The sequence below is a fragment of the Oncorhynchus nerka genome, linkage group LG16 (assembly GCF_034236695.1).
Source record: "Oncorhynchus nerka isolate Pitt River linkage group LG16, Oner_Uvic_2.0, whole genome shotgun sequence".
Classification (NCBI taxonomy): Eukaryota; Metazoa; Chordata; class Actinopteri; order Salmoniformes; family Salmonidae; genus Oncorhynchus; species Oncorhynchus nerka.
Window position 1 is genome coordinate 8,601,133 of NC_088411.1, and position 288,358 is coordinate 8,889,490.

Genomic DNA, 288,358 nt, shown 5'->3' on the forward strand with positions numbered 1-288,358 from the left:
ATTATGTCACCATAGGAAATATGCATGTCCGTCACAATACTAGTCTCTGATAGGCTGGATTGTCACCGACTTGATACTGGGGTCAAGTTAAGGTGATTTTGTACGATAGTGTTGACATGTGACAATGCATAGTAAAGTCCTGTCTTTATTGATTATTGCTGGTATGTTTGTTTGAAACAGTATAATGGGTATGTATCACTAATACACAGATGCACGTGGTGCACACAAAAAGGTACTGCTCTTTGAACTGCCATGCCCAAAACACCCAACATCAGTGGCCATGAGGTACAGAGAACGAGTGTTGCTTTGCATTGAGCTGAGGAATGATGGCCTAGTAGTTCATGTTTAATGCCTGGCTCTGGTGAAAATTAATCAGCATTGGCATTTTGGAAAAACAAGACACCGAGAAGAAAAGCTGGACCGACTCTTTCTCGGAAGAACAATCAAACTCAAAAGTATAAACACCTCTGTCTGATTTTACTCACTAATTCATCTCTGCAAACTTGTTCACTATCTAGTAAATACAAAACACAAAAATTGTCAAACACTTTAACTTCTTCAAATCAACCAGGTTACCTGCCATATTACAATCTTTTTAGATGCATGATCATATTCACCACCTGTGCATAACCATATCCATCTATAAGTCTTGAATGTATAGGATTCCATCAGAAGCTACACTGCAGCATCTACAGGGATAGGCAACTGGTGGCCCGCGGGATGCATACGGCCCGTGGACCAATTTAAAATCAGGGGGGGGGGGGGGGGGACTCGGTCAGGGTCTCAACTAAGAGTTAGAATAATACAACGGAACGACTTGACTAGGGTAGTGTCAACAACGCAGCTAGCCTACCTCAGCAGTACTGTATCATTTTAATCATTTTAGTCAATTAGATTCTTGCTACGTAAGCTTAACTTTCTGAACATTCGAGACGTGTAGTCCACTTGTCATTCCAATCTCCTCTGCATTAGCGTAGCCTCTTCTCTAGCCTGTCAACTATGTGTCTGTCTATCCCTGTTCTCTCCTCTCTGCACAGACCATACAAACGCTCCACACCGCATGGCCGCGGCCACCTAATCTGGTGGTCCCAGCGCGCATGACCCACGTGGAGTTCAGGTCTCCGGTAGCCTCTGGAACTGCCGATCTGCGGCCAACAAGGCAGAGTTCATCTCAGCCTATGCCTCCCTCCAGTCCCTCGACTTCTTGGCTCTGACGGAAACATGGATCACCACAGACAACACCGCTACTCCTACTGCTCTCTCTTCGTCCGCCCACGTGCTCTCGCACACCCCGAGAGCTTCTGGTCAGCGGGGTGGTGGCACCAGGATCCTCATCTCTCCCAAGTGGTCATTCTCTCTTTCTCCCCTTACCCATCTGTCTATCGCCTCCTTTGAATTCCATGCTGTCACAGTTACCAGCCCTTTCAAGCTTAACATCCTTATCATTTATCGCCCTCCAGGTTCCCTCGGAGAGTTCATCAATGAGCTTGATGCCTTGATAAGCTCCTTTCCTGAGGACGGCTCACCTCTCACAGTTCTGGGCGACTTTAACCTCCCCACGTCTACCTTTGACTCATTCCTCTCTGCCTCCTTCTTTCCACTCCTCTCCTCTTTTGACCTCACCCTCTCACCTTCCCCCCTACTCACAAGGCAGGCAATACGCTCGACCTCATCTTTACTAGATGCTGTTCCTCCACTAACCTCATTGCAACTCCCCTCCAAGTCTCCGACCACTACCTTGTATCCTTTTCCCTCTCGCTCTCATCCAACACTTCCCACACTGCCCCTACTCGGATGGTATCGCGCCGTCCCAACCTTCGCTCTCTCTCCCCGCTACTCTCTCCTCTTCCATCCTATCATCTCTTCCCTCTGCTCAAACCTTCTCCAACCTATCTCCTGATTCTGCCTCCTCAACCCTCCTCTCCTCCTTTCTGCATCCTTTGACTCTCTATGTCCCCTATCCTCCAGGCCGGCTCGGTCCTCCCCTCCCGCTCCGTGGCTCGACGACTCATTGCGAGCTCACAGAACAGTGCTCCGGGCAGCCGAGCGGAAATGGAGGAAAACTCGCCTCCCTGCGGACCTGGCATCCTTTCACTCCCTCCTCTCTACATTTTCCTCCTCTGTCTCTGCTGCTAAAGCCACTTTCTACCACTCTAAATTCCAAGCATCTGCCTCTAACCCTAGGAATCTCTTTGCCACCTTCTCCTCCCTCTTGAATCCTCCTCCCCCCTCCCCCTCCTCCCTCTCTGCAGATGACTTCGTCAACCATTTTGAAAAGAAGGTCGACGACATCCGATCCTCGTTTGCTAAGTCAAACGACACCGCTGGTTCTGCTCACACTGCCCTACCCTGTGCTCTGACCTCTTTCTCCCCTCTCTCTCCAGATGACATCTCGCGTCTTGTGACGGCCGGCCGCCCAACAACCTGCCCGCTTGACCCTATCCCCTCCTCTCTTCTCCAGACCATCTCCGGTGACCTTCTCCCTTACCTCACCTCGCTCATCAACTCATCCCTGACCGCTGGCTACGTCCCTCCCGTCTTCAAGAGAGCGAGAGTTGCACCCCTTCTGAAAAAACCTACACTCGATCCCTCCGATGTCAACAACTACAGACCAGTATCCCTTCTTTCTTTTCTCTCCAAAACTCTTGAACGTGCCGTCCTTGGCCAGCTCTCCCGCTATCTCTCTCAGAATGACCTTCTTGATCCAAATCAGTCAGGTTTCAAGACTAGTCATTCAACTGAGACTGCTCTTCTCTGTATCACGGAGGCGCTCCGCACTGCTAAAGCTAACTCTCTCTCCTCTGCTCTCATCCTTCTAGACCTATCGGCTGCCTTCGATACTGTGAACCATCAGATCCTCCTCTCCGAGTTGGGCATCTCCGGCGCGGCCCACGCTTGGATTGCGTCCTACCTGACAGGTCGCTCCTACCAGGTGGCGTAGCGAGAATCCGTCTCCTCACCACGTGCTCTCACCACTGGTGTCCCCCAGGGCTCTGTTCTAGGCCCTCTCCTATTCTCGCTATACACCAAGTCACTTGGCTCTGTCATAACCTCACATGGTCTCTCCTATCATTGCTATGCAGACGACACACAATTAATCTTCTCCTTTCCCCTTCTGACGACCAGGTGGCGAATCACATCTCTGCATGTCTGGCAGACATATCAGTGTGGATGACGGATCATCACCTCAAGCTGAACCTCGGCAAGACGGAGCTGCTCTTCCTCCCGGGAAGGACTGCCCGTTCCATGATCTCGCCATCACGGTTGACAACTCCATTGTGTCCTCGTCCCAGAGCGCTAAGAACCTTGGCGTGATCCTGGACAACACCCTGTCGTTCTCAAATAACATCAAGGCGGTGGCCCGTTCCTGTAGGTTCATGCTCTACAACATCCGCAGAGTACGACCCTGCCTCACACAGGAAGCGGCGCAGGTCCTAATCCAGGCACTTGTCATCTCCCGTCTGGATTACTGCAACTCGCTGTTGGCTGGGCTCCCTGCCTGTGCCATTAAACCCCTACAACTCATCCAGAATGCCGCAGCCCGTCTGGTGTTCAACCTTCCCAAGTTCTCTCACGTCACCCCGCTCCTCCGCTCTCTCCACTGGCTTCCAGTTGAAGCTCGCATCCGCTACAAGACCATGGTGCTTGCCTACGGAGCTGTGAGGGGAACGGCACCTCAGTACCTCCAGGCTCTGATCAGGCCCTACACCCAAACAAGGGCACTGCGTTCATCCACCTCTGGCCTGCTCGCCTCCCTACCACTGAGGAAGTACAGTTCCCGCTCAGCCCAGTCAAAACTGTTCGCTGCTCTGGCCCCCCAATGGTGGAACAAACTCCCTCACGACGCCAGGACAGCGGAGTCAATCACCACCTTCCGGAGACACCTGAAACCCCACCTCTTTAAGGAATACCTAGGATAGGATAAAGTAATCCTTCTCACCCCCCTTAAAAGACCTAGATGCACTATTGTAAAGTGGCTGTTCCACTGGATGTCATAAGGTGAAAGCACCAATTTGTAAGTCGCTCTGGATAAGAGTGTCTGCTAAATGACTTAAATGTAATGTAAATGTACAATACAAGGTTCAATTTTGGAATTTAGTTGTGCATCAGCAGTCTCTTAATTAGCTCATGTCATTTGTAAATTAGTCTAGCTATCTGAACTTGTAAGCAATTACCGACCAGGGTGAGGCCCATTGATCATAAGTCATCAAATTAAAAACTGCAAACATTTGCCTCCACCCTATGGCAAAATGTTTAGAATTGCTTGAAATGCGCTCTACAACTGCAAAATCTTCTCTCAGCCACAGTGTGGATGTGTGGGTATGCAGACCCACGAGCCACTGCAGCCCCTCATAATGACTCCAGACCCCCATCATAGTTGCACATCCCTGACATGCAGTGCCTTCGGGAAGTACTCACACCCCTTGACATTTTTCCCAAAACATTTAGTCAAAGACTGAATTTAAAATGGATTAAATTGAGATTTTTGGTCACTAGCCTACACACAATACCACATGGTCTTGAGTTCAACCCCTTTGTTATGGCAAGCCTAAATATACATTGGCAAACATTTACAAAAAATATGTTTTCACTTTGTCATTATGAGGTATTGTGTGAGATAAAAATAAATACATGTAATCCATTTTCAATTTAGGCTGTAACACAACAATATGTGGAAGAAATCAAGGTGTATGAATACTGTCTGAAAGCACTGTACCTCTGTACTATCTACCTCTGTACTAAATGTGGTGCTGTTATCTCAAAACAGTCCTTCTGCATTGTAAAACAATTTTACAATATGTTGCGATTTTGTAAAATGACTGACATGGCCCCGTAGAGGCCCATAGGTGCCAAATCTGTGGGGTTTCCATTTCTTAATCCTTTCGGGGTACATCAATGTTCCTATGTAGCATATTTGGTGCTGTTATCTCAAAACAGTCATTCCGAATTGTCAAACAGTGTTACAATATGTTGGCATTTTGTAAAATGTCTGCTGTGGCCCCAGGGGCCAAATATGTGGGTGCTCCATATATACTGGAAATATTTTCAGGGTACATACATCTACCTCTGTAACACATTTGGTGCAGTTATATCAAAACACTACTTCTGAATTTTACAATGTTGTGTTACTTTCAGTGGCCATTTTGTAAGATGGCTGCCATGGCCTGATATGTAAATAATTTCAGGGTACATAAATCAACCTCTGCAAAATTTGGTGCTTTTATCATAAAGTGAACGATTGTTATGAAAATTTCAGCTTAGCCGCCCCACTACCTGGGAAGATCCAGGAGAGTCCTCCGGGAACCAGAGCTGTGGGAATGAAGAGAGCAGCAGCACTCTTACTAAATGACAACACATAGAACATTGCCTGGTCTCTCGAGGAGAACGTCAAGCCATCCAAAATCTGTAGCAACAATAAAGAGACAGTGATACATCCCACCCTGAAGGGGATGCTGCTGTTCTTGTTCTCGGTGTAGAGGGGTGAGTGCAGGCCTAGGCCCAGGCCAAACAGGGTACCCATATTGCGCAGGAGGCTGGCAAAGGGAGTGGAGTCCATGTGGACCCACTCGGCTCTCACACACCACTTCTGGGCTTTCTCCAGGGTCCATAGCAGGTCCACGCCTATAGCTTTCAGCAGCTCGTAGAAGCCCACAGCAAAGGAGAGCAGAAAGAGGGTGGTGTAGAAGTACTTCTTCAGACTGGCTCCATAGATCCACTGCACTCTGGAGAAGGCCTCAGCCACCATGATACCTGCCATGGATATAGACAAGAACATTTTAGAACAAAATCAAAACCCGATACCCCTCTTACACTGTAAAGAAAAATCTAGTTGTTTTACGGTAACTTACTGGTAGCCAGTAACTGTAAAATACAAGTTTTAGTATTTTACCATGAATCCGGAAGAAACTTTGGTTTAATAGCACATTGCTGTAAAGGTATTGTAAAATATTTACTGTAAAAGGTACAGTATGTTACTGTAAATTTCAAAGAAACTTGGGTTTAACAGTACATTTCTGTAATTTCCAAAGAAACTTGGGTTTAACAGTACATTACTGTAAAGTTTACAGTCTGTCAGTAAAAACAACAGGATTATTTTACAGTGTACTTGCTGATCCAAACCAAGCCAATCCGAGCTGTACTGTGCCGGCCTGGTCGCGCATTCACCACAGTTCCTGGAAAGGACGACAACGTGAAAGGAAAATAACCAAGCCTGCACAGTACGATTCAGGTTAGCACAACCTGCTAGGGGTACAAGCTGCATCTTGAAATCTCGGTCAAGCCCTGGTTCTCTGACCTGTGATGACCCCACTGATGACCTGGTGCGGGAAGTGGGCAGCCATGTAGACTCTGGACATGCACACCAGCAGCTCTACTGTACACAGCAGCATCCAGAGCCCCACCTGCAAGAACCTGGGGAAGAACAAGACACTAAGGCCCTGCTCCAAAACAACAATAGATCTTACCCCCTAACCAAGTTTTTGTTTACAGATTTGTCCTCCAAAAAATCTATTTGAGGTCCAGAAAAAGGGCAGTTAATTGAAAATATATAAGTCCAACATTTCTACATACTTTCTATCTACAGTAGTTTCAGATGTTCGACGCATAACATCGACTAGCAGGCCATAGTTTTCCCAACTCTGTCCTAACCCCTAGGCACTTTGTGTGGATCTGAAAGCACTGAATTGGGTATAAGCAGTAACAACACCATTGACTCCACTTCTCTTTTGACCCACCTGTACAGGAGAGGGGGGAACCGTCTTTCTGTTGCCACTGAGAAGACAGCTGTTATCATCACGTACCACACCCCAGATGAGCCCATGGCATGACCCGAAGGGCTTCCTATTAAAAACAGCACACTTTGGCTTCATGAACCATTTTGGATATAAGCATTGGCTAAAGCACACACATATCTGGCTACCAGGGATATGATGAACATCTGGGCAAAGTCCCTTTGTTCAGCAGCTATTGTCTGCATTATTTTCCCATCATCACATTACACCTCTTTCCCATCCCTGTTTGGTTGTCTTATTTAGACAGTGGACACACACCCTGAAGATGCAATTAGCTAAACAACAATTACACACTACACTACCCACTGAATTCCTTTCCAGATAAAATTATTCTCTTATGTATTTACCCTGCGGGATAGGAATCGATAAGTGCAAAGGTGTTATGGCCCTATAGTACTGGTATCAGTCATTTATGACATACAGGCCAAGCAAATAATACCTTGTAAGAATTCGCAGATGAGTAGGTAAACCACCACTTCCCTCCGGATTATTGGCCAACGTGCAATCATTGATAAACAAACTGGACGATCTACGATTGAGACCATCCTACCAACGGGACATTAAAAACTGTAATATCTAATGTTTCACCTGAGACGTGGCTGAACAACGACACTGGTAATATAGAGCTGGCTGGCTTCTCCGTGCATCGGCAGGACAGAGCATCTACGTTTGGTAAGACGAGGGGCAGGGGTGTGACTATTTGTCACTAACTGCTGGTGCATGATGTCTAATATTGAAGAAGTCTCGAGGTATTGATCGCCGAAGGTAGAAACCTCATGATAAGCTGTAGACCACACTATCTACCAAGAGAGTTCTCATCTATATTATTCATAGCCGTCTATTTACCACCACAATCCGATGCTGGCACTAAGACCGCACTCAACGAGCTGTATACGGCCATAAGCAAACAGAAGCGGTGCTTCTGGATCCTGGACTTCCTGACGGGCCTTTCCCAGGTGGTAAGAGTAGGCAACAACACATCTGCCACGCTGATCCTCCACACTAGGGCCCCTCAGGGGTGCGTGCTTAGTCCCCTCCTGTATTCCCTGTTCACCCACAACTACGTGGCCAAACACGACTCCAAAACCATCATTAAGTTTGCTGACGACACAACAGTGTTGGGCTTGATCACCAACAATGATGAGACAGCCTAAAGGAAGGAGGTTAGAGACCTGTAAGTGTGATGCCAGGACAACAACCTCTCCCTCATTGTGAGCAAGACAATGGAGCTGATTGTGGACTATAGGAAAAGCAGGGCCGAACAGGCCCTCATTAACATCGACGAGGCTGAAGTGGAGCGGGTCGAGAGTTTCAAGTTCCTTGGTGTCCACATCACTAACGAACTATCACGGTCCAAACACACCAAGACAGTTGTGAAGAGGGCATAAAAACACCTTTCCCCCCTCAGGAGACTGAAAAGATTCTACATTGGTCCCCAGATCCTCAAAAAGTTCTACATCTGCACCTTCGAGAGCATCCTGACCAGTTGCATCACCGCCTGGTATGGCAACTGCTCGGCGTCTGACCATAAGGGTGGGGCATATGCCCCCCCAATTTGATTTGAATAATGCTTCCACTTGCCAAGACTGCTAATATCTTGAGGTGTATTGAGTGATAATCATGCTAGACTCTGGCACACATCTATCTATGGCATTGCCTACCTGGTCCAGTTTCACAGGTGATGGGGAATTGTTTTAAGGCAGGGGCTGGATCTGTCCCATAGAAGCGGGTATCATGGACCCACCAATAGGGTCTCTCTCCAAATAGAACCCTGCCATGGAGAGGGAACATCATTCAACTCTTTGAAAGTCCCGACTTTGTAATATATAATGACCATTTCAGTTTTAAATTATGTTCAAGTCAGCGTACATTTTTGTTAATGTGTACTAAATCGCAATGTGTACCAAAATCCATGAAAAACAAATGACAGAAAACCAATTGAATCCGCTCCTTACCACTTCATGAACAGGTTGAGCCAGTCCCCGATGACAGCCACCCAGATGAGCTTTACACCCACGTCCCTGCGCAGATGGAACCAGACTGGGAAGAAACAAAAGAAGGTGGTATGCAGGTCAGCCACTGTAGAGGCTAGGCTAAACCAGCCCTCATAATGCCCATACTGGGTCTGCAGATGGATGGCCACTTCCACCCCCCAGCTGTGGAAAAGATCCATGACTGTGGTGTGGATCCAGATCAGTCCCCAGGGAAGGTACACCAAAGCTGGGCGAGGATTGGAGAATGGTCAGGAGCGGTCCTCTTGAGCTCCAGGACTGTCATGCAGTCTGTTGTTCCCACTGGACTTTATTCAAGGTTAGGGCATTTGTTTGCTTCCAGGAGGTTGTTGCAGACACACTCTGTAACCTTTAGCCTACACATGGGCAGACTTGGTGATTTGGAGGCCAGTCTGAGGCCCCTGGCCTAAGTGATATTTGGTTAACCCTACCCCACCTTGTGGGCAAAACATTTGACTGGCGGTGGAGATTTAAAACAAATATATATATCATTTTAAAGTACATTTCCAGCAATTCTACACATTTTGCTATGAGTAGAGAAAATGTTGCAGTTTTAAAGCTAATTTCCCGGATATTCTACACATATGCCATGTTCATGCTATATATGGTTGCCTAATGGTAAGTCCGCCACTGAGCCTACACCCCTCCATGGAGCTCCTGCTCCCAAAAGCGGTAAACAGAGGTGGTCTGCTCTGGAGTGATACGCTAGCCCCTGAAACAGGATGACTGTGCAATGGTGAGTGAACGTTTTTCCACTTCAGGACTATACGTCTCTTGGTGAGGATTGTAGCAAGGACACTTCAAGTAGTCCAATGAAAATTGATTGACCTATCTATGTCTCACTACTTCAACCACACCCATCATTGGCATGTGAAATGAATGGAACTCAATCCATTGAAAATTCACTATTGACTTTGTGACCTGCTATAATGATGTCAGTTCATTGGCTATTTCCTTCCCAGATAAAACCCTGGCTTGGGGGTTGCCTTATCGGACTTATTTACAGTACAGTGAGTACCATATCTAGGACCTAGTGTTATTGGTAAGTTATCTTCTCAGCATCTCCTGAGTAAGTCCAAAACCATTTAATGATTGATTCCTTTATGTAACCGACCAGATGGCCTAGCTGCAGGATTCTGGCCAGACTCAAATTTCACAAAGTCGTCAGAAATGTATTATATAACAGACAGATTATCTATGACATGGTCTTACAAGGACATCTTACTGTATTACACATAAAGCAGACTGTAGTGTAGTAAAACATTGGCTTTTCATTTCAATAGAGAAAAGCGAATGCAATGCATGTTTTCCACGCATCCCCTTGCTTGGCGTGTTTTGCCACAAATTGTATTGTGGAGGCTATTTGTTGGGTTTTTAATTCCACCGGTCAATCATAAATGAAGTATTTTTGGCTCCATTTTCAGGGTGAGAGACACAGAGACACTGATTGACTATTGTTTTTACCTGTCCTTTGTACTTATTTGTATGGCCTCTATCCTTAGTACAACCCTCCCAAACACCCCTGCCCCACTGTTTTATTACACGTGCAAGGTCCAAAGATCAGGGTACATGCATGTGGGTGTTGGGACCCTCGGGTATAAAAACAACAGGCAGACTCATGCATACAGTGCTCTCATACCCCATCACATCTCACATTGGCTTTCTAGACTGACAATTCACTAGGGACAGTTCGAAAATGGAGGCAGTCATGGATGCCATGCAGGGCTATGGGGTGAGCACCACTAATTACCTTCAGACCAACTATAAGGACGCCCAGGGTTTGTTCCTGTGGGTGTCCTGGGCTGCTGACCTCAGGAACACCTTCTTCATCTTCTTCCCTCTCTGGTTCCACCTGCGGGAGTCAGTGGGCATCAAGCTCATCTGGGTGGCAGTGATCGGCGACTGGCTCAACCTGGTCTTCAAGTGGTGAGTCGTACTGCCTATGAATTTTTTTCTGTGTGGTTTATGCATGTGTTATGAAGTCATTTATATTGGTACCCATCAAATAAACGGTTCCTGGAATACCAATTCAGAACTTGATCAAATGTGTCCCTTCGGCTACATCTGGCACATTGACATGTCGATAAATGTGCACAGTCCCTGTCAATTTAATTGAACTAAAATGCAACCGACTGAAATTCCCCACATTCATCTTAATTCTAAGTGGCGTGTGCTTTCCTTCCTAAGGATTCTGTTTGGCGAGAGGCCGTATTGGTGGGTCCATGAAACACCTTACTACAGCAATACCACTGCACCTCACATTGAACAGTACCCAATGACCTGTGAAACTGGCCCAGGTAAGAAGCATCACTTTACTGTCATATACTTCTACCGTAGTGCCTTATGACATGAAATATACTCTCCCCTATGTATTTATTTGGAAAGTGAAGCTACAACTTTTCATTTGGCTTTATACTCCAGCATTTTGAATTTGAGATCAGATTTTTCATATGAGGTGACAGTACAGAATGTCACCTTTTATTTGAGGGTATTTTCATACATATCTGTTTTACCACTTAGAAATGAAAGCACTTTATGTATCTAGTCCCCCCCCAATTTGAAAGTGTCATAAGTATTTGGACAAATTCACTGTTAGAGTATTTTCATACATAGCTGTTTTAGCATTTGGAAATGAAACCACTTTATTGAAAGCACTTTACAAACATTTTTACGCAAAATGACACAATACATTATTTACCATTCATTTCTATTGGGCACAACATAATCTGAAACGTATCATATGAGGCAACAATTTCCTCAACATTTGATCTAAAATCCAAAATGCTGGAGTATAGAACCAAATTAAAAGTTTTCGCTTCACGGTCGAAATAAAAGTTTATGGGAGTGATATGCTATGATTCAGTGAAAATAGCCAACGTTTTATAAGTAATGATGTTGAGAATATTTATGGTTTACGATATTGTACAGCATTGTGTTGGATTTTCATTTTACTTGAATAAAGTGCTATGGCCATTGACTGAAGTATGCCTTTCTGTCTGCGTGCCTGGTAGGCAGTCCCTCTGGCCACGCTATGGGAGCTGCAGGCGTCTACTACACACTGGTTACCTCCATTCTAGCCATCATGCTGACCAAGAATAAGACGGGATCTTCCTCCAAGGGCCTGTAAGTTCCAGAACATTCAACCCCTCTTGTCCTCAATGATCTTGTTCTTGTTTGCCATTTTTCGTTCAGTGCTTGTCAGTTTTATGCTTACTTGTCTGTGCAGCACTGTAGTTGATGATTTACCCTGAAAACTAACTTCAGTTAGTCGAAGGGAAGGGGATGTGCAAAAGATTCCGTTCGAGTGGTTTTGTTGTCAAATCAAAGGAAGCAACAGTCGATTAAAATGATTTACATGTATCAGTAGAAGCCTATTCACCTCTAGTGACACAGGAAAAACAAATTCCCCTGCTGTGAATAATATTTATTTGCACATTTACTTGTTATTTATTATGCAGTCTCTTAGCAGCCAGGCAGATTCAAAAATGCCTAAAGATGCATTTGCTGATGGTTCCTCTCCCTCTCCCCTTGTCTGGGCAGGTATCTACGAGGCACTCTGTGGGCGTTCTTCTGGGCGGTCCAGGTCTGTGTGTGTCTCTCCAGAGTCTTCATTGCTGCCCACTTCCCCCACCAAGTCATCTGTGGAGTAATCACAGGTCAGTATGAAGCCCTTATAACAACCCTCACAAATATGGCACAAAATGTGCAGATTGTTCAACTACATGATGTTAATATTACGTTTTCTATTTGATTTCCAGGTATGGTTGTGGCCGAGGCGTTCAACAGAACCCAGTGGATCTACGGAGCCAGTCTGAAGAAGTACTTCTACACCACCCTCTTTCTGCTCTCCATCGCTGTGGGCTTCTACGTGCTGCTGAAGGCTCTAGGCGTGGACCTGCTATGGACCCTGGAGAAAGCCCAGAAGTGGTGTGTGAGAGCCGAGTGGGTCCACATGGACTCCACTCCCTTCGCCAGCCTCCTGCGTAACATGGGCACCCTGTTTGGCCTGGGCCTGGGCCTGCACTCGCCCCTCTACACCGAGATCAAGAACATCAGCGGCACCACCCTCTTTAGGACGGGATGTATCGTCACCTCGCTGCTCCTGCTGCACCTCTTTGACTCCTTCAAGCCCCCCACGCACACTGCCGCTGTCTTCTACCTGCTGTCTTTCTGTAAAAGCGCCACTGTCCCCCTGGCAACCGTCAGCATCATCCCCTACTGCGTGTCTGGAGCTCTGAGCACCGTACAGAGCAAGAAGTATTTGTGAGGTCGTTGGCGGCCGACATGCACATAGTCTCGTGTATTCGGATATGACTCCAGAATTGAACCGTGCTGTAATCCTTAAATCATTCCATGCATTGACTTTCTTCCCAAACTGCCCAAGCGATCAACAAGCCATTGTGGTCTTTGTCTACCCTACTTTCATCCAGTCACCCACTGTAAAGGTCTGATTTTCTTATCTACACACAGTGTGAACATTATAATGAAAGGATTATCCAGTGAATTACTCAGTGGCACTTTAGACACTGTGGTTTGATTGTATCAAAACTGATCATTTATAAGTAGTTCAGTGCGAACTCAGGAGTCCAGAAAGTTAATGTTCCTGTTTTGAAACGAGATAAAGCCGAATCAAAACCAGGAGAAAATGAGCCCAAAAGCTCTCTCAGGGACTTTAGTGGCCTGCTTTAACAGTGCGTTCTAAGAATATGTTATACATGAATAACTTTGTTAATATTTGTTTTGTAACTGTATTTTTCCTGTTTAATATATTTTTAGAAATTCTGTCAGATATTTATAATAAAAATCTTTAAAATATATCACTGACTATGTTCTAACACTAGTATGCATATATTTAGGGATTGGTTCAGACACATGGTTCTACATTCAGTTTTTAAATGTTTCCTATCATTAATGACACGTTACTGATAAACTATCAGCAAGTCCACAACACTTTGAAACTGCAGCAGTGGTAAAACTAAAATCATCACACTATCAGTGACATGCGTCTACAAAACAAGTACACATTGTAAAGAAATATACTATTTGTACAGTACATATAAACAGAGCCAAACCAGTGGTCATCAACCCTATATGGAGCCCTGGACTTTAGCCTCATGCTCACTGATAATCACTGATGACATAGGTCCACACGTCACACAGCCGTCACTCCCAGCAAGTACTTAGAACAGACAAGGCTGGATGAACCATCAATATTTGACTGCTGGGTTTTTAATCGATAGTCTGGCCTGCTTTTTGTCATGCATTTGGTTATGTATTTGCTAGCCTCAAAGCAGACACAATAAAAATGAATGTCCAAACTTATTTCATTAAATACACTGGCTCGCAGTTGGCATTTCATTTCTGTAAGGACCTCGCTTTGTGCACGGGGGACTTGTCATGCTGAATTAAGAAAGGGCCTTTCCCAAACTGTTGCCACAAAGTTGGAAGCACAGAATCGCATAGAATGTTACTGTATGCTGTGGCATTAAGATTTCCCTTCACTGTAACTAAAGGGACTAACCCAAACCATAATCATCCACCAAACTTTACAGTTGGTAAAAAACTGGGGGGGGAGAAAAACACAATTTCAAAATGTGGTGGAACATGTCCCCCCGTCCCCAGTGAAAGTTGCGCCCCTGCCAACATGTAATGGTTTCTGAGAAGCTGAATTATATGGTTCTGCACTACACATAAGGTAAGCCTGTCCCTGCTCATACCTAAGTGTTGCTGCATGTGGTCAAACCTCCACTCCCAGTCCATCTTCAGTTGCACCTCCTGGCCCACCTTTAGGACTGAACCCACAAAGTGCAAAGCCTCAGCCCCCTGCCATGTCACCTGCAGCACCGGCACATCCCAATCAGCCCGCGGTCATCTGGCTGGAGATGGAAGATACTAGGTGTTAGCCTGTGTCTGACCACTTCCAGCCCACCTCAACAATGGTCCCATCCTTATCTCACCAGAAAGAGAGGGGTAGTTCAGTGACTTCAATGATGATAGAGTTGATGCATTCTGGCCTTCCTGTATTTACCTGAACACCTCCCCCAGGACACAATATGGTGTGTTGGAGCTCGACATTGACATTTCTTTCTTCCCACTGATTTCTTCTTTCAGTTCACCAGGTGAGCAGGGTGACAAACTGAGGTGACAACCTGCAGAGAGAAAGACAATTTGCCAACATCAAAATTATGATGACGGTCAGTTGAAAACACCTCATTTAAGCCAAGGACTCTCGACTTTGTAAACATTTAGCAGTGGTAGCCACAGAACCGACAATACGTTCAGATTCTTCAGCTGCCAGTAGTAGCTACAGATGTAGGATATTAATTTGACCACTCTGTGGCAGGATAACTTTACTGCAATGAAGGAAATGTCAAACTTGTAGTGTATTTGAGGTCTAAAAAGGTTTCTGAAGCTTGTAATTTCCACTTAGAAATTTCGGACTTGATTTTCCTTACGAAAAATGTGTCAAAACTTACAAAAATGTCCATTAATTATAGTTCACATATTAATGAACATTTCTTGTTGGTGCTCGATTACTTTCCTGCTGTAGTAAACGGTCTCAAATTAATATCCTACATCTGTTTTATACATCAAAAAGACAGATATGAATGAAACAGCGCCCATTTGTGGCTGCTCGGCAACAAAACATTACCAGGACTAGGCTTGAAGCAGAAAAACAGAGCAAATGCACACATCTAACTGCGATTAGGCTACTGCATGCATAAAGTTGTCAATGAAAAATCAGACATATTCTTAATTTCAATGTGCAGTCACTACTCACAAAAAGTCATTGGATGAGCATGTGCGTTGGGACGTTAAACACAACTAGACCCATGTCTGTTCGGTCTGGCTTGATTTATTGTGCGGCTAACGTGCTTTTTGATTGATATTTCTTCATGGCATTGGAAGACTAGACATTGTGTAAGAAATGTCACACTCTGCCTGTCAACAACTAGCTAGCTAACTAAAGTAGGCTACACACAAAAAGAGGACAAGTTACTGTAAGAATGTTAGCTAGCTCATGCTAACTGTAGTCTAATGTTGGCTTGTTACTTTTCAGCTAGCAAGCTAGCAAGCTCCTGACTGTGTCAAGTCTTAAACAAGCACAAGGCAAACAAACATTATGTTACTCTCTCTCAAACTTCTTACATGTAAAAATCCTTTTCACACTGAAATGCCATATTTAAAGCTCCAATATGTAACTTTTTGGGCGACCCGACTAAATTGACATAGAAGTGTCAGTTATAGATCTGCCATTCTCATTGAAAGCAAGTCTAAGAAGTGGTAGATCTGTGCTATGTGCACTATTTCTATTCTTCCTGCGCTTAAGTAGAATTTCAGCATTTTTACTTTCGGTTTTGTACACAAGCTTCAAACAGCTGAAAATACAATATTTTTTGTTATGGAAAATATATTTCACTGCAGTTTAGACAGTACAATGATTATCTACACTATACTTGCTTGTTTTGTCACATAAACTGAAATTAGGCGAACTATTAGAAATGTAGCAACATGGAAATGGCGGAGCGATTTCTGCGTATTGCACCTTTTTAAAGAAATATAATGTCATAAATCCAAGGTACACTCAGTAGCTCTATTTTAGATCCCTGTAATATGGATGCGTTTACTAAATTAACTGGTCTATGCAGTAGTTCAATAGCCAGAACTGTCTGCATTCTTTCGGCAGCAAAGAAACAAAAGCAACAGTAGCTAGTATTTCCGGTTTCAGGTTCTGCCTTCTAAATAAAAGCCTCTGAAAATACTTTTAAGCGAGAATGGGTTATACCAGGAATATGAGATTTGACTTTTGAAGATAGCCGACACCTACAGGTTAAACACAAATAAAGCATACTACCTAAACATTTGGGTCCTTTCTAATGTTTTCTGCAAGCGGTTCAATTGCCATTGCAAACAGGAGGGGGGAGAGAGGACATCCCTATATTGTGTCCTGTTCTAAAGTAATTTAATTCAATAGTGTATTATATGTGTATATTTTTGCTTTAAGATATTTTATAATAATTTTATTAGATGTATTATTTCAGCTGGAAAGTTTTGAATAGAAAAGGCCATTTAAGACAACGTATTTTCAGCAACAACAGCCATTCAATCTATATCTTGATTTTAGCTTTATTGTATTCAACTGAATCATGTTCTTGTATTCGTTTGTAAGTGTATATTTTTAATACACCCTGTTTGATTGATATGTGTCAAGTCTGGTAAAACTTTTGCCATTTTGTTGCTTAGGAGCTTTGTTATTTTATTGTCACGATGTATTAAACGTATGGGTCTGTAATACGTAGGGGACTCTACAGCTTTTCCTTGTTTAAATATAACTGAAATAGCTGTTTGATACATGGACCTAGGAACCACTGAATTGAGTGACATGTGTGTTGTCATTTGTGTAAATAGGTGTGCTACTTTTTCCCAAAATATGAAATAGAATTCTATAAGAAAGCTGTCCAGTCCTGGTGCCTTTCTAATATTTAGTATTAAGTGCCTGATATTTCTTTTGGGACGATCTCTGTTTTTAGTGATACTTTTCTGTCTGCTGATAATTGCTGAACGGTTGTTGAGTCTAAGAAGACTATAGGATCAGTCCCACTGTTTAATTCTGATTGATATAGATTTTCAAAGAAGCTTTAAACATTTCCATGAATCACATTGTTCCCAATGAACACATCTGTACCCTTATCTTTTAAGATTATAACTGGTTTGGCATGTTTTGTGAGTGCTGTGCTGTTTATTTGCCATTAGAATGTAACAGGTATTGGTATACATGAATACAAAACTAAACTTATTTCCAGATGATCTCCTGATACACCTGACCAATTTTGAAAACTCAATGCCCCCGCTTGCTAAAGTATATTTTCAGAATACTCTACAATCTCAGGATGTCAAATTAACATTGAAAAAGAACAACTCATGATCTACAGCAATCCTTTAAGTGGACCACAAAAAGATACCAAATACTTAGGGTGCTTGATAAGTGACAACAAACAAATATATAAAGATAACTTTAGCCCATTACTCAACATTATGACAGCAGACCTAATTAAATGGAACAATCGTACCATAAATTTGACAGGTAGAGTAGACCTCTTCAGAATGGCATGGCTCCGAAGGTTGTCAGTCATACCAACTACTCCACCAAATAAATCATTTAAAAAAAGTATACTCAGTACTGCAAATGAAACTCACAGAATAAAAAAGGAACGTTTTACATCTTCCTAAGTCTGAGGGTGGTTTTAACCTTCCAGACTTGGAGTTGTATCAACTCTCCACCCAGGGCTTTTACTTTCTACATGTAGTTAAATACACTGAAGAGGAACAACGGGTACATATTGAAGATGCATGCGCATGTTCATCCCCAGAATCTTTTCACGTGTCTATTTTCAAAGGATAAAACTACGAACATTTACAACTTCATAGTTGAGAACACTATATGGAAGAAAATGTAACTTATTCTACAAAAACTAGTATCCCAATATGACAGATATAAAATGGTGCAGTGATGATGCAGGCGTCGGAGATGTGTGTGTGAGCATGTGGGCCTGGGCAGGGGTAATGTAGTCCATTTTTGTGGGATGTCGTTTGTCTGTTGTATTGTATTGTATTGTTGACAAAAATGAAATATTGAAAACCAGAGATTAAGCAGCTTTCAGTTTCTGTCTTTCTTCTGGCAAGCTTTTCATCTCCCTCCCCCATCAATCAATCACATGTATTTATAAAGCCCTTTTTTTACATCAGCAGATGTCACAAAGTGCTATACAGAAACCCAGTCTAAAACCCCAAACAGCAAGCAATGCAGATGAGTTCACAGAAGGTGGGATTGTCCTGGAGTGAAAACTGAAAATGCCCCTTCTTTCCAGAGAGTTCCATTACAGCCTATAGGGAAAGGGGGGGAGAGATATGTAGCCCGAGCAGCTGATAACAACTGATCTAAAAATAGTGCAGGGCCTAACAGATGGGCTGCTAACTATTCTGAGTAGGCTACTTGTTCTGTCAGTCAACGACAAAAGAACTATAAATGTCCAAGAGCATATTATCTCCCTAGAATCAACAAGATGGCTATGCTACCGAAAAACCTTCCCAGGCCAGAGGACTGGTATGTACTGTATTGCTGTGAAGCTTTTTTCTCATTTGACAGATTACATCTACAAATGCAATATAACAAAATGTTCATGATGTTTTCTCTGCTTCTAACAATAGCCAAGGAGCACAGGCACTATGGTATGACCGGAAAAAATATGTCATCATTAATTTCATGGTGCAAAACCCCAAGGATGTTGAGGTTGATATTCAGGATACCTTTATAGTTTTAAGGTGAGTTTGATTCATTTGTAACCCTGAAGTGTGCATGGTCTAGAAATTCTTAGTCTAAATAAATAGTGTACAAATAGTGTGTGCGAGAGAGAGAGAGAGAGAGAGAGAGAGAGAGAGAGAGAGAGAGTGCATTTGTGTATGTGAGGTTGGGGGGGAGGGGGGAGGGTTGGGCAACTATTCTAATGTGCATTGATTTATTAAGCAGGCCTGTATTACCACTCTATGATGACTGCTCTGACGCATAGGATATGTTGTTATTGCCAAATGTTTCATTATAACCTACGTTTTATAACGTTGTTTGTGTCTGGATTTGTGTCCATGACAGTTGTAAAGATGTCGATGACAACAGCGTCTACAATCACATTTATTTCTATGACAAAGTCATCAAATTTGTAAGTATTCATATTTCTCTGTCATATCAAAGTTAATTTGATTCTCACAATTAACATAGATAACAGCTGTAAAGATGTATAAATATGCAGCATGCTTGAATGTTCAGCACGGTAATGTATTAAAAAAATGGATCCACATTACAGAGCATTATGGATACTGTAGTACATCATGCTAAAAGTAAGCTTTGTATATTTATCTAACAGGACTCCCAAGTGAAGGTCCATGACCGCAGCATCCACGTCTTGATTAGGAAGGCTAAAGAAAATGTAGCATGGCCTCGTCTTCAGAAAGATGCCGATCTCAAGGTACTGGAATATTTGATCTTCCACTTAGAATAAGTGAAGAGCAGTGTAAGGGTAGACTAATGCTTCATGTGTTAAAGGTAGACTCAGCAATATGACGCCATCAAGAACAGTGGGGCGACGAAAGCAATTTGTGCCCTCCCCTTGGGCCATGCTCACACTGGAAAGAGCCAATAGACTTGGTTGAATCGAAGGTTGTTACTGTTGACTACTGAAAGCAGAAAGTCACGCTCATGCTACACCATGGGAGTCATATTGCAGGGTCTACCTTCTCACTGACAATATGCGCATCAACATGCTCTCTCTCCCAACATTATTCTGTCCCTTGTAGCCAAATTGGATGGCTGTAGACTTTGATAACTGGAGAGACTGGGAGAATGAAGAGGACGAGGGAATGGCGGAGTACGAGCAATATTTTGACGTACGTGTAACTGCCAAATGGGCTTATCCTATGTCTATGTTTGAAGGTCACATCAGTGTGGCTTTAATGAATGGTTTTCCATTTGTAGATGATTCAGGATATGGGGAACAAGAAAGAAGGGCCACCTGCGATGGATGATCTTGATGATCTGGTTAGTACAGCAAGAATCCACCTCCAATTCGCATTTCACAAACAATCATGAGAGACATATTACCCCTGACTTGTCAGCATGTAAAGCAAGTGAGGAAGTTTATGGAATGAGTTGTTTCTCTCTCCACAGAGTGATTGAATACTTTTCTGAAGAGAGATTTCCTCTGCATGGGAAAGCTTGATGTGCATTGAAAATCGCTGATGAAGACTCATCAAAGATCATGCCATGTTGATGGATTTGTGTATTTGTTGATGATTGCTGTGAATGCGATGTGGATTAATATATTGAATTGCTAGGTATTGTTCCTGGTACTGTTGTCTGTGTAATTTGCATTACTATCTATTGAATGTTATTTATTAAATCAACTGAAGTCTTGTTTCTACTTTTCTGATATGTAACCTCTTAAATACACTGAATAAAAATATAAACTCAACATGTAAAATGTTGGGACCATGTTTCATGAGCTGAAATAAAAGATCCCAGAAATGTTCCATAAACACAAAAAGCTCATTTCTCTCAAATGTTGTGCACAAATTTGTTTAAATCCCTGTTAGTGAGCATTTCTCCTTTACCAAGATAATCCAGCCACCTCACAGGTGTGGCATATCAAGAAGCTGATTAAACAGCATGATCACTACACAGGTGCACCTTGTGCTGGGGACAATAAAAGGCAACTCTAAAATGTGCAGTTGTGTCACACAACACAATACCATAGATTTCTCAAGTTTTGAGGGAGCTTGCAATTGACATGCTGACTACAGGAATATCCACCAGAGCTGTTTCATGTTAATTTCTCAACCATAAGCCACCTCCAATGTCGTTTTAGAGAATTTGGCAGTACATTCAACCGGCCTCACAACTGCAGACCATGTGTAACCACGCCAGCCCACACATGCAAGATGGTCTGTGACAACCCATCCGGACAGCTGATGAAACTGTGGGTCAGCACAACAGAAGAATTTCGGCACCAACTGTCAGAAACCGTCTCAGGGAAGCTCATCTGCGTGCTCATCATCCTCACCAGGGTCTTGACCTGACTGCTGTTCGGCGTCGTAATCGACTTCAGTGTGCAAATGTTCACCATTTGATGGCCACTGGCACGCTAAAGAAGTGTGCTCTTCACAGATGAATCCTGGTTTCAACTGTGCCGGGTAGATGGCAGACAGCGTGTATGGCGTCGTGTGGGCGAGCGGTTTGCTGATGTCAACGTTGTGAACAGAGTGCCCCATGGTGGCGGTGGGGTTATGGTATGAACACAATTGCATTTTATCGATGGCAATTTGAATGCACAGAGATACTATGATGAGATCCTGAGGCCCATTGTCGTGCCATTCATCTACGGCCATCACCTCATGTTTCAGCATGATAATGCATGGCCCCATGGTGCAAGGAACTGTACACAATTCCTGGAAGCTCAAAATGACCCAATTCTTCCATGGCCTACATACTCACCAGACCTGTCACCCATTGAGCATGTTTGAGATACTATTTTTTTTCTCTTTGCATCCTCGTATTGAGGTTCAAATCATACAGATATCTACACATTTACAGTAAAAACAGAAACTCAGTCACATTTTCAGACCCAGATGTCAGTGTAATTGCAAGAAAATATAGGACCGTTAAGTAGCAGCGTGATGTAAACGGTTTAAATGATCTAATTAGAACACTCTCGTCTTTGACATGACCATTCTATGGTTGGTTTGATCATGTGACGATGTATCCCGTCACAATGTAGTGTCTTGCCAATACCAGTAGGTGGCACCCTTACGGTGTGAATGCTAAAGTGTTTTTTTTTATTTTTATGGCCCTTTTCATATACAAGCACAACCCATCAAGGGCTTATAACACCACCATGGCTTATTGGTATTAGCCAGACATTGTTGTATTGTTCATAAGTAAGTAACAATACATGGGCAACCAGCTGTTTTGCACTTTAAAGCAGTCTGAAAACTCTTAACAAGGAATGATTTTTTATAATTCATCCTGTTGCCCAAAATTATTCTTTAACTTACTATTCATAATATCATTGTTTCCTTATGTACTAGGGTGCAATACTACATTATATGGCCTTGGTTTTATGTAGATCTCCTGTGCTGATCCGGTGTGGTAAGGCCTACAGGTATCAACATTACCCTCATTACTTATTAAAGCCTTGCTTCCAGGTAATGCACTTTTCAGGAAAACACCATTCGCTATATTGGTAAGTCAGGTCCAAATGCCTGGATTATTAACTGCCCTATGCCCTACTCTGAGCAGTGCCTAGTACAGTTATGGCACTGCTATAGAACTTTTGAGTCTGATTAAATCCCTGATCCTGTTTTGCAGCCCGCTTTAGTTCACCTCTCAACGTGGGGTTGTTTTTGTAGACTTTGGGCATTATGAGATTTTCCAATGATGTAATGAGCTAGTTTGAATAAGACTTTGATCCACGTTAGACGTGGTTCAACAAGCTGTAGAAGTGATGCCGTACCTCCACTCTACCTCTGGCAAGGCAGGCTTCAATTTATTACTGCGACAGAACATTCCCGTATTGCCATGTTATTCAGCTCACACATAAACAAACATTTCATACGCAATTTAATTGAAGTTTATACAGGACTGTAACCGTTTGGTAATGTTAAACAATCAATGATGGACTTGTAGCACCCACTGTTAGACATCTGCATTGAAGACAACTGTTTGTCATCCAATTGAACGATGGTTTCTCTCCATCTCTTCCTCATTCTGGCCTCCTTCCCTCTGTCTTTGTCATAAAACACACTACCCACTGGGCACAGACAGTCAATGTTGATTCAACATAATTTCATTGAAATGACGTGGAAACAACGTTAATTCAACCAGTGTGTGCCCAGTGGGTAGTCTGGTTTTGAGAAGTTGACTGTACCTGAACGGAAAGGCACTAGGACCCAGGAAACCCCATCACTTCTCCACTCATTCCCTCTCTCTGGAGAGCTGCATATGCTGATGTTGCCTCCCCTCTCTGTCTGTCCCTGTTTCAGATTATAGAGAAGTTGGCTGTGGACCTATGCCTCCTCTCTCCTCCTCCGATATGGCTGCCAGGAGACCGGTTAGCCCCAGCATCGTGTGTGGACACCAGTCAGAAGAGAGTGGCCCCCACCTCCTATCTTTAAGGCTCCCATCTCTCTTGGCCAGCTACTGCTGTCACTAAGGAACTAGGCTACTCTCTGCATAGTAGGAGTTTTTGCACCTCTCCTTCACAGGACGACACAGGAGCTCTACCTTTTGAATTTGAGTCTTCTCTGTCTCACGCTCATACTCTCCTGTCGCCTCCCTATTTCTCTCTCCATCTCTTGAGAGTTGTTCATGCCGCACAGGGACCTTGCTTACAGGTCTGACACTTATTCGTTGTTGCTTTAGAGTAATTGTGTATCATCACTTCCCCTGTCTGAGAGGATGAAGGAGCAGGAACATTGGAGAAGATGATACTTTGGGCTGTCCTGCTCCCCTGGGGTTAAGGAAATTGTCAATGTTCGCCACTCAATGCCACATAGAGCCTCATCTCAACGGGAGAAGTAGTGGAAGAATACGTTTGGTTCACCACAACATTTGAGTTCCAGTGCTGTCTTAGCCCGTGGAAGTAGCTGTGGAGTACCTGGGTCTGTGCATCTGGAACAGATAATCATGGGCAATGCCGCTGGGAGCATGGATGTGCCACCGGGGAAGGAGGTGAAGACGGTGTCGGCCCCCCCAGGCTCAGGGGCCCCCCAGAAACAGGCGACAGGCCCCAAACTCCCCATGCCTGCCGAGGAGGAGTTAGAGGAGCGCTTCAATGCAGTGCTGGTGAGTCTGATTGCAAGATGACACACACAGGGCCCAGAATAAGGAGCCTGTGATGGCACACATACAATTGTACACACTCCCATACAGAAGCAAGCAAAACAATACAAAGAAACAAAGAACACTAAACATTTTGAAAACGTGCACATCCCCAGGACAGGCTTATCAAAGAGCAGGGTACATAATGTGACAGTGGAAGGACAAAAGTCCTTTATTATCTGGTTTACAGTAGTATTGAGTTCATTGTATGGTCTTTTGGGGATGGATAAAGGGGAAGTTATGATCCATATTTGCAGTGGGTATACCCCACCTGGACTGTGAGCCTGTGACACACGGTTCATTTTTTTTGTTCAAGTTTGTAGATCAAAGATATTCATGATTCCCCTAATCCCAATGACTTGTACAATTTCACTTTTATAACATCAGTTGTTTGATCTACAGTAGTGTTAAAACGTTAGGCAAGCCACATTTTAATAGACGGCATTCACTGTAGAAACATTAACAGAAAACCCATCCATTCACTTCCTAACACAAATATTTCCTTGTACTCGATGACAAATCCTCAACAGAACCGATCGCAAGTTAGGAATTCCTCGACTCCATAACTTAATGTTCCTGCGACTCCCTTTACTGGGCTCATTTGTCCTCGGTCTGTGAAAACCTATTATAGGCCAAACAACTCGTGGTCATGTTGACAGCCAAAAACCAATTGAGAAACAGTGGCTCAGCTACATTTGATGTTGCTCAGGGTTATCAGTGCCATGGTATACCATTAAATGACTTCTTGTTTTTAGTCTCGCACATCCCTCTTTATCTCCTTGGTCCATACCTATTTGTTTGCCCTGTAGAGTTGCATCATAGATATAGAAACAAATAGATGGTGAAAGAGAAGAGAGCTACCTGACTATGTGTCCTTCGAGAAGCTTTCTATGTCACTTTAAAACATTTATAGGCTAACTTGACTTTTTCCATAGAAATTACATTAGTGAGATGTGCACAAACAAACTACTCTGCTGTGTCAATGTGCAATTGCAGCTGCCAGATGACACTTATATGGATACTATGATGTTAATTCATGTCAGTCTCATGGCTCATTTTACTCAGTCAAAATCAATGTGTACTCCTGTAATTGAAAGCAATCTAGAATGTGGACTTGATTGCAGATAACTTACTGTACAAAAACGATATCTGAAAATGGTGTTATTGTGAGGAAGGTGTTACATACACACAGGAAGTCAGGAAACAGGTGCAGATTAATAAAGAACAGATACAGATGAACAAACATGAGCGTACAGAACCTGAGAGAAAAACAGTAACACCTAGTGACTGAAAACTGAGGGCTAAATAAAGGGAGCGTAATCAAAGAGGGAATGACAACCAGGTATGCGTAATGATGGGGAACAGATGTGCGTAATAATGAAGCCAGGACCACTGTTTAGTAGATTGGTGACTAAGAGCAACGGAAGGAGGGAGCAGGAGTTTGAGACGATAGGTTACCTCATTGACCCTGTGGAGGACCTTGAAGGGCCCCACAAACCGGGGGCTCAGCTTCCGGCAGGACAGGCGGAGCGGGAGGTTCCTGGTGGGGAGCCATACGCGATCACCAGGATGGAACCCTGGGGTCTCACTGCGGTGGCAGTCCGCCAGATCCTTCTGACGGTCTCACGTGGACGGTGTGCCACACCTCCACTGCGCACTGGAACCACTCATCCACTGCAGGGGCCTCGGTCTGGCTCGGAGTCCATGGAGCCAGGGCCGGTTGATATCCCAGGACGCACTGGGAGTCAGCCTGGTGGAGTGTCGACGTGAGTTCTGGTCATATTCCACCCAGTGAAGAACAAGGCCCACTCACCTTTCCGGTCCTGGCAGTGACTTCTTAGGAACCTCCCCAGCTCCTGGTTGGTCCGAGGCTGGTACCCGAAGCTTTTCCATAAAGGCTTTCCAGATCCTCGGAAGGCCATAGTCCCGGAAGACCTGCTGGTATAGTGCCTCAGCGACCTGGAGAGCTGTGGGGAGACCAGAGAGGAATAAACCAGCATGATTTAGAAAATCTGTCCACAACCACCAGAATGGTGGTGAAACTGTCAGAGGGGAGATCGGTAGGGATGCTGAGGCACGGGAAGGGGAAGGAGCTTCCTTGCTGGAGCGTGAAGGGGGACTTAGTTTAAGCACACACAGAACAGTTGATGTAACGAATAACATCCTGCGCCAAGGTGGGCCACCAATAATTCTCAGAGAGATTGAATGGTACGGGTGATGCCAGGATGTCCAGTGACAACAGCTGTGTGTGCACAGGTCAACAGCCGCTCCCTTATCCCTGTGGGAACGTAGATCCGTTCAGGAGGACAGGTAGTGGGTAACAGGTTCCCAGGTTCGTGGAAGATCACATGACCGTCCCTCTGCTCTCGTGGATCCCAAGATAGCAGTGTCTGGTACGTCCTGAAGCCCTCCTTGACCACAATAGGGACAGAGCCCCAGCTGTTTCAGTCTACGTCGTTTAGCCGCAGGGAGGCGTGTGACCCTTACCTCCATAGGCTCAGGCTCTGATACAGAGTGGTCACTGAGGGAGGTAGAGAAGTGATGAGGGTACCGACACTCCCGAAGTAGGTTATCCAGATGGATGGCCATCACAATGAGTGTGTCCAAGGAGAGGTTGTCATCTCGACAAGCCAGTTCCGTCTGGACCTCCTCGCGCAGTCCTCTTTTGAATAGTGTACGGAGTGCTGGCTCATTCCATACACTGGATGCTGCTACAGTCCGGAAGGTGAGCGAGTACTCGGCAGCGGTCTGGTCATCCTGCCGTAATTGGAATAAATCAAATCAAAGTTTGTCACGTGAGCCGAATACAACAGTTGTAGTAAAGTGAAGATAAAGTGAAATGCTTACTTACAGGCTCTAACCTATAGTGCAAAAAATGATGTTAAGTGAACAATAGGCAAGTAAAGAAATAAAACCGTAAAAAGACAGGCGATATACAGTAGCGAGGCCACATAGACACCGGTTAGTCAGGCTGATTGAGGTAGTATGTACATGTAGATATGGTGAAAGTAGCGTAAAAGAGGGGTTGGCGGGACACAATGCAGATAGCCCGGTTAGCCAATGTGCAGGAGAACTGGTTGGTCGTATGTACATGAATGTATAGTTAAAGTGACTATGCATATATGATAAACAGAGTAGCAGCAGCATAAGAGGGTTTGGGGGGGGAGGCACACAATGCAAATAGTCCAGGTAGCCGCTTGATTACCTGTTCAGGAGTCTTATGGCTTGGGAATAAAACTGTTGAGAACCCTTTTTGTCCTAGACTTGGCACTCCGGTACCACTTGCCATGCGGAAGTAGAGAGAACAGTCTATAACTGGGGTGGCTGGGGTCTTTGACAATTTTTAGGGCCTTCCTCCGACACCGCCTGGTGTAGAGTTCCTGGATGGCAGGCAGCTTAGCCCCAGTGATGTACTGGGCCGCACGCACTACCCTCTGTAGTGCCTTGCAGTCAGAGGCCGAGCAATTGCCACATCAGGCAGTGACGCAACCATGCTCTCGATGTTGCAGCTGTAGAACCTTTGAGGATTTCAGGACCCATGCCAAATCTTTTTAGTTTCCTGATGGGGAAATAGGCTTTGTTGTGCCTTCAATAGGCGCTATAACCCCCCCTCCAGTGGATGATCGAAAATGGCTCTGATCAGAGCCATGAACCCCTCATTCACATACAGCTCCTCCTCTCTCCCAGATGGCCGTAGCCCACTCCAATCCTGCCCAGTCAGCAGAGAAATAAGCGTGGCAACCTTGGACCTCTCAGTGGTGGGAGCACCCATCTGGTGCACCTGGACAGGTAACACTGACCTGGGTGGACTGCTGAGTAGACTGGTGGCAGGGTATCCTCCGCTAGATCAAGGCAACGCCTCTTGGGCATGTTCGAGACGTTGAAGACTGCGAAGAACCTCTTCCATTACCTTTCCCAGTTGCGCCAGCTGGTCGTGGTATTGACGAAGTAGCTATCCCTGTTCATCAACCATCTGGGGCCCGATTACCTGCTGCTTCCATTTGTTGAGGCTGAATTCTGTAACGTACACACTGGGAGTCAGAAAGCAAGTGGTGAGTTTAATAAGAACCAGACCATAGCCCACTATACCAACCACAAGTAGCATATATACATGAAACACAGTCTCAATTCTGCCTGGGGAATGGAACTAAGGGAGTGACATATATAGGGGAGGTAATCAGTGAAGTGATGGAGTCCAGGTGTGCCTAATGATGAAGCTCAGGTGCGCGTAATGATGAATGCCAGGTGTGCGTAATGATGAATGCCAGGACTGGTGGTTAGTAAACCAGCATGTTGAACGCCGGAGGGGAGGAGCTGGAGTAGATGTGACAATAGCTCGGTATGTTTCATCATTACATTTACATTTAGACTGACTGTAGATACATTCTATTGTGGTTCTGTTGGAAGCCTATTGGTTTTCGTGGTTGTAAATGGAACTATGTATTGGAAACCTGTTAATGCTAGGCTGGCATTGCTTAAATGATTACGTGGGTCGACTTTTATTCCCAGAAGTAGATTGTGCCATATAACAACGTGTTGTGGAACTCATGATTTGGCAAGACAGCTGTATCTCACTGTAGTAGGCTGTAGGCTATGCTGTGGTTGTTTGGATATCCATTCCCCTTTTTTTCACTGCGTTGGTTTACTGTTAATGGAACTAGCTTACATGTAAGTAACCTAGTGGTTAGAGCGTTGGACATGTAACCGAAAGGTTGCAAGATCGAATCCCCGAGCTGACAAGGTAAACATCTGTTGTTCTGCCCCTGAACAGGCAGTTAACCCACTGTTCCTAAGCCGTCATTGAAAATAAGAATTTGTTCTTAACTGACTTTCTTAGTTAAATAAAGGTAAATATAAAAATATATATATTTAGATTATGTCTTTATTGATCTGATATTTTGTTTACTAGGCCTTCTACTTGATACCTCTATTTTGTTCTGTTTGCATTCACTTGTTCGCATTTGAGGTTTTGTCTGTATTCTAAGACAAATTGCTATTCAGTATTTTTGTCTGCATGCATGAATAACTAGGCTAATACTTTCAGCATTTAGTTTGCATTATTTTGGTGTTAACATCTGTGTGTATGGCTGCATTCACATAGGGTAATTAATCTATTAAACAGCCTATCATTCTTGTAGCCTATATTCCTTACCAAAACTGACTTGCTTTAGTGTAAGGCGCTGTCCATTGTGCTGATACAGTGGAGATGGTCTACAGACTTTGCACCAACCGGACTGTCACTTCAAAAGTACTGAGTGATCTCGGAGTCTCAGCATTTCAACTATAAGGGGGTATAGTGTGATATAAGCAGAATTCAATATAATTCCAAAACAAGAAACCGCCAAAATTGGGCCCCCTCTCCGATTTCAACTGCCCCCTTAGTCACTTTATCCTTGTGTCAGGTCTGATTAGTTGGAAATAGCAGCCAAGTATGCTCGCTATCTTATTTGTGCTTATTAGATACAAGTGTCAAGTGTCAAGGCCAACAGTTTCCACATGACTTATACTATAGCTAGCTTCCTTTGTATGTAGCTTGCCTCTTGTGACTGGTAGTTAGCTACTAGTACTGTTGATGCGCAACCCAAGTGCTTTGGTCAGGTTTTAGAACTCTCAGATTTGGCTGAAAATATGTTAGCATTGTCAGAAATGCTACAAAAAGGTAGCACATAGTTGGTTCTTAATGGACGGAAATGTGAGAGTGATAAATTATACATTTTATAAAAACTGTTGCACCTACAAACGCATTAAGTCTAAATGGATCCAAGTCTAATGGTCACCTTATGGACGCTGTTGCCTCGTTTTAACCCGATGACTGGAATTTGACCTAGGTTTGGGCAAAAAATTGTCTGACGACCCTAATGCTAACGACCCTGTCAAAAATCCGGTAAATTGGTTCTCAGTAATGGACGGACCATGACGAGAGACGGGGAGTGTGTTGTGTAACTCCATTCAACTTTATTTGCGAATTTTCATAGACATTTGTGTCATATTAGCTTAGATATGATGGTAGGGAAATCTGAATTTAACATTGAGCTTCAACCAATGCCACCACATCAGGAAGAGATGCCAAGTGACTCACCGTGTGGGAGACATGCCTACACTGCTTACTATCTGAATGAAAATATAACTTTTTTCTTTCTTTAGTTATTTTTTGGGGTTTGTTGTAACAACATTCACAATATTGCTGAGCCTACTTCTATCCAATCCTCTTCGAACTCCACAAGTGTATTAGGCTTTGGAGAGAGGTACAGTGGGGAGAACAAGTATTTGATACACTGCCGATTTTGCAGGTTTTCCTAATTACAAAGCATGTAGAGGTCTGTAATTTGTATCATAGGTACACTATATCATAGGTACACGACACAAAACAAAATGGCCAAGACCAGAGAGCTGTGTAAGGACATCAGGGTTAAATTGTAGACCTGCACAAGGCTGGGATGGGCTACAGGACAATAGGCAAGCAGCTTGGTGAGAAGGCAACAACTGTTGGCGCAATTATTAGAAAATTTAAGAAGTTCAAGATGACGGTCAATCACTCTCGGTTTGGGGCTCCATGCAAGATCTCACCTCGTGGGGCATCAATGATCATGAGGAAGGTGAGGGATCAGCCCAGAACTACATGGCAGGACCTGGTCAATGACCTGAAGAGAGCTGGGACCACAGTCTCAAAGAAAACCATTAGTAACACACTACGCCGTCATGGATTAAAATCCTGCAGGGCACACAAGGTCCCCCTGCTCAAGCCAGCGCATGTCCAGGCCCGTCTGAAGTTTGCCAATGACCAGAGGAGCAATGGGAGAAGGTCATGTGGTCTGATGAGACAAAAATAGAGCTTTTTGGTCTAACTCCACTCGCCGTGTTTGGAGGAAGAAGAAAGATGAGTACAACCCCAACAACACCATCCCAACCGTGAAGCATGGAGGTGGAAACATCATTCTTTGGGGATGCTTTTCTGCAAAGGGGACAGGACGACTGCACCGTATTGAGGGGAGGATGGATGGGGTCATGTATTGCGAGATCTTGGCCAACAACCTCCTTCCCTCAGTAAGAGTATTGAAGATGGGTCGTGGCTGGGTCTTCCAGCATGACAACGACCCAAAACACACAGCCAGGGAAACTAAGGAGTGGCTCCGTAAGAAGCATCTCAAGGTCCTGGAGTGGCCTAGCCAGTCTCCAGATCTGAACCCAATAGAAAATATTTGGAGGGAACTGAAAGTCCGTATTGCCCAGCGACAGCCCCGAAACCTGAAGGATCTGGAGAAGGTCTGTATGGAGGAGTGGACCAAAATCCCTGCTGCAGTGTGTGCAAACCTGGTCAAGAACTACAGGAAACGTATGATCTCTGTAATTGTAAACAAAGGTTTCTGTACCAAATATTAAGTTCTGCTTTTCTGATGTATCAAATACTTATGTCATGCAATAAAATGCTAATTAATGACTTACAAATCATACAATGTGATTTTCTGGATTTTTGGTTTAGATTCCATCTCTCACAGTTGACGTGTACCTATGATAAACATTACAGTCCTCTACATGCTTTGTAAGTAGGAAAACCTGCAAAATCGGCAGTGTATCAAATACTTGTTCTCCCCACTGTAGATACCTTGACAGAAGCTCAGAACTATGTACGTGGAGCTAGACTATACTCTTAACTACAGATGTAGGATCTTACTTTGAGCCAGTTTGCTACAGCATGAAATAATCCTGCAGCAACAGGAAATGTGAATTATTATTTGGATTATAATTAATGACCATTTTTGTAGGGATTGATACATTTTTCCTGAAGAGAAAATCATGTCTGAAATTTCATAGTGGAAATTACAAACTTCAGAAGCCTTTTAACCTCAAATACACAACATGTTTCCATTGCAGGAAAGTTCTCCTTAAAACAGGGTGATCAAAGGAAAATCATATGCAGTGGTGTAAAGTACTTAAAATAAGGAATTTAAAATGATTTATACTTCTACTTTAACTTCTGACACCTAAGTATAATTTAGCAATTACATTTACTTTTGATACTTAAGTATATTTAGAACCAAATACTTTTGGACTTTTACTCAGTAGTATTTTACTAGGTGACTTTTATTTTTACTTGAGTAACTTTCTATTAAGGTATCTACTGTATACATTTACTCAAGTATTACAATTTGGTACTTTTTCCACCACTGATCGTATGTGGTTCTTGCCCATTGGTCTCTGTCAACCTTGTTTGTTTTGCTAGGGTAAAGTTATTTGATCGCTAATTTTATTCATTTACATGTATGCCTAACACATCTATCTTCTACACCTAGTTCCAATGAAGTCTATTTGTAGGCTACACTGAGCTCGTGCACAGACAACTCCCAAACCCACTTTGCTCTGTAATTGAATATGACTCCAATCAAATGAAAGACTCGACATTATAGAACACCGTTGTCTGGTCATTAATAAAAGTCCATCATTTACGTAAGTTGCTACATAGGCAGTTGAATAGATGCATTTTATTGTTCCATAACTCATACCTTAGATATAAACAGATTTCTACTAAAGTTTGAATCATGTGGTGAATATAGTCAATGTTATCCCTCCATACATGATTGAATTGCTACTGTATATGATTTTCGGACAGTGTACTCTATCCCTACACTTCATGTCTAATGAATTTGTTTCCATGGTTCAGGAACAGGGAGGAATAGGGGGGCCAGCTACTGTAGGGCAGTAACAGGACGCGTGCGTGTTCTTGAGAAATCGAACACGGGTCTGGAGTGAGATCTGGAGTTCAGACTTGTTGTTGTAATGAATCAACTTGGCAGTGGTCAAGGCTTAAGGACTTGGGCATACATCCGGTGCCAGCTGCTGTGCTGTCAAATCACGCTGGACCTCCCTGTGTCTCTGTCTTTGTATGTGTCTGTGTTTGTGTGTGTACAGAAAATGTGAGTACTAAGTATACGGTATGTTTTGCATCTAACATACATGTATCAACATGCCTGCTTGTGTTCGTAAATTCACGTTTGTACATAAGGTGCACATGAGCACATTCTGCTGTGGTATGGGACTGTTCCTTTTTTTGCTACATCACTCTATTGTAGGGAGCAGTAAAGATAGATCATCCCTACCACACACACCCTTACCAAACGCCCCCGGACCCACCCCATCTTCAATCTAATGCTCAGTGTACATAGCAAATCTCAGATGGGCCAGACGTCCTACTCCGACTGTCTAGCGAGCAGGCTGGTTGGTGTGCAGGGATCCCTCTACAGTGGGCGATCTCTGCTAAAGAGAAAGACATCCAAGGGAAATGCCACCGCCGCTCGATTTCAGTAGATATGCCCATTAATATGTTATTCATTTATCATACACTACTGTTCAAAAGTTTGGGGTCACTTAGAAATGTCCTTATTTTTGAAAGAAAAACACTTTTTTTCGTCCATTAAAATAACATCAAATTGATCAGAAATTCAGTGTAAGACATTGTTAATGTTGTAAATGACCATTGTAGCTGGAAATGGCTGATTCTTAATGGAATATCTACATAGGCGTACAGAGGCCCATTATCAGCAACCATCACTCCTGTGTCCTAATGGCACGTTAGCTAATTCAAGTTTATCATTTTAAAAGGCTAATTGATCATTAGAAAACCCTTTTGCAATTATCTTAGCACAGCTGTAAACTGTTTTTCTGATTAAAGAAACTGGCCTTGAGACTAGTTGAGTATCTGGAGCATCAGCATTTGTGGGTTCGATTACAGGCTCAAAATGTCCAGAAACAAAGACTTTCTTCTGATACTCGTCAGTCTATTATTGTTCTGAGAAATGAAGGCTATTCCATGTGAGAAATTGCCAAGAAACTGAAGATCTTGTACAAAGCTGTGTACTACTTCCTTCACAGAACAGCGCAAATTGGCTCTGTTTTGCAAGGAGGAATGGGAAAAAATGTCAGTCTCTCGATGTGCAAAACTGATAGAGACATACCCCAAGCGACTTACAGCTGTATTCGCAGCAAAAGGTGGCGCTACAAAGTATTAACTTAAGGGGGCTGAATAATTTTGCACGCCCATTTTTCAGTTTTTGATTTGTTAAAAAAGTTTGAAATATCCAATAAATGTCGTTCCACTTCATGATTGTGTCCCACTTGTTGATTCTTCACAGAAAAATACAGTTTTATATCTTTATGTTTGAAGCCTGAAATGTGGCAAAAGGTCGCAAAGTTCAAGGGGGCCGAATACTTTCGCAAGGCACTGTATGTGATTTTATTTGCAACTTTGCAAGCTAATGTTAGCTTCATTAGGTTTTGTTATCTACAGCCTACCGGACTGTATCTAAACACTAGCTATCTAGCTAACCAACTACCACAGAGGCTAACGTGACTATGTGCTCTATTTAGAGTCCGATCCCATCAACATCTGCAGCGGCATCAGCATCAGGCTCAGCACCAGGAACTCACCTTTGCTAAATATTTCCATAACTCCATGATGCGCAAATAAATATACTGGAGCTAGGTATACATATGGTCTGTGTCTTGTTGTCATAGTTGGTGTGTTTACAAGTAAAGCTATGCTTCAACTTGTACTGTAGTTTTCGCTGTATTGTGGAGGCTTAGTTGAAGTCTAAATTGGAGAAAAGGAGCTGTTAGGTATGGGTGGCTGACTGGTGTCTGTTAGGGATGGGTGGCTGACTGGTGTCTGTTAGGGATGGGTGGCTGACTGGTGTCTGTTAGGATGGGTGGCTGACTGGTGTCTGTTAGGTATGGGTGGCTGACTGGTGTCTGTTAGGGATGGGTGGCTGACTGGTGTCTGTTAGGTATGGGTGGCTGACTGGTGTCTGTTAGGGATGGGTGGCTGACTGGTGTCTGTTAGGGATGGGTGGCTGACTGGTGTCTGTTAGGTATGGGTGGCTGACTGGTGTCTGTTAGGTATGGGTGGCTGACTGGTGTCTGTTAGGGATGGGTGGCTGACTGGTGTCTGTTAGGTATGGGTGGCTGACTGGTGTCTGTTAGGTATGGGTGGCTGACTGGTGTCTGTTAGGGATGGGTGGCTGACTGGTGTCTGTTAGGTATGGGTGGCTGACTGGTGTCTGTTAGGGATGGGTGGCTGACTGGTGTCTGTTAGGGATGGATGGCTGACTGGTGTCTGTTAGGTATGGGTGGCTGACTGGTGTCTGTTAGGTATGGGTGGGTCTGTTAGGGATGGGTGGCTGACTGGTGTCTGTTAGGTATGGGTGGCTGACTGGTGTCTGTTAGGTATGGGTGGCTGACTGGTGTCTGTTAGGGATGGGTGGCTGACTGGTGTCTGTTAGGGATGGGTGGCTGACTGGTGTCTGTTAGGGATGGGTGGCTGACTGGTGTCTGTTAGGGATGGGTGGCTGACTGGTGTCTGTTAGGGATGGGTGGCTGACTGGTGTCTGTTAGGTATGGGTGGCTGACTGGTGTCTGTTAGGGATGGGTGGCTGACTGGTGTCTGTTAGGGATGGGTGGCTGACTGGTGTCTGTTAGGGATGGGTACTGTGTGTGTGTATGAAGATTAGTATGCATGATCTATTGACATGAGGATGCTGGGTGGACGTCGTACCTCGTTGAGTGTGTATTACAGTTTTTCTCAGTCGCTTTGGTGCATTTTTAGCATCATCCGTAACATGTGCAAAATAATAAGTGCATTTCTCAGAACTATTTGTACAAACTGCAATATACAATAGATATGTTTCTAAAGCTAGTCAGTCACTAAAAATCCTTAGTACATCTCTCAACAGTAAATATTCATGCCAATGATCATGTCAGTGTCATCAGAATGATAAGTCATTGAGTCATTGTTCACGAACAAGGTCGTCAAAATGTTTAGGCATGTTGTCAATGTAACTGTGTACTTTGACAGTATTACCTGATGTAAACTTAGGCTACAGTTTGGATGACAGTTACTGTATTGAAAATGCACAAGGCTGCACTTCTATGGCATATATCAATTTCAACAGTACTATTTACATATTACTGTATGTGGGTTATTGATTGAAAGAGACTGGACAACCCAAAGGGGCACAAAGGAAAAAGAAACTACATTAGAAAGAAACACAGGAAACCACCCCTAAGGCACAACTTTGCCCGCAGCACTGTTGTGCTGTCTCTACACATATTCTCATCCACATCACACCGGATATTTTCCCTTCCAATGCAACGTGGAAAGAATCTTTTGGAATGCCTTATCCATCCTCTGCAGGCATCTACTGTGATGTCCTCACATGCTGCATCCATTGCAGCCAGCAGGGTCATCTGTGTGTGTGGCTGACGATCGCACACCTTCCACCATGTTGAAAATAACTACTCAATTGGATTAAGGAATGGTGAATAAGGTGGGAGGAATTCTATGAGCATCCTCGGGTGGGTCACATACCATTGCCTTATGATGTTTGATCGATGGAAACTCACATTATCACAAATTACCACATACAAATCCTCTCTAAGCAGACCCCTCTCATCATCAGGGATGAGAGCCCTGTAGAGAGTCTCTAAAAAGTTGAGTAGATGCTGGGTGTTGTATCGCCCTATAAGGTGGATATGGGTTAGGACACCATGCTCCGAAATAGCAGCACACATGGTGATATTTCCTCCCCGTTGGCCTGGCAAATCCACAGTAGCTCTGTGACCGATGATATTCCGACCCCGCCTTCTGCATTTGGTCAGGTTGAAGCCAGCCTCATCCACGTATACAAAGTTGTGAGAGGGTTCACTTGATTCCAACTCCATTATACGCTATATCCCAGAACACACAGTTGAATTTGTTTTGGTAAGGAAGAGTGACATAAAATGTACATATATTGCATGTTCCTTCCACAGCAATGGAAATGTGTGCAGTTTATGCTTACTGTACTATGTAACACTATAAAATGTTGCTGTAAAGTAGTTACATAGATATATGTTTTACCTTTACATACTGGTACCGTAGCTCCTTAACTCTGTCCTCATTCCTTTGGAATGGTACACGGTACAGCTGTTTCATACTCATCTGGTTTCTATGCAGCACCCTGTCGATGGTTGAGATGCTAACCGTATGGATGTTTTCAAAGACATCGTTGTCCTCTATAATGGTCCTTTGTATTTCCCTGAGTCTCATGGCATTGTTTACTCGGACCATGGTGCAAATAGCCTCCTCCTGTTTAGGTGTGAAAAGTCGTACTCTGCCACCGGTTTGAGGTAATCTTGCAGTCCTATGTGGGGAAATGCAGTGATGCATCACACACTTTCACATAGACAAAAACTACGCGAAGACACATTTTACTGTAAAACATACAGGTGGGTGCATGTAAGGTGCAGTATGTATCTGTATAGAGTATATTTCTGTATGCTGTGAAATACAAGTGGACTACTGTAATATGAAGCATTGTAGGAAGTATACAGTATACTGCTTATATACAGTAACAGTGCACTGTACATTGGTGGACATACCTGTTCTCTCTTCGAAACGTTTGAACTATTTAGGACACGGTTGATCTCCCAATATTCGGCTGCACCCTTCGACCCGTCTCAGCCATTGTAAGGCCATGATTGACAACATGGTCTACAATAGTGGCCCTTATGTCATCAGATATGCGCCTATGTCCTCTTCTGCCTCTTCCTCTGTTTTGCCTTCCACCACGCATCCTTACTCCTCTTCTTCCTCCTCTTGGCTGTTGACCCTGTTCGTTTCCTGGTCCATCCATTATTGGAAAATTGCAACTCTGTGTTGTGGTCTGTCTATATATGCTTGCCAATTGATTCTTCATGAGATGCAACTTTGAGCAATTTAGACAACTGGTTGATTGTTGGTTGAACTAACACTTTACATTCCTTCATGAGTGAGGGTCAATTTCACCTGCACGATTCATCAATTCATGTTTTTGTACAAAAGGTCTAATAGAAATGTGTAAAACTATGCTTGACAGTTTGTGACAAATAGTTCAACAATTTTGCATGTAATGGCTTATGCAAGGAACTAATGCCTAGATGTTTTGAGGGGTAAGACTATTCAACAGAGAACCATCTACTATATTTTGATCAACATGACATGAGCAATTGATAATGTGGAAAAAAGCTGACACTTGTACATTATCAATTGCAATTTGTTCAAAAGGAATAAGAAATTGCTTTAATGATGTGCACAAGTGACTAGATGATTTGGAATTTGTACAAGTAGTATCAAGAATTGCACTTTTGATCTAAGAAATGCACCAAAGCGACTGAGAAAAACTGTAATGGTGACAAAGCAGTCAAATTTGGCCAATCACGGACTACCGTGTGTCCTACAGACTAATCTTGCTGCTGATAACAAGGACCGTGACACCAGCTTTGGTAGTACAGAGCCTGCACTATTTGGATGAAAGCTTTCAGCCGGGAACAAGCTCAAGCTCAACGTCGTCTGACTCTGAAACAAGCCAGGACAGCCAAAAGGTATTTATAAAAGCACAATACCCTCTTGAGAAAACAGAATCACAAACACACTAAACTGTCTACAAGTCAAGTGATCCTTGCAGACAGTTCTTTGGCATGGGGAATAAGGGCTGTTTGTATACTTTTCTAGCCTATTCACTCTATTGTTGGCAGTGCTTGTCTACTCAACAGCACAACTGTAGGTGCTCATACACAACAATACACGACTAGAAGTCTACAAGTCAAGCCCTCTCGAACTTTTCACATCTTTGTTAACTGTCCATCTCAATGACCCAAATTGCCTCTGAGTGTAACAAAACACATACCAGTACGTACGTTTTTGTTTAACGTCTTTATGTCTTTCCAGGAGACTTGCAGTACAAACAAATCTTCTGCAAGAGGTCAAAACAGTGGGTGGTGAAGAAGGTGTACAAGCCTAGAACCCACCTCTTCATTCAGGGAGAGGCTTGTCCACCTGGCTGTGGCGTGCAGAAAGGACCAGACGGTTGTCTACAAGGAGCCAGAGTCACAGCGCCCTAAACCTAACATCTCTGCCAACATCACCACAGCCCCAAAGCCTGCTAAACCAGCTGCCATTATCCAACACAAGAAGAGGTGCACCAGCTGAAGAGCATTCTGGAACCTGCCTGGAACATTCAGTCCCAGTTGTTGTAGAATAATATAGAATACCTAGTATGCTCACAACTGCATTGTGGTATAGATATGGCTAGTTCCAATGGTGTTTTATATCATGTGTTTTACAAGTGTACTGACAAGTGACCAAATGATTCCAGCTGCATCAGAAACCAATAGAGTGTTGACTTCAACCTCTGGATCATTTCATTGTGATGATATTCATGCCTTTGCATGTTGATAAACTAGCTACAATCCTACTGCCAAAGCAATACAGGGAGTTGGGTGTATCATTTCAACTTGAATTTGTTGGTAAGTAAACATGTTTCAATAAAAACAGTAGATTAGTCTGTCACTATAGCAACTAAGTATACATGGCTTGTGTTCAAAACAACTTTTATTTGCTCTGGAGACCAAGGTGAGTTTACACAGCAGTATGCAGGAACAGTCATGGCAATGTATGATATATATACACAGTAGAATAAAAAATATACTACTAGCGCCGATTTAAAGTAAATACTTGCATGTGGTGTGTTTGGGTGGTGCAGTGACGTGTTCGCAGTCACGTTGATATAAGTGGAGGTTGTTATGGGACCCTTCATATCTATTTTATTTGTTGTTGTATCCAAGTAGTTTTGTCTGTGAGAGAAAGATACAAAATGCTATTAGACATTCATGGACAATCGTGATGATGTTTAATATGAGACATTAACAGTCACATGTTAGCTAGCTACAACACACGGGTATAGTTACTCCAAGACTAATATGAGTCATAAAGCCAAAGTCCTTCCTTTACTCTTTATCATCATCTAAACATTTCAACAGCTTTGCTCCTGATGACATGGACTGAGGTTAGCTAGGCTAGTTAGCTAAAATGTTAAGACTACAGTACATTTTAGGTATTGCAAACATAGCTAGCTTAACAAAATTCTATTGTACTAAACAGCACCACTTTGTGTTAAAAGATAGCTGTTTATTAGCTAGCTCGCAAAATAAGCTAACTCCTTTGTCATTTGCCTTCCTGAGTCCTGGTCTTCCTGGTCTAGGATGCCACCACAGCTTGCTGGTCTAGGATGCCACCACAGCTTGCTGGTCCCGCAATTATTTTCCTCTAGGCATGCGTCCTCCGAAACATGACCCTCCAGACCACACTTCTTAACACCTTAACCCGGAAGCCAGCCGCACCAATGGGTCAGAGGAAACACTGTTCAACTGATGACCGAGGTCAGCCTGCAGGTGCCCGGCTTACAACAAGAAGTCGCTAGAGCACAATAAGCCAAGTAAAGCCCCCCTGCCAAACCCTCCCCTAACCAGGACGATGTTGGGCCAATTGTGCGCCGCCCTATGGGACTCCCAATCACGGCCAGTTGTGACACAGCCCGGGATCGAACCCGGGTCTGTAGGATTGCATCTAGCACTGCGATGCAGTACCTTAGACTGCTGCGACAGTCGGGAGGCCCACGCTGCAGCTATTCTACAATTACTGCATCCAAAATACCACAGTCCACTGTAGTCACTGCACTTTTACAGCAGTTTTAAAACTGAAATCTTTTTTTGTAAGGGTACGGAGGGAGACTGGAAAAACACCCCAAATAGTGTCTAGCGCTGAAGTTTCCCTTTAAGTACAGCTGTAAAAACCCTGCACCAGGGGCCAGACTGTCCCAATGTTAATAGATTAGAGACTCAGACTACTAAATTATACCAGAGTGTCAGATGTCAATCCCCCACAAGGGTGGCACTGTGGATATGTGTGTGTGGTGTGTGTGTGTGTGTGTGTGTGTGTGTGTGTGTGTGTGTGTGTGTGTGTGTGTGTGTGTGTGTGTGTGTGTGTGCACGCCGTGTCTGACCCACTATGCTCCCTCTGGGTTCATATTCCATGAACAATCCGTTTGTCACATAATGACGGGCTGATGGTGTTAAGTGCTGAATCAGATTAGCATCTATACCGCAGACATCAGCATGATCTAGGTGGTGATAATAACAAGGTGCTGAAAGGGAGGCCTTGTCTCAACCCTTCTACCTCTCCCTATTCACACTTATATTGAGCGTCTTTCCTCTGTACTTTGCATACCACTATGCATATTTCCCACTGTGCAATGCGGTTGGCTGTGTAAATGTGCATCTGGGGATTTGCGTACTGTTGATACGCGCGTGTACGTGTGTATGCCAGTCTTTGTATGAGAGCATAAAAACATTCGGATGCAGCTTACATGTGGGTTTGGATTTGATCAAAAGGGTGTGAATTTACTTTCAACATGTTTGTGTACACGTGCTTTGCATGAAATGATAGAGTACCTCTGTGAAACTGACGGCCATGTTGTTTTCTGCTCCACTGAGGCCGGAGAGCCAAGGTGGCTCCACAGACCCCACATTGGTGGGAGCCAACCCAGGTATCAATTACAGAACTTCATACAAAGGACCTTTGTCACTAAAGCCCCTAAAGGTTGTTTGGAAGCCAGGTACAGCACAACAAGACTGAGTAGAGACCGTAATGATGACAATGTCTCAACTCCACCTGAATTCACCCTCGGAAATATTTTGACAGCTTATTAATTTCCATGCCCTAAAGACTGTACATACTGTATGTCAAAATCATTTTCTATTAGTTTAGCAAATAGCACGCAATGCAGGTATTCTCACTGTCACCTTTTCCACCCTCTTTGTGGTACTGTTTACCCATTTGGCGGAATTTAGCCTCTCACATACTGACTGTTAGCCTTTCCCCAACTCACAAAATTAATTTCCCCAACTCCCAAAGTTAATCAGGGACGGATAGGAGCTAACTGCCCTACCTCCTGAGTGGGCCTCTGTTAAACATGGCAGCTTAATTAAAACAGAAGGAAGCGACATGCTCACAGGCTACTTGACATGGCAGCCTCAACCACACTTCTTGAGGCCTCCTGATAGCCGAGACAGACAGTGTCCCTGGAGAGTTACGGATCTAGAGCTGAGAAGCCTTTTTAATGTGAATGACGGGATTGGAAGTGAAGCCTAATGTCTGAGTGCCACATTTACTTTGTTATGACAATGAGAGCAGTTTGATACTATGCCGTATGCTGTCCCACAAGTCTGCATGAATGCACGCTGCGCTTGTTCCCCTGTAACATTCAATCTGCTTTATCACACAGCAAAGAGGGTGTGTCACTGGCGGTGGTACCTTATGAGACATGGCTGTGTATGTTTCTGTGTATCCTTGTGTAGGAGTATGTGTCCTGTATATGTGAGGGAAGAGAGCAAGGGGGAGGTCTAAGCAATAGACCTCAAGGGGAGGGCTAATCTGAAATGGGATGTGCAATTTGTCTCGTCGCCACTGTCTTTGAAGATAGAGCTCCTAAAGAGACAGGTGACCCAATTTAACGGTAACAAATGGACCTACAGTATTAAGTACCGGTATGCACCATTTAAAACATTGTATTTTTTTTTTTACAGAGAATTAACAGGGTATTTTCCAGATTTTGAAATGCACATCTCTCATATGTAACTCTAGCTTCATGATATCAATGAGAAGAAAACAGGTGACTTTGATGCCATATTGCCCCTACTGTGCGAATACATGACCGTACAACTCCAGTAGGTTTCTCCTCTGTGAATGTACACTACCGTAAAACTCCAGTAGGTTTCTCCTCTGTGAATGTACACTACCGTAAAACTCCAGTAGGTTTCTCCTCTGTGCATGTACACTACCATTAAACTCCAGTAGGTTTCTCCTCTGTGCATGTACACTACCATTAAAGGTTTCTCCTCTGTGCATGTACCATTAAAACTCTAATAGGTTTCTCCAAGTAGGTTTCTCCTCTGTGCATGTACACTACCATCAAACTCCAATAGGTTTCTCCTCTGTGCATGTACACTACCATTAAACTCCAGTAGATTTCTCCTCTGTGCATGTACACTACCATTAAACTCCAGTAGGTTTCTCCTCTGTGCATGTACACTACCATTAAACTCCAGTAGGTTTCTCCTCTGTGCATGTACACTACCATTAAACTCCAATAGGTTTCTCCTCTGTGCATGTACACTACCATTAAACTCCAGTAGGTTTCTCCTCTGTGCATGTACACTAGCATTAAACTCCAATAGGTTTCTCCTCTGTGCATGTACACTAGCATTACACTCCAATAGGTTTCTCCTCTGTGCATGTACACTGCCATTAAACTCCAATAGGTTTCTCCTCTGTGCATGTACACTAGCATTAAACTCCAATAGGTTTCTCCTCTGTGCATGTACACTACCATTAAACTCCAGTAGGTTTCTCCTCTGTGCATGTACACTAGCATTAAACTCCAATAGGTTTCTCCTCTGTGCATGTACACTAGCATTACACTCCAATAGGTTTCTCCTCTGTGCATGTACACTAGCATTAAACTCCAATAGGTTTCTCCTCTGTGCATGTACACTAGCATTACACTCCAATAGGTTTCTCCTCTGTGCATGTACACTACCATTAAACTCCAGTAGGTTTCTCCTCTGTGCATGTACACTACCATTAAACTCCAATAGGTTTCTCCTCTGTGCATGTACACTACCATTAAACTCCAATAGGTTTCTCCTCTGTGCATGTACACTACCATCAAACTCCAATAAGTTTCTCCTCTGTGCATGTACACTGCCATTAAACTCCAATAGGTTTCTCCTCTGTGCATGTACACTGCCATCAAACTCCAATAAGTTTCTCCTCTGTGCATGTACACTGCCATTAAACTCCAATAGGTTTCTCCTCTGTGCATGTACACTGCCATTAAACTCCAATAGGTTTCTCCTCTGTGCATGTACACTAGCATAAACTCCAGGAGGTTTCTCATCTGCGTGTCCCTGTACAGGACTAGCCACCAGCCAACTCTAATCCCAGTTTATTGATCCAACATCATTTATCAAGTCTGATTTATCAGAGCACTGGCTGTACCATTGATTTAGGATGCTGTACGCTATTAGTTGTGCATCAGTTTTCACACCCTGTGCATGACACAAGTAACTTTTAACTGACCAACCTGACGTGGTTACAAAAAATATTTGTTGGGATGCATCAAAACCAAAAGGCCATTAGCCTCCTTCAGCATTAACTTATGTCTGACTGGTCATGTGAGTTGTTCCACTAAGATTGCATTTAAAAAGTATCCACAGACCATAGACTTTCCTGAGAAGCCCTTGTCTGGGCGTATCTAGCAATTTGCTGTATCTAAACAAAACAAGTAGCAATTCTGAGAGAAAAAATGTGTTGCTTTGGAGGCTTACCAAAAAAGTTAACTGTGAGTGACCTTGTGAAGAACAATACCTCTCTACTGGTGGGCCAACGTTTGTACAGAGTTACAGAAACGTACAGAGACAACAGGAGGAGGAGAAGAGGGGGAGGAAGAAGAGGGGAAGGAGGAGGAGTGGGGGAGGAAGAGGAGGGGAAGGAGGAGGAGTGGGGGAGGAAGAGGAGGGGAAGGAGGAGGAGTGGTGGAGGAAGTGGGGGAGGAAGAGGAGGGGAAGGAGGAGGAGTGGGGGAGGAAGAGGAGGGGAAGGAGGAGGAGTGGTGGAGGAAGAGGAGGGGAAGGAGGAGGAGTGGGGGAGGAAGAGGAGGGGAAGGAGGAGGAGTGGGGGAGGAAGAGGAGGGGAAGGAGGAGGAGTGGTGGAGGAAGAGGAGGAGAAGGAGGAGGAGTGGGGGAGGAAGAAGAGAAGAAGGAGGAGAAGAGGGGGAGGAAGAGGAGGGGAAGGAGGAGGAGTGGGTTGGCGAGGTAAACAGATAAATATGTTTTGTCCTTGAGTGTGAGTCTCCTGTTGTCTAGCCCAGTTTCACCGGGTGGCAGGGCTGTGTTGGGCTATAATTAGTACAGAAGGATGTCCTGCACCAAATTTCTATCAACATGTTAAATGTGCAACCAGAGGGAAAAGAAACTCAAGACCACCTTTACTCCACACACAGAGACATGTACAAAGCTCTCCCTCTCCCTCCATTTGGTATAATCTGACCATAACCTGATTCCTGCTTACAAGCAAAAACTAAAGCAGGAAGCACCAGTGACTCGGTCTATAAAAAAGTGGTCAGATGAAGCAGATGCTAAACTACAGGACTGTTTTGTTAGCACAGACTGGAATATGTTCCACGATTCTTCCGATGGCATTGAAGAGTACAGTACACCACATCAGTCACTGGCTTTATCAATAAGTGCATCGAGGACGTCGTCACCACAATGACTGTACATACATACCCCAACCAGAAGCCACGGATTACAGGCAACATTCACACTGAGCTAAAGGGTAGAGCTTCCGCTTTCAAGGAGCGGAAGCTTTTAAGAAATCCCGCTATGCCCCCCGACGAACCATCAAACAGGCAAAGCTTCAATACAGACTAAGATCGAATCATACTACACCGGCTCCGACGCTCGTCAGATGTGGCAGGGCTTGCAGACTATTACAGACTACAAAGGGAAGCACAGCCGAGAGCTGCCCAGAGTGACACGAGCCTACCAGACGACCTAAATAACTTCTATGCTCGCTTCAAGGCAAGTAACACTGAAACATGCATGAGAGCACCAACTGTTCTGGATGACTGTGTGATCACGCTCTCCACAGCCGATGTGAGTAAGACCTTTCAGCAGATCAACATTCACAAGGCCACGGGGCCAGACGGATTACCAGGACGTGTACTCCGAGCATGCGCTGACCAACTGGCAAGTGTCTTCACTGACATTTTCAATTTCTCCCTGTCTGAGTCTGTCATACCAACATGTTTCAAGCAGACCACCATAGTCCCTGTGCCCAAGAACACTAAAGTAACCTACCTAAATGACTACCGACCCATAGCACTTAGTACGTCTGTAGCCATGAAATGCTTTGAAAGGCTGGTCATCACTCACATCAACACCATTATCCCAGAAACCCTGGACACACTCAAATTTGCATACTGAAAATGATCCACAGATGATGCAACCTCTATTGCACTCCACACTGCCCTTTCCCACCTGGACAAAAGGGACACTCAAAACTGCATCGTTGGTTAAGTTAGCATTTCACTGTAAGGTGAATACCTGTTGTATTCGGCACATGTGACAAATGTGACATGTGACAAATATAATTGGATTTGATTTGATTTGTAGCTCTCTACCAATCTTTCCAGCAACTTTTTTGAGAGTGTGTGAGTGAAAGAATTTACGAGATTATGTCAGAATGATGTAAACTATTGTATCAGGGTAAAACTGTGGAACTGTCTCGAACGCACATGTTAGTTCCCAGGTGTGCCTTATTGTAATTAAGGGCGTGGCACAATGTATTTCCTTTTCATTTTTTCATTTCACCTTTATTTAACCAGGTAGGCTAGTTGAGAACAAGTTCTCATTTGCAACTGCGACCTGGCCAAGATAAAGCATAGCAGTGTGAACAGACAACACAGAGTTACACAGGTAAACAATTAACAAGTCAATAACACAGTAGAAAGAAAAAAAAGGGGGAGTCTATATACAATGTGTGCAAAAGGCATGAGGGGAATTACAATTTTGCAGATTAACACTGGAGTGATAAATGATCAGATGGTCATGTACAGGTAGAGATATTGGTGTGCAAAAGAGCAGAAAAGTAAATAAATAAAAACAGTATGGGGATGCGGTAGGTGAAAATGGGTGGGGAGACTATGTACAGCTGCAGGAGGTTAGCTGCTCAGATAGCTGATGTTTGAAGTTGGTGAGGAGATAAAGTCTCCAACTTCAGAAGGTTCCAGTCACAGGCAGCAGAGTACTGGGGAGGAATGAGGTGTTGGCTTTAGGGATGATCAATGAGATACACCTGCTGGAGCGCGGACGGATGGGGTTGCCATCGTGAACAGTGAACTGAGATAAGGGGGAGCATGGACTTGAGATGACCTGGAGCCAGTGGGGGGACGAAAGAGGAGGGGAAGGAGAGCATACAAGGAGTGGTGGGTGGAGTGACAAAGCGGATGGCACTGTGAAGACTGCATCCAGTTTGCTGAGTAGAGTGGGGCCATTTTGTAGATGACAGGAGGGGAAGGATAGTCAGTTTTACTAGGGTAAGCTTGGTGGCGTGAGTGAAGGAGGCTTTGTTGCGGAGAAAGGACTCTTGATTTGAGGATTGGAGATGTTTGATATGAGTCTGGAAGGAGAGTTTGCAGTCTAGCCAGAGGTACTTATAGATGTCCACATATTCAAGGTCGGAACCATCCAGGGTGGTGATGCTAGTCGGGCATGCGGGTGCAGGCAGCGATCGGTTGAAAAGCATGCATTTGGTTTTACTAGCGTTTAAGAGCAGTTGGAGGCCACGGAAGGAGTGTTATATGGCATTGAAGCTCGTTTGGAGGTTAGATAGCACAGTGTCCAATGACGGGAGTATATAGAATGGTGTCGTCTGCGTAGAGGTGGATCAGGGAATCGTTGCAGCAAGAGCAACATCATTGATATATACAGAGAAAAGAGTCGGCCGAGAATTGAACCTTGTGGCACCCCCATAGAGACTGCCAGAGGACCGGACAGCATGCCCTCCGATTTGACACACTGAACTCTGTCTGCAAAGTAATTGGTGAACCAAGCAAGGCAGTCATCTGGCTACTGAGTCTGCCGATAAGAATATGGTGATTGACAGAGGAAAGCCCTGAAGACGGCTGCACAGTACTGTCTTTTATCGATGGTGGTTATGATATCGTTTAGTACCTTGAGTGTGGCTGAGGTGCACCCAGACCGGCTCGGAAACCAGATTGCACAGCGGAGAAGGTACGGTGGGATTCGAGATGGTCAGTGACCTGTTTGTTGACTTGGCTTTGAAGACCTTAGATAGGCAGGGCAGGATGGATACAGGTCTATAACAGTTTGGGTCCAGGGTGTCTCCCTTTGAAGAGGGGGATGACTGCCAGCTTTCCAATCCTTGGGGATCTCAAATATGAAAGAGAGGTTGAACAGGCTGGTAATAGGGGTTGCGACAATGGCGGCGGATAGTTTCAGAAATAGAGGTCCAGATTGTCAAGCCCAGCTGATTTGACGGGTCCAGGTTTTGGAGCTCTTTCAGAACATCTGCTATCTGGCTTTGGGTAAAGGAGAACCTGGAGAGGCTTGGGCGAGGAGCTGCGGGGGGGGGGGGCGGAGCTGTTGGCCGAGGTTGGAGAAGCCAGGCGGAAGGCATGGCCAGCCGTTGAAAAATGCTTATTGAAGTTTTCGATAATCATGGATTTATCGGTGGTGACCGTGTTACCTAGCCTCAGTGCAGTGGGCAGCTGGGAGGAGGTGCTCTTGTTCTCCATGGACTTCACAGTGTCCCAGAACTTTTTGGAGTTGGAGCTACAGGATGCAAACTTCTGCCTGAAGAAGCTGGCCTTAGCTTTCCTGACTGACTGCGTGATTGGTTCCTGACTTCCCTGAACAGTTGCATATCACGGGACTCCGAATTGCAGTCCGCCACAGGATGTTTTTGTGCTGGTCAGGGCAGTCAGGTCTGGAGCTGAACCAAGGGCTGTATCTGTTCTTGGTTCTGCATTTTTGAACGGAGCATGCTTATCTAAAATGGAGAGGAAGTTGCTTTTAAAGAATGACCAGGCATCCTCAACTGACGGGATGAGGTCAATGTCCTTCCAGGATACCCGGGCCAGGTCGATTAGGAAGGCCTGCTCACAGAAGTGTTTTAGGGAGCGTTTGACAGTGATGAGGGGTGGTCGTTTGACTGCGGCTCCGTAGCGAATACAGGCAATGAGGCAGTGATCGCTGAGATCCTGGTTGAAGACAGCGGAGGTATATTTGGAGGGCCAGTTGGTCAGGATAACGTCTATGAGGGTGCCCTTGTTTACAGAGTTAGGGTTGTATCTGCTGGGTTCCTTGATGATTTGTGTGAGATTGAGGGCATCTGCAGATTGTAGGACGGGGTGTTAAGCATATCCCAGTTTAGGTCACCTAACAGAACAAACTCTGAAGCTAGATGATCAATTCACAAATGGTGTCAGGGCACAGCTGGGAGCTGAGGGGTCGGTAGCAGGCGGCAACAGTGAGAGACTTATTTCTGGAGAGAGTAATTTTCAAAATTAGTAGTTCGAACTGTTTGGGTATGGACCTGGAAAGTATGACATTACTTTGCAGGCTATCTCTGCAGTAGACTGCAACTCCTCCCCCTTTGGCAGTTCTATCTTGACGGAAGATGTTATAGTTGGGTATGGAAATCTCTGAATTTTTGGTGGCCTTCCTGAGCCAGGATTCAGACACAGCAAGGACATCAGGGTTAGCAGAGTGTGCTAAAGCAGTGAGTAAAACAAACTTAGGGAGGAGGCTTCTGATGTTGACATGCATGAAACCAAGGCTTTTTCGATCACAGAAGTCAACAAATGAGGGTGCCAGGGGACATGCAGGGCCTGGGTTTACCTCCACATCACCCGCGGAACAGAGAAGGAGTAGTATGAGGGTGCGGCTAAAGGCTATCAAAACTGGTCGCCTAGAGCGTTGGAGACAGAGAATAAGAGGAGCAGGTTTCTGGGCATGGTAGAATATATTCAGGGCATAATGCGCAGACAGGGGTATGGTGGGGTGCGGGTGCAGCGGAGGTAAGCCCAGGCACTGGGTGATGATGAGAGAGGTTGTATCTCTGGACATTCTGGTTGTAATGGGTGAGGTCACCGCATGTGTGGGAGGTGGGACAAAGGAGTTATCAGGGGTATGAGGAGTGGAACTAACCTGAACAACAGTATACAAGGCATATCGACATTTGAGAGAGACATACAGCGAGGGATACAGTAATCACAGGTGTTGAATTGGGAAAGCTAGCTAAAACAGTAGGTTTGACAACAACAGCAGGTAAAATGGTGTTGACTAGGCAACGGGGCCAACAGATAAAACAAACAAGCAGAATGGAGTACCGTGATTAATGGACAGTCCAGCGTGCATCAGCTATGTGGCCAAAAGATCAGTGTCCAGGGGGCAGCGGTGGATGGGGCAGGGAAGCTGGACTGGCGAGTGTTATCCAGGTAAAAAAAAAAACGAACAATGACTAAATAGCTTGTAGCTAGTTAGCTTCTGGAGGTTCTTGAGTGTGTTCCAAAAAATTAAAAATAATAGCGATTCCGTATCACATTGGATGAGGCAGGTTTCCGGAAGGTATAAACAAATTAAAATCAAAAAGAGATAGAAAGTAAATATGGGTGTTTGGGACGCTGCGATGCAGACGGTTAGCAGGCCTGTGATAGCAAGCTAACAGTTCGTAGATAGCTAGATAGCTAGTTGTGAAGATCCAGCTGAAAAATGTTCCATTTGCGGTGGGAATCCGGGGAAGAAATCGGTGGATGAAAAAAAAAAAATAGGTCCGTTATGCTCTGGTTAGAGTCGCGTTGTTCGAACTGGCGAGAGCTTTCTGGGCTGAAGGTTAGCTGATGACCGGTTAGCTGAAGACCGCTAGCATGGCTAGTGGTTTGCTGGCTAGCTTCAGTTGAGCTTCAGTTGAGGGGTTCCGGTTCCAAGTAAATATAAATATAAATACTTTAGGAAAAATAGCTACATTGGGTGAGGCGGGTTGCAGGAGAGTAATTGGAAGCTTAGATTTAGCAAAAAGTTTTTAAGGAGATATGCGAAGGAAAATATGTAAAAAAACGAAAGAGATATATACAGAGACACGACACGAAAGGACTTACTGCTACGCCATCTTGGATTCTCCAAGAGTTTAGGGGATCCTCTTACTCAGTGCCAATAGCAAACGTACAACGTGCAGGGACACTGGAGTATTTGAGGTAGATATGTACATGTAGGAGTGGAATATTACATGAAGATGAACACTTTAAATCTGTATGGAAATAACCATATTGTTCTGAGAGCGCTTGATGTTGCTGAAACAAAGACATGTCCAAGGATGAGTTGCTGAGTAAATACCAAAACAAATCACATCATTTCTGGCCCGATCATTCCATTGATCCACTCCTTGATGCAAAGAACCAGAGTATTTCAGATTAGTCCCCCTACGTTACACTATACTTTGTCTCTCTCTTCCTGTTCCCTCTTTCTTTCTCCTTCCCCTGTCTCTCCATACCTTCCTCTTGAAACATGCAGTCAGACCAATAACAAAGTCTCTTTAGCAATACACTCTCTGGTGTTGTGGCAACAGCCCAAGGCGCCCAGCTGTTACAGGAATACTGTCTGTCAGCCTATCGGTAGTGAAATTGACCTCTGAGTCATGGGGGCCATGAAGAAGACGACTGTATAGGGACAGGATTGCTGTCGCTGAGTGACGCTTAATGAAATCATTGAGGTACTGATGCATTATTGACAAGTTTGTCATAGCAACTGGCTGCACTGTGCATTCAAGGGACATTGTGTGCCTGTCTGTTCACGTGGCCTATTCACGTGGTCTATTCACGTGGCCTATTCATATAGTTAGGAGCTTCACTGAGTGTACAAAACATTAGGAACACCTGCTCTTTTCATGACATAGACTGACCAGGTGAATCCCAGTGAAAGCTCTGATCCCTTGTTGATGTTAAATCCACTTCAATCAGTGTAGAGGAAGGGGAGGAGACAGGTTAAAGAAGGATTTTTAAGTCTTGAGACAATTGAGACACGGAATGTGTGTGTGTGTGCGATTCAAAAGGTGACCAAAGATTTAAGTGCCTTTGAACCGGCTATGGTAGTAGGTGCCAGGTGCAGCGGTTTGAGTGTGTCAAGAACTGCAACGCTGCTAGGTTTTTCCACACTCAACAGTTTACCTTGTGTATCAAGAATGGTCCACTACCCAAAGGACATCCAGCAAACTTGGCAAAACTGTGGGAAGCATTGGAGTCAACATGGGCCAGCATGCTTGTGGAATGCTTTCGACACCTTATAGAGTCAAATTGAGGCTTTTCTGAGGGCAAAAGGGGGTGCAACTCAATATTAGGAAGTTAATGTTTTGTACACACAGTGTACAGTATATCTGCAGGCTAAATGTCACCCAGCAATTTGTGTTTATAGTTTTCAGTTGCAGTAAGAAAAGGTTTTAAGATAAACTCATACATTATGTTTTGAAGTGGATCTAAAGTTTGCACATCAAGTCAACTCATTAAAATTGCTCCAATGGAACCGGTTGTAACATAACATCATTTGCCAACATTTGCTTATCAAACTCCAGTCAAAATCATGACGGCCTAATGTTCTCATCAGCACCACATGGAATCGAACTGTTTTCAGACATATTGATAACGTTTCTCTATTTGTACCTATAACATCTCTTCCATCTCGCTCTCTCGCTCTCTCTCTCTGTGTTTAGAACTCCATGAATCTGCCTCCAGACAAGGTGAAGATCCTGTGTCAGTACGACAACGAGAAGAAGTGGGAACTGGTCTGTGATCAGGTGGGACTCCAACTCCACTGCACCAGACAACAGTCTACTGTACCGTTAACGTTTCAATAACACCTAGTGGATAACGTTACAGTAACAGGATGTAATCATAGTTCTTAGGGGAACTTCAGGTAACATGATAACCATGTGAAACTTATTTCGAGAATTCTACGTTGTGATGAATCAAGCCCTGATGATATGCACTGCGTCCTTTAAGCAGAACTTCGTATAGAGGCGTTGAGGTGTCAATTTTGTTGTTGTTGTGGTGTCCTGGTTTCTAGGAAAGCGCCCCATTGACACACCATTGCAGTGAGAGTGGTTGTTCATACACACACTTGCGCACGCAAGAAACAACCACCCGCCACCACACACACGCACACACTTTGCATCCTGCTGGGAACCTCGTCAAAATGGTACGTTGCTGTGGCAACATTGACGAGGCAGATAACTTCCTGTGGCTCAGGGGGGAGTGACACACAGGACACCTGTCACTGTCACTGTCACTGTCGCACAGACCTGCAGTGGTTCAATGTTGTCCCTTCCATTATCTAGCACAGGTAAAGCCATTGTTAACAAAGGCTGTCTATCTCTACTCTGACCTGGCATTGAATGATAGATTGATATTCTGACATGCAAAGCTCTGCCTATCATTGGTTATACTTATATAAATAAGCAGCGTAATCACCCCAATTGACTCATTCACCCCCCCCCCCTCCTCTCCCCTGTATCTCCTCTCCCCTGTAGCTATCGTTGCTGTAAATGAGGATGTGTTCTCAGTCAACTTACCTGGTAAAATAAGGGTTAAAATAAAAATCATCAAGGCTGTGTTCTGCCCTCTGGTCCCCTTCTCCCACAGTGCACCCATGTAATCAACATAATTAGATACGCTCTAACATCTCTGTCTGTCTGTCTGTCTGTCTGTCTGTCTGTCTGTCTGTCTGTCTGTCTGTCTGTCTGTCTGTCTGTCTGTCTGTCTGTCTGTCTGTCTGTCTGTCTGTCTGTCTGTCTGTCTGTCTGTCTGTCTGTCTGTCTGTCTGTCTGTCTGTCTGTCTGTCTGTCTGTCTGTCTGTCTGTCTGTCTGTCTGTCTGTCTGTCTGTCTGTCTGTCTGTCTGTCTGTCTGTCTGTCTGTCTGTCTGTCTGTCTGTCTGTCTGTCTGTCTGTCTGTCTGTCTGTCTGTCTGTCTGTCTGTCTGTCTGTCTGTCTGTCTGTCTGTCTGTCTGTCTGTCTGTCTGTCTGTCTGTCTGTCTGTCTGTCTGTCTGTCTGTCTGTCTGTCTGTCTGTCTGTCTGTCTGTCTGTCTGTCTGTCTGTCTGTCTGTCTGTCTGTCTGTCTGTCTGTCTGTCTGTCTGTCTGTCTGTCTGTCTGTCTGTCTGTCTGTCTGTCTGTCTGTCTGTCTGTCTGTCTGTCTGTCTGTCTGTCTGTCTGTCTGTCTGTCTGTCTGTCTGTCTGTCTGTCTGTCTGTCTGTCTGTCTGTCTGTCTGTCTGTCTGTCTGTCTGTCTGTCTGTCTGTCTGTCTGTCTGTCTGTCTGTCTGTCTGTCTGTCTGTCTGTCTGTCTGTCTGTCTGTCTGTCTGTCTGTCTGTCTGTCTGTCTGTCTGTCTGTCTGTCTGTCTGTCTGTCTGTCTGTCTGTCTGTCTGTCTGTCTGTCTGTCTGTCTGTCTGTGTCTGTCTGTCTGTCTGTCTGTCTGTCTGTCTGTCTGTCTGTCTGTCTGTCTGTCTGTCTGTCTGTCTGTCTGTCTGTCTGTCTGTCTGTCTGTCTGTCTGTCTGTCTGTCTGTCTGTCTGTCTGTCTGTCTGTCTGTCTGTCTGTCTGTCTGTCTGTCTGTCTGTCTGTCTGTCTGTCTGTCTGTCTGTCTGTCTGTCTGTCTGTCTGTCTGTCTGTCTGTCTGTCTGTCTGTCTGTCTGTCTGTCTGTCTGTCTGTCTGTCTGTCTGTCTGTCTGTCTGTCTGTCTGTCTGTCTGTCTGTCTGTCTGTCTGTCTGTCTGTCTGTCTGTCTGTCTGTCTGTCTGTCTGTCTGTCTGTCTGTCTGTCTGTCTGTCTGTCTGTCTGTCTGTCTGTCTGTCTGTCTGTCTGTCTGTCTGTCTGTCTGTCTGTCTGTCTGTCTGTCTGTCTGTCTGTCTGTCTGTCTGTCTGTCTGTCTGTCTGTCTGTCTGTCTGTCTGTCTGTCTGTCTGTCTGTCTGTCTGTCTGTCTGTCTGTCTGTCTGTCTGTCTGTCTGTCTGTCTGTCTGTCTGTCTGTCTGTCTGTCTGTCTGTCTGTCTGTCTGTCTGTCTGTCTGTCTGTCTGTCTGTCTGTCTGTCTGTCTGTCTGTCTGTCTGTCTGTCTGTCTGTCTGTCTGTCTGTCTGTCTGTCTGTTTGTTCGTTCTCCTTCCTACAGGAACGATTCCAAGTGAAGAATCCTCCCTCTGCTTACTTGCTGAAGCTCAAAAGTTATCTTGACCAGGGAGGGGTCAGTCGCAAGGTACTGTACCAATACAGTCCTGTAAGAGGTCCAGTCTGGGCTATGGCCCTGCTCAGATACTTTCAAAAACATAATTTATTGAACTATTCACTTTTTGCAAAAGCTATGTTTAAAAAAACACTGGTTTCATCCATAGCTAAGTTACCACTTGTTTTGTTTACTATACACCATCAAACATTTCTCCACAACGATAATGACCTTGTTATGCGTGTTATGACAGTTCAAGAGGCGGGTCCAGGAGTCCACACAGGTCTTAAGAGAGCTGGAGATTTCCCTGAGGACCAATCATATCGGGTGAGACCCGCCCCTTACCCAACTTTTCTGCTTTCATCAGCACTCCATCTATTGATCCTTACACAAGCTACATTTATTTGATTTATTTATACAGGTAGGTCAATTAAATGGCACTTCTGCCACTTTTCAACCTCATATTGATTATCATTAGCACCATACCAGTTTCTATGATCTGTGTTTGAAAAGATAAGACCAAAGGTCCTAAAAAAAAAATGCATCGTTAGGATTAAAAGCAAGATTTTTTTTTTTCAAAACCTGCAACGAGTTTCTAGCCAAAGGGAGGATATTTTCTTGTTCCCAACATGTCATCGGGTAGAACTTTTTAACGTAATTTTTTTTCTTCTACAAAACATAGAAATGCACAGTTTTCACATTGGTATTGTGCTGTAGATAATGAAAATGAGGTTGAAAAGGGATGGAATTGCCCTTTAAGAACAAATTCTTATTTACAATGACCTGTCAGGGTGCAGCAAGTATAACACACAAACAATACACAGGCAGTAAAACCGTCAGTAAAGCATTCAGTAATAGACAGCATAAATAACTGATGATGATAAAACAGCTATGAACTCGACCAACAAAATACTAATACTGTAAAATGGCTTTAAAAAAATATATATATATATTCAACATTTATTTTGACAGGGTCTCTTTTACAGATAAATCCAATCAAACACTATACAGAATTACTAAACATTAAAGAAAAAATGACTTTAATCATCATAGAGGTCTCTGATCATTACACTGAACTGACATAGGGGAACCAGAACATATATTTTCAGAAAGCTCTGAAAGTTGTTCCACATACAGGGTGCAAAAAATAACCAAAAAACATCTTTCCCCAACTCTGTGGAGACCGTAGGGTTCCTCCAGTGATATCCAAGCCTAAGACTGGGTTTGGTCATTTGTAAGACTACATTGAATTTAGACTTCCCTATGATGATAGGAAGTTTGCATGAGTGCTTTGTAGATAAACACAAGAAAATGCTGCTCTCTCTTTACATACAAAGAGGCCCAACCCACTTTTTGATTCACAATGATGAATGTCACGACAATGGGCCTCAGGATCTCGTCACGGTATCTCTGTGCATTCAAATTGCCATTGATAAAACTCAATTGTGGTCATTGTCCGTAGCTTATGCCTGCCCATACCATAACCCCACCATCACCATGGGGCTCTCTGTTCACAACGTTGACATCATCAAACCGCTTGCTCACACGACGCCATCCACATGGTCTGCGGTTGTGAGGCCAGTTGAATGTACTGACAAATTCTCTAAAACGACGTTGGAGATGGCTTATGGTAGAGAAATTAACATTCAATTCTCTGGCAACAGCTCTGGTGGACATTCCTGCATTCACCATGCCAATCGCACGCTCCCTCCAAACTTGAGCCATCTATGACAAAACTGCACATTTTAGAGTGGCCTTTTATTGTCCCCAGTACAAGGTGCACCCATGTAATGATCATGTTGTTTCATTAGCTTCTTGATATGCCACACCTGTCAGGTAGATAGATTATTTTGGCAAAGAGGAAATGCTCACTAACAGGGACATAAAAATTTTTGTGCATAACATTTGAGATAAAAACGTGAAAATCTCATCTCATGAAACATGGGACCAACACTATACACGTTGCTTTTATATTTTTGTTCAGTGTATATACAACATACAACATTACAAAACATATTAAGAAAAACAGACACATTTATCAACATATTGGTCTCTGATCATTTCACTGAACTGACATAGGGGCACCAGAACATCTCATTTCAGAGATCTCAGTGAGTTGTTCCACATGAACTTTTTGGCAAAACAAATCAGTTCTTCATCACCAGTAATAAACCTAAGTGAACAATGGAAAACCACTAGGTGTTTTTTGATTCTACAAAACATAACTAAAATGATGAGTTCTATAATTTCCTTCCATTCAAAAGTCAGACATGCTTTGTAAAATAAACCTTTGAACTTGAAACAATGGTTTTTTAAAAAACAGCATCTAGGTGTTTAATTGTAGATTCTGCTGCATGCACATAGATAATATCCCCATAATCTAGGTTATGGGACCTAGAAAAAACCATGCCTTTTGTTTTGTTTGCATTACCTTTAGATCCAACAGTGACCTCTGCCACGCTTGAAAATCAGGCTGTATGTGGAAAGAACAATCAACTAACAGGCCAGGACCAGTATGACCACCAAGCTGAGATAAAATCTCTGAACCTTTTCAGTAATGATGCAGAAGTCTAAAACTGCTTGCTTAGGCAGGGAAGTAGAGGAAAGGGAATTGCCCCGCTTCAGCAAATGATTGTTTTTCCAGAATTTAGAGGGATCGCTAACAGAGTCTGTCATATCGCTAAAGGAAGTAGTTTGATGTGGCCTGTTTATCGGAGGCAGTGCACCCATTTCTTAATTCCCTAAATAGCTGCTAATCAGCTAACAAGCCAGTGTGTCTAGCCATTTCATATCAAGAGGAGGATTGAGAGTATAGTCGTGGCCAAAAGTTTTGAGAATGACACAAATGTTAATTTTCAAAGTCTGCTGCCTCAGAATGTATGATGGCAATTTGCATATACTCCAGAATGTTATGAAGAGTGATCAGATGAATTACAATTAATTGCAAAGTCCCTATTTGCCATGCACATGAACTGAATCCCCCAAAACTTTTCCACTGCATTTCAGCCCTGCCACAAATGGACCAGCTGACATCATGTCAGTAATTCTCTCGTTAACACAGGTGTGAGTGTTGACGAGGACAAGGCTGGAGATCATTCTGTCATGCTGATTGAGTTCAAATAACAGACTGGAAGATTCAAAAGGAAGGTGGTGCTTGGAATCATTGTTCTTCCTCTGTCATCTATGGTTATCTGCAAGGAAACACGTCATTGCTTTGCCCAAAAAGGGCTTCACAGGCAAGGATATTGCTGTCAGTAATCAACTCAAATCAAATTTATTTATATAGCCCTTCGTACATCAGCTGATATCTCAAAGTGCTGTACAGAAAACCATTCTAAAACCCCAAACAGCAAGCAATGCAGGTGTAGAAGCACGGTGGCTAGGAAAAACTCCCTAGAAAGGCCAAAACCTAGGAAGAAACCTAGAGAGGAACCAGGCTATGTGGGGTGGCCAGTCCTCTTCTGGCTGTGCCGGGTGGAGATTATAACAGAACATGGCCAAGGTGTTCAAATGTTCATAAATGACCAGCATGGTCAAATAATAATAATCACAGGCAGAACAGTTGAAACTGGAGCAGCAGCACGGCCAGGTGGACTGGGGACAGCAAGGAGTCATCATGTCAGGTAGTCCTGAGGCATGGTCCTTGGGCTCAGGTCCTCCGAGAGAGAGAAAGAAATGGAGAAAGAGAGAATTAGAGAGAGCATACTTAAAATTCACACAGGACACTGGATAGGACAGAGAAGTACTCCAGATATAACAAACTGACCCTAGCCCCCCGACACAAACTACTGCAGCATAAATAATGGAGGCTGAGACAGGAGGGGTAAGATTGCGCCTAAATCAACCATTTATCGGATCATCAAGAACTTCAAGGTGAGCGGTTCAGTTGTTGTGAAGAAGGCTTCAGGGCGCCCAAAAAGTCCAGCAAGCGCCAGGACCGTATCCTAAAGTTGATTTAGCTGCAGGATCAGGGAACCACCAGTACAGAGCTTGCTCAGGAATGGCAGCAGGCAGGTGTGAGTGCATTTGCATGCATAGTGAGGTGAAGACTTTTGGAGGATGGCCTGGTGTCAAGAAGGGCAGCAAAGAAGCCATTTCTCTCCAGGAAAAACATCAGGGACAGACTGATATTCTGCAAAGGGTACAGGGATTGGACTGCTGAGGACTGGGGTAAAGTCATTTTCTCTGATGAATCCCCTTTCCGATTGTTTGGGGCATCCGGAAATACCTTGTCTGGAGAAGACAAGGTGAGCGCTACCATCAGTCCTGTGTCACGCAAACAGTAAAGCATCCTGAGACCATTTTAATGTGGGGTTGCTTCTCAGCCAAGGGAGTGGGCTCACTCACAATTTTGTCTAAGAACACAGCCATGAATAAATAATGGTACCAACATCTCCCAACCACCCAGGAACAGTTTGTTGATGAACAATGCCTTTTCCAACATGATGGAGCACCTTGTCATAAGTAAAAAGTGATAACTCATTGGCTCAGGGAACAAAAAAAAACAATATTTTGGGTCCATGGCCAGGAAACTCCCCAGACCTTAATCCCATTGAGAACTTGTGGTCAATCCTCAAGAGGCGGGTGAACAAACAAAACCCCAGAAAATATGACAAACTCCAAGCATTAATTATGCAATAATGGGCTGCCATCAGTCAGGATGTGGCCCAAAAGTTAATTAACAGCATGCCAGGGCGGATTGCAGAGGTCTTGAAAAAGAAGGGTCACCACTGAAAATATTGACTCTTTGCATCAAAAAACACTTATGCACTTGATACTTATGCAATGCTTGTAATTATACTTCAGTATTCCATAGTAACATCTGACAAAAATATCTAAAGACACTGAAGCAGCAAACTTTGTGGAAATTAATATTTGTGTCATTCTCAAAACTTTTGGCCATGACTGTACATGAAAGCATTTAAGATACTCTTTGAAGAGGTAGGGCTTCAGGTGCTTTTGGAAGATGGACAGGGACTCTGATGTCCTAGCTTCAGTGAGATGCTGGTTCCACCATTGGGGTGCTAGGACAGAGATGAGCTTTGACTGGGCTGCCCTTCCATATGGGTGGTATGGCCAAGATACCAGAGGTGGCATAACGGAGTGCTCAGGTTGTGGTGTAGGGTTTGAGCATAGCCTGAAGGTAGCGAGGGGCAGTTACTTTTGCTGCTCCGTAGGCAAGTACCAGGTTTTTGTAGTGGATGCAAGCTTCGACTGGAAGCCAGTGGAGTGTGTGGAGGAGCGGGGTGAAATGGGAGAACTTAGGAAGGTTGAAAACCAGGCGGGCTGCAGGGGTTTGATGGCACAAGCAGGTAGCCCAGCCAACAGAAAGTTGCAGTAGTCCAGACGGGAGATGACAAGTGCCTGGATTAGGTCCTGCACCTCTTCCTGTGTGAGGTAGGGTCGTACTCTACGGATGTTGTACTCTACGGAGTGAGTCACTACTTTGATGTTTGCAGAAAACAACAGGGTGTTGTCCAGGGTCACTCCAATGTTCCTTGCACTCTGGGAGGGTGACTCTGGAGTTGTCAACCGGGATGGAGATTTCTTTGAGCGGTCAGGCCTTCCCCGGGAGGAAGAGCAGCTCCATCTTGTTGAGCTTGAGGTGGTGGGCCGACATCCGTATCACCACCTCAGTGTCAGAAGGGGGTAAGGAGAAAAGTAGTCAAGTGCCATCCGCATAGCAATGATAGGGGAGACCATGTGAAGATATGACGCAGCCGAGTGACTTGGTGTATATAGAGAAGAGGAGAGGGCCTATAACCGAGCCCTGGGGGACACCAGTAGTGAGGGTATGTGGTGTAGACACAGATCCTCTCCATGTCACCTGGTAGAAGTGGCCTTCTGCGTACGATGCAATTCAAGAGTGTGCAGAGCCTGAGACACCCAGCACTGAGAGGGGGGAGAGGAGGATCTGGTTCACGGTGTTGAAGGCAAGGGATAGATCTAGGAGGATGAGAACAGAGGAGAGATAGAGTCAGCTTTGGCAGTGTGGAGAGCCTCCATGACACAGAAAAAGAGCCGTCTCGACTGAGTGACCCATCTTGAAGCCTGAATGGTTAGGGTAAAGTAGATCGTTCTGAGAGAGATAACGAGAGAGTTGATCAGAGACAGCACACTCAAGTGTTTTGGAAAGGACATAAAGAAGGGATACAGGTCTATAGTTTGACATCAGATGAGTCGAGTGTTGGTTTCTTGAGGAGGGGAGCGATTTGAGTCATTTTGAAGTCAGAGGGGATGCAGCCAATGGTCAGGGATGAGTTTATGAGGGTAGTGAAAAATGGGATGGTCTGAGAAGGGAGGAGGGGATGGGTTTGGTTACTAATTGCTGATTGCCTAGGAGAGACATGTTTTGGTTTATGGACACTTTTATAACCAACAGCTCATATATTTTGGAAACAGGGATGCTAAGAGAGCATGATGCCACAAGAGAAGATTTTACATAAAGGTCACCCCTCCAACCTTATTAGTCTATTACATCTGAATGTCCAAACCCTCTGTGACATTTGAAAACAGCAGGAGTATCTATGGAGACAAAAGAGTCTATAGAACTGGATTAGATAGCCACAATAGGCTTCTTGATTGGACTCAAAATGTAGAGCCATCAGTAGAATGAGGTAAATGTGCACAAGATTACTATTGACAATACCCATATGCTTATGAGCACATGTAGCCAAACGATAGCTTGATACGAAACTATAAATAGTATAGGTGGCACTAACAACAGTGGGTTCCTTTATGGTAGTTAACAGAGCTTTGGTGAGGACTGAAATACTGTACAATTATTGATATTAATTTGCAAACCATAAAATGCTGGATTTAGGGTTCCCACTAGTTAACACATCCACATAGTCAAAATTGTCGATATCGTAGAAGTTCAGGAAAAAACAAACATTTAAGTTAGGAATAAGGTTAGGGTTAGGTTTATACATAAACATCTATCAGACAGATCTTAATCAAATAAATGGTAGAAATAGACGAGATTTAGCCATAATTATTACATTTTGGCTGCGTTATCTAGCGACAACCTGGATTTAGGCTTGCAGGGTCTAGCATCAGGGTTAGATGCTATTGTGTAGCTACAGTCAGATTGTGAGCGTCGTGCTTGTGAGATTCTTTCACCGTTTGGTTGAGTGAGATTGTTGTTTTACTTGCGGTTACAAAATCTTAGACCAACAATCCAGTTGTAACCTTATTAATACTGCTATGTTTGATTGTTGTAAATGTATGTTGCTTTAAAGTGTCACCGTATGTGCAGTTATTGTAATGTCTAGTCGTTGCTGTGGTCCAATCTGAGTATTATTATGTCTGGATGTCTGTAATGTGTGTCTGATTGGGGTTGTAGTTACGTCTGACCGTTGAAAAATCTGATTCTTGTAGGGTGTGCCAGTTGTGTCTTATTATAATATCCTGTTTCCCCTCTCTCCAGCTGGGCTCAGGAGTTTCTCGGTGAGGAGAACAGAGGTCTGGACGTCCTGGTTGACTACCTGTCCTTCGCCCAATGTGCCGTCACGTAAGTACCAGTCCTTCACATCTACAGCGCCTTCAAAAGTATTCCTACCCCTTGACTTGTTCCACATTTTGTTGTGTTACAGCCTGGATTCCACTCACCTGCACACAATACCCCATAGTGACAAAGTGAAATCATGTTTTTAGATTTTTTTTTTGTTGTATTAATTGAAAATAAAACAGAAATCGCTAATTTACATAGGTATTCACACCCCTGAGTCAATACTTTGTAGAATCAACTCAATCAAACTGAGTCAAATGAAAAAAAGTGACACAATAAAATAACAATAACGAGGCTATATGCAGGGGGTACCGGTACCGAGTTAATGGTCGGGGTTCAGGTTAGTCGAGGTAATATGTACATATCGGGGTAAAGTGACTGTGCATAGATAATAAACTGAGAGTAAAAGCAGAGTAAAAAAAAAAGAGATTCAATGTAAATAGTCCGGTTAGCCATTTGATTAAATGTTTAGCAATCTTATGGCTTGGGGGTAGAACTTGTTAAGGAGCCTTTTTTTAGGACCTTCCTCTGAAACCGCCTGGAGACTGTTGTCCTTCATGCAGGTTCTCCCATTTCAGCCAAGGAACTAGTTCTGTCAGAGTGGTCATTGAGTGCTTTGTCACCATCAGCAAGGTCCTTATTGTGGTTGTTCAGTTTCAATATACGTACCAATGATGGAGACCACATTGCTCTTGGAAACTTTCAACACACTAGAATTGATTGATTGATTCTTTATAAGGGCACAACGCGAGACCCAGACACGGGAGGCAGATGGTTTGAGTCTCTGATATTTATTATAATCCTAAAGGGTAGGCAAGAGAATGGTCGTGGACAGGCAAAAGATCAAAACCAGGTCAGAGTCCAGGAGGTACAAAGTGGCAGGCAGGCTCAAGGTCAAGGCAGGCAGAATGGTCAGGCAGGCGGGTTCAGAGTCCAGACAGGCAAGGGTCACAACCGGCAGGACTAGCAAAAACAGAGCGAAGGTAACAGCAGGAGAACGGGAAAAACATGCTGGTTGACTTGACAAAAAATACAAACTGGCAACAGACAAGCAGGGAACACAGGAATAAGTACCCAGGGACTAATGGGGGAAAACAGGTGACACCTGGAGGTGGGTGGAGACAATCACAAAGACAGGTGAAACAGATCAGGGCGTGACATTCATACCCTTCCCCAGATATATGCCTCATCATAATCTCTGAGATTTACAGACAGTTCTTTGGACTTCAGGTTATAGTTTCTGCTCTGACATGCACTGTCAACTGTGGGACCTTATATAGACAAGTGTGTTTCTTTCTAAAAACATGTCCAAACAATCGAATTAGCCACAGCTGGACTCCAATGAAATTGTAGTGACATGTCAAGGAGGATCAAAGGAAATTGGATGCACCTGAGCTCAGTTTGGAGTGCCATAGCAAAGGGGTTTGAATACTTATGTAAATTAGATATTGCTGTATTTTATTTCCAATAAATGTGCAAACATGTCCAAAAATGTTTTACCTTGTCATTATGGGGTAATGTGTGTAGATGGGAGAGACAAAAACATATATTTAATCAATTTTGAATTGAGGCTGTAACACAACAAAATGTGGAATAAGTCAAGGGCTATAAATACTTTCTGAAGGCACTTGTACGTGAATGGGACAATCTGAGAGGAAAATGTTTAGATTTTTAGGCTTCAACATGACGTAGGTCTTTATGGTAGTTCTGGGTCTTTCCTTCTTTTTGGGACACTTTAGTAATGAAACATATCTGAGGGCTTTAGAGTTAACATTTAACTTAACTTTAATATTCCACATTGATAATATTGGGTCAACTCTCCCATTCATGTCCAAATTCCTGCTACTTTGGACTATCAGCTATGACATGGAAAGTTTGGACAATGGGACTTCCACACCAGAAAAATCAGTGGAGGACTTGACGAGGAGTGCCAGTAACTCTCCAACCCATGGCGGTTCTAAAGCTGCTCGTGCCCTTACTGTGAGGTGAGTGTTACCAGGAATTGGTGAGAAGAATGGACATGAGCTTCTGTCTGTTAGATGGGACAGAGGTTGGACTACACTTGTAGTTCTTGCATCCTAGATTCATGGGCATTAATTGTGAGGAAAGAACAATGACTCCCACTCGTCCCACACACATTGTGACATACACACACACCATTTCCCCTGCCATCAAACTAGAGTTGAAAAACAAATGGCCTAACAAATGTCAAAATTCTAATAAGGCCTACCAAATGTTGGAAATTATAAGCAGAAACTTAAATTTAAATTATAGTATATTAATTAAAGTAAGCTAAATTATTCTGGAATTATTATGGTGGGTTGAATTTTGCAAGTAGCCTACTTTTTGAAGTGATTTTTTTGACAATCGGATAACATCACTTCTGTGTAAGAACCATTGCCTCCTCTCTCTCATTTTGCATTGTCTTTGTTTCTCTAATATTTCTCTGTCCCTCTCTCACTTTGAACTAACTCGGATGTAATTTTGAAGGGTCTGTTAACATGCACACCGCCATTCTGCCTCTCGTTGTGGTGTTGAGAATGTGAATAAAGGCACATTTCTTAGTTCATCCTTAACAAGAATGACTCTAGCACTGAACATGTAGGCGAGGGAGTAATTCTTAATCTATGAACAATTTTGAAGTATGTAATCATTCTAAACACAGATAGTTTACATTGTGTAGCTATTTAAACATACCGCAAGGGCTTTGAATGAAAATGTGTTACTGCGGCGTTGGTGTTATGTAATAACCCCACATTTGCGAAATGCATAGCGCTATGCATTAGTAATAACATGTTAATAACAGCTACGTTTCTCACCTGGCAGATTCAACTCTCTCCACAACAGGAAAGCGCTGAGGAAGTCCCGCCTTGTCAGTCAGAAAGACGACGTTCACCTCTGCATCATGTGTCTACGTGCCATCATGAACTACCAGGTACATACCTCCCCATGGAAACCTTATTTAACCTTTATTCAACCTATAATATTTTGCCAAGTAGGCCTATTCACCTCTATGTCTACTGTTAGAACAGAGTGACTCAATAGAGTTAGCTAGGAATAACGTTTATTTTAGCCTCACGGTTTGTGGTTTTTCACACCGTAACTTGATGCCTCCCTCCTGTGCTGGGAGACGGTTTCCATTGAAAAAAAGACAGTTGATGAGGCTTTGTGTCAGTAGGAATCAAGTCTACCCTGCAGTATATGTCATATGACTGACAATGATGATGACAGACAACTGTGTGTATGTGTGTTTAGTCTGGGTTTAACCTGGTGATGACCCACCCATGCTGTGTGAACGAGATCACGCTCAGCCTCAACAACAGGAACCCCAGGTGAAGACCTGTATTATTAGTGTGTGTGTGTGGAGTTTGTATTTCTGTCTGTTGTGTAAAATAACATTGTTGTTGAGTGTGTGTGTGTGTGCGTGCGTGTGTTTTTAGTTTTACTATCTTTGTGGGGACCAGAAGTGGGGACATTTCGCCTGTGCTATGTTAGGCTATGTTAGGCTTAGCGGTTAGGTTTAATGTCAGAGTTACAATAGGGTTAGGTTCGGATTTAGAGTAAGGAGTTAGGCTTATGGGTTTGGGGTTAAGGTTAAGGGCTATGTAAAATAGGATTTTGAATGGGAACCAATTGTTTGGCCCCCACAAGGATAGTAAAACAAACGTGAGTGTGTGTGTGCGTACGTGTTTGTGTGTGTATGAGGGTATTATAATGTACACTTCTACCCAACAGGACCAAGGCCCTGGTGCTGGAGCTGCTGGCTGCCGTGTGTCTAGTGAGGGGGGGTCATGACATCATCCTCTCCGCCTTCGACAACTTCAAAGAGGTTTGAGGGTTATCCAAGACGACAGTCTCTTCGCCAACAAGCCCTACACCCCTCTCTCAATATCATATTACATGTCATAGAGGCTCCCAGTTTCCCAAATCTCCCATTGACGTCACAGTGCACAATTTTACGCAACGCTTACATTAGTTACATGCAGAGATCTCTCCAAAAATTAGGACGTGGCCATCAGTCGCCTGCGTGCTTTCCTTGACTCACACTAGCAGTGTGAACACGGCTCACTCCAAGTCAAACTCTCAACCCCCATCCAAAGACATCCTGTCTCAGTTTGAAACCCCACCACCCCCTTCACACATCGAACCCCATGGCAGCTGTCGGGGCAGTTGTCCCCTATAAGCAGACACAAAGTAAAGAAGGGGGGGGGGGGGAGCACAAACATTCGTAACATTTGTTGGCAACATGACAGTTGAACTTTTCTGTGGACCTTTCATCAGTGTCTGTCAAGGGAGCAACTGTTGCCAACAGAAAAAGACCTCCATGAATAGGGTTACCCAGACATTGTGATGTAGACCTGGGTATTATTAGCAGTGGGCAGATCTTCGTACTTGAGGCCCCACTGCAACCTAGGGATAGTTGCCCCTAAGCACTGATCTGTGGTCAGTTTAGTCTTTTAAGTCCTGATTCACATAAGTAGGAATGGGGTGAGTGAAGCTGATCCTAGATCAGTAGTTATGTGAAACCTCTCCCTAGTGCGGATAATTACATGGACATTGACCAGAGCAGACAACTCTCTATCAAAAGGTCTCACATTCGCTCGTTTCCTATGACATATGTCTGGTGGCTTGAGGAAGTATCAGAACACATGATATATCAGTGTTGGTTACTTACAGTCCGCATTTTTAAAGACCTATAATATGACACTCAGAGATAGGCATCGGTTAAACAACACACACAAAGTTGTGAAATATTTAAAGAGGGATTGAGTTTTTCTACCCTCTTTCAAATCAGCTCGATAAAAGTCATCAATAATTGCGGTATCCAGAGCTCTCGCCTTCTCATATTCAATCGCACACGTTGTTTACGCAATACCTTAGAGTAGTATCCTAGCATCCGTTACAGAGCTGGCATCAAAAGTGGCACAGTGAGTGGTCCTTGTTTCGGTACAGCGCAGAGAGACTGTGTGGGTGAGAGACTAATGGAGGGAGAGAGCGAGAGATGACAGATGGCACATTGTAGAGGAGTGAAGTAGCGGAGGCGGAAGTGCTGCGGGCCAGGCTGGCTCCTGTTGCCCACAGTGGCAGAGCGTGGGCATTGTTGGGGTACAGGCTGGCAGGTTGAAGTGCAGGCCTGCATTATTTAGTGGACATGAGCGGGTAGAGGGGAAGGCGGCGTTAGTCCTTAAAGACATATCACACATGTGATAATGGATATCACACAATAAGAGTTGTCCAACTGATATATTTCAGTTTCAAACACACTACTACTTAGTGCAGAGTGTTCTGAACCCACTTCTGTATGTAGGAGTAATGCTGATGTTTTATCTTCCATTATTAAAGTCAGTTTACTTCTATTATTGAAGTAATTTGTGATGGCCTAGGGGTGGAGAGAGAGTGGGAGAGAGGAGAGGCATAACAAGTGAAAGATAGACCGCGTGGGGTACAGCTGGCTGCATATTTGTAGTGTTGCAGTGCAGAATTATGTGCCCAATCGAAAAACTTTTCGCCTTCCATCTATGTCGTTCATAAGGTATGTGGAGAGAAGAGCCGCTTTGAGAAGCTCATGGAGTATTTCTGCAATGAAGAAAGCAACATTGACTTTATGGTGAGTCTGGCTCCAAAGTGGCAATTCGTGTTCATTAGGTGTTCCTTATGTCCATCTCCATCTGTACACAGAAGAGATATTGCTCAGACTTGAGAATCAAGTTATAGTAGATGTCAACTTGTCTCCATTGGTGTAAACCGTTGAAATTACGCGAGCATAGTTTTCCCACGGTGTACCATGCCATCGCCTACTGTTTATGTCCACCAGGTGGCGTGCATGCAGTTCATCAACATTGTGGTCCACTCAGTGGAGAACATGAACTGTAGGGTCCATCTGCAGTATGAGTTTACCCACCATGGCCTGGATGACTATCTAGAGGTGAGTGAAACAGAATCACAGAGAGAAATTTCCCCTCAACCACTGACACGTGGTCAGATATTTTCAGAAAATATCGAAATATACCCCCAGTTTTTTTTAAAGAATATGACTTATAATACCTTATAATTATAACTAATAACATCAGTACAGCTGTCTTTCCTTAACATCACCAAAAAATCTAAAGACGCGTAATTCCAATGAGTATGTTTTTGTTGTCATAGGAGACTTCATTTGAAGGTAAACCAATTATGCATTTGTGGGCACATCATTAAATAAAACAATAGTAATGTATCTCTATGTTTGTCTATATATACAGTGCATTCGGAAAGTATTCAGACCCCTTCACTTCTTCCACATTTTGTTACGTTACAGCCTTATTCTAAAATGGATTAAACAAATAAGAATCCTCATCAATCTACACACAATACCCCATAACGACAAAGCGGTAACAGGTTTTAAGAAATGTTTGCATATGTATATAAAAAAATTTTTTTTTAAATGAAATACCTTATTTACATAAATATTCAGACCATTCAGACCCTATGAGACTCGAAATTGAGCTCAGGTGCATCCTGTTTCCACCTGTGGTAAATTCAATTGATTGGAAATTATTTGGAAAAGCACACACCTGTCTATATAAGGTCCCACAGTTGACAGTGCATGTCAGATCAAAAACCAAGCCATGAGGTTGAAGGAATTGTCCGTAGAGCTCCAAGACAGGATTGTGTCGAGGCACAGGTCTAGGGAAGTGTACCCAAAAATGTCTGCAGCACTGAAGGTCCCCAAGTACACAGTGATCTCCACCATTCTAAAATGGAAGACGTTTGGAACCACCAAGGCTCTTCCTAGAGCTGGCCCGCCAGGCTAAACTGAGCAATCGGGGAGAAGGGCATTGGTCAGGGAGGTGACCAATAACCCAATGGTCACTCTGACAGAGCTCCAGATTTCTTCTGTGAAGATGGGAGAACTTTTCAGAAGGACAACCATCTCTGCAACACTCCACCAATCAGGCATTTATGGTAGAGTGGCCAAATGGAAGCCACTCCTCAGTAAGGCACATGACAGCCCACGTGGAGTTTGCCAAAAGGCACCTAATGGACTCAGACCATGAGAAACACGATTATCTGGTATTATTAGCAAAGTACAGAGCGATCCTTAATGAAAACCTGCTCCAGAGTGCTCAGGACCTCAGACTGGGGCAAAGATTCACCTTCCAACAGGACAACGACCCTAAGCACACAGCCAAGACAATGCAGGAGTGGCTTCGGGACAAGTCTCTGAATGTTCTTGAGTGGCCCAGGCAGAGCCTTGATTTCAACCCGATCGTACATCTTTGGAGAGAACTGAAAATAGCTGTGCAGCAATGCCCCCCAAATGGGAGAAACTCCCCAAATACAGGTGTGCCAAGCTTGTAAGGTCATATCCAAGAAGACTCGAGGCTGTAATCGCTGCCAAAGGTGCTTCAACAAAGTGCCGAGTAAAGGGTCTGAATACTTATGCAAATGTGATATTTCCTTTTTTTATTTAATCAAATTGAGAACAAGGCTGTAACGTGACAACGTTTTGAAAAAGTGAAGGGGTCTCAATACTTTCCGAATGCACTGTATGTGTGTATGTGTCCCTCTGTCATGCACAGAGGTTAAAGTTCACGGAGAGTGACCGGCTGCTGGTGCAGATCCAGGCCTACCTGGACAACGTGTTTGATGTGGGGGCTCTGCTGGAGGATGCAGAGACCAAGAACGCCCTGTTGGAACACATGGAGGAGCTGCAGGAGCACAATGCACAGGTGACCATACCATAAAAGGACACACATCCTCTATGTAACCTCTATTCTGATGTGTTGCACCCGGGTGAACTTGACGCTTTGCTTGTACACACGTTGAAGGTTAAGAGTAAGTAGATGTGCTGTGCGTTTCTACATGTGTCTGTGCGGCTATATAAGTGTGTGTACATGTGTGTGTTTTAGATAAGCAGCAGACTGGAAGAGAGCGAGAGGGAGGCGTTGGAGAAAGTGTCTGAGCTGGAGAAGCAACTCATCCAGACCACCAAAGAGGTGGAGCTCCTAAAGGTAGACCTATCACCTAACCACAGTCCATTACATTCACAAAGAAGACTTGCGTTAGATCCCGAGCTAATGCCTAGGCTATAGCTCAGAGGGCTAACACACGGACATGTTTGTCTGTGTAACAGGAGAGTCTGCGTGAGTCCTGTGCCCAGGGGACCATTCTACAACAGCGGGAGATAGAGCGAGAGATAGAACGAGAGATAGAGCGAGAGAGGGAAAAAGAGCGGGCGAGGGATAGAGATCGTTCGGCCCAGGCCTTAGCGGAGCTGGAGGAGAAAGTTCAGGGGCTTGTGTGCCAGGGGCTGATTCGAATGGAGCGCACGTCCTCGGGACAACTGGACCTCCATGTGGTCCCTGTCATCCCTCCTGTTTCCATCCCTGCAAAAACAGGTGAGCTACAAGCCACACACATGGGCTCAGAAACCATGTCAGAAATCAAGAGTTTCATTGCAAAACGCTAGATATCAATTTTCTGAAATGTTGGGAAAATGAGCTTTTATTGTTTAAAGAAATGATGAAAGAGATTGGTGTGTTTTTTTTCTCACTATCTAGTCATGGCATGGGGTTGTTTAATGACAGACAGGTATTTGTTCAAATCTATTACTGGTTTATTTTCAGAGAGTCAAATTATCATGTTATCAATGCTATGTACCAGGCTCACTCTCAGAAAAATAAATAGTATTGCTAGGTTTTTCACAGTAAAATGAAGCAAATAAGTACATTTATATATATATATATTTAAATACAGTAATATGAGATATGTATGTAAAAAATGTACATTTGACATTTTAGTCATTCAGCAGAATATCTGATCCAAGGCGACTTAAAGGTCCAATGCAGCCATTTTTATCTCAATGTCAAATCATTTCTTGGTAACAATTAAGTATCTCACTGTGATTGTTTTAAATTAAAATGGTCAAAAAATAATGAAAAAGAGCAATTTCTCAAGCAATAATTTAGCTAGGACTGTCTGGGAGTAGAGTGGGGAGGGGAAAACAGAAAACTAGCTATTATTGACAGAGAGGTTTGTATTTAAAAACATTTTTTTTATCTACACACCATAATGACAAAGTGAAAATGTTTGCACATTTATTGAAACTGAAATACATAAATATCTCATTTACATAAGTATTCACACACCTGAGTCAATACTTTTTAGAAGCACAGCTGTGAGTCTTTCTGGGTCTCTTAGCTTTCCACACCTGGATTGTGCAACATTTGCCCATTTATTCTTTAAAAAATTATTCAAGCTCTGTCAAATTGGTTGTTGATCATTGCTAGACAACCATTTTCAGGTCTTGCCATAGATTAAATTCAAGTAAATTTCAAGTAAATTTAAGTCAAAACTGTAACTCAGGGACATTCACTATCTTCTTGGTAAGCAACTTCAGTGTAGCTATGGCCTTGTGTTTAATGTTATTTTCCTTCTGGAAGGTGAATTCATTTCCCAGTGTCTGGTGGAAAGCAGACTGAACCAGGTTTTCCTCTAGGATTTTGCATGTACTTAGCTCCATTCCATTTATTTTTTTTATCCTGAAAAACTCCCCAGTCCTTAACAATTACAAACATACCCATAACATAATGCAGCCACCACTATGCTTGAAAATATGGAGAGTGGTACTCGGTAATGTGTTGTATTGGATTTGCCCCAAACATACTGTAACACTTTGTATTCAGGACAATACGTTTGTTTCTTAGCCACATTTTTTGCAGTACTACTTTAGTGCCTTGTTGCAAACAGGATTCTGTGCAGGCTTCCTTCATTTCACTCTGCCAATTAGGTTAGTATTGTGGAGTCACTACAATGTTGTTGATCCATCCTCAGTTTTCCACTATCACAGCCATTAAACACTGTAACTGTTTTAAAGTCACGCACCATTGGCCTCATGGTGAAATCCGTGAGAGATTTCCTTCCTCTCTGGCAACTGAGTTAGGAAGAACTCCTGTATCTTTGTAATGACTGTGCATATTGATACACCATCCACAGTGTAATAAACAACTTCACCATGCTCAAAGGGATATTCAATGACTGCTTTTTGAATTGTACTGTACCAAAGGGGTTGAATACTTATTGACGCAAGACATTTCAGCTTTCCATTTTTTATTAATTTGTAGAAATGTCTGAAAACATAATTCCACTTCTACATTAAAGGGTGTTGTGTGTAGGCCAGTGACTCAAAAATATCTGAATTTAATACATTTTAAATTCAGGCTATAACATAACAAAATGCGGAAATAGTAAAGGGGTGTCAATGCTTTCTGAAGGCATTGTAATTTATGTCACCAGGTAGGCCAAAACTCCATCCCACCAAAACAGGCTGTAATTTCAGTGGTCTTTTCAAACAACTCTTACATTATTATAATTTTCACAGTTTCACAGTATTATTCCGACCTCATAGTATGGAATATACAGGTAACTGACAAAATAAAGGAAACACCAACATAAAGTTTCTTAATAGGGTGTTGGCCAGAACAGCATCAATGCACCTTGGCATAGTCTACAAGTGTCTGGAACTCTATTGGAGGGATGTGACACCTTTCTTCCATGAGAAATTCCGTCATTTGGCGTTTTGTTGATGGTGGTGGAAAACGCCATCTCAGGCGTTGGTCCAGAATACCCATACGTGTTCTCTTTGGTTGAGATCTGGTGACTGTGTAATATATGGAGCTATACACCTTTAATGATGACTTACTCCACCTCAAGAATTCAATTTGGAGAAAAGCTCAGCACACGCATACTCTGGCTAACTGGCTCTCATTCTCATGAGAAATAACTGCACTCAGGCTATCCGGAGGGCCAAAGTTAGTTATTTTAAGGAGCAGTTCTCTCTAAGTGGGTCTAACTCCAAGAAGTTCTGGAAAATGATTAAAGACCTGGAGAATAAGCCCTTCTCCTCACAGCTGCCTATGTCCCTTAATGTTGATGATGTGGCTGTTAATGACTAGGAGCACATGTCTAAGCTCTTTAATCACCACTTCATTAAGTCAGGATTCCTAGTCGACTCAGCCATGCCTCATTGCCCGTCCAACATTTCCTCATCTCCCACCCCTTCTAATACCACTAGCCCCGATGCTCCTCCCTCTTTTCCCCCTGCCCCTTCTAATAAGTTTCTCCCTATAGGCAGTCACTGATTCTGAGGTGCTGAAGGAGCTCCTTACACTTTACCCCAAAAAGACATCTGGGTCAGATGGTTTAGATCCTTTCTGCTTTAAAGTTGCAGCCCCTATCATCGCCAAGCCTATCTGACCTTTTTAACCTGTGTCTTCTCTCTGGGGAACTTCCCATTGCTTGGAAGGCAGCCACTGTGCATCCTTCATTTAAAGGGGGAAATCAAGCGGATCCTAACTGTTATAGGCCTATTTAGATTTTGCCTCGTTTATCAAAAGTGTTGGAAAAACTTCTCAATAATCAACTGACTGGCTTTCTTGATGTCAATAGTATTCTCTCTGGTATGCATTCTGGTTTCTGCTCAAGTTATGAATGTGTCACTGTAACCTTAAAGGTCCTAAATGATGTCACAATTGCCCTTGATGCTAAGCAATGTTGTGCTGCTATTTTTATTGACTTGGCCAAAGCTTTTGATAGGGTAGAACATACCATTCTTGTGGGTCGGCTAAGGAGCATTGGTGTCTCTGAAGGGTATTTGGCCTGGTTTGCTAACTACCTCTCTCAAAGAGTACAGTGTATGAAGTGCAGTGTGCCTGTCACAAGGGAGTACCCCAAGGCTCGATCCTAGGCCCCACGCTCTTCTCAATTTACATCAACAACATAGCTCAGGCAGTAGGAAGCTCTTTTATCCATGTATATGCAGATGATACTGTTTTATACTCAGCTGGCCCCTCCCTGGATTTTGTGTTAAACGCTCTACAATAAAGCTTTCTTGGTGTCCAACCAGCTTTCTCTGCCCTTAACCCTGTTCTGAACACCTCCAAAACAAAGGTAATGTGGTTTGGTAAGAATAATGCCCCTCTCCCAACCGGTGTGATTACTACCTCTGAGGGTTTAGATCTAGAGCTACTACTGCATTACTCCTCTGTAAACTGGTCATCTCTGTATGCCTGTCTCAAGACCCACAGGTTGATGCCTATTTATAAAATCCTCTTAGGCCTCACTCCCCCCTATCTGAGATACCTACTGCAGCCCTTATCCTCCGCATACAACACTTGTTCTGCCAGTCACATTCTGTTAAAGGTCCCCAAAGCACACACATCCCTGGGTCGCTCGTCTTTTCAGTTCGCTGAAGCTAGTGACTGGAACGAGCTGCAACAAACACTCAAACTGGATAGTTTTATCTCCATCTCTTCATTCAAAGACTCAATCATAGACATTCCTACTGACAGTTGTGGCTGCTTTGCATGATGTATTGTTGTCTCTACCTTCTTGCCCTTTGTGCTGTTTGTTAATGTAACGTTTGTTACATGTTTTGTGCTGCTACCATGTTGTGCTGCTGCCATGTTGTTGTCATGTTGTGTTGCTGCCATGCTATGTTGTTGTCTTAGGTCTCTCTTTATGTAGTGTTGTGGTGTGTCTCTGGCCGTGATGTGTGTTTTGTCCTATATTTCTGTATTTTTAATCCCAGCCCCTGTCCCCGCAGGAGGCCTTTTGCATTTTGGTAGACAGTCATTGTAAATAAGAATTTGTTCTTAATGAACTAACTTGCCTAGTTAAATAAAGGTTAAGTTTTTTTTTAAATCAGCCAATCAGTATCACTCTTAAGGTTGAAGGTCAAAGGGGATATGTAAATGAGCTGTCTTGCAGTTTGATGTGTGCCTGCATGCACAGAGTTAGTTCTTACCATGCTTCAGATATAAAGGTAAAGGTTATAAGACTTCAGTCGACATTGTCAATGTAATTATATCGTGCCATCTAGAGCACGATGTGGTGGCAGACGTGGCAGAAGATTGAACTGCATGAGTGAGAATGATGACTTCACCAGCAGACTACTAAAATGAGTGGCTAGTTAGCAGGCTAACGCTAACTTGAGTGAAACAACATACTTTGCTATTGTTAGCTATCAAGTTTGAGATTAGCAGCAATGCAGTCAATTACACCACCATATCCGCTGTTGCTGACTGGAAACCTCGCAGAAAACTGGCAGAAATGGGAACAAATACTGAACTTGTACTACTTAGCCAGTGGTCTAAATGACAAGCCAGAGGCTAGGACAATAGAATTTTGCTACACTGCATCGGCAAAGACGTGCTGGAGATATACAATAAGATGGAGACCACATATGCCGGCCCGGAAAACAAGAAACTGGCCCAGGTGATGAAAGCATTTGATAACTACCCCACCCAGGAATACTGTGTTCCAGAGACATCCGTGTTGGGCACCGAAGTTCGATGAACAGGCAGTTGTTGACAAGTGTATAACCGAACTGAGACTGAGTGCAGCTGTGAGTTCAGACACAGAGGATCTAATGCTAAGGGACAGAATTGTGTTTAGTGTCACAGATAGTGGAATAAGAGAGAAACTACTCTCCATTTCAGATTTAACCTTAGCTCAGGTTTGTTTGTTTGCCGTCATCAGCTCAGGCTAAGGCTATGTCAGCTAGCAGTAGCACGGAACAGTTTGCGCGTGCCGTGGGGGAAAAAAGGGCCGCCATCTTAAGCAATCACGAGCCCAGTCAGAACAAAGGCAGACTTGTGGCAAATGTGGAAAAACACACAAATCAAAGGGGTGTCCTGCGTTTAATATCGAGTGTTAAAAAAAATATGTCAAGAGAAATGACTTAGCAGCAGTGTGTACATCAGGGGCAGAAGTTGCTACTGTTAAAACTGAGGTCAAGGAAGTAGACATTTTGTTCATAGGTGCAGTGACACAAGCATGCAAAAAATGCTGGCTGGCACACAAACTTCCGTATAGGGGGACAGGCGGTCAACTTTAAGTTAGACACAGGAGCTAAAGCCAATGTGCTTCCACAAGCAATAGGAGACAAATTGCCCTAGCAATTCAAAGTGAAAGAGGCTGAGACTGTACTCATAGCCTAATGGAGGCACCCGCATTAAACCAAAGGGCATAATGACATAGCAAGTGCACAAACAAGCCCATCTACAGTTCTGTGTTACAGATGCATCTGACACACCACTACGAGGCAGAGAGGCCTGTGTACAGCTGACACACCACCACTAGACAGAGAGGCCTGAGTGCATCTAACACACGACTACTAGACAGAGAGGCCTGTGTGTACAGCTGACACACCACTTTGAGGGAGAGAGGCCTGTGTACAGCTGACACACCACCACTAGACAGAGAGGCCTGAGTGCATCTGACACACCACCACTAGACAGAGAGGCCCGAGTGTATCTGACACACCACTACTAGACAGAGAGGCCCGAGTGTATCTGACACACCACCACTAGACAGAGAGGCCTGTGTGCATCTGACACACCACCACTAGACAGAGAGGCCTGTGTGCATCTGACACACCACCACTAGACAGAGAGGCCTGTGTGCATCTGACACCACCACTAGACAGAGAGGCATTAGTGCATCTGACACACCACTATGAGGCAGAGAGGCCTGAGTGCATCTAACACACCACTACGAGGCAGAGAGGCCTGTGTACAGCTGACACACCACCACTAGACAGAGAGGCCTGAGTGCATCTAACACACGACTACTAGACAGAGAGGCCTGTGTGTACAGCTGACACACCACCACTAGACAGAGAGGCCTGAGTGCATCTAACACACGACTACTAGACAGAGAGGCCTGTGTGTACAGCTGACACACCACTATGAGGCAGAGAGGCCTGAGTGCATCTAACACACGACTACTAGACAGAGAGGCCTGTGTGTACAGCTGACACACCACCACTAGACAGAGAGGCATTAGTGCATCTGACACACCACTACTAGACAGAGAGGCCTGTGTGTACAGCTGACACACCACTATGAGGCAGAGAGGCCTGAGTGCATCTGACACACCACCACTAGACAGAGAGGCCCGAGTGTATCTGACACACCACTACTAGACAGAGAGGCCCGAGTGTATCTGACACACCACTACTAGACAGAGAGGCCCGAGTGTATCTGACACACCACCACTAGACAGAGAGGCCTGTGTGCATCTGACACACCACCACTAGACAGAGAGGCCTGTGTGCATCTGACACACCACCACTAGACAGAGAGGCCTGTGTGCATCTGACACCACCACTAGACAGAGAGGCATTAGTGCATCTGACACACCACTATGAGGCAGAGAGGCCTGAGTGCATCTAACACACCACTACGAGGCAGAGAGGCCTGTGTACAGCTGACACACCACCACTAGACAGAGAGGCCTGAGTGCATCTAACACACGACTACTAGACAGAGAGGCCTGTGTGTACAGCTGACACACCACCACTAGACAGAGAGGCCTGAGTGCATCTAACACACGACTACTAGACAGAGAGGCCTGTGTGTACAGCTGACACACCACTATGAGGCAGAGAGGCCTGAGTGCATCTAACACACGACTACTAGACAGAGAGGCCTGTGTGTACAGCTGACACACCACCACTAGACAGAGAGGCATTAGTGCATCTGACACACCACTACTAGACAGAGAGGCCTGTGTGTACAGCTGACACACCACTATGAGGCAGAGAGGCCTGAGTGCATCTGACACACCACCACTAGACAGAGAGGCCCGAGTGTATCTGACACACCACTACTAGACAGAGAGGCCCGAGTGTATCTGACACACCACTACTAGACAGAGAGGCATGTGTGCATCTGACACCACCACTAGACAGAGAGGCATTAGTGCATCTGACACACCACCACTAGACAGAGAGGCATTAGTGCATCTGACACACCACTACTAGGCAAAGAGGCCTGTGTGTATCTGACACACTACTACTAGGCAAAGTAGCCTGTGTGTATCTGACATACCACTACGAGGCAGAAAGGCCTGTGTGCATCTGACACACCACTACTAGGCAGAGATGCATTAGTGCATCTGACACACCACTACTAGGCAGAAAGGCCTGTGTGCATCTGACACACTACTACTAGGCAAAGTAGCCTGTGTGTATCTGACACACCACTACGAGGCAGAGAGGCCTGTGTGCATCTGACACACCACTACTAGACAGAGAGGCATGTGTGCATCTGACACCACCACTAGACAGAGAGGCATTAGTGCATCTGACACACCACCACTAGACAGAGAGGCATTAGTGCATCTGACACACCACTACTAGGCAAAGAGGCCTGTGTGTATCTGACATACCACTACGAGGCAGAGAGGCCTGTGTGCATCTGACACACTACTACTAGGCAAAGTAGCCTGTGTGTATCTGACATACCACTACGAGGCAGAAAGGCCTGTGTGCATCTGACACACCACTACTAGGCAGAGATGCATTAGTGCATCTGACACACCACTACTAGGCAGAAAGGCCTGTGTGCATCTGACACACTACTACTAGGCAAAGTAGCCTGTGTGTATTTGACACACCACTACTAGGCAAAGAGGCCTGTGTGTATTTGACACACCACTTTGAGGCAGAGAGGCCTGAGTGCAGCTGACACACCACCACTAGACAGAGAGGCCTGAGTGCATCTGACACACCACCACTAGACAGAGAGGCCCGAGTGTATCTGACACACCACCACTAGACAGAGAGGCCTGTGTGCATCTGACACACCACCACTAGACAGAGAGGCATTAGTGCATCTGACACACCACCACTAGACAGAGAGGCATTAGTGCATCTGACACACCACTACTAGGCAAAGAGGCCTGTGTGTATCTGACACACCACTACGAGGCAAAGTAGCCTGTGTGTATCTGACACACCACTATGAGGCAGAGAGGCATTAGTGCATCTGACACACCACTACTAGGCAGAAAGGCCTGTGTGCATCTGACACACCACTACTAGGCAGAGAGGCCTGTGTGCATCTGACACACCACTACTAGGCAGAAAGGCCTGTGTGCATCTGACACACCACTACTAAGCAGAGAGGCATTAGTGCATCTGACACACCACTACTAGGCAGAAAGGCCTGTGTGCATCTGACACACCACTACTAGGCAGAAAGGCTTGTGTGCATCTGACACACCACTATGAGGCAGAGAGGCCGGTGTGCATCTGCCACACCACTACTAGACAGAGAGGCCTGTGTGTACAGCTGACACACCACTATGAGGCAGAGAGGCCTGAGTGCATCTGACACACCACCACTAGACAGAGAGGCCCGAGTGTATCTGACACACCACTACTAGACAGAGAGGCCCGAGTGTATCTGACACACCACTACTAGACAGAGAGGCATGTGTGCATCTGACACCACCACTAGACAGAGAGGCATTAGTGCATCTGACACACCACCACTAGACAGAGAGGCATTAGTGCATCTGACACACCACTACTAGGCAAAGAGGCCTTTGTGTATCTGACACACTACTACTAGGCAAAGTAGCCTGTGTGTATCTGACATACCACTACGAGGCAGAAAGGCCTGTGTGCATCTGACACACCACTACTAGGCAGAGATGCATTAGTGCATCTGACACACCACTACTAGGCAGAAAGGCCTGTGTGCATCTGACACACTACTACTAGGCAAAGTAGCCTGTGTGTATCTGACACACCACTACGAGGCAGAGAGGCCTGTGTGCATCTGACACACCACTACTAGACAGAGAGGCATGTGTGCATCTGACACCACCACTAGACAGAGAGGCATTAGTGCATCTGACACACCACCACTAGACAGAGAGGCATTAGTGCATCTGACACACCACTACTAGGCAAAGAGGCCTGTGTGTATCTGACATACCACTACGAGGCAGAGAGGCCTGTGTGCATCTGACACACTACTACTAGGCAAAGTAGCCTGTGTGTATCTGACATACCACTACGAGGCAGAAAGGCCTGTGTGCATCTGACACACCACTACTAGGCAGAGATGCATTAGTGCATCTGACACACCACTACTAGGCAGAAAGGCCTGTGTGCATCTGACACACTACTACTAGGCAAAGTAGCCTGTGTGTATTTGACACACCACTACTAGGCAAAGAGGCCTGTGTGTATTTGACACACCACTTTGAGGCAGAGAGGCCTGAGTGCAGCTGACACACCACCACTAGACAGAGAGGCCTGAGTGCATCTGACACACCACCACTAGACAGAGAGGCCCGAGTGTATCTGACACACCACCACTAGACAGAGAGGCCTGTGTGCATCTGACACACCACCACTAGACAGAGAGGCATTAGTGCATCTGACACACCACCACTAGACAGAGAGGCATTAGTGCATCTGACACACCACTACTAGGCAAAGAGGCCTGTGTGTATCTGACACACCACTACGAGGCAAAGTAGCCTGTGTGTATCTGACACACCACTATGAGGCAGAGAGGCATTAGTGCATCTGACACACCACTACTAGGCAGAAAGGCCTGTGTGCATCTGACACACCACTACTAGGCAGAGAGGCCTGTGTGCATCTGACACACCACTACTAGGCAGAAAGGCCTGTGTGCATCTGACACACCACTACTAAGCAGAGAGGCATTAGTGCATCTGACACACCACTACTAGGCAGAAAGGCCTGTGTGCATCTGACACACCACTACTAGGCAGAAAGGCTTGTGTGCATCTGACACACCACTATGAGGCAGAGAGGCCGGTGTGCATCTGCCACACCACTACTAGACAGAGAGGCCTGTGTGCATCTGACACACCACTACTAGACAGAGAGGCATTAGTGCATCTGACACACCACCTCTAGACAGAGAGGCATTAGTGCATCTGACACACCACTATGAGGCAGAGAGGCCTGTGTGCATCTGACACACCACTACTAGGCAGAGAGGCATTAGTGCATCTGACACACCACTATCTACATTGATCCAAAAGTCCCTCCTGTTCAGTCCCATATGCTGTGCTCGACCGGCTGAAAGAGACATTGGACATTCAAGAGCAGAGGGGTGTGGTCAGCAAAGTAACAAAACCATCAGCGTGGCTGAACAGCCAGGTCATAAAAATGTCTCTCTCAGTATGTGTTTGGATCCTAAGGACCTGAACAAGGCCATACAGCGCCAACACTTCTCCATTCCTACCTCAGAGGATGTGCAATGCCAACTAGCGGGCAAGAAGAGATTCACTATCCTAGATGAGAAGGAGGCGTATTGGCAAGAATCAGCTGATCTTTGGACATTCAATACCCCATGGAGGAAGTGCCAGTTTAATCGCTTACCTTTTGGCGTAAAAAGTGCCAGTGAAGGTATTTCAGCAGATCCACTCGGAGAGTTTTGGTGACACTGATGGTGTCTGTGTAATTGCAGATGACCTGACAAGAGAGAGCATGACCGCATTCTACAGCAGGTGATGGACAGAGCCATCCGTCTGAATGTGAGGTTCAATGCTGACAAGATACATGACATGGTGAGTGAAGGGAAGTACATGGGGCCCGCCATCAAGGTGACAGCAGTCACACAGACGCCCCCACCAGAAGACAGAAAAGGTTGACAGAGATTACTGGGTATGACACACGTTTCCTAACCCAGTACATTTTAAGATGAAGCCACGCTCACTGCACCACTCAGAATATTCCTCAGGAAGGACATGGCATGGCAGTGACACCCAGAACAACAAGCAGCACTGGAGAGACTGAAGAAAGCCATTTCCCTTACGCCGCTGCTGAAACTCTTCAATCCACAGGAAGAGATTGAAATACAAGCTGATGCATCCAAAGAGGGACTTGGAGCTGTTCTGATGCCAGGTGAACAGCCTATAGCCTTTGCATCCAGAGCTCTGTCTGGGGCAGAACAAAATTATGCCCAGATAGGAAAAGAACTCCTGGTAATCTTGTTTGCACTGACAACGTTTCACCAGTATGTCTATGGTGTCCCGGTCAGAGTTCAATCTGACCACAAACCACTTGAGGCTATAACCACCAAGTCCATTGGAAAGGCGCCTGCCAATCCGTTCTTCGAAGGATGCTGCTTCAAATACAGAAATATGACATTCACATCGTCTACACCCCAGGTAAAGACATGTTAAAAGCAGACACCCTGTCCAGGGCTGTACCCCAGACTGCCACACATGAAGATTGTGACCTCAGTGACGAGAAAGTCATTTAAGCGGTCTCCACACATCAGCCACTGGAGCGTGCTGTTATGCAGCAGCTGAGAGCAGTCACAGAGGCACACAGTGAGATGTAGCTGCTGAGGAACCTGCACAGAGATGGGTGAAGAAAAGTGCACCACTGAAAGCGCAAACCTACTGGCACATCAGAGACTCTCTTTACATTGAAGATGGACTACTCCCTGTAAACAAACGTATTGTCATTCCCAAAGACTTTTAGACCTGAGGTACTTAAGAGGCTCCCCATTGCAAATCAGGGCATTCAACGCTCCTTAGCGCATGCCAGGCCTCGCTGATGATGTCTGAATGACGGTCGAATCGTGCACTTCCTGTCAAGAAAAACCGCCCAGCAACCAGAAGGAACCACTCCTACCACACACAGTGCCTGACACTCCATGGCAAAAAAAACGCCGTTGATATGTTTAAGTTCCAAGGACGCTCATTGCTTCTGATAGTGGACTACTACTCCAAATATCCAGAGGTGCTGCGGCTGTCGGACAAGACATCAGGTACTGTCGTAGCAAAGTTCAAAGCTGTGTTTGCTAGACATGGTATTGCAGCTGAACTGATTGCAGATCATGTACCCTTTTCAAGTGCTGAGATGGCTCAGTTGGTGCAAAAGAGTGGGGTTTCAAAATCACTCATTCCAGTCCAGGGTTTTCCCCAGTCAAACGGAATGGCTGAGAGGGCCATTCAGTCAGTGAAAAATGTGCTGAAGTCGGCATCATAGACAGGTGTCGACCCTCACGCAGCTCTCCCGAACCTGAGAAACACACCTGTCCCGGGGTCTGCAGTACTCCCCTGCTCAGCTACTCATGGGACGTGTCCTATGCTCCAACCTACCTGGAAGTAAAGCCGCCCTTCAGCCAGTGACTCCCAAAAATGGCCAGCATGGCTTGAAATGCAGACAGCTGCAGCAGAAGACGAGCTATGACAAAATGGCGTCACCGCTTCCTTCGTTTCGGGACGGAGAGAGAGAGTGCATGGAGACGGCAAAAGGATGGCAGCCAGCAACAGTGGTGAGAATCAGAGATGAACCGAGATCATGTGATATCGTCACACCCGAAGGAGGTCGCTACCGCAGAAACAGAAAGCATCTCAGACCTGACAGAACAGCCAGGTACAGAGATAAGGAAGACGTCACAATCACCGACTCTGATTCAGAACAGGAGGTCGAAGAGGCGACACAAAGAAACACAAATGAACACAGACTGAACATGACAAATGACAGAGAACCAAAACCCTCTGTCATAGAGACTCACACCAGTCAGTGCACCGGAACCCTCTGTCATAGAGACTCACACCAGTCAGTGCACTGGAACCCTCTGTCATAGAGACTCACACCAGTCAGTGCACCGGAACCCTCTGTCATAGAGACTCACACCAGTCAGTGCACTGGAACCCTCTGTCATAAAGACTCACACCAGTCAGTGCACCGGAACCCTCTGTCATAGAGACTCACACCAGTCAGTGCACCGGAACCCTCTGTCATAGAGACTCACACCAGTCAGTGCACGGGAACCCTCTGTCATAGAGACTCACACCAGTCAGTACACCGGAACCCTCTGTCATAGAGACTCACACCAGTCAGTGCACCGGAACCCTCTGTCATAGAGACTCACACCAGTCAGTGCACGGGAACCCTCTGTCATAGAGACTCACACCAGTCAGTACACCGGAACCCTCTGTCATAGAGACTCACACCAGTCAGTGCACGGGAACCCTCTGTCATAGAGACTCACACCAGTCAGTGCACCGGAACCCTCTGTCATAGAGACTCACACCAGTCAGTGCACGGGAACCCTCTGTCATAGAGACTCACACCAGTCAGTGCACCGGAACCCTCTGTCATAGAGACTCACACCAGTCAGTGCACCGGAACCCTCTGTCATAGAGACTCACACCAGTCAGTGCACCGGAACCATCTGTCATAGAGACTCACACCAGTCAGTGCACCGGAACCCTCTGTCATAGAGACTCACACCAGTCAGTGCACCGGAACCCTCTGTCATAGAGACTCACACCAGTCAGTGCACGGGAACCCTCTGTCATAGAGACTCACACCAGTCAGTACACCGGAACCCTCTGTCATAGAGACTCACACCAGTCAGTGCACGGGAACCCTCTGTCATAGAGACTCACACCAGTCAGTGCACCGGAACCCTCTGTCATAGAGACTCACACCAGTCAGTGCACGGGAACCCTCTGTCATAGAGACTCACACCAGTCAGTGCACCGGAACCCTCTGTCATAGAGACTCACACCAGTCAGTGCACCGGAACCCTCTGTCATAGAGACTCACACCAGTCAGTGCACCGGAACCATCTGTCATAGAGACTCACACCAGTCAGTGCACCGGAACCCTCTGTCATAGAGACTCACACCAGTCAGTGCACCGGAACCCTCTGTCATAGAGCCTCTTACCAGTCAGTGCACCGGAACCCTCTGTCATAGAGACTCACACCAGTCAGTGCACCGGAACCCTCTGTCATAGAGACTCACACCTGTCAGTGCACCAGACCAGCCAGGTGTACTAAACTACCAGCGAGGCTACAGGACTATGTGCTTGAGTGAGTCAGATGGAAAACCTGGTATTGTAAGTGGAACTAGACCACCATCTACCATTGACTCTACAGCAGTATTAAAATGACTATATACTTGTTTAAAAAAAGTTTTGTTAAAAGGTTATGTTTGCTTGTAAGCTCTAACTAAGAGGAGGGGTGTAATATATGGAGTTATACACCTTTTAATGATAGTCCATAACTCTCTTGAACGTAACAGCCAATCAGTATCACTCTTGAGGTTGAAGGTCAAGGGGATATGTAAATGAGCTGTCTTGCAGTTTGACGAGTGCCTGCATGCACAGAGTTAGTTCTTACCATGCTTCAGATATAAAGATAAAAGTGATAGTGTACTTCAGTCCCCATTGCCAATTGAATTATACCGTGCCATCTAGAGCACGACAGACTGAGACGGCCATGGCATATGGTTTATTTTCATGCTTATCAAACCATTCAGTGACCACTCTTGCCCTGTGCATTGTTGTCCTATGGGGGCAGAGCCATGGTAGCCAAAATAATAGCCTGCCCAGTATTTTTTATACATGACCCTAAGTATGATGGGATGTCAATTGCTTAATTAAATCATGAACCTCACCGTGGTGGAAGCACCTACTTTCAATATACTTTATCTCTTTTACTCAAGTGTTTCCATTATTTTGTATATAAAACACAGGAAATCATGTTTTTGACTGCACTCGGCCTATAAGATGGATAGGTTAGACAACCACATATTGGATACGAACATTCCATTCCAGCTAAACAATGAATATATAGCGTTCTCAAATCTATGAATAAAAAATCTGAGAACAGTCATATTTACACACAAATGAAAGATACCCATCAGCAATCATTTCTGATGAAAAACACAAATGTGAAAAATTGGTAGATATTGTGCTTTGGAAATACATTCTTCAAATATTAATTTAGTTTGGTTTATGGAATCAAATTCATCATATCAAAATGACATTGTTTCATTTTCCCTGCATCCACAGAAAACATCGCGACTCTCGAGGGCCCTCCCACATCAGTAGTCCCTCCCCCTCCTCCACAATTACCTGGTACAACAGAGGCCACAGCACAAGCCCCTCCTCCTCCCCCCCCTCCTCCTCCTCCTCCTCCCCCTACATGCTCGACTGCACCACCTCCTCCGCCCCCACCTCCTCCAGGGGGTGGTATGCCCCCACCACCTCCGGGCGGTGGAATGCCCCCACCATTTGGGGGTATGCCTGATGGACACACTGGTAAGCTAACACGCGATAGGTCAAGATAGTTCTGTCAGTCGTGTTTCTAATGACAAAACGTTCAGTGAAGTGGATCCCACTAAACAAGGACTGGCCGTTTTAGAAATGGTTTTACACAATGAAACACAACGTGTTCCTCTTCTGGACAGGTAACAGAAACAAGAAGCCCATTCAGACTAAGTACCGTATGCCTTCACTCAACTGGCAGGCCCTTAAACCCAACCAGGTGTCTGGAACCGTCTTCAATGAGCTGGATGATGAGCTCGTGCTGGGGGTGAGACCACCCTAGTCTACTAGCTATCTGCTTACAATCTGTATTCTTGTCCATCTCAATCTGTCCTCGTCTGTATGTGATTCCCTTTCTTCTCCTTCCAGTCTTTCCATCCCTCTTTCTCTGTCTCAGCCGCTCTCTCGTGTCTCTTTCTTCTGTCATCCTGAAATCCTGTATTTCTCCCTCTATCTGATCTGTCTCCCGTCATGTGACAACATTTCCTGCCGAATCAACGACTTGTTTAAACTGTAAATCGCACAGTTTGGACATTACCAACAGCACCTGCATTAGTCATCCGGGCGGCAGGGTAGCCTAGTGGTTAGAGCATTGGACTAGTAACCGAAAGGTTGCAAGTTCAAATCCCCGAGCTGACAAGGTACAAAATCTGTCGTTCTGCCCCTGAACAGGCAGTTAACCCACCGTCATTGAAAATAAGAATTTGTTCTTAACTGACTTGCCTAGTAAAATAAAGGTAAAATAAATAAATAAAAATCCACCTCTCCACTCCATGTCCTAGGTGCTAAACATGGATGCCTTTGAGGAGCAGTTTAAGACCAAGGCCCAGACTGCCCCTGCTGACGTGGGGCCCCTGAGAGCGAAGGTGGCCCAGAAGACCCCCAGCAAAGTGTCCCTACTGGAGCCCAACAGAGCCAAGAACCTCGCCATCACCCTGCGCAAGGGAGGCATGGCCGCCTCAGACATCTGTACTTCCATAGAGACGTATGTGTCTGTTATCAAGTTATAAGAAAATGATACTACATGTAAATTGTGCGTAAGACTAGAAGTAGTACTACTATATATAGTTGAATGCATTGACTGTAAGTCGCTCTGGATAAGAGCGGTTGGATGACCGAAATGTTAAATGTATACCTTTTTGTAGTGTGACTATGCACAGCCAGAGAGAGGAATGTATGTGGTATACAGCTGTGGTTTTACTAAGCATGTGATAGTAACTGATAAGCTTGTAACCGATGTGAAGTGTGTGAAGGATCACGACACTCATAACTCACTTCTATTGTCAGTTTACAATAATCAGAGTGTATGAACAGCGTAGTAGTTGTACAAGTAGTATGAAGTAGTAGTTGTACATAACCCTGGCTCTCTCCACTTTCTCTTGCCCCTCCCCTACAGGTATAACCAGGAAGCTCTGAGCCTGGACTTCCTAGAGCTGCTGGAGCGTTTCATCCCCTCAGAGTACGAAGTCAAGCTCATCCAGAACTACGAGCGAGACGGGAGGCCCCTGGACGAGCTCCCCGAGGAGGACCGCTTTATGGTACGCTTTGGCAAGATCCCCCGCCTGCCCCAGCGCATCAGTACGCTCACCTTCATGGGCAACTTCCCAGAGAGCATCCAGCTCATCCAGCCGGTCAGTAGAAATACTGAAAACAATGTTATTTCGAGATTGTTTCAATGCTTTATCATCTAGTCGGATGCACAAAAGCTTCCCCAAAATACCAGAGATCACCATAATATGTTCCCATCTCTCCAACAGCAACTCAATGCAATCATCGCTGCCTCAATGTCAATCAAGTCCTCTAGCAAGCTGAAGAAGATCCTTGAGGTACCGTTTAGGAGACTGCTCTTTTGATACGCTGCATGGATGGTACGCGGCTATATTGTTTGGTTTTGTATGATGGCACAACGTTGCTGTCTAACTTTGGTATGCCTCTTCTGTTCCTAAGATCATCCTAGCCTTTGGAAACTACATGAACAGCAGCAAGAGAGGAGCAGCCTATGGGTTCCGCCTGCAGAGTCTCGACTTGGTGGGAAAGACTTCGAACATAAAGCGTACTCTATTTATCAACCAAATGTTAGAGGCTCATTTTGTGTTCCTTTTCCTACCACGAGGCACGTCGGTTTTGTACTCCAACCTTAGTCCGGAAGATTCACTTGGGTTAGCAGAATGTCATTTTAGCACAGCATCTAATTGATTATCTACGGTAATAGACTCAAATGGGGCTCCACCTCAGTGAGAGATCCAGAGATAACCGATTGCGACAGGCCTGCTCTGAATTAGCCACAGTGACTGAATGAATAGGACACTAAGTTGGAGCTGTGGAGGATGTCTCAACTAACAATGATTGCTGATGATAATCAATGACAGGCAGAGTTACCCAAACCATCAATTAACGTCAAAATGGATTTAATTGGAGACGAGTAACAACTTGATCATCAGGATTGGACACATTTGCTCTTGATCACACTGTATTTCTCATTTTGATGGGGTGCTGTATCCCTTGATTATCTGATCTCAGTTCTGTATGTGCTATCACTGACCCCTCTGACTACCACTGTCCTAAAGCGAGTACAGATCTGGGATCAGGCTAACCTTTTGACTTTGTATCCTTTTTTTTTTAAACCTTTATTTAACTAGGCAAGAACAAATTCTTATTTTCAATTGACGGCCTAGGAACAGTGGGTTAACTGCCTTGTTCCGGAGCAGAAAACAGGGTCTCAAAAACGTGATTTTCCTGTGTTTTATATCTATTTCCACTAAGAGGTTGGAATAATACTGTGAAGTTGTGGAAATTATTATAATATCCTTTAAGTTTAAGAGCTGTTTGAAAAGAGCACCTGAAATGTCAGCCTGCCTGGTGATGTCACTCTGCCAATAACAGCTAGTTTTCAGTTTTCCCCCTCCCCACTCAGAGAGTCCTAACTCAATTCTTGCTTGAAAAATTGCTCTTTGCTAAGATGCTATTTTTGTTTCTTTTTGACCATTTTAATTGAAGACAAGCACAGTAAGGTACTTAAGTGTTACCCAGAAATTATTTGATATTTATATAAAAACAGCTGCATTTGACCTTCAAAGTTTTGGCAACGTGGTACATTCTTGGTTATTAGGTTTACCCATGAAATAGTTTGGAGCATATACTGTATAGCGTGTGCAACTTTCTTTCTTTTTATTCAATCTAGCTGTTAGACACCAAGTCCACAGACCGGAGACAGACTCTGCTTCACTTCATAGTGAACATCATCCAGGAGAAATACCCCGAGCTCCAAACCTTCCACAGTGAGCTGTACTTCTTGGACAAGGCTGCTCTGGTGTCCCTGGACAGCATTCTGCAGGACGTGCGTGCCCTGGAGAGGGGCATGGAGGTGACCCGGAAGGAGTTTGCCATACACGAAGACAACTCTGTGTTGCAGGAGTTCCTCACCAGCAACAACGACCTGCTGGACTCTGTAGTAGGAGATGGCAAGACAGCCCAGGTCAAATCTCCCTACTAAATGTATATATATATATATATATAAAATTGACAATCAGTGTGGCAAAATGTACAGCCTAATATATCAATCAAATGTATTTATAAAGTCCTTTTTACATCAGCCGATGTCACAAAGTGCTATACAGAAACCCAGGCTAAAACCCCAAACAGCAAGCAATGCAGATGTAGAAGCACAGTGGCTAGGAAAAACTCCTGAGAGAGGCAGGGACCTAGGAAGAAACCTAGAGAGGAACCAGGCTATGTGGGGTGGCCAGTCTTCTTCTGGCTGTGCTGGGTGGAGATTATAACAGAACATGGCCAAGATGTTCAAACGTTCATAGATGACCAGCAGGGTCAGATAATAATAATCACAGTGGCTAACCTAGTAACAGTTTTATTGCACTATACTAAATTAATTTAGGAGAGGCTAATAATATTTGTAAAACAGTACTGCTACAGAAAGCAATGAGGTACAGTGTAATGGAGGTATGATCATTTTTTCCCCCTCTCATTTTAGGATGTGTATGAATCCGCGGTGGAGTACTTTGGAGAGAACCCTAAAACCACACCTCCCTCCATGTTCTTCCCCGTCTTTGTTAGGTTCATCAAGGCCTATAAGGTTAGTCCCCACGTTGACTGATTACGTTGTTCATTGATTCAATTCATTCGATCATTCATACAGTACTTGTACCAGCCGACTATTAAAACGTAAGTACGTTAATGTATCAACAGAGACGAGCTGAGCTCTTTGCCACACATCAAACAGTAACTGTTGCATTAATGTGACAGTGTTCCATACATAAATGATTACAAATGTCTTTATAACACACACTTTATAACACCCCCCGGCAGCAAGCAGAGCAGGAGAATGAGCAGAGGAAAAAGCAGGATGTGTTGTCCAGTGAAAGGAAAACTGGGCCACTGTCAACCTCGCCTAAGCCTGAAACATCCCGGAAGGTAGTCCGTGACACATTACCAACCACGTAGGAGCGATAAGACACAGGGAGAGTTGACTCACTCCACTTACCTTCAACATGTGTATAATTTAGACCCCCAACATTTTTTGCCTGCCCTTTGACCCCCCGACCCCCCCACAGCAGGTACCCATGATGCCCCAGATGGATCTGATAGCGGAGCTGAAGAGGCGGCAGGTGACCCCCCTGGTTCGGGAGGGCAAGGATGGAGCCATCGAGGACATCATCACAGGTGGGCCTGGTGGAGTCAGGGATAATGGGTCGAGGTCTCCAGTACACTCATTGTGTGTGTGTGTGTGTGTGTGTGTGTGTGTGTGTGTGTATGTATGTATGTATATGTATGTATGTATATGTATGTATATATATATATACATATACATACATACTACCGTTCAAAAGTTTGGGCTCACTTGGAAATGTCCTTGCTTTTGAAAGAAAAGTACAAATTGATCAGAAATACAGTGTAGACATTGTTAATGTTGTAAATGACTATTGTAGCTGGAAACTGCAGATTTTTTATGGAATATCTACATAGGCATATAGAGGCACATTGTCAGCAACCATTACTCCTGTGTTCCAATGGCATGTTGTGTTAGCTAATCCAAGTTTATAATTTTAAAAGGCTAATTGATCATTAGAAAACCCTTTTGCAATTATGTTAGCACAGCTGAAAACTGTTGTTCTGATTAAAGAAGCAATAAAACTGGCCTTCTTTAGACAAGTTGAGTATCTGGAGCATCAGCATTTGTGGGTTCGATTACAGGCTCAAAATGGCCAGAAACAAAGAACTTTCTTCTGAAACTCATCAGTCTATTCTTGTTCTGAGAAATGAAGGCTATTCCATGCTAGAAATTGCCAAGAAACTGAAGATCTCGTACAACGCTGTGTACTACTCCCTTCACAGTACTGCACAAACTGGCTCTAACCAGAATAGAAAGAGTAGTGGGAGGATGCACAATTGAGCACAACTGATATGCACAACTGAGCAAGAGGACAAGTACATCAGAGTGTTTAGTTTGAGAAACAGACACCTCACAAGTCCTCAACTGGCAGCTTCATTAAATAGTACCCGCGAAACACCCGTCTCAACGTCAACAGTGAAGAGGCAACTCCGGGATGCTGGCCTTCTAGGTAGAGTTGCAAAGAAAAAGCCATATCTCAGACTGGCCAATAAAAAGAAAAGATTAAGATGGGCAAAAGAACACAGACACTGGACAGAGATATGTCTTTTTCTTTGCAACTCTGCCTAGAAGGCCAACAGTTTTCAGCTGTGCTAACATAATTGCAAAAGGGTTTTCTAATGATCAATTAGCCTTTTAAAATGATAAACTTGGATTAGCTAACACAACGTTCCATTGGAACACAGGAGGGATGGTTCCTGATAACGCTTGCTTTTCTGTAGCCTTTTCCCATTTCCACAAATACATCATAACTAACTGTCGCCATGCAATATCCACCGCCACCTACATTATCCTGTTGCATCTGTCACATCCACATTCATCTTCTCCCTTCAATCCTTTTTTCATGTCATTCCCACTCATTCCCCTGTGCATATCTCTCCTCCCCCTTGGTTATGTCTTTACCGTCGCCCTCTTCTCCCTTTATCGCTCTCTTTCTCTCTCTTTCTCTCTCTCTCTCTCTCTGGGGTTTTCAGCTCTGAAGGCTGTGCCCTTCACGGCTCGCTCTGGCAAGCGCACCTCTCGCCTCTTCTGCGACTCTGGCTTCAGTGATGACAGCCCTACATAGTCCCCTCAGAACTGTATAGGTCTGTCTTTCACTTTCTCTCTGTCTCCGGAGATGCCTGTGTCTCCTATGCACACCACGAGAGTGTAGCACCATGTGCCTCTGCCCTCTTGATGCAGCTGTCTTTGTTAGCGTGGCGGTGTCACTACAAAGCCTGTTTAGGACCAGACTTGTTCCGTGTTGTGGTCTCACAGTGCTGTTGTTACCCATCACTATCCCTGCTAGACCTGAGGAACCAGCCATACAGACGGACAGACGGGTCCCGAGTCAGCGCCAAGTGGAAGCCCAAACAGAAGCTCCAAGTCTCCTCCGACATCTTCCTGTGAAACACTACACACACACGCTTGCTTACACACACGCTTGCTTACACACACGCTTACTTGTGCGCACACACGCACACACACACACACTCCATTCAAAGCATCACCCTCATTTAAATTCATTGACATAGAGCGCACACAAACTTGAAATAAGTCCCCTAGGCTTAGCCCAGCATGGCAGGTGATTGGTTCTACCTGTGGTTCTACCCACAGCAAACCTCCACCCTCTAAGTAGAGCTTTAGGAATATTAGACTGTGAGGTGCTGTCTCCTAATACCTCTCTGATCCACAACAAACACCTACAGTAAATACACTATATTCCTCATCATAAACTGGGTGATTCGAGCTCTGACTGCTGGCTGGCTGAAAGGCGTGGTATATCAGACCGTATACGACGGGTATGGCAAAACATTTATTTGCACTGCTCTGATTACGTTGGTAACCAGTTTCTAATATCAATAAGGCACCTCGGGAGTTTGTGATATATGGCCAATATACCACGGGCTAAGGGCTGTGTTCTAGCACTTTGTGTTGCGTCGTGCCAATGAACAGCCCTTGGCCGTGGTATATTGGCCATATACCATAACTCCGCAGGCTTTTACTGAAGTAAACACTTCCTATTTCTACATAATGTTAGTGGAGTAAGGGCTTGGCCATGGATGGACTTTGTAGTTCAACGGAATGATTTAAACCCTCATTCTCTACAATCCTCATTTGAGCTTTAGGACCCGTGTATGGGAGGTTCAGCACTGGGACAGTGTACATGAAGTAGCAATCAGTGAAAGCTAGCAAGACTCTACATTTGTCTTTCGTAGTGAATAGTTTGTTCTATTTGTGGTACTCAGATGGCTGCAGATTGTCAAACCCCAATAACTGCTGTATCTGGTGTAAAGGCATATTGACCTCTGTCTGTCTGTCCGTCCGTCCGTCCGTCCGTCAGCTCAGAATGAAGCTTAGAACATGATTTGTATTATATTCAAAATATTTGAATGGATAACCCTCTCTTTGGTTCACTATTTTGGGTTTGAACTAATAAATATTTTATACTGTGATTGTCTGCTACTTTATAACACCAGAAGTCATGAAACATGAAATTGGTTTGGAGTTCATTTCAGACCCTGAATGAATTTGAATCAAATCCTTTCTTGTATAAGAGGTTCACTTTTATTGTCACAAAAACACAACAGAGAGGTACAAAAGCAGCAGTCTTTGTTAAGTACCATAGTTGATCATCTTCTCACAAAAAGCAGCAACAGCTCTTTCAGTATGTAGAATTGGCGTAGCATTTGCCCTGTTAGTTGGTCTTTAACATACCGTATTGCTGTGTCATTCTTCTTCAGCACTCATAAACAACACTTATCTCACACGCACAGCGAGAATCACTCTCAGAATAAACGGAAGAGTAGTTGCTCTACGATGTTTTCAGATCATTTTTCTTAACATCCAACGTTGACAGTGACATTTGTTTTGACTGACCCTGTTCTACACATGATACAAAATCTATTATCCTGTGCAGTGTTTCATCTAAGATACACTTACAGTTATACACAGAGGAGAGGTATTGACAGAAGTAACAGAACCTTTTGTTGGCCCAGCGTGCAAATTCCGGGAATGTACAGTATGTGCATGCTGTTTGGATTACGTTTCTCTCAACAACAACAACAACAACCAAAAGAAATCCACATAAATCCATATAAGTAACATCTTCTCAGTCTATTTACATGATTTGTAACACCCACAGACTACTTTAAACGACCACACATTCATCGAGAAACCGTATTGTACGTACGATATTGTTTACTTTTGATTAGGATAGAGGAAGACAGTTGTGGGTAGTCACCAATGACTACTTGTAAAGAGGGATGAGGAAATGGGCTCTGGGTCTCTCTCTTTCTTTCGTTCCCTCTATCCGTGCAAGCTGAGTGTAGTGCTACTTTAAGTAGTTCACAACCCTTCGTCATTGATTTCTATTGTTTCCCAAAGAAGCCTCTCAAAGGTTTCAGATTTTTCACAAATGTCACTGCATGTGTTCTTTGTATCCTGCCATGAACCATATTAGTCTATGACAAGAAATGATACAAACAATTTGCTCAATGGCCTAAGTACTAAGGAACCAAAATGATGGCAATAGAAAACAAAACACACAAATTCATTTACAGAATACATTTCTAAAATGTGGTTATGAATCCTCTTTTCAAGTATAAAAATACAGTCTTGATAATATAAAACATAGATGAAGATTGAATTATGTACATGATATAATCACTGCAAACAATAACTATCACACTATTTTCTCACAATACAGTATATCTCTGATATGATTTTGATTATTCTGAGGTTAATTGCGTGGTCTTTATTTTCATATTAGCTCTTATTTCTATATTTAAAATGAATAATACATTGTATTAATGTCTAGGATTTACCAAGGGTGATGTTTTATCTCCAGTTATGTATATTTTTTGTGCCAGTGGTATATATTTGTGCAGAGAGCTTCCATGGCAATATTTTTACACTTTCCTCCAGCAGTTTCAGACAGCACATAACCCTTCTGTGGGATTATCTGACTTGCATTTAGTGGCATGGTAAAATAAAAAATTGTAACGCATAAAATCTTGGGATGGAAATCTTCATATTGCTGTGGCAATGATGACAATGGTGGCTAATGTACAAAACGGTGCTAATGAGTCCAGAACCTTTCACATTATGGATAGAGTACCCGTGTTTACTGTGGGATTTTAGGATCGTTATGTGTTCAATTTGCAATATTTGGTGTCAGAAGTGGGATCTTGTGCTGAATCTTGCTGTCCACCATTTTACCTTCAGTGTTTATCCCAGTACTCATACTGACCATGATAGCAGAGGACCTGGAAGAAGAGAGAACATTGCTCACATGATCTCTATCTAACTCCTAACCTAACCTACTGCAATAGGGTGTCTGGGAAATGTCTGCAGTCTGCAGCTGTTTCTGTTACATTCTCATTTTTTTAAAGGGTTATAATAAGTGTTTTAAGATCACATTTGTTTTCCCTGTTCTTTGGTGACGCCTTCCAGATAGAGACAGACCAGGGTCAAGCTACGGTCTTGGTCATTGGTTAACTTACATCTATGTGGTCACATGGGGTGCTACTGTATGCTTCAGCCAGTGCAGCGCATTTCCCCTGACTGGCCACAGGGGTATGCTGTGTTTGGTGTATCAGCCCGACAGTCGTCCTGCTCCTGTCAAGATCTGAGCCATGTGGCTGTCGCTAAGCAGAGCATAGGCAAAACTGAGGAAGTGATGCTGTGATCGGTACTGCACTGGTGTCAAGACTTGAGGACGGGCTACCTGTCCCAATGCAGCTTCTCCACAGTGGATAGGAGAGGAAGGGGAGTTGGGAGAGGAGAGGAGAGGAGAGGAAAGGGAGGGGTGAAGCAATACAGATTGAGATTTCAGAAGGAGAGAGGAAGAGAAGGATAGGAAAGAGTAGGTAATGGAGGAGCTATACTCTACAGATCTTTATAAGTGAAGGCTGGACTCTGCTTTTACCCTGGTTAACCCTAGGCATACTTTCTTGCTCTGTGATTGCTCAATTATGTTTTTTGTTTGAACTTTTGCCCTCGGCTGCTGGCTCTTTTGGACACATTCAGGGCTAAAAACCCAAAGCTACTATTGGCTGTTAGGATCAACCCAAACAATCCTCACCCCTGAAACAACACACATTTTCAATGAATTGGTCATGTCTGAAACAGTTAAGATGCTTTCTTTGTCCAAACAGTGGGCTGCCTCCCAGATTAAATGAATGGAAATGAATTATCCTCCCATCACTTTGCACCTACAGGGGCTTCTCCATAAGAGCCTTGGAGACCCAAACAAACAAACTCAAGGAGGGAAAAGCCAGCACTGAGCCTCTCTCGCTGACACATTTGGACACAACATCAAGCTCAATTTGATGCCACTGCTAATGAATTGCCTTGGCCTTTAGAGAACAAGAGATTTCCTCCTCCGATTAGATGTCTAAGGACCCCCACACCGATGCCACATTGGTTTACACATCCAACCGTTCAACGGGGCAAAAGGGTTAAGGGGAGAAACAAGACAAAAGCCTAAGATTAACGACGCAGACTTCCTATTAAGCCAAGAGCATAGACAAAGGGAGGTAGGAGAGGAGAAGAGAGGAGAGGCGTGCCTTTAAGGATGCCAAGAGAGCTGGTTGCACTGATGTAGATTTAGATCAATGTCATCTATATTCTGGCTCTATTCTCCTCATGATAGATGGGGCTGGGATGTGTCCTTGGGAGGCCCACTGCTCAAAGTGAGATTGGGTGGGATGAAGAGCAGTAGAAGTCTACACTAGCTTTGGTCTACATGGGGCATGGAGGTTATAGATATGTACATTCAGTTCATTCAATGTGGGGAGAGGAAGGAGCCATTTGTAATTATGGAAGGAGCACTAGGGGCAAGCAGTGCAGCCTGGCCTCAGAGCCGCAGAGCCACCCACAATAACATCTGCTAAATATGTGTATGCGACCAATAACATTTGATTTGATCTGAATATGCTATACATATTTCCGAGCCCCTCTCAAGACATACGATCTGTACTAATGGCCTAGTTACGTTAGACAGAAACGGAAGTAGGGAGGTTGGTCGGGTAGGATGGGTGGGCGTATTCCGTGGCAGACTAGCAATCCAAAGGCTGCATGTTCGAGTCGCCCCGAGGACAACTGTAGCATTTGCGCTAACCCTTCCTCAAACCCTAATTCGAACCTTAACCCTTTTCACCTAACCCGGTCGTACAATTCGTATGGTATTGTACGACCGGGTAAGACGTACTACACGTCCTCTGATTTTGACTTGAGGGACACCGGTATATCTGTATCTCTTGGAGCCTGTATCACAACATATCCTTTACACGGACATGAACAGACAGGTGCACCCCCCCCCCCCCCCCCCGCAGAAGATTGAGGGATCCTCCCACTTTCTGCCATCCACGAGATCCTCCATTCCCCAGATAAATCACATTCATATTGGATCATTAAAAAAGGATTCATGCCAAAATCATCCATTCAGGGGCCAAACAAAAAGTCCACCTATTCAGGAGAGATATAAAGGACAGCACCTGGCCTTCACCTGTTGTCATTCCTTCTGGACAGGTATTGGAACAGTGAATGCAGCTATAGCACTGTGTTGAGACAATGTCCACACAATGTCCTCAGGCACTGGGCTAAGATATCAAATAGCAGAATACCAACTAAGCCTTTTTAAAATCAGATAACCCCAAGGCATTCACATGTTGTGCACACACAAACTTCACTTTTGTTGACGTTAACAATTTTTCAGCTCGTCCACATTTTCCCCTCAGGATAAAATGGTACGGTCTTGGTTAAATCCTATTGGTTCAAAAATGACCTCATTGGTTCATGTCTGAAGCAGTCCTGTATTGTTGAAAGAGTTAACCCAACATGATGCATCACAGTACACAAAATAGCCTACCCATGGGGTTTTATTTGACCCACACTGTACATACAGGTCACACAGATGCATGTATGTCCAATATATTCAACTGACTCCAACATACAGTATAATAATTCATATTATTTGCATATGTTAAACATATAGTTTAAATTGAACAGGTCCTTTGTTTGGTTGATCACAGACAGTTTACCACATTTTACTGACCCAATTGCCTAGATATATATTACTGTATTTACTGTATGCTACAAACATCAGGTCAGACATTTAATAAAATACATCATCTGCATCATAAGAGGACTCACTCTTGCCATGAGCGTAATCTGCACACACAAAAAAATCTGCACAGTGTAATGACCCTAATAAACAGCATCCGCAGACTCCGAGGGCATATTTGACATCATGACAAAATGGAGATAGGGAAGGAAGGTACACTTGGAGGCATACGCAATCTCACACAATTGAGTGGTTTCCAGCAAACAGCATAAATAGCAGCCTGGTCTCATAGGCTAGATTTAACATAGTAAATATAAATTCGGGACCATTAAATTAGTATGATATGTTACATTTAGGATGGTTACATAAGACAGAAGGTGACATTTAAGGCAAAAACGAAAGGAGGGTGGTTGGTCGGGGTGGAAGGGTGAGCGTTTAACGCAAATGTCTAGCAACCCAAAGGCTGTGTGTTTGAATCTCATCACGGACAACTTTAGCATTTGAACTAAATAGCAGATTTACAACAACTTACCATGTTAGCTAACCCTAACCCTTTAACCTAACCTTAACCCCAACTTTAACTCTTAACCCTAGCTAACGTTAGCCAGCTAACTAACGTTAATGTTAGCCACCTAGCTAACATTAGCAGCAACAAATTGGAATTTGTAACATAACCTACATTTGGCAAATTCGTAACATATTGTACATTTAGCAATTTTGTTAAATATCATACGAAATGGTTGAAGGACATCCACAAATAAATACATGCCAACTTTTTACTTTTTAGATTTGCATGTATAGTTAGATATTACTGCACTGTTGGAGCTAGGAAAATAAGCATTTCACTACACCCACAATAACATCTGCTAAAAATGTGTAGCCAACCAATTTGATTTGATTTGATTTCCTGTACGAAATCGCAGCATATCATAATAAATGGAGTTCTCGGATTTATGTACAGAGTAATACGAAATGCTCTGAGACCAGGTTGGAAATAGACATGAATACTAATGCTTGGTGTGTATTCCTCCACTGTCAAATAAAGGTTAACATGTTAGCCATGTGCTAACTACTGTATTCACTAATGGGCATTGTTGTGAAGCGCACTGACCTCTCTGGGAGGTCATCTTCTGCACTTTTATGATACTTTTATGTTTTTTTTTTTTAGAAGGATTCCAAGTGGTTTCTGACTCCTTTCACTTTCAACACCGAGAGTGTAGTATGGTTTTTGTTCTGGTGCAAACCTTGTGCTTCACCAAAATAGATGTGGTTACAGCTTTGGTGGTGGATGAGATTAATTTGCCCCACACAAGGTAAAAATCTTTCAGATCTGATCAAGATGAATGTAGAAGTGCATCAATCCAGCCATCCGAAGCGAGTTGAACCATGGCAACATTTTGGGGCTCTTTTTCAGTCCAACGGATAGTCTTTTCAACTCGAATAGCCTGTGAATAGACCCCCTAAGCCTAAAGAGCACCACATGGGGCCTGTTTCTTAGAGTTCAAATGAGGTGGCCTCTATCTCAGTTAGCTAATGGAGTGTGGATTATCCCCGTTAGGGTAATGAGAGGATTGGGTTGACTGGCTCAGGACAGGTGCTAGCTGGAACGGAGTGGCTTTCTGTGTTATCTCTACCTGACTTTGAGAGCTGCCAGAAGGTCCTTTGAGAGGGACAGTTTGGGCTGAGGTGGGATAGGGCCATTCAGATCAGCCTACTGGGTTGGAGTGCCTGCTGAACCACGTAAGACTGCTGCTTCAGAGAGGAGGGAGGAGGGCTTCAGTCAGAGTCAAACGTTTGGACACACCTACTCATTCAAGGGTTTTTCTTTATTTTTGACTATTTTCTACACTGTAGAATAAACGTGAAGACATCAAAACTATGAAATAACACATGTAATCATGTAGTAACCCAAAAAAAGTGGTCAACAAATTCTTCAAAGTAGCCACCCTTTGCTTTGGTGACTGCTTTGCACACTCTTGGCATTCTCTCAACCAGCTTCACCTGGTGGGATGCTTTTCCAACAGTCTTGAAGGAGTTCCCACATATGCTGAGCACTTGTTGGCTGCTTTACCTTGACTCTGCGGTCCAACTCATCCCAAACCATCTCAACCTGGGTTGAGGTTGGGTGATTGTGGAGGCCAGGTCATCTGATGCAACACTCCATCACTCTCCTTCTTGGTCAAATAGCTCTTACAAAGCCTGGAGGTGTGTTGGGTCATTGTCCTGTTGAAAAACCAATGATAGTCCCGCTAAGCGCAAACCAGATGGGATGGCGTATCGCTGCAGAATGCTGTGGTAGCCATGCTGGTTAAGTGTGCCTTGAATCCTAAATAAATCACAGATAGTGTCACCATCACACCTCCTCCTTCATGCTTCACGGTGGGAACCACACATGTGGAGATCATCCGTTCACCTACTCTGTGTCTCACAAAGACAGTTGGAACCAAAAATCTCAAATTTGGACTCAGACCAAAGGACATATTTCCACCGATCAAATGTCCATTGCTCGTGTTTCTTGGCCCAAGCAAGTCTCTTCTTATTATTGGTGTCCTTTAGTAGTGGTTTCTTTGCAGCAATTCAACCATGAAGACCTGATTCACGCAGTCTCCTCTGCACAATTGACGTTGAGATGTGTCTGTTACTTGAACTCTGTGAAGCATTTATTTGGGCTGCAATTTCTGAGGCTGATAACTCTAATGAACTGTATCCTCTGCAGCAAAGGTAACTCTGGGTCTGCCTTTCCTGTGGCGGTCCGCGTGAGAGCTAGCCTCATCATAGCTCTTGATGGTTTTTGCACTTGAAGAAACTTTCAAAGTTCTTGAGATGTTCCGCATTGACTGACCTTCATGTCTTAAAGTAATGATGGACTGTCGTTTCTCTTTGCTTATTTGAGCTGTTCTTGCCATAATATGGACTTGGTCTTTAACCAAATAGGGCTGTCTTCTATATACCACCCCTACCTTGTCACAACACAACTGACTGGCTCAAACACATTAAGAAGGAAAGAAATTCCACAAGTGAACTTTTAACAAGGCACACCTGTTAATTGAAATGCATTCCAGGTGACTACCTCATGAAGCTGGTTGGAGGAATGCCAAGAGTGTGCAAAGCTGTCATCAATGCAAAGGGTGGCCACTTAGAAGAATCTCAAATGTAAAATATTTATTTGTTTAATACTTTTTCGGTTACCACATGATTCCATGTGTTATGTCATGTAGAAAATAGTACAAATAAAGAAAATCCCTGGAATGAGTATGACTTTTCCATCGCCTGACCCTCTCACTTTTGGACTGTGGTTTCAATGACTCAGCTGGAGACAGAATGATTCAGCGGTTCAAATAAAGGAAGCCGAGTCAGACAGCCGTGGTACTGTAGGATCATCATCTGCTCGGTGAAAAGTCAGGGGTTCGGCATTGAGATGTTCAACTATTCCATGGCATAATCGAGAAGTGCAGTTTAGGTGCCACTTAGCTTGTTAAGTGCACAATACCTCCATGATCTTACCCTCCTCAGAAACATCAATGCCAGCCAATGGGATAATAGAGCCCGCTCAGTACACAATCCATTTTGGATCCAACTACGGCTCAAAGTCAAATAATATAACAACCAACATTGGTGATTTCCGATGAGCCCAATCCTTTTCGCGTCACCTTACATTCCCACTGATAACATATTGTATCCCAGTATAGTCCCGAAAGAACCCACTAGTTGCCCAGACAGCTGTGAGACGGGGAAGTTGTCAAGGTCAAAGGCCACCAGAGCTGTTCTGAAGAGGGCTACTCCCCTGAGGGGCATTCTAGAAGTGGAATACCTGCTGCTGGCCCTGGATCTTGGGGAAGTCCTCTCTCTGCTTCCTGGTCTTGGGCCTCTCCAGGCTGCCTTGCTGGAGGTTCTTCAGTCTAGCCGCTACAGTTGACTGGGGTCCCTTGGATCCCCCTGGTGAGTTGCTTGCATTCTACGGAAGGACAATGAGCATGAGGAAGGTTATGGTCATATCTGAGTTGACATTTTGGCTAGAGCCCTGAGCAGTGCACAATATAGGAAAAAGGATTCCATTTTGGGTGCAGACAGTCTCACTGGTGCTGATCCGTTTTGGCCAGTTTTGTGTTTTGAAAGCTGGTCCAAATCCAGCAGATCAATTCTGTTAACCTGAAAGCGGCTGTACCACCTCTGTTTTTGACAGCTTCCCTCCTAGTGCGATGTGTCTTGTTTTGATCTGGGAGCGATAAAACGAGACCTTTTACAAAGATAAATGTGTCATTCGAGCAGTAAGAGAGTTCTGACATTTGCCTTAGTCTGTCAGCAAACCTTGAATTGAAATGTGTTATTCCACCTTAACACACTCCATGCAGTCTACATGTAATTCCAATATGCACACCAGAAGTGTAGGACTGTCAGTCCTCGTAACAGTTAGTTTGTTAGAGAATTAGAGCACAGCTTAGTTAGAATACTGAATGCAGATCGGAATGTAGAATGCAGTCAGTGGAAGTAGCAGGGGGGGGGGGGGGGGTAGTCGTTAGCGAAGTGAGACAGGGGAATTAGATTGAATGGAATTAGACAGTATATGTTTGGTAGTCGAATCCGACAAAGATACGCACTATGTCGTGTTTTCAGCCCAGGGAACTTCTGCATCAGGCAGAATTAGAGGAGACGGAAGGATCAACAGGCAGGTTAGTGGCCCTCTAAGAAACAAGTGCAGTGGAACAGCAGTGACTGAAGCAAGGGGAAGAGGACAGGAGACAGTAGGGCCGCAGGCACTGCAAAAAAAAGTGGGCATTTTGGGGGGAGGCTTAAGGTTTACCTTTCTTCCCAGGAAGCCTGAGGCGCAAGGAAGGGTACGGACTGCAGGGGTAGGCCTCGGTAGCGTGCTGGGCAGTGAGTGGGGAGGGGACACTTTGACAGTGGTTCGCTGAAATATCTGTCAAGTGGTGTTTGGCGGATGGTGAGTGGTGTCGTGTGGGGAAAGGGTCGCAGAGACAACGTTATCACATTGCTAAGGCACACCAAACATCGACTGCAACGGACAAAATACACAAAATACATTTTGTATGCAGCTACTCGAGGTATACAATTTAGCACCAGTGTAACACACTGTAAATTACATCAGGGAACAAAAAGGACGCCTACCTCTAGTTCAGCAATGATCCTCTCTTCGTCGTCCTCATCTTTAATCGCTGAGGCGGCGATGACGGGGGGGGAGTGGAGGTGGGGCGGGGGGTGTCAGACGGTGTCCTTCTCAGCTTGACCAGAGTCTTCGGAGCCTCTCCGTCTTCTGGCTCCAGCTTCTTACAAAAACAAAACAGGGTTGGCAACATGTCTACAGTATGTGACAGGTCTTTAGAACATCCATGCATCCAAATAGCCTATCTCAAAGTATCTTCAAAAACATTCATGTATACTTTTGTGCTTTGCAGTTATTTCTTGCTCAGCCATCTCTCTCTTACTGTACCTTCTTGGTGGTGACGATCACTTCTCCAGTGCTGTTGGTGGTGAGCCCATGGGCTGATGGGAAGCTGCGGCGAGGAGGGGGTGGAGGCGGAGACTTAGAGGGTTTCTCAGTGCGATACCTGGTAACAGTCAGCTCTGCTAAACACACAATAATATATGTTTATTGGGCAGCTCAGTCATAACTAAAACACAAATAATATAATGTGCATGTCGTATTCAGTCTCACCAGATCCGCAACGTGAGCCCCCTCCAGCTTCTGGGCAGTGATCTGCACCATGTTGGGCTGCTGCTCAGTACTGGTAGTGGTGTTTGTGCTAGTGGTGGTGGAGGTGGTGGTGGAGGTGGTGGTGGAGGTAGTGATGGGGGTGGTAAACTGAGGTTTGGGGTGGGGTTTGGGGGGCACAGCAGGCTTGTTGATCTGCCTGGCAGCAAAGTCTAGGTCTGGGATGGCCTTCATTAGCTCAGCCTGGGTCTCCTCCAGCAGACGGTTGATGTCCTGGGCACTAAACTGGGTCAGACTAGCTCGCTTCTCCTCCCAGTCCCGCTCCGCAGCCTATACAAACACATATATTTGTCAACCCAAATACTGTATATTGGAAATATATTGCAGAAATGTACACGGATATACTGTACATGATAGGGAAAATTTGTCAAATCAGAACATCTATACATTTCCAGGGAAATTGTCACACTGGTAAATGTACCGATTCCCCAGTAAAAATGTACATTTAGCATTGTGAGGGGGATTGTATAGAATGTAAAAATACAGGAGCGGTTTTCCGTACCAGTCTGACCTCCGCAGACACTGATTTGCCAGCACCGCGGCGGCTCGGCAGCTCGTCCAGGACCCGGCTTCTGTAGCTGGCCGTAGGGTGGGGGTCCTGCTCAGTTCCCGAAGCATCTGGGTCACTGCCTGATACGGGCATCCAGTTGGCAAGGCTGGCACTGCCACCCAGGTCATTGAGGCTGAGCGGTGGACTGGTCAGTATGTCGAGGTCCAAACTCTTTCCTGTGTGCTCCGTTCGCTTGGCTGACTGGCTGGAGATGTCATTCTGGCCTTTCCACAGGCCCTCGGTCACTTTTCTGTACATACAGGTGGCATACAATACACTAACAACACACAGCAGTATCAGGGCCCTATTGCATCTATTCTGGTGACCAGGTTTCCGGGATCAGTCCAAAAAAAACAAAAAAAAAGTAATCTGCTCCAAAACTATTTTTATATGAACATGCTTTCTCGTTGTATTGAAAGAGTATCATTTTTACTTATCTTGAAAAACAAGTCACCAGTTGAATGGGTCCTGCGTAACAACCGGTTATAACAATTGAACAACAACGTAACAACAAGGTGTATATGGCGTATATTGGGTTGTGTTGTGTTAAACCATACCTGCGCAGGGTGGTCAGTGTGTCGGTCATGGTGTTACAGCGTTTCAGCAGTGCGTCCAGTCTGTGTGGCTCCTCCTTCAGGAACTTCACAGCCTCCACTTCCACCCTCAACACCACTCGCATCTTACTCTGCAGACTGGGGAACTGATCTGGAGGGAGGGAGGGGAGGGAGGGAGGGAGAAATAAGCGTAATTAAATCAACGGGAGAGGGAAGGAGCGAGGGAAGGAGAGTGGGAAGGAGGATATATCCAAGCTTGTTTGTAAAACAGTCATGCAGCGTCTTTGTGTCTCCTGTCATGCTCTCTGCCGGGGCTCGCTGTACTCTCTCCCCTGTGGGGTCATTTAGGATGCACAACAAATATCAGTTGTTAAACAAGCATCTCGTTCTAACTGTTTGGTTTTTAGCTATGATGCTACACGTGAACATCTGCATGTGCGAGCACATCTTTCTTAATCAGACACTCCTATTATGGACGTTCACCTGCCTAATCCCTGACACCATTGACACGATGTGACAGATTGCAATTATCTAGAAAGGTAATTACACGAGGGGTCAATTTTATTCCATCCAAACGTAGCAGGCTTTCACACAGCTAATTGCCTCAATGTTGCATCTTCCTGTATCGTTATCCCACATATACTACAGTACATATACTACAGTACATATACTACAGTACCCATATACTACAGTACCTGACAAAAGTTTTGACACACCTACTCATTCAAGGGTTTTTCTTTATTTTCACTATTTTCTACATTGTAGAATAATAGTGAAGACATCAAACCTATGAAATAACACATATGGGAATCACGTAGTAACCGAAAAAGTGCTAAACAAATCAAAACAGAATTTATATTTGAGGTTCTTCAAAGTAGCCACCCTTTGCCTTGATGACAGCTTTGCACAATCTTGGCATTCTAACAACCAGCTTCGTGAGGAATGCTTTTCCAACAGTCTTGAAGGAGTTCCCACATATGCTGAGCACTTGTTGGCTGCTTTTCCTTCACTCTGCATTCCAACTCATCCTAAACCATCTCAATTGTGTTGAGGTCGGGTGATTGTGGAGGCCAGGTCATCTGATGCAGCACTCCATCACTATCCTTTTTGGTCAAATAGCCCTTACACAGCCTGGACGTGTGTTGGGTCATTGTCCTGTTGAAAAACCAATGATAGTCCCGCTAAGTGCAAACCAGATGGGATGGCGTATCGCTGCAGAATGCTGTGGTAGCCATGCTGGTTAAGTGTGCCTTGAATTCTAAATAAATCACAGATAGTGTCACCATCACACCTCCTCCTTCATGCTTCACAGTGGGAACCACACATGTGGAGATCATCCGTTCACCTACTCTGCGTCTCACAAAGACACGGCGGTTGGAGCCAAAAATCTCACATTTGGACTCAGACCAAAGGACATATTTCCACCGATCAAATGTCCATTGCTCGTGTTTCTTGGCCCAAACAAGTCTCTTCTTATTGGTGTCCTTTTGTAGTGGTTTCTTTGCAGCAATTTAACCATGAATGCCTGATTCAAGCAGTCTCCTCTGAACAGTTCATGTTGAGATGTGTCTGTTACTTGAACTCTGCGAAGCATTTATTTGGGCTGCAATTTCTGAGGCTGGTAACTCTAATTAACTCTGGGTCTACCTTTTTTTGTGGCGGGCCTCGTGAGAGCTAGTCTCATCATAGCTCTTGATGGTTTTTGCGACTGCACTTGAAGAAACTTTCAAAGTTCTTGATATGTTCAGATTGACTGACCTTCATGTGTTGAAGTAATTATGGACTGTTGTTTCTCTTTGCTTATTTGAGCTGTCCTTGCCATAATATGGACTTGGTCTTTAACCAAATAGTGCTATCTTCTGTATACCTTGTCACAACACAACTGATTGCTTAATTTCACAAATTAACTTTTAAGAAGTCACTCCTTTTAATTGAAATGCATTCCAGGTGACTACCTCATGAACCTGGTTGAGAGAATGCCAAGAGTGTGCAAAGCTGTCATCAATGCAAAGGGTGGCTACTTTGAAGAATCTCAAATACAAAATATGTTTTTATTTGTTTAACACTTTTGTGGTTACTACATGATTCCATTTGTTTTATTTCATAGTTTTGATGTCTTCACTATTATTCTACAGTGTAGAAAATAGTAAAAATAAAGAAAAACCCTGGAATGAGAACGTGTCCAAACTGGTACTGTATATGAATATAAAGCATTGGAGTGAGTATGTATCTAATTTTTTGACTGGTACTGTATGCTTACGCTTGAGCTCTGTGAGGGTCTCTCCCAAAGACCTTAGCTCCATACTCTTCTGCTCCACTTCCTGCTCAGTCACCAGGCCGTGGTTGACTGACGAGTTCCTCTGCAGTTCCTCTACTGACTTCTCCAGATCACTGTGGGCACCAAAGAAATGACATCAGTATAGCATGACCAACAAGTATGCAGGCACTGCACAGTTCCAGCTCAAACACACCTTCATCTTTTTTTCTATCTGAGCAGTTTGCACTATTTCTTCATTCACACTGACCCTATCTTGAGTTAGAGACCCTGAATTAAAGGCTAAACTCACTGCAGTTGCTGGATGAGCAGCTCTTCCTGGTTGAGGTACTTGAGTCTCTCCTCCTCTACTAGGAGGCGCTGCCTCTGCAAAGGGTCCTCCTGGGTCCGCATGGCGTCCAGCATCATAAGGCTCAGTTCCGACTCGGTCTGCCTCAGCAGGGACTGTACTGAGTCCTGGTTCTCCAACTGGGAGGGGAGACGTCGACAGACCCAAATACATGTCGTTGGGACATACACGCACTTAGACAATACATCAAACAAGCCTAAGTCAAAACAAGCACAAAGTCCAGTCTGCACACACAAAGCTCTGACGAAGGCCTTGAGGCCGATACGTAAAGCTTACTAAAGAGCAGTAATACAAGAGAAGTGATTGAGCAAGAGAAGTGATTGATACATAAACACATGTAAAAACAAACATTGCCTTGAGAAATGTGTGTGTGTGTGTGTGTGTGTGTGTGTGTGTACACGGCCACACTGTTCTCTGGTGCTCACCTGGATGTTGCGCAGCTGGGACAGTTGTTTGCGCAGCTCGCTGGTGTTCTGCTGCAGGCCATGCAGGTGGATCTGCATCTGCAGCCGCGACACCGTCAGTGGCTGGGAGGACCCTATGAGTGGTGGCGGCATCAGGGCCAATGGAGCCGACGGTGTCAGGGCTGGCCAATCAGAAAGTGGGATTAGGGTCTCATGACGGTGCATTCTACTGTCACTGTAGCCAATTATATCATCCATCGTAAAGTGGGGAGGGACTACAGGATTATTCACAGGTGTAATGGTGATTGACAGAATGGGGAAGGTTTTTAGGACACACAGAGCCATATCCGAAGCTGTATTTCTTTACATACATTTAAATTCCAGGGGCAACAACAGAGCATCGACAACAAGCCCGAGCGAGCAAGTCTTTGATGCTTGGGGTTGAAAATGACACAATGGTCCATTGAAATGACAATGAACAAATAGCTTTGCTATATGGCAATTTCTCAGGCACATTTTCTCATGCATAACAAAATAAAGGGACTGGTTTGGTAAGACTAAGTCACTCACAAACTTAGAGTTCAGCCGAACAAAAAAAAAATCACTTTGTTGCTTGACACGGAAAATAATTGAATTGCTTTGAAAATAGTCCATTTAGCATTGATAACTTTCCGGGCAAAGAAACGTAAAATGGGTTTTTGTAATTTAGGTGAACTATTCTTTCAGAGGAGATGGTTAAAACACAAGGTCGTAAAGCACGTTACAATGTCAACGGAGGAGCAGACGTGCTGCAGTGTACTGTTCAACTGACTTCCTGGAAGATTTCTAACCTCTACTGGGAGACAGAGAAATTGGAGCTTGGCACAACTCCTTGTAGAAGAACACCTTGTTTTAGGGGGAGGGCATGTGACAGTTACTGTGTATTTCTAGATTCATTGTCTAACTAATAGCTGACCTTCTAACACCTGTCTGGAATGGGCGTAGATAGAGAGGTGAATGGCCTATTTTCATCTGACAGCACAAAATCCCCTTTCACACAGACGACTTCCTGCAATTAACCATTGTTTTTGTAGGTCTGTGTGAACGGTAATCAGGAGTAGAAATACATCTTGATCTACCCAAAGAACCAAATATGCACACAAAGTAACCAAACCATACCATTACCGATGATAACAAGATAAGCTAAATAACGTTCCAGCATGAACAGTAGGGATTGGGAAACATTATTCTGAGCCCATTCCTGAATCCAGACACTGAACGCAGACAAAAAGAACAAGAGAATCAAAAACAGAATCCTCACAAAAACTCAAAAGTGCATCAAACGAGAGACACCAACTATACGGGAAGCAGTCTGTCATTGAGACACACAGGGGAAAGAGGATGACGACTTCGGACAAGATGATACCTTTCTTGTTTTTTAACCGTCCAGCTAAAATAAGGCACAAGAAGCACGGCACCCATTACTAGCATAAGCAAACACACACTTGATGGTTCTTTGTGCACATTGGTCACACGTGAGCAATACACATACGGTAAGCAGCTCAGTTACAGAACATTTACAATTCTACGCAATGGATCATGTTATTTATAATGCAATGCTCTGCAACCCTAACCCTTACTCTTTATAATGCAATGCTCTGCAACCCTAACCCTTACTCTTTATAATGCAATGCTCTGCAACCCTAACCCTTACTCTTTATAATGCAATGCTCTGCAACCCTAACCCTTACTCTTTATACTGCAATGCTCTGCAACCCTAACCCTTACTCTTTATAATGCAATGCTCTGCAACCCTAACCCTTACTCTTTATATTGCAATGCTCTGCAACCCTAACCCTTACTCTTTATAATGCAATGCTCTGCAACCCTAACCCTTACTCTTTATAATGCAATGCTCTGCAACCCTAACCCTTACTCTTTATAATGCAATGCTCTGCAACCCTAACCCTTACTCTTTATAATGCAATGCTCTGCAACCCTAACCCTTACTCTTTATATTGCAATGCTCTGCAACCCTAACCCTTACTCTTTATAATGCAATGCTCTGCAACCCTAACCCTTACTCTTTATATTGCAATGCTCTGCAACCCTAACCCTTACTCTTTATAATGCAATGCTCTGCAACCCTAACCCTTACTCTTTATAATGCAATGCTCTGCAACCCTAACCCTTACTCTTTATATTGCAATGCTCTGCAACCCTAACCCTTACTCTTTATATTGCAATGCTCTGAAACCCTAACCCTTACTCTTTATACTGCAATGCTCTGAAACCCTAACCCTTACTCTTTATATTGCAATGCTCTGAAACCCTAACCCTTACTCTTTATATTGCAATGCTCTGCAACCCTAACCCTTACTCTTTATATTGCAATGCTCTGAAACCCTAACCCTTACTCTTTATATTGCAATGCTCTGCAACCCTAACCCTTACTCTTTATATTGCAATGCTCTGAAACCCTAACCCTTACTCTTTATACTGCAATGCTCTGCAACCCTAACCCTTACTCTTTATACTGCAATGCTCTGCAACCCTAACCCTTACTCTTTATATTGCAATGCTCTGCAACCCTAACCCTTACTCTTTATATTGCAATGCTCTGAAACCCTAACCCTTACTCTTTATATTGCAATGCTCTGAAACCCTAACCCTTACTCTTTATACTGCAATGCTCTGAAACCCTAACCCTTACTCTTTATATTGCAATGCTCTGAAACCCTAACCCTTACTCTTTATACTGCAATGCTCTGAAACCCTAACCCTTACTCTTTATATTGCAATGCTCTGAAACCCTAACCCTTACTCTTTATATTGCAATGCTCTGCAACCCTAACCCTTACTCTTTATACTGCAATGCTCTGCAACCCTAACCCTTACTCTTTATATTGCAATGCTCTGCAACCCTAACCCTTACTCTTTATATTGCAATGCTCTGCAACCCTAACCCTTACTCTTTATATTGCAATGCTCTGCAACCCTAACCCTTACTCTTTATATTGCAATGCTCTGAAACCCTAACCCTTACTCTTTATATTGCAATGCTCTGCAACCCTAACCCTTACTCTTTATATTGCCAAGTCAATGGGACACAGTGAAAAGTCAATGTATATTTGTTTTCAGGTATCCCTGATTGATACTTACTGTCTGTCTCAGAGCAGTCATTGGCCATCTCTATCTTGTCTCTGGGAAAGACAACATAACTTTAGGTAACCACTCCGTGTGTACTGTATGTACTGTATGTACTGAGTGTGTGTGTGTGTGTGTGTGTGTGTGTGTGTGTGTGTGTGTGTGTGTGTGTGTGTGTGTGTGTGTGTGTGTGTGTGCTGTATGTACTGTATGTACTGTATGTACTGAGTGTGTGTGTGTGTGTGTGTGTGTGTGTGTGTGTGTGTGTGTGTGTGTGTGTGTGTGTGTGTGTGTGTGTGTGTGTGCGCGCACAATGGACGTCAGTGTGATGCTAACAGTATATCTTCCTCCACTGTCTGTGTCCCCATACTGGGCTTTAAACATGGATCCTCTGCTTCGCAACGCACGACAGTCCTCCTCTTTGAGCGGTTGAAAACGATCTAATTTGATACCTCCATCGGGGACATTCCATCTAGCTGTGGAGTGAGCTTACGGGAACGTTCTTAACTGCGTTACACTCACCCCTTCTAAACTCGCTAGGCAGCAAGCGAGCGTTGAGCTGAGCCCAACTGCCAATCCAGGTCACGGCACCCGTGAAACGGACGTCAGTGTGCTGCTAACAGTTTAGCTTCCTCCACTGTCCCCCACCGTTACATGTGCGCCTGTGTGTGTTCATGTGTGCATGCTTGCGTGTGTGTCTCACGGGCTCTCGGCCTCTGGTCCCCTGGTCAGAACAGTCTGCAGTAGACCAGTCAGACTGGCTATCTGTTTCTCCATGGCCTCCATGCGCCCCCTTTGCGATGACAAACATAGGGTATGAGTCAGTTTAGATACACACAAAATACCCATCACAGACACATAAAACGTACATGCACACACCACACACACCAGACACACACACACTGGCACTCTTACCTGGTCTCTGTCTCATTGCCTGGTAGAGGTGAACTGAAACCTGGTGCTGAACTGAAACCACCGCTCTCCCCTCCAGGTCCAGCCATTAAGCACAGTTGATCAGACCCCAACCCTGACCCCTGACCCCTAGCTTTGGGACTCTCCCCGAACACGGAGGAGGATACCGAGTCCCTCCGCAGGGTCTGCCTCGCAGGGGAGCCCCGGCCGGGCATGGTGCCTGAATACGAGTCCTTCATGTCGGGGATTTTCTGCGGAGACGAGGGGGGTGGCACCCGGAAGCCCATGGCCAACATGGACGCGGCGTAGGCTGCATCATTATACAGTGGGCCTCCAGGCCTGTAGAGGACACCACTGTCCATCAGCTCTCCTTGCAGAGCCGCCGCCGAGTAGGAAGTGAGGGAGCGCACGGAGCCGGGTCCCAGCCCTCCTCCGGCCCCTCCGCCTCCTCCGCGCCGGTAGAGAGAGCCGTAGGCGTCCCCTCTTGGGGGTAGAGATGAGTGGGGGCCCGCCAGGCTGAGGCGGCCTCCTTCCTGGCCCAGGGAATAGGGGTCGGCATAGATCCCCCCTGCATCGCCCCGCAGGAGCACTATGCTCCTGGAGCCAGTGCCGTGGACCTCCTCATCGGGCTTAACATCCCTACGCTCCAGGATGGCACTGGGGGAGAAACCTGCCTGGGCATGGTGCTGTAGCTGGGGCTGGTGGTGGAGCTGCTGGGGGTGATGCTGGTGGTGGGCCGCACTCTGGCCACCTGGCGAGGAGTGGTGGGGGTGGGGGAGGGAGTGGGTTTGGGGATGATGCTGGGGGTGAGGTTGACCAGCGTAAGAGGATGGGCGGCCCCCACTGTAGAGGAGACGGATGCGGGACGGCGAGCCGGAGGGGGCAGAGGCGGAGGAGGCAGGGGCGTTGCTGAGGCGACGGTTGGGCGGGGAATCCTGCTGGGGCGTGTACACCATATCCCTCTGTCACCAGAGGAAGAGAGGAAGGATAGAAATAAACAGCAACATTCACGATAGAATAGAGTGTAAAATAAGAGGTTAGAGCAGAAGCAGAACAGAGTGATGTAGAATAGAACAGGTTAAGGTACAAGAGAATAGAGTACAATAGAGCAGATACTACACGATATTACAGGTGATTTAAAGATCAAAGACCAGCCTCCTGGGCTTTTCATGCATGGCATTGTCTAGGGTTTATCGAGAATGACGTGACAAACAAAAAACATCCAGTCAGCGGCAGTCCTGTGGGCGAAAACGGCTCATTGAGGAGGGCTCGAAGGAGAACGGCAAGAATCGTGCAAGCTAGCAGGCGGGCCACAAACAGGCAAATAACGATGCAGTACAACAGTGGTGTGCAGAAATGCATCTCAGAACGCCCAACTCGTCAGTCCTTGTCATGGATGGGCTATTGCAGTAGACAATCACACCAGGTTCCACTCCTATCAGCTAAAAACAAGAAGAAGCGGCTCCAGTGGGCACCAACACTGGACAATTGAGGAGTGGAAAAACATTGCCTGATCCGATGAATCCCGGTTCCTGTTGCGTCACGCTGACGGCAGAGTCAGGATTTGGCGTAAGCAGTATGAGTCCATGGCCCCATTATGCCTGATGTCAATGGTACAGGCCGTTGTGTATTGGTGTGGGAAATGTTTTCATGGCACACATTAGGTAACTTGATACCACTTGAGAAACGGTTCCATTCCCGAAGAATTAAGGCTGTTCTGGAGGCAAAGGGGTGTCTGACTTGGTACTAGATGGGTATACCTAATAAACTGGTGAGTGAGTGTATATACATGCTGTTTAATAACCTCCCTGACAATACAACCCCCAATGAATTCTACACACACACTGGAGTAACGACTGGAGCGCCTTCATCTCTACCATCTCCGTCCTGTATCTTAGCAACTGCCTCTATATCTACAGGAAAATAATCCCACTAGACGTGAACGACTAGGCAGGGGCTGACCACCACCACATCTCACACTAGATCCCCAAGCCCCACTGTCATACAGAATGTCCGTCATAGATCACAGCAGATCACACTGTCGCTGTATCTCCTCTCACTACTCTAGCCTGTCACCTCATAACCAACATGCCAGTCAATCTCCACTAAGCCATGTCGTCCATCCATTTTGTCCGTCCTTCCATCCTCCCTGTCTCAGTGCAGTGCTACTCGGTGGTCCCAGTCATGGTTTACGGTCTGCAATCACATAGTAATCTCTGCCCGGCTGTCTAATGTCCCCTTTACTCACCTCTGTACCTCAGCTCCTATCTCTCAGATTCCTCCTATCATCCAGCACATAAAACCCAAGGTAAACCAAGTCGCTTGATAAAGCCATGAAACGCAAGGGAGAATTCAGAGCTGAGTGGAGGGAAAATTTGGAGCTGAGTTGTGGTGAGCTGTATTGTGCATTAGGGTGGTTGCAATGTAAAGCTCGGGGGAGATGGGATAGTTGACCTCCAAAACACACAGGAGAGCTGCAATTCACACACACACACAGACAGACACACAGACAGACACACAAACACAGACGCACAGACACAAACACACACACTACACAGATGCACATGCACACGGGCCCCCTAGGGTGGTTGATTGACATGAGTGGAAGTGGCAGAAGTGGGAAAATCGCTCTCTTTCTCTCCCCTCTCTTCCCCCCCTCTCATATTCTCACTTTCTATCGTCTTATTTTCTCCTTCTTTTCCTCTCTGTCCAGAGTGACACAATGCCAGTTCTATACTGTGTATGCCAACATTTCCCGATATACTGTATTGGGGTTGTCGTCCACCAAAACCTAAAGCAAATCCAATGTCATTGGTCACGTGCACCATATACAACAGGTGTAAACTTTACACTGAAATGCTTACTAACAATCCCATTCCCAACAGTGCAGTTAAAAAGTAAGACAAATAATAGTACTTTTGCCAAGTAAAAAAGGAAATAGTGACAGAATATAAACAATAACGAGGCAATTTACAAGGAGCACCAGTACCTAGTCAATGTGCAGTGGTTCAAGCTGGTTGTGTGGGTAGAGTCTAGTGACTGTGCATAGAGCCAGTGCAAGGGAGTCAGCGCAAAACAATTAAGATAAAGAAACTGTAAAGGGGGTCAAAGTCAATTGTCCGGGTATCCATTTAAAGGACTTTTCAGCAGTCTTAGTAGAAGCTGTTCAGGTGCCTTTTGGTCACAGACTTGGTGCTCCGCCTGGTATTGAGGTCCTGGATGGCGGGGAGTTCAGCACCCAGTGATGTACTGGGCCGTACTCACCACCCTGTGTAGCGACTTGAGATCGGATGCCGAGCAGTTGCCGCACCAGGCGGTGATGCAGCCAGTCAAGATGCTCTCAACGGTGCAGCTGTAGAACTTTCTGAGGATCTGATGACCCATGACAAATCTTTTTAAACTCCTGAGATTGAAGAGGCGTTGTCGTACCCTCTTCCCGACTGTGTTGGTGTGTTTGGATCATGATAGGTTCTTAGTGATGTGGACACTGAGGAACTTGCAGTTCTCAAATCACACTTCGTAGTGTCCCATTAAATACACAGAGCCGTGTCTCTAGCCGAACCCACCATTTGAGAACAGCTGTGTATGTACAACATTACACAACATTATCAGTCAGCAAACAGACTTTTTTTTTGCCTTGGAGGGAAACAGGTTGGCATGGATTCAAAAACAGCAACAGTGGTGCTACTATTGTACTAGCATATTGCTTGTTCATGCGGACTCATTTAATAGAGACTGGCTGAGTTTAATTTGTGCTCCAGTAGGTTACATAATAACGATCCTTTTTTCCCATTTGTAAACAACATCCTATCAATGTCAGAACAGCATGAGTAACTACAAATATAATGGTATTTAGGGCGAAGGAGTACTTGGCTCAGTATTTGTACTCAATTCTGCTTTAGTGACCACCGCTCCTGGCGGCGGGCAACGCCCACACATACAGACGGACAGAGGGACAGAGAGACTGACTGACAGACAGACACAAATAACCCCATTCTACTCTCACCCGGAGGTCTCCGTTGGCCAGGTGTGGGTTGTGGTGACTGGGGTAGCTGCCGTAGACAGGCTCCTTGCAGTAGATCTTGATGACACAGCGGTCCTGGACGTCTCGTGGGTCCTCCAGCTCATAGAAGACGTTACGGGCCTCATCCTTGATGAGCAGGGCCGTGCTGGGGCACCTGAACATGGGCATGGACACCTGAGCATTTGACCTCCGCATTACCTTTCTTTTACAATTAAAAAAAAAAATTCACATGGATCATCTGCATCTTATCAGCTAATTAATCTGATATTAACTTAGAAAGAGTTTTCTTTTTGTAAAGTAAATTGTTATGACAGTGTTATGTGGCCTTTATAGCGAGGCATTCTAGTAGAGTGTGATAAAGCCACCTGAGCATTGCCATGGTGAGCCTCTGGGGGAACATGTGGACGATGAGGGCCCTCAGGGTATCCAGGCTGGTCAGCTCGTGGGTTAGGTGCACCCTCCTCATCTCCTCCCCCAGCTGGAGGAAGAGAATGCCTAAAGGGGAGGATGAAGGGAGTCAGGAGGAGAGGAGAGGGGAAGGGAGTGTCATTTGACTTTAGTGACTCAACAAACACATGCACATGCTGTACAGTCAGGTCCAACATTTTTGGCTAAGATGTCCTTGGTAAAGTTCATGATGCCGTTGACCGTAACAAGGGCCCCAGGACCAGTGGCAGCAAAATAACCCAATAACATCAAAGATCCACCACCATATTTTACAGTAGGAATTTGTCACAGCTGGTTCTTTTCTGCTTTCTTTCGAAGCAAAACCCGTGGCACTTGCACGGCCAAAGAGCTACTGTGTATTTTCCAGTCATCTGACCATAGCACCCTTTTCAATCCAAGTGTCAATGCCGTTTACCAAACTCCAGGCGTTTACATTTGTTGGATGACATGAAAATAGAACTCTTTGGACATGCACATCTGTAGAAAAAAACATACATATGCAGAAAAGAATCACAAACAGTGCATTGGGAAAGTATTCAGACACCTTCACTTTTTCCACATTTTGTTACATTACAGCTCATTCTAAAATGGATTCAATTAATATTTTCGTCATCGATCCACACACAATACTCCATAATGACAAAGAGAAAACAGGTTTTTAGAAATGTTAGCAAGGAACAGATATACCCTATTTACATACAGGTAAGTATTCAGACCCTTTGCTATGAGACAAAATATGGAGCTCAGGTACATCCTGTTTCCATTGATCGTCCTTAAGATGTTTCTACAACTTGATTGGAGTCCACTTGTGGTAAATTCAATTGATTGGACATGATTTGGAAAGGCACACGCCGGTTCATATAAGGTCCGACAGTTGACAGCGCATGTCAGAGCAAAAACCAAGCCATGAGGTCAAAGGTATTGTCCGTAGAGCTCCGAGACAGAATTGTGTCAAGGAACAGAAAAATGTCTGCAGTAATTGAAGGTCCCCAAGAACACAGTGGCCTCCATCATTCTTACATGGAAGAAGTTTGGAACCACCAAGACTCTTCCTAGAGCTGGCCAAACTGAGCAATCGGAGAAGAAGGGCCTTGGTCAGGGAGTTAACCAAGAACCCGATGGTCACTCTGACAAAGGTCCACAGTTCCTCTGTGAAGTTGGGAGAACCTTCCAGAAAGACATCCATCTCTGCAGCACTCCACCAATCAGGCCTTTATGGTAGAGTGGCAGACAGAAGCCAGTCATCAAAAAAGGCAAATGACAGCCCGCTTGAAGTTTGCCAAAGGATTCTCTGGTCTGATATAACCAAGATTGAACTCCTTGGCCTGAATGCCAAGCGTCACGTCTGGAGGAAACCAGGCACCGTTCATCACCTGGTCAATACAATCCCTATTGTGAAGCATTTTGGTTGCAGCATCATGCTGTGGAAATGTTTTTCAGCAGCAGGGACTGGGAGACTAGTCAGGATCGAGGGAAAGATGAATGGAGCAAAGTACAGAGAGATCCTTGATGAAAACCTGCTCCAGAGCGTGCAGTACCTCAGACTGGGGCAAATGTTCACCTTCAAACAAGACAACAAACCTAAGCACACAGCCAAGACAACGCTGGAGTGGCTTCGGGGCAAATCTCAATGTCCTTGAGTGGCTCAGCCACAGCCCGGACTTGAATCTGATCGAACATCTCTGGAGAGACCTGGAAATAGCTGTGCAGCGACACTCCTCATCCAACTTGACAGAGTTTGAAAGGATCTCTAGAGAATAATGGGAGAAACTCCCCAAATAGAGGTGTGCCAAGATTATAGCGTCAAAACCAAGAAGGCTGTAATCACTGTCAAAGGTGCGCGAACAAAGTACTGAGCAAAGAGTACTTATGTAAATGTGACATTTATTTTTTATTCCTTTTTATAAATCTGCAAACATTTCTAAAAAACTGTTTTTGCTTTGTTATTATTGGGTATTGTTTGTAGATTGATTTAATCTATTTAGAATAAGGCATTAACGTAACGAAATGTGGAAAAGGTGAAGGGGTCTTAATACTTTTCGAATGCACTGTACCTACATTTCCTGTAAAATATGGTGGTGGTTCTTTGATGTTATGGGTCTATTTTGCTTCCACTGGTCCTGGTGCCCTTCTTAAGGCCAATGGCATTAACCAGTACAAGGACATTTTAGACAGATACCTGGTTGCCTCTGCCAGGCTGAAACTTTGCCGCAAGTGGATCTTCCAGCAAGACAATAACCCCAAGCACATATCAAAATCCACAAATAAATGGCTAATTGACCGCAAAATCAACATTTTGCCAGTCTTCGGAATTGAATCACATTGAAAACCTGTGGTTTGAATTGAAGAGGGTAGTCCATAAGCGCAGGCGAAGGATAACAAGGATCTGAAAAGATTCTGTATGGACGAATGTTCTAATATCCCTCCCAATGTGTTCTCCAATCAAGTCATAAAGTCTCAGGGCCATTACCCTCGCAAAGTGAGGTATTGAAAGGTAGTGAAAAGAGGGGTGACAATAACTTTTTACCCTTATCTTTTAGAGAAAAAACAATATTACTTGTTCAACAAAATATCTCTCTCTGAGCAATTATTATCAGTATCAAATAATATCATTCCCCAATTTTTCTGAGCATACAATACATACAATACATACAATATATTTATACAAAAATATGCAACCGACTTTTATTCCATGCAGTACATTTTGCTCATCTTTGTCAAGGGTGACAATCATTTGGGACCCGATTGTTCACACCAACACTCACACACGGATCTTCTACACACAGGACAGAGGACAGAGATACTAATCTCACCTGGACGCCGGGGCTTTTTCAAAATGAATCTGTGACTCATTCGAAATAGAATCACGTACACATTTAGATCTGTAATTAGCCAAATATTGAGAATGTAATATTGAGAATGTGATCCCGATGCCTCTCGTGAATATGAATAGAACTCCCTTGAGAGCTAGCGAATCGTCAACCGCAAAGATGGCACAGATGGTTGCTACGACTGATATGACCGTGAAATGACACTGCTATGACCATGGTTGTTCGGACCTGGCGCGCGGAGCTTGGCCTGGCTGGATGAGCGCGCCAGGGGCAGGCTCTGGCGGAGGCGGTTCATGCGGTTGAACCCGAGGGGAACTTCGGCCTCAGACATGGTTTCCAGACTCTCAGCCGAGGCAAAGGATACTCTGCTGGCCTGGTCGGCTAGAGCCGGCTGGTTGGGGTTGGGCCGGATCACACGGGGGGTGCGGGCCTATGGGATAGAGGGAGAGACAGATTGATACGATCAAAACGGCAAAACAACAAAAACACAACAGCAAAGTCACACAGCTGCAGTTAAATCACCACACACAAAACAACACAACCACTGCAAAAAAAGTCAACCACAAAAACACAGACAAGACAACAGAACCACTGCAAGAAAGACAACCAATAACACGAGATAAAACCACCAGACACAGCACAAGAATCGCAGACAGAGAGACAAAACAGCATAGCAGTTTCCTCAGGATGAGACAACTGCATAAAACACGACGCAGCAGCCACCAAAACGGTTGGAAGAAATATATCTTACAAAGCTTCCAGAAAATCTATTGACGTGTATTTAAATATCTATTATTAATGCTATGTAAATCATGTGGTCTTGAGTGTTTAATGACAAGATTCACCAGTATCAACTCCACAGAGAATTAGAGGAACCAAAAGAACACTAACGAACAAAGCTAAGGCTTCAGAATTCAGAACTTGTTCTCAACTAGCTTACCTGGTTAAATAAAGGTGAAATAAACGAAAAACGAAAAAAAGACTTCACCTGCCCAATTTTAACCACGGAGGGAAGATGAAGCTGTGAGGAAATACGAGGAAATAGACCTCTCATTACAGCAGCGCATTGCAGGAGTCGCTAGAGCAGGTTGTTTATAATGAATCCCTACGGACAGACATTTTCCAGCCCAAAGACTACACTAATGAGCTCTGGCAGTTCTCTGTGAACACTGCTCACATTCACTTATGCATTTGTTGTCTTCCCAACAACCACAGTTGGGCTCGCTTTGATTTGTTGTGCCAGCAATAGGCACACCCAAGCTGCACATGGGGGTATACTCACACATACACACGCAAATAGATACAAACACACACATGCAAATGCGCGCACACACACACAAATACATGCACATACAGAAACACACACAGTAGGTGAAGATTGACACACACACACGCTTTCACACACAAACACACACTTCTGTCGTGAATTGAGTAGGATGACAGGTTGCAAGTTGGTGCCCCTCATTTGTGTTGAGATGTATGGCATGTGTGTGAGCCAGAAGCGGTGCACCTTCTGCTTCTAACATCCCACAAGCATCAAGCTGTTGAGCAAAGAAGTTGGTGGCACGAGGGAATTACAAAGTTTGTGGTTAGTCAGCTGTAGAGAGGAAGTAGGGAGCAGGAGAGAAAGTGAGAGGAAAGAGAGAGAGTGAGAGTGAGAGAGAGAGAGAGAGAGAGAGAGAGAGAGAGAGAGAGAGAGAGAGAGAGAGAGAGAGGAGAGGGAGGGAGAGAGAGAGTGAGAGAGAGTGAGAGAGAGAGAGAGAGGGAGTGAGAGAGAGAGAGAGAGAGAGAGAGAGAGAGAGAGAGAGAGAGAGAGAGAGAGAAAGAGGGAAGGGCAGAGGGAGGAAGCCTGAGACTGGGACTGGAAACATACAGCAAGGGAGAAGTGTGAGGAGCAAAGGCGAGACGGAGAGAGAGTTTGAATGTGTAGCAAATAAGCATGTGCAAGTGTTTATGCAGGTGTTTGTGTGCGAGCCCGTAAGAGCGCAATAGCCACTTGATGTTGAGCCCAAGTGAGGGAGACAAACAAAGAACGAGAGGAAAAGGCGTAAAGCACAATATGGTGGTTGACTTCCGCTCCGCGCTTTCCTAATTAGTTCTCATTTCAGTGTGAAAGCAGCAGCTGTGGAGAGGCTCAGAGGGCAGGCCTTCTCTCCAGGTGTTCCTGGGAACCAGAGGACAAGCTTGGCTGCACTCTGTATGCCCACGTTTTATTCCCGCCGCGTCTGTCTACATTACGAGCTGACATTTTCACTGGGATAACGGCCAATAAACCTCTACACAACCATCCTCTTCCACAACACAATCCGAGGGAGGAGAGCGGAGGAATCGGGGAGGAACACCTGGGAATGTGGTTTCAAAAGTGAAAATCTCAGGGGAAATACAAAAAAATGTTTTGGGGGGATGCCTGGAGATTTCACAGTAGTGAATTCCTCGAGAGATTTTTTTTCTCCCAATTTCACCCTTGCCCTCAACAATCATAAACAAGTTTCTACCTATGCAATCAAACTTTGATAGATACTCTAATAAAGGTCTCCTCCAATGAATAAATAACAACTGAGCCTGTCAGACCGTTATAAGTCAGTTTGGTTGTCGGAAACTGTTGTGATCTGTTGTGACAGTGTTACGTCATTATGTCAACAGCCTTACGAAGCCATTATGACTGCTGGAGAAGAACTAGTGTGTCCTGTTACCCCATGACCTCATCTATGTCTTATAAGGCCATTCTATCTAATGGATTTGCCCTTGGTTTATGACAGTGCTTCTCTCTCCTGACTCCTGCTAAGGCTCTGCAATCTTCACTGGAGATGTCATGGGCTTTTATGAAGCCATTTCTTTTATTACTGAAAATACAAAGACTATATTGCATCAAATATCATGCGGCCAGTGTTATCTGTGTCAATAAGAACTGTGCAGATGAATAACTCTTACATTGTGAGGAGAAAATACCAAAACAATACAATCTATGACACTGGACAACCACATAAGCAGTATAACTGGAAATCAATAATTTGTCAAGTAACAGGCAACAAGTTTACTGATAGGTTTAGCAGCGAGAAAGTGTCACTCATTTGCACAATAATTTCTTACCTCTATGTTCAGCATGTTGGTCCTTTATTGTGGGTCTCTGAATGACTATACTGTGTCTCCAACTGTCAACTGGCTAAAACAATTTATTCACAATCCTAGGTCTCTATCATTCACTTTACTGTGTCTCTACTGTCTCACGTCTCTACCAGAATGTCATCACGTTGGTATTATCTGTGCAGATGATGCCTTAGTCATCTCCCCCCCCCCTCTCTCTCTCCTTCTCTCTCTCTCTCTCTCTCTCTCTCTCTCTCTCTCTTCCTCCCCCCCTCTCTCTCTGTCTCTCTCTCTTTCTCTCTCTCTCTCTCTCTCTCTCTCTCTCCCTACCCCTCTCTCTCTCTCCCTACCCCTCTCTCTTTCTCTGTCTCTCTCTCTCTCTCTCTCCTCTCTCTCTCTCTGTCTCTCTCTTTCTCTGTCTCGCTCTCTCTCTCTCTCCCTCCCCCTCTCTCTCTCTGTCTCTCTCTCTCTCTCTGTCTATGTCTCTCTCGTCTTTCATGTACTGCTGTCTAGTTACATTGCCCTTGGTCTGTTTGACCATCCTTAAACTCACTATATTACTGTTCCCCTAAGTCCTGTCTGTCCAAATGCCACTACCTCATCACAGATTTCTCACCACCGATTGGCTGGCTTTGTCAAAGTGGATTTTCTCAGATCAATGATGATTGACAAGGCAGCTGTGCACAGCTGTGCCACCCACGCCCCTGAACCCTTCCCCACCCCTGGTCCCCCCCTGTGGAACTCAGGCAACCCCCTCCTATTTGATGGGCATTAGCACCATGCAGTCCTGGCATACCGTTCCAGTGAGCTCTGTAATTGGGGGATGAGTCCCATCTATACAACTACCTAAAAACGAATACCAAGGAGTCACTCAATGGACATCCTGATGCGGCAAATCCTAACGACAACTGAAGTCACATTTTCACTTAGCCATGCATTGATGTCAGTGGGAGACTAATTTAACATTTGACTGAAGTGGGGATTCACCCCTAAGTTGCTTAACTGAACTGAATACAAAGCCTTGAAGAAGATATTCATTGAAAAGCCATAGAAATAGTGGTGTAATGGACAATAAAGCAAAGTAGTGTATGCTTTGGAGTTAGGCTAGTCTTTGACCTCAGTGTCCTTGGGCTATGAGCACAGGTTTGACCTGCACAATCGAATCATATGATGTACAATGCAGTGGTGTAAAGTACTTATGTAAACATACGTTAAAGTACTACTGATGTCGTTTCGTTCATGATTTTACTATTTAGACGTTTGACAACTTTTACGCAACTACATTCTTAAAGAATACATACATTTTCCCTTTTGCACTCCTTGTGCAAAAATTGTATACATAAAGCCGATCTCTTCTCATATAACATTTATCTAATTACAGTTACATAACAAGATTTTTATTTTGCATCTCCAGTGTAAAATAAGTCCTTAATAAGTTTTCATTAAATTATTGATTTAAGCACCAAACATTGTCTTTGTCTTGGCGGATCATAGTCAAGCACTTTGATAAGTGATTCTGACCACGTGCCACAGCATAAGGCAGTCGCTAGGGGAAACATGGCAGCCGCTGGCATCCTAAGCCTTTTAGGGCTGTAAAAAACACCATTCAGGCCATTCTATGAGATATCAGGGAATAGTAATTTTCCACCCAATGTCATATCAACATACAAACAGCCAAAGACAACAATAGCAGCTGTCCAAATGGTTTAGCTACTGAGCTAGCCATAGGACCACGGGTGTCATGGATGGTCCAGGGATTTAGTCTACGTGAAACCGCGTTTTTGTTGTTGCTATTGCTATTTGTTTGTTTGTTTGTTTTTGTGTGTGTGTGTGTGTGTGTGTGTGTGTGTGTGTGTGTGTGTGTGTGTGTGTGTGTGTGTGTGTGTGTGTGTGTGTGTGTGTGTGTGTGTGTGTGTGTGTGTGTGTGTTCAACTGTGCTTCTTTGCTAATCCAGCTATTACATAACGTCCTGAGAACGTTTCTTTGTTAGTGCTTGGTGAGAGCATGGTTGTCCTATGTTTATTTTGCATACAACAACTTTCTGTGAATGGTGCAGGATGGTTGCTTGGCATTGGAACATTCTCAGCACATTTACAGAACTTGTCAAAAAAATCTTAAATCTTTTGCTATGTCTTTACTTTAACAGAACATTTCCTAAAAGTTCAAACATGGTTACATTTCATTTAAATGTTGGTAAACTTCTAGCAACATTCTCCAATTGTTTTGACATTTGGAAAGTTCTCAAATTGTTCCAAGAACTTTACGAAACAATGTTCTTCTGTGGGAATGCCAGTACTTCGGCAAAACATTACCTACAGGTTTCCTCATGGTTCTATTAAAAGTCATGTTCTCAAATTGTTCTGAAAACGTTAGGAAAATGTTCCATAAAAACCTCAAGAAATCTTTAGTAACGTTCAGAGAATGTTATAAGAATGTTCTTTAAAAACATCAATTCTGTTCTCAGCATCAACAAAACTCTCTCTATCCCCTATCTTGTTAAGTGTGTTCAGGCGTGTTGGCCCACTAATCGGCCACACCTGATCTTAATGATTGCTTGTTTCCTTTGAAATGGAGTCTGTTAGACTAAAATGAACAGCTTTGTATGCGTAAAAAAAACATGGCATGCTGGCAACATCCTGGTGGTGCAGTGGACGAATTTCATGGATAGAGAACAGAAGATTATAGGTTTGAATCTCACTGATGCCATTTCACAATAAAAAATGAATGCCTAAGGGAATTAATTTTCATGTGTCCTATTTGTGCTTGTTTTTTATTTTTTTTATGTGTCCAAAATAAGCTAGCAATGTCATTAACAGTCCAGTCTTATTGAAACATAGAGTGAAAGTTGAAGGAAGTTATGAAAAATCTCCAAATAACCTATTATTTCCATTCTCAGAGCTTTAATAAAAACCACCCAAGAAAACTTTAAAGGGACCAGAGTAAAACGTTCTCAGAACCTCCCTGCAACCTAAAAATACACTTTCCCAGGACAGGCAACACTTTCATGTGTTCTCAGAACATTTAAAAATGTTCCGTTTTACCGGTCACGGAATGTATGACTTTGTTCCCACAACTAATGTGAAACCAAAAACATACGTTCCCACAACTTCCAAGGAACCAAATGTGCTAGCTTGGAAGCCACTTACAGAACACCTAACAATAGCTCTTGCATTGAATCCATTTTCTTTGGCGAACAGCTCTGGATGAAAGGAGTCGAGCTCAAGGAATCCATGTACTTTAGGACACATGATTACTTCCCCTGGATCTGATGAATGACTCATTGTACATGTGAATACAGATAGTGTCACTGAATAGGAGCCTTTATGTGTTTCTAAGCTTATGTTATTCCCTTTGTAGTGCACTACTTTTGACCAGGGCCCATAGGACTCTGGTCAAAAGGAATGCACTACGTAGGAAATAGGGTGCCATTTGGAATGCACCTCAACTATAGTATATAGACTTCCTAGCCTGATTCAGCAGTAAGGTTGAGGAGAGGAGACAATGGACTCAGATTATTTCCCCGCTCCAGACAGACAGAGGCCTATGAGGTGCAGACGACGGTACTAACGTTTCTATTAGCGAGGCTTAGATTTGCAAAGAGGGAGGGAATTATACAGTCCTCCATTCCTCTGTTGCTGCCTAGTAGTCTTCACAGTCAAGAGGGCACTGCAAGCATTTGAATGCACGGCAGGGCCTTCCCTATGGAGAGTAGTTTAAACAGACGGACAGACAATCCCACCGTCTTGTTGGAGCATGTGGGAGAATTTGAGAAGGAGATTTATTTTCCAGGTGTTGATGTGTGTGTGTATTTACAGTATGGGTCCATCCACGCCCTTCCATGTGAATGTAGGCATGTTTGTATGATAATCCGCAAGGTGTGTGTGTTTGCGTGTGCACATGCTCATTGTGGAGTGTAAGCAAGCCAATGAAACATCAAAAGAGACCAGCATGGGAATGTTACAAACACACACATCAACACACATTGAGACACAAACACACACACAGACACACACAGCGAGCGAAGAGCAGCGCTGCAGAATAGTGAGAGCAGAGCAGAGCAGCAGACTACCCGACTCCCCGAGAGGAAGGGAAGACGAGTGATAACCAATCCCATTAGAGCTGGGAGCCAACAGCAAACATGGGATTCAATAAAGCTAGTGTGTGTGACATTGAACGAGATAAGAGGGAAATGGACTGCTGGCATATGAGGAAATCACCAGCTATGTAATTGTGAGGGATGTATTGTATGACATGCAAGTTGATAAAGCAGGGATTGTAAATCCAAATAGGAAATGCGCATTTGTGACTAAATTATGAAATATTCTGTACATTTACAATGGAAATACAGTGGAGAGATTGTTACGCTAATGGAATGTGTGTAGAAGGCTTCTGTGTAGATGCTACACAGATACCTGACAGTACCATCCTACACTGTAAACTTTTGTTGGTCATCCATTCCTTCTGAAACCTTCTGGCAAATGTAGAAACTTGTAGTAGGAAAAACATGGGCTTCAAACATCCTGCCATCCCTTGTTCTTTCCTCTCTTCTCCTCTCCTGCTTTGTTCTTTTGTCAGCAACACACAGCAGTCAGATCTCTGTCCTAGGGAATTATTCATATGTGACCTGTTTCAAGAAGCTAGGCATATGTCACACTTCACAGGATAGGCATTTGAACGTAATGTGTTTTAATTTTTTATTTTTTATCAAAATGCGTTTTTGGGCAGAAATGTCTACTGGAACACGTGAACTTTCATGTGCCTTAACACATTTTGTCAGAAAGTTGCTTTCATTGCAAGTTAAGCTTGCAATGAAGCATTGTATTCGGTCATGTTTCCGGTCACCTTGCCCTGGTTAAAAGCAGTTATTACATATACATATAACGTTTGCTAGCTTGCTGGCTCGCTAGCTAATGTTACGTGTATGATCTGTGTAGTAATATTGTAAGTATCTCAGAAAGCCATTTGGATTGATAGTTATAGCTTAATGTTAGCTAGATAGCTATCATTGAACCTAGTTGGTTAGCTTTAGCTACATGCAGATTCATACTACAGCTATGGGTTGGAATTATAGTTCATTGTTTAGCTAGCTAGCTAGCTAGTTACATGTCTAAACAAAAGACTCCACTTCACCAGATGATTACATGACCCGTCAAATTAGCCAGGTGTGTCTGGGGGTGATTACGGCCATCTGTTGTATTTCAATAACGACCCATCTATAGCATTTATTTCACATGACCCATCAATTTAGACAGGTGTGTCTGGGGGTGATTACGGCCATCTGTTAAACGACCCATCTATAGCATTTCTTTCACATGACCCATCAATTTAGACAGGTGTGTCTGGGTAAGCGTCTAATAATTATAAAATATTTTATCTGAACACTTTCTATTTTTGAAATTGCTATACTATGCAACTTTGCAAGTAACCATTTGACTGTACAGTTACACCTTCTGTATCTTGTGCCACTTAGATTTAATTTAAAATAGTGTGTTTACTAGAGATGGTAATGTGAAGAACAAGATAAAGTGTATTTTTACCTGGATGTTTTCCTACTACTTCCACCACTTTTAGTCTTGACATTTTTGGTTGTTTACTACACTACTTCACTCACTATGTTTAGCACATGGCCTCACTAGTGAGGGTGTGAATAATGCTGAATAGGTGTAGACAAAGTATAGTTATCCAGTAGGTGTACCAAAATATTCAAGGGCCATTTTCTCAAAAGTGGGGCTGCAAGTTGATCAACTTTCAAAGCAGAATTACTTTCCCATTGTTCCTGAAATGCAGTGTATGATATACCATTTTGTAGCTCTTAGTCTATACTTTTATCCAATGTAAAAAAAACTCTATTTAAAATGTTGCTACATAAGACCGAATTGAGGCGGTTGGTCACATATGTACTGTAGCGTCACTTGCCCCCTCCATATGATAGGGCCTTATCTGATGAGGCAACAGAATCAGTAGCCCTTCCATTCCGCATGATCTGTATCAGCTTTACATAGTGACATTCCAGAATATGGGGGAAGCAATACAAAGTGCCCACCTGGGTGATGCACGGCAGCCATATTGGGCCAGAATGCGATTTGTGTCCACTAAGAGTACCTAAACCTTGTAGACAGAACGGTTCTACAGCCATGGTGATTTATAAGCAATGGCATGTACCCTAAATTCAATATATATATATTCAAGGATGTCTGCTTTTGTAATTCTCTTTGGCCCAAATCCTAACTTGAGTTCCAGGCACAAGTTACTTTTCGCACAAATCTCCCATCGACATCAATGCATGATTTGCGAGATGAGCAATTTCAGCAAATGAATATCAAGTTAGGATTTGGCCCTTTATGAGGGACTCAAAACACAGCAGCAGATGTACTCCAACACCAGTCATACGTCTCAGTAGTGTGTGCCAACACTACAACACTCACATTGAGGTAAGAGAAGCACAAAGATGCACACACAGATTATCCCATTCTAGACCAATCCACAGAGACAGAGACATATATTCACACTAAAACACAAACTCACCTTGAAGCTCCAGTAGTTTGGTTGTTGCTAGGGGAAGAGAGAGAGAAAGAAAGAAAGAAAGAAAGAAAGAAAGAAAGAAAGAAAGAAAGAAAGAAAGAAAGAAAGAAAGAAAGAAAGAAAGAAAGAAAGAAAGAAAGAGAGTTAGATATGTTTCCATCCATTAACATTAAGCCGGACAACAGTTTGTCAGAGAGCGAGTTGGATGGGGAGAAATGTGTGAGAGGGAGGAAAGGGCGGAGTGAGTGAGAAAGATCCATCTATCCGCTGCCAGTCAGACGTTTCAGAGATAACGCAGCTGTGACAAATAATGTTGGGAAGGTTTGAAAGTATACTTTATCGGTGTAGAGAGAGGGAGAAGTTTAAGTCTTTCTGAAGACTAAAAAAAGAGAGGTATAAAATATCATCATATTTTTCTCTCCATCAGATCCAGTCCGAAAGTGAGGGGCTAATTATTGTGATGATAGCGCAGATTCATTTCCAATGTCCTTCAGTGCCATCATAATAGCCTTTTAATTGCTTGTAATTGCTTCCGAACAATTAATCAAATGTTTACCAGACAACTACACCAGACACCCATACCAATAATACACCCACACCAGCTAGCTAGCAATTCAACTGACTGCCTACCATTCACACAATTAGCTGGCTCAAATTCAGGAGCGGATTAAAGTAATACACAGACACTGGATTGAAGAAGCTTGGCTTTTTAAGAGAATTTGGGCAGCCTCCAACACAGAGGGCAAAGTTCATTGAATCTATTAGTATGTATTTGGCTATTGTAACTGTGTGTAGAGTACTTGAGTCACAGTGTCAATGGTAGGCTATAACCATGAAACTGTCACAACATTATGTAGGCCTTGTGCCAGGGTGTCAAGTACACTATACTTTTTTGGTTAGTCTAAATTAGGGATGATAGCTGGCTAGTTTATCACTAATCTAAACAACTGGGTCGTTCTTGAATTGCAGTGGCATTTGGGCATGGCATTTGAGGAAAAAGTTAACTTTGTGACCTTAAATAATGTTTACCATTATGATAACACCGTGCCACCAGTAGGATTAGTAACACCAATTACGCTAACACCAATGACAAATTTGAGGTCATTTAGGATTTTCTAAAGTGCCAATCATGGCCCAATACCAACCAAATCTCGCTTAGGGCCCCCAAAAGGCTAGAGCCGGCCCTGAATTGGCTAATACATTTCTTAGTCAGGATCTGAGTTTAAGTGAGGTTCGAAGGGAAGTCTTAAGAAATTTGAAGCTCATTTACTGTATTTCTATACAATGTTAAAACACTAGAATGCAATTTGGAGAACAGCAAAAACGAGCAAAAATTATCCCAGCCATTATCACATTGGTTGTTGTAACTTCATTCACCTCAGTCAATCTACAAACACATAGCCTATTAGCTATACAATTAGCCACTACACATTAACTCACATTAACGCAGCGGTGGGATTAAAAAGTATTTTATTAACAAAAAATAAACAAATACCTGTGCGTTACATTAAACATATTTTTGTGCAGTTTTAAAAGCTCATTTCCTGCAATTCTACACATGACTTATGCCATGTTAATATGATATCTGAGTGAGAGTGACTAACAAAATCAAATGGGGCCCCCTAGAAGTCAGGGCCCCTGGGCACGTTCCCTGCGTAATTCGGCCATGGTTACTACGTTTAGATACTGTAGCTGGCTAGACTAACTAACTACACTAATTTACCAAGTGACATACTGTATAATAACAGGAAAACTGCTGATGTAAAACCAAGTTTCAAAAATTGCATCTTGTGTATTCTACAGTAAGTTGAGACCCCTCCCCCGATAACAGTTTGCCACTGGAAGGAATGGCCGAAGTCCTTCCATATCTTTGTAATAAGTGATTTTCAAGGTAATAGCACAAATTACATAAAACATAGGGACAAGTATTACATTATATTTCTATTTCAATAGCCTTTTTTGTTTTCATTGATATATACAATATACAGTATGAAATACTATGTTTTCATTCTAGCATTCAAAATAATAGATAAATATCCCTAAATGCCAAAAACATGTCACTACAACTGTACTTATCATTACTCGGTTAAGCCAATATGCTTGCCCTAAACAATGTATATACTTCAAGTTTTGCAGTATAAAGGACTTGCATTATGATTTGTGATTAAATAAACAGTTCAATATGAAAGGGAGAAAGTTAAAAACTGGGTGGTTCGAGCCCTGAATGCTGGTTGGTTGACAGCCGTGGTATATCAGACCGTATAGCACGGATATGACAAATCATTTATTTTTACTGCTCTAATTACGTTGGTAACCAGTTTATAATAGCAATAAGGCACCTCAATGCTTTGTGCCTAATAATCCATATTATATTGGCCATATATCACCCCCCCATGCCATATTGCTTAAATATACCAAGGCTTTCAGCCAATCAGCATTGAGGGCTCGAACCACCCAATTTATAAAGGTGAATAATGCATGCTCTAGAATGCTGTTCAACCCCAATCAGAAACGAGTATTCAACAATGCCTTGTATATGTAACTATTTGTCAAGTGTTTCTCATGGCGACGGAAGCAAACACTACCGCAATTCAAGAATGACCCTGCTACATTCACATATATCATACTCAGGGTTGGGGAGTAACGGATGACATGTGGACCCGTTACATGTAATGGATAACCAAAACACTGTAACCGTAACCCGTTACGTTACCAGCTAAAATATTGTAATCGGTTTAAAGATACTTTTTTTTTAAACTAGATGATTACTTGTAGGATTACTTTTAAATTCAGAAAATTTGACACCTTTCTGTTTTCTCAACGACATTGAAATCATCATTGCAAGTTTAAGTTTGCTCCTCCTGAGCGAGTCTGACCACAAGTCATGGACCACTATGACACCAAATGCGTTTGATGGATCGCGGGAAAAGGGCAAGAATAGGCTTTTGTATGCTACATTCCAAGCTACACTGAGTGTACAAAACATGTTTCCATGACTTATTGATTTTACTTGTTAAATCCACTTCAATCGGTTTAGATTTAGGAGGAAACAGGTTAAAGAAGGATTTTAAAGCCTTGGGACAATTGAGACATGGATTATGTATGTGTGCCATTCAGAGTACGAGTGGGCCAGACAAAATATTCAAGTGCCTTTGAACGGGGTATGGTAGTATGTGCCACGCGCACCGGTTTGTGTCTTTCTTCATAATGCATTTGTATACATTACACAAAGTACAATTTGTTGGGGCTAATGTTAGCTAGGCTAGTTAGGTGTCTAATGTTAGCTAAGCTAGGGGTTAACATTAGGGTTAGGGGTTAAGGTTAGGGTATGGTTAGGGGTTAAGGTTAGGGCTAGTTTAAATGCTAGCTGTACTTAAAAGGTTAGGTTAAAGGGTTAAGGTCAGGGTTAGCTAACATGCTAAGTAGTTGCAAAGTAACTAATCAGCAAAAATGCAAAAGTTATCCATGATGAGATTCAAACACACAACTGTTTTGTTATTTTGTTTGTTCAGTGTTCATTCATTAAATAAATAAGAATGTACACATACCACGCTGCACCTTGGTCTCCTTCATACGATGGACGTGACAGTGGCAACAGGGGAGTTTAGAAAGGAGGAACTCCCTTAAACATTTATTCCAAAGCTGGGGATCCTCACTGCAGCTTGTTGCAAGAGCACATTTTTCACTAGCTAGCTGTCCTCCAATCGCAAAAACATTTGTTTTCATTTTTTTTCACCTTTATTTAACCAGGTAGGCTAGTTGAGAACAAATGATCATTTACAGCTGCGACCTGGCCAAGATAAAGCAAAGCAGTGAGACACAAACAACAACACAGAGTTACACATGGCATAAACAAACGTACAGTCAATAATACAATAGAAAAAGTCTATATACAGTGTGTGCAAATGAGGTAGGATAAGGGGGGTGAGGCAATAAATAGGCCATAGTGGCAAAATTATTACAGTATGGCAAATTAAACACTGGGGTGATAGATGTGCAGAAGATGAGTGTGCAAGTAGTGGTACTGGGGTGAAAAGGAGCAAAATAAATAAAATAAATAACAATATGGTGATGAGGTAGTTGGATGGGCTATTTACAGATGGGCTATGTACAGGTGCAGTGATCTGTGAGCTGCTCTGTTAGCTGGTGCTTAAAGCTCGTGAGGGAGACATGAGTCTCCAGCTTCAGTGATTTTTGCAGTTCGTTCCAGTCATTGGCAGCAGAGAACTGGAAGGAAAGGCGGCCAAAGGAGGAATTGGCTTTGGGGGTGACCAGTGAAATTTACCTGCTGGAGCGCGTGCTCCAGGTGCTGCTATGGTGACCAGTGAGTTGAGATAAGGTGGGGCTTTACCTAGATGACCTGGAGCCAGTGGGTTGGCGACGGATATGAAGTGAGGGCCAGCCAACGAGAGCATACAGGTCGCAGTGGTGGGTAGTATATGGGGCTTTGGTGACAAAACGGATGGCACTGCATCCAATTTGCTGAGTAGAGTGTTGGAGGCTATTTTGTAAATGACATCGTCGAAGTCAAGGATCGGTAGGATAGTCAGTTTTACTAGGGTATGTTTGGCAGCATGAGTGAAGGATGCTTTGTTGCGAAATAGGAAGCCGATTCTAGATGTAATTTTGGATTGGAGATGCTTAATGTGAGTCTGGAAGGAGAGTTTACAGTCTAACCAGACACCTAGGTATTTGTAGTTGTCCACATATTCTATGTCAGAACCGTCCAGAGTAGTGATGCTGGATGGGTGGGTAGGTGTGGGCAGCAATCGGTTGAAGAGCATGCATTTAGTTTTAATAGCATTTAAGAGCAGTTGGAGGCCACGGAGGGAGAGTTGTATGGCATTGAAGCTCGTCTGGAGGTTAGTTAACACAGTGCCCAAAGAAGGGCCAGAAATATACAGAATGATTGATAGGCAGCTTAAACTCCTTCAATTCAATTTAAGTAACCTACTGTTTTTATCTGGGATTCAAATGCACTGTATAGACATTTTTTTCATGTGCATATCACAAATTTCCAATAAGCAATTTGTGTCTATTTCACAATAATCTGTGATACTGGGTTGGATATACATAGCGAATTGAGGTGAATCACACTGCTGCTCTGTCATTTAGCTATCTGCACCTTTCAGATTGTGGTTGTTGTGGAGGGCTGTTCCCAATTGTCCATGCATATCTGAACCCAATAATGGTTGAATTGAAGATGTTTAAGCTGCCTATCAATCATTATATTTGCGACTAGAGGACACCTAGCTCGTGAAAAATGTGCTCTTGCAACAGCTGCAGTGCAGATACCAGGCTGTGGAATAAAATGTTTAAGGGAGTTCATCCTGTCTAAACCCCACGTGGTGTTGTGCTCCATACTGTCAAAAGTCGTTTCTTTTAAGAAGACCACAAGTAGAGCTTTTATTTCTCAATCTTAATTGTGCTGATTCCCTCCAAAAATGCCCTTATGCTTAACAGACACATGCTCAAACTTGTGTACTATTGATAGACTTAAACAGCTGCAAATGATCAAGATATCAAAGTGTCACCAACAAAAAACGTAAACAATAGGCCTACAGTATAGCAAATGCAGAATACTGCCCTCTATTTTTCACATGCAAATAGCACTTTTCCCAAAAGCAGCATTTATTTTTCAACTCGAAGGAATGAGCCCAATCAGTCCTCCATGACAACAAAATCGTAAACAACAGAGTAGGGCTGGCTAATAAGTCCTTCGTTTTTGGCTTACGCTCAGGTAAAACAATCTATGTTTCCATATTTCCAAGTCCTATTCTTGAAGATCAAGGGGTATAACATTAATTGCAATGACTGGAAATCTGACAAACTCAGTTTTTTGTTTTATATGAAGATATAGTCTAATCACATTACTATCTGTAGTAGAAGCCTACAGAACCAACCCATAAAGTGAATTGTAACATCCATTTATGGCCAGCTATGTCAAATCTAACATTGATTTATCCTGCAATAGATAGCTCTTGAGCAGGTTGACGTTTATTGGGATGAGTCATGTCCTTGAGGCAGAACTGACTCCGCTAGATGGGCAAGCTGCAAAGTCAAAATTGTCCTACACTGGTTTGAGAGGAAATATTCAATGAGTTCCTACCCTCTGTTGAGAGAGGATGTGGAGGAGAAAAGCTGGATGAGGATAGACAGAGCAGAGCATAGGCAGGAGGGGAGGAAGATACGAATTGGGGATAAAAACCAACAGAACAGAGGCCTGCGGGCTCCTGTGACCCAGATACATAGAGCATTGTGTGTCCTGCAGGCTTCTGTCCGAGTCGGAGCTAGCAATCATGTGTCTACCTGAACATTTGTCAGCCTGCACGGCCATACTACCACCAATCAGACCCCATTCTATTGGCCATGCCTCGACACAAGGCTCTTATTGACAAATGTCACTAGGACCCCTATTTTAGGGATTCTATTTCCTCACCTCTCTTGTGTTTTTCTGTTTAAATGGTGTTTTATTGATTTGTATTACCCTATAACTATACTGTATATCAGTGTCTACTTTGTATATGTTTTATTTAAACTTGAAATTGAAGTATGATGTGGAGAATAGTTGCTCACATGGTTTGTTTTGGATGTCATGTATGTGTCCTACTGTGTATATCTACTTGGAGGACTGGGACGCTGCTCGCATCTTGAAGAAGATCTCTCTTGAACACTCTACTCCTAACCATATGCTGAATTCCAAATCAATCCCTTCCCCCTAGGGAGTAGGTTCTATGGTCAGATGTGGAACTCAGCATACACGTCTACCTGAACTCAACACATACTCACTACCACCTACCGCTAGACGCACATACTCAGACCAGTAGACTTATGCATATGCATCGTCTTGAAAACATTCTCCCACATCCCACTCTTTTTCTATTCATGTCTTCATCCACCCCTCTTACCTCAGCCTCCCCTGCCCACCTCTCCTCCAATATGCACTAACAAGAGGGCGTTTCAGAACATTACATTTGCCCCATACACAATAAACCCGAGCCCCTATGCACCGTGACACAATGCCCATATGGGCTGCCATATTTCTCAATCACACAAGCTGAATCCCACGATGGACATGTACTGAGAGAGAGAGAGACGCATGCCTGACCTGCATGCCAAGCAGCTAATTTCTCTCTCTCTCACTCTCTCTCTCTCTCTCTCTCTCTCTCTCTCTCTCTCTCTCTCTCACTCTCTCCCTCTCTCTCTCTCTCTCTCTCTCTCTCTCTCTCTCTCACACTCTCTCCCTCTCTTCTCTCTCTCTGTCTCTGACTCTCTCTCTCGCACACACACACACACACACACACACACACACACACACACACACACACACACACACACACACACACACACACACACACACACACACACACACACACACACACACACACACACAGTCCCCCTCCTAGTCTTTCAGACACTGCGGCACCACATCCACACCTGGCCAACACCTGCATGCCAGTACCACCCCGGAATGAGCCAGCCAAAACACACCACACACATATCATACACACACTCACACACCCGTCCTCTGATCCCTGCAGAAAGCAGGGAGTAGAGGAGAGGCATACCCATTACATCATGTCTTACCTGCACTGGTCTCCCCTACACACTCACACAGACACTTGCTGATCATGGTCACATGCACACACGCATGCACGCAGTCAGGTACAGATACAGCTCTCTTGCACGCGCTCTCTTTCTCCCTCACCCCTTTCTGTCTATCCTTTTCTCCCTCTCTCTGCATCACATGAGGCAGCAGAATGTCATCTATCCCACAGTAACACCAGAACAGACAGGATTCTGCACGTCTCCATTAAATAATGAAAGGGAGAACTGGTACCGTTGTTGCTACTTATCGAGCCTGCTGCTACTGGTGGTGACTGGTGGTGGTTCATCGGTTCGCATGCTGCTCCACATGCTTCCCTCTCCTTCCTCCTCATCCCTCTCCATTTTCTGACGGCATTCGCTCTGTTCTCCCACGAGCCCCCGAGGAATCAGTAAATCCCAGGCAGTGTTGGTCTGGTTATATACAAAGTAGAGCCAAGCAGAGTAGAGTGTCCTCTCTCTCTCTGCCTCTATACCACTACAGCCCAATCCCAGTTTCAGTCTTTCTCTCACAACTCATTCCTCTCTGTTTCTCTCCCTCTCTCTGCTGCTGCCATCCAGTACTCTCTTCCACTCTCTCTTCTTGCCTAGGCATTACCAGCCATATGATATCATTGACTTCCTAATATGGGAATGGGGGGTTGCCATGGAAACCACGGACTCCACCTGTTTCTCTCTTTATTTGTCCTTCCATCTCTCCCTCTTTTTCTCCCTCTTTTTCTCTCCCTCTCTCTCTCTCGCTCGCTTGTGTACAGAGATAAATGGCTGCGCCAGGGTAAATACACAGAGCAAATGAAAAGCTGGGGAGGAAAGAGAGAAGTGGATGGAGGGATACTTGGCCCGATGGAGGAGAGAGTGTGGAGAGACGGCAGAATTCTCAGGGAGGGGATTGAGGTAGAGGGATGGAGGGATCAGGACAGAGGGATGGCAAGGGATAAGGGTATATACAGTATCTCTATTTGTCCTTCCTATCTCAAATCTCTGTTTCCATCTCCCTCTCCCTCTGACACCTTCTGATAACTCTACTAGCCAACGATGTCATGATGAACTGATGAATTGACACCTGGATACTCCTGTGGTTCTCAACTGCTTTTGTACCTTGGGGTGGGCAACGGCTATGGCCAAGGTAGATCTTAAAGAAATTGATAAGTAATATAATTTGTCACCATATTCTTTACACCAATTCTTTCACAAAGTGAAAAGAGATCAGGGTAGATGCTGGGGGGTTGATTCTGGCCATGGTGTTGAGAGTATTGAGATGTTACCTGCTGTTGGCGGCCACAGTTAGGTGAGCCCTGGCCCTGAGACATACAGGGGCTGGCCGGGTACTTCTGATTCTTCTGGAGGTCCATGAAGGCTCCGCGCTGGCGCTCTATGTCAGCCTTGTGAAGGTTCGTAAGGGCCTCCAGGCTCTTGGCAGCGATGTCGTTGTGGCGTTGGCGGTCCCCCGAGGTGGGCGCCTGCCCCCCGTTGTTGTTGTCAGGGAAACGACGCGTGCCACCGTGGCCCAGGGTGTGGTACTCCCGCGGGAACTCGGCATCCCCAGCGGAGATCTTGTGACCCTTTCTTCTATCCCGGCCTGAAGGGGTCAAAAGTGAGGAAACATGGGCCAGGGGTTGGATTGGAGAGAGGAAGTGAAAGGTGAGAAAATGTGCTCTGGTTATACATAGATTTAATAACAAATGCAAAATATTTGATATCATCATTACTTTTCCATGAAGGTAAATACAGGATAGATATTGCTGTATGTATGTTGGGTGTTAGAGGAGGAGATCACTGGAGGCTGCTGAGGGGAGAACGGCTCATTACAATGGCTGGAACGAAGCGAATGGAATGGCATCGAACACCTGGAAACCGTGTTTAATGTATTTGATCCCATTCCACTGATTCCGCTCCAGTAATTACCATGAGCGCGTCCTCCCCAATTAAGGTGCCACCAACCTCCTGTGGAGGAGCTGCTTGGAGAGATAAGACTCTCTCAGAGCCATCTGACAATGTATATCTATAGCCCCAACAGCTGTAGCATCTGCCAAAGCCCACAACAGTCAAGCCTATCTTGTTGGGGCCTCAAGGGGACACTACTGTCACAGGGTGAGGTCACAAATCTTGGCGATGACAGCAAGTTTGTCACCCATGCGTGTCAGGACCATTCGGTGTTAGAAGCCGTGATTGGTTGTGAGCTGTTCCTTCAGAGCGCCACCTTCTGGCCATGGAGATATATAGCTTGAATAAATTGACCAAGGATGGTCACTAAAGGAGCTAAATGAGCTGCCTAGGGAAACCCAGTGAATGTCCCTTTTCAGAACATCCATAGTAACTAGATCTGCTGGCTAGGCAGTACCAGACCGTAGAAAATAGCTTTTCCACTGTCTCCTGTGAATTGAATGGGCAGAGCATGAGAGAGAGAGAGAGAGAGAGAGAGAGAGAGAGAGACGGAGAGAACGAGAGAGACAGAGAGAGAGACAGAGAGAGAGAGACAGAGAGAGAGACAGAGAGAGACAGAGAGAGAGAGAGAGAGAGACAGAGAGAGAGAGAGACAGAGAAAGAGAGAGACAGAGAGAGAGAGAGAGAGAGAGAGAGAGAGAGAGAGAGAGAGTCCCACACACACGCGCACACACAGGCTCTTCCCACACAAACTCTCCGTCTGCAACCGCAGCTGTGCATCCAGAATTGGACGCAATATAGTCCACCAATCAACTCATAAATAAAGGAGAAAACGATCCGTGTCAGATAACATGATCAACCATAGCAGTGCGTCAATGCATTACTTCAAAATGTTACATAAGCCGTTGAGCCGTTAACCATTCAGTGTTGCACTGCCCTCTGTTTTGGCACGTCGGCCTACAGTATCTAAACAGCTGAAAGCACTGAATCCATACAGTAAATCAAATGTCTTATGAACACGCTGATAGAGGGATCCATATTGATCTTCTGCAGTTTAGCCCCATTACTTAGTCTGTGGAGGGGCAACTCTACATGTGATTATCTCAAGGTCAGAGAGCCACAGCCACACAGCTGTTAAAGTTCTCCGAACGCCACACATGTTCTTAAGGTAAATACAGTCAAGCGCTGGTGCCCTGCACCCAGTTTAAAGGGATATTTCACTCAAAAACACTCTTCAGCATTTCGTTCATTAGTCCACAATTCCCCGAAATCGTGCATGTCAGCAGTCTATTTTTTTACATAGCAATAACTGTGATGATGCTTTTTGCACTGTTTCTTATGATTGATTTGGTTTCAGATGTAAATCTTGTGGTGGAGTAGGGCAGGGATCCAGGGATTCCATGATGCAGCCATGGCAGCAAAATATCTGTTAGAGGAGGCAGGGAAAATCTATCGTAGGCTGAAGGTTTTCTAATGGAACATGTGTGAAGCCCAAAGGCATATTTTCACATCGATTGGACAAAATAGTATTGACAGTATTCTATTCTATTCTTAAAGTGATGTGAATAGATGGCATATTCACTTTTAATTTGATATTCAAATCATATTAATATAACAAATGACATTTGCAATGAAACCAGTTCAATCCATCTATATACAAGGAACCTTGTACCTCCCCAGTGCTTTTCCACCCCCTGACATGGCAGTATAACTCACAGCAGTGGGATTCTTAATGACCCGTCACCTCCAACACAGGTCCCTTCCTCACCTGTTATTAGAAATGTTACGGGAACGTTAATTACACCATTAATACTGGTGACGAACATCCTTTTAATTTCTCCTACTCACACCGCTGAATCTTTTATGTCAACTCTGTCACTGTAGGGGGAGGCCATCGCTCTCCTTCACCCCTCCTACTCTCCCTCTCTCCTCGACCTATCTCGTCCATAAAGTGTCGTCATCCCGGTACAGTTTGTGAGGCGGCCGAAGATTCATCATCGGAGCTAGTGTTCATTAGAGTTCAAGCGGAAATAAAGACGCGGTGAGTGATAGTCATTGCCCGGGCGCCGTCGTATTTCAGCCAACCTGGAGTCTGGACAAATTCCAAATGGCTTGGCTCAAGGCTGTGGCCAAACATTTCTCATTATGAGGCAAACACAACAACCTTGGTCGCTGCTGACATGGGAGGTGTGACAGAGGCCTTCTTTTTTTTTTAATGATTTCCTCACACTGACTCCTGATTATTTCTGCTCAGCTCTGGGAGTGGTAAGTTTGTGTTCTGGCCAAGTTCTATCAAAATGATTTCATAGCTCCTTCCCTTCTTAAAGTAATCACTTCTTTCCTTCCTTCCCTCCTTTCCACCTTCCTCCCTATCCCTCCAAATCAAATCCAATTTTATTTGCCACATACACATGGTTAGCAGATGTTATTGCGAGTGTAGCGAAATGCTTGTGCTTCTAGTTCCGACAATGCAGTAATAACCAACGAGTAATCTAACCTAACAATTCCATAACTACTACCTTATACACACAAGTGTAAAGGGATAAAGAATATGTACATAAAGATATATGAATGAGTGATGGTACAGAACGGCATAGGCAAGATGCAGTAGATGGTATCGAGTACAGTATATATATATGAGATGAGTAATGTAGGGTATGTAAACATTATATTAAGTGGCATTGTATAAAGTGGCTAGTGATACATTTTTTACATCAATTTCCATCCATTTCCATTATTAAAGTGGTTGGAGTTGGGTCAGTATGTTGGCAGCAGCCACTCAATGTTAGTGATGGCCTTGAGATAGAAGCTGTTTTTCAGTCTCTTGGTAACTGCTTTGATGCACCTGTACTGACCTCGCCTTCTGGATGATAGCGGGGTGAACAGGCAGTGGCTCGGGTGGTTGTTGTCCTTGATGATCTTTATGGCCTTCCTGTGACATCGGGTGGTGTAGGTGTCCTGGAGGGCAGGTCGTTTGCCCCCGGTGATGCGTTGTGCAGACCTCACTACCCTCTGGAGAGCCTTACGGTTGTGGGCGGAGCAGTTGCCGTACCAGTCGGTGATACAGCCCGACAGGATGCTCTCGATTGTGCATCTGTAGAAGTTTATGAGTGCTTTTGGTGACAAGCCGAATTTCTTCAGCCTCCTGAGGTTGAAGAGGCTCTGCTGCGCCTTCTTCACAACGCTGCCAGTGTGGGTGGACCAATTCAGTTTGTCCGTGATGTGTACGCCGAGGAACTTAAACTTACTACCCTCTCCACTACTGTCCCGTCGATGTGGATAGGGGGGTGCTCCCTCTGCTGTTTCCTAAAGTCCACAATCACCTCTTTTGTTTTGTTGACGTTGAGTGTGAGGTTATTTTCCTGACACCACACTCCGAGGGCCCTCACCTCCTCCCTGTAGGCCGTCTCGTCGTTGTTGGTAATCAAGCCTACCACTGTAGTGTCGTCCGCACACTTGATGACTGAGTTGGAGACGTGCATGGCCACACAGTCGTGGGTGAACAGGGATTACAGGAGAGGGCTCAGAACGCACCCTTGTGGGGCCCCAGTGTTGAGGATCAGTGGGGTGGAGATGTTGTTAGTTACCCTCACCAACCTTCCTTCCTTCATTTACTCCCTCCCTAAGTTGGTCGACGGTCACTGATGTCAGCCATGTTACTTTCACAACTTGATATCACACAGCTATCTCCGCTTTCTGATAGCCTCCGGCTCAAACATTTTCTTGCTGAACCATGGACATACTAGCCTGGTCCCAGATATGTCTGTGCTGTCTTGTCAAATGTTTGCAAGGCAGCACAAACAGATCTGGGACCAGGCTTCGACACACTGCTTCCTTCCACCCAACAGCTGGACTGCAGACAGTTAGAATTCAGTTAGCTCTTCCTGTTTTTGAAGAGCTTGGTTACTGGAAGAGCATGACTGACCCCTCAGAATAGCACTGGAAACATAGGGGATTGAACCCTACCGACTCCACTGTTTAATTCTAGTCAATGTGAATGGAGGGTTTGACATATTAACCATTAGTAATGCAAATAGGAAAATAATAGATTATCAATGTTTTGGGTGCTGGGTCCAGAGAACAGGATATTGAAACAAATCTGTCATCAAGTACAGACAGTCGTGTTTGTCTGCATGTGAAGAGCACGAAAATTGTGTGCATCCATTCAGGGACAAAATATTGAAATATATTGGTGCTCTATGAAAAATATATTATTTGAGTGTGTCCCTGTGCTCCCAGCAGGGGGAATTGGTTCTGCCAGAGATAAACATCTCACCATGAAAACTCAATGTCCTCAACACATATATATGCGCACGCACGCACACACGCACGCACGCACGCACGCACACACGCACACACACACACACACACACACACACACACACACACACACACACACACACACACACACACACACAAACACACACAAACAAACAAACAAACGCTACTGCAGATTCTCATTACTGTGCTCTCTCCTCCTCTCATTCTATTCCTTCTCTCTCCACCACAATTCATTCATATTCCAATGGCCTCTGGCCCAAACCGTACATTCATAGCATATACCGCTTTCTCTACTAAAGATCCCACCCACATCTTACAGTACAGTACTACAGTTTACCACGGTCCATCAGCCGACAGCCTGTCACAGAGCTAAGCACATGACACCCTGTAATTACAATCAAGAACAGATTGTTCAGTGAAGTGTCACTGGTAGGACATGAGACAAATTTGTGACCGTTTGTCAGCGGAAACTGTACATCAGTGATCATCATCTAGATTCAGCCGCAGGCCAATTTTTTCTTGAGCGGATGGTCGAGGGGGCTGGAACATAATTCCAGATCAATTGTAGACTGCGAATTGACCCCAATTCAAAGAGTTTCATAATATTTGACTAAAACATAATTGTTTCAAACCTTGCTTACGCGATCACATCTCTTATTATGCATGGGAATACATGGGAACCGATTTTCCTAATTAAAATCAGTTTAGGCAGATTTGTGGATGTTTTTTTTGTTGCCAAGATAACATGGGGGGCCAAATAACAACCCCACCTCCCATGGGCCACTTCAGATAGAAAGGTTGAAATGGTCATTACATAATGATGACGATATTCCATTGCATATCGTATGGACCTCAATTCACTTTATGATTATACCTTGGATTATGTTTTGGAATATGTTTTACACAGTACCTGTGCATAACTACTATGACAGCTGGTGCGTGTCATTTTTAGGTTTTGACAATGCAGACTGTGTTAACCATGGCCACAGTCATTTGCTATTGCGAACATTGTCCCAGGCTAGGATCTATGCTTGGAAGTGAGGAGACTTTCTCTCCCTCTGGGTTCAGACACAGGTTCTTGCTGAGTGATGTGTGTCATTGACTGAAAGCCCGGGCTGGATGAGTCATAGTCTGTGAGCTATTAACGCAGACAAATTATTAATGCAGACTAATTAAGACTGGGATTCAGCCAGGCAGCTAGCTCTGTGAATGAGGGGCAACCAAGCGGCATTAGGGTGGAGCGTGTACACAATGTCATGAATAAGGGTTTACTATAGGTTCAATAACACAAATAGGAGGAGTAGGCGTGATGAGAGAGGCCTACTTAGGGCATACAATACCTTATGGTACACAAATAACGTAATATTATTGCATCCTTGGAGTGAGGAACGTGCATTATTTTGGAGCAGATGGGCTATTTAATTACCAGCCCTGCAGGACTGAAGTATTGCTGGCTTCTTCACTGCTTGCCAGTTAATTGATAAATGGATGTCATTCGTTAGCTACAAAGTTCAGTCACGGTCCCTGATTGGATCGTGACCAGGAGAGTTTCAGTCCTGCAAGACCCTAATCGAATAGCCCTGTTTTTGGAGTCATTACACAAGCATACTATGTCAGTATACTACACTATGCCAACCAAGGGAAACATTTTCTATGGATAGCATATGTACCGTAAAGATCACTGCATGACGGCACTTCTTTGGTTAATCTTTAGCAATTTGCTGAATCCACTCATTTTGCTTAAGCATAATTGCTTTGACTGCAAACGGGATGCACTCTGAGGCAATTCACACGCCAGCAGTTCATAACTGGCAACATTTTACATAAATATTCAACAATGGTCATAAGTCAACTGCTTCATGGAAAGTGAAGTAGGCGAAGCAATTAAAAAGACTGATGCGCAGTGGAAAAGGAAGGCTAATGTGAAATTGATTCAGTCTAGCAGACAATTAAACAGAAAGAAATGTGTGTGTGTGTGTGTGTGTGTGTGTGTGTGTGTGTGTGTGTGTGTGTGTGTGTGTGTGTGTGTGTGTGTGTGTGTGTGTGTGTGTGTGTGTGTGTGTGTGTGTGTGTGTGTGTGTGGTCCACTGGGTCAGCTCTGGGTGTCAGAGTTTCCATCACAACCAACCTGCTGTAGCCTCACGGTCAGACCGCCGAAAGACCACAACCAGACCATAGCCCTACCACAGCCAGACCATAAATACAGACCACAGTCTGACCATAAATACTGACCACAGTCTGACCACAGCAAGACCACTGAGCCAGACCACAACCAGACCACACGGTTAGACCATACAGCCAGACCACAGCTAGAACATAGTGAGACCGCAGCCAGACCGCAGCCAGACCACAGCCACTGACCACAGCCACTGACCACAACCATATCATAACCAGTCCAGAGACCACAACCAGACCAAAGACAGACCACAGCCAGACGACAACCAGACCACAGCCAGACTAGACAGACAACAATCAGACCAGCCCTACCCCTCTCTCATCAGCTTTGAAAAAAATACAGAATCTTGTAATAGGGAAATGACAGCTTTGAGAGTGTATCAAAAGGGTGGTCTATGTCTGTCAAGTTGACCTTAACTGCAGTGTTTATGAGTATTCTGATGGGAACCTGGCTATAAACATACTAGACGATGAACACATGTACTGAGAAATTAAGCCATCATAGCGAAAACCTAATTAAGTGCTCTGCGAGATGGGTGACATTATATCAAAGATACACAATTCTTTAAAAAAAATTAAAAGCTGGATCAAAGGAATGACAACGAAACCCAAATTCCCCCTCAATTTGGAGCTGACATTCTCTGCTGCAATAGTACACTGCCACTTCATTGAAAGTTGTTTTCAAGAAAAGAAAGCTAGATATCTGGGGATTTACAAACTGATATCAAAAGGATTCGGAAGTCTCAGATTCTGTAAGTCGGGGAATTTGGAAAATACATCAACTTCAAAAGCATCAAATTGATTTGGAGTCAGCAATACTCTCTCTGGGCTGTATAGACAACCTCTTATATATCACCAAAGCTGCAGCTCTTTCCGATATACGAAGCTAAAAATAAAGTAAGATATTATCAGAAGCCATCAGCGTAAAAAGCCAGAGGGCACCATCCAACATGCTCATCAGAATTCCCCCCTTCAAAAATTGTCTACACGGCTATTTCACAACAACATACAAGATTAATAGATCATGCAAACGACATGACCATTTGCATCTTGCTCTGACATGTCTATTAGTTTACAACCTCATTCATATTCGTGGCTGCCTCAGCCACTTGAGAAATGGACTGGCAATAGGCTAACTGTGCCGTTTAAGAAGGCGAGACTTTGTCTAGTGCTCCACATGGTGTCTAATAGTCCATTAACTTATCAAGGTCAATCCGGGTTAAGGCTGATGTGCCTTGCCTGGCTGCCGCATACTTCTCTCCCTGGGCAGCAGAGCGGAGCACTGGAGGATTTGGGCTCCACCTCACTTCGAGCATCCAGCCCCTCTCCCCCTGCTTCTCTTCCTGGGTTATGCAAAAGCCAGATAATCTTGGTGCATGCAGCTTGCAAGAAGGTCTGCTACTGTACGCAGCTGAGCTGACTGCCCTGCATGGCTCATTTCAGCACCACTCATCCAGTCCACTGATGCGGAATTTGTCAATTATAGAGCAGCAGGAATGGATGGATCGTACCTGACTGGTCCTGTGCCGGTGTATTCTTTGCAGAGACTCTACATGGCAGTGGAGTGTGTGTGTGGTGTGTGTGTGTGTGTGTATCGAGCGCCAATGAAGAGCTAAGGAGGAGTGCAAAGTGCAGTGTTGGAGATTGGAGGTAGGCAGGGTTTGTGACTGTGCTGCTGAGACTGTGTGTGTGTGTGTGTGTGTGTGTGTGTGTGTGTGTGTGTGTGTGTGTGTGTGTGTGTGTGTCTCTCTCTCTCTCTCTCTCTCTCTCTCTCTCTCTCTCTGTGAGTATAATCCTTTCCCCGTCTTCAGGGACAAGCTGCAAATCAGACTCTTTTTTTCTCCCCTCTCCCTCTCTTCTCTCACTGTATCTCAGACTCGCACATGAGCCTCCAGTACAATGATCCTCCCATGCCTCCACCTTTCGCCAGATAACACAGGATGCAGAGAGCTCTCTCTCTCTCTCTCTCTCTCTCTCTCTCTCTATTAATGACTATAACTGTATCTTTCTTTCTCTGCCACTTTTCTTTTTGGTTTTCAATGCGTCTCGGTGTCCCCCTCGCTGTCGGTGCCGCAAACGCCTCGTGTACCCTCGTGTACCCTCGTGTACCCTCGTGTACTCGATTAGACATCCACTCTTTTGTCGGATTTATACATGTTGTTTACACATCCAGCCCAAGGTGAAACACACAATGCCCGTTCAATTAGGGATGTTTATGTAGTCAGAGATTGTTTGTAAGTCCACATTTACAAGAGGGATGTTTATGTAGTCAGAGATTGTTTGTAAGTCCACATTTACAAGAGGGATGTTTATGTAGTCAGAGATTGTTTGTAAGTCCACATTTACAAGAGGGATGTTTATGTAGTCAGAGATTGTTTGTAAGTCCACATTTACAAAAGGGATGTTTACTTTGTACATACACATCTAGTCACTGTTGATGAGAGCATATTTTTGGGGATGTTGGTTTACTGTCAATATTGCGTTTGTTTGTCTTGGTCGTCGACTCAAATATAATGCTAATAGATTTAAGAATGGTATTTGCCCACCCACTATTGTAGTGCGGTTACACAGCTAAGTAGTGGGACATTTTTTCATTTTGACATAGTTTGCATTCATTCTGGATCCCCATTAGTTCCTTCCAAGGCAGCAGCTACTCTTCCTGAGGTCCAATCACAATTACATACGATAAAACAATACATAACACAACACATTATGACACACTGATAATGTCTTGTGATGTTGATAGACAACCACATCTCATTGGGTAGTTGATCATGATTATGGGGGAGCGATAGAGCCTCAAGGTTGTAACAGAATCAAACTGGCAGAAGGTATTAGCACTGTGTCAATCAAAGGTTACGTTTTTACCTATGTAGATATAGGCAATAGATAACAGTGCTGTATTTGGACTCACATTGTGCTTGTTTAACAAAAAGGAGAAAGTGTGGGTAGTAATGATATCCCCTATTCTATATTAAAACCAAATTCCCACTGATGTAAGGTGCAGTAAGGAACAACGCAACTGGGCTGATTAGTGCAGACTGGTTTGGGATTCAGGCTGAAGTCTGTGTGGCAGAAATGTAGAGGGACAGACTCACTTGTAAAGAGTATGGGAAGGGTAAGGAACAAGCTTTTGCAGTGTGTGTGTGTGTGCGCATATGCATGCGCGCATGTGTGTGTGTGCGCAGGCGCACTTGCATATTCGTTTGCGTATGTGTGAGCAAAAACCCAAGTTAAGCGCGATCTAATCAGCAAGCACTTTCTTGCTCTTCCTCTCCACTCCCTCTCTGCCTCTTTCTTTCTCTTCCATACTCTTTCTTACCTACCTTTCAGGTTGTTGTTTTTTTCATCTCGTCAAAGGATTGCTGATAGGAGATTGACATTGTCAATCAAGTTTTTGATCCATGCCACCCAATAATGAACCAATGCCTAAAGACCAGAACAGATAAGGAACAGAAATAAGAAGTGCTACGTCTGCTTGTGATGCAGGACTAAACATGACAGTTCACTGTCAGATATCAGGTTTTCAGATGGGCCGTGTGTATAATCAACAAACGGGTAGTTACACATCCACACTGCAATTTAGTAATCAGACGTCAGTCTCGGGTTTGTTTGCTCTCAGTCAACACAAGTCAAATCATCAAACCTGCTTAGGAGTAAAGAAAGGTGGGGAAATGCCACCTCTGTGACAAAATGCTGGAGAGGGAACCGTGAAGACGGATGTCTATTTCTGAACTCGGACAGCAATCATGGCTCCATTTCCTCCGTGACAATCCACTGTCAGTAAGACCAGTGTGAAAATAACCCCTTGCCCCCTATGTCTTGGCAGTCAAGGCTCAACCTAGCCTTCCACTGGGTGTAAATTATGGGAGCTTCGGCCATAAAGCTTTCAACCCTGGAAATGGATTTGGGCCAAATCGGTATGGAAATTCAATACTGTTGTATCCAAAGGCATTCAGCTAAGAACCCCTTTTCACAAGTCAAAATGTATCCATTTTCCCTGAGAGTTTCACTTCGGGAACTCTCACTCCCTCCAGCGGTATTGGTTGTTGTGGGTTATATGTTTAAAGGTGATTTATGTGATATATGTGCATATGTAAGTATACAGTACCAGTCAAAAGTTTGGTTTTAAATATATTTGTACTATTTTCTACATTGTAGAATAATAGTGAAGACATCAAAACTATGAAATAACACATGGAATCATGTAGTAACCCAAAAAAAGTGTTAAACAAATCAAAATATATTTTATATTTGGGGCCTCCCGGGTGGCGCAGTGGTCTACCAAACTTTTACATATGCACATATATCACATATATCACCTTTAAACATATAACCCACAACAACCAATACCGCTGGAGGGAGTGAGAGTTCCCGAAGTGAAACTCTCAGGGAAAATTGATACATTTTGACTTGTGAAAAAGGTTCTTAGCTGAATGCCTTTGGATACACTGCATCACAGTGCCCTTTGCCACCAGAGACTCTGGGTTCGAGCCCAGGCTCTGTCGCAGCCGTCCGCGACAGTGTTTCCTCTGACACATTGTTGCGGCTGGCTTCCGGGTTGGATGCACGCTGTGTTAAGAAGCAGTGCGGCTTGGTTGAGTTGTGTTTCGGAGGACGCATGGATTTCGACCTTCGTCTCTCCCAAGCCCGTACGGGAGTTGTAGTGATGAGACAAGATAGTAACTACTAACAATTGGATACCACGAAATTGGGGAGAAAAGGGAGTAAATTTCAAAAAAACTTTTTTTTTAAAAACAAATTATTATATTTGAGATTCTTCAAAGTAGCCACCCTTTCCCTTGATGCACACTCTGGGCATTCTCTCAACCAGCTTCTGCTGAAATGCTTTTCCAAAAGTCTTGACGGAGTTCCCACATGAGCTGAGCACCTGCTGGCTGCTTTTCCTTCACTTTGCAGTCCAACTCATCCCAAACCATCCCAATTGGGTTGAGGTCAGGTGATTGTGGAAGCCAGCACTCCATCACTCTCCTTGAGAGATTGTGATTGTGGAGCCCTTACACAGCCTGGTGGTGTGTTTTTTGGTTACTACATGATTCCATATGTTATTTCATAGTTTTGATGTCTTCACTATTATTCTACAATGTAGAAAATAGTAAAAAAATAAAGAAAAACCCTGGAATTAATAGGTGTGCCCAAACTGGTACTGTATATGAATATAAAGAACCCTATATCTCACTTCAGGGCTACATATATGTTACTTTAACCCTGGACGCAGGGAGTAACAGGCTTTCTCTCCTATAGTATTCAATATCATCTCTCCTACAGTTGACTGGCCTGAGTAATCATCAGGACTCAAAGTCATCTCACCTGCTGTGTGTGCTTGGAGTGAATGAGCTCTTTCAGGTCTATGCTTCAATGCTCTTCCTAGTGCTCTCTGTGTCTCTCTGTGTCTCCTTGCCTCTGCCATCTCTCCCACTGTCAACGAGCTAGATCAAATGACGCACGAACAGTGGTTTAAAGTACTTATTTTACTTCACGACATTCCAAAATAAAATCATGTACTTTTTACTCTTTACATTTCCATGACACCCAAAATGATTTGTTACATTTTGAATGCATAGGACAGGAAAATGGTCCAATTCACACACTTATCAAGAGGACATCCCTGGTCATTTCTACTGCGTCTGATCTGGCAGACTCACTAAACACCCAAGCTTCATTTGTAAATGATGTCTGAGTGTTGGAGTGTACCCCTGGCTCCTTAAATAAAAAAACAAGAAAATGGTGCCATTTGGTTCGCTTATTGTAAGGAATTTGAAAAGATTTATACTTTTACTTTTGATACTTAAGCATATTTTAGCAATTACATTTACTCTTGATACTTAAGTATATTTAAAACCAGGACTTTGACTTGAGTCATTTTCTATTATGGTATCTTACTTTTACTCAAGTATGACAATCGGGTACTTTTTCCACCACTGCACAGGAAAACCTTATTTTCCCCATTTCAGTGAGACAGACCCTTTCCAGTATCCCTTTACTTCCTCAGTCAGTCACTTGCACTTTCCATGTATCTGATATCATGTTTGTTTGTTTGTTCCGCGAGGCTTTTGGAAGCGTGAGCTTGACTCATTCCGAGAAGAACTTGACTCATTGTCACTACACATGAAGAGGCCAATTTCAGGCATTCAAGTCTGAGAGAACGCAACAGTACCTAGAAAACCTCTGTACAGGGTCAAAGAAATATTCTACATACAATATATGTATTACAGACATTTATGGAACAACACAGGGCAATCTCTTCATTCAGTAAAACATCTCAACTCATGTATAAGGCAAACCTTCTTCACAAGACAGGGAATAATTGTTTGCCCACAGTGCGTCACGATGACATTTTTATGCACAGAAAACGTCAAACCTAATACACAACCCATATATTTCATCTTAAATTTACTCTGACTTCCTTTCCACTCAGGCCAGCATGAGACAGCTTCCTGTTTAAAAATCAATATCAATTGTAGATAAAGTGAGGGCTACCTTGATGTACAGCCCAAGGCAACATCTCCACGTGGAGTTCAGTAATACCAATTTAATGTCACAGTGGGGATAATATCAACATCTTGACCAGAGAGCACAGCATGTGCATCCCATACCCCTATCCTCTTATTTCATCCTCCTCTCTCTCTCTCTCTCTCTCTCTCTCTCTCTCTCTCTCTCTCTCTCTCTCTCTCTCTATACTAAATCAATATCATCAACACCTAATTTTATTCCCATTTTACCTGTGAAATATCCTTTCAAACCGCTGTAATACTTTATACATAAACTGTCCCATTCTTAAAAAAACACAATTCAACCAACTGATAGTCCAAGTCACTGACATCCCACCTGCAACCGTATTTGAAATACAGCATGTCAATACAATACTGTACATTTTAAACCATTTATCAATAATCATCATCTCGAAGCGATGAAACACGTGCACAAATAAGACTTCGAACCAGGAAATGAAACGTTAGCATATCAATGAGAACATGAAAATGCTCCAAAGAAATTCCCAAATCAGCTTCCATCCCCCAGGTAAACAGATCAAAGAGAACTTCCAGCCCCCAGCGTTTGAGAGAAAGCCACTCAAGTAAAAAAAAAAAAAAATACCTGCAGTAACTACAGTATGCACGGAGATAGAGTTGACATGCCTGGGGATGAAGAATTGCCCATTCTGCACCACGACAGTCGCACTTCTATGCTGTCCTGTGCCGTGTTAGTACAGGATCCCTCTCTTCACAGCTCTGCTTTTTATCATTTCCCTCTGGTTTCTGCTCCCGTCATGGTATTTCTTCTTCTTCTACTATTATGTCTTTCTTTCAACCCTCTTCTGCTCTTATCTTCATTCTTCTGTTTTCTCTGCATCCATATTTTGTCTGAGTTCAGTTTTTCTGGTACAACCACACTGCACGGGAGAGTGTGTTAGGTATGGTTGTGAGTGTGTCTGTTTTCGGTGGGTTGGCAGGGGTGGGTGGGTGGGTGTGTATGTGAAAGCCAGCATGCTACAGAGCAGGAGAGCCTCTCCCCAATGTCTTTGCATGTCCACTGAATAAACTCATGTTTTATAAATGTAGACCCCTCCCCCCTACACATTCTGCTTAAAGGCACAGTGGTCTTAAAATCAGGAACTGGTATCTGGTCCAAATGACCAGGGATGCTAGGTTTAATCTAGGCACGTTATTCAATTGGATACTCTTCAAGAAGTGCGACTTGTAAGGGAATTATGTTCTTATGAGAAATGATTTTCAACCAACGATAACGTCCCAACTATGTATTTATCACGACCACTATGTTTACCATTGGTTGAAGGTGTGACATTGTGGACAGTGTGCGGAGTCATCTCATACTTTTCTTTTTAAAGATGTGTCCGACGCTTCAACCAAACTTACTGACGGCTGCAATAAATAATGAACGGAGATGATGTGTCTCGACAAGAGCCCTAAAAAGTGTCCCATGTATGGGTGTACATGAGACGAAGTGGACACAGACGATCTATAAGCCGTGTGTGTTTTGTGTGTATCTGTGTGTGCATGCGCTAGTGTGCGATAATGGACACAGGACAGACACAGTCAAAGTAAATCCTGTGTCACCTTAGGCTGTAATTCAATCCAGTATTAAAGGCCATGAATTAATGAGAAGGTAGCCGTGTGTTTTCAGGGTGAGGAGTCCAGGACTGGTATACATCATATGCTGTATGACACAAGATAACACACACAACATGAAGGCTACCGTCCGTTCACCACAAAGTCCCATTTAGTTTGTTTGTTGCACAGAAATTGATGCATATGACTTTTTTAAGAAATGCATGCTTGTGTGTGTGTGTGTGAGTGTGAGTGTGTGTGTGTGTCTAGGTTTATGCCTGGGTGTGTGTCATGCAAGAGCCTCACGCTCTTCTCAATTTACATCAACAAGATAGCCCAGGCAGTAGGAAGTTCTCTCATTCATTTATATGCAGATGATACAGTCTTATACTCAGCTGGCCCCTCCCCGGATTTTGTGTTAAATGCTCTACAACAAAGCTTTCTTTAGTGTCCAACAAGCTTTCTCTACCCTTAACCTTGTTCTGAACACCTCCAAAACAAAGGTCATGTGGTTTGGTAAGAAGAATGCCCCTCTCCCCACAGGTGTAATTACTACTTTAGAGCTAGAGGTAGTCACCTCATACAAGTACTAGGTAGTATGGCTTGAAGGTACACTGTCCTTCTCTCAGCACATATCAAAGCCGCAGGCTAAAGTTAAATATAGACTTGGTTTCCTCTATCGTAATCACTCCTTTTTCACCCCAGCTGCCAAACTAACCCTGATTCAAATGACCATCCTACCCATGCTAGATTATGGAGGCATAATTTATAGATCAGCAGGTAAGGGTGCTCTCGAGCGGCTAGATCAGATTTGCCACCAATGCTCCTTACAGGACACATCTCTGCACTCGATACTCCTCGGTAAACTGATCATCATCTCTGTATACCCATCTCAAGACCAACTGGTTGATGCTTATTTATAAAAACCCTCTTAGGCCTCACTCCCCCCTAGCTGAGATACCTACTGCAGCCCTCATCCTCCACATACAACACCATTCTGCCAGTCACATTCTGTTAAAGGTCCCCAAAGCACACACATCCCTGGGTCGCTCGTCTTTTCAGTTCGCTGCAGCTAGTGACTGGAACGAGCTGCAAAAAACACTCAAATTGGACCGTTTTTTCTCCATCTCTTCATTCAAAGACTGAATCATGGACACTCTTACTGACAGTTGTGGCTGCTTTGCATGATGTATTGTTGTCTCTACCTTCTGGCCCTTTGTGCTGTTGTCTGTGCCCAGTAATGTTTGTACCATGTTTTGTGATGCTACCGTGTTGTCATGTTGTGTTGCTACCATGCTGTGTTGTCATGTGTTGCTGCCTTGCTGTGTTGTCTTAGGTCTCTTTTGTCGTGATGTGTGTTTTGTCCTATATTCATATGTTATTTCTTTTTCATTTCTTTTTCATTTTGAATCCCAGCCCCCGTCCCCACAGGAGGTCTTTTGACTGTTGGGAGGCCGTCATTGTAAATAAGAATTTGTTCTTTACTGACTTGCCTAGTTAAATAAAGGTTAAATAAAATAAATGAAAAAGAGAGAACATGTTTGTGTACTGTATATTCTGTGTGTAGTCATGATGTGCCACAGTGCCCGTCTAGTGGTCTGATTTGTTTGTTGGCTGGTTAATAAAACATAGCGATAAATTAAAGATGGACGGGCCTGGCCTTGAGTCCTGTGAGTGGGCGATGCTCTCACTGGGCCAAGTTGGAGTGAGGCCTTCACTTTGCCCTTGAGCGAGCTACTGTATTCGCGAGGAGCGCTTCTCTCTAACGGCACGTCACTTTCAGGACAGGTTCGAGAAGACAGGTCGAGATGGGAAGATACTGCAAGATTCATGTTAGTTTCCACTGAATTCCTTGCGGTTCAAAACACTTGAATTATTTCAGAGTATAATTCAAAAATGGAGACATGGAGAGTTAATCACACCTACAAAAGAGTGAGAGGTTAATGAGACCTGCAGAGAAGAGGGGAAGAGCAGGCAAAGAGTGACCAGAAGGGAAAAAGGGAATGTAGACGTGGAAGAAAAGGGAGAGGAGGGAGTTAAAGGAAAAAGACAGAGTGGAGGGAGAGAGAGAGAGGACAGGGAGGGTGACTGAGAGGAGAAGGGAGAGAGAGAGACAGAGAGAGCAAGAGAGAGAGAGAGAGAGACTATAGTGACAGATTCATTGCTGCCCTTTGACAGCAAGTGCAGTTCCTCTTGCACTGTCTAGGCACAGCAGCTGAATAATGAATCTGGTTCCAGGCAACGCTGCAGAATGATTCAGTAATGCTACATTCATTAGGCTGACCCAGCAACAATCCCCACACAGAGAGAGGGAGGGGAGGGAGGGAAATAGATGGGAGATGAGAAATCAAACATGAACAGATGTATTTATGCAGGATATCAACACATTGTCTTTTACGGTGACAATCTGTCAAATATATGTAAAGGATATTTAACCCTCTTATACTGCTACCGTCTTGGTCCACTTCTCTCCATATCCGCCATTCATTAGAACCTAGCCTTTCACGATCATCTGACACTTCCTCTTCTTCAAGCCATTAATTTACCTGCCCATCTCAAGGCCTATGGAAAAAAAACTGTTGCTGTGGCAACCCCTTAGTGTAGGGCTGGTGAAGCTTGCCCGAGTGGATCTGAAGGGTTAGCGAAGCTATTTATTTAACCACACACAGTTCTAGACCACCAGCGAAATCAAGTCTTAAGCTTTATAACCTACACGAAGCTATACAGCATGGTCTGCCTGTGCATTCTGCCATCAAACGGCACATGCAGAGCCTTCAGAAAGCATTCACACCCCTCAAATTTCCCCACATTTTGTGTTACAGCCTGAATTTAAAATACACTGCTCAAAAAAATTAAGGGAACACTAAAATAACACATCCTAGATCTGAATGAATGAAATATTCTTATTAAATAGTTTTTTTTTTTTTTTACATAGTTGAATGTGCTGACAACAAAATAACACAAATTATCAATGGAAATCAAATTTATCAACCAATAGAGGTCTGGGATTTGGAGTCACACTCAAAATTAAAGTGGAAAACCACACTACAGGCTGATCCAACTTTGATGTAATGTCCTTAAAACAAGTAAAAATGATGCTCAGTGGTGTGTGTGGCCTCCACGTGCCTGTATGACCTCCCTACAATGCCTGGGCATGCTTCTGATGAGGTGGCGGATGGTCTCCTGAGGGATCTCCTCCCAGACCTGGACTAAAGCATCCGCCAACTCCTGGACAGTCTGTGCTGCAACGTGGCGTTGGTGGATGGAGCGAGACATGATGTCCCAGATGTGCTCAATTGGATTCAGGTCTGGGGAACGGGCGGGCCAGTCCATAGCATCAAAGCCTTCCTCTTGCAGGAACTGCTGACACACTCCAGCCACATGAGGTCTAGCATTGTCTTGCATTAGGAGGAACCCAGGGCCAACCGCACCAGCATATGGTCTCACAGGGGGTCTGAGGATCTTATCTCGGTACCTAATGGCAGTGCGAGCACATGGAGGGCTGTGCGGCCCCCAAAGAAATGCCACCCCACCCCACACCATGACTGACCCACCGCCAAACCGGTCATGCTGGAAGATGTTGCAGGCAGCAGAACGTTCTCCACGGCGTCTCCAGACTGTCACGTCTGTCACATGTGCTCAGTGTGAACCTGCTTTCATCTGTGAAGAGCACAGGGCGCCAGTGGAAAATTTGCCAATCTTGGTGTTCTCTGGCAAATGCCAAACGTCCTGCACGGTGTTGGGCTGTAAGCACAACCCCCACCTGTGGACGTCGGGCCCTCATACCACCCTCAAGGAGTCCATTTCTGACCGTTTGAGCAGACACATGCACATTTGTGGCCTGCTGGAGGTCATTCTGGCAGTGCTCCTCCTGCTCCTCCTTACACAAAGGTGGAGGTAGCGGTCCTGCTGCTGGGTTGTTTCCCTCCTACGGCCTCCTCCACGTCTCCTGATGTACTGGCCTGTCTCCTAGTAGCGCCTCCATGCTCTGGACACTACGCTGACAGACACAGCAAACCTTCTTGCCACAGCTCGCATTGATGTGCCATCCTGGATGATCTACACTACCTGAGCCACTTGTGTGATTTGTAGACTCCGTCTCATGCTACCACTAGAGTGAAAGCACCTCCAGCATTCAAAAGTGATCAAAACATCAGCCAGGAAGCATAGGAACTGAGAAGTGGTCGGTTGTCACCACCTGCAGAACCACTCCTTTATTGGGGGTGTCTTGCTAATTGCCTATAATTTCCACCTGTTGTCTATTCCATTTGCACAACATGTGAAATGTATTGTCAATCAGTGTTGCTTCCTAAGTGGACAGTTTGATTTCACAGAAGTGTGATTGACTTGGAGTTACATTGTGTTGTTTAAGTGTTCCCTTTTTTTTTTTGAGCAGTGTAGATTGAATTGGTATTTTGTGTCACTGATCTACTGTGCAGCGACACTCCCCATCCAACCTGACAGAGCTTGAGAGGATCTGCAGAGAATGGGAGAAACTCCCCAGATACAGGTGTGCCAAGCTTGTAGTGTCATACCAAAAGTAGACTCAAGGCTGTAATCGCTGCCAAAAGTGCATCAACAAAGTACTGAATAAAGGGTCTGAATATTTATGTAAATGTGATAAGCTTTTCTAATAAATTTGCACAAATTTCTAAAAACTGTTTTTGCTTTCTCATTATGTGGGTATTGTTTGTCGATTGATGGAAAAAAATACAATTGAATCCATTTTAGAATAAAGCTGTTACGTAACAAAATGTGGAAAAAGTCAAGGGGTCTGAATACTTTCCTAATGCACTGGAGTTACTTACCAAGTCAGCATTGAAGTGACCTAGTTACAGTTTATGTAAAATGGCATGAAAATCATAGTCAGCACTTGAAAATGGCAGTTTTTAGCAATGATCAACAGCCAACTTGATAGAGCTTGAAGAATTTTGTGGGTTGAATATTTGTCAATTATTCTTAATCTAGGTGTGCAAAGCTCAAAGTCTTACCCAGAAACACTCACAGCTGTAACCAATGCCAAAAGGTGATTCTAACATGTATTGACTTAGGGTGATGAATACTTATCTAAACAGTGTTTAATTTCCCATTCATCAAAATTATTCCGCTGACTTGTGTTAGACAACTAAATACATTTTCTAAAATCACACTTTGTAACTAAATGTGAAAAAAAAGGAGTGTGAATATTTTCTGAAGGCGCAGTACATGTTGGTATTAAGGTCCATTCTTGTTATTTTAAAGTGCTTCGATGGGAAGATATTTACAGTAAATGCAGATACTGTAACCATAGCGATGAGACAAAATCCATCTGATCCCGACCATGATTACAGTGCAAAATGTTTCAATCAGATCCAATTCAACAAACCATATAAGAAAATCTATGATTTATTAAACAGTTATGAAAGAGATATAGATATTTGCCATGTTGCAGATCACACAATACAATTGAATTCAATGGGGGAAAAAAAACCGCAAAAGTACAAAAGTAAACTGGCCTTGAATAACTTGAGATGTATACATTGCACATCGAACACCACTTAATTCATATAAACGCTATGAGCAATTGCAAGATTTCAAATAAGTCTCAGATGTCATTGATTGAAAGCCCATACAAGCATACACTATGAACATGCAGGGTAGGAATGAACAGCCCGCATCTCTTTTTACAGCCAACTACAAAAACAAGACATCAGAATAGTTCTCCCTCAACCAACATTGTGCAAAAAATATGCATTTAAGAGTGCTTAGAGTGTTACTTGAATTTACAAGGCACTTACTAGTAGTGTGTCCTAGTATGAAAACCATACACAGTGAACTATAAAACAATAATTAAAAACATACATATGCACATTCAGAAGGCATGCCAAGTAGCTACAGTATTTCACCAATCCTGGGGCTTATTCAAGATGGTGCAATTTTACAGAACATTCAGATAGAAATGTATTGTGCTGAAAAGGCTTGATAATTCCTGATGTGAAGAATATGGATTTTCAATAGCTCTATGGAGTTTATTTCTAACTGATTCTAAACATTGCACCTCGCTGGGTAAGCCCCTGATGAATTCGTCAATGACAAATCAGCTCTCACGTCTTTGGCTCTGCTGTCCGGTGTACGAAGAGTGCCCCCTAGTGGTACACTCAGGAACTTGCACACTGTACATTCCACACATTGAAAGGGGCTCTATTCCACATGTAAATCGCCAAGCCCCTAAAGGATGCGTGAAAACAATGTTTTTTTTCTCAAATTGAAGAACCTACTCAGTGATATCAGTTATAGCCATCCAGCCAACTATCCACAGACGTATTGCTTCACAAGGGAGTGAACAAGCCCTTTAGCAAGTCAAATTCTTTAGGTTTCAGCACAAAATCCTACCACGAACGATGGCGCTCTAAGATCCTAAAGCTGTGCAAAATGCGTAATTAAATTTACCCTCACAGGGATTGCAAGTAATTAATTCAAACGTAAAAGAATGAGGGGGGGGTCTGAAACGACAAATTAGTTAGTTTCAATTAAAAATACATGATTTAAAAGCTACTGCTAGGGGTGTATAGCTGTGACCACCCATGTCTAGACCCCTACACACTAGTTACTGCATGTGACTTCAAGCTGCAATTTGTAACTTTTCAAAGTGTGCAACTGCAGCTCACAATTAAGGGTGTTCCCACCTCGAGCATCCCATTGGTTCTTTCATGAATGCCTGCCTGCCTGCCTGCCCCCCTCAAGCACCCCAATAGTTCCTGCATGAATGCCCGACAGGCGGGGGCGAAGGACACTGTCTACCGGTCGCCCCCGCCTCCTGCTAGCACAGCAGACGGGCTGCTAGAGCAATACCGTGTCGTGTACTTAGCTAACTCGATAGTTAACGACAGTGTGCTAGCTAGCTTGTTAGTTAGCTAGCAAACAGTGTTGTTCCCGCCTCCCGTGTACGGGAGTCGTCCTCAGGATTAGCTGGCTAAGCTAGCACACAGTGTCGTTCGCTCCCGCCTGCCAAACACCTGCCCTCGCCATCTGGAAAACAGTGCCCGAAACACAGGGGCAAAAGACACGGTCTACCGGTGTACGGCTAGCTACAGTGAAACTGACAGCGTTTGAACTACTTTGCATATATACCTAGCCCAGTGGTCATATGAGGTGTCCCTAACAATGTGGCCAGAGGGCGACACAGACACAGGGGTGTTTGAGGCAGACAGGGAGGATGCCTCTGTTGATCTGGTGAAACTCCACCAGCTGCAGTAGGTCGATGAAGAGGGTGAGGCCATCGTCCATGGTGTAGTACTTTCTACCGCCCTCCTCACACTGCACAGAGAAACATGGGTTTCACAATAAAATAATCATCTACATGCTCATCTGTCAGGATCAAACAATTAGCGCAAAAACATACGAGTTAGATAACTAGCTGTAATCTGCATACCTGTCTGTACTAAAAAAAAAAAACATTTATTATTTTTATTTAACTAGGCAAAAAAAAAAAATCTTTTTTTTAAATTTTTTTTTTTACAAATGACAGCCTACCAAAAGGCCTCCTGCGGGGACAGGGACAGATTAAAAATACAGGACAAAAACACACATCACAACAAGGTGACTTGTGACTTATGGGTGACTTTCACTTAAGTAAAGTTCTACTCAAGTATGACAATTGGGTACTTTTTCCACCACTGGTTATAATAGGATAGGAGGCCAAGAGTCTGTGTAACCAATAGAGAGTCGGAGTCCCGAGTGTGGGAACAAACAGTCTGTCCCACGATCGAAGTTCATAGTCAACAAAGCACGTAGGAGTTATGAGGCAAATAGCATAAAGCACAATAAATAAATAAATTACGACGTGGGGCTAGCCATTGTAATTTCAGAGTCACTTGCCCCAACTGTGCATGTGTGCTGAAGGCGAGCGTTGTTTTTCATATCTACCTAGTATAATTATGACTAGACTGCCTTGCTATCTCATAATGAAAGGGCAAGGTTCACATGATGGGGGGGAGGAAAGTCCACTCACAGGGATGACGAGGTAGTGTTTGGTCTTCAGCTTGTAACACAACGAGAGGACAAAACACTGGGCATGCTGCTGGCTCTCACGAATCAGGAACATCCTACACACAGACACACAATGCGGTAGATGTCACCCAAGGTGAGCAAGTTGTTTACAAACTAAAGCTACTAATCTACATGCAAAGGAGCTACATTCAAAGGAGCTGCATGCAAAGATGTGCCCACAACAAACACACATGCATACATACCCATCCACCAATCCCTGTTCCTCGATCAGCCTCTGGGCCTGCTTTCGCGACACACCACCGTGGAACCAGAGTTGGGTCTGGTGTATGGCTGTGTAATACACACAAACACACACTCATTTACCATTTAGATCAATGTACTGAACAAATATATTCTGTTTGGGGAAAAACTGTGAATGTGAAACACTGACACGGTAGTTGTTTGACTGGACTCACAAGAGGGCCGAGATCCCGGGTTAAGGTTGGGTAGGCTGCACCTCAAGGCTTCTCTCCTCTGAGAGACAAGAGAGAGGTCAAAGTCACTAGTAACTCCAGACTGTTTGGCTCGTTGTTATTCCTCCTGTGACCCTCTTAGCCCGTTGCCTATTTTTCTTCTCCTCGTCACCTCTCCTCTCTTTTTCCATCATGGAACTTTGCAGAGACTTAAAATTAGATCATTGTATTCCGATTGAGGATTTTAAATCCCGGATCGGAGGGCTGCTGTCCACAGCCTGCACATGTATTTTTTTGCTCTCTTATGAACTTTGCACCGTTTTAACTTCCATTCATTGTTATGTTTTACGTGTTGTTGTTCTTCATGTGGAACTATATGTAAGCTGTACTCTTGGCCAGGGATGTAAATCCAAATGGGACTTCTCTGGTTAAATAAAGGATAAAATAATTTATACAAATAAAAATACTACAACACGTCACCCATCTGTATCCTTGTCCAGTCGCATTCTCCACCCCACCATCCGACCCAGTAATCCTCACCCTCCATGCCTGTCCCTCCTCCCTCTCCGCGCTCTGGGCCTCCCAGGCATTCTGGATGACCCGGCCCCCCGCCTTCCCTGAAAAGTCCATGGCGACCAGGCTGGCCTCCGACTCACACCGTTGAGACACAACCTCCTGTAGACGAGGTGCCGACTGGGACAGCTGGTAGTTACAATGCAGCTGCCTCCCATACTACTCCGGCAGACACAGGAAGAAAAAGTAAAAGGGTAAGCACGCGTATCTATCACATTTTGATTATTTATCCACCATCTTATCCAGTATGGGTTTGCCACATTTTGTATGTTTTTATTTGTGTTTCTTTTGGGCATGAATCTGCTTCTATAATAAAGTTCAGGTCATGATGTGATGATATCCGAGTATTGGGTTCTCCTCACCTTGAATAGTCGAAATGCAGAGGTCCAGCAGGTGCGCGTTTGTTCGTTCTCCGCACACAGCAGCTTCAAGTCCTGCGCACGAATACGGTCTTTGCTGGGCTACACACAAAGAAACGTGTAAGCATCCTATTTCAGAACAATTTAGAAACATTGCTCTCTTGAATGAAGCCCTGGACGGTTGTAGTGGTTACCTTGACGCAGAAGGTGAAGTCCACAGGGGCACCGTAGAGCTTGCGGCTGTTGGTGATACTGTAGACGTTCAGGTCTTCCAGGTCAGCCACGTACTGGAGGTGACGGGGCTCCTAGGACACACAGACCATCAGACCATCACACCGACCAGGCTATCCGTCGATGGGGCATATCGAAACAATATACTACAAATATCTTCATACCTGTACAGTAACTATGCCGCCCCAAGTCATTTAACCATTGATTTGAAATGGAAAGCGTAAAACTAAATTAAATGGCCGTTAAATAGTGGAGGTTAATAAAAATGGTGGATCCCATACACTTATCACAAAGGCCTTGTGTGCTAAGTTTGACGTATTGTACATTTACTCTCCATCACCCTTTTTTGGTGTCATCATTAACACAGTATACATGATCACAATTTTAGCTCCAAGACGTCACCAATTTGAAAAAAACTAAAAAAGTAGATTGTGACATGGTTCGATACACACCGTAGTTTAGAATTTCTGAAATCCACCATCTTCATGTACCTTTGCCATTTCTTGTAAATTACTTTCAGTTCTGGAGGTTCTATTTCTATCAAAATCTGGTGCCCCATGGCTGACCTTTGATGAGCCTTTGGTGGAGCAGTAGAGGCCTGAACGTCGGAGGAAGAAGTAGACCTTCTTCCAGGCTTTGCGGCTGGGCTCTCTGACGTGGAGGAAGCCCTGGATCTCAGGACATGTCCCCGACTGCAGCAGATTCTGGATAGAGGCAAGGAAACAACATCTGGGTCAAATCCAATGGATCTTTGTCTAAACCGAAGAGAAGCATAGAAAAAAAAAATCGACAAGGTTCAAAATGTAATCAATTCAACTACTGAACTAAAAACCATTCCAAAAGACTGTTTCTGTACGTCCTCTGACATGATTGAAATGTCATTCTCAATATCTGCCAATTCAATTTGTTTCCTGATACACTTTCCTGGCAACCTGATATATAGTTCTAGTTTCTCCTCAGCTAGAGTGAAACCTAACATACACCACAAAGGAGAAGCTATAGCAGAGCAGATGGCCTTGCTCCATTTCCCTCCAAATGGCTGCTTACCTGGATGAGTTCTGCCGAGGTCATTCCCTTGGTGACATCAGCACTGTCTGAGATCATGTGCTTGGGGAAGAACAGCTGTAACAGGAAGCTACAGTTGTAAACCAAAGGGCTGTTTCAATAACATAAGGTCTCTCTGGTGCCTGTATGGAGGGTTATGAGCAATGGCTTGAGTCTGATAGCAGTGGTTCAAGGGGGTTAAGGCAAGACGTCACGCAAATCGAAGCAAATGTTTAAAACCTGACAAAAAAAGGTTTATTTTGCCCACTGTCTGTTAAGACACGCACACCTGTGTGAATCAACCTGCATTAACATCCTTATAAGTACATTTTTTTAAATAAAATAAAGAAAATACTGTGTGTGCATGCATGAAGTCAAACGTTTTAATGAACAGGATGAGCAACATGAATGTGATAGGAACACAATGTTAACACTGATTCCACCAGGACATCCAGATGACGGTGATTATTCACATACTAACCCGTTGCGGACACGTCTGACTAAAATCTGGCATAACATAAGATCCTATCAGAATCCTTGGACAGAATACATGTTAGAGCATCTTGTATGTTATACTATTCATCACCATTTCCTTCCAGCCATCTAAGCTGATCTCTGTGTGACCATGCATTCAGAAGGGCCTTTGGCATTCGGCTTTGAAATAGCTTCTCTTTCTAGACAAAATGGTGGAGGATGCAGAAGAGCTCAGCAGGCCTACCACAGGTGTCCTGAAGAACTCATATTTGGCATAGTTTTTGCGGAACAGAAGCTTGGTGTCGCTTTCGGAGGGCCAGGCAGCCTGCACCTCCACCACCACCTCGTGGTCCTCCAGAACTCGCTCTGGGGGGGGGGGGAGGGAGAAATACTTCACACAGTGTAGGACAGGGGGTGACCAACCCTCCTGGAGAGCTACTTGGTATGCAGGCTCTCTCAAGCCAGAGTGAGTCTGAAACCAAACCAACTCTGAGGCTGTCCTAATATGGACACCGTACTCCATCTCGTCTAAACTTTTTGATGTAGACTCGTCTTTAGACAACCCACGAACATTCCAAAAACAATTGCAAATAATTGGAATGCCAATGGCATTTACTGGGCAATGTTTGGACAGTGTGCAGTCCAGTCTTACCCAGGCCCAAGGCTGAATGAATCTCGATCAGAGCCCAGTTCTCCTGGTCGCTACAGTGGGCTGTCTGCACCAACAAATGGCACACGTCCCTGGCTGTGGCCCTAGGTATCACCCACAGGGACCGACTGTGACTGTCCTCGCCGAACACCTTGATCAGCTAGACCAGAGAAGCAGACAGAGACACTACATTGAGAAAACAGAGTACATTGCGTAATATTCAACGAACATACACATGCATACCAAGACAAATACAAAAGAAAATACAAATACATAAAGACAAATCCAAAATAAAGGCAAAAATTACATAATGAAAATAAATTAAAAGGATTAAAAGAGATCATAGATTAACTGTAGGAATGAACAGCAATAGGCCAATTCTGGAACTGTCACATTATTAAGCTTAACCAGGGTGAGAGACTGGGTTTCTGATGGCAAGAATCAGTCAACAGCTTTTATAGTGACAGCCAAAAAGAATCCTTTATTAAACTCCCTTGACACTTCACCCTCCCCTTGAACTTGTCTTATTCAATCTCTCCCTCTCCCGCTCCCTCTCTTATTTACAAGAACTCACACCTCCTCCCATCTTGTTCCAGAACCGGTCTGATGGGATTGGCACACGGCCTAGCCCGAGCCCCCAAGGCCTGAGAGGAGAGCCAGGTACAGGTTAAATTGAGGACTTGTGACACCCCCGACGCAACATCTAGCTCAGTCTCTCTCCTCAGCCAACTCCAAAACCAGTACAACCAGATTTAAACTTCACCTGTTATTTAGCGAAAGCAGACTCGTTCCCGCAAGAGACAACAGGCCAAATAATGAACAAATGCTTGGAGTCTCGTGGGCAGTGTTAAGTAACGCATTAGAGTACTCAGATTACTTTTTGGTGGTAACAAGTAACCTAAAGCACCATTTTTTAAATGTAAGTAATCAGTTACTTTTACGACGCCAGGACAGCGGAGTCAATCACCACCTTCCGGAGACACCTGAAACCCCACCTCTTTAAGGAATACCTAGGATAGGATAAAGTAATCCTTCTCCCCCTCCCCCCTTAAAAGACCTAGATGCACTATTGTAAAGTGGCTGTTCCACTGGATGTCATAAGGTGAAAGCACCAATTTGTAAGTCGCTCTGGATAAGAGCGTCTGCTAAATGACTTAAATGTTAAATGTACAATATTTCCTTTTTTCTTTGTTGGCGCAAATAAAATAAAAAAATGAAATCCCTCTATCTAGGCTATGTTCGTCACAATCTTCCTGTTTCTGCACAAACGTTGAGGTGGGTTGCTGGCATGGTAGCCGGCAGATAGCTAGCGAGATGGCAGAGACAATAGCCGTTATCGCGGCAGTATTCACATTACTTTGAATTGGTAGAAGAAAAGGATAGAGGTGACCCCTCGAATCTTGACTGACGCTACTTGCAGGATTCACACGCAAACACAGGATCATCGGGTTCAGGAGACTGCCCCATTTATTGCCTGGTAATAAAGCAAACAATGTAGCTAGAGAATCAAGTTAGGCTCAGTTGATAAGAATTGAAATTTCTCCTGCTCCGTCGTCACCATAAACAGAAAGGAAAGGGAACAACTATTACATTGTTCACAGCCCAGTTCATATTGGTGGGTAAAAACAGAGTGGTAGCCAGTTGTTCTTGTATTTGAACTCTCATTTTACTTTGCCCAGTTGGTTTTATACAGTATATGTATTTACTTATGTATAAATAATTCAACAAAATAATTTAAGTATAGTAAAGGAGATATTGAGTCTGTCATTATTAGTCGAGTTGGTATAGTCCAGAGCTATAGATTAGGCTGTGGATGGTTTAGGCCAGGGGGCAACTTTGGTTTTAGAAGTGGGGGGGGACATAATTATTATATATAATTTTTCTATCAGATAAACACTCCAAACAGCCTACCCAACCACTCGAAGGCGGCCGCATGGTCCTAAAGCACACCGTTGCCTCGTTAGTATTATCATTGGAATGTGATACAATAGGGGACAAAAATGCAATTTCAGAATGTGTGTGTGTGGGGGGGGGGGTGAAAGTTGCACCCCTGGTTTAGACTACGCAGGCCATTCAAAAAGGTATTGTGCACCTTTTACTGGGGATAGGAATAATGACTAAACGCGTAAGGCATCTTCAGAGGGTTTTCTGTTTTTGGTAACGCAAAAGTAAAGTAACATTTTACCTTTCATAGTCAGTAACGTTGTAGCATAAGTTATTTTTTAAAATGATGTTCTCCAACACTGCTCGTGGGGGATGTTTGCACATTCTTTCCGGGCAAAGTATCAATATCCGCTGAATTCATCCTTTCAGCAAAATAGCTTAGTTAAAATGTTCAAAATTTTTGCTCTGATGTTTGCAATAGCCATGGGGCAAAACAAAACCAATCTGTACCTAGTAGCTAGGTACATACAGAACATTAAAGACATAAGTATGGCATTTTAAACAAACCAATACATCTATGTTAATCCAGACAATGATGGATGGTGTCACAACATGATGGAATTTGTCTGTGCAACTATACCACAAGTAAAGATACCGTGGCAGTCACTGGAGGAAAAAGGTGTGTTTTTGTTTGTCTTTATGTGTGTGTGTATTAGAATGTGCTTGTGGCACGCTTGTATGTGGTGAGTGTCATGCCCAGGAGCATCTATGGCATAGTGACAGTCTGTCGCCTAGTGTTAAATACGCACAAGCATACCCAGGGGCCTCTGCCAATCAAATTAACCCCTGCGAACCACTCAGTCAACAACATGAATCCATACAATCCCCTCTGGAGGCTCCTCTGCCAGACCAGTCAAATGAACTTGTACTGTATTCTGTATTCCAAAGAGGCAATGTTATCAATGTGACAATTCTACCTACCCAATGCCAATCAAATTAATTCAGAACAATATCCCTGAAGATTGCATAGCCAATTACATCATAATAATCATAATAATGTAGGCTTGGCTGAATTGAGCCCTTGATCTTACATGCGTGTCACTTCTCGGCGGTGAGAGAGAGCCAATCAGGACTGGGGATTGAGAGGGGCTGCACAGCTCTGGAAAGGGATTGGGTATAGAAGGAACAGAGGACAGTTCCACGCTATTCATTCTGGAGAAATGTGGGAAAAAAATACAAAACTTTTTAAAAACGGAATAAGTCAATCGCAAATACAATACAACTGGATACAACAATGTATAAAAAGGAAAATAACATTTCACACAATATAACCAATACATTTCAATTAAAAAGGGTCTGTCTATTTTTAGGAGTCTTTTGTAACCGTCATGAACAACAGGATGTGACATATGACTCAATATCCGAACATGACTCATTGACTTCTGTGCAGGTAGCAAGTATAAGGAGTGTCAAATGCTATTGAGTCATTCACTGTCAACCAATGGAGTCATGGCCATTGGGTAAGTCAAGTCAGGTAGGCCTACCTGCTTCTGCGGATGACGAGGGGCTGGGAGCGGCGAACGGGAGGGGGAGGAGTGTTGACCACCAGAGGAGCCAAGGTGATTGTGGAGCTACCCAGCAGCTCACCCTCCCCACCAGAGTCCTCTTGTCTGTCAGAGCCCTCGAAGACCTCCGCCCATTGCCCTTGGACCTCCATTAAAAAATGACCTGGCTCAGTATTGGAGTGAGAAAGTATCTTAGTTATCACATGCAGTGTTGTAAGAGTTTGACAAAAAAATATATACATTTACAGCCAATGGGCCATGTGCCTAAAATAAACAAGGAAACCAGTATTTCCATAGTGCGTGACAGATTTCACAACATGTACTAATGTCTAACACCTTCTTTCTCGGTTTCAGTGTTATGACAACGTATTAGTCACAGAAGTAACAGTTGAGAATGAAAACGTCACACCTGCTCCCAACTCTGTGGCATCCTCAACCACAATGCCGGCCCAACAAGACATCAAAGCCCCCTCTCTCGTTCAAATTGACAAGCTATATCCTTTGCTTAGTGTTGCTATGCAGAACATAGCACTTATAATGAGCAGAGGAATGCTGGCAGACAACGGTTTTGAAAGAAAAAAAATTGTCTGAATCAGGCAGGCAGACTAGACTGGGTGAGGTGCAGTACTTGTTTCAGTGGATGGCAGAGTTATGGGTCTCCCGCTGAGTGTACAAAGGGGCCATTGTATGGACAAGATGTACAATGTGTATCAGGTGAAGCCTGCTGCTTCTCTTTATTTGAGCAGCAATTATCAAATTAAATTTTATTGGTCACATACACGTTTTAGCAGATGTTATTGCGGGTGTAGCAAAATGCTTGTGTTTCTAACTCCAACATTGTATTAGTATCTAACAATTTCACAACAAAAACACACAAATCTAAGCAAAGGAATGGAATTAAAAATATATAAATATATGGACAAGCAATGTCAGAGCGGCATAGACTAAGATACAGTAAAAACAAATGAGATGAGTAATGCAAAATATGTAAACATTAAAGTGACGAGTGTTCCATTTATTAAAGTGGCCAGTGATTTCAAGTCTATGTTCATAGGCAGCCTCTAATAAGCTACTGATGGCTGTTTAACAGTCTGATGGTCTTGAGAAGTTGTTTTTCAGTCTCTCAGTCCCAGCTTTGATGCATCTGTACTGACCTCGCCTTCTGGATGATAGCCGGGTGAACAGGCCGTGGCTCGGGTGGTTTTTGTCCTTAATGATCTTTTCGGCCTTGCTGTGACATCAGGTACCATAAGTGTCCTGGAGGGCAGGTAGTTTGCCCCCGGTGATGAGTTGAGCAGACCGCACCACCCTCTAGAGAGCCCTGCGGTTGCGGGTGGTGCAGTTGCCGTACCAGGCGATGATACAGCCCGACAGGATGCTCTCAATTGTGCATCTGTAAAAGTTAGTGAGGGTTTTACTTGACAAGCCAAATTTCTTCAGCCTCCTGAGGTTGAAGAGGCGCTGTTACGCCTTCTTCACCACATTGTCTGTGTGGGTGGACCATTTCAGTTTGTCAGTGATGTGTACACAGAGGAACTTGAAGCGTTCCACCGCCTCTCCACTACGGTCCCGTTGATGTGCATAGGGGGATGCTCCCTCTGCTGTTTCCTGAAGTCCACAACCATCTCCTTGGCATCTCCTGGCACCACACTCCCAGAGCCCTCACCTCCTGTAGGCTGTCTCGTCATCGTTGGTAAACAAGCCTACTACTGTTGTGTCGTCGGCAAACTTGATGATTTAGTTGGAGGCGTGCGTGGCCACGCAGTCATGGGTGAACAGGGAGTACAGGAGGGGGCTAAGCACGCACCCTTGTGGGGCCCCAGTGTTGAGGATCAGCGGAGTGGAGGTGTTGTTTCCTACCTTCACCACCTGGGGACAGCCCGTCAGGAAGTACAGGACCCAGTTGCACAGGGCGTGCTTCAGACCCAGGGCCTCGAGCTTAATGATGAGAATGGAGGGTACTGTGGGGTTGAATGCTTAACTATAGTCAATGAACATTATTCTAACATTGGTATTCCTCTTGTCCAGATGGGATAGGGCAGTGTGCAGTGCGACGGTGTGTTTGTTTGTGAGTGTGTGTGGGTGTGTGTGTTCTTAAATACATCAGCAAATTGTATTACATAATTAGGTCACAAGACTTAATCAAAATAATCCTTCAAAAAACATACTGTTACTCCTGATACTGACTCAAGGGTGGACAAATATTTGGAAACGGATTAGTTGGCCATCAATCAACAAAAGAGATAAGCAAACAGTGATGAGGTCACCCACGCAAGAGAGCAATAGAGTGAGCTGCCACTTCACCCGTGCACCCTGCCAGAAAGGTACATAGTGTCCAGACAGACAGAAACTCCAGACAATTATCTGTGGCACTGGCATGTCCTGACTGTGTGTCAACAACACATACTGATACTCAGACACCTGTCCTCATCTAGTCTAAAAAAAAGAAAGACAGAGAGAGAGAAAGAAAGTGAAATTGTTCTAGGCAAGATTTTGATGTAAAATCAGTAGGCAGGTAGGCTAGCCCAGCGATTCCTTTTGAGATAGCGAATTCAGAGACGGCGTCAAAATCAGAACACAACTATGACTTTAGAGTGCAATAAAAATAGCATACAACTTGTTTTACCAAGACTGCTGCAGCGCATGGCTGGACAGAGAGAACATTTTGCAGTTTAAATCTTAAATGACAGTGTAAAACATATTTTTTTTAGGGAATACACTTATCAAGTTGAATACTGGATCATTGATGGAGTAATGTGGATCCCTGTAAGCCGCCCAGGCCCTGTCGTGCATCGAAGGGTAGCCTATTGTACTATTACGTTGCATTTTATTGTACCCTCTAAATTTGTTTGACATACCCCAAAAACAGACTTAAGGAGTACTTTAAAGTATTTTTACACCGCTGCCAAGAGGTATCTGTACTCTACTATTTATATTTTTGCCAACTTTTTCTTCATTATATTCCTAAAGAAAATAATGTACTTTTTACTCCATACATTTTCCCTGACAAAAGTACTCCTTACATTTGGACAGGAAAATGGTCCAAGTCACACACTTATCAAGAGAACATCCCTGTTCATCCCTACAACGTCTGATCTGGCAGACTCACTAAACACAAATAATTCATTTGTAAATTATGTCTGAGTGTTGGAGTGTGCCATTTGGCTATTCTTCAATAAAAAAAATAAAAAAACAGGAGAATTGTGCCGTCTGGTTTGCGTAATATAAGGAATTTGAAATGGTTTATACTTTTACATTTGATACTTAAGTACATTTTCACAAATCCATTTACTTTTGATACTTATGTATTTTTAAAACCAAATACTTTTAGACTTTTACTCAAGTAGTATTTTACTGGGTGACTTTCACTTTTACTTGATTCATTTTCTATTACTTGATTCATTTTCTTTAACTCAAGTATGACAATTGAGTACTTTTTCCACCACTACCCCTAGGCCAAATTAATGTAATATCCCACTGGGAACACCACGCCATTTCAACATAGAAATGTGGGTAATAGGGCCTCCCAGGTGGCACAGTGGTCTAGGGCACTGCATCGCAGCGCTAGCTGTGCCACCGGAGACTCTGGGTTCACGCCCAGGCTCTGTCGCAGCTGGCCGTGACTGGAAGGTCTGTGGGGCGACGCACAATTGGCCTAGCGTCGTCCGGCTTGGCGCACCAGCGACTCCTGTGGCGGGCCGGGCGCAGTGCACGCTAACCAAGGTCGCCAGGTGCACGGTGTTTCCTCCGACACATTGGTGCGGCTGGCTTCCGCGTTGAATGCGCGCTGTGTTAAAAAGCAGTGTGGCTTGGTTGGGTTGTGTTTCGGAGGACACATGACTTTCGATCTTTGCCTCTCCCGAGCCCGTACGGGAGTTGTAGTGATGAGACAAGATAGTAACTACTAATAATTGGATACTACGAAAACGGGGGTCAAATTTAAAATTTTAAAATAAAAAAAAGTGGGTAATATTTGGTTGACGTGGAAATCTCATTGATCAACCTTTCACTCACTCAAGAAGTTTGTTGAATTCCCAATGTAATATCACTATGCCATCTACACTGAACAAAAATATAACACACAACATATAAGCTGAATTAAAAACTGCCAGAAATGTTCCATACACACAAAAAGCTTATTTCTCTCAAATTTTGTGCACAAATTTGTTTACATCCCCGTTACTGAGCATTTCTCCTTTGCCAAGATAACCCATCCAACTGACAGGTGTGGCATATCAAGAATCTGATTAAACAGCATGCTCATTACACAGGTGCACCTTGTGCTGGGGACAATAAAATGCCACTAAAATGTGCAGTTGTGTCACACAACACAATGCTACAGATGTCTAAAGTTGAAGGAGCATGCAATTGGTATGCTGACTGCTGGAATGTCCAACAGAGCTGTTTTCAGATAATGTAATGTTAATTTCTCTACCATAAGCTGCCTCCAATGTTGTTTTAGAGAATTTGGAGGTTCGTCCAACCGGCCTCACAAACGCAGACCACGTGTAAGCACGCCAGCCCAGGATTTCCACATCCGGCTTCTTCACCTGCGGGATTGTCTGAGGGGTAGTGGGGGATGCTGAGGAGTATTTCTGTCTGTAATACAGCCCTTTTGTGGGAATAGCTAATTCTGATGGTTTGGGCCTGGCTGCCCAGTTGGTCAGCCTATGCACTCCCAGGCCCACCCATGGCACAGTGATAACGCATGTTAAATCCATAGATTAGGACCCAATTTATTTATTTAAATTGACTGACTTCCTCAGTAAAATCTTAGAAATTGTTGCGTTTATATTTTTGTTAAGTATAAAAGCACAACCAAATTCGAATGGAAAAACAATGTCAGAGTTTTGGTTTAGTTGTCATCTAAGTGTGTGATCACTGTGCGTTCAAACCATTTAAAAAAGGAGAATGTTAGATGTTTTGTATATATGCATTAACTTCATGCGTTATCACTGTGCCTCATCTAATAGCACAACCAAATGTCCTGGATTGCAGTTGAGTTCACTTCTAAAATTACATATCGCAAGTGATCAATGCTGTTCGAGATTCTGGCAGATTTTTAATAGTAATTGTTAAGACCTCTGACTTTTGCACGCTATCTTGAACATACCCGCTTTTTATGATTACACAAGACATGTATAGTTGCACTAGGCTAACCTCAAAATGTAGACACAGATGTGTTACTCATTTTAAGGTTGACTAAATACTGTTACATTCGTTTGCAAGATAACTTTAGGCTAAGGCTATTTACTGTATGACAAAAGTCATGTAATTGTGTTTGGTTGACAACGCAACTAAATATCAACATTTAAAACATATGTAGAATAGTTTATGCTCAACCTCAAATGAAGCTGTACTGGGATACATTTTCCTATCCTACTAAGAATTTCATTGCACGGCGGAGAAAAACAGGTTGTTGTCTTTCATTTTGAAAACACTACTGTCAAACTATATATCATTTGCACCTCAGCCGTCAAGAACAGGGCTGTGTTACCAGTGCAACTTTAGATCACGCATCGCTCGCAAATTTTGTATATTCTAATATGAAGCGCTTCCTCGCTATATCAGGTCCAGATACTGCGCCATTTCAATCCAAGAAATTTACCTTATAATTTGGTTTGGCGAGATGTCAGCTGCCGGGTCATATTGAACAACCGCCACCAGAGAATTTCAGCTACCTCTTCCTTCGGACGTAGTAATGTTTTGAGCTTCCCCTCAACCGTAACTTCACTTGTGCGCTTACCACACACACTTGGGAGGAGCGTGCAGTGCAAGGTGGTAGGTAAACTACACCCCCCCTTTCTTCTAAGGTAAAGTAGGCTACATGTCCTTCCTCACCTATTGGGAACAGTTCCAGAAAGTAGGACATATTGTTCAAATAATGACCGATTCACAGATAGGATTGGTCACATTGAATATTGAATATTTTTTTCAAGGTGTGTAAATGTAACCTTGTGTGTAACCCTTCACAATGATTTCAAACCAAATCAAATTTGATTGGTCACATACACGTGATTAGCAGATGTTATCGAGGTGTAGCGAAAGGCTTGTGCTTCTAGCTCCAGCAGTGCAGTAATATCTAACAAGTAATATCTAACAAATTACACAACATATACCTAATACACACACATCTAGGAAGGAATTAATTAAAACTATATACACATGGATGAGCGATGTCAAATCAGAACGTACTAGGATACAGTAGAATAGTATAGAATGCAATATATGCTAATGAGATGAGTAATGCAAGATATGTAAACATTATTGACTAAGATACCGTAGAATAGTATAGAATACTGTATATACATATGAGATGAGTAATGCCAGATATGTAAACATTATTAAAGTGACTAGTGTTCCATTCCTTAAAGTGGCCAGTGATTTCTAGTCTATGCCTATAGGCAGCTGCCTCTAATGTGCTAGTGATGGCTGTTTAATAGTCTTATGGCCTTGAGATAGAAGCTGTTTTTCAGTCTCTCGGTCCCAGCTTTGATGCACCTGTACTGACCTCGCCTTCTGGATGACATCTGGGTGAACAGGCAGTGCCTCAGGTGGTGTCCTTGAAGATCTTTTTAGCCTTCCTGTGATATCGGGTGCTGTAGGTGTCCTGGAGGGCGGGTAGTTTGCCCCCGATAATGCCTTGTGGGTATTGCAGTTGCCATACCAGGCGGTGACACAGCCCGACAGGATGCTTTCAGTGTATCTATAAAGGTTTGTGCATCTATAAAGGTTTGTGAGGGTTTTAGGTGACAAGCCAAATTGCTTTAGCCTCCTGAGGTTGAAGAGGCTCTGTTGCACCTTCTTCACCACACTGTCTGTGTGGGTGGTCCATTTCAGTTTGTCAGTGATGTGTACGCCAAGGAACTTGAAGCTTTCCATCTTCTGTACTGCGGTCCCATCTATGTAGATAGGGGGTGATCCCTCTGCTGTTTCCTGAAGTCCACAATCTCCTTTGCTTTGTTGACCTTGAGTGAGAGGTTGTTTTTAGGCACCACAGTCCCAGAGCCCTCACTTCCTTCCTGTAGGCTGTCTCGTCATCGTTGGTAATCAAGCCTACTACTGTTGTGTCGTCAGCAAACTTGATGATTGAGTTGGAGGCGTGCGTGGCCATGGGTGAACAGGGAGTACAGGAGGGGGCTGAGCATGCACCCATGTTGGGCCCCAGTGTTGAGGATCAGCGGAGTGGAGGTGATGTTTCCTACCTTCACCACCTGGTGGCGGCCCCGTCAGGAAGTCCAGGACCCAGTTTCACAGGGCAGGGTTCAGACCCAGGGCCTTGAGCTTAATGGTGAGCTTGGAGGGTACTATAGTGTTGAATCCTGAGCTGCAGTCAATAAACAGCATTCTCACATAGGTATTCCTCTTGTCCAGATGGGATAGGACTGTGTGCATAGTGATGGCAGTTGCATTGTCTGTGGATCTATTGGGGTGGTAAGCAAATTGAAGTGGGTCTAGGATGGCAGGTAAGGTAGAGGTGATATGATCCTTAACATGTCTGGCACACTGTTAGCCACCCTGTCACTAGTGTATTCAGCTCAGCTATCCCCATTGGGACCGTGTCTGTGCCTCGATCTAGATTGGGCAAATCTAAACATGGCGGTGTTTGCCTTAGCAATCTCAATGGAATAAAGACCTCCTCCATTCCTGTCATTATTGAAAGAGACAGTGATATCTCACATCTCAAAATAGGGCTACTTAATGTTAGATCCCTCACTTCCAAGGCAATTATAGTCAATGAACTAATCACTGATCATAATCTTGACATATGATGTGATTGGCCTGACTGAAACATGACATTAGCCTGATGAATTTACTGTGTTAAATGAGGCCTCTCCTCCTGGTTACACTAGTGACCATATCCCCTGCGCATCCCGCAAAGGCGGAGGTGTTGCTAACATTTATGATAGCAAATATAAATTTACACCAAAAAAATGACTGCGTTTTCATCTTTTGAGCTTCGAGTCATGAAATCTATGCAGCCTACTCAATCACTTTTCATAGCTACTGTTTACAGGCCCCCTGGGCCATATACAGCGTTCTACACTGAGTTCCCTGAATTCCTATCGGACCTTGTAGTCATGGCAGATAATATTCAAATTTTTGGTGACTTTAATATTCACATGGAAAAGTCCACAGACCCACTTCAAAGGGCTTTTGGAGCCATCATCGACTCAGTGGGTTTTGTCCAACACGTCTCCGGACCTACTCACTGCCAGTCATACTCTGGACCTAGTTTTGTCCTGTGGAATAAATATTGTAGATCTTAATGTTTTTCCTCATAATCCTGGACTATAGGACCACCATTTTAGCAAGCTTACAAGCACGCTTACAGAAAATTGGGACGGAAATGGTGCTATACCAAACTGGAAGTCTTCCAACTAGCTTGGAAAGACACTACTGTGCAGTATCGAAGTGCCTTCACAGCTGCTCTGTAAATTACATTTGAATGGCGTCAGACCAAGGCACTGCATTTGTCCTCCTGCTCCTAGACCTTAGTGCTGCTTTTGATACCATCGATCACCACATTCTTTTGGAGTTGATGGAAACCCAAATTGGTATACACGGACAGTTCTGGCCTGGTTAAGATCTTATCTGTCGGAAAGATATCCATTTGTCTCTGTGGATGGTTTGTCTTCTGACAAATCAACTGTAAATTTCGGTGTTCCTCAAGGTTCCGTTTTAGGACGAATATTGTTTTCACTATATATTTTACCTCTTGGTGATGTCATTCGGAAACATAATGTTAACTTTCGCTTTTATGCGGACGATACACAGATGTAAATTTCGATGAAACATGATGAAGCCCCAAAATTGCCCTCCCTTGGAAGCCTGTGTTTCAGACATAAGGAAGTGGATGGCGGCAAATGTTTGACGTTTAAACTCGGACAAAACCGAGATGCTAAGTTCTAGGTCCCAAGAAAGAAAGAGATCATCTGTTGGATCTGACAATGACTCTTGATGGTTGTGCAGTCATCTCAAATAAAACTGTGAAGGACCTCGGTGTTACTCCAGACCCTGATCTCTATTGACGAGCATATCAAGAATATTTCAAGGACAGTTTTTCTATCTACGTAACATTGCAAAAATCTGAAAATTTCTGTCCAAAGATTATGAACAAAAATGAATCCATCCTTTTGTCAGATTAGACTCCTGCAATAATGCTCTACTTTCCGGATACCCGGATAAAGCACAAAATAAACTTCAGTTAGTGCTAAACACGGCTGCTAGAATCTTGACTAGAACCAAAATAAAATATCATATTACTCCAGTGCTAGCCTCTCGACACTGGCTTCCTGTTAAGGCTAGGGCTGATTTCAAGGTTTTACTGCTAACCTACAAAGCATTACATGGGTTTGCTCCTACCTATCTTTCCGATTTGGTCCTGCCGTACATACCTACGCATACACTACGGTCACAAAATGCAGACCTCTTTACTGTCCCTAGAATTTCTAAGCAAACAGCTGGAGGCAGGGCTTTCTCTTATAGAGCTCAATTTTTATGGAATGGTCTGCCTATCCATGTGAGAGACGCAGACTCGGTCTCGACCATTAAGTCTTTATTGAAGACTCATCTCTTCAGTAGGTCCTATGATTGAGTGTAGTCTGGCCCAGGGGTGTGAAGGTGAACGGAAAGGCACTGGAGCGAAGAACCGCCTTTGCTATCTCTGCCTGGCTGGTTCCCCTCTCTCCAATGGGATTCTCTGCCTCTAACCCTATTACGGGGGCTGAGTCACTGGCTTACTGGTGCTCTTCCATGCCGTCCCTAGGAGGGGTGCGTCACTTGAGTCACTAATGTGACTCAACCCGGACAGGAAGATTGGCCTTGTCTCAGGGTAGTAGGTTGGTGGTTGAAGATATCCCTCTAGTGGTGTGGGGGCTGTGCTTTGGCAAAGTGGGTGGGGTTACTGTATATCCTGCCTGTTTGGCCCTGTCTGGGGCTATCGCCGGACAGGGCCACAGTGCCTCTCGACCCCTCCTGTTTCAGCCTCCAGTATCTATGCTGCAATAGTTTATGTGACGGGGGGCTAGGGTCAGTCTGTTATATCTGGAGTATTTTACCTGTCTTATCCGGTGTCCTGTGGGAATTTAGGTATGCTCACGTTCTGTCACGTTCTGTCCATCGTTCGTATGTGTTTTCCTTGTTTTAGTGTTGGTCAGGACGTGAGCTGGGTGGGCATTCTATGTTGTGTGTCTGGTTTGTCTATTTCTATGTTTGGCCTGATATGGTTCTCAATGAGAGGCAGGTGTTAGTCATTGTCTCTGATTGGGAACCATATTTAGGTAGCCTGTTTTGTGTTGGGTTTTGTGGGTGATTGTTCCTGTCTCTGTGTTTGCACCAGATAGGACTGTTTAGGTTTTCACTTTTCTTGTTTTGTATAGTCTGTTCATGTATAGTGTTCTTTATTAAAAACATGAATAACCACCACGCTGCATTTTGGTCCGCCTCTCTTTCACCAGAAGAAAACCCTTACAGTAGGCCTTGAAATACATCCACAAGTACACCTCCAATTGACTCAAATGATGTCAGACGCTTCTAAAGCCATGAACATTTTCTGGAATTTTCCAAGCTGTGTAAAGGCACAGTTAACTTAGTGTATGTAAACTTCTGACCCACTGGAATTGTGATACAGTGTATCTGGACCCTCTATTTCTGAAACTATCCGCCGCCATTGTCGCAACCCCTATTACCAGCCTGTTCAACCTCTCTTTCATATCGTCTGAGATCCCCAAGGATTGGAAAGCTGCCGCAGTCATCCCCCTCTTCAAAGGGGGAGACACCCTGGACCCAAACTGTTATAGACCTATATCCATCCTGCCCTGCCTATCTAAGGTCTTCGAAAGCCAAGTCAACAAACATCTCGAATCCCACCGTACCTTCTCCGCTGTGCAATCTGGTTTCCGAGCCGGTCACGGGTGCACCTCAGCCACACTCAAGGTACTAAACGATATCATAACCGCCATCGATAAAAGACAGTACTGTGCAGCCGTCTTCATCGACCTTGCCAAGGCTTTCGACTCTGTCAATCACCATATTCTTATCGGCAGACTCAGTAGCCTCGGTTTTTCAGATGACTGCCTTGCTTGGTTCACCAATTACTTTGCAGACAGAGTTCAGTGTGTCAAATCGGAGGGCATGCTGTCCGGTCCTCTGGCAGTCTCTATGGGGGTGCCACAGGGTTCAATTCTCGGGCCGACTCTTTTCTCTGTATATATCAATGATGTTGCTCTTGCTGCGGGCGATTCCCTGATCCACCTCTACGCAGACGACACCATTCTATATACTTTCGGCCCGTCATTGGACACTGTGCTATCTAACCCTCAAACGAGCTTCAATGCCATACAGCACTCCTTCCGTGGCCTCCAACTGCTCTTAAACGCTAGTAAAACCAAATGCATGCTTTTCAACCGATCGCTGCCTGCACCCGCATGCCCGACTAGCATCACCACCCTGGATGGTCCGACCTTGAATATGTGGACATCTATAAGTACCTAGGTGTCTGGCTAGACTGCAAACTCTCCTTCCAGATTCATATCAAACATCTCCAATCGAAAATCAAATCAAGAGTCGGCTTTCTATTCCGCAACAAAGCCTCCTTCACTCACGCCTCCAAGCTTACCCTAGTAAAACTGACTATCCTACCGATCCTCGACTTCGGCGATGTCATCTACAAAATGGCTTCCAACACTCTACTCAGCAAACTGGATGCAGTCTATCACAGTGCCATCCGTTTTGTCACTAAAGCACCTTATACCACCCACCACTGCGACTTGTATGCTCTAGTCGGCTGGCCCTCGCTACATATTCGTCGCCAGACCCACTGGCTCCAGGTCATCTACAAGTCCATGCTAGGTAAAGCTCCGCCTTATCTCAGTTCACTGGTCACGATGGCAACACCCATCCGTAGCACGCGCTCCAGCAGGTGTATCTCACTGATCCCTAAAGCCAACACCTCATTTGGCCGCCTTTCGTTCCAGTACTCTGCTGCCTGTGACTGGAACGAACTGCAAAAATCGCTGAAGTTGGAGACTTTTATCTCCCTCACCAACTTCAAACATCAGCTATCTGAGCAGCTAACCGATCGCTGCAGCTGTACATAGTCTATTGGTAAATAGCCCACCCATTTTCACCTACTTCATTCCCATACTGTTTTTATACTGTTTTTATTTATTTACTTTTCTGCTCTTTTGCACACCAATATCTCTACCTGTACATGACCATCTGATCATTTATCACTCCAGTGTTAATCTGCAAAATTGTAATTATTCGCCTACCTCCTCATGCCTTGAGCTCCGGCCCTGAACACGTACAAATTTGGTCGGAACGGATCAGATCCAAATCTGAACTGATCATAGAAGTCTCGGCTGTTTCACTAGTTGAACATCACGTTATAAATGGGTGGTTCAAGGCCTGAATGGTGATTGGCATGACAAATAATTTATTTGTACTGCTTAAATTAAGTTGGTAACCAGTTTATAATAGCAATAAGGCACCTCTGGGGTTTGTGATATACACTGCTCAAAAAAATAAAGGGAACACTAAAATAACACATCCTAGATCTGAATGAATGAAATATTCTTTTTAAATACTTTTTTTCTTTACATAGTTGAATGTGCTGACAACAAAATCACACAAAAATTATCAATGGAAATCAAATGTATCAACCCATGGAGGTCTGGATTTGGAGTCACACTCAAAATTAAAGTGGAAAACCACACTACAGGCTGATCCAACTTTGATGTAATGTCCTTAAAAGAAGTCCAAATGAGGCTCAGTAGAGTGTGTGGGCTCCACGTGCCTGTATGACCTCCCTGCATGCTCCTGATGAGGTGGCGGATGGTCTCCTGAGGGATCTCCTCCCAGACCTGGACTAAAGCATCCGCCAACTCCTGGACAGTCTGTGGTGCAACGTGGCGTTGGTGGATGGAGCGAGACATGATGTCCCAGATGTGCTCAATTGGATTCAGGTCTTGGGAACAGGGGCGGGCCAGTCCATAGCATCAATGCACGGTGTTGGGCTGTAAGCACAACCCCCACCTGTGGATGTCGGGCCCTCATACCACCCTCATGGAGTCTGTTTCTGACCGTTTGAGCAGACACATGCACATTTGTGGCCTGCTGGAGGTCATTTTGCAGGGCTCTGGCAGTGCTCCTCCTGCTCCTCCTTGCACAAAGACTGAGGTAGCGGTCCTGCTGCTGGGTTGTTGCCCTCCTACGGCCTCCTCCACGTCTCCTGATGTCCTGGCCTGTCTCCTGGTAGCGCCTCCATGCTCTGGACACTACGCTGACAGACACAGCAAACCTTCTTGCCACAGCTCGCATTGATGTGTCATCCTGGATGAGCTGCACTACCTGAGCCACTTGTGTGGGTTGTAGACTCAGTCTCATGCTACCGCTAGAGTGAAAGCACCGCCAGCATTCAAAAGTGACCAAAACATCAGCCAGGAAGCATAGGAACTGAGAAGTGGTCTGTGGTCACCACCTGCAGAACCACTCCTTTATTGGGGGTGTCTTGCTAATTGCCTATAATTTCCAACTTTTGTCTCTTCCATTTGCACAACAGCGTGTGAAATTTATTGTCAGTGTTGCTTCGTAAGTGGACAGTTTGATTTCACAGAAGTGTGATTGACTTGGAGTTACATTGTGTTGTTTAAGTGTTCCCTTTATTTTTTTTAGCAGTGTATGGCCAATATACCACAGCTAAGGGCCGTGTCCAGGCACTCTGTGTTGCGCATAAGAACAGCCTTTAGCCGTGGTATATTGGCCATATACCACTCTGCCTCTGGGCTTATTGTTTATTATAGTGCGGCAGTTTACTACAGTAGAGAACAGTACAGTAGAGCTTTATTCAGTAAAGTACAGTAGTTTAAGTCAGTAAAGTAGGGTACAATAGCTTTACTGTACTCTACTGTATTGTACTATACTCTCTTTACTGTACTGCATTGTAATGTACTGTCCAAACTTGTGAAACAAATGTCTATGATTGGTTCAGATTTGGTCCGGTCCAGACCAAATCTGAACCAATTATAGACGTCTATGTTTGGGCCAAAAATGTCTATGGATGTTGAAATCAAGGCCGGTCCAAATCTGAACCAAACATAGACGTCTATGATTGATTTGGATTTGATCCGGACCAAAAATCAACGTCCTTGTATGTTGAAATCAAGGCCGGTCCGGACTGCACCAAAAAAGATACGTTGCAGTTGGTAAATGCTTTTTTCTTTAGAGCTAAATTCTACTCTTCCCACTGTCACACAAATCATCTCATTGTCAACACAAGATGTTCAGATCAAATCATATCATTTAATGTGTTCAGGAAAACCCCACAGAAACAGTTGTAGGGGAAAACTTACAGATTTACAATCATTCTTAACAGAAGTGCCAGCCTAACCTCCAGTCACACAATTTAAGAGGGCGGTTATCCCCCCGGCCCATGCCCTCTGTAGTCATTCTTACAGCTCTTGGAATGGAGGTACTGGTACCTGTTGGTCTTAGTAACTCAAGTATGAAGCACAAAGTTGCTAAATGTAGCCAATGTTAGCACTCAGACCCTTGAGCTAGGCTTATTTTCTTCATTAGCCTAGCCCTAGCATATTTGGTGCTTTTCCTTCATCACATCGACAAAATTAGCGAGAAGCTGGGTACAGCCAACCTCTGAGACAAGAATAATAATCTCTTGAACATTTCCAGGTAGAACACAAAATGTAGAGCGTTTACACCCTTGAGGGTACACTACGTTTAATATACAAGATTTGTCATACTGCTCAATTGCATTTGGTTCAGCAGTTGAACAAACAGAAATGCTAGAACTAGAGACAACGGATATGGAACATTTCAAGGAATAAAGTTTGAAGCTTCTGAATGTCAACAGTCGACCAGCCCAATGCAGCCTATGAAAACAACCATGTATTGAAATGCTCAATTGAATAAATAGGTGACAAATTGAAAATGCAGGAACACATTTGCTTTAAATTCAGTCAATACATTGTCAAAATGTGTCAAGTTTTCACTATTCAAAAATGACCAAAAGGAAGTCATGTAACATTTACCGTTTTTAAATTCAGAACGAATTTTAACCTTAAGAGGGAGAATATTTCCCTATGGTTGTTGGTTTGTGCTTCATGGTCTCTCCCTCTCTTTCTGGGAAAAAGGTAGTGTTCGCTAGAGAACCATTGCTAAGAGATGTTGGTAATATAATAATATAAAAAGAAAAGCATGGTTTTCAAATGATGCAAAGAACGACCAAGAGTGGAAGGAGAACTCTTTGATTTGTTTCAACCTGATACAGGTCACGATGCTTTTTTAATCACAGGTGGGGGCTAGGTAAGGTTTCAAAACAAAACACGTTAAAAATGCAAGGCCTATTATTCAGTCTCAACACTGGTGGGACAAATAAAGTTAAATATCTACCAAGGAGGGAGAGGAGAACCGTTTGCACTCTTGCTCTTTCTCTGCCTTGTAAAAACCATGCTTGGCATGGGGGAGAGGGGGTCGTGCAAGACAGAGTTGGCTTGGGTGGGATGTGGTGGGGTGGCGCTTGAGGAGCCAGACCACCATTTCCACCGGAGGTGTGTTAAAGGCACGACAGGGTTACTCCCAATCCCAGCTAACAGACACAGAGACGCCTTCACACCCTCGACTGCAAACACACAGTACACACACACACACACACACACAAGCAGCACAGGCTAGAGCCCCAGGAGTAAGGATTAATACAGAAAAAGAGATGGAGGATGAGGTTTTTGGAGAAAGACTGTGGAGGAAGGAGTTCCGAGGGGCCAGGGGCTTGGAACCGGTGCTGCCATCTTGTCAGACAGAAAGAAGGGGAAAACAATGGTGGAATGGATCATTTCTGGTTCTTGAGCTGGTTGGAGAGCCAGTCGAGGCCCTCGTAGAGGCCGTCCCCACTAGTTGCACAGGTGGCTTGGATGTACCAGCTGCGCTGGCGGAGAGCGTGGAGCCCCAGCTTGTCTGTGATCTCCGCAGCATTCATTGCATTGGGAAGGTCCTAAGAAAGGGGGTTCAAATGATTTATCCTCTACCACACTTTGCAATTACGAGATCTTACTCAAGCCCAGTGATAGCGCAAAGGGTTGGCAATGCAAATAATGTTACGTGTGCATGATCAATGAGCACCGTCCACCCACATAATGTTTAGCAGGAGCAAAGAGCACTACAAGGAGGTAAGGCAGTCAGAATTCAGATATGAACACCCCCCTTCGCACAAAGTAAACAAGCTCACCTGTTTGTTTGCAAAAACGAGCAGCACGGCATCTCTCAGCTCGTCCTCTGCAAGCATTCTCTGCAACTCCTCCCTCGCCTCGTTCACTCGCTCCCTGTCGTTGCTGTCCACCACAAAGATAAGCCCTGCAAAGAGGCACACAGTTAGATATTGAGAATGTGACACGGGTTCAACGACGAGCAAGCCTTGCTCTCGTAATGGTGGAGCCATCTATGGACCACCGTTGCCAGCGCTCTTCAAAGCGCCATTGGATCTTACCTTGAGTGTTCTGGAAGTAGTGGCGCCATAACGGCCTGATTTTGTCTTGACCGCCAACGTCCCACACTGTGAAGCTGATGTTCTTGTATTCTACCGTTTCAACATTAAAACCTGGACAAAGAACACAGAATGTTACAGAGGCATTAGTGAGGCAAATATTTCATACGCAGCCTAATCTGGCAGTGGAATTACTTTTGGTGATAGGCTAATGCATTCAAGGAAAATTGTCCTTACCAATTGTAGGAATGGTGGTGACAATCTCTCCTAGTTTGAGTTTGTACAGGATGGTTGTTTTTCCAGCAGCATCGAGTCCAACCATGAGAATCCTCATCTCCTTCTTGCCAAATAGGCCCTTGAACAGGCTTCCAAACATATTCCCCATGGTAACTTATGTGAGGAGAAAGAGGAATGCAAGGTGAACTGAGGTAATCAGTAATGGTACATGTTTACATTTCTAACGGAATGGTATTAGCTATGTAAATTCAAGGGGGCAGATAAGTCTGCAGAAATTAACTCCCAACCACCAACTTATTCCCCAAACCCAACAGCCTGTTATGTAGCCTACAGCTTTAGTTAGCTGTATGACTGTGCATGCATTCTGTTCATTTAGCATGTCAGAGCTAATGCTGCTTTCACTGACTAGTCGAAACGTAGACATTTCCGATTTGGAAACTCATTGCAGAAAGATGAGTTTCCCCACCAGAATCAACCAATAGGAAGCTCAACGTAAATAAGGTTCAGAGTACTCGGTGGTCCCGTTCTGTGAGCTTGTGTGGCCTACCACTTTGCGGCTGAGCAGTTGTTGCTCCTAGAGGCTTCCACTTCACAACAACAGCACTTACAGTTGACCGTGGCAGCTCAAAGGTGGTATCCTATGATGGTGTCATGTTGAAAGTCACTGAGCTCTTCAGTAAGGTCATTCTACTGCCAATGTTTGTCTATGGAGATTGCATTGCGGTGTGCTCAATTTTATACACCTGTCAGCAACAGGTGTGGCTTAAATAGCCAAATCCATTCATTTTAAGGAGTGTCTACCAACAGTACCAGTCAAAAGTTTGGACACACCTACTCATTAAAAGGGTTTTTCTTTATTTTACTATTTTCTACATTGTAGAATAAGAGTGAAGACATAATAAAATATAACACATATGGAATCATGTAGTAACCAAAAAAGTGTTAAATCAAAATATATTATACATTTGAGATTCTTCAAAGTAGCCACCCTTTGCCTTGATGACAGCTTTGCACACTCTTGGCATTCTCTTAACCAGCTTCACGAGGAAGGCTTTTCCAACAGTCTTGAAGGAGTTCCCACATATCTTGAGGACTTGTTGGCTGCATTTCCTTCACTTTGCGGTCCGACTCATTCCAAACCATCTCAATTGTGTTGAGGTCGGGTGATTGTGGAGGCCAGGTTATCTGATGCAGCGCTCCAAAGCTCTCCTTCGTGTTCAAATAGCCCTTACACAGCCTAGAGGTGTATTTTGGGTCATTGTCCTGTTGAAAAACAAATGATAGTGGGACTAAGTGCAAACCAGATGGGATGGCGTATTGCTGCAGAATGCTGTGGTAGCCATGCTGGTTAAGTGTGCCTTGAATTCTAAATAAACCACTGACAGTGTCACCAGCAAAGCACCCCCACACCTCTTCATGCTTCACGGTGGGAACCACACATGCGGAGATCATCCGTTCACCTACTCACTGCGGTTGGAACCAAAAATCTCAAATTTGGACCGATTTCCACCGGTCTAATGTCCAATGCTCACTTTTCTTGGCCCAAGTAAGTCTCTTCTTATTGGTGTCCTTTAGTAGTAGTTTCTTTGCAGCAATTCTACCATGAAGGCCTGAGTCGCTCAGTCTCCTCTGAATAGTTCATGTTGAGATGAGTCTGTTACTTGAAGTCTGAAGAATTTATGTGGGCTGCCATTTCTGAGGTGTAGTAAACTCTAATGATCTTATCGTCTGCAGCAGAGGTAACTCTGGGTCTTCCTTTCCTGTGGCGGTCCTCATGCGAGCCAGTTTCATCATAGTGCTTGATGGTTTTTGCGACTGCACTTGAAGAAACGTTCAAAGTTCTATACATGTTCCAGATTGACTTACCTTCGTGTTTTAAAGTAATGATGGACTGTCATTTCTCTTTGCTTATTTGAGCTGTTCTTGCCATAATATAGACTTGGTATTTTACCAAATAGGGCTATCTTCTGTATACTACCCCTACCTTGTCACAACACAACGGATTAGCTGAAATGCATTAAGGAAAGGAATTCCACAAATTAACTTAACAAAGCACACCTTTTAATTGAAATGTATTCCCGGCGACTACCTCAAATGATTATTTATTTTATGTAACTAGGCAAGTCAGTTTAGAACAAATTCTTATTTACAATGACGGCCTACCCTGGCCAAACCCGGATGCTGGTCCAATTGTGCACCACCCTATGGGACTCCCAATCACGGCTGGATGTGACACAGCCTGGATTCGAACCAGAGACTGTAGTGAAACAGTGCCTTAGACTGCTGCACCACTCGGGAACCCAATGAAGCTGGTTGAGAGAATGGCAAGAGTGTGCAAAGCTGTCATCAAGGCAAAGGGTGGCTACTTTGAAGAATATAAAATATGTTTTGATTTGTTTAACACTTTGTTGGTTACTACATGATTCCACGTTTTATTTTAGGCTGAGTTTCTGTACACCACTTTGTGACATCAGCTGATGTACATTTTATTGATTGATTTCATGGTTTTGATGTCTTCACTATTATTCTACAATGTAAAAAAACAAACATTGTACAAATAAAGAAAAACCATGGAATGAGTATGTGTCCAAACTTTTGACTGGTATTGTACTTTTATGTATATATTTCAACAACAAAAAATTGGGTCTGGGGAAAAAAGAAAAGAAAAACTCCAGGCCACTCCTGAACTTCTAAAACTAGACAAAGTACGTAGAAATGATAATGAACCTATACATTTTAAAATAACTGCACTTTATCAGCCCCGCAAATTGCTTTTGACTAACAAATCAGTCCAGAAAAAAAATCTGTGTGGCCCACGAAATTATTGCACCACTCACGTTAAGTGCATATGGAATAAACTACTGCCTTGTTTAACACAATTCGGAACCTACGAGATCAAATTTGCGTACGCTTTTATTCGCGGAGCTTCCTATCGGCTGATTCTGATACTTTCCAACTGGAAAACTCCGACCTCTGGCTACAACGACTTTCCAAGTCGAAAATGTCCCGAGTTTCCTTCATCGCTGCATACAACCTGCAGTACAATTGATGTCAGCTGACACGCCACTGCAAGCTGCTTTGAGCCTATCAGGGGTAGAAAGCTGGAGTACTGGGACAATAATCATCACCATAATGTAGTCATTATTTTGACAAGTTGTGATTGCTCCTCCGTTCTAGCTTCAATACTCTATGCAATTATGAATGCACCTACGTTAGCCATGCTATCCAAACAGAGCACGATTAGTACTGGCCGAGGAAGGCCTCCCGCTTAGCTAAGCCCGAATGCTTCCCATCAGATGTTGAAAGCAACATACAACTGTGATTCAAATATAAACATTTACTTCGCAACAGTCGTACCTGGTAGACAGTGAACTGGACGGCCGACATTAATTATACTAGCTAGATAAAGCTAAACGAAGAAGCTTAGCTAGTTAGCCAGCATGGGCGGATGCTAGTTAACAGACAACCATAACACAACAAACTGAGGATCTCAGGTATTTCATACGTTTACCGAACGTGTCGTTTTACACACATTTGGTACTAATCGTATGCCAAAACTATGGTCAGCAAATGGCCTGAAGGACGAGGCAATGTTAGTTAACTTAGCAATAGCCTATGTGGCTAGCTATTGACGCGTCAGATGTAGAGGAAATGATGACGTCATCGGAGCAAGCGGAAACGGGACATTTTTGTCCGATTTTAGTTAACTCTAACATATACATTATTGTATGTTAACATAACGTCATGTACGTATGATATATTCACCTTAGAACACGGCTTCTCGATCTTTCGTCTCTTCCAGTCACTCCAAAATGGCGTTTTGCGCAACTCATGAGACACCGGTGTGTGGGCAATTCCTACTATTAATCTATCCAATCATATCACCCATTGTATTTAAAGACCCCTCCTGTTATACCATGTTATCCAATCACGGGGCCGAAAGGATTTGTAGACAAGGAAGTGAAACTAGCTACACATTTTAGCCAACTACTTTTGATTCTCATTGTCAATGCAAGGTGTGCAGTGGCAGATAATAGATTCGGATCAATGCAGTAAGTAGTAGAATCTTCTGTCATTCAACTCATTGTGCACTGACTCTCCAGTGAGGTCATATATCAGGGTGTCTTCTTTCCCAAATCCACAGAGCTTGTTTTAAACACAAACTTTTCTGAAGTATTCCAACTCAAAAAACAGATGTTAGTGGACTCGTGATGAATTATTCGCAACATGATCGATTGTCTTCAAAACATGAGTGGTATGCACCATGCCTACATCACACAGGTACAAGGCAGAATTGTTGAGGGACACAGACCATCTATCGTTATGAGTAGCTATAGACTTATTATAGGCAAAACATCTGTCAGAGAAAAAGGTCTATGGATCTGTAACCAATGTGATCTTACTTCATTACACCTTTGCATTGTGTTTTTAAAGAAAGGAGGTAGATATGTATAGGGATAAGGTGACTAGGCATCAGTATATGATAAACAGAGTAGTAGCAGCGTATATGATGATTGTATGTGAGTGGGTGTGTGTATAGAGTCAGTATAAATGTATGTGTTGTGTGGTCTGTGCTTTGGCAAAGTGGGTGGGGTTATATCCTTCCTGTTTGGCCCTGTCCGGGGGTGTCCTCGGATGGGGCCACAGTGTCTCCTGTCTCAGCCTCCAGTATTTATGCTGCAGTAGTTTATGTGTCGGGGGGCTGGGGTCAGTTTGTTATATCTGGAGTACTTCTCCTGTCCTATTCGGTGTCCTGTGTGAATCTAAGTGTGCGTTCTCTAATTCTCTCCTTCTCTCTTTCTTTCTCTCTCTCGGAGGACCTGAGCCCTAGGACCATGCCCCAGGACTACCTGACATGATGACTCCTTGCTGTCCCCAGTCCACCTGGCCATGCTGCTGTTCCAGTTTCAACTGACCTGAGCCCTAGGACCATGCCCCAGGACTACCTGACATGACTCCTTGCTGTCCCCAGTCCACCTGCTGCTCCAGTTTCAACTTCCACCTGACTGTGCTGCTGCTCCAGTTTCAACTGTTCTGCCTTATTATTATTCGACCATGCTGGTCATTTATGAACATTTGAACATCTTGGCCATGTTCTGTTATAATCTCCACCCGGCACAGGCAGAAGAGGACTGGCCACCCCACATAGCCTGGTTCCTCTCTAGGTTTCTTCCTAGGTTTTGGCCTTTCTAGGGACTTTTTCATAGCCACCGTGCTTCTACACCTGCATTGCTTGCTGTTTGGGGTTTTAGGCTAGGTTTCTGTACAGCACTTTGAGATATCAGCTGATGTACGAAGGGCTATATAAATAAATTTGATTTGATGTGCATATATGTGTGTGTGAGTAAATTATGGAGTGAGTGTTTTGTGTGTTGGAGTGTCAGTGTGTAAGGTCCTGTGAGTGTGCATCGAGACAGTGCAAAAATAAGGGTCAACTCAGATCGCTAACAAAATGGCTACATGTATAATGCAGTTCGTTATTTAGCAGTCTTATGGCATGGGGATAGAAACTGTTAAGGAGCCTGTTGTTTCAGACTTGATGGAGCGGTACCACTTGCCATGCGGAAGCAGAGAGAACTGTTTATGGCTTTGGTGGTTGGCTTTGGTGGTCTTTAATGATTTTCTGGGCCTTCCTTTCACACCGTCTTATATAGAGGTCCTGGATGGCAGGCAGCTCGGTCCCAGTGATGTACAGTCGTGGCCAAAGGTTTTGAGAATGACACAAATATTAATTTCCACAAAGTTTGCAGCTTCAGTGTCTTTAGATATTTTTGTCAGAAGTTACTATGGAATACTGAAGTATAATTACAAGCATTTCATAAGTGTCAAAGGCTTTTATTGACAATTACATGAAGCAAAGAGTCAATATTTGCAGTTTTGACCCTTATTTTTTACGACCTCTGCAATCCGCCCTAGCATGCTGTCAATTAACTTCTGGGCCACCCATGGCAGCCCATTCTTGCATAATCAATGCTTGGAGTTTGTCAGAATTTATGTTTTTTTGTTTGTCCACCCGCCTCTTGAAGATTGACCACACGTTCTCAATGGGATTAAGGTCTGGGGAGTTTCCTGGCCATGAACCCAAAATATCGATGTTTTGTTCCCTGAGTCACTTAGTTATCACTTTTGCCTTATGGCAAGGTGCTCCATCATGCTGAAAAAAGCATTGTTCGTCACCGAACTATTCCTGGATGGTTGGAAGAAGTTGCTCTCGGAGGATGTGTTGGTCCCATTCTTCATTCATGGCTGTGTTCTTCGGGCAAAATTGTGAGTGAGCCCACTCCTTTGGCTGAGAAGCAACCCCACACATGAATGGTCTCAGGATGCTTTACTGTTGGCATGACACAGGACTGATGGTAGCACTCACCTTGTCTTCTCCGGACAAGCTTTTTTCCGGATGCCCGAAACAATTGGAAAGGGGATTCATCAGAGAAAATGACTTTGCCCCAGTCCTCAGCAGTCCAATCCCTGTACCTTTTGCAGAATATCAGTCTGTCCCTGATGTTTTCCTGGAGAGAAGTGGCTTCTTTGCTGCCCTTCTTGACACCAGGCCATCCTCCAAAAGTCTTCGCCTCATTGTGCGTGCAGATGCACTCACACCTGCCTGCTGCCATTCCTGAGCAAGCTCTGTACTGGTGGTTCCCTGATCCCGCAGCTGAATCAACTTTAGGAGACTGTCCCGACGCTTGCTGGACTTTCTTGGGTGCCCTGAAGCCTTCTTCACAACAATTGAAACACTCTCCTTGAAGTTCTTGATGATCCGATAAATGGTTGATTTAGGTGCAACCTTACCGGCAGCAATATCCTTGCCTGTGAAGCCCTTTTTGTGCAAAGCAATGATGATGGCACGTGTTTCCTTGCAGGTAACCATCGTTGACAGAGGAAGAACAATGATTCCAAGCACCACCCTCCTTTTGAAGCTTTCAGTCTGTTATTCAAACTCAATCAGCATGAAAGAGTGATCTCCAGCCTTGTCAACCCTCACACCTGTGTTAACGAGATAATCACTGACATGATGTCAGCTGGTCCTTTTGTGGCAGGGCTGAAATGCAATGGAAATATTTTTCGCGGATTCAGTTCATTTGCATGGCAACGAGGGACTTTGCAATTAATTGCAATTCATCTGATCACTCTTCATAACATTCTGGAGTATATGCAAATTGCCATCATACAAACTGAGGCAGCAGACTTTGTGAAAATTAATATTTGTATCATTCTCAACTTTTGGCCACGACTGTACTGGGCTGTCTGCTAAACCTTTTCAACCTCCTGAGGGGGACTGTCGCGCCTTTACAACTGTGCACAATTATATGGACAATTTTTATAGAACTTCTTAGTGATTTGGAGACAGGATGCCTGGGCAAAGCCTGGTGGTGGGGGGCATGATGCCGGGGCAAAGCCTGGTGGTTGGGGGCATGATGCCTGGGAAAATCCTGGTGGTGGGGGGCAGGATAGAAAGGCAAAGCCTGGTGGTGGGGGGTAGGATAGAAGGGCAAAGCCTGGTGGTAGATTCATGATTCATCACTCGCATGTCAATATCAGATTGGGTATTTTGTCATCAAACATAACAATGACAAAAATAGTACAAAATACAATAAATGTAATTACCTGACGATACACACAAGGAAGAAAATTAGATGGGCAGGACAACAGTATGTTAAAGGCTGTAGATTCATGATTTGTCTGTTAGCATGGAAATAACTGAATGAGCAGGGAGCTAATGCGACCATTACAATTTAGCATGCTAGCTAACTCGCTCTTACAGCAATAACATACAAAAGCATATCCCAGGAAGCCCCCAATATATAACAGGTACCACACATATACAGTGGGGCAAAAAAAGTATTTAGTCAGCCACCATAATTTGCAAATAAATTCATAAAAAATCTTACAATGTGATTTTCTGGATTTTTTTGCTCATTTTGTCTGTCATAGTTGAAGTGTACCTATGATTTAAATTACAGGCCTCTCTCATCTTTTTAAGTGGGGGAACTTGCACAATTGGTGGCTGACTAAATACTTTTTTGCCCCACTGTACATACATGCATGCATGCATGCATACACATACATACATACAGTACCAGTCAAAAGTTTGGACACCTACTCATTCAAGGGTTTTAATTTATTTTAGCTATTTTCTACATTGTAGAATAGTAGTAAATACATCAAAAGTATAAAATAACACTTATGGAATCATATAGAAACTCCCCAAAAAATGTTAAACAAATCAAAATATATTTTATATTTGAGATTCTTCAAATAGCCACCCTTTGCCTTGATGACAGCTTTGCACACGCTTGGCATTCTCTCAACCAGATTCATGAGGTAGTCACCTGGAATGCATTTCAATTAACAGGTGTGCCTTGTTAAAAGTACATTTGTGGAATGCATTTTCTTAATGTGTTTGAGCCAGTCAGTTGTGTTGTGACAAGGTATGGATGGTACAGAAGATAGCCCTACTTGGTAAAAGACCAAGTCCATATTATGACAAGAACAGTTCAAATAAGCAAAGAGAAACGACAGTCCATCATTACTTGAAGACATGAAGGTCAGTCGACACGGAAAATTTCAGTCACAAGCGCTATGATGAAACTGGCTCTCATGAGGACCGCCACAGGAAAGGAAGACCCAGAGTTACCTCTGCTGCAGATGATAAGTTCATTAAAGTTACCAGCCTCAGAAATTGCACCCCAAATAAATGCTTCACAGACTTCAAGTAACAGACTCATCTCAACATGAACTGTTCGGTGGAGACTGTGAAACAGACCTTCATGGTCAAATTGCTGCAAAGAAACCACTACTAAAGGACACCAATAAGAAGAGACTTGCTTGGGCCAAGAAACACGAGCAATTAGACCAGTTGAAATTTGTCCTTTGGTCTGGAGTCCAAATTGGAGATTTTTAGTTCCAACCGCGATGTCCCCAGTGAAAGTTGCGGCCCTGCTAATAACCATCAGCAGCAGCAGAGTTTGGAGATGCCTGTTTGTCTGTTGCCAGTTCGTCTTGTCTCGTCAAGCCTACCAGCGTGTTTTTCCGTACTCTTATTTTTCTAGTCCTTCCCTGACCTCGAGCCTGCCTGCCGTCCTGTAGCCATCTGACTCTGACCTTGTTTACAAATTTCTGCCTGTCCTCGACCTGCCCCTTGTCTATTAATAAATGTCAGAGACTCGAACCATCTGCCTCCCGTGCCTGCATTTGGGTCTCGTCTTATGTAGTTATAGGTTTTAATGACAATAAAAAAAATAGGTAGTAATCCAACCTACTGGAAAGACAAAACAGCCGCTCCTTTTCTGTGAGAAGTTCTCTTATTTTTTTTTTGTGGGTAATATTGCAGTTCCATTAATGTAATTATTATAGCTTCCATTAATGTAGTTGACTGCATCATTTCCAATCCCCCATATTTCTTTGGGTAAAATTCTATGAGAAGTTTTCTTTGTATTAGTAGAGACAGAGTACTTTGTCCAGTTGGACTTAGCGACTTGTGTCTGTTCTGTGAATGTTTGTGTGTGTGCTGTGTTCCAAGTGTAACCAACCAGCATTCTGCTGACAGGCCATATGTGAGAGTTATGAGAACTTCCGGCCCCGAACCCCAGAAACACACTACTGTTACTGTACTACTCTAGGCTCAGTACTGTCTTGAGTCTAGCAGTTTTACTGTTATAATTTTCTTCAATGTGTCTTTTGACTAAGCAGGTAGTCTGTTTTTAATTTGGGGTTAAATACATAAACATGCACCTCCCTATATCAAACTGGCCTCCCAATCTCGGTCCTCATTTCATTCTGTTGTACAATCACCTTCAAAGAGATGTTGTATTGACACCTATGAAATACGTAGGTATAACATGGATATAACATCAATAAATAAACAACAAAGAATCACAATGTAGCGTAACTCAATGAAGGTAGAATAGCAGTATTGAGACTGATTGATCAAAAAGTGCAATTTAGTCCACTAAAACGTTTAAGCGGAGTAAGTGAAGCTGGTAAAAGTTATGGTAGAGTGAAGATAAGCTTTTCATACAAATCGGGGAGTTGGCACTGGTTCATTAAAGCTTCCCATCCCATCCAACACATTCTGATCCTCAGAATTCCCACGGGAGTTAGCAACATGCCAGAGGGGGTGTCATGAGAAAGCACAGACCACCCACGAGACATTTTCTCTGGCAACATCTGAACTGAAACAATGAAGAGGCGCTCCGGAGGAGCACACAAACAGGTCAACGAGTTTCATCCGTGTTCTGTTCGAGTGCCCTGGGATCTGTCTATGTACTTGCAAAAGGCTTTGTTTACACTTGGAAAAATGTCTGTTATCAGAAGTCCATCTCCGTGGCAGTCAAATTTAATTATGTTTCTAGCCATTCAGGATAAGGTTGTACAGTTGTACTTCTCTCATTAAGGTACAAAATGTATCAATCATATTTTTCACTTTAAAAATCATGAATTGAAATGGCTGGAAACCTTAGACTGTGGCTCTTTACAATGGTGCCATGTGGCAGAATACAACAGAGGGTTGTAAAAGCCAAAGGGCCCATGGGCCAGAGAATTACAGTGCTGACGTGCCTCATTGTTAAAACCCCTAGAGTCGATGTCCGCTCCCTGTAGAAATCTAATTAGCATAATACAAAAAGAGAAACTGCCTTTAAAAAGCAACGAATCCCTTTAATAACGGCCTATGCCGGGATCGATATGAGTCAGAAACAGTTATTCTAGTGTCAATAGGATGATTTTGGTCATAAAGTCAGTCTCATCTAAAACGAAGTTGGGAACATCCGAGCGTCACAAAGGGTTGGGTTTTTATCGGAGGATGTAGAGTGCCTTCAGAAAGTATTCAGACCCCTTTACTTTTCCCACATTGTTACATTACAGCTTTATTTTAAATTGATTAAATACATAAAAATCCTTAGCAATCTACACACAATACCCCATAATCACAAAATGAAAACAGGTTTAGACATTTTTGCAAATGTTTAAAAATAGAAAAATACCTTAAGCATTCAGACCCTTTGCTATGAGACTCTAAATTGAGCTCAGGTGCATCCTGTTTCCATTGATCATCCTTGTGATGTTTCTACAACTTCAATTGAGTCCACCTGTGGTAAAGTCAATTGATTGGACATGATTTGGAAAGGCACACACCTGTCTATATAAGGTCCCACAGTTGACAGTGCATGTCAGAGCAAAACAAAGCCATGAGGTCGAAGGAATTGTCCATAGAGCTCCGAGACAGGATTGTGTTGAGGCCCAGATCTGAGGAAGGGTACCAACAAATGTCTGCAGTATTGAAGTTCCCCAAGAACATAGTACCCTCCATCACTCTTAAATGGAAGAAGTTTGGAACCACCAAGACTCTTCCTAGAGCTGACTGCCAGCCAAACTGAGCAATCGGGGGAGAAGGGCCTTGGTCAGGGAGGTGACCAAGAACCCGATGGTCACTCTGACAGAGCTCTAGAGTTCCTCTGTGGAGATGGGAGAACCTTCCAGAAAGACAACCATCTCTGCAGCACTCCACCAATCAGGCCTTTATGGTAGAGTGGCCAGACGGAAGCTACTGCTCAGTAAAATGGATATGAAAGCCCATTTTGGAGTTTGCCAAAAGGCACCTAAAGACTCTCAGACCATGAGAAACAAGATTCTCTGGTCTGATGAAACCAAGATTTAACTTTTTTGGGCCTAAATGCTAAGTGTCATGTCTGGAGGAAACTTGTCACCATCCCTATGGTGGTGGCAGCATCATGCTGTGGGGATGTTTTTCAGCGGCAGGGATTGGGAGACTCGTCAGCATTGAGGCAAAGATGAAAACCTGCCCCAGAGCGCTCAGGACATCAGACTGGGGCGAAGCTTCACCTTCCAACAGGACAATGACCCTAAGCACACAGCCAAGACAATGCAGGAGTAGCTTCGGGACAAGTCTGAATATCCTTGAGTGGCCCAGCCAGAACCCAGACTTGAACCTGATTGAACATCTCTGGAGAGACCTGAAAATAGCGGTGCAGCGACGCTTCCCATCCAACCTGACAGAGCTCGAGAGGATCTGCAGAGAATGGAAGAAACTCCCCAAATACAGGTGTGCCAAGCTTGTAACGTCATACCCAAGAAGACTCAAGGCTGTAATTGCTGCCAAAGGTACCACAACAAAGTCCTGAGTAAAGGGTGTGAATACTTAGGTAAATGTATTTATTTTTATAAATTAGCAAAAATAAACTGTTTTTACTTTGTCATTACGGGGTATTATCTGTATATTGAGGAAAATATTTTTTTTACTCCATTTTAGAACAAGGCTGTAACCTAACAATGTGGAAAAAATCAATGGGTTTGAATACTTTGAGGGCACTGTACATATCCCCACTAATATGGGGTGAACAGCTACAGTGATTGCTCTCTATCCAATAGCATAGACTGATAAACCTGACCAGCAGTCTGTTTACATAAGACAACACGTTGCACATTTTTCACTTGCGAAATAAAGCACCAAACCTGAGATTTAAAGATGCTATTAGCAAAATAAACGCATGCCAATCGGCAGGTTCAGTGGCTCTTTAATAAGCTAGATGTTTTTTTGTTGTTGCATGGGCTACGTCTCAATCCACCGCACCCGCCGATTTCGGCCATCCTCATTTACGGTGAAGGATAGCAGAGCTAAAAGTGGTGTTTGGCAGACCAAAATATCCCAAAAAAATTAAATCTGTTTTGCTCTACAACTCTCGGTACCACCGATCTGCCAACTTATGTCTGTAGCGTCCAAACAGTTAAGAACAAATTCTTATTTACAATGACGGCCTACCCCGGCCAAACCCTAACTATGCTGGGCCAATTGAGAGCCGCCCTATGGGACTTCCAATCACGTCCGGTTGTGATACAGCCTGGAATCGAGGGGAGGGGGAGGGGGGGGTGGGTGCAGAAGTGCATAGAATGTTCGGCATCCTCCCCTAGGGTATATCCAGAAACCATAGCCGCCCAGAATCAGACAAAAACATGACTCATCCATTGTTTATTAATGTACTATAGTGCAGCTCAACAGAAAATGCTTTCCCCTACCGAAGAAAGAAAACTGAAATATTTGAAACAATTTTATTTCACCTCAGTGACACACAACTCCCCTTCATAAGATAAAATATTTGATAAGGAAACTATAATTAACCAAGAAACATGTCCTTCATTTAACATGATATTCGTGTAAAAAAAAAAAAAATCCAAAACTATAGAGTACAGATACAAATTTGGGACGTTAGTCAGGAATGGGATGAGAGTTATGTGCTAACTGGTATTGTTTGCATTGACTTTCAAAGTATTACTACTGGTTACCATTACTACGGCTGGTAGAACAGAGTGCTTAGTATCAATTTTGATATCAACTAACATTGGTTAGTACAATCTTACAATTCATATGTACTGGATTCACTTCCCCATCACCTGTTCAAGCACCACAATTCCTATACTGAAAATCAAGATTATCAACAATGGGTATTATGACATCAAGAAAAAAAAATGGCTTTGACTTAAGGGGTTTGAGTGACAGTATTTTTATTTTAATGACAGAAAACTGTCAGAGGCTGGACCATTTTGATGATGTTCACAGAAAGTGATGAACCCAGGCCAGAGGGCAAAACATACATAAAAATCGAGCAAAAATGTCAATCAAAGTAACACTCAGTCGGCTGATCAATGGCTCTGTAGTGCTTCGAGAAAGAACGATATACTAATGCTAGGTTGTGCCTGCAGCAATGAAACATGATAATAAGCTTTTTTTATACTATGTAGCTGTGTTCTTGAGAGTTTGTAATATACCACATTTTTGATACATCTTAAAGCAGGTTTATTCTGGAGAATGATCATTCTTGTTCCAAGAGACTATAATACATTCATGTTTCTCATTTGCATAGAGAAAATGGCATATGGGGCAGTAGTAACTAAGCGTAACCTTGTAGTAACCTACAAGCTAGCTGCTTAAAAAAAAACACAAAAAAAACTTTGGGATGGCCATTGGGTGGAGATGCTGAATTCTCTACTTCCAAACATTTCTATTTCCTGTTCTACCCCAATTGAACCAAATTAAATCACTTACAACAAAAAAAACATACAAAATAAATCTCCTGTCCCTTGTCCAGTTTCCATTAGGTTGTTTGTTCCTCTTATGGAATGTGCTGCAGGTTAGGTTGAGGAACATCAGATCAGTGCTGCATCCTGATTGGCTCAGAGTCCAAATCAGTGCTTCCCGATTTTAGCTCAAAGTCAAAACGGAACAAAGTCCCTCTTTTTGTCGTGGCTGTAGAACATGTCCCAGGTCAACTCAGCCTGCTGGGAGCAGCCTCCCCGCTCCAGGTCACATGTGTATCCCACGGGGCAGCAGTGCCTGGTGTCCGCGCAGCATATGGCCTGTGAAGAGAAAGCGAGTTTAAAGGATTAGTTCAGGATTTTACAAATTGATTTATCAGTAGAAAATAATCCATGGTTATGTTCTTTAAAACAGCCACCACAAACTTCAACTAACTTTAGCCACCCCAACCTAACAATCAATGGAAGTGATGAGATCATTTGAATTAATATATATATGAAAAAAATACAGCATCAGACTCTGAAGTCTCTTCCTGATGGCTAAACAACCTTCCGTGCATTTGCTACTTTATGCACAATTATTTTACATAGCTGCTGCTCCCTCTGCTGCCCCCTCCCTTCCTGTTCTCACTAACCCCGCGTGATGATTGGACGTCTTTGTCTTGTCTAAGCAATGACTGCATACATGAATGGATAAAGCCATCGATCAAGTGACATCAGCCATTCCTATGTGAAGATTCAATAGCGCATTAAAGCCAAATAAAGTTGGTTAAGATGATGTCTCATGGAAACCTAACATGCACAATTTGAGCTACTCCAGGAAGAGAAGTTGCAGGCTAGCGCAGTCCTGCCCCCTCATTGAGTAACTCAAGTTGAAGGCAGACTAGAGTACTGCAGGATGCCATGAGCAACTCAATTAAAGTCGGGGGAACTGCAGTGGGATCACCCAAAAAATAGAGTACAGATTGTATGGGAAAAATGTTGTTTGAAAAATAAAAAGAGTAAATGTATTTATTAGTTTCTTTTCATTTGGATAAGAGATGTAATGAATTGAAGTATTTGTTGACGTAACAATAGAAATGTAATGATTTTAAGATTGTCATATTTGGGGTGATGAAAAACAAATTGGGTTCCGAGCAATTCTGACAGGAAAGAAAGTATCCCTGTTGAAAAAGTTTGAATACCAAATGGTATAACCTTTTCTGTGTGCGATTTTAAAATAATCTGTTCATGCATCTGGTGGATATTTTTTATTCATACAATTGACCACGAAGATTGACATTTTTCCATTCACTATAACGGGGATCCTTTTTTCTGCTAAAAATGTCTGCAGTACCGCAGTTGGCCTTGAACTTGTGACGGGCGGGGGAGAATGACTGCCCCCTCTCATTGAAACCATGTTGTACAAACTTCGTCTGTTGTAACTATAAACCACACACACACACACACACCTAATTTACTGCCTACACACACACACACACACAATGTACTCTGTGCGGCAGACTGATCACTTAAATTGACGGGCATGTTGTCAAACTCGGCCTACTTGCGCGGAAAGGTTCACCCAAAGGCTAATCTGGTGAATTTCAAATGATGTGCTGACCATCAAATCGTGCAGTGTTGCATGGTCAATGAGAAGCGCAGTAAGTTGAATGTTAGTTATGGTTGAAATGCCGATAGCTTTGACTCAATGCAACGTGTAGACAGTGTAGGCTACACGTTACATGTAGACTACGTATGTTGACATATAGGCAGGAGTGTAGTGCAGCTGGAGCGTACGGAACGGAACGACGCCATGCCACTTCTCCGAATGTTACTAGTTTCAATAAGTCGGAGCAAAGTTTCAATAAATTGGGAGCAAAGTTGAATCAATGTCTCACGAGATCACTTGATGACTAATTAATATCAAATACCAATATAACAGCATAGCATAACGCTTATGTTAGACAGACATCAGGCAATTCCTTATGCGATTTTAGGAGGACTGTGCTCATGTGCCGATTTCTCTTTCATGCAGCCAAAACTCAGTGCACACAACTATGTGGTTTGATTGAAACAAAATACAGATTTGCTAGCTTATTCACACCATCGGCTCTAAGTCACTCACGAAATAGTACTTCTACATCATGAAGGGGGGAGCAGCTGCTATGTTAAAAAAAAGAATAAAAAGTGGGTAAAGTAACAAATGTACAGAACGTTTTAAGGTTGTTTATATATGTGGAAGAGGTGTCCTGGGGGACAGGGCAGTTCGATCTGGTCGCGCATCCTTACAAAAAAATAAAAGGCTACATTTCCTTTATGTACCAAATATGGAGTTGATTAACTTCTTGGATATAGGGGGCGCTATATTAATTTTTAGATGAAAAACGTTCCCGTTTTAAACAAGATATTTTGTCACGAAAATATGCTCGACTATGCATATAATTGACAGCTTTGGAAAGAAAACTCTGACGTTTCCAAAACGGCAAAGATCTTGTCTGTGTGCCACAAAACTGATGTTACAGGCGAAACCCAGATAAAAATCCAATCAGGAAGTGCCGCATTTTTTTAAACCGCCTCATGCCAATGACTCCTTATATGGCTGTGAATGGGCCACGAATGAGCTTAGGCTTTCTGTCGCTTCCCCAAGGTGTCGACAGCATTGAGACGTATTTGTAGGCATATCATTGGAAGATTGACCATAAGAGACTACATCTACCAGGTGGTCGCTTGGTGTCCTCCGTTGCAATTATTGCGTAATCTCCAGCTGCAGTATTTTTCCGTTCGCTTCTGATGAGAAACCAACTGTCACGACTGATATATTATCGAATAGATATGTGAAAAACACCTTGAGGATTGACTCTAAACAACGTTTGCCATGTTTCTGTCAATATTATGGAGCTAATTTGGAAAAAAGTTTGGCGTTGTAGTGACTGCATTTTCCGGTCTTTTTCTCAGCCAAACGTGATGAATAAAACGGAGCTATTTCGCCAACACAAATAATATTTTTGGAAAAAATTTACATTTGCTATCTGAGAGTCTCGTCATTGAAATCATCCGAAGTTCTTCAAAGGTAAATGCTTTTCTTGTTTTTGTGAAAATGTTGCCTGCTGAATGTTATGCTAAGCTATCAATACTCTTACACAAATGCTTGTGTAGCTTTGGTTGAAAAGCATATTTTGAAAATCTGAGATGAGTGTTGTTAACAAAAGGCTAAGCTTGTGTTTCAATATATTTATTTCATTTCATTTGCGATTTTCATGAATAGAAAAAGTTGCGTTATGCTAATGCATTATAGTTTTTTCGCCTACAAAAATATTATTTTTGGAAAAAAGGAACATTTGCCATCTAACTGGGAGTCTCCTGAGTGAAAGCATCTGAAGTTCTTCAAAGGTAAATGATTTAATTTGGTTGCTTTTCTTATTTTTGTGAAAATGTTGCCTGCTGCCAGCACAGCCTAGCATAGCATTATACCATGCTAAACTTACACAAATGCTTGTCTAGCGTTGGCTGTAATGCATATTTTTAAAATCTGAAATGACAGTGTTGTTAACAAAAGGCTAAGCGTATGTTTGAATATATTTATTTCATTTCATTTGCGATTTTCATGAATAGGAAACGTTGCGTTATGGTAATGCGCTTGAGGCTATGATTACACTCCCGGAAAGGGGATTGCTCGTCGCTAGAGGTTAAAGAACATCTCAACTTGTCAAATGTACACACATTTCCCATCTACATCAAAAGTCAAAGTTCATTATTTCAAGTTAGGATTTTCATTCCAAGTAGCCGTTTCACTACCTTTGGTGCAGGGCAGCAGGACCATTCCGTGGGTGAAGTCTTGCAGCAGGTTTCCAGTTTGGGACAGCTGTACTCTCCAGTGCTGTCACAAGTCACATCTATACTCATCTCTGCTGCCCTCTGCTGGGACTCTGCTACCTTTGTCAGGGGCACCGTACGGAGGAGTATAGCCTCTACCAGTTTCTCACAGGTCCCAGTCTGCATGTTGCAGCTGTAGCCTTGGGGGCAGCAGTGCTCATGGTCTGTACAGCAAACAGCCTGCAGATTGGGGACGATAAGGAGAGAGTCAACAAGATGTATCTGTGAGGCGAAACGGGGAAGTAGTCAGACCCCTTCCCTTTTTCCACATTTTGTTACATTACAGCCTTACTCCAAAATTGATTTTATTTTTTCTTCATCAATCTACACACAATACCCCATAATGATGACAGGTTTAGATTTTTTTGCAAAAATATATATTTTTAAAACTGATAACTTATTTACGGTAAGTATTGCCTTTGCTATGAGACTCGAAATTGATCTCAGGTGCATCCGGTTTCCATGAACCATTCTTAAGATGTTTCTACAACTTCATTGGAGTCCATATGTGGTAAATTCAATTGATTGGACTGTTGTTGGGTATGTTTTTCAGCGGCAGGGACTGCGAGACTAGTCAGGATCGAGGCAAAGATGAACAGGGAGCAAAGTACAGAGAGATCCTTGATTTAAAATCTGGTTCAGAACGCTCAGGACCTCAGACTGGGGCGAAGGTTCACCTTCCAACAGGACAATGACCCTAAGCACACAGCCTAGACAACGCAGGAGTAGCTTCGGGACAAGTCTCAGAATGTCCTTGAGTGGCCCAGCCAGAGCCTGGACTTGAACCCGATCTAACATCTCTGGAGAGACCTGAAAATAGCTGTGCAGCGACGCTCCCCATCCAACCTGACGGGGCTTGAAAGGATCTGCAGGGAAGAATGGGAGAAACTCCCCAAATACAGGTGTGCCAAGCTTGTAGCATCACAACCAAAAAGACTCAAGGATTTAATCGCTGCTTCAACAAAGTACTGAGTAAAGGGTCTGAATACTTATGTAAATGTGATAAACATATATTTTTTTATAAATTTGCTAAAAGTTTTTTTTTTTTAAACCCAACCAATATTGTCTGTAGATTGAGGGGGAAAAACAATTGAATCCATTTTAGAATAAGGCTGTAACGTAACAATGTGGAAACTCGAGGGGTCCGAATACTGTATATAAATCCAATCCATTCTCAATGGAGACACACCTTGACCAGGGGACAGCAGCCCCATTCGCCTGTGGGCAGCTTGCAGCAGGTGGCCCCCGAGGCACAGCTGCTCTTGTCGTCACACTTTACGTCTTTCAACATGGCTCCCTCAGTCAGGGCCTTCACTTTGCGGTACCAGGGAATGGTCAGGGGGCCCTTAGTGCAGGAGGTCTTGTGGCCATCACAGCTGTAGCCGCTGGGGCAGCAGTGGTCTCCGTTGGCACAGCACACCGCCTGGGGAGGAGCAGACCATCACTATAATTTCAGCTGCAAATTCTGTTACATTGCCACTGCTTTGTTCATCATCATAATAATAATAATAATAACATCTTGAAAAGTTGCCACGGCCAAAGTCCCCAGAGTAGCCTACTTACCTTTGGCAGGGGGCAGCATCCCCACTTGCCAGCTTTGTTCATGAAGCAGCAGGTGGTATATTTGGGACAGCTGGTGTGGGGGTCACACATGTTCTTGGCTAGGGGGAAGGAGGGGGCAATGGCCTGAGGAAGCACTCTGTGCAGGAGCAGGGCTGGCACCCTGGGGATCCAGGGCAAACTGAGGGTCCCTGCTTTGTCACAGGTCTGCTCGGCCACGTTACACGTGTAGCCTTTAGGGCAGCAGTGCTCATGGTCGTCGCAGCACACCGCCTAGAGGGCAACAATAACATTATTTCAAATCCTACCTTAAAGAGTTAAGAGCCCTTGTTTTGCGGTCACCAAAAATCGAGGCTGGTATTCACAAAGAGGCGTGCTGAGCCCACAGGAGGTTTGTGGCACCTTAATTGGGGAGGACGGGCTCGTGGTAATGGCTGGAGCGGAATAGAATAGTATCAAATACAGCAAACACATGGAAACCATGCGTTTGATGGCATTCCTTTCACTCTGGCCATTATTAGGAGCAGTCCTCCAATCAGCAGCCTCCTGAGACAGTTTATGAATATGGGCCCTTATCTACAGTATATGGTGTCCTAAGTTGCAAAAACATAAGTTATGTTTCTGTAATACACACCCAGAGCCAAGTCGTAAAACAAATGTTCCTTCAGAATTATACATAACTCTTCAATTAATCTCAGTCTACGAATGGAGTCATTAACCAGGTTTCCATCCAACCTTTTTGAGAGTAAAGCACAAATGTCATGACAGGCCTGGTGGATAATGAATTTTTCAATAAACTTCACAAATGTCGACGTAACAAAATACGCTAGACAAGGTGGGATCTTTTTGTGTCTGTAAAATGAATTATGCGAGATAAAAAAATCAGTGGAAAGGCTTTTGTGCAAATATTGATATAATAACCATCATATCAGAGTAAACTTGGGAGTCAGGAGATGACATGTGTGGTCCTCCCACTACGACTCGTCGGGAAAGCATGCAGTTTATTAGGCTACAGATTAAGTTATGGTGAACTTCACAGGGTGGCAAAAGTGCAAGGTGATGAGCTTGATGTTCCTTTCCAATAAATATTGAGGGTGTTATTCTGGTAACATGATCATCGATGCTTGGCTGCCATTTGGCAAACAAAAATTATTGCGCTCTTTCGTCCATAATAAATCTCATGTGGGCTATACGTGTATCTGTGCGCTGTTGACTGGAACAGACGTGCCATTACCAGAGTGGGCACACTCGCTATATAAAACACTTTTTGTGAGAGAACCAAAATAGTTCAATGCAATGGAAACACATACATAACAGGTGAAGTCTGAAGTTTACATTAACTTAGGTTGAGTCATTAAAACTCATTTTCCAACCACTCCACAAATGTCTTGTTGACAAACTATAGTTTTGGCAAGTCGGTTAGGACATCTACTTAGTGCATGACAAGTCATTTTTGCAACAATTGTTTACAGACAGATTATTTCACTGTATCACAATTCCAGTGGGTCAGAAGTTTACATGCACTAAGTTGACTGTGCCTTTAAACACCCAGAAAATTCCAGAAAATGATGTCATGGCTTTAGAAGCTTGATGGGCTAATTGACATAATTTGAGTCAATTGGAGGTGTACCTGTGGATGTATTTCAAGGCCTACCTTCAAACTCAGGGACTCTTTGCTTGACATCATTGGAAAATCAAAAGAAATCAGCCAAGACCTCAGAAACAAATTGGAGACCTCCACAAGTCTGGTTCATCCTTGGGAGCAATTTCCAAACGCCTGAAGGTACCACGTTCATCTGTACAAACAATAGTACGCAAGTATAAACTCCATGGGAACACGCAGCCGTCATACCGCTCAGGAAGGAGACGCGTTCTGTCTCCTAGAGATGAACGTACTCAGGTGCGAAAAGTGCAGATCAATCCCAGAACAACAGCAAAGGACCTTGTGAAGATGCTGGAGGAAACAGGTACAAAAGTATCTATATCCAGAGTAAAACGAGTCCTATATTGACATAACCTGAAAGGCCGCTTAGCAAGGAAGAAGCCACTGCTCCAAAACCAACATAGAAAGCCAGACTACGGTTTGCAACTGCACATGGGGACAAAGATCGTACTTTTTGGAGAAATGTCCTCTGGTCTGATGAAACAAAAACAGAACCGTTTAGCCATAATGACCATTGTTATGTTTGGAGGAAAAATAGGGAGGTTTGCAAGCCAAAGAACACCCTCCCAACTGTGAAGCACGGGGGTGGCAGCATCATGTTGTGGGGGTGCTTTGCTGCAAGAGGGACTGGTGAACTTCACAAAAGAGATGGCATCATGAGGTAGGAAAAATATGTGGATATATTGAAGCAACATCTCAAGACATCAGTCAGGAAGATTAAAGCTTGGTCGCAAATGGGTCTTCCAAATGGACAACGACCCCAAGCATACTTCCAAAGTTGTGGCAAAATGGCTTAAGGACAATAACGGTCAAGGTATTAGAGTGGCCATCACAAAGCCCTGACCTCAACCTATAGAACATTTGTGGGCAGAACTGAAAAGGCGTGTGCGAGCAAGGAGGCCTACAAACCTGACTCAGTTATACCAGCTCTGTCAGGAGGAATGGGCCAAAATTCACACAACTTATTGTGGGAAGCTTGTGGAAGGTTACCCAAAACATTTGACCCAAGTTAAACAATTTAAAGACAATGCTACCAAATACTAATTGAGTGTGTGTAAACTTCTGTCCCACTGGGAATGTGATGAAAGAAATAAAGCTGAAATAAATCTCTACTATTATTCTGACATTTCACATTCTTAAAATAGTGGTGATCCTAACTGACCTAAGACAGGGAATTTTTACCAGGATTAAATGTCAGGAATTGTGAAAAACTGAGGTGTAAGGTGGCTAAGGTGTATGTAAACTTCCGACTTTAACTGTACATACTTACTTTTTTAGGTGGTAAATGGGAATTTAACCCCAAAATGTATTTTATGCGTACTACGTCACCACACTCAGCCTTTTATCTGCAACAAGTTAATTTAATGGAAACATCTCTGGTGGAAAAATGCTCTTTGTTTTTATTCTAATTTGAGAATATTCGCATGAAAATCTGTCACCAATTGAATGGTAAGATCGTTATTTAAACCACCAGATGGAGGGGGGAAATGAACTCACATGAGGTAGAGGACAGCATGCCCACTGTCCTGAGTTCTGTCTGCAGCAGGTGGTGCCCCCGGGGCACATGGTCTTTTCGTCACACTTCTCAGTGGCCAGTTGTGCCTGCGTGGTGAGTGCCTCCACCTTGGTGACCCACGGCATGTTGAAGCCTGAGGGGTCATCGCAGGTACTGGCCTCCAGGTTACACACAGTGCCGTGGGGGCAGCAGTGGAGGTGGTCATCGCAACACACAGCCTGTGGGCCACAGAGAATGCATGGAGTTGTTATTACTGATACAACAGCTAGGCTACCTTTAGGCTATAAACGTGATGCTTATTTGCCTCGTATTTAATTAAAATGACTCGCCGAGATGATTGAAAACAAGGACTATTCATAAGTGTATCAAATTAGCACCACTTAGAGTGACTATACCAGGGACAGTAGCGGTTTCCCAATTAGTCAATTCAAATCCAGTCACTTTAGGAATATAATTTAACATGGACGTCATTTAATCAAATACAACCGGAGGTAAAGCTACCTAAAGTGAACTAAAAGGTTAGACTCTTAACAAGGACTGGACTTGGCAAATAAGTCAGTGGGGGAGAGGGGGTAAATGTGGAAATGTTCATACATTGGGCAGGGGGCAGCATGCCCAGTTTCCTGTGGTGGTCTTGCAGCACGTGGATTTGCCCGGGCACGACGTGGATTTGTCACATATGCTGTTGGGCAGCGGCTCCTCCTGCGACACATAGCTAAAGGCGGGCACCTTGTCCAGCATGGGTACCAGGGCAGAACCCGAAGTGGGGTCATCACACGTACTCTCTGCCAGGTTACAGATGGTCCCGTGGGGGCAGCAGTGGAGGTGGTCATCACAACACACAGCCTAGAGGGAAGTCAAGGAATTAGTGAGGGCGGGGGGGCGCTCAGGAGGTACAGCTGAATCTGGACACAGGAGTCTACAGTGTTTCTGTTCTCATATCTGTAATGCTACAAGACAGATGTAACACCACTGACCGTGAAAAAAAGAGCGGCACTCACTTTCAACATTGATAAATTAACCTAATAAATCAGGACAGGGTCTCAAGGGCTGAGCACTACTGTCAAGTGTGGCAGGAATTATGGCTGACACACACCCACATACACAAATTGTTTACAGTACCTTGGGTAAGGGGCAGCAGGCCCATTCTTCATTTAGTAATTTACAGCACGTGGTTCCATCAGCGCAGGCCACAGAGTCGTTGCAGGGCACAGCATTGACTGAAGGGCATAGAGCGCACACATTCACATGTTAAATGTATGGACATTACACTTCTGTCGCTATGCAACTTTTCATCTTGAAAATATCCCCACTGAGTCTGTTGCAAATCGATGTTAACGTCATGCGCCAATGTTTGATGTGTAACTTTGTCTCTGACCGGTGCTCTGTAGGGATGTCGTGGTCAATGTGGCGGGGAATTTGACAGCCATGGAAGTTTGGCCGTGTTTAGACACACAGGTGCTCTGTTCCAGGTCACAGGTGGTTCCCTCAGGACAGCAGTGGAGGTGGTCCGGACAACACACAGCCTGAGGAGAGCAAGAGGGGTCTTGATACAGCTGAATCCTGCAGGAGCTGATATTTCCTGGCAGCTGAATATGGATGTGTGGTGAGTTATTGGCTTGAGAGCAAGATGACTCACACTTGGCATAGGGCAGCAGCCATAGCTCCTATCCCCCAACAGGCAGCAAGTGGTCTCTTCAGGACACGATGACACCTTGTCTGGGCAATCCACTAAAAAGAGATGCACATTAAAAATTATAAATAAATATCAACAGAATTCTTATTCTTTTCTTAGAGGACTACAAGACTGCATGACCACCGATTCAGCTGGAAAATTATGGGTTTACACTACAAAATCCATTAGTAACATTCAGTAGCCAGGGAATAGGGGAAGAAGCGGTTGTTGTTAAGTTCATGTTTTAAAATGATACATTTTAGTTATTTCACCTCCATGGCCTATTTATTGCCTTACCTCCCTACATTTGCACACACTGTGCATAGATTTTTCTATTGTGTTATTGACTGTACATTTGTTAATGTGTAACTGTTGTTTTTGTCACACTGCTTTGCGTTATCTTGGCCAGGTCACAGTTGTAAATGAGAACTTGTTCTCAACTGGCCTACCTGGTTAAATAAAAGGTGAAATATATTTTTAATTATCCATGTATTTATGTTATCCCGGTGCTACAATGTGACACTTCGACAATAAGAGGTCGTATGAAAGTGTATGAACAATGTAATTGGAATCTGGACACGGGTAACTAACCTGGACGACAAAAAGCGAGCACTTGCTGTGGTATTATCGCTCGAGGGAAGAGCGAGAGACACAGAACTGGAAATATCCCCGGAGGATTTGAACAAGGATGACTGTGTGTGAACTTTAAGAAACACAGGCCCAGTGCTCTGATCAAAGAGAAAGACAGTGCCTACATAGAATATTAAAAACTGTCAGTGTTAGAGACATTTCAGTTGCAATGACAGACTACATAATTGCTTTCGAACAGAGGTACAATAGGATGCGCAAGACAGACATGGTTCTCCCGCGGATGCAGTGTTAATTTTCAAGTTGCTAGATACTACCTGGATGTTAGGGAGAAAGAGTTGGCTTTGACTGCTTGTACTGTGCTGACTTTTGCGTCAATGAAGTCGGCACTAAAGATACTTTTGGGTGAAAAGACGTCTGCCGTGCAAATAACAGATGGAATGCAAGTGAGTGACGCGGCATATTACACTGAGCAGCAGAGGAAAAAAAGGTGTCAACAAGTCACGTTCTCAAGACAACCAGTCGAGGGTGCCATTGCCTGGCACAAATCCACTGGACAGACATGGAAGGAGCTCAACATTTTCTATTTGTCAAAGCACTTACCATTGGGTTAAAGACTGTCCTCATAAAAATGAACAAGTTAAACTAACAGAGGAAAATGTAAACAGAGCAGTGTAACATTACACTGTTTTCAAACAAATCTGCTTCTAATACAGAGCTCTTCATAGTTGAATCCTTAGGATCTGCTGTGATTGATACTGCATATACAAGCACAGTGTGTGGTGCAAAATGCCTTGCTAGCTATGTCAAAGAACGAAATATGAAAGGAGTACAAAATATGATTGACACACCAAGCAACAAGAGCGTTCAAATGTGGATATGGGAGAATCGTCCATTCTACCAACAGAGTCAAGATATCAGCAAAAATGGGTCTGACCAAGAGTCACATTGAAACATAGGTGGTCCCTGCAGATATCCCCTTACTATCCTGACTGGTTGCATCACTGCCTGGTATGGCAATTGCTCGGCCTGTGACCGCAAGGCACTACAGAGGGTAGTGCGTACAGCCCAGCACATCACTGGGGATAAGCTGCCTGCTATCCAGGACCTCTACACCAGACGGTGTCAGAGAAAGGCCCTAAAAATGGTTAAAGACCCCAGCCACCCCAGTCATAGACTGTTCTCTCTACTACCGCATGGCAAGCGGTACAAAAAGGCTTCTCAACAGTTTTTACCCCCAAGCCATAAGACTCCTGAAGAGGTCATCAAAATGGCTAACCGGGATATCTGCATTGTGTCCTCGGTCACCCACCAACCCCTCTTTTACGCTACTGCTACTCTCTGTTTAGCATATATGCAGTCACTTTAACCATATCTACATGTACATACTACCTCAATCAGCCCGACTAACCGGTGCCTGTATATAGTCTTGTTACTGTTATTTTTCACCCTTGTTTTTATTTCTTTACTTACCTATTGTTCACATAATACCTTTTTTTGCACTGTTGGTTAGAGCCTGTAAGTAATCATTTCACTGTAAGGTCTACACCGGTTGCATTCGGCGCACGTGACAAACTTTGAATTGATTTGATTTATTCAGCAAAGCTTCCCTCAAGAAGGCAGGGGCTGCACTAGACAAAAAAAATGACAAGGAAGTGATGTTTAAACAACCAGTGACCCTTGAACTTACTACCTCTGTCTAAAATGTTTACACAATAGTAGCCTAAGACATCAGAGTCCATGTAAAAAGGAGATTCTGACAGACACAGAGCACATGGAGATTGACAGTCCCAGAGAACATGAACACAACATGAAAAACAAAGTATTAAAACTTCAAAACAGTTTCGACATGCTACAGTTGAGACTTCAGAAATGACTCAGCAGTTTTGGGAATAAATAAATTCTACGGCAGATAGTTAAGTTGTGAGACATGTCAGAAATATACAGCAAACCTATGCTGTTAGTTTGCCACTGGCTTCCAAATACAATGAAATGGTGGCTGTAGATCTATATGAGCTTGGACCAAGTGTGTGGCACCTTCACATTGTCGACCACTTCACACGCTTCAGCGTTGGAAGCATTGTGAATACAAAGAAACCCAGTGAAATCATCCAGAATTTCATTCATTCCTGGATAAGTGTGCCTGGCCCTTCCCATAAATTGTACAGTGACAATGGAGGAGAATTCAATAATAAGGAACTAAGAGAAAGGGCTGAGAAATTCAACATGGAAGTAAAGACAACTGCTGCATACAGTCTATGGAGCAATGGACTTCTGGAAAGACAATCAAAACACTCACAGATATCATGTTGAAAGTGCATGGGTGGGACAGCACCTTTCAGTACCACATGCAACGAGAAACGCGTTCACTGAAGCAGAGTGTTCAGAGAGAATTCGCAAAGCTCTGCGTAAACAGCTTCGACCAACCGATGAGAAGTACGACACTGGAAACAAAGTGTACTACAAACGAGTTGACTGTCATGAGTGGAAAGGACCGGCAGTAGTCATTGGCCAAGATGGTGTGGTGATATTTGTGAGACACGGAGGCACCATTGTCCAGGTGCATCACTCAAGACTGCAGAAAGTAAAAATGGTCAACAAGATAGAGGGGCTGTTGCTGAGAATCAGCCTCCTACTGAAAATGAGGACACATTAAAAAAAGACACAAACCTACCTGATGTCGCATCCAATGATATGGACACAAACTGACACAGGAAATGGAGCACAGACCTTCAACTATGACAAAGGTAATACCGTTGAGGGTTCAGAATTAGGAAAATGTTCAACAGCCACATGTGTTAAGGCAACATGGTTGTTCCAATCTGAAATGGACAGAGAAAGTGGTATTCCACACACAGCAACCGTCATTGGACAAGCAGGAAAAGCCAAAGGAAAACACCAGAACTGGTACAACCTGTAGTACTCAATCTGGAGGGAGTTTCAATGCACTGGCAGAACAGTGATGCTACAGAGAAGCTACGTCTGGTAAGACGAGGGATGGGGGTGTGTGTCTTTTTGTCAATAACAGCTGGTGCCCGATGTCTAATATTAAAGAAGTCTTGAGGTATTGCTCGACTGAGGTAGAGTATCTTATGATAAGCTGTAGACCACACTATCTACCAAGAGAGTGCTCATCTGTACTATTCATAGCCGTTTATTTACCACCACAGACTGATGCTGGCACTAAGACCGCACTCAACCAACTCTATAAGGCCATAAAAGCAAAGAAGAAAATGCTCATCCAGAAGCAGCGCTTCTAGTGGCTGGGGACTTTAATGCAGGCAAACTTAAATCAGTTTACCTCATTTTTACCAGCATGTCACATATGTAACCAGAGGAGAGAAAAAAAAAAAGAAAAAAACTAGACCAGCTTTACTCCACCCACAGAGATGCATTCAAAGCTATCCCTTGCCCTCCATTTGGTAAAACTGACCATAATTCTATCCTCCTGATTCCTGCTTACAAGCAAAAACTAAAGCAGGAAGTACCAGTGACTCGCTCAATACGGAAGAGGTCATATGGCGCGGATGCTACGCTACAGTACTGTATTGCTAGCACAGACTGGAATATGTTCCAGGATTCATCCAATGGCATTGGAGTATACCACCTTAGTCATCGGCTTCATCAATAAGTGCATCGACGACATCGTCCCCACAGTGACCGTACGTACATATCCCAACCAGAAGCCATGGATTACAGGCAACCTCCGCATCGAGCTAAAGGCTAGAGCTGCCACTTTCAAAGAGCGGGACACTAATCCGGACACCTATAAAAATTAAAAAATCCTGCTATGCACTCAGATGAACCATTAACCTGTTGAGTGTAGGGGGCAGTATTTTGATGTTTGGATGAAAAACATACCCAAATGAAACTGCCTATTTCTCAGGCCCAGAATATGCATATAATTGTCAGATTAGGATATAAAACTCTAAAGTTTCCAAAACGGTCAAAATATTGTCTGTGAGTTTAACAGAACTGATATTGCAAGCGAAAACCTGAGGAAAATCCAACCCGAAAGTTATGTTTTTCCTGAAAGCTCTCTGTTCCATAGCCTGCCTTCGCGCCATTTAAAAAGGCATATCAACCAGATTCCTTTTCCTATGGCTTCCCCATGGTGTGAACAGTCTTTAGACATAGTTTCAGGCTTTTATTTTGAAAAATGAGCGAGAAAGATCACATCGCGTCATTGGATGCTCTAATTGAAGAAGCTACAGTCCCGGTTGAAATATTATCGATTATATATTGCAAAAACAACCTAAGAATTGATTATAAAATACATTTGACATGTTTCTACGAACTTTACGGATACTATTTGGAATTTGTCTGCCCGGTCTTGACCGCTCGAGCCTGTGGATTTCTGAACATAACCCACCAACCAAATGAAGGTATTTTGGATATAAAAATAATGGAACAAAAGGAACATTTATTGTGTAACTGGGAGTCTCATGAGTGCAAACATCCAGAGATCATCAAAGGTAAGCGATTCATTCTATTGCTTTTCTGACTTTCCTGACCAATCTCCTTGGCTGCTAGCTGTTTGTAATGTTTTGTCTACTGAGAGAGATGTCCTTACATAAACGCTTGGTATGCTTTTGTTGAAAAGCTTTTTTGAAATCTGACATGCCAGGTGGATTAACAACAAGCTAAACTGTGTTTTGCTATATTGCACTTGTGATTTCATGAAAATTTAATATTTTTTTGTAATTTAATTAGAATTTGGCGCTCTGCAATTCAGTGGATGTTGACGAAAATGATCCTGGTAACGGGATGGGTGCATCAAGAAGTTAAACAAGCAAAGCGTCAATACAGGATTAAGATTGAATACTACTACACCGGCTCTGATGCTCGTCGGATGTGGCAAGGTATGAAAACTGTTACGGACTACAAAGGGAAACCCAGACGCGAGCTGCCCAGTGACGCAAGCCTAACAGACGAGCTAAATACCTTTTATGCTCTCATCGAGGCAAGCAAAACTGAAGCATGCACGAGAACACCAGCTGTTCTGGATGACTATGTGATAATGCTCTCGGTAGCCAATGTGAGCAAAACAGGTCAACATTCAAAGCCGCGGGGCCAGATGGATTACCAGGACGTGTACTCAAAGCATACACGGACCAACTGGCAAGTGTCTTCACTGACATTTTCAACCTCTACCTGACTGAGTCTGTAATACCTACATGTTTCAAGCAGACCACCATAGTCCCTGTGCCCAAGAAAGCGAAGGTAACCTGCCTAAATTATTACCGCCCCGTAGCACTCACGTCGGTAGCCATGAAGTGCTTTGAAAGGCTGGTCATGGCTCACATCAACAGCATCCTCCCGGATTACCTAGACCCACTCCAATTCGCATACCGCCCCAACAGATCCACAGATGACGCAGTCGCACTCCACACTGCCTTTTCCCACCTGGACAAAAGGAACACCTATGTGAGAATGCTGTTCATTGACTACAGCTCAGCGTTCAAAGCTCATCACTAAGCTAAGGACCCTGGGACTAAACAACTCCCTCTGCAACTGGATCCTGGACTTCCTGACAGGCCACCCCCAGGTGGTAAGGGTAGGCAACAACACATCTGCCACACTGATCCTCAACACTGGGGCCCATCAGGGGTGTATAATTAGTCCCCTCCTGTACTCCCTGTTCACCTACGACTTTGTGGCCAAATAACTCCAACACCATCATTAAGTTTGCTGACGACACAACAGTGGTAGACCTGATCACCGACAATGATGAGACAGCCTATAGGGAGGAGGTCAGAGAACTGGCAGTGTAGTGCCAGGACAACAACCTCTCCCTCAATGTGAGCAAGACAAAGGAGCTGATCGTGGACAACAAGAAAGTGGGCCAAACAAGCCCCCATTAACATCAACGGGGCTGTAAGTGAAGCGGGTTGAGAGTTTCAAGGTTCTTGATGTCCACATCACCAACGATCTATCATGGTCCAAACACACCAAGACAGTTGTGAAGAGGGAACGACAAAACCTTTTCCCCCTCAGGAGACTGAAAAGATGTGGCATGGGTCAACATATCCTCAAAAAGTTATACAGCTGCACCATCAAGAGCATCCTTACCGGTTGCATCACCGCCTGGTATGGCAACTACTCGGCATCCGTAACTCGCTACAGAAGGTAGTGCTACGGCCCAGTACATCACTAAGGCCAAGCTTCCTGCCATCCAGGACCTATATAATAGGTGTCAGAGGAAAGCCCATAAAATGATCACAGACTCCAGTCACCCAAGTAAGACTGTTTTCTCTGCTACCGCACGGCAAGTGGTACCGGAGCGCCAAGTCTAGGACCAAAAGGCTCCTTAACAGCTTCTACCCCTAAGCCATAAGACTGCTGAACAACTAAATCACATGGCCACCGGACTATTACATTGACCCCCCCTCCATTTGTTTTGTACACTAATGCTACTCGCGGTTTGTTATCTATGCATAGTCACTTCACCCCTACCTACATGTACAAATTACCTCTAACCTGTACCCTCGCACACGGACTCCGTACCCCCTGTATAGAACCTCGTTATTGTGTTACTTTTTACTTGAGTTTATTTGGTAAATATTTCTTTAACTCTTTCTTGAACGGCACTGTTGGTTAAGGGCTTGTAAGTAAGCATTTCATGGTAAGGTCTACACTTGTTGTATTCGGCGCATGTGACATAGTTTGATTTGAGACATTGGCCAAAAATATGTCTCAGCAAAGCAGGTGTGTACTCTTAAAGAATCCTGAACTTGAATAGTGCCAAAAGCACATCTAGAGGTTGAGGAGCTGGCTGCTAAACAACTCCCAAAAGACTCACCAACATGCACCACAGAGTCACTCAGATTGCTGCTGACAGCAGGGAACATAGCTGTTAAGGGATATTCAGATCCGACCTCCGCCTGAAGCTAAGAGCGAAGGAACACAAACTAAAAAAAAGTGTGTGTATGACCTGGCAGGTGCATCACTCGACTGATACAACAAAGTCAAGGCAACAATGCAACAGTACAGGTGGAAAAATGTCACAAGTGGATCCTGCAGCCTTCTATTGGCTTGATCAAGACTTACATGACTGGAGTACTTGCCTGTCATGTTGATGACTTCACCTGGGGTGGCTCACAGACCTTTGCTTCAACTGAATCCACACCTCAAAGTTGTTTTTCAGGTCGGCCGTGAGGAGCATGATAGTTTTTGTTATGTTGGCATTGAGTTTATTATTGTTGATGGAAAAATACTGATGCAACAAAGTAGACCTGATTTAAAATGTTTGATGGCTACAACTTGGCATCCAACACAAAACACGCCACTGTACAAATCATTCATGAGGCAAACAAAGTAGTTTGTAAACTGATATCACAACAAGTGACTAAAGTTTCAGCATGACCCAAAACATGACTCTGAAATTAGTTGTCTTCTGTGATATGCTTCACTAGGGAACCTTACAGATGGTGGCACACAAGGTGGACATCTAATCATGTTAATGGGTGAAGGAGGAAGATTCTCACCTTTCTGTTGGCAGTCAAAAAGGATCCGAAGGATTGTGAAGCAAACTTGCTGAAGAAACCTTGCGGATGTAATTGACAATGCCATCTTTCTGGCAACTCTGTTCTCAGAGCTTACCACTGGTGAGACAAAACAGCACATTCTACCTGTAGTTTGTGCCACTGACAACTACTCCTTGCGGACTGTCTGACTAAAAAGGGAGCATCTGGTATTGTGCTCCTAAAGGTACTCCGTAATGGAATGTTGCAGCTTGAGTAATACAAAATGGTTAACCATCTCACACAAATGTTGGTCAAAAATTGTCATCCGGTGACTGTCAAGCCAATAACTGTGTCTCACGGTAATTGACCGTTAATAAACGTCAATACATTTAGCATCTCCTGGCTTCCACACACAGCATACAAGCCACTGATGCATGACGCAACTAACGATGATTTGAAAAAGGTAGCTTTAAAAAGGCATGAGCTCTGCTTTTTTTTTGCGCAGGCTGTACACACTACAGCATTCACAATTCACAGTGGCATCCCTTTGTGTGGCTGTAATGCACCCCAAAAAAAGCCATTCATTTTGCTGCCAGTGGCCATTGGGCTCGGAATCACTTCTCACTCACATGGCTCTCCAGCACGTGATCGGGTCTTTCTCACAAGCTACAAATCAAGAGACACGTCGGGGACTCTATGCGCGTCCTTATTACAGAAAACGTTTGACATCGGTCATTGCCAACAAAGGGTATATAACAAAGTATTGAGAAACTTTTGTTATTTACCAAATACTTATTTTCCACCATATTTTGCAAATAAATTCATTAAAAATCATACAATGTGATTTTCTGGATTTCTTTTTCTCATTTTGTCTGTCATAGTTGAAGTGTACCTATGATGGAAATTACAGGCCTCTCATCTTTTTAAGTGGGAGAACTTGCACAATTGGTGGCTGACTAAATACTTTTTTGCCCCACTGCATGTATTAGAGGTCGACTGATTTTTCAACGCCTATACCGATTATTGGAGGACCAAAGAAGCCGATACCGATTAAATCGGCAGATTATTTATTTGTAATAATGACAATTACAACAATACTGAATGAACACTTATTTTAACTTAATATAATACATCAATAAAATCAATTTGGCCTCAAATAAATAATCAAACATGTTCAATTTGGTTTAAATAATGCAAAAACAAAGTGTTGGAGAAGAAAGTAAAAGTGTAATATGTGCCATGTAAAAATGCTAACGTTTAAGTTCCTTGCTCAGAACATGAGAACATATGAAAGCTGGTGGTTCCTTTTAACATGAGTCTTCAATATTCCCAGGTAAGAAGTCTTAGGTTGTAGTTATTATAGGAATTAGAGGACTATTTCTCTCTATACGATTTGTATTTCATATACCTTTGACTATTGCACTTTAGTATTGCCAGTGTAGCATTCCGTCCCTCACCTCGCCCCTACCTGGGCTCGAACCAGGAACACATCGACAACAGCCACCTCGAAGCAGCGGAACAACTACTCCAAGTCTCAGAGCGAGTGACGTTTGAAACGCTATTAGCGCGCACCCCGCTAACTAGCTAGACATTTCACATCGGTTACACCAGCCTAATCTCGGGAGTTGATAGGCTTGAAGTCATAAACAGCTCAATGCTTGAAGGACAGCAAAGAGCTGCTGGCAAACCGCACGAAAGTAGATAAACTAGTAATATCATCAACCATGTGTAGTTAACTAGTGATTGTTAAATCGAGTTTAATGCTAGCTAGCAACTTACCTTGGCTTCTTGCTGCCCTCACGCAACAGGTAGTCAGCCTGCCACACAGGCTTCTCGTGGAGTGCAATGTAAGGCAGGTGGTTAGAGCGTTGGACTAGTAACAGGAAGGTTGCAAAAACGAATCTCCGAGCTGACAAGGTAAAAATCTGTCCTTCTGCCCCAGAATAAGGCAGTTAACCCACCGTTCCTAGGCCGTCAATGAAAATAAGAATGTGTACTTAACTGACTTGCATAGTTACATAAAAGGTGTAAAAAAAATATTTTAAAAAATATTATAAAAATAATAAATAAAAATCGGTGTCCAAAAATACCGATTACCGATTATCATGAAAACTCGGCCCTAATTAACCGTCCATTCCGATTAATCGGTCGACCTCTAGTATGTATGCCAGTTAGGCTTTTACACCCCTTGTAAAGCCGATTAACTAGTTGCTCCTACCCTCTACTTTTTTGAACATTTTGTTAAAAATCGCGCAACATTTCAGCGCCCTGCTACTCATGCCAGGAATATAGTACGTTCATATGGTTAGAATGTGTGTATAGGAAACCCTCGGACGTTTTTAAAACTGGTTAAATCACGACTGTGGCTATTACATAACGTGTGTTACATCGGAAAGCGCAGGAAAACCTGATCACAGAAAATGGAAATAAATATCCTTGCGCCACTTCCAGCAATTGTTAACAGTGAGCCGAATTAGATAAGACCGAGCATTCAACTCCCACAGCATCTCCATGCAGTCGAGTATCTTGTGAATTTAATCCTCTTTGATTCTTGGTTGAACCGAAAGAGGGGCACCGCTTACCTCCGGTCTCCGCCCAGATCATTCCGGAAGAGCTCTCTCCTGAAATTCTTTCCAAGACGACAGCTAATGATATGTACATCGCCTACGGATGAATTTATCGCTTATTAACGTTTACTAATACCTAAAGTAGCATTACAAACGTATTTCGAAGTGTTTTGTGAAAGTTTATCGTCTACTTTTTGAATTTTAAAAAATGACGTTACGTTGTGAAATCGCTGTTTTTTTCGTTTATCACACAGTCTACATATAACGATATCTTGGTTTTATATGGCCCGATTTAATCGAAATAAAGACCCAATAGTGTTTATGGGACATCTAGGAGTGCCAACAAAGAAGATGGTGAAAGGTAATGACTGTTTTCTATTTTATTGTGCGGTTTGTGTAACGCCGAAATGCTAATTATTTTGTTTACGTCCCCTGCTGTGCTTTTCTGTTGTAGTGTATTGGTGCATGCTATCAGATAATAGCTTCTCATGCTGTCGCCGAAAAGCATTTTAAAAATCTGACTTGTTGCCTGGATTCACAACGAGTGTAGCTTTAATTTGATACCCTGCATGTGTATTTTAATGAACTTTTGAGTTTTAACTAATACTATTAGCATTTAGCGTAGCGCATTTGCATTTCCAGAGCTCTAGTTGGGACGCAAGCGTCCCAGGTAGAGGTAAGAGGTTAATGCACTTACATTTTAAGAAGTTATTTGGCCTCTTTAGTTGTGGTACAAACTTGTGTGCCAGTCTGTGTGTCTCTGTGATCTTGTCAAGATAGGATGGATTTGATATATGCCTGTTGATATGGAGGATTGGTTTATGGTTCTGAGTTTGAGAAAATAACATAGTTTAGGAGACAAAGCTGAACGATTTATTATGTCTATGCTGTCTGACTATGTGTGTCTTTTGCTATTAAAGGATCTCAGCTGCAATGTGTGAGGGACTCTGATAGACACATTGATAGACACTGAATTGATCTGAGAGTCACAGGGTTGTGATAGAGCTCATATAATTAAAGATGGACTTTGATAACTAACTCTGACTTGTGTGCGGTTTGATCTCATGATTTGGTAAATAGAGGAAATTTCCACGACAGACATTATTTTGTTGATGTTTAACTTGTCCAAAGCCTCTTAAGGATCGGACCCTTTTTTTCAATTTTCGCCTAAAATGACATACCTGCCTGTAGCAACCATTTGAAAGGAAACACTTAAGTTTGTGGAAATGTGAAATGAATATAGGAGAATATAACACAGATCTGTTAAGATAAAAACAAAAAAAGCATGCATTGTCAAAAAAATAAAAAATATTTGAAATGCAAGATAAAGGCCATTATCATTTAGGAGTCTAGGCGCAATTTAGATTTGGGCCACTAGATGGCAGCAGTGTATGTGCAAAGTTTTAGACTGATCCAATGTGGTCAAAATGTTGCCCAAATGTGCCGAATTGGTCAATTGATACATTTTCAAGTACATAACTATAGCGAACATACAAAAAATGATATGGTAATAAAAATGTTTAGTTTACACACACACCCAGGAATGTCATACATGATGGCTAATTAGCGTCCCTACAGAAAATACACTAACCTTCACACATCTAGATATGGGGGGTGGGTGTGGGGCCAGACACAGCAGGGGATCAAACTATAGAACCCAGTTCCTACATTTTAATATAACAATGGATTTATCAAACAAAACTATGCTACATGTTCTCTCTGGGTCCCTCAGGATGACAAATCAGAGCAATATTACTGAATGTAAATACATTATATAAAGCCAGTTGCCGTGACAAAAGTTGTTGTTGTGCACGCTTCAAACAATAGCATGGTATTTTTTCACTGTAATAGCTACTGTAAATTGGACAGTGCAGTTAAATTAACAGGAATTTAAGCTTTCTGTCCATATAAGACATGTCTATGTCCTGGGAAATGTTCTTGTTACTTACAATGTCATGCTAATCACATTAGCTCTACCGTCCCGGGGGGGGGGGGGGGTGACACAGTGATTCCGTAGAAAAGTTGAGAGATTATGTTCATGTTATAAGTATCCCTATATTTCTGTTATTATGGTGCCATCACTCTGTTATTAATACCCATGCGCAGTAGTCTCACTGTAGATGGACCTGCCCTGTGTGCAATGGCAACTATGTACTGTGGAAATAGTGATGTAAACATTGTTCACCTGGAACCTAGTCGCGTCATTTTGCATTAACAGTTGGTGCCTCACCATCGTTGGAGATGGCAGGGGTCTTCTTAGCCAGTGGGGTCTGTGTGTTGGGGGAAGTGCACATATCATGCTCCAGGTCACAGGTTGTATTGCCGGGGCAACAGTGGAGTTTGTCGGTACAGCACACAGCCTGTACAGAACACACATTGATTAAACATGTAGTTCATCAGTTTTGAAATGCTCAACCTCTGCATGTCCCCATCGCTCTTTAGCTACCCTTTCCTCATGTTGAAACACTCAGAATAAGAACTTTCCGTCACATGTATCTTACACAGACTGTGTGCAACACATATTGTGCAATTTGTTGTGTAGGAATAAAATGCTTGAGATTATGTGACCCAGGGTCCTCTGTACTGCTCCAGTTCCACTCACCTCCAGGTAGGGGCAGCAGCCATAGTCGCCACTGGTCAGCAGGCAACAGGTGGTTCCGTTTGGGCATCTGCTCGTACCACCTGGGCAGGTCACTGCTTGTCCAACCACCAGGAACAGAGACACATGGGGAAAATTCATATTAAAATGGATTAGGCACAAAGAGAACGGTGTTGTGTTCATTAGGCACCAAACCGAAGGCAACAGACTGAAAAGGAATAAACTGGACTTTTAAAATATATATATATATATTTTTTTCATTTGTAGAATTTAATTATTTTTTATTCCCATTGTTTGCCCTAATGGAGACAAGCCTGGAACATAATTCAACAACAACTTCACAATGATCTTGTTGTTTATTTCTGTCGGTTCCTTCAGTACCAGTCTGCTTCTTCATTGCAGGCTCCTTTTCCCTCATGGCAAATGTCTCCAGGGTGGGAGACACACACTTGGAGTGGGCTAGGTCACACTTGGTGCCCTCTGGACAGCAGTGCATCTTGTCCTCACAGCACACTGCCTTGAGAGAACAGAAAACAAAAGTTTAGAATGCTTCAGAATAGGGTTATTAAAGAGCAAATCCAACTCTGCCATTAGTTTGTTGTGTATTATGCAGAGATGGCAAAGATACATTTTAATGCATCTCATTACAAAATAAATGCATCTCATTACAAAATAAATGCATCTCATTACAAAATAAAGTCTTCAGAGCTTTGTGGCCAGCAATTACCCACCCCCCAAAAAAATTGGGGGCAGAATTGGTGTTAGAAATGAGATCCTGTGTTACCATTACGTAATCAGAGGTGCGATGGAGGTGCAAAAATGTGCGTGAAAGAAAGTTCAGGTATAGGACTCACTTCCCGAGTTCACTTCCCCCTTTTGGAACAAATTCACTGAAATATCCTCGCTCTGGAAGCGCATCCTTGTGCTTCAACTTTCTTTTCATGGTCTTTCACCAACACCTGTCATGTCTTCACACAATAGTGCCATAAGACTTCTAAGATCAGGGGTGGAAGTATTCATTTATTCCCAGTATGGTACCCCCCTGTGTGTGCACCCTGCAGTACTAAACATAGATTTACATATAGAATCCCTCTTCATTTAATAGGATCTCTGTGCGACAAACAGTAAAAATGTGTTGTTAATTACCTTTTAATGTTGCAATAACATTATAACTGGCTATGTTGTCATCTGATTGTCAAACAATCACTTCAGCAGGCTCCTCCTGTAAGCCTGGCTACCTTATTGAATCCATACAGCGCACCCAACATTTGACGAATGAAAAGAGATGTCTGTAACAAGACACCAAGAAGGTGTGATAGCCATTCATTTGAAACCTGAATTGATGCGCCCACTGTCTGCGCACGCCTCTGTCACTCACCTCTGCCTTATTATTGTCGAAACACATGGATCGTATTTCACACGTTTTCAAGTCCATTTGGAAATGTTTCATGCAGGTGACATGCGGTAATGATAAAGAGTACAGTTCTTGGCATCTTTGTTTAATTGTCGTCATAGGCTCAACATAACGTTGATGATGTGGTTGTTACAAGGAGCACATGAATGAGCTCTTTAAAAATCACCAGTCAGGATTCCTATTCGACTCAGCCATGCCTCATTGTCCAACATTTCCTCATCTCCCACCCCTTCTAATGCGACTAGCCCCGATGCTCCTCCCTCTTTTCCCCCTGCCCAGCTACAAAGTTCCTCCTTGCAGGTAGTCACTGAGTCGCTAAAGGCGCTCTTTAAACTTGAACCCCTCAAAAAAACATCTGGGTCAGATGGTTTAGATCCTTTCTTCTTTAAGGTTGCTGACCCTATCCTCACCAAGCATATCTCCTCTCTGGGGGAGGTTTCCATTGCTTGGAAGGCAGACACGGCTCGTCCTTTATTTAAAAGGGGAAGATCAAGCTGATCCTAACTGTTATAAGCCAATTTCTATTTTGCCCTGTTTATCAAGTGTGTTGGAAAAACTGCCTGGCTTTCTTGACGTCTATAGTATTCTCTCTGGTATGCAATCTGGTTTCCGCTCATGTTTTGGATGTGTCACTGCAACCTTGATTCTAAGCAATGTTGTGCTGTTATTTTTATTGACTTGGCCAAAGCTTTTGATAGGGTAGACCATTCCATTCTTGTGGGCACGCTAAAGAGTATTGGTGTCTCTGTGGGGGTCTTTGGCTTAGTTTACTAACTACCACTCAAAGAGTCAGAGTGCAGTGTATAGTCAGTACCCCAAGACTCGATCCTAGGCCCCACGCTCTTCTCAATTTACATCAACATAGCTCAGGCATTAGGAAGCTTTCATCCATTTATACGCAGATGATACAGTCTTCTAATCAGCTGCCCCCTCCCCGGATTGTGTGTTAAACACTAATTGCTATCTCTGAGGGTTTAGAGCTTGAGGTAGTCACCTCACACAAGTACTTGGGAGTATGGCTAGACAGTACTGTCCTTCTCTCAGCACATATCAAACCTGCAGGCTAAGGTTACATCTAGACTTGGGTTTCTTCTATAGTAATCGTTCCTCTTTCACCTCAGCTGCCAAACCAACCCTGATTCAGATGACCATCCTACCCATGCTAGATTACGGAGATGTAATTTAACTGTAAACTGGTAATCTCTGTATACCTGTAGCAAGACCCACTGGTTGATGCTTATTTATAAAACCCTCTTAGGCCTCACTCCCCCTTATCTGATATACCTACTGCAGCCCTCATCCTCCGCATACAACACCCATTCTGCCAGTCACATTCTGTTAAAGGTCCCCAAAGTCTCCGCTTTTCAGTTCGCTGCAGCTAGAACGAGCTGCAAAAAAACCTCTAATTGGACAGTTCTCTTCATTCAAAGACTCAATCATGGACATTTGCTGCGTGATGTATTGTTGTCTCTTGCCCTTTGTGCAGTTGGCTGTGCCCCATAATGTTTGTTCCATGTTTTGCGCTGCTGCTGTGTTGCTACCATGCGGTGGTGTCACGTGTTTCTGCCATGCTGTGTTGTCGTCTTAGGTCTCGCTCCATGTAGTGTCTCTTGTCGTGATGCGTGTTTTGTCCTATATTTTTATTTATTTTTTATCCCAGCCCCCATAGGAGGTATTTTGGTAGGCAGTCATTATAAGTAAGAATTTGTTCTTAATGGGCTTGCCTAGTAACATAAATAAAATAAACCGGTACGACGTACCACCACTATTACGTACCGGACAGTACCGGCTTACTTTCACCCCTCTTTCTGATACCAATGCAGAAAATGTGGGTGATATGGGACCACAAAATTGTGAATTGTTATAAAACTTAGAGTACTTAAAAAATACAAAGTACCATTCTCTGAAGTATCGTGTTACAAATTACATGGTGACTTATTCCAACGCCTTCAAATACAAATGTCCCAAAAAAAACTGAGGAATATTTACTCTATGCTTATGGTAAATCATATAATTCATGCTCATGTTAATTCTTAATCTGAACAATAAATTAACTTTTGCTGAATAGTAAAATGCCTATGATCGGTAACTTGAGGGTAACCAGCTTTGCAGAACTACCAGAGGAACCAGGCGATAACGTGATGTAGGGAGGGTAATTGGCAGAAAGCCCAGAATATTGTGTGTTTGACTGAGAACAGGTGCTGTGGGAACACAAACAGTTTCTGCAAGAAATAGACACTCCCTATAACTGTAGAACAAAGGTTTATGCAGTCCTACTTTAGATGTGTCTGGAGTGAGTCTCCCTTGCTGCAGCTTGTAATAAAGTAAATGAATAGCTCTCTGATATTTGCCACAACACTGTATATGCATACCCAAATCAACTACATTTGCCACCTGGAACAGGGTAAGCCGTTTCAAATTATTAATACCGTAATACAATAAGTAACCATTTGCCCCCTGAAGTGTTAAGCTTTACAATCACATATTTACAATAACAATTCTGAGACAGAGTGAGTACTACACAAAGAGAGCCCACTTTTGCAAGTACTGTAGAAAAAGTCAAACCTATTCTACATTAACTGAATGTAGCCAACTCATTAACCCCTTGATTCCACTTAGTGAAAAACCCCTCCAGCAGCCACGGTTGACTCACTTCATTAACTATGTTTAATCTGTTGCCTCGTAGTCAGGTCAGGTCACTTTCTACGCAAATGTACATTCTATTAATAGCTGAAGCCAAGCATAAGGGGGCATTGAAACTTAACATGTTATTTATGACGCTCAAGAAGACGAGAGGGATTTGAATCAATTCTCTCAAAAGGGTCGCTGGCGTATTTTAGTGTGCATTGTCGACAGTTGCAGAATCATCTGAAAGATCTTTGCAACACATTACAGTGGTGGTTCCGGGTGAACATTGTGCAACCATAGGCAATGGACACGAGGCAACAGTTAAACGCAAAGATCCTCATTTTGACAGCGCTAAAATATGCAAACCTCTACTGTATTATTCACATCACCTACAGACATCTCTGCAATTTAAGACTGTCAAAATTGCATTCAAAGGACTTCCAGATAAGGAATAAGGGACAAGTGTGTAACGTACCTTGGCCAGCGGACAGCAGCCCCAGGAGCCTTCTGGGAGTTGACAGCAGGTGGTGTCGTCCGGACACTCCGACTCGCCGTCGGGACAAATGACTGCCCTCACTCCCTCCACCAGCTAAATGGAGTGACAGGCAATGCATACCAACGAGGGTTGGGTTGACACATACGTCCCATTCACACAACTAGTTAAATAACATTGTTGAAAAGGCTTAAAAATAATCATTAAGAAATTTAATCTATATTAAACAAAACAGACACTATAGTTTATAATACACAGAGATAGAGAATAATGTTCCATTCTCTTTACCAGAGGGCTGATGTGTTGTGCGGAGACTCTTCTGACCCACGGCAGAGAGACTGTTTTATTGAGGCACTTGGAGTGGACTAAGTCACACACTGTCCCCTCATAGCAGCAATGCAGGTGGTCGGAACAGCACTCAGCCTGGAGATGGGTTTTAAGACAGTGTGATCTTTGAAAAAGTCATGAGTTGGCAGTAAAACAGTCCATTTTATAGCTATGTTACAACATTCAAATGAATAGAGCCCCCACAGAATTAGCAATACCATCAAAACACTGTTGCTGATGATGGTGTTGCTGGGCTATGGCCATAAAATTAGCTTTGTTCTTTCACACTATGGTGCTGAATAAGCATTTTCACACTATCAGTTCAAAGCAGGGTCAGCTGGACCGAGATTGTCCTGCATACCTCATTTAACCAAGCAGTCACTCAGATACAAACTTTAGACGACTGGGGACTAATCACTTACATTTGGTAATGGACAGCAGCCATATCCACCACTGGGGGTCTTGCAACAGGTGTTGCCGTCGTCACACATCCCACCATCGGGACAGATCAGGGCTGAGGTCAGGCCTAGGAGGGCCAAACACACCACCCCTATCTGCAGTTTTGAGAAGAGGGGTTAAGAAAACCTAAGACCATGTGCTCGCGTTGTTGACAAGTTGGCTATTACCCCGTGCACATAAAAGGTTTTCTTGAAGCAAGGTACAGTTTAACTCCAAAAATGTTTAATTTATTTAAATAAAAAAATACAAATGACGGGTTAAAAATCAGGCTTTGATCTAAAAGGCTAAAAACAGGGGATAAGTTCAAAAAGTTAAGAGCATAAAATGTAGCAAACAAATGCTCTCCATCATTGCTGGCCCTATAACAAATAAACAAACACAATAAGAAATGTATGAGTCTTTAGGTGAGGATGTGCCATCATCCTCACACGGGTGTATATTTGACTTATTCTGCTACGTCAATAGGTGGTGGTGATGAATAACGTTGTGCACATGGTGAACTATTTTTTCAGCAGTAGGCCTATATACAGTAGACAAATTTGTCCAGTCTAGGAATGCAGAAATCTGTTCATAACTCCATACATTTGCTCTGCGGTTCATGTACTTTCAAAGCAAATATTTATACATACTGCATCACACTGAAAATGAAATCGCCAATCTAGGTCTTTATATATACATGGCACAAAACGTTCACATCTAGTTTGTTATCTGTGGATGTATTAACCTGAAATGGCCTACTTCACTCTGATTGAGTGTTTAATAGTCACATGTACAGTTGAAGTTGGAAGTTTACATACACCTTAGCCAAATACATTTAAACTCAGTTTCACAATTCCTGACATTTAATCCAAGTAAAAATTCCTCATCTTAGGTCAGTTAGGATCACCACTTTATTTTAAGAATGTGAAATGTCAGAATAATAGTAGAGAGAATGATTTGTTTCAGCTTTTATTTCTTTCATCACATTCCCAGTGGGTCTTAAGTTTACATACACTCAATTAGTATTTGGTAGCATTGCCTTTAAATTGTTTAACTTGGGTCAAACGTTTTGGGTAGCCTTCCACAAGCTTCCCACAATAAGTTGGGTGAATTTTGGCCCATTCCTCCTGACAGAGCTAGTGTACCTGACTCAGGTTTGTGATGGCCACTCCAATATCTTGACTTTGTTGTCCTTAAGCCAAAGTTGTGGCAAAATGGAAGTATGCTTGGGGTCATTGCCCATTTGGAAGACCCATTTGCAACCAAGCTTTAACTTCCTAACTGATGTCTTGAGATGTTGCTTGAATATATTCACATAATTTTCCTTCCTCATAAAGCCATCTATTTTGTGAAGTGCACCTCTCCCTCCTGCAGCAAAGCACCCCCACAACATGATGCTGCCACCCCGTGCTTCACGGTTGGGATGGTGTTCTTTGGCTTGCAAGCATCCCCCTTTTCCCTCCAAACATAACGATGGACATTACGGCCAAACAGTTCTATTTTTGTTTCATCAGACCAGAGGACATTTCTAAAAAAATTACAATCTTTGTCCCCATGTGCAGTTGCAAACCGTAGTCTGGCATTTTTTATGGCGGTTTTGGAGCAGTGGCTTCTTCCTTGCTGAGCGGCCTTTCAGGTTATGTCGATATAGGACTCGTTTTACTGTGGATATAGATACTTTTGTACCGGTTTCCTCCAGCATCTTCACAAGGTCCTTTGCTGTTGTTCTGGGATTGATTTGCACTTTTCTCACCAAATTACGCTCATCTCTAGGAGACAGAACCCGTCTCCTTCCTGAGCGGTGTGACGGTTGCGTGGTACCATGGTGTTTATACTTGCGTACTATTGTTTGTACAGATGAATGTGGTACCTTCAGGCGTTTGGAAATTGTTCCCAAGGATGAACCAGTCTTATGGAGATCTCCAATTTTTTTTTCTGAGGTCTTGGCTGATTTCTTTTGATTTTCCCCATGATGTCAAGCAAAGAGGCACTGAGTTTGAAGGTAGGCCTTGAAATACATCCACAGGTACACCACCAATTGACTCAAATTATGTCAATTAGCCTATCAGAACCTTCTAAAGCCATGGCATCATTTTCTGGAATTGTCCAAGCTGTTTAAAATCAGTCAACTTGGTGTATGTAAACTTCTGACCCACTGGAATTGTGATACAGTGAATTATAAGTGAAATAATCTGTAAACAATTGTTGGAAAAATTACTAGGCTTCGAGCTCCTACATGCAGGACTAAGGGAAACACAACGACAACAAAACAATATAAATAACACCATATACATAACTGTGGCAATGGAGAATAAATAAATGGCTATTGGGGGAGGCAGAGTAAAGACTAAAGACTTGACGGGATGGGGGACCATAGGGGAGCAGCTTGACCATTGAAGGGGTGTGGGGACCTACTATCACATACCAGAAAAAATCTATAGCTTGAATGTTATCAGTGGATTTTCAGCACATTCGTCTCATTTCAAAGTAATGCAGCTAATTTAGTTAACTAGTAAGCTAGTTACAATTATTTTAAATTGTCTAAACCAAACCAAAATCTATTGATCCAAAGAATCTCGTACCATTGTCTTCAGAGAATCTGAGAAGAGTAAGAGGGTAGATGAGGGAATATCGTCAGATGTGTTATTCAAATTGGGAACTGCAATGCATAGTCTTCATATAGTCTAAAGATAGAGGCAAGAAAACAAGTTCATCATTATTAACTGATCAAAACAATGAATGACAGAGCTGACAGTTGTCGCTAGCTAATTTAGCTAGCTAGCATAGCAACTTAATAAACATAAAATAAAATGGGTTAGGCGTAACGCCAGACAAAATTAATTACATGTGTTATTTACCTTCGTTAGTGTGCGATGTAAAAGCTCAAACTAGTTAAATTATCTTTCAGTCGAAGCGACGCTGGAGTATTTTGCAATCTGGAGTGATTTCAGATTTTTTTTCTCCCAACAACGGTTATCACATGATATTCGCACTTTATGACCAATGGCCTGTTCCAGGGTGGACTTTACATCAGGCGCGCTGCACATAATGATCAGCTCTCTCAACTCTGGAGAACTGACGTCTCAGGAACGTCAATAAAATAAATGATTGCTAAATATATTTGTCAATAGTGTAGCTCAGGGTTGCACAAACTCGGTCCTGGGCCCTTCCCTTCGTGCAACTTTTCGCTTTTGCCCGAGCAATGCACAGCTGATTCCACCCTGAACACGCTGGAGAAGATGTTTGACGTTTTACATGCTCCTAACCGATTGGGTTTTTATGTTAGTTTTTTTGTATTGTTCGTAACTTATTTTATACATAATGTTGCTGCTACCGTCTCTTATGACAGAGAAGAACTTCTGGACATCAGAACGGCGATTACTCACCACGAACTGGCAGAAGCTTTTTTTTTTCCTTTAACAATTCTAACGTGAACGACATACTGCTTTCCCGGGGACAGGCCCAAATCCCCGTCATTTGTTTGAAGAGATGACGGAGGAAAAAAATGACAAAGGTCAGCTGCCTTCTGAGAATTCGCAGGCGATCGAATAAACTCCCACTGCCTTCAATTCTTCTAGCTAACGTGCAATCATTGGAAAATAAAATTGGCGACCTACGAGGAAGATTAAACTACCAACGGGATATTAAAAACTGTAATATCTTATGGAGTCGTGGCTGAACGAAGACATTATCAGCATACAGCTGGCTGGTTATCCACTGTATCTGGTAAGACAAGGGGTGGCAGACTATGCATATGTAAACAACAGCTGGTGCACGATATCTAAGGAAGTCAAGGTTTTTCTCACCTGAGGTAGAGTATCTCATGATAGGCTGTAGACCACACTATCTACCTAGAGTTTTCATCTGTATTTTTCGTAGCTGTCTGCATACCACCACAGACTGATGCTGGCACTAAGACTGCACTCAATTAGCTTTATTTCACCATAAGCAAACAGGAAATGCTAATCCAGAGGCGGTGCTCCTACTGGCCGGGGGACTGCAGGGAAACATATCTGTTTGACCAAATGTCTATCAGCATGTTAAATGTGCTACCAGTGGGGAAAAAAACTAAAGACCACCTTTACTCCACACACAGAGACGCATACATAGCTCTCCCTCGCCCTCCATTTGGCAAATCTGACCATAATTCTATCCTCCTGATTCTTGCTTACAAGCTCAAATTGAAGCAGGAAGCACCAATGACTCGGTCAATAAAAAAGTGGTCAGATGAAGCAGATGCCAAGATACAGGACTGTTTTACTAGCACAGACTGGAATATGTTCCGGGATTCTTCCTATGGCATTGAGGAGTACACCATTGGCTTCATCAATAAGTGGATCGAGGACGTCGTCCCCACAGGGATTGTACGTACACACCCCACCCAACCAGAAGCCATGGATTACAGGCAACGTCCGCACTGAGCTAAAGGCTAGAGCTGCCACATTCAAGGAGCGGGACTCTAACCCGGATGCTTATAAGAAATCCCGCTATGCCCTCCGACGAACCATCAAACAGGAAAAGTGTCAATACGGGACTAAGATCGAATCGCACTACACTGGCTCCAACGCTCGTCGGATGTGGCAGGGCTTGTAAACCATTACAGACTATAAAGAGAAACACAGCCGAGAGCTGCCCAGTGACACGAGCCTACCAGATGAGCTAAACTACTTCTATGCTCGCTTCGAGGCAAAAAAAAACACTGAAACATGCATGAGCGCACCAGCTGTTCCAGATCACTGTGTGATCACGCTCTCGGCAGCCGATGTGAGTAAGACCTTTAAACAGGTCAGAATTCACAAGGCCGCAGGGCCAGACATTACCAGGACGCGCTGACCATTTGGCAAGTGTCTTCACTGACATTTTCAACCTCTCCCTGTCCGAGTCTATAATACCAACATGTTTTAAGCAGGTCACCATAGTCCCTGTGCCCAAGAACACAAAGGTAACCTGCCTAAATGACTACCGATCTGTAGCACTCACGTCTGTAGCCATGAAGTGCTTTGAAAGGCTGGTCATGGCTGATATCAACACCATTATCCCAGAAACCTTAGACCCACTTCAATCTGCATACCGCCCTAACAGATCCACAGATGATCCAATCTCTATTGCACTCCACACTTCTCTTTCCCACCTGGACAAAATAAACACCTATGTGAGAATGCTGTTCATTGACTACAGCTGAGCGTTCAACACCACAGTGCCCTCAAAGCTCATCACAAAGCAAAGGACCCTGGGACTAAACACCTCCTCTGCAACTGGATCCTGGACCTCCTGACAGGCTGCCCCCAGGTGGTAAGGGTAGGTAACAACACATCTGCATGCTGATCCTCAACACAGGGGCCCCTTAGGGGTGCATGCTCAGTCTCTTCCTGTACTTCCTGTTCACTCATGACTGCATGGCCAGGCACGACTCCAACACCATCATTAAGTTTGCTGATGACACAACAGTTGTTGGCCTGATCACCGACAATGACAAGACAGCCTATAGGGAGGAGGTCAGAGACCTGCTGCCGTGTGGTGCCAGGACAACAACATCTCCCTCAATGTTATTAAGACAAAGATGATGATTAAATACAGGAAAGGGAGGCCCAGGCACACCCCCATTCTCATCAATGGGGCTGTAGTGGAGCAGGTTGAGAGCTTCAAGTTTCTTGATGTCCACATCACCAACAAACTAACATAGTCCAAGCACACCAAGACAGTTGTGAAGAGGGCACGACAAAACCTATTCCTCCTCAAGAGATTGAAAAGATTTGGCATGGGTCATCAGATCCTCAAAAGGTTCTACATAAGACTCCTGAACATCTACCTTTGACCTTTTTCACCTGCTCCACTACGGAGGCCAGCCTGCCCAGCGCCAGGCCACACTCGTCCCCCGGGTTACCACGGCGCTTCCCAGTTTGACCACAATCCTCTTGGCCTGGCGCAGCTCCCCACGATGAGCAAAAGAGATACCGTTGGCACGTGCCAGGGACACTGAAAGAATACAAGTTACTACCCTGCCTTATGGTGGTGCCAATCTGAAGCACTGGTCGAGCACTTTATAAAATGTATGCTTATGCCCCCCCCCCCCTTTACACCGCTGCTAATTCTACCTACATGTACATATTACCTCAATTACCTCGACCAGGGTACCCCTGTATATAGTCTCTCTATTGTTATTTTACTGTTGCTCTTTAACTACTTTGATTACTTTGATTTTTTAAAATATTTTTTTTAAACTGCATTGTTGGTTAGTGGCTTGTAAGTAAGATTTTCACTGTAAGGTCTTCTACACCTGTTGTATTCGGCTCATGTGACTAACACAATTTGATTGGATTCAAATAATCAACGCTTGATGATGAGTTGATTCATTGAAACGGCTGTGTTGTGCTAGGGTAAAAAAATATAACGTGTGAGATATGAGGGGGTGGTGGTTCAAATGAAGATAACCTGGAACGCGCCCAGTCTTTGCGTACAGCTGAGTTCTGACCAATCACTGCGCTAGGTGTATGGCTATGTAACTTCCGTTTACGCCAAGCTAGTCGTTCCCAATGCCTCCCCCCAACTGTTATTGCTTCCCTCTCACCGGCCCGAAAGAGAAGAGAACCGAGAACACCCGTAATTTCCATCAACTAAATCACTGCGCGCGTACTGTAACGTGTGAGTGTGTTGTGGCGGTTGAAGTTTAGCAAGAATTTGCAACGAATTCTGGTGGTGAGTGAGTGAATGCACACAGCCACTTGACCTGTATAGTAAGTAACGTTAGCTAGCTAACTAACGGTAACGTTAGCTGCTTATGCTGGAACAGCCATGTGGTGGTGCCAGAGCCTCTGCTGTCTTGGGCCAGTCAGTGACACGTTGTTGACAATGACAGCTTTGAGTGGGTGATATGTTTTGTTTGAACTATCATCTGTCATTCTTGAGAAGACACCGACATGTGTTGCTCTGCCTTTTTTTCCCCAATAAGGGGCACATAATAAGTGATCCTGCAAGGAGCAGGGATGGTTTCATCAGCAACATAAAAGCACATGAAAGGGAGGAGTTTCTGTGATTTAGACCGGATTCAGCTCTCCTATTGGTTGAGGGCAGGCCTTGTTTATACTGTATGGAATGTGGAATAGAAAGGTTGGAGAGTAGTCCTTTTTTTAAACGAGATGGGCTTGATAGACGTGGCTGCATAACAGACAAACAGGACTTGGAGTATTTCTGTGAGTTTTTCTGTTCTTTATCCAAATGCAAAAAATACTGACCTTATGCCGTTTTTATATATATATATATATATATATATATATATATACACACACGTGTAAAACTATATAACTATATAACCTTTTATTTAATTATGCAAGTCAGTTAAGAACAATTTCTTATTTACAATGACGGCCTACAAAAAATGTAATCCTTTTGTGACTTTTAAATGTTGAACTGTGATTTGAATTCTTCAAGTGCAAAAAATGAAAAAGAGAGAACTTGGAACATTGAAGATTTGATAGTGATTAAATGATTCTCTCTCCCCTCTAGCTGTTGGAAGTGCGGGTCAGTTGACCATGCTGCTACAGAGGCTGTCTCTGTGTGCTGGGCTCCCCTTGGGCCCTAGGACTCGAAGCACCATCATCTACCCTCGTCTTGCTAAACCACTGACACAAGGCAAGTGGGACTGGCAAACATGCATACATTCACATACCCACACACATACAATACAGTAGGCTACACCAGTCATTGAGGAGCGGTATAGATATCTATGTAGGATACATTTAGAAAATAGTAGGCTGTTATTCCAGTGATTTTCAATAGTTTCTGTAGCTTGAGATTTTAGTAATGGCAGGATAACTGCATAGCATATGTAAGCCTTAATATGGGACCACAAGCCAGTGATGTATTTGTTTGGTTTCTTCCCTCAAGCAAGAAGGATAGCCTAGTTCCCTAAATGTATCAAGTCCTAATCGTTTAATGCTATCATCTTGCATACCTGTGCATACTTGTTTATCCTCCTGGTGCAGGATAAACCAGATTGATTGCATCAAGATAATGGAGGCCTATCCCTTTCTGGCCATCCTGTCTCTTTGTTTCTGTTACCCCAGACTTTGACTCTCACACTCACTCACGCACGCGGTTGACTGCACTTTAGTGGAGAGATGTGTGCAGTCAGCGATGGCTTTGCCGGTTGCCGTGCTGATGTGGCAGTTTGCACCCTGCGTTTTTCATCTCCGTGGATACCAGGGAATTTAGGAGGGGGTTGAGGGGGTCCTGGCTGCTCTGTTTGTCTAACTTTATATAATCAATGATGGAACAAAACCGAACCCAGCTCACACCCACTTACCACATGATCATACTGGTAGGAGATGTACTGATGTGTGTGTGTGCTAATGCTGGTTAGGCACAGTGTTTATGAACATTGCCTCAAGTTAAACAAGGGAGGCCATAAGCATACATTTTATAAAGTGCTCAACCAGTGCTTCAGATTGGCACCACCATAAGGCAGGGTAGTAACTTGTATTCTTTTAGTGTCCTTGGCGCGTGCCAACGGTAACTCCTTTGCTCATCGTGGGGAGCTGCGCCAGGCCAAGAGGATTGTGGTCAAACTGGGAAGCGCCGTGGTAACCCGGGGTGACGAGTGCGGCCTGGCGCTGGGCAGGCTGGCCTCCGTCGTGGAGCAGGTGAGGAAGGTCAAAGGTAAAAAGGCTGATGGGAGAACAGGACCTTCACTCAAGACATGGCTTAAAGCTTGTATTTTAACATCTGTCTGCTTACTGTAGTTTATTCGTTGTTGCAAGGCTACTTGAGAGGCTTTAAATGCGGGTCACTGAGATAGTTTGGTTGCAGGTGGCCATGCTACAGAACCAGGGCAGAGAGATGATGATCGTCACCAGCGGGGCGGTGGCCTTCGGCAAGCAGAGACTGAGGCACGAGATCCTGCTGTCCCAGAGTGTCAGACAGGCCCTGCACTCTGGACAGAACCAGCTCAAAGACATGGTGAGACCAGGGCCCATTATCCACAAAGCCTCTGAATAGGAGTGCTGATCTAGGATCAGTTTTTGCCTTTTTGATCATAATGAATAAGCTTATATGGAAAGATTAGCACTCCTTTCTGAGACTCTGTGGATACGGGCCCAAGTCTTATACAAACTGCTCCAAAATATGGTGAAATCAACTTTATTATAAAACAAATCTATTCATATCATTCCTTTCTCTCTCTCAATCTATCTGTCGGTTTCAGTCAGTACCTGTTCTGGAGGCACGGGCCTGTGCGGCAGCCGGACAGAGTGGCCTAATGGCCTTGTATGAGGCCATGTTCACCCAGTACAGCACATGCACTGCACAGGTATGCACACTTTCCCTATGTATTTGAATTCGCACTGTTACCCAGGACAATTACCTCTCAATAAAGTTGTATTGAATCGAAAAACAGGATTTGCTCTGATTTAATCCCAGGTACTGGTCACAAACTTGGACTTCCACGACGACCAGAAGCGGCAGAACCTAAACAGCACATTACAGGAGCTGCTCCGCATGAACATTGTGCCGATCATCAACACCAACGATGCCGTGGTGCCCCCGCCCGAGCCCAACAGCGACCTCCAGGGGGTAAACGTGGGTACAGAGCACAGGGGTGGTCCGGAGAGGGCAGGACAGGGGCGAGGGGTGTGTATAGCGGTGTAGTGTTAGCAGCTAGCATACTACTATACAGCTGGTACTCTTCACCGGCTCGCTCTACCCGCCCGCTACTCTCCCCCCCAAAGGATGTGCGTGCAGGGAGGGCTGGGGAGATGGGAGAAGGTAATTCCCGACTGGACCTAAAAGCGTGGCTGTCTGGTCTCACTCCTGGAGGTAGACGCATTCTTCTTTTCTCCTTCCGCAAGCTTAGGCGGAAACGAGCAAGTTCTTCCGGTGTAGAAAAACACACTAGTACTAAACAACTAAAGATTGTAGTGCCAGTAGCTTTGCTAACCCACACAGTAGGAAAGCCAATATCAACAATAGCCAATCTAGTAGTGCTTCACTTTATAATAAAATGCTTGGATTTCAATCGCACCTTTTCTTTTACGCTGACCTCAATTTCGACTGACCACACTATTACTTTACCCCGATCTTTTTCGATGTCTTTCTGTGAGACTTAGTCAGTGTGTTTTCCTCCACGTTAGGTCATCAGTATAAAGGACAATGACAGTCTGGCTGCACGCCTGGCTGTGGAGATGAAGGCAGACCTGCTCATCGCTCTCTCTGACGTAGAAGGTAGATTGCTAACACAGCTACACATTAACACCCATTAGGTAACGCGCCATCTGCCTGCGCTCTGGCTCAAAACAGTACATGGTAATTAAGGAGCATTACTGTAAGAGGGGGAACTACAGAGGGGTATACTGCAAAGTAGGATCAAGGAGTTAGCCAGCTAACTTGCCTAAGTATTATGAAATAACTTTACTTTTTTTTTTAAAGATACAGTAAGCTTGAAATGGGCGTGGTCTTATTGACTCAACTAAAAACACGTATTGAAGTTTAGCTTTCTTAATGAACCAGAAATCAGTAGTTATTTCTGGTTGTTTATCCTACTTCATGGGTATACCCCTCAGGTCCTTTTGGTTGTGTTCATTAGGCACTGAATGGAAGAAAACAGACTTAAACTGGCCGTGACTACCTGAACTTGTACAATAGGAAACACTCATTTTTGTTTTCTGTCAGAACTTTTTTTTAAACATCTTCCATTAAGTACCCTAATAAACACGACCCTGGTTGTATTTGGAAATCACTGATGGATTGGGCAGGGAGGTAATCTTTGTGCATGTTAGGCTAGCACCACAGGAAACAATCATGTAACCATAGTTACCTCCCATCTCTTGTAGGACTGTACGACAGCCCTCCTGGATCGGATGACGCCAAACTCATTGACATCTTCTACCCTGGCGACCAGCAGTCGATCACCTATGGGACAAAATCCAGGGTGGGTTTAGGAGGCATGGAGGCAAAGGTAATTACAAAGACGCGTAGATTAGAATAGAAAACTGTGTCGTTCAATACATGTAAGAGTTGAGGACTACATGTAAGAGTTGAGGACTACATGTAAGAGTTGAGGACTACATGTAAGAGTTGAGGACTACACATCTGTAATCAGGTTTTAAGAAAGTCTTTGTAATTAGTTACAGACTTTGGAACTCTGTGTGTCAGAGTGATATTTGGCATCAACCCACAGGGCAAGTCTTTCCATTTGGGGCCAAATCCTTACTCGAGAAACAAGTGGGGAATTCAAATAGCCTACATGTATCCCACCTCTACCCTCAGGTAAAGGCTGCCCTGTGGGCCTTACAGGGGGGCACGTCAGTAGTCATCGCCAACGGCACCCACCCCAAGGTGACGGGACACGTGATCACTGACATCGTGGAGGGCAAGAAAGTGGGCACCTTCTTCTCCGAGGTCAAACCTGCCGGTGAGTTCTTCTGGGGTCATCTCTTTGGGACGGACATCGACGATGAAGGTTATTAGAATGATGATGATTATGACAATAATGAGCATCATGGTGAGGATCATGATGATTGTAGTTCTTATGAAGACGATTAGGATTATGATCACGCATGCTCATGTCCAATAGTCCCTTTTGCTGTTTTGTATCTGTTGTCATCTCATCCGCGGTAATGTGTCCATCTCCAGGCCCCACCGTGGAGCAGCAGACTGAGATGGCCCGGAACTCTGGCAGAACCCTGGCAGCCCTGCACCCGGACCAGGTCAGACACTCATACACAGTTATATAGTATACGTGATCCCAGGTGTGTCTGTGGTTAGTTGAATCTTTAATGAATCGTTCCCACCCCAGAGAGGCGCGATAATCTGTCACCTGGCAGACCTGCTGGTTGAGAAGAAGGAGGAGATCCTTGCTGCCAACAAGACGGACATGGACCTAGCAGCCAATGCGGGTAACTATTCCTGTCACGTCCGTCTTCTCTCTGATTGAATCGATGGTGTTTGTCAAAACAGGTCCTACTCGTCAGGGATCGTTTTACTTACCAACATCCCGTTGTGTGCCTGTGATAGGATGTTGATCATTTGAGGGTGCTGTTGCATTTGAAGGTGTATAAGAGCATCACTTGAGTAGTTGACGGGATAGTCAGGGGTTTTCAACTACATTTAATTTCTATGTGTTCTCCATCCTCCTATCAGGCCAGTTGTCGTCAGCCCTGCTCAATCGTCTGAGCCTGTCCCCGGCCAAGCTAAATAGCCTGGCTATAGGGCTGAGACAGATAGCCGTGGCCTCTCAGGACAGCGTGGGCAGAGTCCTGCGCAGGACAAGAGTAGCCCACAACTTAGAGCTGGAGCAGATCACTGTGCCCATAGGAGTACTGCTGGTCATCTTCGAGGCCCGCCCCGACTGCTTGCCGCAGGTAATGTGTTTGTGTGTGCGTTTGGGCTCGTCTATGTGTGTGAGAGTTGTGCTTGTGCATCGTGGACCATCTTTTGGTAACATGGGGTGGTGTTCATGCTGGTGGTTATGCAATTCTGTGGGTAAAAGGCTATTGTTCTCATTTGTGTGTAGGTATCAGCTCTAGCCATAGCCAGCGGTAATGCTCTGCTGGCGAAGGGGGGTAAGGAAGCAGCCAACACCAACCGCGTCTTACATGAGCTGACCCAGGAAGCACTGGACATCCACGGGGTCAAAGAGGCTGTACAGCTGGTAATCATAGCAGGAAAAAACATCCCATTTAAGAAAAACGGCATGGAAGATATTTAAATACAATAATTTATACTGAAATCATAGTATTCGAAATCGTAGAACACTAGGTATGAGTGAATTCTGTGTTACTCTGCCAGTAGTAAATATAGTCAGACACCATCCAAAAGAATCCTTTCATTCCTCCTTTCCTAAGGTGAGTGCTGTCCTGTACATACTCAGCGGAGAATTGAATACAACGTAGCAGTGTATTCCCCCTATAGAAAAAATAAATCCCAGAATGCAGTAGGGTTTATTTTGCGTGCTCCAGGTGAGTACCCGTGAGGAGGTGGAGGACCTGTGTAGACTAGATAAGATGATAGACCTGATCATCCCGCGAGGCTCGTCTGAGCTGGTCAAGAACATTCAGAGAGCAGCCAAGAGCATCCCAGTGCTGGGCCACAGTGAGGGCATCTGCCACATCTACGTCGACTCGGAGGCTGCCATCGACAAGGTCATCAAGATCGGTCAGTGGGAAAATACGTGCAGACACACACGTTTGAATTTACTACCAATGAAGGAGTGATTGATTGATGTTTTCTCTCTCCAGTCAGAGACTCTAAATGTGACTACCCTGCGGCCTGCAATGCCATGGAAACACTGTTGGTGCACAGGGATATCCTCAGGACCACTCTGTTTGACCAGATCATAGACATGCTCCGCACCGAACGGGTAAGACCACACACACACACTCAAATACGCAGGTACAGACACATTGACATAAACAAGTGATATTATCCTCCTCTTCATCTCCTCTTAAATACAGGTTCAAATCACTTGGCTAAATAAGATACAGTAAGGACCGACTGGCTGCTTGTTTGGTGGAATGGTTGGTTACATTTGACTACAACTTCAAATCAAATATTTATTTTCTTTCACTGAGGTTGGATTGAGGTGGATGAGTTTAAACATGTTGATTGAGTGCGTTTTTCATGTCTCATTGTTGACGGTTTATGCTTCTAAAACCCCATTCACAAAAATGAACATTAACAATTTACAATCCAATTGATGATAATCATAACAAAAAGACTTCCAAGTATCACTAAAACTTTTGTTGTGATTCGCTATGACAGATCTATCTATGGCAATCTATGGTAACTTTGGTAATTTATATTCATAACTTTAAAAATAAAAAAATAATCTATTCATATAAAATATTCATTTTTGTCTTGATCTGTAAAACTGTGTTCATATTGAGTCTCTCTAGCAGATAGATCATATGGTTAAAGAGAAAATAGCCTGATTATTGAAAAAATAATCTCATCAACATTGACAGCATTTGCAATTATTTCTGCAACTCTTCCAACTACTGACTTCACAACTGCCAACGGTTTGGCGTCGAAACATTTACAACAGACATATGGACATCGTAAAATAAATGAAAGCATGTTCAAATATAAAGGATATTCCATGCTGAAACCCTCATATTAAACACCAATGGTATTCACTAAGTTGATGGGTTACGTTTAGGATCATGTTTTACAGCTTTGTCATTCTATTTTTTAAATATTTTTTTAAAAGTCATCTTATTTTATTATCTTTGTCATGTTGTGAAAATTGTGTCTAGTTTACTGGTAAACTTAAAAGTTACCGGTTAATATACCCTCCCTTTCCAACCCTAGATGCAAGCAAACTCCCCGATTTGATTGATTAATTGACCGATCGCCGTATGTAATGATGACCCCCTTCCCAATGTGACCCCTTTAGGTGAAGATCCATGCTGGCCCCAGGTTTGCCTCCTACTTGACCTTTAGCCCATCTGAGGTCAAGTCTCTGAGGACAGAATACGGGGATCTGGAGTGCTGCATCGAGGTGGTGGACAGCATGCAGGAGGCTATAGACCATATCCACAGATATGGCAGCTCCCACACCGACGTCATTGTGACTGAAAACGGTAGCTATGACTGTCTGGCTATATAATAGTTGTGAGAAGTTTCTCTCTCTCTTTTGTCTTCACTTTGATTCACCCAGGTTAGTCTGGGTGAGAGAGACCAAATCTCTCTTTCAGGAGAGACCTGTCTGTCTCTTTTGCACCCTTGTCCCTTTCTTCCTCTCTTTCTCTAATAAGTAATGACAGCATTTTTTGACTTCGTGTAAAACCTCCCCATGAGACTACTTTGAAGAGGACAGAACTGATTTGAATGTAAAATAGGTTTTGCTAAGGGATCTTTGTTGTTAATTTATATGTAGTTATATGATTGATATTCTTCTTTAATGTTTCTTGAATGTTATTTTCCCCTCAAGTTTTATAATACATTTTGATGGAGTACTTTACTGACAATCTCTAAGATGGGTTGAATTATAGATAGATTTTTAGTTGGTTCCGTGAAGAGGACAGAGCATTTTCTGTCTTTGTTCTACCATCTAGTGGCCACAGATTGTATAATATGTTGATCTAAATTGAATTATCCATTGTGTGCATTAGAGGAAATATAGCTGAGAGATGATGACAGTGACAATGATGGTAGCTCTGATGATGATTCTTACAGAGGACACAGCGGAGCAGTTCCTGCAGCAGCTGGATAGTGCTTGTGTGTTTTGGAATGCCAGTTCACGTTTCGCAGATGGCTACCGCTTCGGACTGGGTATGCATCGTTTTAATTTTAATTATTTTATCACTGACTTCCTGTTCAACTATCTCACTCACTCCCTGTCTCACTCCCTCTAGGTGCTGAGGTGGGCATCAGTACAGCTCGTATCCATGCCCGGGGCCCCGTGGGCATTGAGGGTCTCCTCACCACCAAGTGGGTTCTGAGAGGAGACGGTCACACCGCAGCAGACTTTTCTGAACACGGCACCTTGAAGTACCTCCACGAGAACCTGCCAGTCACACAGCCACAGCCCAGACAGATGACTGCCCAGCGTGAGGACTGACCGAGGACCTCCGAATAAGAGACACGCTCAACCATTTCCCCGAGAGCAAAGCTATCCCCTGGTACCAAAAAAACACTCTCATTGTCTTATTCATTCAGTCTGGATCAGAGTTTACATCGATTTTTAATTCTAACTCGGCTCTCAAAAGTTTAATTGCGGTGCTTACCTCACTCAGTATTCCAGTCACTGCTTGTTCATGGGCCCTTCCTGTGACCAAGCAGTGAATACACTCATTATTGGTAGCATTGACCCTGTTGGACTGTAGAAGGTCTCACATCCTTGGTTCAGGCCTTAATTGGTCTAGAAGATATTATACGGAATAGGGATGAGTTAGGTGCGTATACGCTCTCCAGGACGCACACCTAATGGGAATTGTTGCTTAAGCTAGTTTACATCAGCGTTATTATCACTATCAAAAGGTTTTCCACTTGGTTTTAGTTCCTTTTGATTGGTCTGTCGTGCTGTACATTTATGAATGGCTGCTCAATCAGGTCAGACCCTTACCCTGAAAGTATTGATTTGGTCTCACACCAGAGACTAACGTTTACATTTACTCTAATTAGAAGTGATATAAGTGCATAACCAAACCAGTTTTTATGCTAGGTTTAAGGCTAAACCTAATTTGGGAAAGGTACTGATGTGTCATTTTATATAGTGCTTGATGTATAGGTCTCCATGGCCAAACATTGTATGAATTGCTGTTAACATTACTACTTCCTTATTTATATGTGGTTAAATGACTAGTGATGAACCACTGGATAAACAATATTTAAGTCTTAAATGTATTTCGTCATAAAAATATGAGATTGATGAATAAGAAATTGACCCGATCTGATTCGTAAGCCTTCAAGTTAGATTTTATATATAAGACTTTATGTTCTTCTTTTGAATGCAAATGATTTATTCTGCTTTTGCTTTATTTCTTGCTGTCTATTAACGTGGAATTTACAGTGCCCAGAGCCTCTGTCAAACACAAGAGCAGTAATTGACAAGCTGCTTCCCATCTCATCCAAGGGACTACTGCCTTAAGATACAGTGCCGCTGTAACATTCCAGCCTACGAGCTTTTATATCTGATGTCAAGTAACGCACTCTACAGATCAGTTCAGGTTTTTTGTCATTCATAGACCGTATTGTAGAATAAAAGTTTTTGTTGAATATGAATTGGATTGATTTTGTATGGGATTTTACATGCATACCACCACTCTTTCTACTTCCACAAATAACAAATTAGCACCAAAGAAGTCATACTGATCTGAAAACAAACGTCTAAAAAGACTTTTTAATGGTTCTCATCTGGGAATAGGATTTTGCTGTAAGTGGGGCATGGAAGATTGAAGACAATACTATAGAGGTTTAATTATCCAGCTATCAGGAAAGAAAGCGAGAAAGAACTGAGACTAATAATGGAATCACAGAGTATATTCTTCTGTGGTTTTTCTACTCGCAGATAAAGAATTCATCCTCCAAAATGCACTACTTACCCTTCAATCAGCCTCCCATCACAAATACAAAGGGTTCATAGATGAAGAATAGACAGGGTCTACTCAGATCTCACTTTTTTTGTACTCTTTCTTTGGAAGGAGCTTGATATTTGTAATGCGAAGAATGACTTGCAGAGGTAAAGAGTCTGATACATGGATGTTGAGGAATATTTAGCTGGTCTAGAATGGCCAATTGAGGGATCATGCTGCTTTAGGCCTATTAGATGAGAGATCATGTAGCTTTTGGCCTTGTAGGTTCCTATATGTTTTTATCTCATTACCATAAAGAGGTAAACATACAGCACATAATGTACATGGCTGATACTAGATTGAGATCACTGCATCATCATGACCTCAAGCATGAACTTCCATTTACGACAGACGTCAAGCACCCGGTGAATCTCCTGTCATCTTTTCTCCGTTTAGGCAGAGCCAAATCCCATGTTGCACCCTGTTGACACACTGACGACCGTGGGGATTGGAGTCCACATATATCAGAGGACGCAGGGCAAATGACTGGACTTTTACTGCAAAGTCGACAGTCCTTTAATTGAACATTACTCAAGGCCAAAACTCATATTTCTTATTTTGCTTGATCTTAAGAGACTCTCAAAAGTGTTCCCTGCTGAGCTTCACATTTTTTTGAATCAATAATTAACGGTCAAAGTTATTTATTCATGTGTATCTTTGCCAATTATGGGTGTCTAATTAACAATTTCAATAATTGATATTTATTTCTGAAAGGGTTTCGTATCTCTGGCTGATGAAAAATGCATGAGCAGGGATGCAAACGTGGTTTTGTTTTTTTGGTTCTGAGAGGGCTTGATGCTCGGGGCTAGTACCAGGACACTTTGACTCTTCCTCTTTGAGTTGACGCTATCCCTGTGATGTGGGTCTAATACGGGCTTCTTTCATGGACCCCAAGCGCCTGCTCTGTACCATGTGATCTCATAAAAACTCCTACAAGCCTATCCTCATATAGCCTTTTTTTTTGTTCTTTAATAACCGGCTTCAAAGAATAATATCAGTTTCCATGATCATTTTGCTTTGTGTATGGGGGGGGGAGAAAGATATCATATCAGTCTGCAGAAACTGGTTGAGTTGGACCTTTTCCCTCTGTGGCTATCCAACTCCATGGCTAATGTTTGAAACTCCAAAGAATTACCGTTAACAAAAGTATGCATAAAAGTGTGTTCCTGTAACCTCTTTTGATAATGAGGGTAGTTAAGAAGTATCGGACCCTTTTTAAAAATTTTGCCTAAATCTAACTGCCTGTAGCTCAGGACCTGAAGCAAGGATATGCATATTCTTGATACCATTTGAAAGGAAACACTTTGAAGTTTGTGGAAATGTGAATTTAATGTCGGAGAATATAACACATTAGATCTGGTAAAAGATAATACAAACAAAAAACATGCGTTTTCTATATATTTGTTCCGTCATCTTTGAAATGCAAGAGAAAGGCCATACACTGAGATAGGATCTTAGGTGTAAAATAGATGTTGTCCACAATATGAGATCAGTGTGTGCAAAGTTTCAGTGAATTATTACATCGCTACACAATATCTGCCAGGAGTTTGCCCAAATGTGCCAAAATGAGTATGGTGCCAGAGACAGCGGTGGGGTCAAACCGTTGAACCCAGTTCCTACATTTCAATATAAAAAATAAAAAAATTCAAACAAAACTACACTACATTTTATCTCTGGGACCTTCAGGGGTGAATCTATCAAACCATTTGTATTATAAAAGTGTTTTGTTGTTGTGCACTATCCTCAAACAATAGCATGATCTTTTTTTGGCTATAATAGCCACTGTAAATTGGACACTGCAGTTAGATGAACAAGAATTTAAGCTTTCTGCCCATATAAGACATGTCTATGTCCCGGAAAGATGCTGTTGTTTACAATGTTTTATAGTCACATTATTGCATATTGAGCAACAACTGCCCCGGTTTAGGGACACCGATGTCGTAGAGGTTAATAACAAAAAAAGGCCCTTTGGTTGACTTTGATCAAATTTTCATTTATTTTGCTTATAATAGGACAGGAGGTTGAGGACTGGCAAAGCACATCATTCTGCTCTGTAACAACAAAAGCCAGAGAGTCCATCACTGTTACCATACGAGCATCGCCTGAGCCCCGAGGTCTACTTTCCCAGTCTAAGCAAAGCAGCAAAGACCCAACACCAACTGGTCCAAAAACCCCAATCACGCTAATGTGATTTCAGGGTCAGAAGACCACAGTAGATACACCACAGTAGATACACAACAGTCAAACAATGCTAGCAATAAAGGGTAGGGGTACAGTACAGGATTTATAATAGCATTGCATTAGGAGAGGATGAGGGGGTCTCAGTTGACCTTCAGGGGATCTCGGTGACCCGTCTCAGGGAGCCGATGGTGGGGCTGGAGCTTCCCCACTCGCTGTGCCTCCTGTACTCGCCAGGACGAAGGAAGTACTGACGACCCCTGTAGTGGGGGTGCTCGTGGAGGATCCAGTAACCCTCTATGACGTTGGCGGAGGAGATGTCTCGGCTGTGGAAGCGCTCGTGAAGGTCGGGGCAGTCCTCCATCACCTCCATGTTCTGACCACCGAAGTCAGAGCGCTCGTAGATCTTCATCCTATAGTTTCCATGATACTGGGAAAGAAGAAGACAGACGAAATGGAGAATGGATATGGTTAATGATACTGTTGACTTGACAAACAATATATAGATGGTAATGTAAATGTTCCATAATGAGAATGAAACATAACTTCAACCATGACGTTTGTGAAGAAGAAATGCACCATGTGTTTTAAAACAAGGTGTTCAAAATAGGGTGGCATTTGTGAATCTATTTGTCATAGCCTCAGCCAAATGTCAGTAAGATTCTCGACCCAAGCAATGATGAAGTAAATGCTAAGATAGAAAAAATCTGTAGACACTGCGGCCCTCAACTCAAGGGACTGAAAACTATGTAGGACTGAGGAAACCTGATGTAGTACACTCACAGGGGGCACCATACGGCAGGAGCGGATGCAGTCGTTGAAGCCAGCCCATCGCTGGTGGTCAGGGTACTCGCCCTTGTTCAGCATGTATTGGTAGCCAGTGTAGTTGGGCTTCTCGTAGGCCACCCAACAGCCACTGTCCACCTTTATGGAGTTACAGCGGCTGAAGTGGTTGTGCATCTCAGCACAGTCGCTGCTGCACTCATAGTGCCGGCCCTGGAAGTTCTTGTCCTCGTAGAAGATTATCTAGAAGAGAGAGATGGAAACTTCAAATCAAAATGATACACACATATTGAGGAAATGTTTTACAACATATCACAGAATAAAAACAGAATTCCATTTTCATTCAAATGATTTTTATCATTAACTCTATTCCAATATACACCATTTATGATGTATAATTTAAATAAAACAAGCTTATCATCATAATATATATTTTTAGTACAAGTGACTAAGAAGAGAGTGTTATTGGACCAATAATAAATTATCCACTTCTCATTTTCATATCCCAAAAACCACACATCCTTGAGGCCCCAAGCCCTGCCCACAGGAGATGCTTCATTGTTGCGTGCACTTCACCTGTCACAGGTGGTGATGCTGCTCTTTACCACGTGACCTATTTGATGTTCATTGTTTTTGATAGGCTAGAAAGTATGCCAGCTGTTTAGTAAATTAATTTTTAAACGGCAACAGAAAGCAAGCAAAACAAACCGACAAGAGGAGCAAATTACTTCCGTCTTCTGGTTTCGTTATATATCTGGAACATGTTATTGCTGACAAGCAAAACATTTGGGGACTATGTCATCAATGGACTAATGGAACAAACAAAGTTTTCCTTTAAGTTTAACTGCAAGACTGAACAAGTGAAAAACGTTTGTAAAATGTAAAAAGATACGCTACTTACACAAGTAGGCGCCTAGCATTTATTGAAGTCCACATAGGTCTAAATGTGAATTAAATTCATCTGTTAATTTACAAAAAAATGTTAACATACCAAAAGAGTTCATTTTAAAATACAAGAATAATCTACCTAATGTGTTGCACAATGTAAATGTATTGTCGGGCCACAGTTAAACCATTCATAGATGCTAACTGCTAAAGCTCCTATTGAATATAGTATCTTCTGGTTGGGGGAGTTTTGTTAAGTTCCCCGACGCTCATTCTGAACGTTAAAACGCGTCACTTGTGGTACGGTTTTGGAAACATAAGGAATATATCTTTCATATCAGCGAGAAATAATGATACAAAAAATATTCAATTACTACACACCTTTAAAGGGGCCATTAGGGTTCATGTTTTTTTCTTCTCTCATTAGGGTTAATGTTCCCACACGGCCATATCTCCACGTTACATCACTTGTTTACAGGAGACGGAAGACCACCTATGCTAATTAGCTATCTAGCGAGCTCCGAACACCTGTGTGGAAGCGTAAGGGACACTTTATATATATTCACTTTGTATGTTGTCTACCTCACTTGCTTTGGCAATGTTAACACATGTTTCCCATGCCAATAAAGCCCTTGAATTGAAATTGAATTGAATTGACACGCTCTTTTCACGCCACTTTGATACAAAGTCATTTCCCTAACCTTAACTTCAGTCTCCTAACCTGCTATGTTAATTCTCCCACGTTAACCTGTTATGAAAAAGTCACTTCAGTATCGGAAAATATATATATTTCACGTAAGTGTAACTTGGGAGGAATTGTAGTTTGTCAACTGGAGGCACACACAGTTTGTGGCTCTGTGCTAAACTGCTACAGTGAGTGTATCTTTATTATTAGAAAATTATTTCTCGCAGATATGAAATGTGCAATTAGCAGAAACAGAAATCAGGTGTGCCAACTCTCACCCCAGTAACGTTATGATTCATCTAAGTAACCAACAGCAGCAAACAAACACTATTTTGCCCATATAGTTGATTATTATTAATAATAGGTGTATATAATAATGTTGTCCTGGCTAAAAATGCATTATGTAGGGATAGGGTGCCATTTGACATTGCTGCCTTTGAGGCATTTGTGTGGCCCTCCTCTGTCCAGTCCACTCATACTTGCACATGGGTTTTGAGCCTTTGACACATTCTATTCAACATCTCCTAAAATCCCCATCCATTATCATTAATGACCATTAATTTCTGCATTAATTGCAAGATAATTAGTTATTTATAATAGTATCCAGCAAATCTAAATATGAAACATGTATTCTGATGACGGGTTTATCATAGAAATAGTTAATTGAGCCTCATTCCTGTATTTCCCTGTGTAACGCATAGTGTGTTCATGCTTACCTTTCCCATTGTGACTGTTTAGTTCGGACCGGACTAGGTAGCTAGCGTTACTGGACCTCTTTATAGACCCTGCAGGGATCATGGCTTTGAAATTGTGGCACAAAGCTTTGTCGCGTCAGCACAATGTGCTCTACAGTCTACAGAATACTATAGGACTGTCCCACAGCAGCAGCTCTTTGTCTCTGTCAAAAGCGCTCTCTCTATCTCTCTCTCTATGGAAAATACTATAACTGCACTTTCCCGAAGTCCCACAATAAGATTTGCCACATCTGCCTTTATTGGCATTGAGGTTAGCAATGTATAGACAGACAGTCAGAGGGAGAAAATTACTATGGCCTCCTAAACAGCTTTTGAATAGATTTGAATGTGTTGCAATGAGTTTCTGATTTGCAGTTAATTCAGTCAATGTTAGTTAATCAATAATATACTTAACAGTATATTTTGTATGTTGATTTGGTTGTGCTTATGACACGCTTGTTCACAACTGATTTGTCCAGAAAACCTTTAATGAGGGTGCAGACGACTTTTAGGGCATCTAATTTCCCTGTCTAATAACCATACAGTTTATCCAACACTTGCCAATTGCTGAAACTTAATTATTAACACACAAGGTAACTTTGTTATTGGTTTTTCCAATGATTTGAGATAAAAAGAAAATCACACAGAGAAGCCATGTTTAAAAACCAGCACGTTTAATCACTTTGTTACAGTCCATAGGTGAGAAGCTTACAGGCCACTCCTCATTCTCCTGAAGGAGCCCACCATGGGGTTGTGGCAGCCCCAATCGCTGCAAGCCCTGTACTCGCCGGGGCGGAGGAAATACTGACGACCCCTGTAGTTGGGGTGCTCATAGAACACCCAGTAGCCTTCCATGACATTGGAGGAGAAGATGTCACGGTGGCGGAAACGCTCGTACACGTTGGGGCAGTCGTCCATGAACTCCATCATGTGACCAGACATCTCGGGCCTGTTGTAGATCCTCATCCTGTAGGCTCCTCTGTACTGTTGGCGGAAGAGACAGAACGGCGGGCATAGAGAGGACAAGATGGGATTTGGGGTAAAATTATCACAGCGGGTCACAGTAGAGTTTTTTACACTGGGTGAATTAAGTAGAGGTAAACATACATACATTTCTACACATCGAATAATACCAGAGACTTGCTTCCCTTAGAAACAGATTTTCAGTCAAACTGTTCAAAATAGCAGCATAATATATTTTTTCTTAACTGACAAAAACACTGAGCGATGATGAATAGAATGAAAATGAATAAAAGTCTTTTTTTTGGGGGGTGTAGCCCATTCCTTTAAAAAATGACTGGATCTCCTTGTGGACTTCGCCACGGAGACTTTCATGCTTTGACTCCTCTCCTTATCTATCAATGACATCAAGAGGCTGGTGATTGATGCTGATTTCTAAAGCACTGTTTGATGTGTGGCAGGGTTAACCCTATCAGTTTGATTGACTTACGGGGGGGAACATCTGGCAGGAACGGATGCAGTTGTTGAAGCCCATCCAGTGGTGGTAGTCTGGGTACTCGCCCTGGTTCAGGATGTACTGGTAGCCGTTGAAGTTGGACTTCTCGTAGGCCACCCAGTGACCGCCGGTCACCCTGATAGAGTTACAGGAGTTGAAGTGCCTGAAGGTGTCGGCACAATCGCTGTTGCACTCATAATGACGGCCCTGGAAGTTGTGGCCTTCGTAAAAGATAATCTATGAAGAACAGAAATGTATACAATTGTTTATATATAGAGTTATTTAGACTGAGTCAAGGATGATGATAGTAAAAGGCGAATGGCTTGACTGAAAGCAGTACTGATGGATGTGGTTTTGATCGACCAATAGGGGACACATTTCACTGCACCTTTTATATATGCTGTAAACTATGTAAGTGACGCAGGCAACTTCACTTTTGAGAAAGTTAATGCAAGGCACAACAGTTCAGTTTAAATTAGAAACCAACATTACTATACTAGTACTAGTATGGTCTCCATAGGTTAGTGCCCCAAATCTGAGATTTGAGAGCAGTTTTTTCTCCATTAATATTTTAAAGATGCACTCTCAAACTGTTTTTTTGTGTACAACATCATACAATTGTGTACTACGTCATTCATTTTGTGTAATATATTACGAAATGCTTTCTATGATATCATACAAATTTTACAAATCCAATTTGTGCAATATGTTACGAATTTATTGTGCTCCTGGAGTGCATCTAAGGATCTACGGGATTGGTGTCCCTATACCGGGACGGTTGTTAATGTGACAAGAATGACGTTGTAAGTAACAGCAAACTTTCCAGGACATAGACATGTCTTATATGGGCAGAAAGCTTACATTCCTGTAAATCTAACTGCACTGTCCAATTTACAGTAGCTATTACAGTGACAAAATTGCCATGCAATCGTTTGAGGAGAGTGCACAACAACCAAAACATTCTATCACGGCAATTGGTTTGATACATTCACCTCTGACGGTAAATAATGTACTTACATTCAGTAATCTTGCTCTGATTTGTCATCCTGAAGGTCCCAGAGATAAAAGGTAGCATTGTTTTGTTTGATAAAATCAACTTTTATATTCAAATATAGGAACAGTTTGAAACCCTGCTGTCTCTGGCCCCACACCCACCTCGCCCGGCCATCTAGATGTGTGAAGGTTAGTGTTTTTTTTCTGTAGGGAAGCTAACTATCCATCATGTATGACATTCCTGGGAGTATGTAAACTTAAACTTTGTATTACCATATCATTTTTGTATGTTCCTTATACTTCAAAATGTATCAATTGACCAATTCAGCACATTTGGGCAAACTTTTTGATAGAAAATATTGTGCAGTACTGCAATGCTTCACAGGACCAGTCTGAAACTTTGCACACACACTGCTGCCATCTAATGGCCAAAATCAAAATTCCACCTAAACCCCTAACACAACCCAAACCGGCTGCGCGTGTGTGCCATCGTGCATACGTTTAATTTGTCCCCCCACACCAAACGCGATCACGACACGCAGGTTAAAATATCAAAACAAACTCTGAACCAATTACATTAATTTGAGGACAGGTCGAAAAGCATTAAACCTTTATGGCAATTTAGCTAGATAGCTTGCACTTGCTAGCTAATTTGTCCTATTTAGCTAGTTTGCTGTTGCTAGCTAATTTGTCTTGTGATGTAAACATTGAGTTGTTATTTTACCTGGAATGTACAAGGTCCTCTACTCCGACAATTAATCCACACATAAAACGGTCAACTGAATCGTTTCTAGTCATCTCTCCTCCTAGGCTTTTTCTTCTCTTGACTTTATATTGCAATTGGCAACTTTCATAAATTAGGTGCATTACCGCCACCGACCTCGTTCGTCTTTCAGTCACCCACGTGGGTATAACCAATGTGGAGATGGCACGTGGGTACCTGCTTCTATAAACCAATGAGGAGATGGGAGAGGCAGGCCTTGCAGCGTGATCTGCGTCAGAAATAGAACTGACTTCTATTTTAGCCCTTGGCAACACAGACGCTTGTTGGCGTGTGCGAGCAGTGTGGGTGTGCAATAATTGAATAATATATATTTCTACATTTTGCAACGCGAGCGGTGTAGTCAGCATGTAAGGGATATTATGGCCTTTCTCTTGCATTTCAAAGATGACGGAACAATTATTTTTCTGAAAACGCATGTTTTTTTGTTTGTATTATCTTTTACTAGATCTAATGTGTTATATTATCCTACATTAATTTCATATTTCCACAAACTTCAGTGTTTCCTTTCAAATGGTATCAATAATATGCATATCCTTGCTTCAGGTCCTAATCTACAGGCAGTTAGATTTGGGAATGTCATTATAGGTGAAAATTGAAAAAAAGGATCTGATCCATATTAACTACCCTCATTATCAAAAGAGGTTACCTGTTCCCTTTTTCCCGATCCTTAAGGTTAATTGACCTTTTCTTTGGATTCCTGTTTTATCCTATGGAGTATAGATGGGATTTTTAAAATATATAATCCAAGTAATACAATTTTGTGGAAAAAAGTATCTTGCATCCTTCCATGTATTGGTATTAGTTCCACGACTGAAATCTTTGACAGCTTCATAAACTGTATGCGTAGCTTACTTGCCAAATCGCTTCACTTATACGCCTTAATAGCATTTGGTGCTCTACATAGTTTTATCAGCAGTCATCAAACAAGTAACCGAAATGTGTGTTAGCTCATACCTTTCCCATGGTTGGAGGACTTGATGGTGGCACCGTAGCCTCCAACAGGGTCATAGGGCCTTTTATACTCTTCTACTGACAAGAGTGCTCTGTTGCGTCGTAGTGACTAGATGTTACCTTTTTAAACGTCACTGACCATTCCCATTGTCTCTCAAACCATAGGCTAATCTTTTTCCCCCGCAAGTGCTAGTTTACCTATACAATATATAACATCCACCCCATATAGCTGCCCCATTCTATGTTTTCTGTACACAGACCCTTGTTCAGCCATGGCCTAGTGATGCACCCATTGAAACATCACACAAAAGGCCTTTAGGTATGTAGTGTGAACAACAGAACCTTTAACGTTCACAGGAGGTGAGACGGTTCATGTACTCTCTAGTAAACAAAACAAAGCCATATCTTCTACAAATATTTGGGGTTGATGTGAAAAAGATTATTGAACGTTGATAATAGAATGTTATGAAAATGCAAATGGTTTATCAGAGTTTATTTCGGTGTGGGTTCATGTTTTCCCTCTCCCTGATCGCAGGTCACGAAGTCTCGGTTGTGTTCTGTTCATAGACCTGTGTGTGTGTAAGTGATTCTGATGATATTGATTGAATCAAGCTCTTGTGTTGATGTAATCTAGAGTGATATGTTCTCTTTTTGCTTCCATAGCCTGCAGACCTACTCTGATGCCATGTACAGATAACAGTGTTCTGTGGTGTGTGTGTCTGTGTCAAAAGGAGGGCATAGTTGTGTGTCTGAGTCTATGTGAAAAGCAATAGTGCTTTGGACTTCTGTCTTTGGCTTGTAAAACATACCCCAGAGCGGAAGGGAAAAAGCCAGAAAGAGTTGCCCTTGTGTGTTCTGTTCCCAAAGCCCAGCTGATGCTAAAAAGGTCAGTCTCATCCTTTAACCTTTCATGAGGATAAAGAGCCCATGTCCTCTCTCTAAAATTGTATGCTTCTTTCTGCTTCAACTCTGCAGAAAGACAATGCTTTCTGAAATACAATAGCCGTTCGGTTCCCGGGCAAAAACCTGCTACTCTGGTAGTTTCTCTAACCAAATGTGACTCATGTTGATAAGCTTTTATTTTTTTAATCAATCATTGCCTTGAAATTCCCATAGGCTTCAATAGATTTAATGTTTCAAGTATCTCTCTTTTTCCACAACTGAAGTAGCTCATTGATATCCTTTTATCACATTGTGCAGTGTAATTTATCTGATTTATCAGATGGTTTGGCTTCTTTGTGTTTTTAAAAAAAATTTTGGGCAACAGAGTAGAAAATGTGACCAAATTGAGGTATTGGGTGTATAATATATATATATATGAGAGAGAGAGCCACTGCCCCAGAGAAGCCAGTAGAACAGCCACCTCCGACCCGGACCACAGTGGCACAGACAACACAGGACCCAGCAGATAGCCCCTCTGACAACCCCCCAACACCCAATGAAGACACACAAAAGCCAGAGATTGTGATTAGACTCTAATGGGAAATACATTGATGAAAATAAATTATTTCCCAAACACAAAGTGGATAAACTCTGGTGCCCAAACAGTTGACACCCCTACAAACAAACCCTGGCCACACCCTATATAACCCCTTCAAATCAAATGTAATTTGACACATCCGCCGACTACAACAGGTGTAGACCTTACAGTGAAATGTTTACTTACAAGCCCTTAACTAACAATGCAGTTTTAAGAAAATACCTATAAAAAATAGTAAGAGATAAGAATAACAAATAATTAAAGAGCTGCATTAAATAACAATAGTGGGGCTATATAAAGGGGGTACCGGTACATAGTCAATGTGTGGGAGCACCGGTGTTGAGGTAATTATGTACATGTAGGTAGAGTTATTAAAGTGGCTATGCATCGATAATAACAGAGAGTAGCAGCAGCAGTGGGGAGGCAATGCAAATAGTCTGAGTAGCCATTTGATTAGATGTTCAAGAGTCTTATGGCTTGGGGGTAGAAGCTGTTTAGAAGCCTCTTGGACCTAGACTTGACGCTCCAGTACCGCTTGCTGTGCGGTAGCAGAGAGAACAGCATATGACTAGAGTGGCTGGAGTCTATGACAATTGTTCAGGCCTTCCTCTGACACCGCCTAGTATAGATGTCCTGGATGGCAGGAAGATTGGCCCCGGTGATGTACTGGACTGTACGCACTACCCTCTGTAGTGCCTTGCGTCCGGAGGCCGAGCAGTTGCCATACCAAATATTTTTGTCGTGCCCTCTTCATGACTGTCTTGGTGTGCTTTGACCATGTTAGTTTGTTGGTGATGTGGACGACAAGGAACTTGATGCTCTCAACCTGCTCCACTACAGCCCAGTCGATGAGAATGGGGAAGTGCTCGGTCCTCTTTTTCCTGTATTCCACAATCATCTCCTTTGTCTTGATCACATTGAGGGAAAGATTGTTGTCCTTGCACCACACGGTCAGGTCTCTCTATAGACTGTCTCATCGTTGTCGGTGATCAGGCCCACTACTATTGTGTCATCAGCAAACTTAATGATGGTGTTGGAGTCGTGCCTGGCCGTGCAGTCATGAGTAAACAGGGAGTACAGGAAGAGACTGAGCACACACCCCTGAGGGGCCCCCGTGTTGAGGATCAGCGTGGCGGATGTGTTGTTTACTTACCCTTACCACCTGGGGGCGGCCCGTCAGGAAGTCCAAGATCCAGTTTCAGCTTAGTGATGAGCTTTGAGGGCACTATGGTGTTGAACGCTGAGCTGTAGTGGCTATGAATGAATAGCATGTTTTTTTTGTCCAGGTGGGAAAGGGCAGTGTGGAGTGCAATAGAGATTGCATCATCTGTGGATCTGTTGGGACGGTATGCAAATTGAGTGGGTCTAAGGTTTCTGGAATAATGGTGTTGATGTGAGCCATGACCAGCCTTTCAATGCATTTCATGGCTACAGACGTGAGTGCTAAGGGTCGGTAGTCATTCAGGCAGGTTACCTTAGTGTTCTTGGGCACAGGGACTATGCTGGTCTGCTTAAAACATGTTGGTATTTCAGACTCAGGGAGAGGGAGAGGTTGAAAATGTCAGTGAAGACACTTGCCAGATGATCAGTGCATGCTCGGAGGACACGTCCTGGTAATTCGTCTGGCCCAGCGGCCTTGTGAAAGTTGACCTGTTGAAAGGTCTTACTCACAATGGCTGCGGAGAGCGTGATCACACAGTCACCCGGAACAGCTGGTGCTCTTATAAATGTTTCAGTGTTACTTGCCTCAAAGCGAGCATAGAAGTGATTTAGCTCGTCTGGTAGGCTCGTGTCAGTGGGCAGCTCTCAGCTGTGCTTCCCTTTGTAGTCTTTAATAGTTTGCAAGCCCTGCCACATCCGACGAGCGTCGGAGCCCGTGTAGTACGATTCGATCTTAGTCCAGTATTGACGCCTTGCCTGTTTGATGGTTCTTCAGAGTGCAAAGCGGGATTTCTTTTTCTTAAGCTTCCAGGTTATAGTCCCGCTCCTTGAAAGTGGCAGCTCTACCCTTTAGCTCAGTGTGAATGTTGCCTGTAATCCATGGCTTCTGGTTGGGGTATGTATGTACAGTCACTGCGGTGACGACGTCCTCGATGCACTTATTGATAAAGCCAGTGACTGATGTGGTGTACTCCTCAATGCCATTGGAAGAATCACAGAACATATTCCAGTCTGTGATAGCAAAACAGTCCTGTAGTTTAGCTTCTGCTTCATCTGACCACTTCTTTATCGACCGAGTCACTGGTGCTTCCTGCTTTAATTTTTTATTGTAAGCAGGAATCAGGAGGACAGAGTTATGGTCAGATTTGCCAAATGGAGGGTGAGGGAGAGCTATGTACGCGTCTCTGTGTGTGGAGTAAAGGTGGTCTCAATTTTTTTCCCCTCTGGTTGCACATTTAACATGTTGATAGAAATGAGGTAAAACTGATTTAAGTTTCCCTGCACTAAAGTCCCCGGTCAATAGGAGTGCCACCTCTGGATGAGCGTTTTCCTGTTTGCTTATGGCGGAATACAGCTCATTGAGTGCGGTTTTAATGCCAGCCTCGGTCTGTGTTGGTATGCAGACAGCTACGAAAAATACAGATGATACACTCTCTTGGTAGATAGTGGTCTACATCTTATCATGAAATACTCTACCTCAGGTGAGCAAAACCTTGAGACTCCCTTAGATACCGTGCACTTCCTATTGTTTACAAATATGCATAGGCCCCCGCCCCGTGTCTTACCAGAGGCTGCTGTTCTGTCCTGCCGATAGAGGCATGTATCAGATGCTCAGCATGCTCTGCTCAAACCTAATCCTCCGAACCTAAACCACAGAAACAGCAACACTGGACACTATGGAACGCAAAGCTTTTACTAAGCTGGAATATACAAGGTCTGAGGTCATCTGCCTTTGGCCTAAAGAGCAGGAGCCCAGACTTCACCAAAGGAATCAGAAATACAGACATTGTCATCCTACAAGAAACATGGAAAAGAAGAAATGGGCCCAAAGGTTGCCCTCTAGGTTACAGAGAGCTGCATCCACCAAACTACTAGGTGAGAAATCAAGGAAGAGAATCGGTGGTATGTTAACTTGGTATAGAGCAGACCTAATTTACTTTTAAATTAATCAAAACAGGAGCATTTTGCATCTGGTTAGAAATAAGGGGGGGGGGGTTACGATTCTCTTCTCATCACTCATCTTGAAAAAACTTATAATAAAAACGTGGAAATCAATCAGCCATCATTATCACAATGGATAACTTTAATTATTTATTATAGAAAAATTGAAATAGCATGGGCGACAGAGAAAAACTATTGATCAAATGTAAGGCCAAGTGGCTAACAATAATGCAGGCATTAGGGATGGGGGTGTGAGCATGCCGGTCTGGGCAGATGAGATGTATAAGTTTGTATATGGAGTAAAAAAAATATATATATATACAGTACCAGTCAAAAGTTTGGACACGCCTACTCATTCAAGGGTTATTATTTATTTATATTCATTTCTACATTATAGAACAATAGTGAAGACATCAAAACTATGAAATAACACCTATGGAATCATGTAGTAACCAAAAAAGTTAAACAAATCAAAATGTATTTTAGATTCTTCAAAGTAGCCACCTTTTGCCTAGATGACAGCTTTACACACTCTTGGCATTCTCTCAACCAGCTTCATGAGGAATGCTTTTCCAACAGTCTTGTTGACTGCTTTTCCTTTCACTCTGCAGTCCGACTCATCCCAAACCTTCTCAATTGGGTTGAGGTCGGGTGATTGTGGAGGCCAGGTCATCTGATGCAGCACTCCATCACTCTCCTTCTTTGTCAAATAGTCCTTACACAGCCTGGAGGTGTGTTGGATCATTGTCCTGTTCAAAAACAAATGAGAGTACCACTAAGTGCAAACACACAGCGCAAAATTGGGAGGATATCCGCTATCTAGAAAAGAGCCGTTAAATTCTACAACCAGCGATTACCAAACCTTCCATAAAGCCATAACCTATAGAGAGATATACCTAGAGAAGGGTCCTCTCAGCAAGATGGTTCTGGGAATCTGTTCACAAACAGAACCCACAGAGCCCCAGGACAGTCCTAAACAAAGAGACACAGTGTCAAAATACCTGACCAAAATATTTGACCATATTAGAAACACGTTTCCCTCCGATTACACAGTTCCACAAAGAATTAAAAAACAAATAAAATGTTCATAAATTCCCTTATCTATTAGGTTAAAGACATCCTACAGGGAGTAGGTGAGGGCCCTGGAAGTGCGGTGCCAGGAAAATAAACTATCACTCAACGTCAACAAAACAAAGGAGCTGATTGTGGACTTCAGGAAACAGCAGAGGTAGCACCCCCCTATCCACATTGACAGGACCGCAGGTGGAAAGCTTCAAGTTCCTCGGCGTACACAACACTGACAAAATGAAATGGTCCACCCACACAGACAGTGTGGTGAAGAAGGTGCGACAGCGCCTCTTCATCCTCAGGAGGCTGAAGAAATGTGGCTTGGAACCTAAAACCCACACAAACTTTTCCGATGCACAATTGAGAGCATCCTGTCGGGCTGTATGACCACCTGGTACGGCAACTGCACCGCCCGCAACCGCAGGGCTCTCCAGAGGGTGGTACGGTCTGCCCAACGCATCAATGGGGGTAAACTACCTGCACTCCAGGACACCAACATGCACCCGATGTCACTGGCAGACCAAAAAGATCATCAAGGACAACAACCACCCGAACCAATGCCTGTTCAGTGGTCAGTGCATCAAAGCTGGGACTGAGAGACTGAAAAACAGCTTCTATCTCAAGGCCATCAGACTGTTACATAGCCATCACTAGCACATTAGAGACTGCTGCCCTATATACATAGACTTGAAATCACTCGCCACTTTAATAATAGAACACTAGTCACTTTAATAATGTTTACATATTTTGCATTACTCATGTCATATGTACAGTATATACTGTATTCTAAACTATTCTACTGTATCTTAGTCTATGCTGCTCATCCAAATATTAATTCCATTAATTTAATTGGATTTGGGTGTATTTTGTGTATTGTTGTGAAATTTGTGGATATTCTTGTTAGATATTACTGCACTGTTGGAGCTAGAAACACAAGCATTTCGCTACACCTACAATAACATCTGCTAAACATGTGTATGTTATCAATAAAATGTTATTTCATTTTATTTGAAATACCACAGTGTGCCATCACAGCAGCAATATGTGTTACCTGTTGCCACAAGAAAAGGGCAACCAGTAAAGCACAAACACCATTGTATATGCAATCTTTATCTGTTTATTTATTTTCCCTTTTGTAGTTCAACTATCTGCACATTGTTACAACACTGTTACAATAATATAACATTTGCAAGTTCTCCATTGAGGAAAGGGGGGAAGGGTTGATCTGCATTTCCATCTTATCCAAGGATCACATATATATGTATTATTGAACCTTTATTTAACTAGGCAAGTCAGTTAAGAACAAATTCTTATTTACAATGACGGTCTTCCTCGGCCAAACCCTCCCCTAACCCGAACGATGCTGGACCAATTGTGCGCCGAACTATGTGTCATGACGTTGGCCTGGGGGTAGGTTTATGACAGTCATAAATACCTCTTTCCCCCTTTTTCCTCTCGCTACCCTACTGATGTTAGATTTGCAAAACTCTTGGTTAACATAGAGATTCTGGGAACATCAGAAGGTGGGGTGGAAATGAACTATATTCTGGTAATCCGACCAATGGAACATATGGTACTTAATGAATATGATGTCAGTTCGGTTGTCATCTGAGACATTCTCAACAATGATAAGATGACATAAACTCTACAGTGGAAAGTCTACACATCAGAGTTATCGGATTCACATGGAATTGTTGTTCAATTTAAATGTTTGAATATGAAATTATTCGTGATGGGATGAAATGTGATTTTAGCTTCTAAAATGTGAGATTTGGGTTTTCATAAGATAGGGCTCTGCTCAATCAGTGGCCCGCCACTGTGAAGGGACATGGGCTATACAACTTTTCAAACACACCCTCCTCTCTCTTCCTATATAAGCCCTTGACGACAATGTACCCTCCTGTTACGAGGACGTGAGGACGATGGTCCGATGTCAGAATGGTTCAGATAATAACTACAGAACGAAGCCAACATCAGCGTGAGCTTTGGTTGCGAATGGTATGAACTTTGAACTCTTATTCACTACAGAAGTGATACCTCCTAGCCATTGAGTTAGCAACAGCCGCTGCAAATGAGGGTTAGGAAGGAACAGACAGAGTATCCCGTCTACCACACAACGACGTTACTGCAACGTATTAAATTTACCAGCAGAGACATTCTTCAAAAGAACAAAGGGCTCGGTTGGGCAACACAGCCTTCCATCTACCACCAACCTACCGAAGCGCAGCTCAGAGTAAATATTTATTGCATTTTCCTTTTCCAAATGGGCGGTAATTTAGAATGCATAAGATACTGTATTTACGATAGCACAGCTTCGCCCTTTGTTCCTCAGTCTTCCTGCTCTTTCACTCAAACCCAGCCCCTTTTCTTTTGTGTAACAAGCTGTCATATCTGTTCCGCCCGCTAGGGACGTTTTCCTTTATGACGTAATTTGTAATCAAGTTATGATTTAATTATGTGTATGTGTAATTCTGTGTGATTAGTTAGGTATTTAGTAAATAATTTTGTATTGTATTGCTGGTTCAACTTGTTAGCCAGGGTTCGTGCAGATAACCAAGAATTTACCATTTTCAGATGAGACTGAATTAAGATGACGATTAATATTGACTGCTATTGATGTAAAATATTACTAGGTCTTTAAGAGTTTATTCGGAAGATAACAGCTCTATAAATATTATTTTGTGGTGCCCGACTCTCTAGTTAATTACATTTACATGATTAGCTCAATCAGGTAATATTAATTACGGAGAAAATATTTTATAGAATAGCATGTCATATCACTTAATCCGGCATAGCCGAAGACACGACATAATCACAGCCGGTTGTGATACAGGCATCTGTAGACCACTGCGCCACTCGGGCAGGCCCATACATATAGTGCAATATGTTTAATCACATAGGAGATGACAACACTATTAGCCTACTGACAGTCAGAAAGGGGCCTTGGTGATTGATTTGCACCCTGCAGTTCTGAGAAATCAAAATGTTGACAGACGTCAGCCTAATGCTGGTTAACTCTTAATTTTTTTTTTTTATCTTACAGGCTTGGGAAAGAAAGAGCCATACCACATAGTTGATACCTAATTAAAGTGAGCCTATAACATCCTGCAAAACAGATTAGTAAAAACAAAGAGACATTGAATTGCACACAAAAAAATGAATTTGGCTTCAAATGACAAATCATGATGTATTTAACTCCCTGTCAAAAATCATCACAATAGCCTAACCACAAAATATTGCAGGCAGAGATAGGACCACTTAAGTAGGCCTCCAATGTGGCCCTTTCTAAGCAGTAATTTTAAAAAACGCTACCGTGCTGACTCTGCTGAGGTGTAAACAAGGGGTCTGTATGAATTTGATGGAGTCTTCTCTTCAGAATTCGCTAATCTGGTGTTGAAAACGCAGCGTGATCAGACAGTGCTAGCCAAAGCCGCCCACGTCGGGAAAGAGAGCGAAGACCTGTTTTGCTGAGAGATCATCCTCCCCATTCTTCCGTAAAAAAATCTCCAGGCGGATTCTCTCTCTCTCTGTCACTGCCAGCGCGCGCTCTCTATCGGAATTGCCAGACGCGGACGCAGGAACTGCTATGAGCTCGTGCCAGAGCCGGGATTTACCGATGCGTCTGATGTGCTCCATCTTTTTGCTTGGGGATAATTAAAAGAGGAAATGGTACTGGAAGAACAGAACAGAGGAGGAGATGGAGAGGGGGCTGAGCAAATGTATGCAGCTGTCATTTATTTTAAGTAGTTCACATGTTGTTTTTCCCTCAGTGTGACTTTGTTTAAAACTTTTCTCACCTGGCCTAAGCTTTATTATAGGCTTACAATGCAATTTTCCTGAAATAACCATGTAATTACATGACTACTTGGAAAGGCCTAGTCTACAATCCAAACACATAGCTTGAACCTTGTACCATGAACTAGGCTAACTGAATAGTAAACCTACTTCTTCCTATCCAAACATTCACATCAGTTTCACCTGAAGGAATAGATCCTAAATGGATCCTGGTCTCTGAAAGTGTTTAAACTCTATAGTTTTGATGTGACATGTCTTCCATGCCCCAAAGCTGACAGTAGCCTATAATGAACAATGTTTCTACGTTTGATCCATGCACCGTTTTTTAGGCGTAGCGTAAGACATGACCAAAAAGTTGAAATTCTCTTTATATCTCCTCTTACAATACACCTCACACATCTCTAACTTTCACCAATCCCTAAATGTATAATCACATGTGATTATAACTTCCCCAAAAGTTGTCTTCAAAGCAAATGTGTTCTGACAACAGTTAGTGACAAGTGCGTCAACGGAGAGGCGGGAAATCAGCCGTTGGCCTTGCTATCAATTATTGATTGCGTCGCCCCTGACCAGCCAGCAGACTTCTTGTGATAATGAAATACATGAATAAAAAATACAAAATTGACAAAGGTCAGCCCCATTGTTGTGTGAAGGCTTATGAGTTTGATTGACTGCCTGCACATTTTCCTAATTCGATAGTGCGGCAGAACAAAGGAGGGCCCTTCTTATTGCCCAAGGCCACTTGCAATTTATTTAGAGGGGCTGTGCCGCTGTCCCAGCAGGTAACAATACTGAACCAAGCCACTCAGGATAATCATAGCTTTGAGGTGTCCGCCCACCCACCCCCACCCCCATAGGCCACACAAACACACACACATGCACGATTAAGGCTGATTAGATTCAATTGGTACACAAGGGTGTATTTTGCACTCACATTCTGAATAGCCTCAAAGGAATACCCACCTTACCTAGGCCAAGTTTTTGTTTTATATAATTTATTTATAGTTCATTTCGGACCCATGTTCTGATTTCCAATAGGCCCATATCTGCTGAAAATACCACATGTCAATTCTACCCCCTAATTAAATAAAAATGATAATTCCTTGTTTACTTTGAATACAGTAGCCCTGGCCTGATAAATTATCGGCTGCCCGATACTAAGCAGTTGAATAGCATAACCTGCAGTTAGAAAAGAAGGACAAAACGTTAAGTGTCACAAGAAAAAAAGATGATTGGATATTAGAAATGAAAGGAAAATGCTTTCTATTGAAAATTCTTGGAATAGGTTACATCATTTAATGGGGGTAAACATATTTGAGCAGGTGCGAGACATATCTGGGAGTGGAAAACAAGTTCCATTTTCGCAGGAGCATAGTGTTTTCTTTGTAGTAGGCTACATCTGCATGGCACCTTGATACGTTATTTTAGAAAGTGTGTTTGAAAACCCGTCCTGTGTACCGCATTAATAATACACGACAGATAGCATATTAAAAGGTGCTCATATTCTGCATCCGGATGCACTCCAGTGCTTACGAGCATGTGCCAAACACAATAGGGGTCTCAGATCTCTTCCCCATAGGAACCCGTCAAAAAAACAAAAGGATGAAATACCCCACCAGTTTTACTCGCCTGGCGTATCTTTTATCCCTCAATTTCCAAATTACAGTTAGGCAATTATTTCAGAACAGTTTTTTAATAACCAGAACCCAAGAGAGACGAATATTTGAACATTTTTGCAAGCACTGCTTTGAGTTCAGGTAGCATATATACACTATTGTATTGCATTTTGTTGTATTGTGTTATATGTAATATTAGTATTGTAAATGTAGTCTGCCTACATTATAAGCATAGCCTAATTGGCTGCGTTGAAACAAGCAGCTCAATTATTATATTTTTTTCCCCCACTAATCGGTATTTTCACCAATCGCATCAGATCTTTTCAAAACAGATCTTTTTCAGAGCTGATCTGATAGGTCAAAAGACCAATTAGTGAGAAAAAAAAGATCATAATTGGGCTGCCTGTCTAAGCTATAGTGGTCAAAATTATAGCTCTAGGCTTACTAGGTGTCATGGTTTGAGAAGAGGTACAAACTTAACAACATTGTAAACAGTCTTCCTTTTTGCTTGCATGGTAAAACATCTGTTTGTTTTTTTATTCACTTTTTATAATTTTATGCAAATAGGCTAATTTACTGTCATTTATTGGGTAATATATGTTTCATAGGACAGGAGATTTAGGATTCAGTAATGTTGCCTAATATTGATTGATTGCACAGGTTGTGACACATGTTTTGCTATTATATAGGTATATTTGGGTCAAGACTTTTCTTCTTAAAGCACCGTAAAAATATAGAATGTTTTTTTTGTCTCATACTAAGAGGAAGATGGAATATGTAGGCTAGGTGAATTTCAGAATCATGGTTATCTTACCTTGCTGCTGTCCTCCCATAACTGTGAGCTATTCAATCTCTTTGTTTTAGAGAATGAATAGTCTCCGATTAATTCATTCAAAGTCTATGTGATGTGGGATCACTTTCCTCTTGTTTTTGTTTTTTTGTCCTCTCATTTGTCGAGCAGAAACACTTGATGTGGAGGGGTGAATAATATAATAATATTGCTTTTTTGGTGAAAATGACAGATGAGCCAGACCATGTGTTTCACTCAGTACTCAGCGCTCAGTAAAACACTACCTACTGCATCTGTATGGAACCTCCTCTTTTATGAGATGAACTTTTTTTTTTTTAAGTACATTGGTCAACGTTTTATTGCTCATTGTAGAATTCAATGACATAATCCATTTGGGATCTATGTGTCATTAAGACTCCAATGCTGTGTTGCAAGTTTATGGTTCCAACTTGTTAGAACGAGCATTCTTTACCATTAGAGGGCACTAGAACCCAAAACATAGGCCTTTCTCAGATAATCTGTCTCCTGCCTTTATACCTGAGGCAGTTCATGGAGAGAGAGTGAGACTTTGGGCACTCAGTCACAGATGTATATTTGCTGAGTTAGACATGGAGTACATATATGTGTGTCCTCCAGGGTAGATGTAGGGACCACACAGCACAGATCTGTGTTTACTTGCTCTGTGGTCCTTCTCTTTGCACAAAATCCTATCAATGTGTGCAGACACGGTTTTGCTCAGTGGAGGTGGCACCAGATCGTTTTAACCAGCCACTGAGAGAGGTGACCTGTCACAAGGAATATAACAAGCAAACTTTTGCTGTCACACTGGCTGCCACAAGACTGTTTATCTATGGTACAGTATATGCTCACAAGACCTGGGTTCGAATGCTATTTCAATTACTTTAAATACATTTGGAAGTAAGTATTTAGATATTTTTTATAAAACAATTGTTGGATATTGGAATGTATTTGGAAATATACTTGGACAATACTGAAATATCCTGTCTCAAATACACTCCCATACATTTATCCTAGGTAAAAGTATTTCAAAATACTTTCAAAATAGTTGGCTATATATCGGAAATTATTAGAAAATACTTCCAATAGAGCCACATTATTTGAACATTTTAAAATACACAGAAAACAAGTATTTAATAACAAATACCCTTGTATTTGCAACCAGGTCTGACTCTCACCTGATGTATACAGTCACCTCCAAAATTATTGGCACCCTTGATAAAGATTAGCAAAAAAGGACAGTATAAAATAAATAATACAAATACTGAGCTATATTGTATGCTCAAAAATGTTGTAAAATGTTATTATTTTATACTAATTAAAATGCACAGATAAAGAGATTTAGTTTAAAAATAAATAAAAAAGGGTCAATATTTTTGGCAACCCTAAAGAGTCTTATCAATCAATTCTGACAAAATGTAATCTGCATTAAGTTCAAATTCTACTTTGTTAAGTTTATTTCAGTTTAAAGAACTGTATTGAGGCCTTCCATTGCTTCCTGTTTCACTGGGGTATACAAATTAGGTAACACGTGTAAAATCTATTTGTCATCCATCAACATGGGGAAAGGCAAAGACCTCACAACTGAAAATAGACAAATGGTGGCATTGGCAATGGGTTCAAAAAATAGCTAAAGACTATAAAATAAATATACCACTTATCACTATTAGGGGAACAATTAAGAAGTTGAAAACCACTGTGGTAAACTTGGCTGTTAGAGGAAGCAAGTGTATCTTATCCCCACGTTCAATGAGGAAGATCATTCTGGAGGCAAAGAAAAATCCAGGGGACACAGTTGGAGAATTACAAATCTTGGTTGCATCTTGGGGTCACCAAGTCTCTAAATCTACAATTAGATGCCACCTCCATGTCAATAGGCTCTTAGGAAGGTTTGCCAGAAAAAAATGCCTTTAGTGAGAGCAACCAACAAATGTAAACGCCTGGAGTTTGCTAAACTGCATTGGCACTTTGATTGAACCCGAGCTCTATGGTCAGATGAGACGAAAATAGAGGTCTTTGGGTAACAATTAAGCAATTATGAAAATGGTTAAAAAATAAATAAATAGCTTCTTGGCAAAGAGGAATTTCTCAAGCAAGAAATTTGCTAGGACTGTCTGGGAGTGGTCTGAGTAGGGAGGAGAAAACTGAAAACTAGCTGTTATTGGCATCAGTCTAGTAACTAATTTAACGCCTGGTGATGTCGTCCCACTAAAACAGGCTGACAATTCAGGGGGCCTTTTCAAACAGCTCTTACAATAAAAGGGCATTATCATGATTTTCAAAATTTCCCAGTATTATTCCAACCTCAAATTATGGATATATACAGTTGAAGTCGGAAGTTTACATACACCTTAGCCAAATATATTTAAACTCAGTTTTTTCCTAGTAAAGATTCCCTGTCTTAGGTCAGTTAGGATCACAACTTTATTTTAAGAATGTGAAACGTCAGAATAATAGTAGAAAGTATGATTTATTTCAGCTTTTATTTCTTTCATCACATTCTCAGTGGGTCAGAAGATTACATACACTCAATTAGTATTTGGTAGCATTGCCTTTAAATTGTTTAATTTGGGTCAAACGTTTCGGGTAGCCTTCCACAAGCTTCCAACAATAAGTTGGGTGAATTTTGGCCCATTCCTCCTGACAGAGCTGGTTTAACTGAGTCAGGTTTGTAGGCCTCCTTGCTCACACACGCTTTTTCAGTTCTGCTCACAAATCTTCAATGGGATTGAGGTCAGGGCTTTGTGATGGCCACTCCAATACCTTGACTTTGTTGTCCTTAAGCCATTTTGCCACAACTTTGGAAGTATGCTTGGGGTCATTGTCCATTTGGAAGACCCATTTGCGTCCAAGCTTTAACTTCTTGACTGATGTCTTGAGATGTTGCTTCAATATATCCACATAATATTCTTACCTCATGCAGCCATCTATTTTGTGAAGTGCACTAGTCCCTCTTGCAGCAAAGCACCCCCACGACATGATGCTGCCACCCCGGTTGGGATGGTATTCTTCGGCTTGCAAGCCTCCCCCTTTTTCCTCCAAACATAACGATGGTCATTTAGTCCAAACAGTTATATTTTTGTTTCATCAGACCAGAGAACATTTCTCCAAAAAGTACGATCTTTGTCCCCATGTGCAGTTGCAAACCGTAGTCTGGCATTTTTTATGGCGGTTTTGGAGCAGTGGCTTCTTCCTTGCTGAGTGGCCTTTCAGGTTATGTCGATATTGGGCTCGTTTTACTGTGGATATCGATACTTTTGTACCTGTTTCCTTCAGCATCTTCACAAGGTCCTTTGCTGTTGTTCTGGGATTGATTTGCACTTTTCGCACTAAAGTACGTTCATCTCTAGGAGACAGAATTCGCCTCCTTCCTGAGCGGTATGACGGCTGCGTGGTCCCATGGTGTTTATACTTGCGTACTATTGTTTGTACAGATGAACGTGGTACCTTCAGGCGTTTGGAAATTGCTCCCAAGGATGAACCAGACTTGTGAAGGTCTTCAATGTTGTTCTGATGTCTTGGCTGATTTCTTTTGATTTTCCCATGATGTCAAGCAAAGAGGCACTGAGTTTGAAGGTAGGCCTTGAAATACATCCACAGGTACACATCCAATTGACTCAAATGATGTCAATTAGCCTATCAGAAGCTTCTAAAGCCATGACATCCTTTTCTGGAATTTTCCAAGGTGTTTAAAGGCACAGTCAACTTAGTGTATGTAAACTTCTGACCCACTGGAATTGTGATACAGTGAGTTACAAGTGAAATAATCTGTCTGTAAACAATTGTTGGAAAAATGACTTGTGTCATGCACAAAGTAGATGTCCTAACTGACTTGCCAAAACTATAGTTTGTTAACAAGAAATTTGTGGCGTGGTTAAAAAGCGAGTTTTAATGACTCCAATCTAAGTGTATGTAAACTTCCGACCTAAACTGTATATAAAACACAGGAAACCACGTTTTGACTGCACTGGGCCTTTAAGGTCAACAACATCATTAACCTTTATTGTTTGTTGCGTCATTGCGTTCTAGGAATATGGAACAGATACTAAACTTTTGATTACTTTAACACACATACAGTGCATTCGGAAAATATTCAGATGCCTTGAATTTTTCCACATTTTGTTACGTTACAGCCTTATTCTAAAATGTATTAAATATGTTTTTCTCTCTCATCCATCTACACACAATAGCCCATATTGACAAAGCAAAAACAGTTGTTGTTTTTTGGTGCAAATTGATAAAAAATAAAACATTTACATAAGTATTCAGACCCTTTACTCATTACTTTGTTGAAGCACGTTTGGCAACGATTACAGCCTTAAGTCTTCTTAGGTATGATGCTAAAAGCTTGGCACATCTGCATTTGGGGACTTTCTTCCATTCTTCTCTGCAGATCCTTTCAAGCTCTGTCAAGATGGATGGGGACTGTCGCTGCACAGCTATTTTCAGGTCTCTCCAGAGATATTTGATCAGGTTCAAGTCCAGACTCTGGCTAGGCCACTCAAGGACATTCAGAGACTTGTCCCAAAGCCACTCCTGCATTGCCTTGGCTGTGTGCTTAGGGTCGTTGTCCTGTTGGAAGGCAAACCTTTGTCCCAGTCTGAGGTCCTAAGCACTCTGGAACAGGTTTTTATTAAGGATCTCTCTGTATTTTGCATCGTTCATCTTGCCCTCGATCCTGACTAGTCTCCCAGTCCCTGCCGCTGAAAAACGTCCCCACAGCATGATGCTGCCACCACCACGCTTCACCTTAGGGATGGTATTGGCCAAGTGATGAGTGGTGCCTGGTTTCCTCCAAACATGACGCTTGGCATTTAGACCAAATAGTTAAATATTGTTTCATCAGACCAGATAACCTTGTTTCTCATGGTCTGAGAGTCCTTTAGGTGCCTTTTGGCAAACTCCAAGTGGGCTGTCATGTGCCTTTTACTGAGGAGGGTTTTCTGTCTGGCCACTCTACCATAAAGGCATGATTGGTGGAGTGCTGCAGAGATGGTTGTCCTTCTGGAAGGTTCTCTCATCTCAAAAGAGGAACTCTGGAGCTCTGTCTTAATTTGGCCGGGTGGCCAGCTCTAGGAAGAGTCTTGGTGGCTCTAAACTTCTTCCATTTAAGAGGCCGCTGTGTTCTTGGGGACCTTCAATGCTACACTACTTTTTTTGGTACCCTTCCTCAGATCTGTGCCTCGACACAATCCTATCTCTGAGCTCTACGGACAATTCACTCAACCTCCTGGCACTGTCAACTGTGGGACCTTATGTAGACAGGTGTGTGCCTTTCCAAATCATGTCCAATCAATTGAATTTACCACAGGTGGACTCCATTCATGTTGTATAAACATCTCAAGGATGGTAAATGGAAGCAGGATGCAATTTAGAGTCTCATAGCAAAGGGTCTGAATACTTATGTAAATAAGGTATTTCTGGTTTTTATTTTTTATAAATTTGCTAGCATTTCAAAAAAACAGTTTTTACTTTGTCATTATGGGGTATTGTGTGTAGATTGATGATAAAAACATGTATTTAATCCATTTTAGAATAAGGCTGTAATGTAACAAAAAAAGGGAAGGGGTCTGAATACTTTTCCAATGCACTGTATAAGTGAATTTGTCCCAATACTTTTGGTCTCCTAAAATGAAGGAACTATGTAAAAAAGTGCTATAATTTCTAAACTGTTCACCCAATATGAATAAAAAATACCATCAAACTAAAGCTGAAATCCAAAGTGATGGAGTAGAGAGATAAAACGACGAAACATTTGTCACTGTCCCAATACTTTTGGAGCTCACCGTAGCTCAGTATTTGTGTCATTTATTTTATACAGTATTTTGTTTCTTGTCTTTATTAAGGGTGCCAATAAATTTGGAGGAGACACACACACACACAAACACACAGTCAACCCTACAACAATGGGTGGTTGGCTTTGTACCAGTATGCAGCTCAGTGTGTTTTTGAACTGTGAATGTGGATGCTGATTGAGAGATCTGTGGAAAACCTGCAGGGCTGCAGAGATGGCAGTTCTCCCATGGAGAGGGGCTCTGTCCAGGCCTTTGTGCTGTTGACCGTTTACTCCATTCATTTTGCTTCGTTTTCTCACATGTGCAAAAGCACCAGTATGGCCAATTCATCATTCAAAAGTATGTCCTCTAGCCAGTTTATATGTGCTCATAGCACGCCATATGTACTGTGTGCCATATGCATTCAGTCAAAATTCTGGACATGGAATAGCTGGCTAGCAAGAATACTCTTGTCGTACATCATTGAGGACCACATGATGTATCTGAATTAAGTCATCCATGTTCCCTCAGGATGCTCCCTGCATTGTTGGAAAAGGACCCGTAAGTAAGCATTTGCACTGTTTACATCTGTTGTCTACAAAGCATGTGGCAAATAAAAATTTGATTTGATTAATTGCAAACTCACATACTCTCTTGTATAGTCTTTTCTGTAACAAAAAGGCACATTGAATTGGTTGTTGTATGTGTTTGCCGTTGGGAATCAATTGTCGGCTCGTGCCTTAAGATGGTAAGATGGGGTAAAGCAATTGTCATTACATTAGTGTGTGCAGTTGTTTTGTGTCTGTGGATATGGTAATGAGATGCACAGGATGCCTGACTACATGCGAGAGAGAGAGAGGTCTCAGAGGAATTAAGAGCAGCGCTCCCCATCCCTGGACTATAGCTGATAGAGGTCCTCAACACAATCCCTGGAAAACACACTGCTCCACTCACTCACTAGGGACTTTCAAACAAATTAAGAAAGCAATGGGACGACGAGGGAGAATCCAATGCCTATTCCCACCATCAAGACCCACATTCCTCTTCTTGTGCTTTTAACTTTTGTTTTCTCTCACTATCTCTCTCTCTCTCTCCCTTTATCTCTTTTTCCCTCCGCAGTGTTGTTTCCTTAGTTTGCTTTCCACTCGTACTCCTCTGGCAGTCGCAGAGCGCTGCAGCCACTTTCAAAGGCTCGGCTGTCACGCACCGGCTTTGAGTCGCGTTTGAATTTTTAACGTACATGTTGTCAGGGTGCCGTCAGGAGTGATTGACAGGTTCGTCCCAGAGCAGCACCGGGCTTGGCAGGCTGGCTGTCTTTTGTCAGAAGCAGCTGAGGAAAAGCAACAAAGGAAGGAGCATAGGAGGGAAAACACACATAGGCCTGAATAAAACACTGCTCTTACCCATTTCTCAATAAAGACCAAATTAGATTAAACTTAAGGCAGGCAGTCGTCAGGCAGACTTGATATTTTCCGCCCGTTGTTCTTGTAGTATTGTTTTGATGGTATGCCTACTGCTCTAGAAGCTCTCTCAACGGGACACAAACGGAGCTCAGAAAGAGTTGCTTATAGGAATGGATGATGTTTACACTGTTCGTTATAAGGAATGTGCCTTATTGATTTACTTGACTGATTTCAGTTCCGCCTACACTCACCTCGTTTTGTAGACATGAGCTATAGCCTCAGAATGGCCTTGTTCTGAATAAGAGACTGCTTAATACTTTGATACGGGATGTAAAGCTGTTACTAGGAAACAGAAATATAAGACTAGTTCCTAGGAACATGATGGCACCCGCTTTACCCATAGGCCTACTAAGAAATAATCAATGGTAAAAGAGTTTATTGAATCGAGGGCCACAACAGCAAGCATAACATGATTGCTCAATAGCCTATATACTTGGCATCAATAAGATGGAGAAAGTCATCCAAAGACAGCCAGCCATGCATTGTAATGTTGTCAGGGGCAGAGATTCAGCAGGAGGCAGAAGGTTCAGGTGCATACGTGTCCATATTTATTTACAATGCTCAAGTACAGTAGGTGATAAAGACGATGAGAAATACACCTAGACAAAATACTTACTTGCCTTCATTACAAAACAACAAAACTAGCTGAGCCTCAAGCAGGTGAACCCCGTTGCTTCCATAGGTATTACAGGTTGGATGTGTACCTGGCTCGATCCCCACTTGAATTCAAAACCAGAACTGAATTGTCACCTAAAACAGGCTCATGCCCGAGGACACTCCCTGGAAGATACCAACAGGCACGGCAACATGTAACACCAAAACTGGCAAATTATACAAATGCAACTGGCATTCTCATAATAAGCACATTACATAATATTGCATCTCAGTAGAAACAAGTTCTCTGGAGTGATGAATCACGCTTCGTCATCTGGATACCAGCAGGACGCTACCTGCCCCAATGCATAGGTGGTGGAGGAGGAATAATGGTCTGGGGCTGGTTATCATGGTTCGGGCTAGGCCCCTTAGTTCCGTGAAAGGAAATCTTAACGCTACAGCATACAATGACATTCTAGAGGACTCTGTGCTTCCATCTTTGTGGCAACAGTTTGGGGAAGGCCCTTTCTTGTTTCAGCATCACAATGCCCTCATGCACAAAGCTAGGTCCATGCAGAAATGGTTTGTCGAGATCGGTGTGGAAGATCATTAATACAGGTAACGAGTGGAGGACAGAGGAGCCTCTTAAAGAAGAAGTTACACGTCTGTGAGAGCCAGAAATCTTGCCTGTTTGTAGGTGACCAAATACTTATTTTCCACCATAATTTGCAAAAATAATTCATAAAAAATCCTACAATGTGATTTTCTAGTTATTTTTTTTCATTTTGTCTGTACCTATGATGAAAATTACAGGCCTCTCTCATCTTTTTAAGTGGGAGAACTTGCACAATTGGTGGCTGACTAAATAATTTTTGGCCCCACTGTATTTATACTCCTTATAGTGTGCTCTAAATTATGGAGTATGTCTAGATTCTGAAATGCACATTTTCCAATGAATTTATTCAACATTAAACATTGATATGAATATCTCAAAAGTACCCTTTTTGATTTAGCAATTTTTTTCCCTATATCGTTTGTATTCAATATACTCTTCAAATTTCCAGAGTGGGCTCTATGGTACATTTATTAACCAATCACAGCTCTCCTTTAGGATTGCATATTCAGCATATAACCAGCAGAGGGAGTTCCCTTTTTAAATATTTTTTTTCATTGGTAGTTTTAAGTTATATACTCATCCAGAACGCCGCAGCCCGTCTGGTGTTCAACCTTCCCAAGTTCTCTCACGTCACCCCGCTCCTCCGCTCTCTCCACTGGCTTCCAGTTGAAGCTCGCATCCGCTACAAGACCATGGTGCTTGCCTACGGAGCTGTGAGGGGAACGGCACCTCAGTACCTCCAGGCTCTGATCAGGCCCTACACCCAAACAAGGGCACTGCGTTCATCCACCTCTGGCCTGCTCGCCTCCCTACCACTGAGGAAGTACAGTTCCCGCTCAGCCCAGTCAAAACTGTTCGCTGCTCTGGCCCCCCAATGGTGGAACAAACTCCCTCACGACGCCAGGACAGCGGAGTCAATCACCACCTTCCGGAGACACCTGAAACCCCACCTCTTTAAGGAATACCTAGGATAGGATAAAGTAATCCTTCTCACCCCCCCCTCCCCCTTAAAAGATTTAGATGCACTATTGTAAAGTGGCTGATCCACTGGATGTCATAAGGTGAACGCACCAATTTGTAAGTCGCTCTGGATAAGAGCGTCTGCTAAATGACTTAAATGTAAAATGTAAAATGTTATCACCATTCAATCTGCTCATAACATTAGGAATAGTAGGCTTGCATTTGTCTGCAAATGCGATGATAGAGGCATGCATACATTTGGTATAAAGGTTATTTTTTATGATGAAAAATAGCTTCCCCAAAACTTGAAACTCATGCAACACATGCTAGTTGCTAGACTACAAGCTATCTAGCTAGCAAATGTTGGCTAGCTTAGTGTTGTTGTTAACACCTGGTTAGCGTAACAGCTAAACTAGACTTGAAATTGATCTGACTTGACTTACCCGTGATGAAATGATCCAGGCAGACCCGTTACTGACAGCTGTCTGGGTTCAAGTCTTGACGGGTTAAAAGGTTTCTTTGCTTTTCTGACAGTTATTGAGTCTTATCTTGGTGTCACCAATGGTGTTTTGCGTTTGCGGAGAATCTTTAAACATCTTTTTCCCCGTTGTATTTCCTGCATCCAAATGCTCTACAGAAAATGACCATGGTGATGAAGTGGCCACCCTTTGCCTTGATGACAGCTTTGCACACTTGGCATTATCTCAACCAGCTTCATGAGGTAGTCACCTGGAATGCCTTTCATTTAAGAGTTGTGCCTTGTTAAAAGTTCATTTGTAGAATTTATTGCAAGATAAATAATAAATACTAAGCAAAAGAAACAACAGTCATCATTACTTTAAGACATGAAGGTCAGTGTAAGGACTGATTCCGGACAGGAGAAGCAGGTACGGGGAGTCAAACATTTATTCAGGAACAGACATAGAACATGACAGGAACAGCGTCAGCACACGGGAAAACAAGGACATATGACAAACAATCCCGAAGCAGGGAACAGAGTTAGGAAACAGACAGATATAGGGAAGGAAATTACACAAGTAATTGATTCCACGTGAGTCCAATGAGAGCTGATGCGCGTGACGGGGAAAGACAGGTGTGCATACTGAAGGTGGCTTGAGTGCGTATTGTAGGGGAATCTGGCGCCCTCGAGCGCCAGAGGAAGGAAGAGCGGGAGCAGGCATGACAGTCAGTCAATCCGGAAAATTTCTACCTTCAAATGTCAAAGTTTCTTCAATTGCAATTGTAAAAACGATCATTCACTATGATGAAACTGGCTCTCATGAGGGCCGCCACAGGAAAGGAAAATCCAGAGTTACCTCTGCTGCAGAGGATAAGTTCATTAGAGTTAACTGCACCTTAAATTGCAGCCCAAATAAATGCTTCATGGAGTTCAAGTAACAGACACATCTCAACATCAACTGTTCAGAGGAGACTACGTGAATTAGGCCTTCATGGTTGCATTGCAGCAAAGAAACCACTACTAAAAGACACCAATAAGAAGAAGAGACTTGCTGGGCTAAGAAACATGAGCAATGGACATTAGACCAGTGGAAATCTGTCCTTTGGTCTGATGAGTCTAAATTTGCGAGTTTTGGTTCCAACCGCTGTGTCTTTATGAGAAGCAGAATCGGTGAACGGATGATCTCTGCATGTGTGGTTCCCACCGTGAAGCCTGGCGGAGGAGCTGTGATGGTGTGGGGGTGCCTTGCTGGTGACACCGTCAGTGACTGAGTTAGAATTCACATTTAACCAACATGGCCACCACAGCATTCTGCAGCGATACGCCATCCCATCTGGTTTGCGCTTAGTGGGACAATCACTTGTTTTTCAACAGAACAATGACATAAAACACAACTCCAGGCTGTGTAAGGGATATTTGACCAAGAAGGAAAGTAATGGAGTGCTGCATCAGATGACCTGGACTCCACGATCACCTGAACTCGGCATATGTGGGAACTCCTTAAAGACTGTTGGAAAATCATTCCAGGTGAAGCTGGTTGAGAGAATGCCAAGAGTGTGCAAAGCTGTCATCAAGGAAAAGGGTGGCTTCTTTGAAGAGTCTATTATATAAAATATATTTGATTTGTTTAACACTTTTTTTGTTACTACTTGATTCCATATGTGTTATTTCATAGTTTAGATGTCTTCATTATTATTCTACAAAGTAGAAAATAGTAAAAAATTGGTTGGTGTGTCCTAACTTTTGACTGATACATTATTGATACATTTTACATACACATAGACTGCTGTTGTAACATTAAGAAAAGTCTGAGAACATACTCTGTAATAACTTACTCTTACTTGGCAATTTAAGTAAAATGTCTGGTGCATCCCTTCTATTGCAAAATGCATGTGTTTCTTTCTTTTGTGGTGAAAGTCTTTTTTTGTGGCCAGGCAGTGAATCCAACCAGTCAAGTGTCTTTATAATTTGGAAGCGTTCCATGGTGTGGATTTTTGTCCAAATGGATTTAATCATCTCAAGCGAATCATCTCAACAGTCTATGTCAACAGCCGTAGATTTCAATTAGCGGTGAAAGTGTACGCCTGGTAAAAAGGACGTGTTTTTTCTTATCTATTCTAGAGGGCCGCACATGATGGAGAAAGAGTGACTTCCACTCCCCCACTGAAAGGTTATGCTTTTCGTTCTCCCGGCATCTTTCTAAAAGAACACATTTCTGCCCGTTTGATAACTCCTTGACATTTGACAGTCTTTTCAGACCAATCAGTCAGCGCTGACAGTTTTTTTCCAATGCTACCCGTCTCGGGGAGTAGCACTTGGGGAAAAACCGTCCTGCCACTTTTCTCAAGCCTATCAAAGGCAGCCCTTCGCCACGACGATCAACATCTGATACCACCACCACTGCCATCAATGTTTTTGGACTTCTTTCATTTTTATTTATTTCATTTTTTCTCTTAAACCAGTCTTCTGAGGCTTCATCACGAACATCAGAGCTGAACCCTGATGGAATGAAGTGCCCCACTTTCCAGTGTCAAATGGTGGCAGATTATTCTCGCCGCCCTAACCTTCTCCCAGTGTTGCCAGAACATTACAGTGACGTAGTTTTCACCAGAGGCCTCACGACTCAACTAAACTCTTCCATATTGGCACTTACTGCTTTTATTCTCAGAGGATCATTTTCCCCATATATTTTCTTTATAGTCATACAATTAGACCTACTGTGCATTATCTACTGTATAGCCTATTATCCCGGAGGAGAGCGAGGGCTATGGGAACGCAACAAAGCTGTCAGTCTCTGGTTACATAATTCATATCAGCCATATTCAAACAAAATGTAACATTGTCATTCATCTAGGCAGGCGTGTGTGTGAAAGCACAGATAACTCCAAAGTAATAAATGAATAACGCTCTACCATGGGAGCATGTGAATGAGCATGTTTAGTCATTCTGTTTGACAACAAAAGGAAACGGCCTATTCCGGGGAGTGGAAATCAAATTCACACTGATATTGTTGCCTCCTCCAAATGAGTCTGAGCCTGTACTGGCAGTAAAATGGCTCAAATTTACTGTATGGGAGCAATTTTTGTTTGCCCAGAAAGAGAGGAAGATATTCAAGGAAAACAGTGTGGAGTCAGAGTGTCCTTGTTCTTAGAAAGCATTGTTTGTTGAAGAAAACATGAGTTTATGATTGCTTATAAAACTTGATAAAGGATTGGGAACCTTGAATCTGGAGGTAGCAGGAAGTGCATGTTTATTTGTTGATGCCTAGCATTGTAAACAACCAGCTCAATTATTTGAGAAAAGTTGCTCTGATACACTCAGGTGCGACCTCAGTATGAGCAATTTTCGGTGGTAGAAATACAGTTGAAGTCGGATCTTTACATTCACCTTAGCCAAATACTTTTAAACGCAGTTTTTCACAATTCCTGACATTATATACCAGTAAAAAGTCCCCGTCTTAGGTCAGTTAGGATCACCACCTTATTTTAAGAATGTGAAATGTCAGAATAATAGTAGAGAGAATCATTTATTTCAGCTTTTATTTCTTTCATCACATTCCCAGTGGGTCAGAAGTTTACATACACTTAATTAGTATTTGGTAGCATTGCCTTTAAATTGTTTAACTTGGGTCAAATGTTTTGGGTAGCCTTCCACATGCTTCCCACAATAAGTTGGGTGAAATTTGTCCCATTCCTCCTGACAGGGCTGGTGTCACGGAGTCAGGATTGTAGGCCTCCTTGCTCGCACACGCTTTTTCAGTTCTGCCCACAAATTATCTATGTGATTGAGGTCAGGGCTTTGTGATGGACACTCCAATACCTTGACTTTGTTGTCCTTAAGCCATTTTGTCACAACTTTGGAAGTATGCTTGGGGTCATTGTCCATTTGGAAGACCCATTTGCGACCCAGCATTTGAGATGTTGCTTCAATATATCCACATCATTTTCCTACCTCATAATGCCATCTATTTTGTGAAGTTCACCAGTCCCTCTTCCGCAAAGCACCCCCTCAACATGATACTGCCATCCCCGTGCTTCACGGCTGGGATAGTGCTCTTCGGCTTTCAAGCCTCCCCATTTTTCCTCCAAACATAACGATGGACATTATGGCCAAACAGTTCTATTTTTGTTTCATCAGACCAGAGGACATTTCTCCAAATAGTACAATCTTTGTCCCCATGTGCAGTTGCAAATCGTAGTCTGGCTTTTTTATGGTGGTTTTGGAGCAGTGGCTTCGTCCTTGCTGAGCAGCCTTTCAGGTTATGTCGATATAGGACTAATTTTACTATGGATATAGATACTTTTGTACCTGCTTCCTCCAGCATCTTCACAAGGTCCTTTGCTGTTGTTCTGGGATTGATTTGCATTTTTCGCACCAAAGTACGTTAATCTCTAGGAGACAGAACGTGTCTCCTTCCTGAGCGGTATGACGGCTGCGTGGTCCCATGGTGTTTATACTTGCGTACTATAGGATGAACCAGTCTTGAGGAGGTCTACAATTTTCTTTTGATTTTCCCATGATGTCAAGCAAAGAGGCACTGAGTTTGAAGGTAGGCCTTGAAATACATCCACAGGTACACCTGCAATTGACTCAAATTATGTCAATTAGCCTATCAGAAGCTTCTAAAGCCATGACATCATTTTCTGTCATTTTCCAAGCTGTTAAAGGCGCAGTCAACTTAGTGTATGTAAACTTCTGACCCACTGGAATTGTGATACAGTGAATTATAAGTGAAATAATCTGTCTGTAAACAATTGTTGGAAAAATTACTTGTGTCATGCACAAAGTAGATAACTATAGTCACTATAGTTTGTTGACAAGAAATTTGTGGAGTGGTTGAAAAACTAGTTTTAATGACTCCAACCTAAGTATATGTTAACTTCCGACTTCAACTGTATGTACTTAAAAAAACAGTATCTTAACCTAATTGAAGTGAACTGAATCAACTGTTTATTGGCACAGTAAATTCTTACGGAAACCATATGACGCCACACATTTTTTTCCGAAACTTTCCCTGGCTGACACTACCATTGCTCAACTAAAAATGCTATCTGTCTCACCTAAATTGTTTAGGTCACTCTAACAAAACTATTCTGAGGTATGTTGATAAAACATTTCTTCATTTTGAACAAGTTATATAGATAATCTAATTAAGCCAGATCTATTAACTTTTAATAGATCTACTATAAGGGGAGCCTAAGGATACATAGATCCATAATCCACTTGTTAAGAGATATAAATTGTAATCAGTAAAATAAAGCAGTAAAATGTAAGTTGATTGTGTTGAGGGTAACTGTCCCCCCCCCGATACTTGGGAAAAACACCCCTTTTCTAAAAACAACATTTAGTCAACTGTAGACACTTATTTCCCTACATGGTTCGTTCACCTGAACATGACCATCATCCACATACCAATTTTTACTGAACTTTGCTTTTTTTGTGTCAGTAAATGGACATTGTTCTTCGGGGGGTTACTCCACCCTATACAAAAATTTTACTCTATACACACACACACACACACACACTCCAGACCTGGGTTCAAACACTATTTCAGATATTTCAATTACTTTTTAATACATTTCAAAACAAGTATTCAGATAACCTTTATTTGAAGAAACAAGTAGTTTAATATTGGAATGTATTTGTAAATACACTTGGAAAGTATTTGAAAATACTCAAATACACTGACTCAAATACACTCTCATACATTTAACACAGGTATTTGAAAATAGTATAATACATTCAAATACAATTTAGTTGACTATTTGGTTTCTACAAATAACCATTCAAATACTCAAATAAAAGTACTTGTTTTTGGCTGTGTATTTGAAAATATTCAAATACACAGAAAAAAATATTTAAATAACAAATACTCAAATAGTCAGATACAGATACAGACACAGATACAGACACAGACACAGACACAGACACTGACACTGACACTGACACGGACACGGACACTGACACGGACACTGACAGAATTTGAATTTGTCTGAATGCTGGTTTGCACTTCATTTGAGGTGTGACTGAAGATTTGATGAAAAAAAGACAGCGAGGGAGACATGCCGACTTCCACTTATCACAGACTCTGAAGTCAGCCAGGTGGCAAATGTTTCTGAGAAGTCATATGCAATCCTTGTGAGAGACAGAGTGAGAGGGAGTGGAAAAGGGAGACTGAGCTAGTGAAAGACTCTCATCCCTCCCAGACAGAACGGTTATGAGTAAGAACAATGAGCTACAGATAAACAAACCTTGCCATCTCAAACGGGAAGTCTCAAATGTGTACTGTACATTTGATATTTTAGCATCAGCAGGGTTTTTGCTCTTATCGGCATGAAAGGCATCTTTCAGTGCGCTCCCCTACCATAGACAGCCTACCACCACATGTTCTTACATACTTCATGTGCTCTTGTTTGGATGAGTGCACTGGATAATGGAGCGATGGCCTCTTTCTAAACGGAAGAAACTCTTCCTCTCCTTTTCTTTCTTTCCCTTTTGTCTGAGGCTGCTCTGACCCGTCTTGCACCAGGTGTAGATTTCCTTGATCCCTCTCTTACCTCTCCTGATCCCCAGCCCACCACCCGCAATGAATGATTCACTTGGAAGACCCCCCCCAACCAACCATACACTACAGCCAAGCTTCTGCCTCTCTGATCTCATTGTGTTGTGTAACACTTGAAAAACCTTTGCGTTCCTCACACTCTGTCTCTCTCTCTCTCTCTCTCTCTCTCTCGCGCGCTCTCACGCTCACTCTGAGTTACATTCAGTATTGACTGTTTATGCTTTTTAATGTTGTGGAGAGCGCCCCGGGCCTGCGGATAGGGGGGAAAGCGTTCTTCTTGACACACTTACGCCCCCGTACTGAACTCTAGCTGCCAGCGCTCTCGCAAGTGCACAGACTCTCTCTCTCTCTCTCTCTTTCTCTCTTTCTCCAACTGGGAGTTCTTCTCAACATCGACACCCGGCGTTCCTCCTCTCCAAAGATCACCCAACAGAAGATTAAGACGCACAAACACTAGCGCAGAATATTCACACAATAACCCCTTTTTGCTTCAAAGCGGAGGCAGTTGGGTTTTGCTGAGTTTTCTCAGGGGGGCTTGTAAAGGCTTGTAGTGTAGAGTCACCCAAGAAAAGGCCAGGCCTCGGTCAAACCTGACTGGGAACAACAAACGTGGTCCTTCTTCTTCTTCTTCTTCTTCCTCTTCTCCTTTTCTATCCGTCTGTCCGTCCATCTTTGTGTCAGTCTTTGAGGCATTTTCTCTTACTCTCCATACTTCATCTTATCGATTCGCTGTGGTATCTTTGGACCAAGTCTTGTGAGAAATTCCCCCCTACCTAGGATTAGACATTTTAACCCACACACAATCTTGAAATGTGTATTAGGCTATTTGCAAACACAATTTCATTTTTTTTGGTCCGTCAACATGCATCATGCTGCATTAGAGAAAGCATCAACTTGCGTGGGTTTCCTAAGAGAATCTGAGTGTGGCCAAATGAAATGTGTAAAGATGACTTCGTTAACTTCCAGTAAAGTATGACCGAGCCAAACATACAGCACTGTGGGCTGCTTGACTCTGGTTCTCTGGTTCTCGAGACTACACATTTATAATAGCAAATTCAACCTAATTTGACCCCCAACTGTTATCATATTCCTCAGCGTAATATGCACAGACAGATGGTAACTCGCTTAACGCACAGCGTTTGCTCTTGGTGTCGAATCAGCCCACCATGGCCAACATGAAAGGCAGTCTAAATACACAGCCCATGGTTGTTGTATCGTTGGGTTGTCTTGTACTGTACCCGGGCGCTTTGATATCCAGTGATTGGCTCCTAACTGGCATTTCAGAAAGAAAACACTTTTCAAGCCCCTGCATTAAAAAAAAAGCATTTGATAGTAAGAACTGGTGTGCGTCCTCTACGGCAGAACAGAGGACAGCTTCTAATGGAGTCGGTTTGAAGGCTACTTGGTGTGTGTCTTAATGAACGCTGGTACACAGTCAGATCCATCAGTGTGGCACTTTGCGGTGACAAGGAGATGCTGTAATGTCACTGTTCAGAGATTATGCTACAAATTAAACAAGTGCTTCTGTCCTGTCATGCCCACAAGGGAATATATGTTACAGCCCAACAACAACAAAAAAACATCACCATCTATTATAGGACCAGATAGATTCCGTATGTTCGAACTAAATGGGATTCTAATGTGAAAATAGCCAGGGTCTGTTTTGCTCCTTCATTATCGAGTGTGATGACAGACGAAAGACGATGCTTTCACAGACAGACAAAGGAAAGAGGGGTCTGTTCTGTGGTGGCCAGTGGGGTGCCACCAATGCTTCCCCAAGGCCACCCCCTCTTAAATCAAAGGAAGACATCATTATGAGTCAATGACATGAGGCAGTTAATGCCCCTCCCTGCCTCCACCCCCAGGACTCCTTGCCCTCCCAGCCCTTGTTACTGCTGGCCACCGGCCTTCTAAGCCCAGGCCTAGACTGCGACTCAAAGGGATGGCCACTCACGCGTTATCGATCTGCCGCTCGATAAAAAGGTCACAGGAGCCCTCCTCTGCTGTGGGGTCCAGCTCTGGGAGTAAGCCCTCTCTCCCTCTCTCTATACGCTCCTCCACACACACACACACGCACGCACGCACGCACACACACACACACACACACACACACGCACGCACACACACACCGTTGTCCCCCCTAGTCCCTGCCTCTGCCTCAGCCACCTGGGGGATAAGCAAACAAGCTAATCATCTTTCTCTCCACACAAACACACACACACACCTCATGACTAGCTGACAAATGTCAGGGTGACTTGTATTGAAAATTATTTATTAATTGAACTGGTTAATTAGGTCCCTGAGGCCTGCACGCTAATTGCGAGCCACAGAGTGGGCAAGCTAAGAAAGCCCAAACAAAAGAGGATGGCTCAAACAGACAAGCGCTCAAGAGTTAACACACACACACACACACACAAACACACACACACACACACACACGCATAAACACATTCATCCACACATAAATTAGCACACAAATAAACACACACAACTTTTCATTTTCTACTCTTCTAGGGCTTCCCCTTCTCCTCGCATAATACTGTGACCTGCCAAATGTTCTCGCCTTCTTGATGTGCCGAGGAAGGAGAGAGACACGCAGCCACTGAAATCTGCCACATTGCACAAAGCATCTGTCTCCACACAACACCCTGCATTCATTAAGTTTGTACCAATTAGCGGCAATAACTTTGCACAAACATCAATTTGTGCTTCCCACTTTGAAAACCCTCCTAAAGTGAGAGTGTCCCTCAATGTTTCCCTTATGTCACCCAACTTTATCTTCCACAAAGTCACTTTTTAGCGCATAATTAGAGGAGAAATCTATTTCTTCTCCCATCTTCTCGCTGGCTCTGTCTTTGTCCTTTTTTATGTAGAGCACAGGAGTGCACCTTGAGAAGCAGCGTGCTTTGTCAAAAAATCACACCAAGGTTGTCTGAAAGACTTGTGAGAAGGAGACAGAGGCGGAGGTTGATTTTAGGGACCAGAACACAGACCTGTTTCAACAATTATCCCACACTCTGATAAGGAGCTGAACTCCTTGGATCAGTGTTTGGTTGAGTTAACAGAAAAGTTTGAGTCTTTTTTTGTTTTTCTCAACTTTCACGCCTCAGTAGTACAACAGTAGCTGAAGGGGTGTTGATATTGTCAGAAAAGGGGCTCCCGAGTGGCGCAGTTGTCTAAGGCACTGCATCTCAGTGCTAGATGCTTCACTACAGACCTGGGTTCACCATGTCCCAGGACTACCTGACATGATGACTCCTTGCTGTCCCCAGTCCACCTGGCCATGCTGCTGCTCCAGTTTCAACTGTTCTGCCTTACTATTATTCAACCATGCTGGTCATTTATGAACATTTGAACATCTTGGCCACGTTCTGTTATAATCTCCACCCGGCACAGCCAGAAGAGGACTGGCCACCCCACATATGCTCTCTCTAATTCTCTCTTTCTTTCTCTCTCTCGGAGGACCTGAGCCCTTGGACCGTGCCCCAGGACTACCTGACATGATGACTCCTTGCTGTCCCCAGTCCACCTGACTGTGCTGCTGCTTCAGTTTCAACTGTTCTGCCTTATTATTATTCGACCATGCTGGTCATTTATGAACATTTGAACATCTTGGTCATGTTCTGTTATAATCTCTACCCGGCACAGCCAGAAGAGGACTGGCCACCCCACATAGCCTGGTTCCTCTCTAGGTTTCTTCCTAGGTTTTGGCCTTTCTAGGGAGTTTTTCCTAGCCACCGTGCTTTTACACCTGCATTGTTTGCTGTTTGGGGTTTTAGGCTGGGTTTCTGTACAGCACTTTGAGATATCAGCTGATGTACGAAGGGCTATATAAATAAATTTGATTTGATTTGATTTGATTTGGTTCAATCCTGGTCTGTATCACACTCGGCCGTGATTGGGAATCCCACAGGGCGGTGCACAATTGGCCCAGCGTCATCCAGGTTTGGCCGGGGTAGGCCGTCTATGTAAATAAGAATTTGTACTTAACTGACTTGCCTAGTTAAATAAAGGTTAAATAAATAACTCCTTTGTTTGTTATCCTTTTAGTCACTTGGTAAGGAATATATAGAGCTATCGGTCTTAGAGTAGACAAGACGTGGAATAGTGTAAACTCACTCGGTGAACTGCTGTTGCAGTTCTATGTCTCCCTTTCTGATTATGAGCAGCACCTTCCCCAGTATCTGTGCTTTAGAGATGTCGACGATGAGTATGACGTGTCTCCTCTCTAACGCCGAGGAAGCTCAGATTCAAACTCCCATTAGACAGCTCTGCGAGCGTTATAATGTCAATAAGTTAATTACTCAACAAATATGAGGTTTCACTGAGCAACTATCGTCATTTAATCTCGTTACGGCTGGGACGTACCTCCAAAAACATCTTAATAAAAATGTACAAGCAACTGAAAAGATTCCTCTTCGGCACCTCCAATGTGTTGAGCTGGGGCAGCAGGTAGCCTAGTGGTTAGAGCAGGTAGCCTAGTGGTTAGAGCAGGTAGCCTAGTGGTTAGAGCAGGTAGCCTAGTGGTTATTAGAGCAGGTAGCCTAGTGGTTAGAGCATTGGGCCAGTAACCGAAAGGTGGCTGGATTGAATTATTGAAGGTGGCTGGATTGAATCCCTGAGCTGACAAGGTAAAAATCTGTTGTTCTGCTCCTGAACAAGGCAGTGAATCCACTGTTCCCAGGTAGGCTGTCATTGTAAACAAGAATTTGTATTTAGCTAGGCAAGTCAGTTAAGAAAAGGTCATTTAAAAAAAAATGTAACAATTAAAAGCTGTTGAAGACACCACTGCGTGGCAGTAAGATAGATTAGTGCTATCTGGGATCCTTGGGACGTGAGTTATTGGAGGTGCCAAATAGGCATTTTTTTGGTATCTTGTACATTCTTATTTAGACCTGTCTTAGAAGTACATACCGGCTGTAACGGGAGTATATGTACACTGTACAGTCGTGACCAAATGTTTTGAGAATTACACAAATATTAATTTTCACAAAGTCTGCTGCCTCAGTTTGTATGATGGCAATTTGCATATACTCCAGAATGTTATGAAGAGTGATCAGATGAATTGCAATTTTTTTTTATTCCCTCTTTGCCATGCAAATGAACTGAATCCCCCCAAAACATTTCCACTGCATTTCAGCACTGCCACAAAAGGACCAGCTGACATCATGCCAGTGATTCTCACAGGTGTGAGTGTTGACGAGGACAGGGCTGGAGATCATTCTGTCATGCTGATTGAGTTTGAATAACAGACTGGAAGCTTCAAAAGGAGGGTGATGCTTAGAATCATTGTTCTTCCTCTGTCAATCATGGTTAACTGCAAAGAAACACGCGCCGTCATCATTGCTTTGCACAAAAAGGGCTTCATAGGCAAGGATATTGCTGCCAGTAAGATTGCACCTAAATCA

General features: G+C 43.4%; 10 protein-coding genes, 2 long non-coding RNA genes, 1 other non-coding gene and 1 pseudogene across 24 annotated transcripts; 6 read left to right on the forward strand and 8 right to left on the reverse strand.

Moving 5' to 3' along the window:
* Positions 1 to 3,945: 3,945 nt before the first annotated feature.
* On the reverse strand, positions 3,946 to 9,091 carry LOC115144542 (glucose-6-phosphatase catalytic subunit 1-like). The gene is made up of 5 exons (XM_029685586.2): positions 8,747 to 9,091; positions 8,453 to 8,562; positions 6,735 to 6,840; positions 6,296 to 6,411; positions 3,946 to 5,751 (listed from the first exon to the last, which is right to left on the reverse strand). Exons 1-5 carry the CDS (start codon positions 8,962 to 8,964, stop codon positions 5,243 to 5,245), a joined length of 1,059 nt encoding a protein of 352 aa, XP_029541446.2. The 5' UTR covers positions 8,965 to 9,091; the 3' UTR covers positions 3,946 to 5,242.
* A 1,307-nt stretch (positions 9,092 to 10,398) lies between these two features.
* Positions 10,399 to 13,620, forward strand: LOC115143979 (glucose-6-phosphatase catalytic subunit 1-like). Its single transcript, XM_029684492.2, has 5 exons — positions 10,399 to 10,729; positions 10,991 to 11,100; positions 11,815 to 11,926; positions 12,344 to 12,459; positions 12,562 to 13,620. Exons 1-5 carry the CDS (start codon positions 10,500 to 10,502, stop codon positions 13,068 to 13,070), a joined length of 1,077 nt encoding a protein of 358 aa, XP_029540352.1. The 5' UTR covers positions 10,399 to 10,499; the 3' UTR covers positions 13,071 to 13,620.
* LOC115143980 (uncharacterized) lies at positions 11,420 to 15,867 on the reverse strand. The gene is made up of 5 exons (XR_003865759.2): positions 15,585 to 15,867; positions 14,832 to 14,952; positions 14,521 to 14,679; positions 12,542 to 12,710; positions 11,420 to 12,442 (listed from the first exon to the last, which is right to left on the reverse strand). It is a non-coding gene; the product is annotated as an uncharacterized LOC115143980 (long non-coding RNA).
* Positions 15,868 to 18,745: 2,878 nt separating this feature from the next.
* On the forward strand, positions 18,746 to 20,826 carry LOC115144543 (putative protein PTGES3L). Its single transcript, XM_029685587.2, has 7 exons — positions 18,746 to 18,908; positions 19,013 to 19,126; positions 19,452 to 19,518; positions 19,723 to 19,824; positions 20,153 to 20,242; positions 20,331 to 20,393; positions 20,523 to 20,826. The coding sequence occupies exons 1-7, from the start codon at positions 18,868 to 18,870 to the stop codon at positions 20,529 to 20,531; spliced, it is 486 nt and encodes a 161-aa protein (XP_029541447.1). The 5' UTR covers positions 18,746 to 18,867; the 3' UTR covers positions 20,532 to 20,826.
* Positions 20,827 to 23,393: 2,567 nt separating this feature from the next.
* On the forward strand, positions 23,394 to 93,887 carry LOC115143981 (formin-like protein 1). Of its 2 annotated transcripts, none has more exons than XM_065002397.1 (25): positions 23,394 to 24,194; positions 52,425 to 52,508; positions 54,871 to 54,954; positions 55,175 to 55,248; positions 62,351 to 62,434; positions 64,291 to 64,416; positions 65,258 to 65,366; positions 65,687 to 65,763; positions 66,167 to 66,260; positions 67,965 to 68,039; positions 68,247 to 68,357; positions 69,994 to 70,143; positions 70,324 to 70,425; positions 70,548 to 70,812; positions 86,073 to 86,321; positions 86,471 to 86,595; positions 87,110 to 87,312; positions 87,724 to 87,958; positions 88,085 to 88,153; positions 88,275 to 88,355; positions 89,509 to 89,802; positions 90,316 to 90,417; positions 90,651 to 90,755; positions 90,896 to 91,004; positions 92,741 to 93,887. In XM_065002397.1, exons 1-25 carry the CDS (start codon positions 24,036 to 24,038, stop codon positions 92,839 to 92,841), a joined length of 3,267 nt encoding a protein of 1,088 aa, XP_064858469.1. In that variant the 5' UTR covers positions 23,394 to 24,035; the 3' UTR covers positions 92,842 to 93,887. The 2 variants fall into 2 exon arrangements, with proteins under 2 accessions (XP_064858469.1, XP_064858470.1); XM_065002398.1 differs by having other exon boundaries at positions 90,899 to 91,004.
* A 4,410-nt stretch (positions 93,888 to 98,297) lies between these two features.
* Positions 98,298 to 139,064, reverse strand: LOC115143983 (SRC kinase signaling inhibitor 1-like; annotated as a pseudogene).
* A 19,646-nt stretch (positions 139,065 to 158,710) lies between these two features.
* Positions 158,711 to 174,316, reverse strand: grb7 (growth factor receptor bound protein 7). 2 transcript variants are annotated; one of them, XM_029684499.2, is made up of 14 exons: positions 174,170 to 174,316; positions 168,541 to 168,724; positions 168,088 to 168,208; positions 165,116 to 165,272; positions 164,708 to 164,829; positions 163,993 to 164,067; positions 163,512 to 163,649; positions 162,909 to 163,019; positions 162,718 to 162,816; positions 162,323 to 162,514; positions 161,786 to 161,843; positions 161,573 to 161,660; positions 161,332 to 161,425; positions 158,711 to 160,637 (listed from the first exon to the last, which is right to left on the reverse strand). In XM_029684499.2, exons 2-14 carry the CDS (start codon positions 168,711 to 168,713, stop codon positions 160,479 to 160,481), a joined length of 1,587 nt encoding a protein of 528 aa, XP_029540359.1. In that variant the 5' UTR covers positions 168,714 to 168,724; positions 174,170 to 174,316; the 3' UTR covers positions 158,711 to 160,478. The 2 variants fall into 2 exon arrangements, with proteins under 2 accessions (XP_029540359.1, XP_029540360.1); XM_029684500.2 differs by having other exon boundaries at positions 168,541 to 168,728.
* An 8,529-nt stretch (positions 174,317 to 182,845) lies between these two features.
* On the reverse strand, positions 182,846 to 189,161 carry arf2b (ADP-ribosylation factor 2b). The gene is made up of 5 exons (XM_029684501.2): positions 189,062 to 189,161; positions 185,297 to 185,449; positions 185,063 to 185,173; positions 184,805 to 184,929; positions 182,846 to 184,570 (listed from the first exon to the last, which is right to left on the reverse strand). Exons 2-5 carry the CDS (start codon positions 185,442 to 185,444, stop codon positions 184,409 to 184,411), a joined length of 546 nt encoding a protein of 181 aa, XP_029540361.1. The 5' UTR covers positions 185,445 to 185,449; positions 189,062 to 189,161; the 3' UTR covers positions 182,846 to 184,408.
* Positions 189,158 to 190,625, forward strand: LOC135561201 (uncharacterized). The gene is made up of 2 exons (XR_010459293.1): positions 189,158 to 189,348; positions 190,114 to 190,625. It is a non-coding gene; the product is annotated as an uncharacterized LOC135561201 (long non-coding RNA).
* Positions 190,626 to 198,269: 7,644 nt separating this feature from the next.
* Positions 198,270 to 231,135, reverse strand: LOC115143987 (progranulin-like). 3 transcript variants are annotated; one of them, XM_029684511.2, is made up of 17 exons: positions 230,996 to 231,135; positions 230,720 to 230,736; positions 228,122 to 228,253; positions 227,661 to 227,795; positions 227,355 to 227,468; positions 223,219 to 223,354; positions 222,841 to 222,935; positions 222,469 to 222,598; positions 209,582 to 209,673; positions 209,321 to 209,468; positions 209,065 to 209,162; positions 208,537 to 208,788; positions 207,924 to 208,160; positions 204,767 to 205,036; positions 204,393 to 204,626; positions 203,126 to 203,383; positions 198,270 to 199,669 (listed from the first exon to the last, which is right to left on the reverse strand). In XM_029684511.2, exons 2-17 carry the CDS (start codon positions 230,720 to 230,722, stop codon positions 199,526 to 199,528), a joined length of 2,478 nt encoding a protein of 825 aa, XP_029540371.1. In that variant the 5' UTR covers positions 230,723 to 230,736; positions 230,996 to 231,135; the 3' UTR covers positions 198,270 to 199,525. The 3 variants fall into 3 exon arrangements, with proteins under 3 accessions (XP_029540371.1, XP_029540372.1, XP_029540370.1); XM_029684512.2 differs by having other exon boundaries at positions 222,841 to 222,932; positions 230,720 to 230,821; XM_029684510.2 differs by having other exon boundaries at positions 230,720 to 230,821.
* LOC115143986 (delta-1-pyrroline-5-carboxylate synthase-like) lies at positions 226,558 to 244,853 on the forward strand. Of its 7 annotated transcripts, none has more exons than XM_029684504.2 (18): positions 226,558 to 226,655; positions 235,641 to 235,766; positions 236,625 to 236,776; positions 236,943 to 237,092; positions 237,337 to 237,441; positions 237,552 to 237,710; positions 238,262 to 238,352; positions 238,961 to 239,085; positions 239,397 to 239,541; positions 239,763 to 239,836; positions 239,926 to 240,025; positions 240,270 to 240,490; positions 240,643 to 240,780; positions 241,088 to 241,283; positions 241,367 to 241,488; positions 242,524 to 242,710; positions 243,306 to 243,401; positions 243,485 to 244,853. In XM_029684504.2, the coding sequence occupies exons 1-18, from the start codon at positions 226,580 to 226,582 to the stop codon at positions 243,688 to 243,690; spliced, it is 2,469 nt and encodes an 822-aa protein (XP_029540364.1). In that variant the 5' UTR covers positions 226,558 to 226,579; the 3' UTR covers positions 243,691 to 244,853. The 7 variants fall into 7 exon arrangements, with proteins under 7 accessions (XP_029540364.1, XP_029540365.1, XP_029540367.1 ...); XM_029684505.2 differs by lacking the exon at positions 226,558 to 226,655 and adding an exon at positions 234,658 to 234,833; XM_029684502.2 differs by lacking the exon at positions 226,558 to 226,655 and adding an exon at positions 234,854 to 235,327.
* On the forward strand, positions 240,888 to 241,018 carry LOC115144631 (small nucleolar RNA SNORA15). The gene has a single exon (XR_003865851.1). It is a non-coding gene; the product is annotated as a small nucleolar RNA SNORA15 (small nucleolar RNA).
* Positions 244,854 to 246,516: 1,663 nt separating the features above from the next.
* LOC115144544 (gamma-crystallin M2-like) lies at positions 246,517 to 250,549 on the reverse strand. 2 transcript variants are annotated; one of them, XM_065002399.1, is made up of 3 exons: positions 249,066 to 249,087; positions 248,165 to 248,407; positions 246,517 to 247,811 (listed from the first exon to the last, which is right to left on the reverse strand). In XM_065002399.1, the coding sequence occupies exons 2-3, from the start codon at positions 248,339 to 248,341 to the stop codon at positions 247,536 to 247,538; spliced, it is 453 nt and encodes a 150-aa protein (XP_064858471.1). In that variant the 5' UTR covers positions 248,342 to 248,407; positions 249,066 to 249,087; the 3' UTR covers positions 246,517 to 247,535. The 2 variants fall into 2 exon arrangements, with proteins under 2 accessions (XP_064858471.1, XP_029541448.1); XM_029685588.2 differs by lacking the exon at positions 249,066 to 249,087 and adding an exon at positions 250,451 to 250,549 and having other exon boundaries at positions 246,519 to 247,811.
* A 576-nt stretch (positions 250,550 to 251,125) lies between these two features.
* LOC115144545 (gamma-crystallin M2-like) lies at positions 251,126 to 254,750 on the reverse strand. Its single transcript, XM_029685589.2, has 3 exons — positions 254,656 to 254,750; positions 251,919 to 252,161; positions 251,126 to 251,452 (listed from the first exon to the last, which is right to left on the reverse strand). Exons 1-3 carry the CDS (start codon positions 254,707 to 254,709, stop codon positions 251,177 to 251,179), a joined length of 573 nt encoding a protein of 190 aa, XP_029541449.1. The 5' UTR covers positions 254,710 to 254,750; the 3' UTR covers positions 251,126 to 251,176.
* Positions 254,751 to 288,358: the final 33,608 nt, after the last annotated feature.

What these genes read in the sequence shown, in the direction of transcription:
- grb7 (XM_029684499.2), bottom strand. Translation starts at nt 168,713, where the DNA reads ATGGAGGTCCAAGGGCAATGGGCGGAGGTCTTCGAGGGCTCTGACAGA. An exon ending in AGGAGGGACAGGCATGGAGG is followed by an intron (nt 161,844 to 162,322) that starts GTGAGGATTACT and finishes CTTGTCTCTCAG; the next exon opens with AGGAGAGAAGCCTTGAGGTG. An exon ending in GAACAGGGATTGGTGGATGG is followed by an intron (nt 161,426 to 161,572) that starts GTATGTATGCAT and finishes GTCTGTGTGTAG; the next exon opens with GATGTTCCTGATTCGTGAGA.
- LOC115144542 (XM_029685586.2), bottom strand. Translation starts at nt 8,964, where the DNA reads ATGGATCTTTTCCACAGCTGGGGGGTGGAAGTGGCCATCCATCTGCAG. An exon ending in CTCAACCTGTTCATGAAGTG is followed by an intron (nt 8,563 to 8,746) that starts GTAAGGAGCGGA and finishes TCTCCATGGCAG; the next exon opens with GGTTCTATTTGGAGAGAGAC. An exon ending in TTCCCCCCTCTCCTGTACAG is followed by an intron (nt 6,412 to 6,734) that starts GTGGGTCAAAAG and finishes GTTCTTCCCCAG; the next exon opens with GTTCTTGCAGGTGGGGCTCT.
- LOC115143986 (XM_029684502.2), top strand. Translation starts at nt 235,225, where the DNA reads ATGGAATGTGGAATAGAAAGGTTGGAGAGTAGTCCTTTTTTTAAACGA. An exon ending in TAGGAGGCATGGAGGCAAAG is followed by an intron (nt 239,086 to 239,396) that starts GTAATTACAAAG and finishes CTCTACCCTCAG; the next exon opens with GTAAAGGCTGCCCTGTGGGC. An exon ending in CGACAAGGTCATCAAGATCG is followed by an intron (nt 241,284 to 241,366) that starts GTCAGTGGGAAA and finishes TTCTCTCTCCAG; the next exon opens with TCAGAGACTCTAAATGTGAC.
- LOC115144545 (XM_029685589.2), bottom strand. Translation starts at nt 254,709, where the DNA reads ATGACCCTGTTGGAGGCTACGGTGCCACCATCAAGTCCTCCAACCATG. An exon ending in GTCCTCCAACCATGGGAAAG is followed by an intron (nt 252,162 to 254,655) that starts GTATGAGCTAAC and finishes TGTTCTTCATAG; the next exon opens with ATTATCTTTTACGAAGGCCA. An exon ending in CCTGCCAGATGTTCCCCCCC is followed by an intron (nt 251,453 to 251,918) that starts GTAAGTCAATCA and finishes TTCCGCCAACAG; the next exon opens with TACAGAGGAGCCTACAGGAT.
- arf2b (XM_029684501.2), bottom strand. Translation starts at nt 185,444, where the DNA reads ATGGGGAATATGTTTGGAAGCCTGTTCAAGGGCCTATTTGGCAAGAAG. An exon ending in CACCACCATTCCTACAATTG is followed by an intron (nt 185,174 to 185,296) that starts GTAAGGACAATT and finishes TTCTTTGTCCAG; the next exon opens with GTTTTAATGTTGAAACGGTA. An exon ending in CTACTTCCAGAACACTCAAG is followed by an intron (nt 184,930 to 185,062) that starts GTAAGATCCAAT and finishes GCCTCTTTGCAG; the next exon opens with GGCTTATCTTTGTGGTGGAC.
- LOC115143987 (XM_029684511.2), bottom strand. An exon ending in GCTGCTGTCCGCTGGCCAAG is followed by an intron (nt 223,355 to 227,354) that starts GTACGTTACACA and finishes TGTTCTCTCAAG; the next exon opens with GCAGTGTGCTGTGAGGACAA. An exon ending in CCTGCTGCCCCTTACCCAAG is followed by an intron (nt 208,789 to 209,064) that starts GTACTGTAAACA and finishes ACTTCCCTCTAG; the next exon opens with GCTGTGTGTTGTGATGACCA.
- LOC115144543 (XM_029685587.2), top strand. Translation starts at nt 18,868, where the DNA reads ATGGCTATGCTACCGAAAAACCTTCCCAGGCCAGAGGACTG. An exon ending in ATGACAAAGTCATCAAATTT is followed by an intron (nt 19,519 to 19,722) that starts GTAAGTATTCAT and finishes TTTATCTAACAG; the next exon opens with GACTCCCAAGTGAAGGTCCA. An exon ending in AGAAAGATGCCGATCTCAAG is followed by an intron (nt 19,825 to 20,152) that starts GTACTGGAATAT and finishes TGTCCCTTGTAG; the next exon opens with CCAAATTGGATGGCTGTAGA.
- LOC115143981 (XM_065002397.1), top strand. Translation starts at nt 24,036, where the DNA reads ATGGGCAATGCCGCTGGGAGCATGGATGTGCCACCGGGGAAGGAGGTG. An exon ending in AGGGAGGGGTCAGTCGCAAG is followed by an intron (nt 54,955 to 55,174) that starts GTACTGTACCAA and finishes GTGTTATGACAG; the next exon opens with TTCAAGAGGCGGGTCCAGGA. An exon ending in AGCCTGAAACATCCCGGAAG is followed by an intron (nt 90,756 to 90,895) that starts GTAGTCCGTGAC and finishes ACCCCCCCACAG; the next exon opens with CAGGTACCCATGATGCCCCA.
- LOC115144544 (XM_029685588.2), bottom strand. An exon ending in CCTGCCGTATGGTGCCCCCT is followed by an intron (nt 247,812 to 248,164) that starts GTGAGTGTACTA and finishes CTTCTTTCCCAG; the next exon opens with TATCATGGAAACTATAGGAT.
- LOC115143979 (XM_029684492.2), top strand. Translation starts at nt 10,500, where the DNA reads ATGGAGGCAGTCATGGATGCCATGCAGGGCTATGGGGTGAGCACCACT. An exon ending in GGATCTTCCTCCAAGGGCCT is followed by an intron (nt 11,927 to 12,343) that starts GTAAGTTCCAGA and finishes TTGTCTGGGCAG; the next exon opens with GTATCTACGAGGCACTCTGT. An exon ending in CATCTGTGGAGTAATCACAG is followed by an intron (nt 12,460 to 12,561) that starts GTCAGTATGAAG and finishes TTTGATTTCCAG; the next exon opens with GTATGGTTGTGGCCGAGGCG.